The sequence below is a fragment of the Acipenser ruthenus genome, chromosome 16 (assembly GCF_902713425.1).
Source record: "Acipenser ruthenus chromosome 16, fAciRut3.2 maternal haplotype, whole genome shotgun sequence".
Classification (NCBI taxonomy): domain Eukaryota; kingdom Metazoa; phylum Chordata; class Actinopteri; order Acipenseriformes; family Acipenseridae; genus Acipenser; species Acipenser ruthenus.
The window spans coordinates 22,347,762-22,636,119 of NC_081204.1; the positions used below are offsets into that span (position 1 = coordinate 22,347,762).

Sequence of the window (288,358 nt, forward strand, 5' to 3'; positions counted from 1 at the left end):
TGAATGCATGAGCATGATGGATAAGGTAATGTAATGATTTCATTCATTAAAACCTGGCTGGTTTCACATACTGTTCCTTTGGCTTTCATGGTGTTCAAATTGCAGCTAATCAAATATTGTATACTTTTTTTGATTAGTCTGCGTTAAAGGGCTTTGACTATGAGTTCAGTGGCTGCTACTCAATTCTAATTGCCAGCCATAGATTATGTTTTGCAGTCCAGATCAGCCAGTGTCTCTATATCAGTGAGCACCAGCGCCATCTAGTGCACATCAGTGTATTGCAAGCAAAACAAAAGGAGACTTGAGTCAAAATGGCAGATCACTAACTGGCGTTGGCTCTTACTTCTATGAAGATGTTTTGACTGATCAGGTCTATGTTACATATATCTGTTGTAGACAGCTGGAACTGAAGAGCAGCTCCAGAAGTCAGGTGAAAGCACCTCAACACAGACTGATCAACAAATACAAAGCACAGCATTTGAGTTACTGCAACGAGAAGCACTCAGTATGATCATAAACATCATACAACGTTAAGGGGACTGTGACAGGGGTGCAGATCTGAAGCTACTTGCCCTTTCATGCAAATAACCTTAAAAGAAACAACGAATAAAAAGATCTTTCAAATAAGAACAGGGGACCACGCACTAGTGATAATATTGCATTGCTAATAATAGGCAAGGAAGTGGATGAAACACTGCAGTATGCAGTAATTTGCTAACTTTAATGGAAGTCATTCATTTTCTTAATGGTACAATCAGCTGGGGGTGCAATATGCCATGGCTAATTATCCCAACCTGTGCACAGCAGAACACTACAGTACAGCAAAATGGAAACAGCTTTACAACAGATCCCTCAACAGATCACTAGTGGAGTAACACGCTATAGTACATATTGTAAATGCAGCCTGTCAACTGAAATGAACATGAAGTAATATAGGATTGATCACAGCGTATTGTATGCTGTGCAGAGTGCACATCCTGTTTGTAAATTACCCATCATTAATTGTGTGATTTACATTGCCCTCATTTCAGTGATACCCCTCAGATGTGCTCAATGGTGACACTCCACGCCTTGCCAACAGCTTAGCATAGCTATACAGAGAGGCAGCAATACAGTCCACCTAATATTAAACTAGGACAACCCCAGGGTTAACCAAACATGTGCATGAAATTAAGAGGCGACAGCATGATATTATAAATGATAATATTATTACACCGTTTTTAAATGCTGAGAAAAAAAAGGTATTGCCACACAAGATTTAAATTTGGTATGTGATCCTGCCGCATTATGGAACATGATAAAGCATAGGACTGTAAGCATTGTAAAGAGAGGTATGGTAAAAAACACATGGCAGATCATGGTAAGCTATGTTACATGCATATAGCAGTATAACTACGGGGAAAGCATGGAAGAACTTGCATATTTACTATGCTAAACTGTTATAAGGGTCTTAAAGTTGAATCTTTTTTTGGAAAGCAATTACAAGCTATTGTTTTGCTTCATTCTTAATTACATTCCAGATATTCTTTTGCATTTGCAGTTTGTTTCCTGGCTAGTCCGTTAGTGTGTTGCAGCTAGCTTCCTTGGCTTTGTGTGTGCTAATCTCAATGGGAAACCACCAAAGATAATGCCTGAAAGACCTACTTAGGACATAACATTTAAAGCACCTAGCTAAGCTAAACTTAACTCTGTATAATGTATTGGAGCTGTGACTTTTAAACAGTTACACTCCTTTAATAACCAGCATGCATCTGTGTCTTAAAGATGCAGTGTCACACAGGCATGTTCAATTCTACAATAAGCTAAATTCATTCTTTACTACATTCTTCTACATTCTAGAGCACTGCTTAAAGCGGGCCTTGTTGACAGTCAGGTCTGTATACATTGGCTCACACTATAAGGACACAAGCTTACGTTCTTGCAGCAAAAACATGTGCTTTATTCTGAAGCACAGGAACTAAAAATGAAAATCACATTTCTGCAAAACAGAGCATTGCATGTATATTTATGCATTATATTTCAACATTTCTAAAAGGGAGTACATTTATAATCTACTTACCATGTTTTGAAAATTAGGTCGCTCTTTGAGCCTAAAGGACTTGGTTATCAGTCCTTTAATTTTATATAATAATATTATATGAATCTTTGTCATTACTTTAGGGTGTCACATCTATTCAAATCTGCTAAACGTTATTGCAATGTGAGCTGACGGCATCATGAACTGATAAATGACGGACTGTTTCTCAGAAGAGCTATGCATTTGTTTATCTCAGTGCATGGAAAATGACTCAGACACTTAATTAGGTAGAAGATGTATAGGCCTACAGCAGGCTTCACACTGTGTGGAGTACCTCTGACAGAAGGGAATTTAATTATCAACATGCAGGTGGCTGGGGATTGGATTTCTGCTGAATAAATGGCATCCAGATGTAAAACAAATGAAGCACTTGCACTGATTCTAACAAATCTGCAAGGTCTTTAAATTGCTCTGGAAGGATTCTTCAAGATCTGTAACAAAGCCTGTTCTCAATGATCAATCTGGAGTCTTTCTTCTCGTAAATTCAGTGTTGTATACTGAATCTGCTATCAGCCCTCTTAAAGATCTGTTCTATTGACCGTCTTGCTCATTGTGGCTGAAACTGACTTGAAACAGGGAGATGCAGCTTTTATATAATATAATACAGAATATGTGTCAGAGATTCAATCTGTGAAACCCGCTGTGTTAGACTCAATCAGTGATGTCACTCCACCATGTTCCTACAGGTGTAATGCAATGACATCACAATGCCTCGCTTGCTACGAGTGGAATGATATGACATCATCACAATGCAGTGACACAGGATTGCTTGCTCTGATACATTTACACAATACTGACACCTGACTGGCTGAGCAACTGAAGGCTATATCTTGGAAACCTATTGCCTGCTTTCTGATAAAACTATAAATGGGCTTTCTGGAAGGCTATTCTAGATGATGTGAATGTAGGCCATTGTGGTCCACTTTTTTACGGCAGTGACACCTGTAAGGTCTTATTGGTATTCTCAGTGAGGGATACCTATGTTACTGACAGTTTTTACAGCTAAGTCCAGTAAGTCCTGCTGGGTATAGGTTTTACATATCAAGCACATTAGCAACAAAGAATATTTTAAAAGAAACAGAATGAAACGGATATTGAAATAATACCAGTTTTATTGGCAGTCAGACAAATAGACTATTAAAGTACTCTAGTGGTTCTTGTTGGGCCCCATGTACTCTGGGTTCCTGGGGGCCCCCCTGGTAGAAGGGGGCCCGCTGGGAGAGGTGCAGTTGCAGTTGGTGCAGTGATGGTGGTGTGGCAGTGCCCGGTGGTGGTGCAACGATCCAGACATGGAGAATGCAGAGGCAGCCGCCATCATGGGCATGGAGAACCAGGGGTTGCTAAAGGGCAGCCAGCTGGCTAGGTGGGCCTGCATGGTGGCCAAGTCGGGGTACATGGACGAGAAGCCCGGGAAGCCCATCATTGGCCCAAACCCAGGAGCCGGCACCTGGGGCATGAAGTGGTAGACAGATGCAGCTGCAGTGGTGGTGCTGCTGCTCGCCTCCATGGCATGGCTAGTGGAGCGGGGAGGCGGGCCGTGATGGGGGGGGAGAAGCTGGGGCAAGTTGTTTGCCTTCCCCCCATGATCCCCTGCCCTTCCTGGGGTGGCCAGTGGAGACAGGCTGCTGGAGGCAGTTCTGTTGGCCCCCTTGGCTCCCACGCTTGTTGAAGGTGCCTCTGTTATATTGGGGGCTGTTTCAGTGGCAGAGGGGGGGTGGGGACTTTGCTGCCCCTCCGAAGTGATCTGGTCCATAGAAGTTCCTGCTCTCAGCTGGCCAGCCCCACTGTACTCTGGGTCTTGAGAGCCGCTGATGGGAAGAGCACTTTTAATTCCAACCCGTCGCTTCATTCTCATCACAAGGTTGGGACAGCCTCTTCGGAAATTGGGATTGTAGTAAAACTGAAACTGAAACACATTTTAACATTATTTAAATATCCAATATTTTTTAATGACATATATAATAACAAGTTTGACTATTGGCATGACTTAAATGTAGCTCACCATCATTTGTAAATGTATTTCTGTATATAAAAAAGATGCTTTGATTTATATTAGAATAATGTTTCCATGCATATACTATTTTTGGTTACATCTGAATTTTTTTTTTTTTTTAATTCGTGTTTTATTTACCTTGGTTAATACTGCCGCTTCCTTTTCCTCAGCCAGGAAGTCACTCAATGAAGCGGACCTTTGGTAATCCTGGCGGATTTTGCTGAATCCATAAAGGTTGAGCTGCCGAATGAAACTTTTCATGCAGTCGGTCTCGAAAATCCTGAGGGGGCCTTTCCTTTCCAAAACGTCCTTCTTAAAGAACTCCTCGTCGATCACCACGCAGTTCCCTTCATGGTCCCACTTAATAGACTTGAACTGCTCGCTTTCCACGATTTTCCAGAGTTTCCGTGGGAAAGTAAGGGAGAGAAACTCGCCGTCCACTATCAGTCCGCCGTGGCACAATGCAAGACGCGGCTTCTTCAGAACCGTCTCTTCTGTCAACACCTGTAACGCGTTTTCCTCCAGCATCGACCTCAGCTCGGAGTCCCCCCCGGCTGCCGTTTGATCGCAGATTGAAGACACCGAATGGAAAATCGACTTTGCTACTGTTTTGGTGTTGGAATCGGTAGGTTCAAACTGATGAGAAGAGGTGCTAGGCACAGCCGATGCTGAACTTTGGTCAGCAACCTCCATGTCTTCTTTTTCTATTTTCACTGTTGGCTCAGTCGCTGCCATATTATTAGTAAAACGATACTTCTTCTAACTAATTTTAAGAGCAACTGGCATCTTAAAAGTCAGAAAGCAGCTAAGTGTTAAATGACAGTGTTCCAAGACGTCACAATGGGAAGACTGCAGCATAGTGCAAACTATCACAATGGTAAATGGCATCATCACAAATTAACATTATAATAATCTTAAAGTAAAAAGGTAAAACATATATTAAGTCAAATACATACAGTTACCGCACTTACTATAATGTGCCACGTTAAAATATCATGAGTTTCTCAGTAACAGACTGCTGGCATTTTAAATATTTTTTCCACATTTCTTTCGAGAGCGATTTACTTCGAAACATTGCTTGCAGGACTAAAAGCTTAGAGGTGTCTATTTTGAAGAAAGTGTGTTTTTAAATACAATCTTCAAGGGCCAAAAAAGTTGCAGCCTTCTGCTATATAAACCATACCCCGACCCTCCTGTCCAGTGACGTTTGAATCACCCGGTATAAACTGTGGACCAAAAAGAAAAATGAAAAAACGGCAATATGTAGTACACACTTTATGAAAATGAATATCTCAATAGATTTCCAGTGCAATTTTTGCATAGCAACATAAACTCTGAACACACTACAACAACCCCCCCCCCCCCCCCCCCCCCACCAAAAAAAAAAAAAAAATTAAGCTATTTAATATGTTAGTGAAAGCCGTTTAAAAGTTTACATCGATATATAAGCTTACTGTGTTTTTCTCGGTGCTTACAATGCTTACCTATACTCTAACTACTTTATTTGCCTTTGCTATGCTTTTACTATGAGGAACTTCATCTTATATGTAGAAAGTGAATTATATGAGTTTAGTTTACAGGACATGCTTACCCATTTCAATACAAGTGAATGTGTACAGGGCACGTTATTTTGGTACTTCTGTGTGTGTGTGTTTTTTTTTTCTGGAGGCTGAAATGACTTGGAAGATAAACTTCTCATCTAAATGTGGTCTCTGTGGTCTGTGGTCTGGAAAACGTGTATTTTATATACATATTCAGCTCATACCATTAAAATGTATCACTACAGAAACGGTTATACATTGTATAGTGCTAAGACCCTTCCAAATGTTGATTTGTATTTTTTTTACTCATTATTTAATTTTCTTTAAATTGAACAACATTAGACAATGTATAAATAAATGCATAGTACACACATTTGTAAGGGGTATTAAAACTTTCTAGGAGACATACATCCAGACAGGCACTTTGGTTAAATATCCTAAGGGATAAAATAATAAATACATCCCTATTTTGCAAAGCATGAGGTATGACATCATAATATATGTGGAGCAGTTAGTACAGTGATTACATCTGATGTCACAGCATTCTAGAGTTTGGAACCCTCCAACACATCCACGGAATACCACTCTCATCTGCCCATCCTAAGAAATACTACTAGTACTCATCTCAAACTGTAATATATCAACAGAAGGGACATTTAGAAGCATTTTGGTTTTGAAAATGCCGTTGCCTAAAACGAAAATGCCATTGCCTAAAAAAAGGATCCACCAGAGAACAAGCTAACTCTTTGTCAGTTGTAATGACCACCTCTTCATCTCAATATAACACAATAGATTTATTGAATAAATCAATGAAACTAAGCGTCAAGAACAGACCTTCTTCAGACCAGGAAAGCAACACCGTTCCAGGGTCCATGCTGGAAGACAGCACTGTACCAGAACTGACCAAATCTCTCATCCCAAAGAGACCCAGACTCCAGGACTGTGATCTCCTGTCACTCACCTTCCCGCAGACTGTGGAAAATCACAGGGAGTGCAAGCTACAAGTCCATCACCTGGAACCATGAAGGAAACCTGGTGATGATCGACGAGAGCTTGTTCAAGAAGGAGATCCGGGGAGCAAGCGGTCCTTTCAGGGTGTTTGAGACGGACAGCATGAAAAGATTAATTCGTCTGCTCAGTCTGCACGGCTTCACCAAAATCCAACAAGGCTTTCACAAGACTGCCACAGGGAAGGAAGAGCCCCCACAGGTATCTGAACATACAGCACAGCCATGTTTCCAATCTGTGTAATTACTATTTAATAACTCCTGTTTCTTGAAAGAAAACACCTTCTACTCTAATGAAACTGAAACCACTTGAGACCGTCCTTTGAGACCCCAAAGCCTTCTGTTCATTGGATTGCATTCCCCTTTGAACTATTGATACGTGAGACCCAAATAAATCAAAGCTCACCTGTTTTGAAACGCTAATAACCAGTGTATTCCGGGTCACAAGAGGTTATAATACATAGTTACTTGGTTCTATTTTTTTTATTAACAGTTGTTTTTCTTTAAAAAAAAAAGGAGTTAATAAATTCTGGAGCAAATACTCTGAAATGTATTCTTTCAGATTGAGTCATAATCCAAATGATATCATTAAATTATTGCTTGAAGGAGATAAAATAAAAGTGTCAGAAATCACCCCATAACAACACATCTCAGCACTCTTTTGATGTAACTTTCTTTTAAAAAGCCTTGCTTTCTACAAAGATTAAGTTTATCACACCATTGCATTTGTCTCTCATATATTTCTGTCTTTAAAAATATGCAAACAACCAGACAGGCCTTGTTTAATGGTTTAAGAAGCAGCCATATTTAGAAATGCCACCTTATAGATCAATTAAATATACTGATATCCAAATGTTTTTATATTTATTTATAGTTATGCGTTATGTAGGTGGAATGCTATCGAAGTCACTTCACTCCCTGCTGAAAGTACAGTGCTGTCTTACTGATTATACATACATAGAATTAACACCTTGAATCACAAATGATCAATGCATTTGTCCTGAGAACTTACTTGACAATTCCATCTCATAAGGGATTTAAAGGATATGTGCTTAAAAGATTAAAAAGGAAAAAAAAACCATCAAGAAATGAAATATTTATAATAATGTCTTCACCGAACACCATACAATTCTTTTTTCATTGTTTTCTTTCAGTTTTACTACAACGCTAACTTCCAAAGAGATCATCCCCATCTGCTGGGGAATGTGAAGAGAAGAGTCGGGATTAAAGGCGTGTTTCCCTACAGCGCCACTCACAATAAACAAGCTTATACTGCTCGAAGCCTCCAGCAGGAGGCACCTTCTACAGGAGACACGTTTTCACAAGATCAAGGCTCACAGGCTGGGGCTGACGACAATGCAGACACCAGCAATGTAGCACAAGGAGACACAGCAAGGCCCCAAGGAAACACTGCTGGGGATCCGGAAATGACTGGAAACGTTCTGACCCATTTCTTCTCTGCGTGCACCAGTAACCATGCCTCCGAGCCTGGCTCTGCATCCACTTCCGTTTCTGCCTCTGCATATAATTTTGCGCCCCCCGTTCAACCTCCAGGGGTGACGATGTGCTGCCCAGGTTTGCCATACCGCGATTGCTGGCTGCCCTTTTGCAACCCCTGGTTCTCCATGCCTATGATGGCAGCTGCCTCTGCATTCTCCATGTCTGGATCGTTGCACCATCACCGGGCACTGCCACACCACCATCACTGCACCAACTGCAACTGCCCCTCTCCCAGCGGGCCCCCTTCTACTAGGGGGGCCCCCAGGAACCCAGAGTACATGGGGCCCAACAAGAGCCACTGGAGTATTGTAATACCATAGAATATTATTTGAATAGTCAGGACTTCAATAAAAACTACTATTATTCCATAAACGCCAGTTTCACTCTTTTTTGTATTGCTTTTTATTAGTATTTTTTTGAATAAACGTGCACAACGTTTACATCATCTATACAAGCAGTTTGTAATTTACCTGTACAGAAATATGAAAACATCTTTAACCATCCAAGGCTAGATAAAGTGAGCAATTCATTCATTATCTGAATGTCTTACTGTGAAATAGCTTGACAGGAGATCACAAAGACTCTGACATATTTTGGTCATGCCTGTTAGCCATTTAGAGATGGCAATTTCTTGTTGGTTTGTAAAGGCTACTTCGAGCAACTAAGAGACCAGACAGACAATACACGTGACAAGTTAAATACCTTGTATGAAGCTGTTGCTTTTTAAGATGTATCTGTTATTATTTAATTTAGTGTGGTTCTTTAAACAAGCACAGCAGATCATTCATTTATTAGCTGCAAGTCCGCAAAACATTTTCAAAGCAGATCTTTTTGAAATCCATTGATTTTAGTTTCTGGAGCTTATTACAAGTTTTTGGGAAAAATATAAAATAATAATAATAATGACTCCCCCGCCCCAAGAACATTATACAGTTTCATCATACCACTTATAAAATTAATATGCCATTCATTTTAAACTATGATGCATCTCCGATCCATATACAGGTAAAAACAGTCAAAATCACAGACTACTCTTGGTTAGTGGTGGAGTCAGTATTGCACATTTACACAAGAACCCCTCACAGGGCTGCTTATATAAGTGTCACCATTTCTAGTATCCTGAATACATTGAACACCACTGTACTTTGCACATGACAGAGACTGGAGTCCTGCATTCTGGAATCCGCAGCCACCCTCAAGACAACATCATTGGGGGGCTCCCGAGTGGCGCATCCAGTAAAGGCGCTCCTCGCAGGATGTGCCCTATAGCCTGGAGATCGCTGGTTCGAATCCAGGCTATGTCACAGCTGACCGTGACCGAGAGTTCCTAGGGGGCGGCGCACAATTGGCTGAGCGCTGCCTGGGTAGGGAGGGCTTAGGTCGGCAGGGGAATCCACGGCTCACCGCGCATCAGCGACCCCTGTGGCCGATAGGGCGCCTGTGGCTCTGCAGCGGAGCCGCCAGATCTTTGTTGTCCTCCGGCACTATAGGTCTGGTGGCATTGCTGTGGATCTGCAGTGCGAAAAATGACGGCTTGGAAGGAGCACGTTTCGGAGGACGCGTGTTTCAGCCTCCGTTTCCTGAGTCGGCTGGGGGGTTGCGAGCGGTGAGCCGGGGATACAGATAATAATTGGGCATGCTAAATTGGGGTGAAAACCGGGGTAAAAATAATTGGCGACGACTAATTAAAAAAAAAAAAAAAAAAAAAAAAAAAAAAGCATCGGCACTGTGGCTTCAGATGGCAGGCGATCTTCTGTTTAATACGCATGGGTAAGCACTATTTAAAATCAACAGTATTCTTTTCATTTACAATGCACATGACAGTTTAAACAGACGTTCTTGAAAACGATGGGGGCTGCTGAGCGCTGTCGCGAGTTTCTAAGGCACTCCCTGGATGGATGAAAGGCGCTCCATCAGTGCCCATTCCAGGAGACAGCGCTTGTCTTAAGGCAGGAGTCACACTGAGCAGGGCGATGGGATCAGGCGCTCTGGGATCTCGATTGTCCACACGTCCTTGCGCCCCCTGGAGTACAGCGGCTCCCTCAGCCACCTGGGATTGGAGACCAGAGTCAGGTACTTCTCCTCCAGGCCGTTCAGCAGGGCTTTGGTTTCCAGGTCCCTCATCTCTTCAGCGGACAGCTCTTCAGGACACTGCCAGGTCTCACCAATGTCAACCAGGCCTGTAGACAACAGCAAAAGGACTGTTAACGGACAGTTAGAAAAATCTACAACGTAGTTGAACTGCATTAGTGGAGTTTAACAAGTCAATGCAGCTCCCTTTCAACTGCAGTCCATTCACTCTGCTGTTTGCTGCAAACATTATACTGTACTGCACTCTCCTTCATCAAGGCTCTACCTGCAATAACACCTCTGCCGAACCTCTCTCCTTGATCCACCAGTTGCTGGACTTGTTCGGTTGTCATCGCAAGTCTGTCTGTGAGCATTTCTCTCCACACCGCGTCTTCCCAGTCCTGCTGTGCGATGTGAATCGCCAGAGTGCAGTTCCTATGTTCAGACAGCAGGGGTCTCCAGCGTGTCTCGATTGTTTTTATACCATTCAGAAGTAACCCTGCATAAGGCTGTCTGAATGATAAGCAGCCTACCTGCATTGTACCGTACAGCGCTCAGCTCGCTTTTATACTGTATTGGTTTTCACTCGTGCATTTTTATATTTTTTTTGGTGGTTAAACGCGCCTTTCTGTAAAGAAAAGAGAAAACAACGTTACCAAATCAATCACTACATCCGACTGTAATGCAACGCCATTACAAAATACCATTGCATTGTCACTACAAATAATAATAATAATAAAAATAATAATCACATAATTCTTTGTTTATTTGGGTATATTTAATACTGCGATATTACGGTCAGATCAAAATATTTGATAAGGCCAGTCTTTTAGTACTAAAAAAAATTAAAAACTACGTGTTGTACCTTACATTGGAGTTTACAGAAAGCTTCTCTGCATCCACAGGAACCAGCAGTTCAAACAAAGGTATATGGAATATCTTTTTTGGTTCGGAACGCTCTGATCTGCCTACAAATGCTATTTGGCTACAGAATGCCACGTGATACTCGGAGAAACAAAGATTCCACTAGTTTGCAAGAGTCGTATGTTCAAATATAAAAATCCTATTTTTTCATGTTACGCCCTCTGGTGTGCTCTGTGGAGTATTACTTTTAAATAAAATGATGGCAATAACAAATGCTGTGTTGTTGTCAAGGGGAGCAAAAAAAAATGGATTGACACATGCAATGGCCTGGCTCCCTTAAGTAAACTGCAAAAGTAAAAGCTTAAAACTATAAGAAACTAGGTTAAATACGATAGACAAACTTTCTGGATAGTGCTGCCTTAAGCCCCATTCGCACTGGCACTCCTACCCGGGTCCCAACCCAGTTTCTGGCTACCCAGGTATCAATTCTGTGTAGCGTGAAACCACATACCTGGGTAGCAGCGAGGTTCTGACCCCGGGTTGAGAATGCAAAAAAATACAGCAGCAGCTCTAGATTAATTATGAATGTCTGTACAGTTGCAGTATTCAAGACATGCACAAAATTATTTAACAGAATGGCGAAGTAACTTCCCATAATGGACTTGTGTCTTAGTCAGGTTTTTTTTCAAGCTCCAACAATTTCCTATTTTTTGTAGCAAAAGAAATAGCGGCGCGTTTGTGGAAATCACAGTACAAGCCAGTGATATGACAGCGGTTCTGGGAAGATTGAATAAACCAGTGTGCCTCAAGACACTCTCGCCATGACAAGTCACATCTGATGATTAAGTTTGATGACGAGTTATCAGGTTACAAAACAGTACTGTATCAGTTGTGAACGAATCGCTAGCTGTCCCAAAAAAGATGTTCTTTTAAGCGAAGTTCCTGTTCTTTTAGCCGGTGCATTTACAATGGGAAAAATCAGTTTCACCACAAGGGTGTTCCCTTAGGCGAAGTGTTCCTATACACAGAGACTTCTGTACCTCATGTTAATTTAGGTAAGGTAGTCCAAGACTAGTGCTAATGGTCTGTGAAACCAGCAGTGTGAAACTAAATCAAGTAGACTTCTTCAGTGTACTACAAAACAGTAAAATGAAACAGCTTTTATTAAGCATGTACATTGCACAAGCCGAGAGGCATGAAGGACAAACATTATGGATCACGTTGTCATTTCTGCTGTTACATTAGACTGTATTTATGTAGGAAAGTGGCGTTGACAAGTTGAGATTGCCGGTAATGAATAGGAAATGTCTCCAAGGTTACCTTTGTTGTAGCTTTCGAAAGGTTTTGTACTGAGAATATCCTTTCACATGGGCATATTTTTTGGGCATGTTTGTGCAGTAGTTTCCTGTTATTGAAATTAGAATCACTGAACTTAGAAATGACCATGGAAGATGCATGTGCTTGTCTATGTATTATTAAGTACAGTACTGTGTTTTTTTTGGTTGTGCTTTGCAATCTACATTAAAAGACACAAGTTTAACCATCAGTATTACAACACGTTTTATTTTTTTAGAACACAGATATATACTAACAGATAGTACATAATAAACTAATTTCCAAAATGGAAAATGACTAAATAAATTGGTCCACTAAACATCAGCAGTGGTACTCGCTCATTGCAATCCTCTCAGACCTGCTGAGAGAGCTCCTTCTGTACACCAATCACAAAATGTTAAATACATAAAGCTTTAAAAAAAAAAAAAAAAAAACATATTTTGACCTACACAGAAACACCTCTCTCTATCTATATCTATCACACACACACACACACACACACACACACACACACAATTAGGGCAAATAATGACCAAATGTTCATATTCTGATCACAAATTTGATTAAGAAGAGTATTTTTTTTCCCGCACTGCCATCCTGCTAACACTGTTTTTCTGAAGTACAAAAATAATATTTTTTTGGTCGCCACTACTTTTACATAATATAGAATTGTTTTACAATATAAATTCTCCCGATTCTAAAGGTTTAGTATCAATTAACGTTGCTGGTCCACAAAAGCATCGCACTAGTAGTACCTGCTAGTAATTACATTTTAGCGCTGGCCCCTTTAAAGACACACACCCTCAATTGTTTTTAATTCGTGACTGCAAAATTCTACCGATACTCTAATCTGTTAAGAAAAAAATTGAAATTGTTAATAAATACATAATTACATATTAAACAGGGTAGATGGTAGCCAGGTATTAAGTTTTTAGCCTCTATGTGTTATGGGAATTGATTCTGTGTAGGTTCTTACTCACAAGCCTATATGCAGAAGCAGAAGACTGTACAGCTGTTTGGCGAGTTGATGAAAGACAGAAAAAAACATAGCAAAATAAAACCATTGTATAAATAACTGTTAAATAAAAGGCAAAATGCATAATAAAGAAAAGTGCCTTTTCTATTAAAAAATGAACAGGGTATTAAAATAAAACATTGTAGTTTTGTACATGCACTCTGCTTCTAATCTCCCCACCAGATTGTTCTCAATTGTATGATCTGTTCAAAAGCAACATGCCTGACAAAAATAAAACTACTGCAGTCTGAAAAGCTCTTAAATATCACAGCAACAAGTCCATTCAAAGCACACACTAAGGGTTATATGGTTATGCCAAGAGACCTTTTTACAGCAACAGAGAAACACACGCAGCATGGACTATTCTTCAACCTAGACCTCATATGTTTTTAATTACAGATTCATTACACCATCTGAAATTAGTAAAACAAGATATGCCTGACTAATGGCTGCTTCAGTCAGAAGTTAGTAAAACAAAGCCTCTGCCGAGTCCTACCTTTTCTCTTATTTTATAATCATGCATATTGTTCTCCGTCCAATTTCAATACTACACAATCCACAATGTTTAGAGTCCCAGCTCCACCAAACCAAATGATATGTGCACTAATTCTACTATGCATTGTATTGAGATCGCAATTACAAACTCACAAGTTTCACTTTAGATGGATTATGTATGGTGCATCCCTTGTCTATTCATTTTAATCATTTTTTGTGGGTTCAGTGTGTTATGAAACTGTACAGGGATTCATGTAATGCATTTCTTGTTCAAATTTAAAGTGCCTGACTGAAACTCTAGATTTATCACACAAACAAGACAGTAATTGCTGCCCAAAAACCTTTGAATTCAGTTTCTTTTAACTAAAATTAGTCAGTTTCCAAAATGATATGATGTTTAATAATTTGGGCTTACAGTATACGTCCCACTGTTCATATTCGAGTTACAGGCAATTTGAAAGATTGGGGTCTGTTATTCTGTAGTTATTCATTTATAGGCAGGGATCTTCAAAAGACCACAGGCTAGACTGTCACAAAGGTTTAACATATATTCTACCAGTAACTCAACTCCTCCTGGTTTTGTTTAACAAATTAGGATTTTCTGTAAACCCTGTAAAACAGGTAACTTTCTCAGCAATTGGATTACAGAGAATCTAAGAATTGATTTTTTAAAACGAAAGGCCCCATCATGAGGAGGACACACATGCAAAACTGCACTGGATTTTCAAGGTACTAAAGTTGAGTAGTTTTAGTAAAGACCACAGGAAAAATATGTTTGGTTTTAAACAGTTACAGGTAGAAACTAAAGGAATGACATTTGAATCTTACATCAAACTGCTTCACTTACTGACAGTCTTTCATTAAGTCTTCCCACAGTTCTATTGGTTTCAAATCAACCTTTCCTTCCCAAACACCAATTTCACTTTTGGGTATGGTTTTAATCCTGGACCACAAAGCTAATACCCTTATACTTGTCACACAAAAACAAGTAAAGAAAAAGGCTTTCGTTATCTATTACGCATTGGATGAGTACCTGACAGAACAAAATAAATGTAAAAATATAAAAAAATAAAAATAAAAAAAAAATCCACAATCCCTCCTTTGAAGATAACAAAGTGTCTTTGTTTAGCCAACAGCTCCCAAGTTCTAGTGAAGAGCAATTCCAAAAACACAGAAAACCTCTTTGATTACAGTTCCAAGCGCAGGTAACGCTCACTTCATTTCTCTGATCGTCTGACTGAAGCAGCCGTTAGTCGGGCATGTCAATGCAAAGCTTGGCAGGTGGTACAAAGTATTTGCCTGGACTCTGGGTGATGACCACTCCAGTCTTTTTGCGGAACATGGGTGCGATTTTGGGGGCCTCTGGTGTAGGAGTGTCCTCAGACTCCTCAGTGTCTTCGTGATGAAGGTCGTAGGAGATGTTTCCATACTCCCGGAGGAAAGGGAAGAGTTCCAGGAGGAACTGGCAGAAGTCCTTGCGGATACCGAACCACCCTGAGGACAAGGTCATTGGAAGTTTATTATTAAAACAGGAGCGGTTAAGTTATGCCCCCATTAGAACCTAGCAGTGGCAAATACATTTACAATGATGCATTCTACAGGGGTTGTTATTCCATACCTTGACAAATATTTTTAATATGAAAGTTAATAATAAACAACGATTTGATAAACTGAAAATGTCCCTTTTACATGGATCATTACACTGTGTTTGTCTGCCTGTAATATCTGTCCTCTACAGTGTACTTCTGAACCATTTTTCAAACAAGTGTAAAAGTATATTTGAATATACTTAAACGAGTACAGCAGTACACACTGCAGGCTAGCCAAACGCCAAGGAATGGACGATCTCAATTTAGACATTTCACACTTCACTACGATGAGGAGGGAGAGGAGGTTCTGGTTAGTTTGGGTTGGGTTATTAAAGCTGTATCATTTATAAAAAATACTCTTGAGGATATTAAAGCCACTGGGCTTCTTTCCCACGATACTTACAGTGATTTCCCCCCTTCTGACCAAACGTTGTTGCCATCAGAGTTATAAGAGACAGCCACAAAGGAATAAAAACTGGGACATACGGGAACTTGTTGTGGCCATCCAATTTATGAACCAATAGAATCTACAATAAAAAAGAAAGTTACTGATACAAAACAACTCAAATCATCAGTTTTTTTTCAAGTTTGCCTTGGGTTTCATTACTATTTTTTAAAGGGACTATACCTCGAATGTTAGCAATGGCACAACAATGGTCATCCAGCTTATTGCCATGGTTATATGAGTTCTTCTCTGCTCGGCAATCACATCCATTGAGCGCAGGAACAGTACAGACCAAACAATGTAATACAGAACAACCAGGCAAAGGAATGACATCAGAATCCAGAGAGGGACGCAGACAACCTAGAAATTGATAGAGAGACAATATAGTTACTTGCAGACAGGGCTCTTAATGGAAGAAAACATAGAATTACATGTCTGAAGAGCAAGACAGTTCGGAGGAACATCTTCATTCAAATCAATTCAAACCAAATGCAGCCACAAAACAAACAGTCTGAAGTCAACCAAACATCTGAACAGAAATTAACAAAGAAGGCTTACTTACTCAAAAACGTAATAACCAGAAAACTACTAATCCTTGTAATATTTGCAATCAACAGTTTCAGAGTATCTCTTACCAGCCAGGGCCAGTTGATGATCTTGTCCAATCGCAGGGCAATAAATATGAACTGAAGGATATTTACAGAGCACAGGATTTCCAGCTGAAGAAAGAAAAACAGTCAGGGTGTAGTTAAACTGCTTCAGCACAGTCCAAACCCCTTAACCATTCATGCTAAGAGACTAAACGACAGTGTACTGTAAACTATGTAATACAAGAGTTGTACAGTTTGTCCTTCATGTTCTAAATTCAAAGAGTTTAGTTGAGTTTTGAAAATCGCTTGTCTGCATATTACATCAAGCCACTGTCCTACTTTACATTCTATAGGCCTATATTTGTTTTACTCTTCTTTGTATTGTTTGGTTAAAAACTAAAAAAGAAAGATTCTCAGGGACAGACTCTGATACTATCAACAACAGGGTGACATTATTGGTAGGGGGTGAATACTTGTGCAAACCACTGTATATGAACCAAATAGGAAGAAAATACATACAGTTTAATCTAACATCAGAAATCAAAAACGTTTCATGACCTCAATACTGTACTAACCTCCAGGGAGCGGTCGTGTCTGAACCCCCAGACGCAGGCAGCCACAGACACTGGCGATACGAAGAACAGGGGCATGAAGACCAGGAGCCAAAAATGGTTTCCTCGCTCAATCCTGTCACACACCAGGACTTCAAACATGAGAAGCAGCAGGTGAATCCCTACTGCGATCAGCATGGCCTTAAACTCCACACACGTTTCACCTTCAGCCCTGGGAGAAGACAGAAGAAAAGAAATCAAAGATAAATAAAAAAGTAATGATCTAAAACAATTGTGAAAAAGTCTTGTGCAGAGTTGGAAACTCACCTAGTCCTCGGTTTTAAAAAAAATAGGTATTTATTGAGTTCTCAAATTACCAGGATTGTCACTGTAAATTGGGGGTGAAGTGCTACCTGTTGGGTGCTATGTCATCAAATGACAATGACATGATTTTTCAACCAATAAAATCAAGTGCTATTGATTCTCCCATAATCATTTCCAGGATCTTTTTCAAGAAGAAGGGTGTAGTTGTAAGTCATCTGGGATATGCTTCGCTAAACGTAATGAAAGATATGAATCGGGATTGCTGCTTAAATAGGATAATTGATGTCCCAATTGTTTAATTAGGATGTCACTTTGTTTAATTGGGATACAGTATTTTCAAATGATGAATGGAGATCGCTTTTCAGAGCAAGACATGTAGGAGTCTCCTGTAGTTTCTCAGGCTACTGTTGCAAAGAGTTGTCGTGTCAACATCACAGGTGCAATTCATTTTGTTTAAAACAAAATTGACTTATTTTAAATTATGTATTTAACATTTAATCATAATGGGATTTCTTTTTCTTTTCATTAAGAATCAAAAAAGTGTGACTAAGGTCGTCTCAACTGCCTCTCGTTTAATTGGGACAGCCGCTTATTCTGGATATTTTTACTTCTCCCGAGGCGTCCCGATAAAGCAGCAGACTATTAGGAAATTAACACAAATGTTTTCGTGGCTTCAATCATTTCTTTGGCTGTACTGCCACCCTGAAACCCAGGACATATGTAGGTGTAAAACTACACAAAACTAACCAGCTGACAGAACAAATCTAAGAATCTGAATGACAAACAAATAAATAAATCATGTCCTATTAAAATAGAAAAACTAAATACAGTAGTTTTCCAGAACTGGGTTTGATGGCTTTGAAGCACCTGTATGACCTCTAGTTACAGTAGCATCTCCTTACCTGTACTGAGGGTTGCGAGCCCACACACCAGTACCCACCGAGGCTCCAATAACCACCATCAGCTTCCACAGCCAGATGGGGGCAAAGACTGCCCAGTAACTCCAATGGATAATGCCATCCAAGCGCAGTGAGAGGAGGACTGAGAACAGGAGCAGGGAGGCATAGATGAGAAATTTACTGAAACAAAACACACCCATTCAATACAATTAATATACATGAAATAATAAAAACACCATAAATACATCAAGGATGGGAGTAAGGATTTACAAATTCACAGTCCAGAGAATTTAACACACTGTTTCCCTAACATCTGTCATTTAAAAATATGTTGCTCTCATATAATCTAAAGAATTGATCAATAGTCCAAACCTAGCTATCAGAATAAAATGCATGCTGATAGCAGCTGTAGAATTCAAACTTCAATATAGTAATTGTATTATAAGTCTTTAAAAACATTTACAGCTGTTCGTATTTTTATTCAAAGGGTATTACTGATTTATCCTTAACTTTAAATCAAAGAAAGGACAGCCAAAGCATTTTTGTTGTGGTACAGATAATAAATAAATGACTAAGCTAAATAGCGTCCGTTCTGTACTTTAGGGGGTGATAAACCAATAGAGTAAAAAACACCGCCAGCACAGTGCGGGTCAATTCCTGTTTTTCAATTACAATTCCCATTCCCTTTAATCAATTCCAACACATACTGATCACATTTGCAATTAGTCACTATAAGACAATCCAATAGGCTTCAAGATAATAGCAATTGAACAATCATAATTATGTCTCTAAAATATAAATTCCATTCCTTTCGAAAGAATTGGAATTGGAAATTGATTTTGAAAAGGAATGGAAATAGAATTAAAAAAAACAAACAGGAATTTACCTCCAACATGACCTTCAATATGAACAGGTCAGTCAGTCTTTGAATTCTCAAAACAACACAGAAAGGTTGTTTTATCGGTCTATGATGGCACCCGCAGGATAACATTGCAGGGTCTGTGTACTGTGGCACTGCGCTTGTTCGTGCAATTCCCTGCAACGGATCACGAAGCAAAAACAGTAAATACACCAGTTCATTCTGTGATCCGAATCAAATGTTTATAAATAGTCTAAATAAGTAAAGTTAACTGTACTTGCCTGTGACATTCATAACAAAACAACGACATTAAAACATATTACAACTATATCTAATTTAATTTAATACACCATATCTGTAAACTGTTTCGTATTAGTAAATAATTTCACTTATAATTTATTTATAATATTTGCATACTGATGCTAGATAGCAAGTGGAAGATTGTAATATGAAAATATGCTTAACCCACGCTCAACAACACGGATTCGCTACCCACATTCCTAACACATTCTTTGGGATCCACTTCAATTTTAGTCCGAGGCTTACGGCACACAGCCCCACATCGCTCTGTCTAACTAAGCTTTCACGCAAAACATGTTAAAAACACACACAGAGACAATTCTTTAACAAATACGCAAAATATATGACATACATAAATAAAATGCCCGTGACACTTAAATTAAGTAACCTGCTTAGCTGAACTGACGAATACATACTGGGCCTTCAATACTACAGACGAAACCAGACAATAAATCGTTTTTAATTTGATTCACCTTGGGTTGAAGTCCTGGAATAGCCCCCTCAGATTCATGATTGAATAATATTTCTATCTCATATTTTATAAATACAGTTATTACATTACAAACGTCTGAAAGCACTTCCTTTCCGCTATAGTCGCCAGTACCACAGATCCCCAACAGTTCACCTCCTACTGGCCGCCTACCCCGTTGTGCTCTCTGCTCAATCTTCTCTGTCGGAAACACTCCTCAGCACACGATTCTATGGCTCGTCGGGACGCAGTTCTCAACGCATCCAATGAGGTGGGGGAATGGTTTACAGACGGAACAGCAAACGAATTTTAATGTAAACACAAGTAAAAACAAACACTTATGCATCTGCCATAAGCACCCAAATCAACCCCGTGCTGTAAATTAAAGTAGGTGAGCATGCGCTGGCAAGAGTTTTAAATTGGAACACAATTTAGGGGGTTGTTTTTTAGGGGGAGGTCAGAAATTTGGGGGAGGGGGGTTCATGTAAATGTTGATGGGCTTCGGGGGGGATGGGGTCGGGCCATTCAACTATTGAAAGACCAAAAAATTATGAAAATGATTAGCAAATTATTCTGAAAACACTCATTTTTTAAAATTGTACTTATTATTATTATTATTATTATTATTATTATTATTATTATTATTATTATTATTATTCAAGAAACATTAGCATTGGATTCATTTGTTGTGTTCTATGGGCAATGCCTGTGCAGTTGATGGAAACTGATGGCAATCGATCAAACAAGTGACAATAAGGCAAAACAGCAAATTGGCCAGTGTTGAAATCCCAGTGTTAATCGTTAGTGTTGCTTTTGGATGTTACATTTTCATTTTGACACCACCCGGTGTTGTTTCATATCCTAAACAAGGTATATTTCACAATGTAAAATTAAGTACACTAATCCAGAGTAATAATATATTGTACGGACACGGCTGGACTGACTCACCGTTGCCACCTGTTCGCAGATTGTGTTGTTATTGTTGTTATAAATGTTGTGATTATTTTAAGTGCCCCTATTAGTTATTTTGTCATACCCTGTAACTGTTGAAACCGTCCTGTGTTGTTTTATGTAATATGTCAATGTCACTTTGAGAGGCGGGTTGGGGGAAAGGACGCTCTTCTGAATGTGGTCGCGTGTGGTCGTGGTGCTGATTTGGATGTTGGTTACCTAACTAAACAACGTAGTACCTGTGAGCCTTGGTGTGTGTCTGCAATTATTCCCCTGCTCGCTACAACATTTAGTTTTGTGACAATGAAACAGTATTTGTCAAGTTACGAAGTTATTAATTTATGCTAGCTAGTGTGCATAGTTTATATACAGAGAGAATACTTGTCATTACAGCAGTGTTAATGTCCAACACTTAGGTAGTTTTACAATAAAGGGGTGCTAGTTATACACTGAGAGAGATCTAAATTTAACTCCCATAGTGTTAAATGTTTTACACTATGGAAGTGTTACTTTTTTCAAAAGTGTACGTTTTACACGGTGGAGTGTGGAGCTGTATGTACACTGGAAAAGTGTTAGATTTGACTCCTATTTAACACTGGCCAATTTGCTGTGGAGTTTATTCTACATGAAAATATGTAAATACATAGAAACCACTCCATTGCTGTTGTAAATTGAAATGTAAATACATAGAAACCATTCCATTGATGTTGTAAATTGAAATGTAAATACATAGAAACCATTCCATTGATGTTGTAAATGCCTTCTCGTGAACACATGTAAGGTGCTTTACAGTCTTTTGGACTATCTAGCTGAAAACTATCATAACCAGCTTGTCAGTCTAACTTAAGTGCAGAACATGTTTTTACAACCAGAGATCACATTAGTCAAATACAGCCAGCACATGCAGAGTGTGCCATAAAGCTGAACAATTTGGGGTTTCTGAATCTGTGTCAGTTGGGAGTTTGGGCGGAACCCTTTTTACTTCAAGTTTATTTCGACACAGAGAAGTGCTACCCAGGACTGGAAAATGCTCTAAAGAAAACTTGGTCAGGTTCTATGGTGATCAAATCAACACCTCATCTTAAAATCTGAACTGGATCAATTAGCTATGCAACATAAGAGGTGCAATATAAGTTTATTTTCTGCAAAACTGTGACACAAAAAAACAAAAAGTCAAGAGAAAAGTGTTTATTGATTAATGCAATGCATACATATGACATTCTGCTATGTTCTTATTAACACTGTAAATGCATTTAGGGTAAATACGGATTACAATGATGTGCAAAACAAAAACCTTCAACTCTCATAAGCTCTAGAAAGGTTTACAGAGCATTTAAACGTGCAACAGTACTGCTTGATATCAGAAAATGTTCAGACATAGATATTAACAGTAACTATACAGTATTAGACTAAAGACTGGTCATGTTCACTCTGGGTTTGTATGAAAGTGGGTGTGTGTGGTGTGGCGTGTATCTATTCCAGTATACCGCAGTGTCTAAAGTGGATGCGTTATTATTTTTTGTACATCTCAGAAAAAAATAATTACAAAAAATTCAATCTTTATCCAAACCGGGATTTAGAAGGTAGCTAATTCCATTTGAACACAAGAAAATAACCCACAATGCACTACAACACATTTAAATCTTCTGCACCTTATGTGAGCAAACGAATGTATGCAGTGTTCTGAACCACAGGAACTGAATTGAGAATCAAGCCAGTGCGAACATGCCCTTTTTAGAATGTGGCCTCTAGGCACACACTTCTATCCCCTTTCCTAGATCAGGCTGCACAGTAAGCAAAGTTAGTAATCTACTGGACTTTCTGGCACTTCCAACACCAGCCTTCAATAGGCTTTGGGACAGATGCAGAAATGCAAAACGACTTTACCCCACTCAGACAGCTTGCTTAATAAAAGTTTTTAAAGAACAGCAGTACCTTGTTCCACCACCAATTACATTATCTGTCTAGACCCCCACGCTCTAGGCTAGGCTGTGATTGTAAAAACAGCTTGCAGGTTCTAGCTCTGACTAGGCACCATACGTGGATTGCGAATCTTCCTTTACATATCATATCATATCACATTAGAGGTCTGTATCGTGTTGCATGAGTTAAAACACTACATAGCTACTTTCAGTCCACCACGTGGTTCATGAATGAATACCTGCGATTTATAGCTGGTATAAATATATGCTCCTCCTGTCTGGTCTTGGTCTTTTACAAAAGAATCCATCATCCGTTATCGTTTTACCTAATTACACATCATCCAATGTAGCTCTCAGATGTATCGTGCTACATATTTAATTGTACCGTGGCCTGCACATCATGATGTGTATGGTACCGTGATCTTAGTGTATTGTTACAACCCTAGCTCTGCCTACTGCTTAAGACCCTTATTTGCAAGATGAGGCATATCTACTTCTCTAGGCTGGTAGGTGTGATTGCAAAAATGTAAAGAAATGATCTCACTACAAAAACACAAACACAAGAATGGATGAGCTTATGCATGCTTTTCTTTTATAATACAAAAAAGTAAAAGTGCTTAGCTTAATGAAAATATATACATAGTGAAAATGATTCACCAACAACTACATCAAGTTAAGTAGACAGCATTGAATTTCTTTTTTTTTTTTACTTGGGGAATCTGATCAAGTACAAAAAAAAAATTAACTTGGTATTGCCCTGATATTTTTTAAAATCATACGCAAATTCATAAAAGATTTCTAAAACGATCTGAAATAAAATGACCATTTACTGTACTTACAGTTTGTAAATTCTTCTGAGCAGAAGTCTCACTCAACTAGCAACACTAAATCAAAACTACATTTGAAACAATCACAGTGTGTTTTGGGTTATTTACAAAAATGCAAACATAATTAAATAGTCTATATTACCTTTTGGGTTAACCATAGCTTTAAAATTATTTTTTTAAATTAATTATTAATTAATTGTTTATTTAGTAGACGCCTTTATCCAAGGCGACTTACAGAGACTAGGGTGTGTGAACTATGCATCAGCTGCAGATTCACTTACAACTACGTCTCACCCGAAAGACGGAGCACAAGGAGGTTAAGTGACTTGCTCAGGGTCACACAATGAGTCAGTGGCTGAGGTGGGATTTGAACCGAGGACCTCCTGGTTACAAGCCCTTTGCTTTAACCACTGGACCACACAGCCTCCTATAAAACACAACTCAATTGTATTAAACAACATTCACAAGAGTCAAGAGTATGGGTTCACTGTTGATTTGATTGTTTTCACAACTTTATCTTCCCACAACACAGTACTGTTGGTAGATGTCCTGTGTTTCCACTCCCCATTCACTTCCTGTGTTACGTGTAATAAGACTCCACCTGGCCGCAACGTTTCCTATGTGTCCTATAGTACACAGCTGTAAAGCTCAAGTGGGGTCTTATTATATGTACCCCAGGAAATGAAAACCAAAAAAATCAACTATGACAAGAAAAATTTGCTTCAAAAATAAAGTATGGGAAACAAAAATATTCATAGCAAAACAATAAGGGTCTTATGAGAATGTTGTTATATTATTATGTTTTAAACTGTTGGTTATGACCCATTTAACCCATTTTAATACTGCATGTAGTATGCATGAAACAATCAGACTAGACACTGTTGATATGACTAGCTTGACAGCGCTACCTAAAGTGCTAGGTTTTATAATAACTGCTACAGTGGGGAATGTACACAAATGTGTAATATAGTGTAATACTGTCTATGTACAAGTGTAGAACACTACCTTACACTGCAGTAAGCTACAAAGACAAATTATTGTGTATGCTAGTCTTTAGACAACTGTAGCAATTTGAGCCATTCCTGGTGTTTTACTAGTACCCTTGAAATGGTTGGAACAGTAGCAATCAATGTGATTTCCAATTCTACCAATCCCTATTTCAGGACTGATCGGATTAAGAGGTATTTATCTGAAATTCGTGATTATAGACACTACCTAATAAATGACAGGCCTCATCTGGCTTGCACGATCTACCAGAAATGAGAATGCAATGATCAGGCTGTATCACTACCATACTGCTTAACTGAAACGTGCACAAACTATAACAATGCTGAACAAAAATTACGCCATCTATCTTTAACACGTTGACTGCCAGCCATTATTGTTTTGTTGGCGAAGTGCAATGGAAAAGGGTTTTTTTTGTTTGTGGTTCTGAAACCTCGATAAAAAAAGCTTGGCTTCTGGCCAGTGAACTGATCCCTGGTCACGGTCAGGCTCACACTTCTGACATGGAAGTTTGTGAAAGAACCAAGGCTCTTCTACTCTCTTCTCTTTTACTAAAGGGTAGCTCGTTCTTCCAACCACAACACTACAATTCCACTTGGAAGGGACATGTAAGAAAGTTATGCTAATGACAGATAGGATTTTTTTTATACGCCTTGATTACTTTTGAGGGTTATTAACCAAGCCTTTTAAATAAAGTTCTAACCTTATTAGATCAACATTCTCACAAGAAGTTGCATATTATTAAAGATTTGTTAATTTGCCCTGACTGTGTGCAGTAAAATGTCACCGCACTCACTATACATTAACCTCCTGTGAAGCAGATATTAGGACCCCACATACCGTATTTCTCAGAGTTTTACACACACTTACACATTTTAGGAGGATTTCCTGCATGTTTTATACATGTGCGCTGGTTATAACATACTACATAGTACACAGTGGTGTAGAGTAGCCTATAAGAGGTGTGAGTTATATAAGAGGTGATCATTATGCAGTGTTTGTAACCCATGTGAGTTATACATCATGTCAGAGTCCTAGACTGAATGTGAGCTCAACACATTGGCTCCTAATACCTGCTGCAAAGAAAGTACATGAAAGAATGCTGTTGTAATTGTGAGAAGCTGGTCCTTTCAAGCACCCCCTAATGCACTAATTCAGGCTGGTTCTCCACGAAGGGAAGCACTCCACTGACGTAGTAGGCGATGCCGAGGGACAGGAGGGCGATGACCACGATGAGCAGCAGCACTCTCCAGAAGCCCAGGTCTTCCACAAACTCCTGCCAGGTGGTGCGGAAGCTGGAGAGAACGCCTTCGCTGTGCTGCAGGTTGGGGTTGAGCAGGGAGTGGCTCTCCATCGCACTGAGGACAACAAAAACAAGCATGTTAGTATCATCAATCCCCAGCCACAGCTTTTAATACAGAAAAAGAGTCATCAGCATCTGTATGTAGAGAGAGTCTCCTCTTTATATTTTCAAATCCTGACACTATCAATATGTTGTGCTAAAGAACATCCTTACCAAGTTACATTACAATTTGATGAGTAGCTCTCTAGATAAACTAATCAAACTAGGCACTACTGTTACTAGTTCATAGCTTGAAAGCACTACCTTAAGTGCTTGAGAAATGTACATAAATGTATGCGTAAGACCGGACAAGACTATGCAGTACTGTCTATGTATAAGTGTAGAATTCTACCCTACACTATACTGTAGTACACTACCAAGTCAGAATAATTTTGCGTTGGTCTTTAGACTCCTGTTACACAGCAGTAAATGCTAAATTAGTGCGACCTTTTTACATAGATAAGGGCAGACTCCTCAATATTCCCTGATTTCTACACTCTTTTGTGTTTACCAAGTTGTATGACAATTAGATAAGCAGTTCACTACATGTGTTTGTTGGCACCTCCTTAAATCCTCAGATTCTGATACTCTCAATAACTTTTGAAAAAGAATGTCCTTACCAAGTTTCGTCAGAATTGGATATGAGGGTCTCTAGGTATCTGTAAAAATGAAAGTGTGACGTAAGTACCGACATGGACAGGTAGGAAACTAGATAGGACAGACATAAATACATTTTCCTGACGCTGGGGGATTCACTGGAGGTCAAAGAACTACATAATCCCAGATCTAAAGGGGGTCAAACTTGTTTTAAGAGGGTCATCGCTAAACTTCACTGAAGAAGTGTTTTGCACTGCAGAAATATTTACATGAAAGCAAACTTTTAAATCCACTCCAGCAGTGCCAAACATGTTTAATGACATGTGAAAAAAAGGCATTAAGCTTTAATAATTAACCACTGTAGGACAAAAATAACCTGCACTAAATATGCATTATACAGTATAATAGACATAAAGGTTCACCTTGCAGTATCTGCAAACAATCAACACCACACAAATTTAGCACTGCAGCAGGCTTTTTAAGCTATGGCTGAGCCAAGTCCTCAAAGAATCAATATACCGTTTCTCCTCGGAAACAGACACCCCTGTAATCCATCGGTTTTGACCTGAAAACAAAATTCCTGCCATCATTAGACCCTTTTAAACCAGAACCCCCTGCCCACCCCCTGACACATCTACTCAAGTGCATTAGACAGGTGCTCGCAGCACGCATACCGTTTTCTGTAATTATTCTGTACAGATGAACATTTGTTTGGAAGTTAGCTATGAAAGCTTGTGACAACACACTGTATTGATTTGAAAATCTGTATTCACCTTCAAAATGGTGGGGCAATAAAAACATATATTATTATAACAAAGCATTACCTTAAAACACAGAAAACCACTGGATATTAATAGATCTAGGAGCATAATCAAGTGCAAGGCATGATTTGTTGTGCAAGACAAATATCTGTGAGTAATCTAGCTCACTTAAAAACTAAATACACCAGCTGTTACTAATCTAAACTGAACTATCAGTAGAGTGACACATGTATCTATTAATACTACATATTTTCATGTCTAGAGCCACAACAGGAGTGCCACCTTCTGCATCTCTGCTGCAAATGTATTATTGACGGGGCAGTCTGTCCTTCCGTCTGTCTGTCCGTATTAATTGTAATAAAACTTGCTAGTGATATTCTTTGACACAAGTGTCCACTTCTTTTTTATATGTATACCAGGTCGGTCTTGGCTTTACATTTTCATTATCCTGCTAGTTCTAATTTGGCGGACGGGGGATGTATATTTAAAGTGTACATTCCATTGATCCTTTCTAGGAGGTTCACCTGCCCCAGTGAAACCCACCTTTCATTCTCTGCAGTCTGCATGGTCTCCAGTTTGGAGTGGGTTCCTCTGTTGAACCCCTTCACCTCCTGCTCTTCCAGGCCCTCCAGTAAGCGGATTGCATCCTTATTCACTCCCCTGCGCTTCGCCAGCACCAGGGGGGTGGCACCATTGTGATTGCTACATAAAAAAACACATATTATCTAGAGTTAGAACAGATAGATGCACTACAGCGAGTCTATTCTCAGGGACTTTGTGGCAGATTGAGGATACGGCCACAGCCATTTTCATTTTTAGAAGGCCATTATTCTTGTGAACAGATCTAGACAGTGCAATATCACCTGAAAAAAAAAACAGCATCTATAAAATAGGGCTGTTCATTTTGAAAATTCTTATAAAAGCAAAACCTCATATGGAGTTGAGCACAAATGAAGAAACATTTGGACTACAAATTGGTTCTGAATGAAACCATTTCTGCAATGCTGCAATTGATTACCAGAGCAATCGGATTTCATGGGATATTATCTCATATGCACTTACATACTGCCATTAGTGTATAGATGAATCATGATTACTTTCTTTACATATATCGTATCATAATAGAAGTATGTATCGTTTGTGTCATGATACAAGACCAAAAGCACAACATAGCTCAGTGTAGATCACCAAACACAGTAGTCTTTGAATGAAGAATAAGTGTTTTATAGTTGATATGGATACATAGGCTACTCTCTGTATCTCATTAAAATGTTGTCTTTTAACAAAATGGTCCATCATTTAATGACCATTTGATCTTATTACGCGTCACAGTCAATCGGGACAATCACATGTATCATACACTTTGTATCCTGACCTGCATAACGTGATATGTATAGTATCATGAGTTTACTGTATCGTTACACCCCAACTACAATTTTCTATTACTGTTTAGATCATTATTTGCCATGCTTAATAACTATTCCAGCCAAAATAGCCATTCTCCTTTTAAAGAGTTGATTTGACAAACAATCAAGGTGAGCAGCTGAAATATATGTCCCCTCTGAATCTGTGACAGTTGCAGAGGGGTCAGGAATTACTGTTGCACACCACTAGAGGACATTTCTAAAACCACTTTTCACTTCAAAAATTCAACTTTTTGAAGCAAACTCAGTGGCTGAAAACAGGCAGAAACAGCTATAAGAGAATTATCTAAAAAACATAATAATAAATTGTAGATGGTATTATGTATTGTTGCAAGTTTACCTACCAGATGTCAATTTTGAGTCCATTGGTAACCAGAAACTGGATGGTATCCACATGGCCACAGAGGTGGAGAGCTGTGTTGCCCTGGTAGTCGGTGGCAAGCAGATCAGCCCCGAACTTGTGCAGAAGCCTGCAGATCTCCACATTGCCCCGGGCCGCGGCCAGGTGCAGCCCTGTACGGCCGCGGTTATCCCGGATGTTAGGATCAAAGCCGCTTTCGAGGAGGCGCTTTGAGTAGTTCAGGTCCCCGTCGATACAGGCTTGCAGCAGCGGGACGTTTGTCTGGCACGAATCGTTGATAAAGACATAAGACATGTCTGAGTGGGTATCTGTAAAGTCCAGTTTACCTGCAAGGAAAAAAAAAATACCTTCTATATTTGGCAGACAGCCTAATCCTTTGCCAAGTTTAACCTTCAGTACTAGCAATAAAAACAATCTAAATCCAGTAGCAACCTGCTCTGCTGTGGGCCAGGAACCCAGTGCTGATGCCCCCCTTCTTGTAAGTGAATCCATGAATTGAGATTCTTTCTTTACATGATACACAGTACTATATTGTAATAGAGGTAGGTATTATTTGCATTGTGATACACGACCAAAACACAACATAGCTCATTGTCGTTCACCAAATGGTCCTTGAATGAAGTGTTGTTTCGAGTTGTATGAATACATGCTCTCCCCATTATTTTATGTCTTTTAATAAAATAATGCATCACTAAACAATCACTTGATCTTATTATGAATCGCACTGTGCACATTATGAAAAAGTACATCAGGAAGATAGGGTTAGGGTTTATCTCAGCTACCGAATTTAAAAAAATACCAGTTTAGCACACAAATAAATAAACACATTTTCACTTTTAACAAGGGGCACGATGTACTGAGTTTGGCCCTTAAAGTTATTTTTAGTATAATTGTTTTCACAATTCAGCAAATGTAGTGACTTTAACTGATTAGCAACAAATTGCGTTATTTAAAATTGGAAACAAGTTGCCTTATTCGTACTGATTTGTGCAGTACTCAATTGCAGCACCGACCGCGTGCCATTTTCTGTCGTTACACGGGTCAAGTTTTGGTACACGTACCACATTTTGACGATGTACCACTTTCTGGCAATACACCGGTAGGTTACAGTAGCTACCGGTACCGTAATGATAATCTCAGTGTACAATAAACAATTATAAATAACGTACAATTGTATTTTTATTTTATTAGTAGTATTTTAAAAAATGGCAAAATGAGCGTTTGAAAACCAGAAACGATTTAGACGTGGAATATAAATGCCCTGTACGACACCTCAGAACAACAACATACTGAAAAAAGAATGCAATACCAATACGCCCTTAACCTACTGCTTACACAAAGAGATTACAATACGCTACTTCGAATGCTCTACATCCGTTATGTTGGTTTCATAAAATTACCTGCTGATGGTTTCCCTCAACAAAGCCGCAAATACCGGTCTCCTCCTTGTTGAGTTGTTATTGTTGACGGAGAGAGAAAAAGCAATCGTAAATTAATTGATGATTTCACGACAGGATCTGTTTTACGACACCAGAAAAAACACGGCAGTGGGAAGTGCTACTGCTATGGTTACACATCCAGGCATAGTTTTTTTTTTTTTTCCGACTATGCCTACTGCACCTACAGTATAAACATTGCCTAATTTTAACAAGAAAAAAATGCAATGTCATAACTATATTGATTAATTTGATAACTAGGTTTCATTAGGTCGACAAATTAAAACCATAAGATGCAACCAACACTTAAAGCTAATAACACATAGTTCAAAGCAAGTCATTAAAACAGCATACTGCAACATGTGGAAGTACCTGTTATATTGTCGTCCAGTTTACTTTTTAATTCTTATTTTAAAAAAAAAAAATGGAATGCCATTCTGAGTTAATTCTTATTTACACATTACATCCCCAACAATGGAGACTTTTTTTTTTTTATAACATTAAGTGCTGCTGGTAATACAGAACATACTGTTCAGTTATGTAATAACCAAGATGGACATGACACCATATTTCCAGACATGACACCAGACTTGGCTCTTTTGTGCTGGTTCTCTTCAACATGTTTCTGAACTGACTGTGCCTTCACATTGCACTGAAACAAACATACCAAATTCCTTTTAGAGACCACCTCTTGAGAAGGACAGTCCGATGTGATTAAAATGAACTCAGAAAGGGACTTTGTTCTTCGTTCTTCATTCACATGATTCCAAAACTAACTGAACCGCACTCAGTTCAATGGAAAGACAGCAACAATAAACCAAAAGACTTCATTCATCTTATAATAGTGGCACTGGCATATCTCTACTATAATTGATACAATCTGGTTTCTGGTAAGTTGACATACCTGCACCTGATGTTCTTAACATTGCAGTGTGTGCCTGTTGCTGCACCACGAGACCCTCTTGTAAAAGATATCCTAGTGAGTTAAAACTTCTAAATACAATTAAATAAATGTCTTGCTCTTTGTAAACATTTCGTGCCTGATTAGTAGCTGTCCTTCAGTCTACTGCAAATTGAAGTCAAGTGAGATTCCGCAGAAATGTTACATCAGGTCATTATCCCAAGCAGGCCAATTTAAGGTGGTTCACAAGAGTTTTAATTCTTTTTTCATGTGTCATCCTACACACATAAATTGACATGTTATGATATGTATACATTTTCTACAAATAGAGCTTCAAAAAGAGCAAAAATCTCTCTTCTGATGATCCAGAAAGAATGTCGGAAAAAAAACAGTAAAAGCACCAACCCATGCTTCTGGCACTAATGGCAGTGGCGTTTTAAGCACCGAAAATATGTTAGCGTTGGCAGCATTGAATGTTAGTCTTGCATTATCTGAGCACATTTATACAAGTCTCATTTGTATTTTAATTTTTATCAGTGTCTTATACTAAAATGAATAACACATTTTGAGTGATGGCAAAATCATATCCTTGAATGGTACTACACTCAGAGATGACACGGTTTTGAGGAATTCAATATGCCTTCCCAGGACGCTAAATCATGCCAGTACCCTAAAACTGAGCATGTTAGATCAATCAAGATACAGCTTTACTGCAATAGACTCAACAATATGAATTGGTTGTCAATACTATAGTAGTAATATTATCAATGTTTCCTATTGGATGAAAATAGGATTTCTAATGAGAGTTTAAATGTTTAACAGCCCAGTTCGGAGGTCGTTTTTTTATAATTAATTGTGAGGAAGTAATACTCATTTTAATTATAGTTTACTTGACCTGTGAAATGTAACTGTGTTAATTTGTGGCCCTTTAAATACATTGTATAAACTAAATCAAAAGTGACGTGATAAAATAAATAATAAAAAAAACCTTCTCCAACACGCCTCAAGTATGCAAACATTTCGTGGCAGCGGCCTGTGTGGGTGTTGTAGTTTATTATGAACAGTTCATACTGGAAAAAACAACAGCACCCAGAATGCATGGCATTATTATGTTCCTGCTGGAGAACGCCTTTGATTCGATTGCTGTATTATGGGAATTGCAGTCCACGCTCCGCCGTGTTACCTGGACAAAAGTAGCTAAATAACTACAATTACCAAGCACCAGTGTGTTGTATTTGTATTAATCTCCCTTTAAACCCAGTGACAGCCGGAGGATGGAAGCAGGTAAGAAAATGGGACATTATGAGAGGAAAAAACTTAATGTGATAAGATGTTAAAGTAAATAGCTTTCGGAATTCGGGTTAGGTTTGCACAGCACAGATTCAGAAATCGATGGAAGTGTCGTTGCATATGCAGTTTATGACAGACGAGACTGAGTTATAACTTTTGCATTGTTCCCACTTGGGCCACATATTAAAAACTTTTCAAAGCAAAAGCTTTGGTTTTCTTTGCTGAACAGCACAATACGGCTCTTTCAAAACCGGATATATGTACATTCAAACCCGTACTGTTAGTGTTAGGAGCAGTAGATATACATGTTTCATTTTCTGATTTTGCTGACTCGCTTCAACGCTGTATAGTTTAGCGTTTTATTGAAGCTACTGTAATACGTGGAAATAAAAGTGAAACAAAAAAGCGAATTCTAGGGGTGGATTTCTGTACGGTACTTTCTATAAACTATAATGAACTTGTTCTGTATCACCCTAATGCGTCACACATCTTTGCAGACGCTGTTGAAAAATCCCACCACGGGCTAGTTTTTAACTAGTCATGTTGCTTCAAGAGACTGCAACGCAGTTGCTGGGTAGAAAGTAATATGTGTGCTGCATCTATTGCGGGTCGCCAGTAAATAAGTGTTTCAATGACAAACGTTTTTAATGACAAAGACTTCTAATCGAAACGCTAGTCATTGAATTATGTTTCTTTCAGTATTTCTAAGTAAAACTTGCTGAGGGACTTTTTTGGCTGAAGTTATTAGGTGTATCATAATTTAGGGGTGTATGTAGGTTGTCTGAATGGCTGAACGTCACTGACAGGCTTGTATCGCTAGTGTCTTATTGAGCCTGTTTTTGCGGGAATTATTTAGTTGATGTGGTTAAGATTTGACAAAAAACAGAAACATTTAACGGATGTGACTAATATAAAAGAACCATCTCCCTGTTGCAAATCGGTTTCAGTCAGGGCAAGACATTAGATCTAACAGACTTTTACTGAGGGCACATTGTCGGTGCTCTGTTGGTTGGTGTTTCCTTTTCCATAAATGATTATCTAGAAGAACAGTGATGACAGTGTGGACCATTATACTGGTAATCAGGCTCAATGCATGCAGAATTCCTCAAAAGAGAAATGGCTCTCAATGTGAAAGCAGAGGATAGACAATAGGTTACCTCTATCAGAATATCTCTTTAGGAAGTTTCTTGATTGGGAAAGTCATGTAAAAGATGTCACTGTCATAATTTGATTATCTGAACACCCCCTGGTCTCAATTAGTTCAGGTACTGTTAGTTTTACTGTACTGCATTAGCACAATTTTTTCTGAAAAGAGAAAAGCACCTGTTCATGTTATAATGTGTATTTTATTCCTGTATAGACCGTTTCTGTACAGTTTTCAACGACCCGAAATAGACTAGAAAACGTTTTAACTTGCACACGTTTAAAAAAAAAAAATTAAAAAAAATCTCTTATCTAAGTACCCAACCTGATGTCAGGTTACAGCAAACTAAGTTTTTTAATGGTGGCGCTATGGAATAAATAGCTTTGTGGTACATTTTAAGACACTTCCAGTCCAAATTAAGAGCCCTGAGTCAAGTTCAAGGCACACGTCTACATCTGAAAAGTATTTTTCCTTCCTGTTTTCTCCTTCTAGTTAGAGCTCAGTGTGAAACTCAGATCAATGCCTTCTCTGACCTCCTAGAGGACCTCCCGGACACTGCTGAGCCAGTCTGGCTTCTAGGAGAGCAGTACTGTGTGAAAGCAGGTGAGATACAGGCTGTAGGCTCTTTTCAGCTGCATTTCAGTGGGGCATTGCTTGAACCTTTTTCAAATACCCATTTGAATTTCCATGTACCTGGACCCATACCGTTTGGAATCTGTTTTTTTTTTTTAGTTACATGTCAACAGTTATGGCCAAAAGTGTTGCATCACCGTATAGAATTAACACATTTTGCTTCATAAAGTCGAATGAAACCTGCTGAATAATGTTACGTTAACATATTGAATTACAAACCACTTTGTAGCCTTCCATATAGGTTACTTAATGAAAAACTGATAAGGATTGAAAAATGTGACATTTCGAAATCTCACATGAAATACTGTACTACAATTATGGTTTCCGGTAAGCTTTTGCAATATCTTTTTGTAGTGTCTTTGATTACATGATGTTAAATAAGATCTAAGTTATGTTTTGTTTTTTTTTATTTTAAAAAACATACGTCTCAATCCTAAAATTCTAGGTGATGCAAAACTTCTGGCCATAGCTGTATATCTTGTCATTTAAAATCTTAAACTGATTGCAGCTTACAAAATAATTGTTTAACCCTTATCTGTTGTGTATTTCCATACACTGTAATGGAAATGCAGTTTTGAAAGAAACGTGGTTTTCTATTCTAACATGATATCTGGTGCTACACTGAGACATTTATGTTTCCTCTATTGACTGACATGCTACACTTATGCTTTACCCAGTAACATGCTTTCACGCCGAAGAAACTGCTGAGATAATGACCTAGGAAGTGCAGGTGTGACAGACTTCCTGAGAGTAAGGCATGCAAACTGAGTACTTTCTTGAACCTAGTGTAGTACCAGATAGTTTTAAAATGAAAATACACATTTTTGTGCCTTTTACCCATCCTCGTTTCATAGTGCCTTAACTTTCATTTTTAGTAATACTAAAATCATCATGATTCTGCTCAATTTGTCCAATGCTAAATAACTACAGCTGTTTCCTCTCTTTGGCTTTTCTTGCAAACACATTTAAAAAATGTTCTGTTATTAGGTTTCTCAAAATAAGTATTTCAAGAACAGTGCAGGTGGTGCCAGCAGAGCTGAAAGCTCACATTATCACATTATGTGAATGGAATGAGAAAGTCTGATCAATGCCAGGCAGTTAGCATTCTGCAAGCAAGCTCAAAGCCAGGAGAAGACAGATATAGAGACAAATATTCATGTCAATATTGGAGCAACAGAATCTAGAACCAGAATGATTGAAAACATCATAGAAATGTTAATACAAAAAATTGAAATGGAATTTGAAGCCATTGAACTCCAAAAATGTGTTTAGTAATAAATGTGGAGATGTTAAAAGGAGGCCTAGTGTGTGAGGTAACTGGAACTGAAATCTCATGCATGTAGCAAGGTGTGGTTTGCTAGAAACAAGAACAGGTTTTGTGTGCTTAAGGACTTTAAAAATAGAACTTGACATGTTATTGTACAAAGGGCTTAAAGTCTGCAAATATTGTTGTCACACACTGTAAAGGTCAACCTACAAAAACATTTCCAAAGTGTGTTAAAAACTGTCTCAAAACTAGATCAGAATGCACAAAAAATCAGAATTTCTTTGTGCAAGTTAATTATTATTAGCATTGAAACCTTAGTGTGCATTAATTCCGAGTGGACCGAGTTCTGTTGCTCCATTTCCATTTTTATTTTTCTTTGCATCAGAATCCCCTGGTATTGTCTGAGCCTGTAGAATCCTAGTTTCCGGGTAGCTGCTTCGTGATTCAAAAGGAATCAAATGAAGCTTGCAGCTTCCAGGCTGCTGTTCCACTCATTCCGTGCTGTTGCTATTGATAATAATGTTCCTCTACTTGACTGAGTTTCTTATTTTAAATGGCTTTATTTTTCTATTCTCTCTTCATAGAAAAATCTGAGCTGCTGTCCGACATCAGGTCGAGACTATGGTTTACATACCGGAAGAAGTTCTGTCCGATCGGTGGGTAATGGAGTGACCATTTTTAACTCAATGCTTCATAAATCTAAATACTGAAATCATAAAACTGAATTCAGACTTGAAGCTGCAGTATCCCACAATCATGTTTAATTTCAACGTACATTAAAGCAGGACTCCTGGTGAACTATTTCCAGAGATAGTTATAGGTTCAGGCACACAAGATTCCTGGACACCGACAGTCTGTGAACTAAAAAGACTACCCCTGCTACTACCTGCCCAGCAGAGGGTATAAATACCACTTGTAAGCTCTGTTTGAGCTCTGGGAAGTAAAAGTAGACTATACTGTGTTTTGATAGTCCATACTGTGGTGATAAAGGCTGACAGCCAACATGTTTATTTATTGGACTGTAGATTTTTTTTTAAAATCTTGATAAATTCTTACAGTTATAGGTGTTTCTTTATTATTTCACTTTTTTAATAACAGTCTAGGTAAAAGAGTGAACACAGTTCAGCTGGGCTTCTGTTGTTTTTTAATTCCTGTATAGGAGGTCCTCGCTGTCAGGCTCTTTTCAGGTTTGATTTGTTTCTCGTACTTACAGGGGGTACCGGACCCTGCTCGGACACTGGCTGGGGCTGCATGCTGCGCTGTGGGCAGATGATCTTAGCCCAAGCCCTCGTCTACAGACATTTAGGAAGAGGTAAGCTATAAGACTGTGGGTTTTAAAGAAGAACAGAAGAACTGTTGGGAACAAGACTCTCAACATGTTATTCCCTGTGGAGGATAATTACTTCTAATTATTAACCAAGAATTCTCTTCATTGCTATCAAATCTCATTTCTTTCAGCCTGTTCAGCAATTAAAAAATAAGTAATATAGTAATATATAGAATGAACTCATTTTGCTTCACAAATGTCGAATGAAACCTGCTGAGTAATGTTACGTTAACATATTGAATTGCATACCGGTTTGCAGTTTTCCATATACTAAACGAATAACTGACAAAAATTAGAAAATCGGACATTTCGAAATCTAACATTACTGTACTATTATGGCTTCCGGTAGACACGATATAATTTTGTAGTTTCTTTGATTACATCATGTTAAATAAAAGATCTAAATTATGATCATATAGTTTTATTTGTTTTAATTATGTCTCAATCCTGAAATTCCCTGCCATAGCTGTTGAAAGTGTACTGTGTCCCTGTTTCAGAGTGGCGCTGGGAGAAGGAGAATTGTCAGCCCGAGGAGTATCACAGGATCCTGCACTGTTTCCTAGACAGGAAGGACTGCTGCTACTCCATCCATCAGATGGGTAAGAGGAGAGGTTTGACAACAGGGGTTGGGGCAATAATCTAATTTTATTGTATTGATTGTTTAAAAAAAATTGTATTGTTTGAATACTATTAGTTACATGTAAAATAGTGTGACAGATAAAGAAGTGATCTGAGTGTGATGTTGCAATAAGAACTTGAGGATGATGCCCCTTACTGTCCTTCTTTACAGCTCAGATGGGGGTAGGAGAGGGGAAGTCAGTCGGAGAGTGGTATGGACCAAACACAGTTGCTCAAGTGTTAAAGTAAGCCATGTTTTTACATGTGTGTGTAGCAACCTTATTATTTATATTGATCTCAAACAGACATTTTTCTAAAGTATTTAAATACATGGTTTCTAAGAGAACTGTGCCTTGTTGTATTTTACAGGAAGCTAGCGCTGTTTGATGAATGGAATTCCTTGGCTGTATATGTTTCCATGGACAACACTGTAGTCATTGAAGATATCAGTAAGTTTCAAATATGTGTTGGAACCGTCTTTTAGTAAATGTATCCAAACACGGATTAATTACTCCTCTCAGGACAGCCAGTTAAACAGATATGCCATATCAATCCGGTTGAATAATGGCTAAATGCATATACTGCCCACACGTTCAGTGCATTGGGCAGCAGTGTGGTGTAGTGGTTAAGGCTCTGGACTCTTGACCGGAGGGTTGTGGGTTCAATCCTAGGTGGGGGACACTGCTGCTGTACCCTTGAGCAAGGTACTTTACCTAGATTGCTCCAGTAAAAAAATGGGTATAAATGGGTAATTGTATGTAAAATAATGTGATATCTGTATAATGTGAAATAATGTATAATGTGATATCTTGTAACAATTGTAAGTCGCCCTGGATAAGGGCGCCTGCTAAGAAATAAATAATAATAATAATAATTGGTTTGAGGTAAAAATACAGAGCTTGTTCTGATACTATTTCTTAGGTATATTTCATTATATTTAATGGGAAAAGGTGTTGGCCAAATGAGGTGAAGTTAGTAATAATGTCTGAAGGAGAAAGGCCCTCATACTGAAGTCTGTATCCTGTTACTATAAACAGCAGTTACTCTGTGAGGTCCTATCAAGGTTTTTGAATGTAAGTCCTGACCCTCTGAAATCAACTCTGGTTAGAGTCTACATCCAAGGGCTGAAGGGATTTTCAATGAGGTTTGACTTGTATTGCAACTCGTTGATTGTTTCTGCTGCCTCTCAGCAGGAACAGCCTTGATAAATATTTTTTTAATAAAAAATGTATATAGCTGACATTTCATGTTCATGATAGAACAAACCCTAAACAGTTAAAGATCAGCAATCAATCAATCCCGATAGATTGATATTGACTGGTAGTAACATATATTCTAGTGTCCTAGACAACATGCATAACTTTGACATCTCCCAAGCTCTTGAAAATGTGTTGAATAAGCTGTTTTAAAATAAACATGTCCAGTACTTTACTAATCAAGGCAGAGCACAGCCCTGTCAAATCCTGTATGCTGCTTCATCCCTGATGCTTTTACTGTTGTATTACGTTTTTTCAGAAACACTGTGCAAGCTGCAGCCCATGAAGGGCCAGTTAAAGCCCAGCAACTCAGGGCAGGTAGAGCCCCAGGCAATGGGCAGCATGCTCGGGCAGCTCAGCCCTCAGGCTCAGGGGACCCCCGGCTCACACCCAGGCTGGAAACCGCTGTTACTTATCATACCTCTGCGCATGGGCATAAACCACATCAACCCTGTTTACATTGAAGCTCTGAAGGTAATGGTGTCTGTGGACTAAAAGTTGCTAAAAGAACCTGTGAGCAGAACTACAGCCTCATCTGTGTCATCTTTGCTTAAATCTTCTCGTCAGTGGTTTAATGTCAGTGGAAGGGAAACTTGCAAGCTGATTGGATAGAAACCGTAACCCCTGCTAACCTGCCTGAGAACTCATCACAGACGTTGGGAGTAATATCTCTACTCCCCACAAGGAGGGCAAAGGAACATACAGTGCTACCCTGTTATAATGTGGTTGTCAGGGTCCATAATTAGGAGACCGCGTTATTTTTGTTTTGCATTATAATGAATATTGGCATTTTTGTTTCTGAAATGATTTGCAAGCCAAATTAATATTGTAGCGTACAGTGGAAAATGAAGGAAGGAGACACACACAGTTTGCAGGTACTTGAATCCACAGTTTATTGGGATGATTATTTCCGGACCCTGTCAGCCTGGGCCACACCAAAAACAACAAACAGTCTTGCTCTCTCACACCAGCACATTCACACAGCAGCTTGTCTCACTCGGCTCTGCCCGTGCTGATGTGGGCACCCCACCTGTACGCTTCCATGTCCCTGCCTCCCTGTTGACGTTCCTGCAGAAACAAAGTGAATAAAGCAGAGTCTAATTCATTGTCTTTAGCGCAGCATATTTTTTTTCCTAGAGCAGCCCTCTTTGGAGTCAATCTTATCAAGAAAACTTTGTAGTTTTTCTTCATCTTTTAGTCATCCGCATAATGTAGATTGTGCAAAATCTCTGTCTTTTGAAACTGCGGCTTAAGTTTCACCTTTTTCTTACTCTGTCCACCGCATCGAGTTTCATTTTAACAGAGAAAGATTTTAATTTTATGCTGTCTGCCATGCTTTGTACTGTATATCTGGAATGTTCACCCAACATCTGCAAGTCAGATTGCATTATGGGGGAAATGGGAGCCAGGACCTTACCGTGTTATAACCGATTCCACACAATAACAGGTCGCGTTATAACGGGATAGCACTGTATATATATTATCATATACAAAAACATAATAGCACTGTTATCCTCCACTGTGGGCATTCCTGCTAGGTAATTGACCAGAAGTAGACTCTGAAGCAAGTAGAAAGTCAAAGGCAGTGAGAAACAACTTAGTTGCTGCAAGAATTTCTTTTTTTGTTGGGACACTTAAACATCACCATGGTAATGTATCAAGCAGGAATGCCTGCTGTGCTAAATATAAACAAAAGGGGAAACTTACATTTTTGTACTTGACTTAAGTTTATTATTTGTGTTCACTGTGTTTCACCCCACCCCAGTAGTTCTCAACCGAGGCTCAAAGTGTTCTTGTAGTATTTGGAAAAAGATTCAGACACTTCAGAAACCATCGTAAAGCTGAAGTGCAAGTATAGTGGAGCAGTGGTGAGGATGGGTGGATTATTCCCAGAATTGAACTGTGTGGCTTTCTTTTTCTTGCAGGAGTGTTTTAAGATGCCACAGTCCCTGGGTGTTTTGGGTGGAAAACCAAATCTTGCATATTATTTCATTGGGTTTATTGGTAAGTGCAAACATTGTTTTCAAATGGTTGATTTAGTGGCCAGCAGATGTTTTCTCATGCACTAAAGTTATTGCACTTTCAAAAAAAACACAATTATTATTATTGTATTTGGATCACAGCCATGGATTTCTTATTAACAGGAAAATGTGCAACTCTTTTGATCTCACAACCCAGTTGCTGCATTAAAGCAACAGCAGGGATTAGATTCCAGACAGGTTCAATGAAAGGCGGCTAACACACACCATTTTCATATCTGTGGTTGGGTTTTTCTTGGTATGGAAAATTCATTGAAGAAGACTGGGTTCTCAATTTGAATGCCCAGCTTTGTTATTCTTGGTTTTAATTTGTGTTCAGGAGACGAGTTGATCTATTTAGACCCTCACACGACCCAGGCTGCTGTGGATCCAGACTTTGATGGGACTGTGGATGACCAGAGCTACCACTGCCAGCGGAGGCCACGGAGAATGAAAATCCTGAACCTGGACCCCTCTGTGGCAGTAGTAAGTGCTTCAAGAGGATGCAGACCTGGCTGCACCTTCAAAGACACCCATAGTCTGAGCCAGTAGTACTGTGCTGCTCTGAGCTTCACCACAGTATAAATACCAAATATAATTGGAATTGTGTGGATTGTGGCCAGGGGCAATTGCATGATTGAAGTCAGTTTCCCCTGGCCACATTCCACACTTCAATCACTCACTCAATTAATCAAACAATGCCATGTGGTTGTGCAAGAGTGGCCATCTTGGTTCCAGCTTCCTTCACCAAGATGACCGCCAGCCACCAAACTCACACACACGTATCCCCATGTGCAGAGCCTCAGCTGTCACAGGCCCAATGCACATTTAATCCAATTAGGGTACAACTTAGTAAGGACATTCTTATGCATATGACATTGAGAGTGTTAGAATGTAGGAACATACGCCACACATTTGTACACACACTTAGAAACCTGTTTATCTAGTAGTTATAGAACTTGGTAATGACATTCCTGATGGAGGATGTCCTTTGTGACAGGGATGCATGCTGGCATTCTGGTATATCTGCTTATTTATACACATGTTACTAGTGTATGCTACTTAGATGTGGTACTTGTTTTTTTTTTATTTCAGGGATTTTTTTTCAAGACTGAAGCTGATTTTGACAGGTGGTGCACATTTGTACAGCAGGTAGAATATGTTGGCTGTTTCATTTATATTGGGTTTGTTCAGATTTCTGCTTGTGGACTGAAGACATGAAGAGATGTATTGGTATTTGCAATTTAATTCAGTTTCTATTTAACCAGGTAACAATATGAGCCAATACATTCAAGTATATACTGTACATACAGTATTTTAAACAATATATTATAAAGTTGTTTAGATATAAAGCACAGCACTGTTACAAAGCCTGTCTACTTTACTCAGTAGCTTACTATTATTATGATAGTGTAATTCTAGATCTAAAACTAATAGAAAAATTCCAAAGCACTCTGGAGTTGGAAATTCAGAAGCCCCCGAAGCTTGGTCTCTCAGATCTAACATAGCCTTTTTTTTATGTCAGGAAATCTTAAAGAAAAGATGTTTCCGAATGTTTGAGCTGGTTGAGAAGCACCCTCCCCACTGGCCTCCATTCATCCCTCCCACTAAACCAGAGGTACAGACGACAGGAGCAGGTAACTGGGCAGAGCTAAGAGGACTGGGATGGGAATGGCTCAGCGCTTTCTACTGCTTTAGACAATGTTTGTATACCTCTCAAGGACCTAAAAGCAACCGAAAGAAGATTAATTCACCTTCTCAGTTTATTCTTTACAGTGGATCGGAGGACGCCAACTGTCTTTCAGTTCTCATGGGCTGTTGTGGGGAGATGGAAAGTTTTCTATCATTCTCTACAGTGATGCTAAATTATTTAAAAATAAATAAACTCATAGGTTAAAGTTTGTAAATACGACACATAGTATCTTTGTTGGCAGATGGATAATTAATAAGAATATCAAAAATATATACAGTATTTAATAAAGTATGCTGTAGGCAGGCATAAAATACTGCACATATCATATCAATAGGACAATCTCGCCACATATAAGAGAGTATCTATTTGCACATTGCACTGGGCTGTAGTGTTGCGCAGAGACATTGACTAAGCCCTTATATGGCTTGCTAAAGACACGACGGCTACACAGAGCATTCCACAGTCCCTGTGTGTAGCAGTGAAGGAGTGGGAAAAGTGCCAGTGTAATCCTAGAATTACAGCAGAAGCAGCTACTAAAGCTATTCAAAACATCGGCCCCTATTTCATCCTTTTAATATTATTTATTGTTGGAAACAGATTTTTCTTTTCATTCAAATGTCTGTCAACTTTGAGATTTTGGTTTCTAGATGATAAAAACCTCAAAGCCTTTTACAGTAAGACTTTGATTATCCACACATCTCTGTTATCTGAACAGCCCCCTGGTAACGTCATGTTGTGTGCAGAGCCCTTGTGCTCTGTTGTCATAGAAAATGCGCTAACCAGCCCTCAATCTCTGGTATTTACAGTACAGTGGTACTGTATGTTAAATATTTAGGTAAAGGATTGTATTTTATGTTTTTTAGGGGGTTCTGGATTGGTAAAGATGTCCCAGTTTTAATTAGATTATCCCTCTGGTTGCAATTCATTTTTATTACAGATGTTTTACTGTGCTGAATTTCATTGCACTATTTTCTATGTACAACACTGTAGATACAAAAGAGAAATACCGCCTATGTCATTAATGGTAATACTGTACTGTGTTTTGTGGCTTTTCTACAGAACTCATCGAGTCAATGGACAAGCTGTTTGAATCAGAAGAAGAATTTGAAATCCTGAACGTATGACTTATTTTTGTTTTTTTGATATTATTGCCTTTTAACCGATAAGTGCCTCCCACCACGCTCACACAAAGCACAAACTGGAAAGGATCTGCAAAAATACCCATTGAAAACAGCATCGGAAATGGAATCGGTTCTGTTATAGGAAGGAGATCCGTGGGAGACAGTTTCTGCAGATTTTTCAAGGGGTTCACGTTTGTTTACAGCAAAGGGGTCACGCTGGCCCTGTTATACCGTACGGAACCTGACTTCACAAAAAGGAATATTGAAGTAGGTATTGTATGCATGGATCTTTAAATATCTGGACTGCCTTCTGCAGAAAAAGGCTGAATAAACCAGGTTTCCAAGAAAGCACGTTGGAGGAAGACTGCTTATAAGATGACAGATACAATCCTATATTGGTTGAAAGCGGTATATAAAAGTGCCTAACTGTGAAAAATATCATACTGCAACGTTCTTGATTGGTTGTTTGCCATAATTGTAGTTACAGAAGGTGGTGTAATAACTGTAGATCTGTCCTTGTTTTAAAAAAATAACAGCTGCAGTCGGTAGCAAAAATAAGGTGTATTCATAAATGTAAATATGAAACCAGAAGTCAAAAATGTATTTCACAATTTGAACCTGTGAGTACTTGAGAAGTCAATTTTATAAGAAAACAAGAAAAGGCTCTTAAAGGCATGCATTATATGATGTAGATTTTCTCTAGTATTTAATTTCATACCTGTTTCTCTAATTGCTATTTTAAAGACTTCAGTAAGTGAAGCAAAGTGGCAGTGTTTTCTTGTCAGCCTAGTCTTTCAATTTACCATGTGTTTTACCATCACAGCGTACTATAGAGCAGATCTGCCCATGTTTATAGCAATGAGGAGACCATTTACTCTTTATTCTTAGCACACACACTCCATAGAATCCAATGATAAAGCTGGTCTGCCCTGTCATCTTTGAGTCCTACACTCTTGGGTCATGCATAGCATGAAACATAGGGAAAATGTGAGCATTTATTGTTTTTATATGGGCTGGGTCACACTAATAGGAACAATTAGCGGTCTACTATTCAAATTTAGTTTTCCAATTTATAATCTTTTATAATTTCATATTGCATTGCTAATATATATAATGTTCAAACACATGTATTGGATATGGATTTATTGACACTGTGTCTTAATAATAAAACCCCATGGCCAGCGTAAAGGGTGTTTTACACACTGAAAAAATATGAATTACGCATTAGATTTAAATTCAATGTGTAACGAATACAATAATAACAATCTTTCTGCACAGCTTGAGTTGTCATGTTATCAAGCTTCTTGTACTGTGTTGGTTCCCGGCGTCTCAATGGTCAATTGTGAACATACTGCAAGCGGTAACTAGACAATGGATCATAGAAATGCCGGAAACAAGTGACCAATAAGTCTGGGTTTTCTATAAAAAAAACAAAGTACTGTTGAATCAATACGGTTTGTGACGGGTGAATAACCGACTGGATATTCAGGATTGCTCTGCTCCGTCTTAGTCTCTCTCAACCTAACCTACCAATCTGTCAACCGAATTTTTGGAAGGTAAAGCTATATAATAAATAGAAAATTCTGTGTTTGGAGAGAGTCGGTGCTTTATATTGCTGTATCAAGGTGATCAATAAGGAATACAATACTAGGGCAGTAGCTAACTACATCGAGAGGAGCAACTTCACAGACTATAATATTAATAATATTATTAAGGCAGGACTAAATGGCTGCAACAAAGACATGGCTGGATTTCTTCAGGTGGAAAATAAGGAAAGGGAAGTTGTTATTGGAAGCTTTTGTACAGTAGTTCAAAGTAACATTACAGTTCAAATGTAAGGCTGTAGTTAATGCATACCTCCTAAGTTAGCATTAAATTATGTACTGTATTTATTGGAAGTACTTGTGATTTCAAGGTAATATAGATTTTACACACATAGTGTTTAAATTGGAGAGTAAATTACTCAAAACCTTATCTGGAGCATTGCCCATGACACACACAAAAAAAAAATTGTTTATTTAGCAGACGCCTTTATCCAAGGCGACTTACAGAGACTAGTGTGTGTGAACTATGCATCAGCTGCAGAGTCACTTACAATTACATCTCACCTGAAAGACGGAGCACAAGGAGGTGAAGTGACTTGCTCAGGGTCACACAATGAGTCAGTGGCTGAGGTGGGATTTGAACCGGGGACTTCCTGGTTACAAGCCCTTTTCTTTAACCACTGGACCACACTGCCTCCACATCATTTAGTATCGTTCTACTCTGGATCAGAACATTAGACCGATAGGACTTTCAAATAATTGGGAACAAAAGCCTTTCTGAACATTGTCACATTTGCCCTATTATTTAGCCCTATCAGCTTGACCAAGCCTATATATAAAAAAAAAAAAAAGATTGTGCTATAAAACCTTTGAAGCATCAAAATGTGTCAGGGAAAGTTATTTAGGCTTGGAAGAAAAATACATCTTCAAGGAGTGCTGAACAATGCTTTAAAATTGATTTTATGATCTTTCCCATTTCAAATATGTTCTTCAATTGTTTTTAATATTAGTTCATGATGTGCAGATGTCTGTAAATGAAATGCTATAGATATCCTTCCTGGTACCTGTGTCAAAGGTTACATGGTTATAAAAAAGATCTTGAACAGGAGCGATAACATTGCTGGTGTTATTACAAATTGATAGGCTAGCTGCTTGTGGAGCAATAGTGGAGAAAGGCATTGGTAACAACAAGCACTGGCAATTGGTAGACAGAGCTGCCCCCAGATGTACACAGAGGTTTACATCTGTTTGCTGTGCAGTACTTGTTTCTGGGAGGACGTTGGAAGCATCACTAGGATTTTATTTCTGTTATTATAAAGGCATGCAAGGCTTTTTCACTTTTCCAGGGTCAGCATTTGTCATGCTGTGGACACGACTAACCTGTCCGTGCACTAAAAGCTGCCTTTTCTAGTGGTTAATGCAAGTCTGTGTAAGTGATGTCTCCCTCTGCACCACAGTGGAAGTTGTGACAGTGTGGTAACTGACTACCAAATGTCTAAGTGCTCTTTTGTGTAATTTATACTTTTCCTACACCATTGCTGTTTAGTCCCCAAAGTCATTTTATTACATTTCTGGTCTATTTTGGTTCAATCACACAGGTAAAGAAACAGTAAAACCTTATTATTGCTAGGAGAGGCATGACCAGATTTATTTGTTTTATTTGTATGTACTTGATTTTTGTTGCTGTAAATCTTTTTTTTTTTTATAAAACACTTTAGACTTTGCATACAAACAGTATGACAGATACACCCATGAAATCAAGACATTGGTTCACCTCAGTGAAAATGGTTACTTCATGTGGATTATTGAATGCAAAACGTAGAGAAACTTTTGAAAGCAAATGATTTGGATGTCAAGTGGTAAGCATGAAACAGTAGATTGATGTAAGCACAATGTATACTGAAAGATGTATTTCTACTGTATGAATACCGCTATATAGTCTCTCCATTGTAAAAATGAAATATGTACATGTTATTTTCTAAAAAGGAACATAAATCCTCAAACAGTCTATGCAGAAATATTGCAGACAACAAAATACAGTGCTGTAAAAACAGAGGGTTATGGGAACTGAGGATTACGGTTACTGTTAAAAAACTTCAGGTCACTGTGATGATAATGTAAAATCAACAGCAGAAAATACTGCTTGGCAATACAACGCTTTACCAATAAAACACATCATTACATATTTACCAGACGGCACCATAGCTTTGACACTGGTATGCTGCTCTGCAAAAAAAATAAAATAAAAATAATTCACCTCAGTTTGGCACACCTGTCACAGGTCTAGCAAGTTGTACATCATTAAATTGTGTGTGGTTCTGCATGAGTATCTGGTCAATTAACTGCATCATATTTGTACTTTCTAACAAGGTTTTTGTTTTGGAACACTCCTCCCCCTCACTGTATTATGTTCAGATTTCTGATCTGTGGGTAATGATACAACTTCTGTTCAGGTCTCACTAGACTTCTGTGAATTAATAGCACTTTAATATTACTGTTGTCATTGCATTTTACGAGTAAAATTGGACATGTTATTTAAACTGTCTGGTTTCATCTATAATCCGAACCTATCATAATGAAGTGCATGCTGCTAGCAGCTGTAGAAACTTCAATATCACACGTCTATGACTGTAAAATATTTTACAGCTGTCTTTTATTGAAATGTTTTTGTGATTAAAGTATAAAGTATGAAAAGCATGCAACAAGGACTAATCATTTTAACATGGTACAGATTACAATCACTACACCAATCTGATCAGGGTCCAGTCTCACATGGTTCAGATTAGCGAGCGTCTCCCTCTTACTCAACCATTGAGAGTGTTATAGTTACAGATGGGCTGAAGGAGGGAGCATGGTCCTAATGGTGAGATCAAGAAAATGACTATAAAAAAAACTTTGAAAAGTTTATTTCAAAATTTACACAAGACCATTCAGAGCCAATATCTCTCAAGAGTACTGTACACGAAATGTAAACTGAAATCCATCCAATATTCTTCGACTGATAATAAAATGTTTAATAAGACGTCTTCGGACTGCGTAGCAATCAAAGCCTGGTATTTTCTTTTTCTTTTCTTTTTTAATATACTGTGGTACAGCACAAGCAGCAGTACAGACTGGATCCTTACACCACCCTGCTAAGTGTATGTTTGTAATTACTGATCAATAAAAAATCAAATGGAATTATAAAACAAAGCAAAAACAACAATACAGGTACAATTAAAAAAGTGATTTTAGCGGTCAAATGTACATACACCCCCCACAGTATTAAACTTTTTATTTACGCCAAATGTATTAGCTAGGGGTTTGAATATAGTAAAATTATACACCATCTGGATACTTACAAAACTAGTGTACCCAAGGCTACCTCTGAAAGAAAAGGTTACAGTGAAAGACTAGTGGTCACGAATCAGCCCCTCTTGTAAGTTTAAAATCAGTAGAAGCCAGATTAAAATAATGACAGCAGATTTTGGATGTAAGCTTTTCTGCCAAGTAAAATAAATGTCGTGATTTACACCAAGAGCTATATAAAGCCAACGGAATATTAAAAATATTTTAAAAAGATGAAATATGTACACCACAGATGGGTAGGTATAAAGAAGTTAAAAAGTGTTTTAAATTATTATTTTTTTAGTGTATGTTTGATCAGAAAGTTTCCCATTAGCATCAGTATAATAAAAGCATTATGAGAAGCAAAAAAAAAAAATTCAGATTATCTTAAGCTATAAAAGAACATGATGATGACACAGTGGCAAGCAGCTCATGGACCTAACAGCAAACCCAGAGAAATGCAAACAAGCGTCTGTCAATAGAGTCTGCATGCCAAGTAGAATGCACAGAAGTACAATTGAAGCGACTGTAAGAAATTCAGCTTTAAGGGTCTGAGTTTGGGATAGCATCCCTGTACCTAAGTCAACTGAAAGCTGTTCTAGTTTTGGAGGAATTTGATAACACTAACAGGACAACGTCTTTGTGGATTTGAGCAACTTGCACACTCCCTGATAACCCACCATTCCTTTACGGATATGCCTGAAGTAATCTGTGACTTATAAAGTCCTGTCGCGTGGGTTACCATTTGAAATGCATACACATCCTTCTGTATTCTGTAGAGGCTTAATAAAAATGTAAGCTGTAAAAGGTGTGCTGCTTCCTTTGCTAGCCATCAGTGCATTCATGTGCCTTTCCATTTTTAAAATCAATTCTAAAAATGTTTAGCGGATTGATTTACTTCCCGAGGTAGCCGTGAATAATAAAACACTTTAAACAAAATTAATAAAAACATTTAAAAGTATAGCACCATTTTGAAAAAAAGTCTAGCAGTCTCTCAATGTTTCACTCGAGCCCTGTTTAATAAAGGCTTGGTGGTAGTGGAGGTTTCTCTGCTACAAGTTCTTCACACAGACCTGGCAGCGGCCGACTCGTGTACGGAGCTGCCCAGCTTTGAGTGTTTCCGAGGGGGGAGCCTCCACGAACTGCCGCCTCGGCTCCACGGTGGTCAGCCAGAAGCTGTACTTGTTGGCGAAGTAGTGGCAGGTGCCGCGGGCACCGTTGCACTCGATGAAAGGCGTGGCGCGGAAATCCTCGAGACAGGAGCCGGGAGAGACCAGGGACTGACCGCCCCCTTCCGCACCTGCTGCCGTGTGCTGTAAGAGAGAGAGCAGGGGTTTAGGAAGTGCATGCTGCTCCATCCCCTGTACAGAACTGGAGGAATTCAACACTTACAATACTTTATTTCACTATCTAATGTAGGGTAACTATTATAGATGATCTAAATCAGGTGTGCACGATTAACACCTGAAGAGTGTAACAGGTTCATTTAAGTAATTAGGGTACGGTTGTTACAAATAACACTGTGTACCACTGATCTCAAGCAATCCCGGTGCTGTTCTCACCATGAGGAAGGAGTATCCGATCCAGAGGCTGCGCCAGCCCGCGGGGCAGGGCGGGATGGTGATGTCCTGGCTGTGCACCGCGACGGCCAGCGAGGGCACCTCGCACACAGAGCAGCGGCTGATGTACTGCGGGATCTCATTGCGAGACACCGGCATCATGGGGATGGGCGCGCTGGTGGAGAGCCAGTAGGACTTGTCATTGCGGCTGGCGTAGTAGCAGACCTCATTGATGTTGCAGTAGATGAACGGCATGGTGCTGAAGCGAGGCAAGCAGGAGCCGGCAAGACCTGGAGGGGAGAGAGGCAGGGGATTGATTGCAGGTCATGAATACTCAGACAATTACACAGTGATAGCTCAACTGTTGGTGGCTTAACCAGCATGAGCTACAAGCGATTTCCCAGCCAGTCCCTGTAGCCAGACTTAAAATGTAAACCTTCTCATCTTCCTGTAATAAAATAGAGCCCCTATTTCTAAAATTCAGTTCAGTTTTGCTAAACGAAGTGCATTCAAGTGATTCAAGATACCAGACTTTATGTATTAATGAAAACCACCTTTAACGATGGCAATCAATGTGTCTCGACTGGCCTGCCCTGTATTGGTGCAGTTCATTTCTCTTACCCAGGTCCTGGTTGTGTGCTTTCTCTTGTCCTTCCACGTACAGCAAGCTATACCCGTCCCATAGCCGGTCCATTCCCAGCGGGCAGGGGGGCACCTGGTCTGACTGGCTGTGCTTCACCAGGGTGTAGCCGACACTGACGCTGCGGACAGAGTTACCAGGCAGGCCGGCTCCACCCTGCTTCCCAGGGGCACCTGAACCAGGAGAGGGACAGAGTCAGCATGGCACCACGAGCCCCATACACTCACTCACAAATACTGAGGGAGAACTAGAACAAGCTCACGTCAAGAAAACAAATGCTTCAAAAGCACATACTGCACAGTAAAGGAACTACTACTAGGTCATTTGCATTTTCATCATCCCTGCAAATCTAATACACAGAGAAAGGTCATGTGTGAAGTATGATCGCAGAAGATCGCCTAAGCTCAATTAAAAGTGTACAGGTTTTCCCAATCCACTGCTCTTAACAGCAAAGTGTGATGTGTTAACATATTACACATACTGCACTTGAGATAAACCCATTTCAAGCAAAGAATGGTGGGTGCTATGAAGTTTGAAAAATGAGAAATCACTTGTCAATCACCAATTTGCTTTTAACTAAGCTTCTTCAAAAACAAACATAGTAAAAAAAAAAAAAACACTTCATAGAAAAGGATGTAATTAATATAATGTGTGAAAACAACAATTATTGGATTATCTCTCTATTATGAAAATGGGCTCAGTTTTACCATGGAGTGGGCATTTGCCTGCAATTCACACTAAGTGGAAAACACAGACCAATAGATGTGTATGTGAGAATGTATTGGAGAACTCTAGGTCCAATATGCAAACATAATCAAACAGACAGACAATACTGACCTTGCAAACCAGGGGGCCCGGGAATGCCATCGGGACCAGGATCTCCCAAAAAACCATCCGGGCCAGGCTTCCCATTCCTCCCAGTCTTCCCAATGATACCAGGAAGGCCTTTCTGACCTGCAACGCGATCAAAAGACAAACCATCAGGCATAAACCAGACTCTCACGACAGGTGTTTAAATATAGCAATCATACTGCGGCTTCCGTTTCTGGAAGTTAGATTCTGGTTTTGGATTATATTTAAACTGTAAAATGCTTCAGAGTACAGTCTTGCTTCCATTGGCAACCGAGATATGATTTTGCCTGGATGCTACATATGTCAATGTGAGCATTTCTCCACTTCTTACACAAAAAATGGTATGTACAACTCTGCGCTGATATCTATTCCATTGTGTTTATCCATGTGTGTGTGTCTAGAACAAAAAGAAAATAAAAGTAAGGATGCACTGTGAATGTTTAATTTAACTGTCTTGTGGACAAAAGGCTTTGTTCCAAAGTGTCTGCGTTCCGTTAAGAGGTCTCCGGGTGTTACCTAGCCTCCCCATCTCTCCCGGCCGTCCCTGGAATCCTGATTCTCCGGACTGCCCATCGATTCCGGGCAGGCCGGAGTCCCCAATAGGAGTGACAACATTCTCTGCACGATACGTCTGACCTGGTGGGCCAGAGCTTCCTTTGTTACCTGGAAGAGGGATCAAGACGACACCTTACTGACGGGAGTGGAATCCAAACCCATTCGTAAGCAGGGAAGCAATGGCAGCTGTCTGCATAGTCATGCTTCATGTCTCCTCACCTGGACTTCCTGTTTGACCTTTGGGTCCTGGGTACCCGGGGTCTCCTGGGAATCCATCTGTGCCTGGCATTCCCATAATACCAGAGTCTCCACGGCCACCTGCAGTACACAGCACAGAGAGGTTAGCATTTCCAATACATCCACCAGCAGCCAGGGACATGGCATACAGTATCAGAACTCAGGACTAGGGTGGAACAATTACTATTATTATTATTATTATTTATTTCTTAGCAGACGCCCTTATCCAGGGCGACTTACAATTGTTACAAGATATCACATTATACATTATTTCACATTATACAGATATCACATTATTTTACATACAATTACCCATTTATACAGTTGGGTTTTTACTGGAGCAATCTAGGTAAAGTACCTTGCTCAAGGGTACAACAGCAGTGTCCCCCACTGGGGATTGAACCCACAACTCTCCGGTCAAGAGTCCAGAGCCCTAACCACTACTCCACACTGCTGCCAATACAATACACTCATCTTCCAATACAATACATAGTGTATCACAACATGCAGGTTGCGATACCACATGCATCACGATACGTGGAACTGTCCTGATTGGCTACTCCTATGAAGCATTAGAGGTTAAATAATCATTTAAATGATGGATCATGTAACAATGTAATGAGATAGGGAGAGTATGTATCCATACCAACTATAAAACACTTATTCTTCATTCCAGAACTCTTTGGTGATCTGCACTGAGCTATGCTGTGCTTTTGGTCTTGTATCACGATGTAAGCGATACGTACTTCTATTACAATACAATATACTATGTAAAGAAAGTGTCATGAATCGGTACACCCCTATTCAGTACCATTGCATCTTTTTATCCCTGATGGATGGAATGGCCATGGTGTTTAGAAATCCACTCTCTGCTTGTGACCAGCTCACCATTAAGACCAGTGTCAATCAATTGGAACACAATCTGAACAATCTATTAGGACCATCTGTTCAGACCCTTAGCATGTTGTGTACAATTGAGAATTTGTCAATTTTCATCATAACCTATGTTCATCTAGCTCTACTAAGGTTGCAACCATCATCATAAAGAAAAAGAAACATTTACAAACTTGTGCTCGTAGCCTCAGTAGTATGATTCTCCAGACTGTCTTACCTTTGAGACCGGGGGCCCCTGGAATTCCTGGAGACCCGCTGGGCCCAGGGTCTCCCTTTGACCCGGGTAATCCTGGCAGGCCAGGGTAGCCTGGGTCCCCTCTGTCTCCTTGAGCAGTCCCAGGGCCAGGGGGTCCGGGGGGGCCAGTTCTGCCTGGGAGACCTGCACGACCAGGGCAGATACAGCACACCTGTTAGCCCTGGAGTCGTCAACTTACAACAAAGATACAAACACTTGGTGTCTGTTTGCCGTCTTCACAGCTTTATGGAACAGAGTGGAAGTGTTTTAGTAATAGGGCAACACACTGTTCCACTGACTGGCCAAGACATTAAGGAATGACCTTCATTGTGGGCAGAACCACTTGACCCACAAGCCTTTGTTTGAGTTCAAGACTGAAGGACGTCTGGTGCTTCTCTGCGGGCTCCATTCGGCATTCCCTATTTGTGACCAGAGTTGTGTTTTCTGGAGATACTTTTCTACAAACGGTGCAACTGGAGAAACACATGCTGGTCACTGTCATGACCCTTGTGAAATCAGAGATGCTTCTGTTTTTCTGTTTTTGTTGCTGAATAGTTGCACAAGACTCGGCTTTTAGAAGTCTAACCCTTTGCAGTCAATTTATTAAGTGCGTGTCAGGCGAGTCAGGTCCAATTTATTTTCACACGCGCAGTTAATTTTAGATGTGCTGTTTAAAAGTATTTTTTTTCCACAGTCAAACGGGTTTAAAAGGCCCTGCACATCAACAAAGCACTCACTAGGCATCTCCAGCCTCGCCCCACCCTTTCGTTCGCTATAGCTTTCACATATGCTAAGAATTAAATAATAATAATAATAGTCGTACATACCAATCAATCATCTCCTGATCACTCGTTTTATCACCAAACGCCTCAATAATGCGATCTAAGTCATTATTTTATTACTATAACATCTGAAAAAAGCTCTGCAAATGTCTGTGATATTCTCTGAGCGTTGATGCACTCACAGCCAGCTTGTTTCCTTATGGCCTCCATTATCAGATGCCAGGGGCAAGTATGACTAATCATGAGATACGCCCCTTTTTTCTTTTTTCTTTTTTTCGGCTCGTCTCGGCTCCTGTCGCTCCCACTCGGCCATTGAATGGTTTTCTCGGCTTTTTCCGGAGAAAAAACGACTAAAAATCCTTTTTTTGCGTCTTTTTGATGATGTCGGACAGCGTCCGACATTGGACCTGATAGGAATAATTGCAATGTCGGACCAGGTCCGACATAGGACCGCAAAGGGCTAATGGGTCACATGACTTGTTACGTGACTGTGTATATTTCATCACATTGCAGACAAGGGGAGTTTCTAATTTTTGGCGTATGATCAATCATCAAACACTCAATAGTACTAAATTTAGAAATGCTAAAAAGAAACTTGATGAATTCCATGACAAACGTATTGGTTAGATGAAGACATTGAAAAATAATTGATTTAGATTATTTTAGTATGTTTAATTGTACGATCAATACAGTTGCTACAATGCCTATTTACTTCACACTGCATTTTAGATCATACCCTGTTCTCTTGCATTATACACCTGTTCCAGAGCAATGAACCCCGGTCACAGAACACCCAGTCGGGGTACGCACCTGATTCCCCATCCTGCCCTGGGGGGCCCATATCGCCCGGTCTCCCGGGAATGTTTGAGGGCAGGGAGATCCCAGCAGGACCGGGGAGCCCAGGGAAGCCAGGAACACCAGCAGAACCTGAGACACAGAGGGGAGGACATGCTGAGGTCAACACACACACACTGGACTGCTTTGACTGAGGTCTGTCAACAGTGTTCAGTTTAATCCCCTGTATTTAAAGAGGACAGTGACTGACATGATTGAAGAAGTGCTGAGAATCTTTCGGCTATGTTTGGCTATACATTCAGGATATGCAAATATTTCAAGTACAACATATATATCACATAGATAAACTGCTGCATCCTGGTGCCTTTGCTGTAGGTCACATGGTCTGATTGCAGCTAGACCATTGGACAGTGTTTCAACAACAAAGGAAGTGATCAGGTACCTGGAAGCAGCAACAGCTTTTCATCGAAAGTGCGGTCTTTGCTTGTATTTTTTTGGAATATTTCACAAGAACCAAAAGAGTCCCCTGTTCACTCACCTGGCTCTCCCTTGCCACCCTTCTGCCCAGGGAAGCCTGGCTGCCCTATCGCTGCTCCCGGAGTGCCCGGATCCCCCTTGAATCCCTGGGCACCAGGCTGGCCAGCAGCCCCAGGCTCACTCAGACCTGGCAAAGCAACCGAGCTGGGTTAGAAAGACACACTCTTACCACGAGATCTACTGAGACACGCGACCATATCTAGTGTTCAAAGGGCTTGGGAAGTGAAGAATTTGTTCGGGCTGAATCTTAGAATACTCATGACTACACAACAAGAAAGCAAAAAACACTATTTGCCTCAAACCCACATGGTTCTTGGGCTCACCGCCTTCCCAGGCAGATGAGGCAGTATAGATCCTCGTAATCCACTGGACCAAGGGGTAGCTTTAAACATGCCAGGAGGGAAGTTAATTGCTTATGTTCTGATTGGTCCAATCAGGTGATAACATGACATGTAATTTTGTTGAAGCTGATACCCTGGGATCCTTCAAGAAGCTGCTTGATGAGATTCTGGGATCAATAATCTACTAACAACCAAACGAACGAGATGGGCTGAATGGCCTCTCGTTTGTAAACTTTCTTATGTTGTGCCTCACGTGTTATAAAGTGGAAAGTGGTCAAATAACTGAGAAACTGACCTGGTGTTCCTGGCGGGCCCTTTGGCCCCTGCAATCCGTTCAGACCATCCAGACCAGGGGGGCCAGCGAAACCTGCAGGACATTAACACAAGGGGTACTTCATATCCTCTCAACGTGATACCGTCACTGAGTTTGTTGAAGTTTTAAAATGGGAAATACCCTACAAACTCCCTGTTTGCACACCCCTAGTGGTCATTTTTAAACTGGCCTTATTACTGAAATTCCACCTAGCTCAGGCTTGCTCAGAGGCTGCCACAACTAATATGCTGGTGACTATTACACATGCCAAACGACAAATGTTTTAACTACTTATTGATCAGTTGCAGTTCTATTCTATTGCATTGTATAGTATTTTCATTAAAACGAATTAGCAGGCTGTGTGTGACGGACAAAACTTCAGTCCAGTATCTTTTCCCCATTTTACCTTTTTGTCCGGGGGTGCCGTTAGAGCCGGGGAATCCAGGAGATCCAAGCAGTCCAGTTGATCCGGAGAAACCAGGATTACCACGAGCACCGGGGAAACCAGGGCTACCTAAACACAGACCGCACAAAACACCAGGCTTAATGCTACCACAGTACTAACTTAAACCAGACACAGTATCACAGACTCTCTTTACATGCACACAATGATGATCTATTTTCAGGACCTCCCTCCCTTCCGTTTTCATCTCCTACAGCCTCTTCTGTTTTTTACTGACTCTACTTGGCTTTCTTGAAGAGTAATGCAAACCCATTCCATTCCCCTATAGTAAAACCATCTTTATCTGATACTTGGGAAGCCCTGCTGAAATCCTGGAGCGCCTGCCTCGCATGTAGAGTGTGGGGCAGCAGTGTAACATGGGGGATTTCAGGTCGGTAAGCACAGACCTACCTGGCAGTCCTGAGCGGCCTGGGTCTCCAGGGAAACCTTTCTGTCCGTTGATTCCGGGGTTTCCAGGGAAACCAGCGTCGCCCGGCTGGCCGTTGTTACCTGTCGTGCCTGAAAAAAGAGACAAAGGTTAAACTACCGGGCAAAAATACTGACAAAGTTAACCAACCTTCTCACTGTTTAATATAAAAACCAAACTCAATCCCGTAAGAGTATTTGAGAGGGATGGCATGGTTAAAGTAGTCAGCGCACATTACCTACTGAATACAGAATTACAGTGTAGGGTATCCTGTGTGAAAACTGTATCAGCAAACAGAAAGTGCAGTACCATATTTCTCAACTCAAGGACTCTCCCCTCCTCCACTCACCAGGAGTTCCAGGCTGGCCGGGGAATCCTTTGTTTCCAGGGGCTCCAGGAGATCCGGTGCCATCGCCACGCTCACCTGAGGAAAAAGTGCAGCGTTAGCAGGGTTACACACTCCAGCAATCACCTGAGGAAAAAGTGCAGCGTTAGAAGGGTTACACACTCCAGCAATCACCTGAGGAAAGAGTGCAGCGTTAGTAGGGTTACACACTCCAGCAATCACCTGAGGAAAGAGTGCAGCGTTAGAAGGGTTACACACTCCAGCAATCACCTGAGGAAAGAGTGCAGCGTTAGAAGGGTTACACACTCCAGCAATCACCTGAGGAAAGAGTGCAGCGTTAGTAGGGTTACACACTCCAGCAATCACCTGAGGAAAGAGTGCAGGAATTTTGAGCGCCTGTCACAACTCTTAAGTGACTCCTACTACTAAAAGAATGCATACAGGAAAGCACGAGGACTTAAGAGACCTTGAATGTGTACGCGGTTGTTTGGTTTGTTCGGTTACTGATGAGCTCCTGATGATGTCAGCTCTTCTTACTGTTACAATGTATGCTCAGTCCTTTTGAAGTGATATTTAGCGGGTTTGACTGTACAGAAGCAGTAAGTGTACTGCATGCCAAACATGACACAAACACAGCAGTATTAGTACAATTGACTCCAGTACATTCAGAGACACTGCAATGGCAACACAGCACTGTTACTCTTACCTTTTTGTCCGGGTGTCCCCGGACTGCCTGGAAATCCAGGAGGTCCTTGAAAGCCATCGGAACCCTGCGGAAGAGAGCAATGCAGAAACCGATCTTCAGAACGCTACAATCACGTGGTGGCCGTTTGTTTAATATACAATTCATTTGTTAAAGAATACAGGTCAACAAAACCGAGTCCACCTAACTGAAGCCATGGATGTGGGTAAATGTTTTCTCAAGTAAGTGGTTTAAATGGAAGTTTTATGCATCAAAGTATCAAAGCCCAGAAGCATGTATCACTACCTAGGCCAAGCCCTGAACCCTTACAGAATGTCTGGGGCTTGAGATTCAAAAAAGAGAGACTTATCAAGTACTGTTCAACACAAACCCTTTAAAAGAGACAATAGTTTCAAATGTCACTATTTGTTTTTGTCATTTCTCTTACTATGTTATGATTCAATCATTGTTAGTGGTTCTGGGTTCTCTTGCTCCAATATTAAATTGTTAGCATCTCTCTCTAATCTCCCTTTGCCTGGCTCAGAGCGTGCGTGCTCAGAATGATGCAAACATCAGAAAATAGTGCGCAACATGAAAAAATATATATATATTAAATTACATTTTAAGCGAATTAGTCTTTAACACAACAATATAGAACAAGACTGTGCTCCTACCCTTTCCCCTGGCATCCCTCTGAAGCCGATGATGCCGGGAGAGCCCTTCTGTCCTGGGAATCCTGGTTGTCCGCTAGGCCCTGGGTAGCCTGGGTCTCCCGGAGAGCCCTTCTCCTTCCCTTGGAACCCCGGCAGACCAGGCCGGCCGGGGCGGCCTCCCTGCCCAGGCAGCCCTTTATCACCTGGGCACAAACACAGACAGGACAGGCCATCAACCCCTCAGCAGGAGCATGGAGCTGGCTTGGTGTTTAACTCCTCAACAGTCAAGCTCAAGTGGACCGAGGGGGGGTGGGGGTGGGTTGTGCCAGCCCCTGCCTCAATGACATCAATTAATACTTTTTTTGCTGGAAAGCCCTTGAAACAAGCTTCAATAACAAACCAACTTTATTTAAGTTACTCAAGTCTTATTAGTTCCTTTGCGTTTCTCGTTTTGTGTTTTGGATCGGACTAGTGTCACTTACTGCCATGTACTAGAGGAAGGTTTACTCTGAGGCTTACCTCGTGGCCCAGGGAATCCATTTGTTCCTGGATATCCGTCGTCTCCTCTCTCTCCTTTTGACATGAGATGGAGCGGGACCACTCTCTCACCGGGCAGACCTGGGTTTCCACGGTCACCTGCATGGACGCGCACGCGTACACACGCACACACGCAAGAGTCAGAGAGAAACAAAGAAACGGTTGCAGCAGTCGATTACAGTGATTACACTTTAAAACTAGCATTCATTCAATAGATAAACGTGTATCATATAATATTACATTGGGACTTTTTAACTCTGTTCACTGCACAAACTTAATGGTAAAGTATGGAAGCAGGTTCTTTTTTTATTAGATTTTTTTCAAAATTTAGTAAATCGCCAATTGATTTTATCCCGTTTTTCTCCCAATTTGAAATGTCCAATTGTATTTTTATTTTTTTTTAGGCTCAGCTCACCACTACCACCCCTGCGCCGACTCAGGAGCGGCGAAGACGAACACACGCTGACCCCTGAAGAGTGTGCTGTCAGCCGACCACTTCTTTTCACTCTGCAGGCCCGCCATGCAGCCAACCCAGAGCTACAGCATTGGAGGACAACGCAGCTCTGGGCAGCTTACAGGCAAGCCCGCAGGAGCCCGGCCAGTCTACAGGGGTCGCTGGTGCGCGGTGAGCCGAGGACACCCTGCACCCCACCCCCCCCCCCCTCCCCCTCCCCCTCCCCCAGCGGTGCTCGGCCAATTGTGCGCCGCCCCCTGGGAGCTCCCGTCCACAATCGGCAGTGGAATAGCCTGGACTCGAACCGGCAACCTCCAGGCTATAGGGCACATCCTGCGCCCCACGGAAGCAGGTTTATTATGACATGATGAACACTGGAAAAACCACACAGGTCTGTAAATGAAATGGCAGCCAGTACATGATAAACCAACTTGAACTCTGAACCGTTCAGAATGAATGACCTCTCCCCAGTTCCTCAAACAGGACAGTGTGACGGTTACCTTTCTGTCCTTGCCCTCCATTGTCTCCGCTAGGTCCGACCCTGCCGGGGAACCCACGCGGTCCCTTCAGCCCCGGGGCCCCTGGCCGTCCAGCGGTGCCGGGCATTCCCGGAAACCCCACCATGCCAGGGAAGCCCTTTTCACCTGCCACAAACACAAACACCCAGCTTGTTAACACAGAATCCTTTAATCCTAACACAGAAACACTTTACTGCGCTTCTGTTTACCACACGTATCGCTAAATTTAACTACAGCTGCGTCATTCTTGTGGATTAACTCATTGTTTTGATGATTCAGATAATTAAATATCACTCAATTGCAAGTTTGACTTGTTTTTCAGTTTTTTTGATGAGATTTGTTAACCAAAATCCTCAATATAAATCACACTTCTGAATGCTCCATTTTGCTTTACTATTCAATTACAAGAAAAAGAACACAGTACCAAATAAATACTACAACAATAATATTCATCTAATTTCTTGATAAAAACCCCAAACATGAAAAATCTATGTATATATTTACTGTTAGTTTATCGATAAAGGTGGTCTTTGTTTTAATACAGTTACATTTAAATGTAATTCAGCAAGTTGACTATGTTTGGAAAGTACATAAACAGTCTACAAACACATTCCACAGTCTAATTATATCTAAAATGATTCTTCAATGTGGTCTTTATAAGCAGGTTGGAAGGTAGCAGGGTATTGTCAGTTTTTTACCATTTCTTCCATTTACTCCCGGCCTGCCCTCTCTCCCTTCTGGCCCGGGGCGGCCAGGGAACCCCTTCTGCCCCGGCAGTCCTGAGGCCCCCGGGAGCCCAGGTAGACCCTTCATACCAGCGGGCCCTGGGGGGCCAGGGTCCCCCGATGAGCCTTTGAGCCCTGGGAAGCCTGGAAACAGACAGGGCAATTATCAAGCAAGGTCGTTACTTCATATATCCTTACAAAAATATACTACAGCATAAAAGGAGTACAGCTGCAGTAAAAGATTTGGGATTTTACAAAAATATATTGCACTAAATGACTGTATATTTTGGATTCAATAACCTGTAATGCTGCTAAACTATTGCAGGTGTTTGAGCACATTACTATAATAGTAATACTGTAGTACTTTTGTGTCTGCCTATTGACAAACTAAAACTACATTGATCAAGTCAATCGTTTTATAAGCCAACAGAAGTTAGTAATACCAAAACAGTGTTATAGCTGCCTAACTAAGCCACAGACTTGTCCACTAAATGTAATGTAATACTGCTGTTCTAAAACACATATGCTTGCTTCAGGGATAGACATGTACACATAAAGATTTAAGCCTCTTCTGGCTCGATTTCATACCAATATCCCTTCCTTGGGTTTGAGCTTTCAGAATGTTGGTCCAATTTTGAAAGAACTCTGTTTGTCAGTGCTCACTGAAGCGTGCTTGGTTGGTGCTTGTGTTGAGAGCACTAAGTGAGCACTAACAAACAAGTACTGTTTTACAGCATGTTCATTTAGCAATATTATGGAAAGAGGAGATCACTGGCAACAAGTAACAGAAATTACCTGAATGATCACTTTATTGTACACTTCAGCTAATTAATATGGTATTTTAATGTGAGAATTTTGTTAAATAAAGTGCAGTTGGCACATGAAAGTGTGGATTGTGGAGTGTCCAGTTGTTTAGTTTAGTTGGATGGTTACTGGACTCATGGCATGTTAGAAGACATGTAAAGCAATGTGATGTCAAAACTGCACACATGTATGATGGGACTCGTGGGGATGACCATGAAACAGAGGTTTAATGACGTCATCATCAGAGACACACAGCCACTACCACGTGAGGCGAGATTCACTGAAGAGATGGGTTTAGGAAGCTACATCCTGAAAACTCACAAACTGTACTTGGGTTCCATGTTAGCTCATCTACAGTTTAACACACAAACAAACTCTACATCTGAGCCATAAAGGCGTTTCACAAGACAGGTTTATAAATCAACTGCCAAGTTTCTTTAGTTTTACTTTGGTCATTATTATTCTGTTTTCTATTAAAAGGTGCTGATAGGCTTAAATATATATCTTCTCATAAGCAGAATAACCTAATATCATTTGTTTTCTAGGTGATGGTGAAGCCTGTGTATCTTGCCTCAACACTGCAAGTTGGATGGACATGCTTGGTTACCTCTCCCCATTCACTTCCTGTGTTACATATAATAGCACCCCACCTGAACTCAGGACATGGGGTCCTATTACCCGCAACACAGGAACAAAGTTACCTTTAGAGTGTTGTGACAGGAAGAATTTACTTAATCTGAAATACAAATACAAGAAGAATCACATTTTAGGATCTTCTCTATTTGAATGGGTTGCTTCAGCTCTAGCGGTTCACAGCTGTCCTTATTCCACACGGCTTTCAAATGTGTTCCAGCAAAACAGATGACAAAATGTGCCACCTGACAGCTGAAAAAACTGAACTGTGAATGTACTGTCTATGCCAGACAAACAGAGCCTCCTACTGTAGCTCTAGACACCAACCTGCTTTGAAGCAATCACAAAAGCAGGCTCAGCAGAACCACAAGGCTCTGCTGTAGTCACTATGAGCACACAAACTACAGAGCGACGGGATAATAAACACGGACAAGAGCTTTACTGCTAACCTACACCAGTAGTAAACAACAGGAAAGCAAAAATGAGACATGCCCTTCAGAGGAAAAGGAGAAAACCGAAAAAAAGCTAGGTTTTGAATTTCCATGTTACTGAATTTTTTCATGTTTTAAAAAAAAAAGGAATGGGAGTGAACTTTGGCGCCCTCCTCAGGTTGCTGAAGAGCATGCTCACAGCAGCACATCGGTCATGTGTTAGGTTCTAGGAGGTTAAATCTACAGTCATTACGCTGCTCATAGCATTAAAAGCAGAGGCCTATTTGCTTTGATGCTACTGCAACAGCTCTCTCACCTTCACAGCCTAGGTAGAAACCCAACACCCAGACAGAGTGACACCAGAAATGGAAGGATGATGGGAATGGGGATGGGACAGACGCATGGTGAAGAAAAACACACACACACATTAAAAATATCAATATGTAATAATGAAAAGGCGGTGACAATTAACTCCAAAAGCAAGCCCCGCCCCCTTAGAGCCTCAGCTAGTTTTGCTTTATGATGTCACTGGTGTTCTGGGGTTAGACCACAAGCCTGGTACTACTACACTTAAAACTGTCACTGCAGTTAGATGCATCAAAAATCAAGACTGATAACCAAGGTTTTAAAATCCATATTCTTCAGTCTTATTTGCATTAGCACGAATAGTTTTCTTGTGTGAAAGATGTCTTGCTTTTTAAAATTTTAATTATTATTATTTTTAAATTATTATTATTATTATTTATTAGCAGACGCCCCTATCCAGGGCGACTTACAATTGTTACAAGATATCACATTATTTCTTTACATACAATTAACCATTTATACAGTTGGGTTTTCACTGGAGCAATCTAGGTAAAGTACCTTGCTCAAGGGTACAGCAGCAGTGTCCCCCACCTGGGATTGAACCCACAACCCTCCGGTCAAGAATCCACAGCCCTAACCACTACTCCACACTGCTAAATGATATCAAAGGCTACATACAGCACTGGGCATAAATACTCTACATGTTAAGCCAAAGGTCAAACCACTTTAGCTCTAATACTGTAAGAAAGACTGGATGGAATACACATCATCTCAACCGAACGGGATGGGATTGCGTTGGTCCTGACGTCACTTACCAGGTGCTCCTGGGAAGCCTACTCTCCCGGCTTGTCCGGGAGAGCCGGGAATGCCGTCCAAACCCCCAGCCCCCGGGAGACCAGGCAAACCGGGGATACCTGGGAAACCATCCTGACCACGCTCTCCTTTGGCACCGGAAATGCCAGGTCGGCCACCAAACCCTGGAAAAGCAATGAGGAGCAGAAGATTACCATAGCGACCGTGATTTCTGTACTGTGCTGTCACACATTCAGCCACTTGAACACCTCCCTTGAGGAGAGTGTAGAAAAACACTTTACTGCATGTACGCAAAACATAATAAGGTGAAACAGAGAAAGTTACATTTAGAAATGCTTTAGAAAAACTCTTTTATGGGGGGGTCTAACCAAATTTACTACATGGTTTTACTTTTTTTCTGTGGGGGTTTTTGGACCTCGCAACCCCATACTAAAAACTATGATTTGCGTTGTCAAGGAAGTTCAATTTCAGGCCTGGTTGGTATGAAGATCTCAAGGCACACAATCTGTATGTACATTTTGCCAGCTGAATCTCCTCAGTAAGAATCTCCAGGCTCAAGTTTCAGGCCCTGGTTGGGTTCCTTACCTTTCTGTCCTGGCAGCCCTGGGTCTCCTGGTAGCCCCTTGTCTCCGGGCCCTGCAGACAGGCCTGGAAACCCAGGGGGTCCTCGCTCTGCTCCCAGCACCTCTCCGGGGGCCCCCTTCGGTCCATTCAGCCCTGGGGAGCCGTTCTTTCCCAGAGCCCCTTCTCTGCCATCCATACCCGGGAGACCTGGGGTGCCCCCATCACCTCTCGGTCCGGGGAAACCTGCAGACAGACAGACAGACAGACAGACAGACATGAGCAACACCATGCACATGCTCAACCACACTGTTTTGTTCTACCAGTTGGTATTCTTTAGATCCTGTATTTTGTTTTCAGTGTCTGGTATTATCTGTATTGTTTTGTGTCCATATGTCCCTGTCTGTACGTTCTAATGATTCAGGTTTGTTAAAGCTTCCTAGAGTCAATTTTCATACAAACAGCGAAAGAGTGTTTAGCTGTTACTCTCCAAGATTACAGAATGTCTTGCCACAGGATATTAGGGAGGCAAAGTCTTGTGTTTTGATTTCATCTGAAGATATTTTGTTTGAACAAGCTTTTTTTTCAATAGCAGACTCAAGTTAGTTGGGTCAAACTGTTTGATGAACCTGCTGTAAAGCGGTTTGGAAGGACTTTATAAAAAAGTAATAATGTTGTTGTTGTTTCACACCAGCAGAGAGGCTGCAGACCATCCCAAATATTCAATAAAGGATTTAAAATCCATTTTGTTTTGGGGTGTTCTTACTTTACAACATAAGCCTTTTTTCCATCCAATGCTCAAATAACAACTCACAATAACAACTATTAGGGGTTTAACATTACAGACAGGCGTATAAGCTTCTGAAAGTGGCTTCACTGTACCTGAGGGTCCTGGCTGCCCTCCAAATCCAGGGTTACCACGCTCTCCCTTCTGCCCATCAAACCCTGGCAATCCAGGTGTGCCGGTCAAACCTGGCTGTCCTTTCAATCCTGCACAAAACAGACAAGCATGAGCACACTGCTAGGGACTCAAACACTGTTTATCCCTTCAACACTTCAAAATGAACTTAAAGACTTATTAGGTTTGGTCACAGCATGTATATCTTAATGTTATAGTGTTGGTTCATTTTTATTGCTTGCCTTTGCAGCTGTGTGGGTTGAATAACAGTAGTGTTCATGCTTTGAGCTGTCTGGATAGAAGAAGGGCTTTAAAAGATAGTTATAAACTCATAGCGGTTTGAAAGAGTTAAATCACTGTATAAACTCATAGCTGTTTGAAAGAGTTAAATCACTGTATCAACTCATAGCTGTTTTAAAGACCTGGACTACAGATGAAGGTTGTGTACCTATACCATCCCAGTGACCTGCATTTCACGGGTCAGACCCACAAATTAACATTAAAACCCACAGACCCATGACAGTCACTGTACAACCCGCAAAACAACATGTATATGCAAGATCATTGGGTGATGTAAAAAACTGTAGTTTGTTGTTATCAACATGTACACTCCATTCATTGATGGGTTCTTAATTCAAGCTGCACCCCCCACCCCACGATTAGTCTGGACCAGCATTGTCCCTCAATACCTCCTTGTGCTCAGTTTTTCGGATGAGGTGTAAACCCGAGGTCCTATTGTAAGTGACGCTGCAGCAGCAGTTGTGAAGCAGAGTTCACCCCCTAGTCTCTGTAAATCTCTTTGGATAAAAGCGTCTGCTGAATGACTGATTCATTATTATTACCTGGTGTTCCTCGGGGTCCAGGCAGTCCGGGTGCACCCTCAGTTCCAGGAGAGTTCTTACAAGGCAAAGTGATACCTAGAAACAAGCAGAGCTGCATCAGGACCCCAACTGCCTTTCAACAACACCCGTCCAATAAGAAAACGACAGGGTTTGGAAAGGATGGTCCCCTCGTTCAACACTGCATCACAGGACAACTGGCAAGACCTACAAACGCCTACCCACCACCTCCCCACCACTACAGATAATATGAAAAAGATGGCAACACAAAAGTGTTTTAAAGCACAGCGGTCTGCAATACTTTTTGAAAATGTAAAAATTCCAATCAATATCTGGTTGAAAATGTATCAAAACCTTTATGCCATGTGTACGGCATCAACTAACCAGATCTTCTGGGCATGCTCAGAAAACAAAGCTAAAAGATATGGTGGGGGGGGGGGGGATTAAACTGAAACATGACTGAAATTCTGAAAGGAATTTGAATCCATTTTGTATATTTGTTTAATGTTTTTAAAGTACTCTGGCTGAAATGAATAAAACACTTTCTTCTGTATGGCACAGTGCCTCTCTAGTTCATTTGGATGTATTTACTACAGAAATATTTCTCGACTGTAAAAGAGAAGAATAATTCAATAAGTATAACTAATATAAAGCATGTTGGTATCTGCAGCCATTGCCTTACACAGCCAGCCTCGTCACAGCAGCTGCACTGTGCCTTGCAAAAGAGAACAGCTTTGTTGAAAATGAATCGGGACCAAGCTCTTGTCTAACTGTGTAATTGTACGATGGCTGTCATGGCTTGTTTTAGTTTTATAGGGAGCCCTGAAAAGGTGTCAACCATTGATAATGTATAATTGGTCAAATGTATTTATACCATTGAAACACCATTGTACTGTACAGTTAATTAGGCAGCAGTGTGGAGTAGTGGTTAGGGCTCTGGACTCTTGACCGGAGGGTCGTGGGTTCAATCCCCAGTGGGGGACACTGCTGTTGTACCCTTGAGCAAGGTACTTTACCTAGATTGCTCCAGTAAAAACCCAACTGTATAAATGGGTAATTGTATGTAAAAAATAATGTGATATCTGTATAATATGAAATAATGTATAATGTGATATCTTTTGTAACAATTGTAAGTCGCCCTGGATAAGGGCGTCTGCTAAGTAATAAATAATAATAATAATAATAATAATAATTTCCAGAGCTTACCAGCTAATTAGAATATTTTAACCCTGAACTGAGCATGCCCAAAGCCATGGTTGACTGGGAGGATACCCTATCCTACTAAAATACCCCTCAGTGTAACACCAATGTGTTTCCCCAGTTCATGCAGGCTCTGTGTTAGGAATGTGTCAGCAATGGTGCAAGGGGAGTTATTATCCCTGTCATCATCGCTATGGCAACCTGACATCTCACCTCCCTCTGTGTCTAAGAGTCCATTACCAACCTCTCCACCACAGCAACAGTCACCTGCCCAAACAAACATGCAAGGAGGTTGAAAAAAATAAAAAAAACAAACAGTCAGCACAAGCCATTGAGAGGAAAAAAAGATAAAAATTGGGAGCAGACAATGACAAAAGAATTTGGTTACAAAGCATAAGCTATTTGGAAGAAAATTAAATGTATATTAATTGCATTAACATAAAGGTGTTAGCTTAGTACAATAAATTCATTTTCCAATACAATCAGTGAAAAAAAAAAAGGTTTCGGTGGTGCTTGTGAAAGGATATCAGATAAGCAAGCCAGAAAAAAACAAATCGGGATAAAACGCGGTTTTATTAAAGTTAGCAGCTGCCCAAAGCTTCCTAGTATCATCGTAGCAGTGTATTAAAGCGACACAGACACACCTTCTGAAGACTTCCTTTCGTGGCATGTTTTATTACTGGAGTTTGATTTTGAAATAAAACAGCACAGTGGAAATGTTGATTCTGATACAGATGTCTCATTTTGTCCAATTATGTTCTCCCAGCGCAGCAACCCCTGGCTCAGGAAAACTGTCCTCTGAACCCACGACCAAGCCCATTGCATCTTTCCACCCAAGAGCTCTACAGTGAATACCTGCTACTGCCCCCTGGAGTTCAAAGGCCAGCCCTGCAGATTTCCGACTGGACTGTGGTTTCGGAGGCCTTCTTCTGGCCAGACTGTTGCCCTTTGGAGGGACACGTACCTGGGGGTCCGGGCTGGCCGGGCAGGCCTGGAATGCCATTCACACCCGGTTCACCAGGCTCACCGCGGATCCCTGCCGGACCAGGGAAACCGATCCCAGCAGGGCCTCGCTCCCCAGGGCGCCCATTAGCACCGGGGAATCCTGGGAGGCCTTTGTCTCCGACGAGACCTGGGCTAGTGTCTCCCTGCAAAAAGACAGGTTAGAATCACACAGAACAGCTCTGTTATTCACTCCCCTGTGTAATTCTGCTGTGTTTGTTTATCTATAATGCCTGTAATGAAATCTGCCTCACCTTTCTGTCTACATTTGTTGATACAGTAATTGTGCTTTCTCCATGACCAGCACACCACTTACAGGAGAGCCTACAGTATCTGGTTGCATTACACGCATGGCTGAGTCCATACTTCCAGGTTGAAAGTGGGTTGTTCGGTAGACCGGTCAGTTTGTAAGTTTGATGTTCGTAACTCTGGAATTCTACCTTACTGACAGTTTTTAGTACCAGTGGGCTTCCTATTTTGAAATGGTACAGCAGCGGTACACACCAGACAAATTCTGCCAGACATTTTTTATTAAATTTTATTTGCCAGTACCTTTGCTTTTTTGTGGGCAATAGACACTTTTTACAGTGGCTGAAAGTATACTGCAAGTCTGATATTTCACAAAATGGAAGATATGGGAAGCACCTTACAAGTCAAAACTTAAGAGAACATCTGGAAACAATTCGTACCTTGGTCCTATAAAAAAAAACCCTGAATTTAAAGATGAAAACTGATCCCAACTTGGATGTTCTTCACGATTACACAGACTGGTGCCCAGGACAGGTACTCACCGGTGGGCCTGGTCGGCCTGGAAAGCCTGGGAGCCCGTCTCGGCCTGATCTCCCCGGCTCGCCTGAGGGGCCTCTGAGTCCAGGTACCCCTGGATCTCCTGGAGGGCCTCTGCTCACTGGAACGTACTGGTCTCCCTTCTGTCCCTTGAGTCCGTTGTAGCCACGTTCCCCTGCAACACCCTGTGTGACAGCAAGTTCAGCATTATAATGCAATACAACACACTACACTGGTGTATCAACAATACAAACAGCAGTGGATCTTACTGGCATAAAACAAACTCAGTACGTCTGTGCTGGACACAGCTAACCTGTTAGCAAACCAAGAGCTTTGCAGGTGTTGATTAATACAATTCGATAAAATATAGGGATGTGTAGCACCCTCTACGGCAAAGTTGTGGCACACCAGGCTTCAGTCCCCAAGTGACTTTTTAATCATGCTGGGGCAAACATTGTTTCATGTTTGTTTAGCCTTTTAAAATTTTAAAGAATACTCAATTCTTTAATTTCTTAATTTCCCAACAAATCAAAAGTATAATTCGTACCATTATCTATATTACAGTAAAATAAATCTCCCTGCACCGCATCAAGTTACCAATTAAAGAGAGAAGAGAAACGCTCTTTGGTATAGTATAGTCAGCACTCGCATATCCGACCCTATAAAAATGCTGACTTCAGTGACGGTTAAACGAGTGTGACGCATATCTGATTATTTCATTTTGGCCCGTTCCAACCCTTGTCCGTTTTTTCAGGGAAAACAAGAGATACAATGTAAGAAATACACAGCTTAAAGGACTGTTTTAAAATAAGTAGGCTTCCATTTAGATGTACTGTAATTGGTTTTGTTGGTACAGTACTATATTTTTAACAATAGTAGTATTTTAATTCAAAACGATATGATACTGAAAATATCACTTGCCAAAAGAGACGACACGTGGACTGTAATACAGTACATACTGTAGCGGGGGGGGGGGTGGGGGGGGGGGGCAGCTGATTTGCAAGACAATGGGCCTGATTATGGACTGGGAAAGGGGATGGGAGTACTCTGTAAATAATGTGTGTTTGTAAACTGTGTTATTCTTGTTCAGATCTGTTAGCATTCTCTGTATGTTTTGGTGCTTGTGTGACTCAGAGCTGAGATTGCCTGTGTGTGAGTGCGTCCCTGAGGGGGGTGGGAGCAGGTATGACACGACCAATCAGAGATAGGGAGTGTTGGACCAATGAGTGAGGAACGGGGAGGGACTTGGGTGTGTGTGTGGAGATGAGTCTGAAAGAGAGAAGCGGGACCTGACGGCGGGAGAATTGAGAGAATTGAACCGCAACTGTTGTCTGTCTCATTATATCCTGGAAACCCTGCAGCTCAGCGCTGTTACTTTTAAATCCGGATACATATTGTAGCAGTATGTAAAATTCCCCATCAACACCCCAACAGCAAAATGAAATCAAAATGTCACCCATGCACAGGACTGCGTAAAACAGAAAAAGCAATGCAATTTAGCAAAAGATTAAAAAAACAACAAAAAACACTTTCCAGAATTAAAACAGTATCTAAAGTCAGAATTCAAAATTGCAGAATACAGTGCTCGATAAGGCCCTAATGTTACAGTTCACTTGCAAATGAAAATGCACAAACGCAACTAAAGATCACAGATTAAAAAAAAAATGCATCACAGTATCTAAAACTGTTTAATGATGAACTGTTTTACATTACTGTAGCTTGTCTCGTTCGCTTTTTTTTTGCTGTATTTTCATCATGTGAAACTGAAGGAAGCTCTGTGAAACTGCACAATCAAGACAGACTGATTTGGCATGCAAGAAAAAAAAAGAAAACACGGGCTGTGAAGGATAAAGTACATTGTAACATTGAAGAGTGGGCTTTGTATCAGAAAACTGGTGACAGCGTCGGAAATCGCGTGTGACGGGTTAAGTGCATTAATTTGTTACATATATATATAATGGGGATTGATTTTATTCTTAATACAAGGGTGGTAAAACGCGACTGACGTGTATCTGGGTAACGGATATCCAAGTGCTAACTGTACAATGTTTTTTTTTTTGTTTCAAACATCATTTATGCATCGGCTTCCTTTGCATAATATTTTCGGTCAAAATTCTGTTATATGACCCAATATGACTGAATATGTTTCAAGCAGTGTTTGATGGAGTATTGATCCCAGCACCACTTGTTAAGCACCCTAAGGAGCCGGCTTCAGGAGAGGGGTCTGTCCTCCTCTTCGTTCCACCTGTGACTTACTGGAGGGCCTGCTGGTCCAGCCTGGCCGCCTGATCCTCGGTCTCCAGTAATTCCCTTCACTCCAGGAAAGCCAGGTGTACCGGGTGAGCCCTGGAGCCCAGGGCTGCCCTGGAAGTTGAAATTGTTATCCCCTCTTCCTTGGCAGAGGCAGTCACCTGGGTCTCCTACAAAATTCAAGAGGTTTTAGTACAGTATTTAACATACTGCATCCCCTGTCAAGAACATAGAAACAGCGCATCATGGGCTCAGTCCTCAAAGCGCTTCCTCTCGTCTGTAATCTACTATTCTTTTATAAGTAAAATAAACGAGTTAACAAATTTGTGAGATTGCTTAAGCCAGGGGTTCCTAAACTGTTCCAAGGAGGGCCGCCACACACACAGACATATTCCCTCCGACACCTGCTTAAACTGAGGTGTTTTTATAGCCTTTCCAAAAATATACAGTAGTGTGCAAATTTATTAGAACAGCTCAAGATGTGTTATTAATATCCTTTATATATCCACCTGCATAAAAACCTCAGTAATCAGTGATACAGACACACTAGGCACTCATATGTTAAAATGTTAGACCACTCTGTGCTTTAATTAGGAATCTTAAAACAACTTCTAAAAAAAGTCTCATGCATTTTACCATTTGTGGCTATGTGTTCCTTTTCTCTTACTATTTTAAATTAATTGCACATGTGGCCTATTAGTCATCAATTAAATTAGACAACCACTAATTTGCCTATTTTGACAATTTTCCAAGATTTTCAGTTAAAGTGGTTTGATTTCATATGCACAACAAATAACAACTAAAAAAGCAATGGGGTGCTGTAATAAACGTGCACACGACTATGAGGAGATTTACCAGAGTAAGCACTGAAAATATACCCAGAGATGTGTCAATACCAGCAGTCCATACCGGATGTAATTTCACATGTAAAAATAAACAAATTGCAGATTCGTCACAAAACCACACAGTTTTATACATATTAACAGAATGTATAGACAAAGGGTGCTGTTTCCTGGATCCCCCTCTCACTTCCTGTGCTCACTGCCTGGTCCCAGCCTCACTATGGAAGACCAACAGCAACCTTTAGGGTTAGCTCTAAAACAACAGCACGGTACTTCAGCAATTGTCATACCTTCCTTTTAACGCTTAAAAAAACCTGAACAAACAAGTAGAACCCCTGCTCAAGGATAAATGGTAACAGTGATAATGCCGCCATTAATAATGCATGCTAGGATTGTGAAGCTGCACTCAGCACTCTCTAATGTTCTAATGGCGAAGGTCCCCGTTACCTTGGAGCCCGCTTGGCCCTGGGCTCCCAGGAGGCCCTCGACCTCCAGGTAATCCTGGCTGTCCCGGGTCTCCCAGAAGAATCTGGGGCTGCTGTCCTGGACCTGGAAGACGGAGATGGTATTAAGTCAGGACCCAGCCAGGGCATTACAGCCATGTACAAGTGGCAAGCGCTGTGTAATTATCAAGGTTGTCTTTCTTTTCCCAGAGCTCTGAAAAGTTTCCTTCCCCTTCCTCCTCCTTGCCTACAGTCACCTAGCACAACTCGAGGGAGAGAAGCCCAGCTTCGATTACAGTCACCTAGCACAGTTCGAGGGAGAGAAGCCCAGCCTCGATTACAGTCACCTAGCACAGTTCGAGGGAGAGAAGCCCAGCCTCGATTACAGTCACCTAGCACATCTCGAGGGAGAGAAGCCCAGCCTCGATTACAGTCACCTAGCACAGTTCGAGGGAGAGGCGGCCAGCCTCGATTACAGTCACCTAGCACAGCTCGAGGGAGAGAAGCCCAGCCTCGATTACAGTCACCTAGCACAGTTCGAGGGAGAGAAGCCCCTCCTCCTTGACTACAGTCACCTAGCACAGCTTGAGGGAGTTCTGCCACCTACTGGAACAAAGAAGCACTGCAAGAACCATCTTTACCTAGAACTGCTCAACAAAAACGTGTTGCAGCAGCTTCGTAATGAACCGTCCCTACATTTCCTTTCTTCGTGGATTTTAGGAGCTCTGGTCAATGCACTGGTCAGTTTGTATTAGCCATGTTGCAACGCACAGTAGATTAACAAATCTAAACTGCACAACGATTTGCTGGTGGACGTATTCCTCTTGGCATTTCGGAATGACAAAATACGTCTCATGCTTTAGTCAGAGTCCAAGAAGGGAAGGGCTATGGATCAACAGTCACTGCAATACAATGAACGAATGACACTGCATAACCTATTGTTTTCGACTCTTATATAAAGCATGATGTTTGGTTAGTCTTGGTTGGTTTGAATATTACAGCGGTGACTGCAATATTTCAGTTCTGCCGGATACCTTTGACAATGCCACCGTCTGGGCCAATGGAGACCACCTGGCACTCTGAAGAGTTGACTTGATAGAAAAGAAAGGTAAGAAGAAAGCGTCCATTCAAATTCTTCTGTATGACATTACAGGGTAGACTTAGATTGATGTTCTTTTGATATAGTCTGCACTAATAAAAAGGAAACTTTCAAACTTGTGCACAGCTTCCACCAGAGGTTCACAATTCATGAACCGCAAGCAGGTCAAAAACAAAGATCTCCCTCTCTCCGCAATCACGAATTAGCTACTTTACTTTCACCTGAAGAAGAGACCTTAAGGTCTCGAAAGCTTGTGATTAATTATTATTTAGTTAATCCAATAAAAGGTATCACATCTCCTTCTCTTTGAAGATAATTTGAAAGAAAAGTCTGTTAAAAAGCTGCATTTCTGAAGATGCTACCTCTACAGATACTCTCTAACACTCACTAACATTTACACACTCTCTCTAAATATAACCATTTCATATGTTCCTTTACTCTCAAGTTAAATGAAATGTCATATTGCATGTCCCTTACACAGCTCAACTGAAGGTGATAACTGTTTTAAAAGTTTTGATTATAACTGGAAGGTGATTGTATTTGAGACAGTCGGTGTGGTGTAGGGGTGCAAGGCACATTTCTACCCCCCTTACAGTGACTTACGGCTGGTCCCGGGGAGTCCAGGTGGGCCGGGGGATCCTAGGGCTCCCGGTTTCCCAGGGGAGCCAGGTGTTCCGAAGGCAGGTCTCCCAGAGTCTCCTTTTTCTCCTTTGGCTCCCGAGACACCGGGGAAACCTGGGGTGCCTGGTGGACCTGCAGAACAAATGCATCGTGTGTTAAATCATAAAAAATACAAGGACTTCTATTAATGATTTATTTCTAGTTTTTAAACATATCAACACGTGGTACATTTCTAAATCAGCTGGCACATACATGCGAGCTTTCAAGATCACAAAAGTCTCTTCTTCAGGTGAGAACTGGAAACTGACAACTCAAAACAGATGAAATATCTTTGCCAATTTACACTTCTCGTTTACGGTCTTGAAAGCTAGCGTGTTCATTGTAACATATCTGAGCTGATCTTATTAAAACAGTATCCTTGTTCCTACATCGAAGACGCTCCAGTCCAGTATGTAAGAATGGCATGTCTGTGTGTTGGTATGCAAGTATGACACGGCTTTGTGCTACCTGGGGTGGCTGGGAGCCCCGGCAGGCCTGGCTGTCCTGGCAGCCCATTGAACCCTCGATCACCTCGGATTCCTGGAGTCCCGTCCTGGCCTGGATCTCCTGGAGGGCCTTTGGAGGAACAACAAGCAGAAGCAATTAGAACAGGGAGGAAGAGCCCCTTTAAACACAGCGCAGTTCAAACCTCACCTGACCAGCGTACAGAAATGCTGAGGGGGAACATCACTCACTTAAGAGGCATTCTCTGCTATTGAGGTACCAAAGTGAAATTCAAACAAATGGATTCACTTTTAATCAACAACCAAATGTTGAGATTAAAATATACCGTGGACAGTAAGAAAACGAATGCATTCACTGCATATGGAAGAACTGCTTTGAATTCTTTCACTTGAAACATTCTAGTTATGGATTCGTCTCGCAATACAAATGTAGATTTAACAACGTATAACAATTCCCAATTGAAATATATACCAGTTTAAAAACATTTTTCATAACGGGTTTGGAATTTATCTTACTCTACTTTTTAGGCTAGGTTTGAATGTTACATTGGACAGACTCTTTTTGTACCTACATAGCAGAGCTTAAACCACTAGGGGCAGTATGCTGTATAAACTACTTATCTTAGTACTTCGTTAGCAGTACCAATAGCTCTTCTAAGCTACATTGAGGTAAGTAGCTCATATAGAATACAAACTAGCTTACTGACACATTAGATTGTTTGTGTAATATTAATGATAGCTCATATATAGAATCTGACTTAAGTATTAAAATAACCTGATCTCACTTGCAAAATGTCACCACAGTGCCATATTTCATTTGTCTTTGATAATCTTAAAGCAGGGTGCGATTTGCCGTTGGCACACGTATCCTAAACAGCACATGAAGTATTGTGTGAAAGAACACAGTGTGGGTTAACAGAAAGACCTGGAATGAACCAGACTGCTCTGCAATGGGAGTCTCATCCCATCCTGGTTGCTGATATGTACCTTTTACAGAAGCTCCGTCTCCGTTATAATATACAGATGTACCAGGTGGACCAGCTTCCCCTGGGAAACCCTAAAGAAGAATGCAATAAATCACAGTTTACTTTGGATCAATAAACATAATCTTAAACATCTGCAACCCAACTCTAAACAGCATGGTAATCTCTCACCCTCGCCATCACACTGGCTTTGACTTGGTTTACTGCTTGCATAATTGGAAATGGAAAATCAAAAAATATACAATTTTTGCTCTGCCAGTCACTGGGAATTCCCACTGCTACAGCACAGTAAGCACCTCAAATCATTACCTTTCGTCCTGGTATCCCATCTCTCCCTGGTTGCCCAGGGAAGCCTGGTTGACCCTGTTAAGGAAATTAAACAAAATTCAGTCACACTGGAGAAGGCTTACTGTACATTATCACTGTTTGAATGTACAGTATGTATAACTAGGTGTGTACTGGATGATTTGAGTGTAGCTCCAGAACTTTGCAATGTAAACCAAACTGACAACTTGATGTAAATGGTGTCAATTGCCCATTTGATTCACATACCAAAAAAAATTACCTTCTGAAAAAAGCTCTCCCCTTATAAAGGACAGATTTGGTTGGTCTCTTGACTAGGATTTCACTGTATAAAGATGGACGTGCCATACTTCAAATTCAAATTCAGCATTCGGCTCTAGAAACCACATCCAGTGCTGATGTCAGACATTAGTACTATAAACAAATAAAAACACAAGGAAAACAAACTGGCTCGTGAACCATACCTTTCCTCCTGGAAAGCCAGGCTGTCCATCTAATCCAGCCGGTCCCTGTGTAAAAAAAAAAAAAGACGATCGTGAGAAATGCCCCATTTAGTTTCTTTGCAAGTTCCTGTAAATGAACTGAAAGCGTATATAGCTTAATACCAATGTTAATACCAAGTGTCATTGGATAAGCAGCTCTGCAGATACAGTACATGCTAAAATGTAGGTGTGACATACACACACACACCCCATATATTCCCATAACTTGATATTCTCACTAACATAATCTAAACAACGATAATGCCAGGTTTCATTACACTGGATAAATTATATGGATGTGAAGTGTAGACACATGCATATGACTGCCTCCACTACATCTCCTTCATCACCACTGGGGGATATAAAACACTTCATTAACTTCCACAATGAAAATACACACTTTAGGTCAAAGAAATAATGAACAATAATGTGTTTAATTTGGCAAGGCCTCTTTTAACGAGTCTTCACAGCGTAAATCTGGGGGGTCTCTTTTGCCCTGGTTTTAAACAGATGCATGCTTGAAGACCAGCCTCCTCAATGTGACTCACATATTGGGTTGAGAGAACAGGAGACAGTCTGGAGGTGTCCACCCACTTGATGAAATATATCATTTAAGTGAACCTTTTTTACTACTCAGAGGGGTGATATTGAAATTAACAGAAGTGCTCTTGGACACAAACAGAATAAAGAAATATTTCTTACCCGAAGTCCTGGCAGCCCAATGATGCCCTTTTCACCCAGCTCGCCACCTCCCCCATAGTGCCCCTGTAACAATTACAAATACCTCTTCACAGTGAGCCAGTAAGGGGTAAATAAACCTATCAGAGATTCCGTTCAAGTGCCTGACACTGCCCCCTTGCTCTCGTCTCAGGAACAGCACTGCACTGTGTGTGTAATTAGAGATCTGCTGAGGCCTAAAGTTAAAATCCGATCCAAACCCAACCAAACAAATCTGAACCCAACCCGAGACCTTTGAAATATTGGCATTCCCAAATCGACCCGACCATCTCCACAAACATCAATTCCAAACATACGCTACTGAAACCAAGTACCTTCCATGCAGAGTCTATTCCCGATTTCCAGTTAAAAAGAAAAAAAATCCCTCTCCATTAATCAAATCTCATTTACTTCCTTTCCTAGTAATCCAACACTGCATGATTTTAAAGAAGACAACAACAGGCCTCTTCAAAACTTTGTTACCATAAACAGCCACACAGAAGATGCTCTTGCAAATTCGCATCCTCATTTTGGTCAAGCTTATAGCATATCAAATCACAAAATTAACGTCCAACAATAAATATTACACCACGTCTATGGCTTTTAAAACAGTAACGATAGGACTAACTGTAAAGTCGTCTCTTACAGTAATCCAAACGTATTTTGGATTTGTGATATCAGTTTACTGCTACACTTACGTTTACTGCTCTCCATCGTACACATTTTTGGTTCACTGAAGTACAATTCCAAAGTAACACAGGTAGGTATACACAAGCTTCTACAGCTTACGGAAGTCCTTCAGTATAACACAGTTATATATGACATGCTCACCGGTAGTCCAGGAAGACCAGGTTGCCCAGGATAGCCAAAGCTGCCCGGCTCGCCCTAAGAGAGGAGAGGATGATGAATTTCAAAGGGAGAAGGAACAGGGGCTCCTGAGCAATGTCTTCACATGCTCTGCCCACTGACAGACGGCTAAAACTCGTGCTTTACAAAACAAAAGCCTGGGGTTAAACAGCTCAACAGGCAAGTTAGAATTCAGCACAGATTTTCCTTAGCAACGACACTAATGGCAGCGACACTGTACTCCACTAGAGGCAGTGTCGATTAAGGAACTAACACCACCAACAACAACCAACAGTTTCAGTACCAGACAATTTTGTTTTTAAAATATATATTTTTCAATATGTCAAATTAGCTTTTTTGGAAGCTTAACCCTCAAAAGCCAAAATGAACCAAACATCATGTCATATTTCTACAGCTGCTGAATTTGAAAATTTAAAAATAAAAAGTCAAAATAAAAGTTAGGTTGGTTAGTTCAGTTTGGCATATAAATCATTAAAAAATTTATGACAAATAATAATTTAAAAACATGTCAGCAGTTGTAATATTGTGACATACGCTTCCCTCCAGTAAGTGTTGGCACACATGAATAAATGCTGAACAGCTTGTGCTGTTTCTGCACTGCTGACACCACGACTTCACACCTCATTGAACCTCATGCCAACCTTGCAGGCACATTCCTACAAATCTGCTTATATTTGAGTGGACAGGGGGTATTCACTTGTCCCAATACTTATATAAAAGGTAGCATAAAGATTGGTTCACTTTGTGATGCGGGTACCCACATCAGGTCTCATCCCCCTAACTAAGGGAGCCTAAAACAATAATTAAAACATTCACATAAAAAAAAAAAAAAACACACACACACACACACACACACCATAGACAATGGTATGGAAGATATGAAATTAAAATGAATCCTTCCCAATGCATCCCTCCTCCCCTCTCCCCGCCCCCCGGCCCACCTCACCCAGTCAAGTCGTTTTTAACCCTTAAGCAGACTGGAGCTCGTCAATCTCTGTGAGAGTCCGTGAGGCGATTCCTCCAGCTCCTGTTCTCACAAACCTTTACTCCTTTGTCCCCCTTGGGAAAGCCCACAAACTCCACTATGTCAACGGCCAGCGGCTGGCCTGGATCACCGGGCAGGCCCACGTCTCCCTGGATACAGTAACCAAGCAAGGGGTTAGTTTACTCTGGGGGCCGCAGGGATGGCAGTGCTCTGGGTAAAGGGACACTGAAGCAGGGCAGGAGGCAGAGGGGCTGTTTAATTCCAACCCTGGGAGTGTGCGTGTCAGGGCAGCCTGTACTCGACATACGCTTTGACTGCATTGCATAGTCCTGGATCTGAACTATAGCGCTTGCAGTAAAATACTGGGCAGAAGTGGTTCCTCTCATTGTTATATCATCCTCACTAGTATTATTTTGATTGATTTCTTTTCCAAGACTACTATGTCTCCCATTTATATACAATCTTATTGTATGACTTGTATTGTAACACTTGAATGTATTTGTATTTGCTTGCGATTGTAAGTCGCCCTGGATAAGGGCGTCTGCTAAGAAATAAATAATAATAAAATAATAATTTATCCTGAAGATCCTTTTACTTCCTTCAAGGTAATAGCAAATGGTGGGCTAGGGAGTATAATATGGTAACAGAGGAAACAGAGACAGCTGTGGCAAAAATAAATGCCTTTCAAAGTGAAAACGAAGCACAGCATAGGGCGAATGCTAGGCCGACGAGAGGTAAGAAAACATTTTGCACCCATGATTAACCATGCATTGGACACTGACAATGAGTCAGAGGTAGTACAATGGGCAGTTGCAAAGGAAGGGGCTTTTTATTCATTGTTTTAAAGGTCTGACTGAATCATCAGTTGAAGAGTCAGTTTTCTCTTATTTTATGATACAAGGTGCGCTCCCGTGTCACATGCCTTGTTTCTGCACTGCCTGACCCTTTGACCCGGAGCGGGGTGGCTGCTCCCCTGACGTGCGATCCCCAAGGCCTGGGATCACCTCTCCAATCTGTGTTACCTTATCTCCTTTGAAGATAATGCTTACTGACGGCGCGCCTACGTAGGGTTCCGTCACTGGTTTCCCTGGGGGGCCAGGCTGGCCAGACTGGCCCACCTCTCCCTGAGATCCAGAGGAATACAATTAATCATTAGTTTTGTTTTTTAAAGAACAGAGGAACCCAGTCCCACGTCACAACTCTGGAGTCCTGAGACACACTGCCTACCGAACATTTACAATTCAAGAGCTCTGGGGTTTGTGGGTCTGTGTGTCTTTGTCAACTGGGTCAGCCTGGAACAGATTATGCACCTCACTGTGTTTTTAATAGGGAGGGGGGTAAAGGTTTCTACTCCCATTTAAGGTGTAATTAACTACTTTTAAGCAGAATAAGATTCTTAATTCAAAATTAAAGGAACAAGAGAAGTCAGTGCCTCTACTTCAAAGCGTTAGGGTAGGGAAAAGATCTCCTACAGCCTCTACCCATTCACGCACCCTAAATGATGCAGGATCAGCACTGAAAACGTGAATAAAGAGAATTAATGTACATTGTTTAGGTTGCGTAAACAGAGTATAGGAAGTTTTTTTACTTTTTTTTTTATTGAGGGATACCATTGCGCGCAAACATAATTAAGAACACCTTAAAGGGGAGTAAAAAAATAAATTAAATAAACTCACACTGTGTGGAATAAGACATTTCTCTCACAGCACATTATGAGAGCAGGGCCAGACAACGGATATGGTGATGAAAAGGGGAAGGTACAATTTCCAGTTGCCTGGCTTGCAGTCTGGTTGGGTGCTGCTCTCTTTCTCTATAGAAGACTGTACAGTAAATTGAGGGTTTGGCAACACTGATAAACCGCTCGTTCTGAAACGCCACTGAAGTGTTTGTGCTTACTTAATAGTGCCCAAGTTAAAATAATCGTATTGATAAAGCACACTTCAGTGAGCACCACCACTCCTGCTTCTGAATCCTTGTTCTTGTGTGTTTATCGTGTCACCAGAACCTCTTGGTTATTAGTGTCTGTTATTAGCCTCTTGTGCCTTTCACCTGTGGAGACCTGGGTTTGAATCCAACCTCCATCCATTTGTGTAATTAATAGAACGAACCCCACCGAATTCAGCTCAATTAGCAATCTCTGTTTGAGAGAGGCCCAGGACTGAGGGGTGTTCAGGTCAGGACTGCAGAGCTGTGAGGGAGGCCTACTGCCATTGTCACTAAACTAAAAGACTTGTTATGTACAGCTGGGTGTAAATTCGTTATTGTTTTTTTTTTTATTTTTTATTCTTAATAATATAATTCTGACCTATTCTTGCATTGCGATTACCACAGCATTCAATTGCACTCATGTCCCTACATAGCATCTTTGAATGGGTTGTCATGACGTTATGCTATAGTTGTTGTACAGGGTTAACAAAGTGTTTTTTTGCACATTGGACAGCAAAAACTTATATTTATTGTACAGGAAACTTGTTTGACATTAGCAGACCACAGGGGGCACCATATTTCTGTAGGTTCTGAATTAAAAAAATAAAAAATAAAAACACCACCAGGGGGCACTATACATCAGAATGTCACTATATACACATACAGAAATATATACACTGAATGTCAATGAAAAGTCTCTCTAAGATCCGCTTAAAAAATTGATATAGTACCAAAACAGTTTTCCTGTACAATAAACATCATTGGTATCCCTCTAAATTTATCAAGGAAATGAAATTAAGAAACAGCTTCAGCTGGCTTTCCCCTCTTCACCTCTCACAAATCGAATTGAACAAACTGGGGACCAATGTCTCTGAATAAGAGAACACAGCAGCAATGCTTTAGAACTGGCACACATGTCAAAGAGGCCTTTGTAGCTCCACTCTCAGTTAGTGTGTTTGGTGAACCATGCAGAAAAAGAGATCTGGGATTGGTGTTCAACATGCAAAAGTACAGAAACTCGCCCCTGCCAAACCCACACACCACCCCCGAAAGAACCCCCACCACCACCACAAAGCATTAAATCAAATGGAAATAAAATCACACATGATGCAGGAGCAGGTGATTCCAATACAATGCACAATTCAGTCAAAATGGCATCACTTTAGCAAACAATATGGCAGCTCATAGATTTAATAACAGTCATTTTTTGGACTTTTTTTGTTGTTGTTCTGCTTTTTGCTTTTTAAAACCGCTTGTGTTAAACAAATTCTAACATTGTAGCGAGGCTGTTTACTTATAAATCGTTGAACTGCCATGAACAATAAACACAGGAAACATTCCTCTAGCGCTGCATGATCGCTGTGTTAATATCTCGGACATGGCTGGGAAATTGACTGCAGTCTCTCCTGAATCACCTGGTCACACAATGGTCAGAACTTGCTTTAAGTGTCTCTGTCATTGCATTGTACTGAAGCCAAATTCTTTCTGGGGTTTGACCGGCTAGTTCAGGGGTCTGTAAAGATTGGCTCTAGCCTCTCATTTTTATTTTATAATGGAAAAAGTGTGTTGTACTTAAATGAATCTGTTTTTTTTTAATGATTTGGTTTAATGCAAATGAATGATAATTTCTGGTTTCTTTCTTTTTATAAACAAGGGTTTTTGAAAGGTGTTGTCTGATTGGTGGCATGCCTGTTGTGATACATTTATTTTATTCTCAGTTTTCTTCAGCCAAAGCTCACTGCTAATGTGTTGAGTTGACTGTTGCAAGCTGAAGGAAAATACAGAAATCAACTGTAAGCACATTATACTTTGAGATTTTTATTTTATTTTTTTAAGAATTTGGTCTTTACACATCTTGACAATGACCCTCAATAGAGCTCTCAGAATCATGTCAACCCTGGCAGGACACCTGGTACACCAAAGTGTAACCATTAACCAGTCCCCCGCAACACTGTGTCCCTTGTGAATGTAACAGTTGCATCAGTAAGGAATACTTATGTGGTATTTTCTTATAGGAACAGGGAGCAGATTGTTGCAGGGGGACAGGTTAATGGTTACACTCTGGTGTACTTGGAGGTCAGACGTGATTCTCAGAGCTCTATTGATGGCACAGGGGAGGTTTAAAAGGTTATTAGGATAAGGGGACTGAAACTGAAAATGATAAAGTGCATCTAAACAGTGGAAATTAGGATTGATGTTTGACCCCCACACCAAGTTGCTCATGTTTTTGTCTCTCTTGATTTGAAAAGGTGAATGTATTTTGGTTTGCAAAAACTAGCACAAAACATAACTTTCTTATTCATTTTCCATTTAACAACAAATCCCTGCAGCACTATAGTCATGTGACCAATAAATGAAAAGACAATCTTAAAAAAGGGAGGTGAATGAATGAATAAATAAATGCAACACATGATGGCTTTGAGGTAGATGAGTAAAAAAAAGTACAATTATTGGCAAGATGCATGGTGAAATCACACACGAGTGCAAGGGGAAGCCCTTCTTTGCAGTGATCAAAGTTTTCATGCAATAGATTATTCCTCTTCGACAGTCTGTCTAACTAGCAGCATCTACAATTATAGCAAAGACCCACCACCACACCAGCCAGGAATCCAGATTAAACACAATCACTATCTGAGAGAGCCCCACACCACATAAACACATGCACCACTCCCCTCTCCACCCCCATGCAAACCTCAGTATCTGTGGCGTTCTAAGTGCCACATATTACACGATATCATGGCAACGTTCTTTATGTCTCAGAATATTAAAGATGTCTGCAACAAACTAACCAATATAGAACATGCTTAATGATTTGTCGGGTATCAATATTGAATGCAGTGAAGTACAACAAGCCTCTGTTTAATGCCAGTTTGTTTTTCATTTCTCCTAATTGAAGGCCTGTATTTGCTGAACCACTGTATAATCACACAATGTTTAGGTAACATACAACCTGCATTCATAGTTAATCATTTCAGACATTTCATTTTCCACAGGACTTACCTTGTCTCCTCTTTCTCCCTGGAAACCAAGCCCCATGTTGCCCTAGAAAACAGTTTTCATATTTGTAGGCAGTATACAACCTTATCGTTTCAGAGAAATAGAACAGAACACAAGCAATGAAGATTCCAATCTAATTGCAGGTGCCCTTGGATAATAACAGCAGCATGTGACTTGGATGTTAAAATGTCATCGCACACTCTTGTTTAACCCGATATCAGTGCTGTATGTTAACACATGCCATCGGAAATCACCTTGGAACCAAACGGGACTCCTCGGTCTCAGTCTGAGCTTGTGTAGAAATATAAAATACGTGTTTGTCCTGCTCTCTTGTACACTCAATAAAGGAGCTCCATCTTGACTTATATAAGGGTAAAAAACAATTTCTCTTAAAAACACCCAATTGATTTAAATCTCACTTCTTACTTTCTAAATTAGATCGTTTTTATGAAATGGCTTCATTGTCCAGACCTGACTTGGTGAATTTCCTTTTTCTAAAAGGTGTCTGAATTCTGTGTTGAAATTCAGCGCTGCTTGTTTCACAGGCCCCAATGAGTCATGAGGCAAGTCCAAGGCTAGTGCCAATTGCAAACCTGTGACACCAGAGGCTATTGTAACAATCTTACCAGACAGAGGAAGACCATTCCTGATTCTGAGGTAAAACAATACAGCCAAGCAAAGTTGCCTAATGGCAGAAAGTACTGGTTTCTTCTCTTGTTAATTGGATTTTGCAGTGCTATATACAATTCTTCCATAACATCATACACAAAACTAAAAGAAACTAAGTCACACACAACATAGACAAATAAATACTTACAATAGGTCCTGGGAGGCCTGGAGGACCTGGTAAACCCTAAAAACAAACAAAGAACAAACCAGAACCATCGTTACTGAGGGTCTGAAGCCCTGTATTAGCTGAAGACAAGATACATGTCCCAACTGAACTCAGAAATCCCTTTCTGGTCTCAGCCTGCAGTGTTCCACAGTGATGTGTGTTCCAAGTCTGTTTGTTCAGTATCTGTAGTTTTGTTTGGGTGTTTTATGCAGGGAGATTCACTTACTCCATATCAGAAATATGTAAAGTTTTTCTTGAACAAATCAAAGTTGAATACCAAAATGCAAGTGTTTTCTTTTTTTGGTAATACGTTTACACAAAACTCTGAGGACCACTGTGGCTGTGGACTGCATCTCTAAAATGATAATACAAGTCCTCTCGAGTATGAAACGAGTTAATGAGGACGTAGTTTATAATCCAGCATATATTCTGACGATTAGGTTTTTTTCTGTTAAATCATGAAAGGAATTGAGAGACAACCAATATAAACAAACAATTAGGCCTCATTTACGGTACACCCTGTATACAGTATGTCAACTTTCAATCTACAACAGGTAAGAACACAAGTGGAACCAATGGTTTATAAAACAAGCTCCGACAACACAGTATCAATGCAGTGTACCTACCGCAGGACCAGTGCGACCTCTCGGACCAACCAGCCCTGGGAAGCCAGCTGGACCCCTCTCACCCTGAGGAGACACAACAGGAAACATCAAGGCATGAGATGTGTCTCTTCACCAGGCCCAGTGCTGAGAGGAAGCCGACAAACTGCCTTTAGCTCCCAAGACATTTACACGGCAAAAGAATACATAGTTATGGAAAAACAACAGTGCTCTGTGCTGCGGTATATATAAAAATGACTCACCGTCAAACCGTCTAGACCTGGCAGGCCCGACTCTCCCTGAAAATCAAGAGAAACACAAAACATTCTCAATCGCACACTCCCAAACAAAAGACTGCAGCACGGGGATTATCTGTGAACAACCGGGAGCAATAAAAAGATGTTCAGATTACTGCTTATTCACAAATAGCACTGTGTAGTAAGAGTTAGCAAGTCAAATATTTAGTGCAAAAATAAAAAAAATGCGAAGGGGTTAAGAGGAAGAAAAAGAAGAACAACAACATTTCAAACTTATGAAATTGAGCTAAAACCTAGATTTGAAAATAATGTATAAATGATGTCTATATAGTGAAAGATAAAATAAGGAAAACAAGAGATGGAAACAAGAAAGAAAAGAAACTTCCATTTACAGACTGTGCGTCTCACACACCCCACCTAGTGGTTAAAACCAGGAATGACAGAGCCGAGCTTGAAGTAGGGTTTCCACCTCGCAATGTCTGATATTTGATTTACAGCACAACCCAAAATGACACAGCAAATGTAACCATTCTGAGCTACTTCTAAGACACGTACAATTACACACACACATCAATCCAGATTGACAGTTCCTTAAGAGATAAATCAGCAAGCCATAGTAATTGCCTACAAAAACATTCTAGCAGATGAAAAGATCTGTTATCAGTTTTAAAAGCATTATCATCACACCCAAACCCTCTGTCCTCCCCTATCATTTCCATACCTTTCGTTTGTTACTGAATCCCTTCCACAGCACCCATATACATTACACACTGTAACACAGCTCCCTCCATCACTTGTGCCGACAGGCTCCAGCTGCATTAGAAACCCACTGCTTTGCAATCTCATCTACTGGCTGCTGAAGCAGAAGATTTCACCTCGATTATACTGGTTTGTCCAGTACATACAGTGTGGGGTGGAAATGTGTTGGTTGTCATAGGAGAGAAAATGTATTGGTAATCATGGGAGAGTAAGGTGTGTTGGGAACACGCAACCAGTATGCTTAGGTTTGAAATGACTGGAGAGATGAGGCACGGGCAGGAATGGAAGGAGTGATACGGTAGATTGGTTGTGTTTGAATGGAGAAAAATCTAGAGCATGAGGTTCTATTGATGATTAGTGAGAGGAGGGAAACAGACTGTGGTCACGTATGCTCTTAGCCACTACAATCTACATACAAGGCATGGAGGCGACACACTTAGAGAAGCTTTTTATACTTCCACCATCATCGTGGACCATCGACATGGCGTTGAGGGCTCTCTCTCCATGGGTTCAGGTAACCCAATCAATTGCCTATGTCTGTTAATACTAGAGGCACGTACTGTATCTAGACAATAACGTTCAATGTAGAATGCAGTGTGGGTATTTGTAACTGATAAATGGTAAACCTTGTTAATTTGAAACATGATTTGATCTCATCATTACAGCGTAACAGAGATCTTAATTCCATGCTATCTCAACGCATATTATTATACATAGTCATTTAACGCATGCATGGAGAAAACTATTATAACTTTTTTTTATTAATAAAAAGCAAGAATATATCTGATTTTCAGATAAATGTTCACCAGCAAACAAACAGTCGGACGAGCTCTAGTCCAGCAACACACAAGTACAGCACGTGTTGCTGGGTAGCTGCGTGAGGCTCCAAGTACAACACAATCATGTGTTCATTGTTGGACTTCTAGAAGTCGTTCACTGGTCACTCCCTCAAGTAGGAGGGGCTGTCTTGAATGAGCGAGTGACAAAGCAGGTGGCTCCATGGTTAATACCAGGGCTGCACTTAGTCTGTCCTCGTTAACCAATGCTGTGAAGAGACTTCCCTTTAAGGGAGAACAGCTGTTAACAGCTGTATCACCACTGTCTCAATCTGTCAGAAACCATGGTTACTGATTGAATTATGGGTCCTAATAGCTATCATTATTTATTTTAGTTTTTTTAAAGTCTACCTATTTTGTAATGACCAAGCTGACAAAATCTACAGGCTAGTGCTCATAGAAAAAAAAAGACAATTAAAAAAAAGGCAATTGGTAATTGAATATTACAATAGAAATGACCAGTGATTCTATAATGTACACTGTAAAGGAAACATTTAAGAGATCTAACCAATTTGTACATGATTATTGGAATCCTTTTTTCATTGTTTGTTTTTATTACCTGAGCACAAGAAGAAGAAATGTTATGAAGTTGTCGTGAAATTTAATTTGCATTTCCAGTCTTTATTTTCCAGCCTGAGGCTGTATGAAGCCTGCAGCTTGTAGTATTAATACTGGAGTTCAAGACCATTTCTTACCCTCAAACCAATGCCTCCTCCCCCAAAGACAGGCTCTCCTTTCTGACCTTTTGGACCAGTGGGACCCTGAATGGGGAGAGAACGAGAAGGGGATTAGCAACCCTGAACTACACTGCCTTTAATTGCTAGGTGACAGACAATGATAGTAATGAAAAAGAAAGCCGGTGTGTCATTTTAAAAGAGAAATGCACCATTTTGTAAGATATTAGGAGGGCTCTGACCAGTATACTCCAAACAGACTGAAGTCTAAAGAAAATATACTGGCAAATACTGTCCACATTAGAGAGAAGCTGCTATTGCAATAATTGTGTCAAATAAAGCCAACCCTCTTACGATACTGTCTTGAAAGCGGGTGGCTTAAAAGAGCGAGGGTCTGAAATACTAGTTATCTTCACAAAGGAATCCTTGTTGCTTCGAATCGCTTTGTATTCGAGTTTCAGTCATCTGTCTTCTCTCTGATACAACTGGTACAGAGTGCAACCATTAACGCCCGCAACACTGCCCCCAGTGGATGTAAGGAATACTGCATGTCTTCTGGGTGGTATTTCTTGCTGATGTATTTTTTACACTCATGAGGACAGTGCTGTGGGACGGCAGGTCCAGGGTTCTCATCTCCAAGCTGGACACACGTCTGAGAAACCTTGTGAGGCCACGGGGTGCTTCAAACTTCTAAGTTCTAGAGAAGTCCCCAGGATGACAAACGGATAATGATATACACAGTGCATCGAAACAGAAGCAGAATACATTGGTTCTGGATTACCTTGAATTTGTTATGCTCTGTACACCTGCATACAGATCTAGGAAAACTTGTTCAGTATAAAACTCTTCATCCCGGAGTCCTCTTTCAGTAAAGTTACTTACTTGCTGCTGAAAGAGTTTGAATCTGCACAAGATCAATATTTGGGATTATTAGGGGCAGGGGGCAGGTCACTGCAACACTTACTGGGAAGCCTGGTGATCCTTGGATCCCATCTCTCGCCCTAGTCCCGGTGTCTCCCATCGTCCCATTGCAGCCGTCCAGGCCTGGCAGACCCCTGGAGCCGCCCTGGCCAGGATGACCCTGTAAGCAGAGAAAGGAACAAGCTTGTGAAAACTACCAAAGAGCCCTGCTCAACATGACTCTTCCCAAGGAGCTGCCGTTTGAATGACAGCCTAGAGGATACAGCCATCTACACTTTGTTTCACTCATAAAAAGAACATTTAAACTAGCTGTCTTTCATATTTAAACACATTTGTATATAATATGTTTATTTTAAGCATAATGGATGGAATATATTACCTGTTGTAGAGCGTTTCAAGTTTTTTATTTCCATTGTGTTATCAGTGCGCATTTTACACCCAGAACACACACACACACACACACACACACACACACACACACACACACACACACACACACACATTACAAGGGTACTATATACTATTAGTTCTTTTCTTACAATACCAGGTACCAGAATACACATATCTGTATAAATCATACAGCTAAGAAATATTTCTAAAAGACACCACTAAGTTTTATTAATCCACTGTGTCAGTTGGAAAGGCATTCCCATACACTAGGTGCGAGATAACTGAAAAGCCAAAGAAAATACTTCATATGTATTTTAGGGTTTTGTCGTGTTTGTGATAACATAAAAAGAGATGGTGTTACAAATGCTATCTCTGAAATCATTTGGCAAATAAAGCAGGTGTAATGCCTGTTTTGTACATTAGGTGGCAGTAGTGTGTGATGTGAAACTCGCTGATTCAACAGGCAAAAATGAAGTGCATTTTTCTTCTTTTAATTCAAAACTATTTGTTGCTTATTTTCACTATTTAAAACATGATATTGTGCACATTGCTTATGGGGGCCCCGTTGGGACTCTATCTGGACATGGTTTAGAAACTTTACTTTTAGAAGTCTAACATGTTTTTACATTACTGTTAGAACATGTTAATCTGGTGAAAACATGAAAACAGAAATGACAAGGAAAGTGATATAGCAGCACTTACTGGAACGCCATTGACACCCGGAAATCCTGGAACACCCATTGGTCCCTGCAAACAGAAACAAACAGAAAATACAGCGATTCATTAAACACGTTATACAAAAAAAACACCTAACATTATAAAATCTCCTCTACTATATAATCCAATGATGAGACTTTTATTTCAGCCCCATCTGGTGGCCACATTATGTACTTCCAAATCTGACCTGTACTGGGGGTACAGTATACAGGTTTCAATGCAATCAAAGAAAAAGAAAGGACGGAAGGAAGAAAGAAAGAAAGAAAGAAAGAAAGAAAGAAAGAAAGAAAGAAAGAAAGATTAAATGTAATAAATCTGCTGTTCTGTCAATATACTTGAACTCAGTAGCAGCACAGACACCCACCTTGTCTCCTTTTGGGCCGCCTGGCCCTTGCAGTCCAGGGTGCCCCTTATCGCCCTTTGGTCCAGTTAACCCCTCTGGACCTTGAAACCCTGGGGGCCCCTCTGGCCCTTGAGGCCCCAAGGCACCTGGCCGACCCTGCAGACCACAAGAGAGAGAGAGAGAGAGAGAGAGAGAGAGAGAGAGAGAGAGAGTGACCTAATAGATAGAGGAAACGACGCACAAACAAAACAGTAGTTACCAAAGACCACACGTGGAGACCAAAGTGAAAAAGTTCTGAATTTCAGAACACAGCTACGTGGTGCATGTGTAACAGGACCGACGCTGCGTGTAATGTTGCACGCACTTTGGCTCAGTCCGTTTCAGAGGGGGCCGGGGGTGTTCAGGTCAAGGCAGGGCTGTAATGACGCTCGCTAGCACTGTGCCTGGCTGAAGCCAATGCCATTTCCCTCACTTAAAATTCACAAGCTGCAACAAACTGCAATAACATGTCCCAGCTGTGTCTTCATGGCTTTAATTAAGCCCAGGAACGAAAAACCAAGCAATGCGATGAGACTGAGGCATCGTAAAACAGTACAGGCCTCGTGATTTATTATTCTTTTTTTTACAATTGTTTCTGATCTTTAAGGATCACAAAGTAACATGACCTGGAAGCTAGAGGTGGAGCTCTGAATTGACGATTACCCTATTATTGGAGCGATGTACCTTCTGAGCCCTTTCAATTTCTGTGTCTTCTAAGCAGTTCTCCATTCCCAAAATGTTTCATCCAGAACTATAGGACAGTCAATGGTGGTATATGTAGTAATACTAAAATAAACGTTACAAGTCTAATGTTTTGACTATAGCCTGGTTTCGCAGACCCTGGTTAGCACTAATCTGGTACTACCGTACCTAAGGTTTCATTGGGTAGTCCAATATTAGTGTTAATTGGGACTGTGAAACCAGCCACGAGTCTTTCTTAAGGTCTACAATGTAGATTCTTTTTTTAAAATAAGTGATGATTCATAAAGGAGTTCATGTTTAAAACCTTAACCTCACCCACCACACACTCAACATGCTACAGGTTTGTGTTAGAAGTGTGAAGCTTATGAAAAACCACAACGGACGTAAAAAGAGCTTGAATCAGTGTTCGTCAGAGATGTTAAACCGCATTGAAGTTAGATTCACACCTTGTTTCCCTTCTCTAGACTTGCATACAAACGTTAGATCATGCATTTTCAGAAAATGCTCTCACTTTCTCCACCCCACCCTAAAGCTGTTCTTGTATTATAAAATATTGAAGGAGAACACTTTTCACTGGGCTCCCTTCTGCAGTGGTGAAAATCTTTTGGTAACGTTCTGATGGTCGTAGTATGCAGATTATTCAAGTACGACACTACCCTACAGATTGCACACCCATGTAGAAAAGGGATTACTTCCTGTGCTGTAGGTCAATCTCATAGAGCGAGGCCAGACGAGAGCGAGACTGACCAGCAGCAAAATACACCAAGAACCAAAAAGGCAAATCGACAGCATCAGGAAGACCAGTGACGCTAAAAGAGGGATAAGAGGGAAAATATTTTGCTTTGGTAATCAATCCTTTCAAAGCTTTTTTGGCAAAAATATATATTGAACCTTTGAAGCTATTTTGAGTTCATTTTTTCTCAATGATATACGGGTACTTAATGGAACTGGTTTTCGCTTGCTGTAGGAGACACCCATCACTCCTGTGAGAAACACAGCCAGCGATAGAAAGTAGTTTCAGGTCACGTCTGGTATACGTGCAACTTAAATCAGGCCTTACTTCTAAGAACATGTATGCTTGTGAAATTATCCCATGACAACAAAACTATTCAGATTGAATGTTGCAAGCTGTGCAGAGCTGTGAAGGAGTATGCACATTTTTTTGTCACGCATTAAGGGACCAATAATCAAGTTTTTAAAAAAATAAAAAGACTTTTCAAACTTTATAAAAGATTACTGCAGTAAATTTGCAGTTTTCCTAAAATGCATTTAACATAGCTTACCATGGTTGCCCATGTTTTTTAATTTGCTTCTCAATATCTCCCTGGACGTTGTGCTTTATTTCATGTTAGATTTCGAAATGTCACATTATTCAATTTTTGTCAGTTTTTCATTAAGTATATGGAAAACTACACAGCGGTATATATTTCAATATGTTAACGTAACACTATTCAGCAGGTTTCAAATCGACTTTATGAAGCACAATGAGTTAATTCTATAGGGGGATGCAACACTTTTGGCCATGTCTGTACACACGGGTGTTTCACTGAAGTTGTTGCGAGAGGTGTGCTGCAGGGGGGAACCCATCACTACTTTCAGAAACGCAGCAAGCTGTAGAAATTAATTTCACATCATTACTGTGTAAATTAATTCAGCTCTTACTCCTAGGAAAACGTGTGAAATTATCATTGACGGCAAAACAAACAGGATTAAACACTCTATGGTGTGCTAAACTGTAAATCCACTTTTTCTTTTTTATGAAAACAATGAACTCAAAGAAAATGCAGAGGAAATGGGTTTTGAAAGACAGGAGGCGTACAAAACATTACATTCACACGACTTAATCTGGCTGGCATTTAACGCATTCTCATTAAATGTCTTTTATAATGGACTGTTCAGTTATTTTATACCTATGTCCAGGGTTATTAAACCAGCTAGGGGAATGCTACCATACCATTTGACTCCCCACTGCTAGTACTGCGAGAGGCAAAGACCTACATTTAACCTGTTACTGCTCCCGTATGTAAAATGACTTTAGAACACAAACAGATAAAACAGAAACCTGGTCCAAGGGGGGCGAGGATGGAGAATCTGTGCCCCCCCTAAAAGATCTGAACCCAACCACGTGGAGATTGGAGGTGGATTAACCACTAAACAGAAGACCCTCTTAGACTTAGAAACCAGGATAAAGCTCTTTAATAACAAAGGCACATTCTCTCATTGCTTTAAGGCACGCATTCCTCAGAAAAGGGCAACCTGGGAACCTTACACCCCCTAAAAACACCAATCGTTGGTAGAGCCTCTTCTGCTGTATTTAAAACCGCACTTCAGACAAAGCACCCCACCCAGCCCCCTTTCTCTGCCACTGCTGCAGGGGCTCAAAAGGACACACTGCAAGGCTGGCTGAAATCAGAGGGTCACAACAGACAAGAGAGGGACTTTTATTGCCCTGAACCTCTGTCTGAACTCCAAAAAACAGCTGAAAAAAGACAGATAAGGGGTAATAAAACTGCCGCTGTTCCATCAAAATCTCAGTAAACCCCTTTTAAATCCATTTCTTTCAGACGGCTTGATATGAATCTGAAAGGCAGATTTACGGGCAGGTTACCCCCAGTCTTTCCCCCATAAGGAAAGTGACGACTGAATGGAGGCAGTTTCAATTAAACACAGTTCTGTGTCTTTTGTTAGGTTAAACTCTATTCAACCAGAACCATTAAACACCACACTGGGGTTCACCACCTGCACTAACTTCCATCCACTTAGTGTTGGGAATCACCTCAACTGAAAGTACCTTTCCATTTTTTACTTCAGTGATTACTCCAGGATAGCTTCACCATGGGGATCCCACACTATAGGGGGCAGTCCCACTCAATGAGACGGAAGTTGGGATGGGGGTGCTATGACACATCGAGTCTCCTCACTCAGTTTCTTCTGCCCGGGAGTTCATTCTTTAGTGACCCATCACTTTCCTCCATCACAATGGCTTTTGGGAGCACAATTGGGCAACAGGTGGATTCTTTTCAGGGGAGCGCAGCTATCTAAGAGAATAGGCTGCAGATAAATGAGACGGCCCAGATAGAGGAAGCAATTTGCACTTCAATGGCTTTAGGTTCAGAATGTTCTGTTTATTCAGTGCAGTACGAAGCTTGGAATGGAAATGCAGCCCTGCCCTAAAACATTTAGTCATTAAAAGGGTTGAAATAAATCACTTAGACTCACCCTTGTGTGTGTTTCTATATGCACATAAAAGGTTTACAAAGCCACAAACCGCCAGTGGTATTTCTCATCAAGAATAGGGTAGCGGAACAGATTTTTATGAAATAAATCAGTCGTGTTTGCACTGAAAACAGTATCCTTTGAGTGCTAGTACAAGAATCAATGCCCTCTGCATAGAGAGCAATGGGAACCACTGAAATTGTGTAGATTGGAGCTTGACAACCCACTTGTGTTTTCACCACATAACTAAAGCCTATATATTGTAACATGTATTCTAACCTGCTTGCTTTACAAGATTCTCATGCCGTTCAGCTCTGGAGGTCTGAGTCTGTGCTCAGGTCACAGGTCAAATGAGTTTGGTATCTTTGACAAATTGTGTGCTGGTGTTGTGATCTAGATTAATGTCCTCTAGACTAATGTCTGGAAAGGCTTACATCAGAGCTGTGACTGCAGACAGGGTCACTGTCCCTCATTGTAAATGAGCACCGAAATTGACGAAATATTAGCTGCCTTCATACGCAGCACTTTTCATAGTATTAAAAAATGCAACAGACCCTTTTTTTCAAACGAATGAAAAGTCAGTAGACTGAAAACAGCCAGGTCACTATAACGGTAAGTCATGCCAAAGAAAATCTCCCAACTCCTGCTGTACCTGTGTGAAGCTCTCTATAACGTTTCACCCTCCTGCTAGGAAGAGACACTGTGCTCACACAGTCCTGGCACACAATAGATCACCCATCAGCTCACGAACACGTCTTCCCACGCTCGCCTTTCTGGGTTTGAAACAGTGCAGAGCCCCAGGTAGATGATCTTCTGCTCTTCCACTGCACATGTGGTAAAAGGGTCACATAGATTTGGGGCTCTATCTGAATTCCAGACATTTTGATCCGTCATATCGTCCAGCTGTATCCTGGTGTTAGGACCAATGCTGCTTTCAATCTTTCAAACAAGCCCTTTATTAAATGCGTCAAGCTGATTTGTAAGGCACAGATACCACTGGGCTGCAGTTACTGCCCAATACTAGATATGTCAATTGGCTCAGCTATTCAGCTGGATTTGTCTTATCTTTCCCTAGCATTCCAACACAAATCACTTGTGATTCTGTTGAAAGCCCATTTACCACCACCCCATAAATTCACTTCCTGAGCCTTACACTCACAAAGTTGCTGTAGTAACGATAGGCAACACATTTACTAATGTGTTCAAAATACGAAAAACAGCAGCGTCTCCTTTGGGCATCTCCCTGTCTCCATGGACCCCAGTTTAGACCTTGGTGAACTGGGTTGCATTTCAAGGATCTGTTTAAGTTCTACTGAGTTTTTTTTAAACATCTTTTTTAACGTCATTTCACATCTACACAGCAAAGGAAACACATTATACAGCTTCTGAAGGCAAACTGCTTTTATCTGTAGAAAATCATGTACTGAGACAAAGGTTTGAAATATTTAAGGAATACAATAAAATAAATTCAATGTCATTATACGTCTTAAAACTGAATTCATTTCTTCCAAACACATCTCCGCTATTGTGGCACAGGAAGTAGCGAGCAAGCCCCATTTATTGTTTTAAGCATTTCAAGTGGTTGGAGGGGAAATCTCTGTTTGCATTATCCAGAACTTTAAAACACTCCATTCTAAATCAATGCACATGTATGAAAGGCACCTCTTCTTATTGCAAGAGATGTCATCTCGTGCAGTTTGGGTAAGGAGACCATGAAGCAGAGTAGACAATAAGAAGAAACAGTCTATACACAACAAATAAATCGCAAAAAACAAGACTAGACTCATGAACTACTATTAAGAACAAGTGTCGTTTATTACATTTATTAGGATTATGCCATATATTTTATGCCCGGCATGACAACTATACACAAGATGTACTGGACTGTCGAGAAATCCTTCACAGTGATTGATTCAATTTGGAATTTACAACATAGATTATGACATGTTAAATCTACTTAATTGAGTGTCCTGTATGTTTTAGAACTGCATGATCAACCACTAGGTGCTGTACTCTATACAAACACATGTTACAAGCACTGTTTGGCCACTTGATTCAAGGGTAACTTCAGCTCCTCGCTCGACAGACCCCAGGCTTCAAGGCTGAGCTGCCCTGAACTCTTCACCTGGATCTTGTCATCTATGTTGAATACATAATTGCCTCCAATGTGGCTTGTCATCATTTAAATTGTTTGATTAAGTCTATAGTGTTTAACAAGCCTTTTCGCCGGGCTGTTTTGTTTGTATAAACTCGACTTCCAGTCAGATTAATCCGCACTAGACTGACTTGCTTTGTGTCCCAAATCCCCTGCCATACAATGAAACAAAAGATCCCAGGCTTTGGAGGCCTCTATCACAATTACCCAACATGCACCCCATTTCCTGCCAACATACTCCACAAATTCATGACCAGACAGATTCCCAACATAGCGTATTAGGCCCAGGGATTCAGGAGGACCTATTGTTTGTGGGCATCGAGGGTCTGGGGAGGGTTTTGCGTGTCACACTCGGAGCTCACTGGAAATTGACGAGAGGCACAAGGAAACGAGTCTGCTCAAGATCAGACACATAAGGGCTGTGATGATCACCTAATTTCCCTTGTCCCAGCAAGCGAGACAGACTGCAGACAGCAAGCCAAACAGCTACAAAACTGGGCTGCCTCAGCTTTTTGTGTGAAAGGGCAAACTGAGTGTGAAACCCTGGCAGAGATGCTAAAAAACAGGGTTTAAGTTAAACAAATGATCAAAGCTGTGATGGCGGGCTAAGGGATAAGGTGAGGAAGGGGGATAAAAGGCTGTTTATCTGCTCTGAGATCTCAGTCTGGCCTCTCTTACAGCGGTGCTGTCCCTAATCTGGAAAAAAACACTTTGTATTATTTACTGCATTTTTTTTAGCTTTGCAGACCTTGTTGACAGTACAGTTTGTTTATGTATATTCCCCAGGTTTTTTTTCTAGGGACCCAAGCTCCTACTCACCACTCTTAGATAAATGTGAATGCTCTTGCTGCCGCTACTAACAGCAGTTGGAGGTTATACATTTGAACCATGTTAGGTTTCTGATCAATGCTCTATTTTAAAATGCATATATGTTTTTTCATTGTTGGGAGGGCAACTTCTCGTGCATCATAGACTTCACATAATAAACAGTTTTTATAAACTCAATTAAATTGTGACCGAAGGGGATATACAAGTTCTAGCGAAACAGGCAAAACAGCAAAATATTGTCAGTCATTTTACTGAGAATTCAGCTCATATTTTCAACATGGGCTCACACGGTACCAGTTCTCTTACATTGTCTGAACTGAAACTTTAGTACAGTGTATCACAACCCTGAATAACTCAGTGTCTCTGACACCATGTTTAACAGCAGGCCCTGTAGGTCTGCATGACCAGAAAGACCTGTGCTTTAGTATGCAATTGTAAAATGAGTTATTTGCACAATTACCTAGATTCAAAATATCACATTTTCTAGGAAAGACATAAACAGAAACGAAAGGGACATAAACCAACTTGGCTATCTGGCACGCACAGAGTGTACAGACACTAGGATAGATGGAAAAAAAAAGGCTGGCGGCTATTCATGTAGAAAGCACTTCAATACAGGAATCTGGCCGCCACTTCAAATGAAGCGCATCACCGATGTGCACTAAGCAGACTTGTTTCCAAATAAGGCAGGGAACTTACATACACCAGATCTCTATTGCATAATACTACGTTAAAAAAGGACACAAAGTCCCTCTTTTAAATAAGACAAATAGATTTATTACTTACTCCAAGTGCAAAATGCTTCACAATTATTACTGGGTTTTATTACATGACAACGTTCTGGATTGGTGTTGCCTTGACTTTAAAGCAACAGTGAACAAAGGGCTCTTTTTTCATCTGCGCTGGCAGAGCTGATCTTAAAAGAGCTTCTTTATTCAGGAGGACGAGGAGTTCAGAGATTAGTCAGCCCTGTTCTATGAGCCGTCAATGGACTACATGAACATTATGGTGAAAACACTAGCATGACTGACTTGTAAGTGAAGATTTCAAATCTGATGTAGAGCAGACAATATGAATTCCAATGCCTCACTGTATGTTTCAGCGACATTACCTAATACTTCTACCTCTTCCAGGAAATATACAAATACAAATGAGGTAGATTTCCTTTTGTCTTGAAACGATTTTCATCTGGTTTGTTTAATTTTATTAAGAATTAGAATCCCTCAAGTCCCTCTTAGCCAATCAATGTACTCCGATTCACAAACATTCCAAAAGATCGTCTTTCAGTTGACCATAATTAGAAATACTAAACGTAATAAATTCAATGACAAACGTTGTCTTCAAAACCTGGGGCTATAAAGAGATGCCTGTCCCTATTTCTGTATACATGCATGTGTGAGATTTCTAGAGAACCCAGCAGGGTTCTGTTTGAAGCAGTTATGAAGGAATAACAGAAGCTGACCCCTTTGAGATGTGGGACATTAAAATCATGTGGAGATTCCTGTCCATTCAACTGACAGAATTCTCACATAAGTAGTGTGGACTCAAAACTAATAAGAAAATAGATTTACTTTTAAAAACATTTGTTTTAAAAATGGTTGTGCTTTTTTTTTCTTTAAGAAACCAGATAAAAGATGGAAAGGTGGGTGAATAAAAGTTTAATCAGATTACAGCGAAATTAGCCAATCGGTTTTGATCAGCAGAAAGGGAACAGTCATGTAATGTGGCAGTTTACTGGGTGCGCTTCAAGCGTGCAGCAGACAGACTGGTGTGCGTTTCAACTGATAAAAAGCAGCAGTAGAAAGGCCTTTTAACTGCATTTGTAAAAGCAAACAAAAACAACACTAGATGTTTTATTTCCAGTTAGTGTAGTGAACCTGGTTTTAAAAAATAGTTCAAGCCATGACATATATAACAAGTACGTCCACATTATTGTACATACAACCCTGAAAAGTGGTTCTCTAGATGTATGTACATACGCAAGTACAGACAGATATCCCCAGATCTTGATCCATTCTCCCACCAGACACACAGCAAGGTGCTGGGGAGGCTTGCGAGTACAGGCAGTTTCAAAGCAGTATCTCAAGTGTTCACTGCATGAAGAAACAAGAAAACAGCTCTTGCCAATGTTGGTGACCCTATAACAGGTACCCATTTACATGAAAAAGGATAAAATAGCAAAAAACAGTGGTTACACTACCAAGTCTTTTTTCCTCCTTCTTCTCAACCACACATGCAGAACACTCTTCACTCTCCTTGGGTACAGAGGAGCTGTTACTAAGTTTATCTGGCTCTCCAAACGACAGCGGAGTTCTGACATGTTCGTTAGATTGACACTGAAGGTTGCAGCCTGTACCCGTCGTGCAGGCACCAAGGGTAGGAAACCACTGCCAGGACACTGCCGGCTGACAACAGGATTTCTGTCTTGCCACTGTGCCCAAGCCTCTTTAAGAATGCACCAGTGCAACCAATCAATCAATCTTTATTTTATATAGCGCCTTTCATAGTGGCCCACCATCACAAAGCGCTTTACAAGATGCAGTAACAACAAGAAAATCCATAACACTTTAAATACAGAGAAATGCATAATACGTGATATACAGTAAACCGTACTGTACTACCTTTATAAATTATGAACAAGAAATCAACCAAGGACAATTCCAGTCGTCCTGCACTTACTGCACACTTCTAAAGTAAAAAGAAAACAACAAGCCTTTATATTTATTTAATAGTAGTTTCCCCGAGTAAAAGTGTTGTATCTGTGTTTATAATAAGTGAATATGCTGCGTGTAGAGTGTCTATTAAGAGAGATGTCATTTTGCACAGTTTTGACTCCTTTCTCTCAAAATGCATGTGATGGCATCTTCTATACAATAAGGTAACACCCACAATTATAATTATCCTCAGAGCATATTGCATTGCGATACTTGGGGCTTACCAAGTGCTAAAACATTAAGCGGTCACAAATATTTGGAGTGCTTTTTACCTACTTTGTGCGTTTGGGTAAAGAATCAAACGACACAGCCCCAAGCAACCCTCTTACTACCAGCTGTGAAAAAGGCAATGTGCCCCACAGGTCAAGGGTCATGACACTCTGGAAAATGAGAAGTTACTTCAAAGGCAGGAGAGAGTTGTCCTGTTTGGGCATGCCAGACGGGGGAGGGAGGAGGGCTGAGGTAGAGAGAGGGGTTCTTATCAGTTTGTTTAAAGAGATAATCATTTACAATATGTCAGAGCCATAAAACAATAAATTAAAGGCAGGCCCCTGTATCTGATTCATTTATTATTGGTAACGGAGGGTTTTTGTGAGGTGAAAGAGATGCCTAGGAGGAGCATTAGATATTGACAAGATGTAGGTGGGTGTGCTAAACAGTGATGAAGTTCACAATGCAGTAAGCAGAGCTGTGGCTTTGGGGGGGGGGGGGGGGGGGGGGGGGTTAGCAGGAGCACATCTAATCCAATCCGGCTGCCCAGCTCACATGCACAATGAGATTTGTGGTTTCAAACCTGCGGACTGCAATGCACACCCCAAAACAAACGCATGTGAAACCCATGATGTTGCATATCCAAACACACATATGAGTTACCTGATGCTACTTAGTTATTTAATGAAAGTTTTGCTTATTTGGAGTTCATGAAACACTTCATGTCATATTTTCAACAATGCAATTTGATGTTGAATCTCATATTTAACAGCGTTACAACAATTGTTCTTTTCTCTCGCACACGTTCTTTCTCTCTTCTTCTGCAACTGATTTAACAGCTATTTACTTCATCAAAAAGTTCAAATGAGTTAAAAGTTTATGACCAGACCTATTAATACTTCAGCTGTTCAAAAGCTTTAAACACCTATCATACAACCATTCTGACAATGGATCAGCACCACCGCTCTCTACAGAACTACATTCATCTAGTGCACAAGGTACAGATTATTAGGACATGCATTTGTTACTGTATAGAAGTACTGGCACTGGGGCTGTCATAAAGACTATTGCAGAGGTGAAAAGGTTAAGGGAAGGTGGTAGGTCCCTATCAGCATTTGTTTATAGCTTTCCAGCAATAGTCAGATCTGTGAATAAATAAGGCAGAACACCCAGCAGGCATGGGGTGAATATTTATGTGATAGCTCCACTGAAATAAACATTCTATTCAATCAGATTGGGAGGTGTTTGTGAAATGCATGTGGTTAGGCTAGGGGCTGGGTAGATGTTAGGGAGATTACGAGTCCACTTGAATAATTCATTTTAAAATCCAAAGCTATTCCAATCAGCAAAGTCTCTACCCTCCCTGCAGTGTCCTTCAAACCTCACATATGTTTTAGTGAATGTGGAAGTGTTCATACAACCTAGCAACAGTCTACATTATTATTATTGCTAATGTAAACTTTAGTGGAGCTGGTAGAGGGGCCTTTCGAGAGTCACACCTGGTATTTTTTTGGATACATTTCCCAAGTTTATACACATTTCACTTTGACGGATAACCATTTACATTCCGGTGTGTTCGTATATACAAAACGCCACGAGACAAACTTTTCACATGCGTCAAGTCAGTACGGGAGTAAACACAACTCCTCAGCCCTTCCTCCAGGTTAATATGATCAATCATTGCAGACAGGGCACTGGTGCCTAGAAAACAAGATCTTAAATGGGAAACTGTAAACCTTGCTTATCTAAACGTCAGTGTTACCTGATCAGCTCCCACGTCATTGAATATGCACTGACAGCTCGGTATTACAATGACTCTGTATGATACTGCTGACCGTGGACAGGAGTTCCCAGGAGGCGGCGCACAATTGGCCGAGCGCCGCCTGGGTGGGGATGGTTTAGTTTCTCCCGAGTCAGCGCGGGGGTGGCAGCGGTGAGTCGGGTTGAAATAATAAAATAATTGGGCTTTCCAAATTGGGGAGAAAATGAGAAAAAATAATTGCTGATTCCAAATTTATAAAAAATAAATAAATAAATAGAGCATGTGTGGCAATGGGGGTTGCAGTGCGCAGATGTAGATGTGATGCAGTGTTCAAGATAATGACAGACAACAAAATACTGGTGAACTGATGGTTTTAATTTGTAATCCAATAGTCTGATGACAACAGTAAACAATAAATGGAGGACTGGCAGTACCTAACGATGTGTACTGCTCAGCTAAATAAACACGGGGTTCAGTCCCGAAATAATAAGCACGGTATTTAAATACACACACACAATACACAAACACGAGTCCTAGTCCTGGGTGAGTGCTATTAGTGCTAGTGGTGCAAATACAATTTATCTGTGAATGACATTTGTGCTGGCCTGTAGCGATAGCTCCGGATTGTGTTAGCCGTTTAACAAATAACAAATGCAACAGTTAGACCAAACAAACACATAAAACACTCTCGGTTACGTTTCACTTGTCCTTTAGCGGTTCGACCTTAACCATAACAACGGAACAGATCACTTTGCTACGTCCCCTTATATACCGTCAGTCACGCCCCCTTGGTTAACGAGTGCAACCATTTCTCTTCCAATCCAAGGTTGCCACATCACTTCCCTTCTGGGGCGATGACTTGGTGTACTGTAGCTCCACCCCCTTTCTAGATGGCTAAGTTCCACCTAACCCTGGGAATGAATTGTCATGACATCCAGTCCAGGGCACTCTGTTCCCTTTACACAGCGCCCTCACAGGTCGGGAGGGAGATTTATCACCAAGAATCATTCTGTCTCTGTCACAGCATGCTATGCATGTTAGTCCACTGGATTATTTTCCTGGTCTGCTGTTCTGAGTGGAGTTATCCTTCCTATATAGGTATAGGTATGCAGTGTGGAAAAAGTCAACTTAAAGTTGTCAAAAACTCTGAGAATATGGACCAATGATTTAGACACACTTTTGTTGAGTCACCTCTAATTTACTGCAGGGTCTTTGGACCCCCAAGACCACACTATAAAAACAGCCTTGTTCTGGACAGTACCCAGAAAATGATGATGCAGCACTCACTGGGTGGTAGGTTTTACCATCTCTTAGTCTCCTGCGCAATTGTTTGAGTAACCTTCCATTAAACTAATCAAATAGCCATCATTGTTTGGTTTGGGTTAGCTTGTGCTTAGAAGAAGAGGAAGGTCAATCTGGTGAAGTAATTCTGCAGAGTGGTCTGGCTTGTATGAGCTGTAACTGTTTGTGACAGGTTAAAAAAAAAAAGTACTGCGGAAACCACAGAAGCCTCCCATTATCCAATTACACACTGCTGAAAACCAGTCAGCAGCCCCAGCCACATCTAAATCGCAAGCAAACCTCCAGAGCTCTCACACGAACTCGCATCCAACCTGCTTTTAACCCTGCAGCGCCCATTTCTGTATCATACATCATACAACGTTTAGCCACCCCTCGAATTATTTTTTAAATCCAGCCTCACAAGCCAGAATGTTTAACACGCAGTACATTATGTGTTGCCAGACAGGGAAAAAAAAAAAAAAAAAAAAAAGCTTTTGTACAAGAAACAAAATCTAGTTGTAGAAATAAAGTAGCATTTCTCATTTTAAAAATGCATGGGCATTACAGGGTTAATTAGAGATCAAAACTGGAAACAGTTCTGTCTCTCATTGTTTTTTAAGATTCAGAATCTTTTATTTGTATGTTATTTTGGTTTGGAAAGCCATTTACAGGACTGCAAGGTACCCCACAGGAGTTTCACTTTTACTTTAAAGCGTTTGTATTTGAAACAAGCCAGGAGACACTTGATAATATTGACAGTGATAATGAAACTAAAAACACATTTTAAAAAGGTTGGGTACTCACTCTCTTCAATACCCATTATTAATGTGTAGCACTGAGTTTCACCTTTTAAAAAATAGTAATTAATGAGAGACTGAATTCAAATACTTTAAGACCCCATATCTTATATTTTAACAGGGACTTTGTGAAGGCAGCGTATATAAAACAGAACATCTAGATAGTGTGAAAATAAAAGCCAGCTGTTCGATGTGCCTGTGCAATGTCAAAAGGCCTCACTGTGGAAAGCTTTGATGCAATCTTGTTTATTGCTTTTAACTTGCTGAGCACACTGCTACAGTTTTGTACTTTAAAAGAAAAAACATTTAATATAAAAAAAAGAAATAATAAAAAAAATCTGGATGATTTAACAACTTTACATTTCCGACCGGGATAAAAAATGAAGACTCAACACTTGGGCTATTTGGACAAAGTCTGGGTTGTTTACTGGTTCTATGTGTTTAGATAACCCTTCGGTGACGGTTTTAAAAAAATACAGCACACTACCCTGAAGAACCCCCCCCCCCCCATCAATAACAGTCTAATGCTTGGATTCCAACTTATATCATTTACAAATGCCAGTATGGTGGTTTCATAAACCCTGCGGTAGCATTAGGTTGTCCAAGATGAGTTATAATCAGGCTCTATGGAACCTTCGGTATGAGTTTTTGATCCGCTATGACTACAATAACTCAACTCAGTTCTTAAACTGAACTGCTTGGCGGTTCTGGCCCAGTATCCTCAATTACTAGCTCCTTGTTTGTCACTGCTTTTCACCAGCTTGTAATAGTACTCTGTCTTCACCACAAACAAACAAGGTAATCCTCTTGCTTTTGTAATCCCAGCTTGTTTTTGTCACAGTATGCTTTACATCACAGCGTCACCAAGACTCCCAGATCAACCCATTTTCCCTTTAGATCTGTGCTCCCTCTACTCTCAAAGTCTTATAGTTTCAACATAGAGGTTTACATCATGAGATGAACCCTGAACCTGAATAGTGGAATATTACAGTAATACAGTACTTCTTATGTGTTGATGACTCTGCAGCCCATTTTAATGATTAACTTTCTTCATCTGTTTATTAAAATACTCCACTGTCTCTTATGTTGGCAAAAGTGAACAGCAAACCATCATAATTAAGTTATACATGTCTTTACTAAGTATGTGTTGGCTTATTCAATGAGCCTGTTGGGTTTCCTCGGGGGAATGTGTAAGACATTTAGGAGTAGATGTATTAAGATGGGCCAGTCGCAGGGAAAACATACCGCAATTTGCATTTTTGTTACGACAGTTCGCAAAGTGCACATTTTGTTGTATGTACTAAGAAAAAATATGATAATGAAGAGAGCCACACTATACTAATTTAAATATTACTTGTGAGAGCTGTGCAACATTTTTTCAAATAAAATAGCGGCAGTTGAGTTGTGGTTTGCTGCAGCAGAGGGTTCCCGAAGGATAATGTCTATACATGCAAGGGTGCAAGAATCAAAATAACATTGTTTTTGTTAAATGTAAACGTCATCTGTACAATGCATTCTGTTCTGTCTTCATTTGACCTATTTTAATACTGTTGTATATGTAAAAAATGAAAGGCAGATTCTGTAGTGGTGCCCCAACCTTCACCCCCAAAAAGCTTTTCATAATCATACAGTAGCCCCTCACTAAACCGGACATGTTTGTCCGACATAAGGAGGTATCAGGTTTAAAAACAATACAATAATATCGTGCACATACGTTTACAGTTCTCGATGTATTTTAAATATAAATCATGGCGCTGAAATAACACTAATGTGTTTTGGGTACGCTACACATTACATTATGTAAAAATATAAATCTCTACAGTAGGCCTATACAGTATACAGTACAGTAGTAAAATCAAATGAATATCTAGCACACTTTTTTTGTACATTAGCTTACTAGTAACACAAAATAAATCATGCTGCTGCATTGTACGCATGGGTGTACAATGCGAATAAAAGATTATTTTAAATTGAAACTAAATGATTTTAGGGTTTTTTATTTTATTTTAATTATTATTATTTTTAACTTGGTCTACTTAGTAGCCTAGACAATAAACACACAATAGATCATGGTCCTATACAGATGGCACATGTGTGCAGTCTATTGCTTCTAACATGCTGGGAAAACCAGAAATGTCATAGAAATTAGTTTTCAAGGCTTTTAAGTACACCCTGACTTGTTTTTTGGCACCTCTCCACACGTGCACAGCCTTGTCTTTTGCAAATCTCAGCCTGCGTAGGCCGCACTACAGCCTCAAGCTAGATTTTTCTCTGAGCAGCCTAATGGCAGCTGTTTGGACAGAAAAGGGGAAAAGGCCTTGCGACCTGCAGCTTAACTCCCACATAAGAACACCTTTCTAGTTAAATAGCTCTGGGGCATCATTCTTACGAGAGAGAGAGAGAGAGCGAGAGAGAGAGAGAGAGAGAGAGAGAGAGGATACTGTAAGTGGAATGTATAGCCTCACAGCCTAATCAATGGTAAAATGATGTATGTGCAGCACCATAAAGGCATGTAAACGGACAGGGCCCCTTTCAGTTTAATAACTAAGATGCAGATCTCATCCTGACCTTCAAAGGGATTATCACCAATATGTAGTAGCAAATAGACAACCATTTGACAAAAGTGTCATTCCTGTTGAACCGCTGGTCTGCTAGACTAACAAGGTTTTATTTTTACTCTGATTTTATGAACCTAAAAACAAGAATCAATTCAAATATGCAGTTCCCGATTGTAAAAGTAAAATTGAGTTTTATAGTTATGGATGTACATTTATTAAAATGCTCCTGTGACTGAATGTTCTGAATGTCATTGAAGTACATACATGGTTTTTTTTTTTTTTTTTTTTTTAAACAAGCTGACTCACTAGTGCTTTAATTCTGATTATGTCTCTCATTGCATTTGTTTAATGTTAAAGACAACCGTTTGTCAGCTGGCACACCTTCAAGAAAATGTTTGTCAGGTGACCTCACACTGTTAAATAGAAATGAAAACTTGTGACGCTCATGTTGAATATTACCCGAAAAATCTATGTTATCGTAACATGAAACACATGTAGGTAAGTGTTATCGGAGCAAAAATCTATAATATAAACTAATGTTTGACAGCTGGATTCTTGAGAACCCCAGAGGACCATTCCTTCTGAAAAGGCAGAACCATGTTCCAGCTACCCTTCTTCCTGGCTAGGGGGCGCTGTGTTGCCAAGACAACTAAGGGGACTTGAAGATAAGCAACTGCTGCAGGAGTGAATAAAAAACACGATTACACCTTTGAACCAGACTGCACAAGCAACAGCACACATGTCTTACACTAATAACATGTATTTTAACAATACACTTCCTAACACCCATTCATGCGTCAGTCTTCCACCAGGTGAGCCCTGTCATTTAAAGCAATTCTCCAGACAAGAGCATTTTCACTCAGGTTAATGTCCACCTTCAGTCCACAAACATGTTATTTCAGTTTTGTTTTCCCTGAATACACCTATTACCAGAACTGAAACAGCTCCCGCAACTATAGCAGCAAATACCCTGACACAAAAAACACCTTCAACTGCTGGGAAGCTCGCTAGCTACAGCGCTATCAGCCTCTACCTTTTTGGCTGTCCAGTTTGTTTATGTTCCCCAGATGAAGCTTCCACTTCCAAACAGGGATGCTGCAATAGGGGGTTATATATTATACAGAAATTGAAATGGTGTTTTGTTTTTTTATACTGAATATTTCAAAGACATCTAGAACGACGTCTAGTCAAATGTTTGTCACTGAATGTCATTTAGTTTATTTTACTATATCCAGATGTAGCAAGTTAAATGTAATAATTCTGGATAAATTATAGGAAACAGTTCAAAACAACTTATAAAAGATGACATTAATAATATTTAGGATTCCTAGAAAACATCAAGACAGCTTTGAAATATTGGTACTTGATAACAGACTAAATCTTGTTTTTACATTTTTTTCAGCAATGACTTGTCTTAGTTTTCTAGCTTGGCTATTCTTAGAAAAGCGTGGCTATAATTGCTTCAGATCAGATGTCGTACTCAGTCAAGCAGCATAGCCTGTGTCCAACATCTCATATTGTTTAATAACCCCACTTTAAACATTACAGCTGGCACAATCTAATTTTGAGACGTGTTTGAATTGTATAAGCCGGCAACTAAACGAATTATAAGCAGAATGGCAAGTTGTGTATTAGGGTTCAAGGTAGAAAGATTGCTTCAGAGTTTATCTATAGCTTTAAACACTCACTCATGAGATACATAGTCATACTAAAAAATTAAAAAGTAAAATACAAAAAAAAACACATGTATGAACTTCCTCACATGGAGCAATTTAATAGTACATCACGCTTGTACATATCAATACATTTGAATTAGACACTTTTTGTATAATATTATCAATATTTCTTGGATACTGTGAAATGAAGCATTAACAACGAAATCCATGTACTATTTCCCTGCACTCTCAGGCTCAGCACATCGTCCTGGTAGCTTTTACAGCCATTTTTAAATACGACTAATCCAACTGTTGTTCGCTTTGTTGCTTAATATTACTGTTCTTTTCCTTACACTTATCGAACAACCTGCTATTACACTGGTGTAGTTCCATCATAACTATTATTTAGACTGGTCACCATGGAAACTGCACCTAGCATTGCCTTATCTGAAGCTTGGGTGGCTTTCATTCCTGTGACTTCATCACACCACTTCCAAAGAGTTTATAAAGTTTATGTCTGGGTGATGACAGAGAGAGAGAGGGAAGACAAATAAATTATTAAAAAAACCAAGCCTAAAAGATTCCATCCAGCAGCTCTTTAAATAGCAACACAACATCTCAGAGCTTCAACGGGCTGGTTCAGAACTTTTTCAAGTCCTCTGGCAGGTTTCAGATCAGACTAAATAAGAAAACATGATGCAATGTTTTATAATTGGGCTGATGCATAAAAACAAGGACGGAGAGGGACACAAAATAGAAGCATCTGGAATTCAACTTCTTACTTCAGCACAACAGCAATGCACTGGGAGACGTCCTTTATTAAAGGGGTATCACAGTCTTAAAAAACCCTTGTGTAAACCCCAGGCAAACTGGGTAACCCCTGCCCCATTTTTTAAGGTGGTTCCACTTCTCAGTGCATAACCAATCCAGGATAAGGCTTTTCCTAGACTGGGGTCGTTACAAGACGAGACAGACGTGGGGAATAAACTAAATCTCTAAATGGCTGTAACATAAGAAACCCTGAAAATGATACGGGTTTTTATGCTTCGTTGGCGTGCTTAAAGGTAAACGCTCAGGTAAAACTATTTACTTTTTTCCTTTGTGTTACGGTCCTATAGGTGTCAAGTTATTTATAAAACTACAAAAGAAAAAACTGAAAAATGCTAAATTCACACACACTGCAGTGAACAAAAGCATTGGAATGTTTTTGTATTGTAACTCGTATAAGGCACAATCTCCACCCAACACTATATGCCGTCGTCTTCAATAGTAAACTGATATCATTGTATACGTTTTCAAAAGCTCTGGGACTTAAGATAAAAGACAGCTTTGACAAAGGATAATGAATGAGAAAGTCAGTCAGGTTATAGAAAAAAAATGGTAATTTATTATAAATAAATAAATAAATAAATAAATAAATAAATAAATAAATAAATAAATAAATAATAATAATAATAATAATAATAATAATAATAATAAATAATAATAATAATAAATAAAACCAAAACAGAAAATGCTTTAAAATTCTAAACACACCCCACTGAGAGGCTATGCGTGTTTTGGGTAACTTGTGGGTTTACACTTTTCCCACTACTGTCTTTGTGAACTTTCCCCTTGAATGGGAATGATTCATTGTTGTTAGCTCCTGCTGCTCTAACCCTAATGCACTCTTGCCCCAGGTGTTTGCACATACTGTACCACCAGCTTGTGGAGCACAGGTAACCCTGCCACAACTACACAGCACACAACCTGACAGCGAGCTGCAGGAGTTAAATGGGAACCACACTCCGTATGAACAAGATGGATGGACAGCCTGAGATTAGAGGCCACTGGGGGAGACCTGTGCTCTCCCAGCTTTGATAACAGTAAATCACAACCACATGTACGTATGCTACTAATAAGGAAGTAGCCCTTTGGAATATTGACTTGGGATTGAAATACAAAGCCATCCCTTGAACACATCTGCTGCTCACAACTGGGAAAACAAACGCACTGAAAAAACACCCTCCTGTCCACAGCGTCTGGGAATTGTATTTGTATTGTATCAATGTTGATAAAGATTCTTTTCCCTCTGTTACACTGTGTCAATTATGTAACCCAGATGTTTTGAATGTCTTTACATATGCAGCAGAGGTCACTTTTATCATGGTAGCCCTGCTACAGACATAACAGTTTTGTGCTGTCTTTGTATGTCATGAACCCTAAATGATCCTGTATAAAGATATTAGGAGTTACGCTGCTACACAACCATCATTTTGTGTTATGTTCTCCTGCTGAAGTTGACAAACATTTTGTGTAACACATACTTTTTAGTTTTACCTCAGGGTTTATGATTGAGTGATCTTTTCAATGCATTTGGTGAGAGGTCTGCACTTGAAGAAGGCATTAACACAGATTTCTAATTATGGACAAATTAAGAATGTATGTTTTTACTTACTGATTATATATGATATAAAAGAAACTTTCTCTGTTAAAGAAAATACAATTTTATTAAAACGATCTACATTCTGTGCAGTTTTGAAAGTACTGAATGTTTTTTTTATAAATATTCTACATGAGCCTTAATTAGTCGTTTAAGGTTGAATTCCTTAAGCAAACGTTTTTGTCTGGATAATTACACACAGCGGATCTGGGGGCTGTATACTTAGCTCAAAGCGTAATAACATTTAAAACGTTTAGCCCAGATGTTCTTTAGCTAAGTTATCAAGCTGTTAGTCAAAATAACTGCTATGTAAATTACCTGGAACTGGCAGTTCAGTCAACTCTTGTATATAAAAAATAAAAAACCGAAACAGAGTCGTCTATAATTGACAAGAAACCTTCCTTTACACAAAAGACGACGTCCAGTGTAGAAACGCAGGTTATAATCATGGTTCCCCACACACTAATGCAATTTTAACAAGTTACAGCTCGCCATCTTTTTTTGTTTCTTAGCTGTTGTCCAGAACCTGTGCTAATGAAAATATGACAGCTTCCCCTCACAGCAAATCAGCATGTGAGCCCCAACCCTGACATTCAGTCCTGGGCCTCTCTCAAGCAGAGACTGGCAGTGTCGAACTGTGTGGTGTTTGAATGTCCACTGGAGGCTAAACTGACACCACCAAATGTTGAACCAGTGCAGCCAGATTTGAACATGGACCAAGGGGAAAGGCCTCAGGAGGTTAGTGGACCAGCATCCTAGCCCTCTGGGTAAAGCATACTTTTATTCAGTTATAGAGCAAGGGTTTTAATAAAACGTGCATTATGAGGTTTTAGTCCTGTAGCATCAAAAGTCAACAGATGGTATAAGGAGGCAGGGGCATATGAAACTGCATTGCAACTGGGTAATTACATTTAAGAGAATGAGCTATCAATAGGTCAGTATACTGTGGATAACTAGCTGGGTCAAGTTAGTGAACTCTACAATAGAATTAATCCTGACGGGACTACAACCACTTCAGAGATCAATGATTTCATATCAACAACCGCCATAAACCAGACCTTACTTACTCAATTTTATCACTCGTGTTTTAGGGTTAGCAACCATTTTATGATCCACTAATTTCCCTGTAATTCCTCTGAGTTTGCCGAGAAGTGATAAGATAAGTAGAGGCAATCCAAAACTTGCTCTGAAGAGCTCAAGCTGATAAAAGGAGAGATAGGGCTTTACAATCGACTGTCTTATCTCTCATTAGCACATTGTCTGAACTGAAAATGATATGTTGGTTTGTTTATTTTACTTTAAAAGTATTTAACATGTAAAGCAGATCGATCTAATGTTGTGATCATTGCTTCCTGTGATGTAGGTCAGATTTACTCCAATGGTCAAAATTAAAGCAGATCATGAGGAACACAGCGTGGCAAGCGATCGAGTGTGGGGAATCGATTTGGATTTATTTGAAAAAATGTACTTATAAAATGGTAGTGTTAAGAGCTAGGACTTCTTGAAACTACCTGTACTGTATTGCAATCGTATGTTATGTTGAATCACTACAAACAAATCATGCTTGCACCGTATTACAGTGCAAACAAAACGTGTCTTGGGTTTCAACTCTGAGCCAGGAAACCTGCTATCTACTAAAATATATTCAGAACTGCAGAAGACAGCACAGAGAGCGAGAGGGAGCTTTAAAAGAAGAAATGACAGGTCTTCTCAGGTCCGATAACCACAGGGTTGAAAAGTAAAATGGTAGTTTACTGCAACGATAATAGAAATGTCTTTACAGAATAAAGCAAAAGGAATATTGCAGCACTGACAAGCAAGCAAACGTTTGTCACTTCGCTAATTAGTAAGCTGAGGGTATTTTAATTAAGGGGGTGTTTTATTTGATAAGCGTGAATCCGCCCCAGGCTTTCCTAACACGCTTCTACTGTTTTGAGACACAAGACAACACTGACGCTTCATCTAAACACATTCTAAGTTCTTTGAATGAGAGAATTGACCCGCTAACCACTGCTTAAAGCTGTGCTGTGCTTTACTCAGCTTGAAGAAGAAGCTGAAAATACACAGTCTTTCTAGTTCTAATTCCTCAACATCGAATCGATTTTCTTCCCAAATCCACTTTTACCTGATAAAGGGGACCTACGGGGTCTTGAAAGCGTGTACATTTTGTATGTTGGTAACACTATAGAAAAAGGTACCAAGTTCAACATCGTTTCTTCAGGACCACTACTGCTCACATAACAATTTTAAACTAGATAAGAAATCCCATGCAACATCAACACTTAGTCTTTGTTATATAGGCAGATCGACAGATCCCTCCATATTAGCCTCAGATTCCGACACAGTCTCAATAACTAAGAAAAAAAGTCCTTAGCAAGTTTCATCACAATTGGATAAGGGGTTCTCTCAATATGCAAAACTGTAAAGTGTGACACAGCGCCATACGTACTGCTGCCTCCACTAAATTCCTGCCCCTGGGGAAATGTACCCCAAAATGAGGGCTCATAAATAAATTCTGTTTGCTCTTTTTCAAATCCTTCACCACCTAAGTCTTTATATATATTGCGAACAGAGGCCAAGGAGAGCCAGCTTGTAAATAAATGGGTCTTTGGTCGGTGGAAGAGCTCCTTCACAGGGTGAATGTTCCTCTCTTCCCTGGGCAGAGATCAAAGGGCCAGACAGACCTGCCAATATTCTCAGCAAGTCCATTCCGCTAGGCCACACCCTGGAATCAGGGCAGTCCCATCCATCAATCTGAAGAGTGAATCTGTGACAAAAAAAGCACCTGAAAAGAACTACCATATCCCTTTACACGATCGCATTGCAGCCAGTCAGTATCAGTGTGTGCGGGTTGTGTAATACCCCTAGGTGTTTATCGGTGCATGGAATTGACGGTACAGTTCATGTTTTTAAGATGTTTGTTAATTTTTTTTTTTATATTTTATTATAGTTACAGCTTTGTCAGCGTTTATTTATTCACCTTTTCAGTGTTTATCTTCTTGAATTACAAAAAACAGGTGATTATCAGGGCTTTCATTTTTTTCTGGCAGTATAAAAAAGCATGTTTATAATAGTTAAGGATGATAAAAATGAAAACATGAAAATAAAAAAGTTTATTTACTTTATTCAAAATGGCTTTATTCTTGTTCTGTTTCCAGAGATCGAGCGGGTCTTGTAAAGTTCCTGTTGGTTTACTTTCTATTATTGTGAAGGATTAAAGCACTGAAAGTACCCCTTCCCAGAATGAATGTGCTCCCAGGTTGGCAGTGTAAACAGCCCAAAGTGGTCCTGTCATTCCAACAAAAGATTAATCAATGGAGCCTGAACATTCCAAGGTCAATAATGGGCAAGCCAGTCACAACAGCCGCTCTGAGCAGCTAGAATGTGCAGGGGGCGTGTGGGGGGCTCTCTCTGCTAGGGCAGCACATTCCCCTGGCCGACAGGTAGGGGCATGAAGCTGCCTGCTCCAGTTGTGTGCTGTGCTCTATAGAGTGTGCAGCCGCCCTGTGTGGGGAGCTAGTTTCCTCGCTCGGGAATCATCTTTAGTTGAGCTGTATGGATTGGCAGTTCCCTGTAAGGGGGACGCTGGGGGATTTAAGGAAACTGCATTCATTTTTTTTAGGGTCTTAAAAATGTAGACCCTTACTGTATGATATGAAATAGATGTGCGAATTCTCTCCCACCCCCACTAGATTTTTCCTCTTGTTTTTGTTCACGGATGGGTGCATGTGTTTATATTAGCACACAAGCACATGGTAAAATATGATTATGATTGGAAATTATTACTACAGTACAGAGGATTTTTATTTCTTGCAGGATTGTATTTGACATTCTTGTGGTCATCAGTTTCTTGGTTGCATTTGTCTTCTGCTTCAACTCTCCTGCACATATCAGGGCACACTTGAACATGGCTTTATATTTGCAAGTACAGCGTATTCACTGATCTTCTCCAGCTGTTTGTCACACTTCACATGGTGACCATAACAAACTTTAACCACACATACATTAAATGTAGTCTGCGAAGACATTAATGTGTGTTCAGCATCGTGTTTTAGGATTCTGCAATTCAGAAGCAGGACTAGGGTATAAACTAACTGCAACATAAAAACCTATGCACAGTCAATACCTCCAAAACTCTAGAAAGCACATGTAGATTCTTAGAATCCCTTTCTCTGGCAGCTATGCTGTGACTTCATAATAACCAGCAGACCAGATTTTTACAGGAGTCAGTGAGGCTCCGAGCAGCTACTCTGAAAGGCGAAAGAGAGAGAGGGGACACTTTCAGACTGTTCATTGAGAGAGAGGGCATACTTACCCGACCGCCTTTCTCAGGGAAACACTGGCATCCTCCGCTGCAGTCCCTGCCTCCACAAGGCCCCTGGAATGACTTGGTACCCTGTCGAGATGCAGAGGGAGAATAAAACATGAGGAGGAGCTAGTAGAACACCACACACAACAATACAAATACTGCACTGCGATAGCATCTAATCAAGGGGCACTCTCAAAGGCAACGAAGTGGACCTTCAGCACAGGAAGTGATAGGGTACCACAAAGCTGCCGTTTAAACTTTCTAAACCGGCACTGTTAAAATGCATACATATATATTCTAGAGTTTAAGGACTGTTAGGATCTGAAACCTAGAGCAGAGATCAAAAAAGGTTGTCTTAAGGAAATGGCATCAGAGCTGGTAAACTAGTATGTGGGGCATACACAGCAAGCATACTGATGATTTTAGAAGCTTGATAGTGACTCTGTGATTGAACCTGGAAGTCACATGCTGGTCCAAAAAGAGAAGGATTTCAGACCCTCTTGTTAGATTATAGCACTGGGAGTAAAAAATATTTAATAAAGCCTGCTCTTCCCGCTGCTCTCCCCTGTGATCTCCCCTCTAACCCTAATCAGCATGACAGAAGCAGGACACGGTTACTGAGTGCTGCTGAGACCGAGGGGCAAGGAAACTGAATCTGCCTGGCGGCGGCCCAGGCGGGACACATCTCAGGTATTTCACTGAAGCGGAAGAGAGCTGCAACTTCAGACAGAGCCACAGCTACAGCTCAGACAGCAAGGCGAGGGGGGGGGGGGGGGGGCACTGCAGCTCACAGGCTGCTTCCTCTTTCAATAATAAACATGAACACAGATTAGGAAAGACCACACTGGACAATGACCGATTAATAGTGCAGGTTTGTCAGTGCTCACAGTGGCTTTGTGTAGTTTACAGTAGCGATGTATGTGGTATTGCCTGTGCACAAGTCACGTAAATAGTGTCCTAGAACGAAAATCCGATCCCATACTTAACGAAAACCAAGTTTGACTAAGTTTGAGTGGCAAAGTTTGCCTTTTAAAAAAAACAAAAAAAAACACGTCAGTCAGGCACTAATACTACTTGTGTGCTGATAGAACACTGACTGAGGGGGTGTAAAACTACATACGACAAAGATGTCGGGTCTATAAATAAATCTTTAACACTCCCCCTCCTCCTTCACATTGGCTGAGTTAGCAACAGAACCAACATCACCACCCAAAGTGAGAACTCTGACCCCAGATGCACTGCCGACGGGTTTCATGACAGTCTTCTCCAGAAACTTTACAGGGTCGGTCATTAACAGTAGGCCCTGGCAAGAGGCTCAGGTTCAAATCTACCTCCACAGGCAAAAGGAGTTTGGTGGTCTCAGCATTGTTTACTGTAAACAAACACCACACAATGTGGCTCCATCAGTAGCATGAGTGAGGCTCAGGACTGAAAGGTTGGCTCTCAATGTGCCTGCCTGCACTGTACCGGACTGTAGCCTGTGCCACTGTCCATCACCTTTCATGAGCACTAGATTCACTCACACCTCCAGAACAATTTAAACAGACTTGCTGTAACACTATATTATTGGGGATCTGGCTGTCCATAGTGGCCCTACAGACTTATGTTTTATATATATACACTGCTGTGCAAAAAAGTCTTAGAATGTTGCATTTTTCTACTCTGATGCATTATGAGCATCAACAATTTACTCAAAGCCTCCACTGGTGTTTTCTACTATTATAACAACCTTGAATTGCATAAAGATAATATCCTTAAGGAATAGAAAGAAGACAAGCGTTGAATTGACAACAGAACTGACTGAAGGCACAGGTGTAGTTGTCCATCAAGTCAACAATACGAAGGTCACTCTTTAAATCAGGACTTTTTGCAGTAAGAATACCTCTGTAAAGAAAGGGGAACAAGACTAAAAGGATAACATATGTACAAGAACACAGAAATTGGACTATGGAACAATGGTCAAAGGTGCTTTGGACTGTTGATGGATAAATCAAGCTAACTTAGAGGGATCAAAACTTTTATCCAGAGGCTATGAACACAGCTTTATCAAGACTGAGTTCAAATCTAAGGAAAGTTTAAAAAAAAAAAAAAAAAAAACGCACATTCCAAGCATGAAATTATTTGGCAGCAATAGCTTTTATAGACGGTCAGGAAAAGCTCTCAACACATATTTATATACAAAGTGCATGTGCTGCAATAAGCAAGCACGCATGTGTATCTTAGAAGTAGGACACACGCACTGTATAGATACACTAGTGCTGGGAAAAAATTCAAATATTTACAATATATTTAATGTATATACATATACATCCCCAAAATATATCCTTTTAAAAACCAAACAGAAGATACTAACAGAGTTAGTGTGCAAAAATAAAACCATTAATTCCTTATCTGGAGTTTTATATAAATAATTTCAGTTTTAATAACCCCATAAATTGCGTTTGTAAATGTGCACAGCGCAGGGATGCATACATTTTCAATACACAGATTTTAACCTGGGAATTGTTCTTTCCTTTAACCTCATTTCACACAACAAGATGTCTGTTTTTACCGTACCAAACAGAAAAACCTCCTGACGTTTGACATCTTTATTAGCCTGGATCTACCTCACTGACAGAGCTTTAATAACAGGGCAGCGACGTCAAACAAACTGAAGAACAGAAAGTGTTAATAGAATCCCAGTTTTAATGCAGCTTTCCAAAATGACCTCTTGACTGCAGCATCCATTAAAAAAAAAAAAAACTAAAAATAAAAATGACTGCCTTTGATCATAACTGTAAACACTCAAACGGGAATTCTGAGATAAAACGATTAGAAACTGAGGTAGATTTTATCAAGCCATCCCTCCTGGATAAGACACCGCATTTTACAACTCTAGGGAATCACCCTGGATCTGTGGCTATCCAGGGAATCCCACTAAAAACAGGCGGTTGATGAAATCTAGATGAAATCCTGATGACTCTTCCATAAAATCCAGGGTTGACTTATCCCAGCGGAGTATATGCTGATCAAACAAAGCAGTATACCAAAAGACAACCCTTTTCTTATTATCATTAGCCAAACGTTCTGTCATCTTCAGTCTAGACTAGACTTCTAATAAAAAGAGTGTACACATTTAAGCATGTTGGAGAAGCCCCTTATGGTACAAATGGGTCACACAAAATATTCACTATTAAAGCAGTTACATAGTAATTATGTACAATTTGATCTTTTAATTCCCTAAATTAATGCACAGAGCAAAACTTTTATGGGTTCACTTTCCTAAACTGTTTTTAGTCTCTATGTCGATTTAGCTGAGACAGACATTTCTTTGGAGGATTTCTAGGTATAATCAGAGGTATTGCCCCGGATCCACTAAGTCCTGTGGGAGCACTTGTAAAAAGGCCTGCCAAGGCCTATAAAACCAGGAGGTTGGCAAAAGAGCAAGGCTGGGGATCAGCTCACAGGAAGCCCTTTATTGCAGGTCTGAGTAGCTGGGAGACCCTGGTATGCTGGGGAGTTGATCGGAAGGGGGAGAGCAGGCTTGCAGGATAGTGGGCTAACCCAGTCCCCTGGGAATGACTCTCAGGCTGCTAAATGGATTCCAGGGGATGAGGAAGGAAACAGTAATTTCCATTTGAGGACCATTTGAAAAATTAACATCACTTCCAGGTCTTAAAGCAATAATAACAGCCACAGCTGTGAAAGAAATGATTAAACAAACAAGGGTGTTTCATATTAGTATTGATGAATATTCATTCATTTCAAATCAGCTGAAAAAATAACAAAATCACTCAAATGAAATGCTGTACACTTTAAGTACTGTAACTTTATCTGCTGTTTAAATATAAGGATATATGTCAGTATACTATGTATATAAAATGACTAGAACATTTTTAAATAAACTCTACCTTTTTGCTACCTTATCTGTACCAAAAGAAACTTTTTGATGGTTCAACTAAAAGTCTTTCTCACTGAAGACAAACAGGTACACATCTCGTAAAAAAAAAATATTTTAATATCACAATATTTGCTACCATTGAGTGTTCTTATAGTTATGGATGAACTACAGATAATGACAGAAACAGATACTCTGGGTTTAGTAACATTCGTGAGTGGGTGGTAAAGTTTTACTTCCAACCTACCCCAACATTGGAGCCATCTGGTTACCTCAATGCTAATGTTGGGCTGCTGGTTTGTAAGCATGTTTGTTTTCCAACTCGTTCTTATTACATTGTGTCAACTTTCACTCGTTAGCATCCTCCAGAGAGAGATTTCTCTTCTAAGCGTCTCCCTCAATCCTTCAAATATTCTCAGTTTTATTCCCTGGCTGATTTATGAAACAAGATCGCAGCAGGACAGACAGCAATGGGTAGAGCAAAGGTAAAGTAATGTCTCTAATGTATAAGCACTGCAGGGAGTCCTGTAACCCTTTCAAATAAAGAAACCAAAGACAACAGGTGGGGGAAAAATAATCTGCACTATTACGTCTCATATTCACGGTTCTGTGTTTAGTGAATGATGTTTCTACCTGATCAATAATCACAAAGAAATAATGAAAATGCCAGGGTCTGTAATCACTGCACCACCTCCAGGGAATAAGTATTAACATTTCCTCCAGTGGGGATAGATCAGGGATCTGAAACTCTGCCAAAGGCACCGCTAACATTTTAATTATGTTTTAGCCAACTGTGTATTCGTAGTAACCTTATACGTTATTAAAGCAACACTATTTCAAAGTGTTACTGAAAGCTGAAAACGTTCAAGCTCATGTTGTGCGGGAAACAAGGCTTTGCTTTTCCAAGTCAAGATCCCCAAGCTGCTAAAACAGCGCTCGACTTTGAGTGAGCCCAGGGAGACATCCAGGGATGATGAGAGAAGTTCAAATACTCAGAATCCCAATATCTCTGTGGATAGATCGGAATTCCAACTGCATTCTTTACAGCAGGAGAAAAAGAGCTGAGGTTTAATCAAACAAACAAACAAACAAACTAGAGACTAAAAACGCAACGCCAGCGTGGAGAATTAGGAGGTTTGATTTAAAATCAAAGTTTGTCTTAAACCATTATAAACAAAGAGAAGAAGAGGTCATACCTTTTTATTGGATTAACTAAACAATGAATCACAAGCTTTCAAGACCTCAAAGGTCTCTTCTGCAGGTAGAAGAAGAAGTCTTGAAAGCTTGGTGATTAACTGTATAGTTGGTCCAATGAAAGGGATCACCTCTCCTTCTCTTTCGTCTCTATCATCTCTGTCTTAAAGCATTGAAATTCACATTCCTATACAGGTTAGGAGATTCTTTGGTACGAGACACAGGTGAGAATGTATTAGCTCCGGGGAACATGATGTTAAGAGAAGACCTCACTGAAAAACAATTAAGCAAATGTCTTCATTAAGTTCACCTTGGAATTTACCAAAGGCATTCACTGAAACATTTATCAGCTTGATTTACAGCAATACCTGATCTTTGCAATTGAGTGGTTGAAGTTATTAACTGCCTACGGCAATTATTATATCCATTCAACGTGAAAAGAAACGGATAATTACAGTGATGAAGGTATTAGCCAAAACATTTGTCTACTATATTTTTCCCCCCTCTCAGAGGCACATAGGCCTATTCATTTATGACAGGCTGATAATGCGTGGGTGCTTGTGTGGATCATTCCGGAATTTGCATTCCCTCAAGGATTAGTTTTCTTCATTCTGGGACAGGAACTGCTGAAAGGTTCTGAGAAATCCAAATAGCAAAGACTAATGTTCCAATCTCATTTGATCCGCACCCACTCCTCCTGCAGCTGTGTTTTAAGATTCGATTTAAAATCAAAGTTCGGAGGTTTGACTGCAACTTACAATAACCAAATGTGGATCAAAAACTTCTCACATCTGCGTTGTTATGAATAGCTCTGAGAAGTGGCATTTCTTATATTTACATCAGAAATGATGACATTTTGAAGGTCTGGATGTAGCACTTAAAGTAACAATGATTACATTTTATGTATGGAATGTGAACCTCTTTCTGCTCTAAAGCCATCACCCCAGGCGTTTCACGTCCACTTCATACCAACACTGAAGTTTTGACACTCAACAGTAGACCGCTAAAAGCTTCAAACGTGTGCGCACACGCTCAGCTTCGACACAGCTGTCAGAAGAATCCATACGAGATGAAGAGAAAATGCCCGGCTTTCACAAAAACAGCCCAAAAAAGCAAAAGTAAAAACCAAGCCCTGAAATATCTTTGGATTCGTGGTCTTAAAGTTTGAAGTTCACGGTGAAACATAAGCATACTGGTGCACCATTAACAGCCACCCTCGGTGCCCCATCAGTAGTTCTGCATTGGTAGTAAACAGATCATATGTGTGGTAGCACTACATTGTTTGAACTCTTGTGTGTGTATTTGAAGTGGGGATGACCATCTGCACAAGGATACAAAGATATCTAGTAAGCATGTGCTACAAGCTGTGCTGGCAGTCCTAGACACGCGTTGCCCAATGTTTGGCGTCTCCTCCTGTGCAGTTTCATTGTGTTACAGTAAATGTGTCCCTCCAACCACACACACAAAAGCAGCACAAAATGTCCTACTGACATTGAAAAACTAAAACAAAAAAATCACCCCATATAAAGAAGTATACAGACACATTTTGACATTGGTACATTTTGTTTTGGAATGGTAGTTAATACGTCATCATTAGCACTAAACTAGCATGCTGCATTAATAACCACATCCCTGTTCCGACAGCTGTATCATTTAATGAAACAGGATATTCCGTGTGGGGTATTCTGGGTTAGTTGTTATTTCAGATATTTTTCTGCCAGAACGTCTATGCACTTCTGTCTGCTGAGTTCCCCAGTCTACCCTTGTAGGCATTCATTAATTTTTAATTTTTTTTGTAATAAGATAAATATTCCTAAACCACTAGAACTTAAAGTTGTAGTGCCCCATAGTTTCAAATAAAACATATTTATAAATGCCATTACCTTATAACACAGAAAATATCAACATAGGCCTGTATCTTCTACTATGGGGACATTGCAGGCAAACTGCTCATTCGATAGTAAATGTATAGTGGCAGTGTGGAGTAGTGGTTAGGGCTCTGGACTCTTGACCGGAGGGTCGTGGGTTCAATCCCCGGTGGGGACACTGCTGCTGTACCCTTGAGCAAGGTACTTTACCTAGATTGCTCCAGTAAAAACCCAACTGTATAAATGGGTAATTGTATGTAAAAATAATGTGATATCTTGTAACAATTGTAAGTCGCCCTGGATAAGGGCGTCTGCTAAGAAATAAATAATAATAATAATAATAGTGGGCCAAAACCACTTTTTTTTCCTGGGTAATGTTGTTTTGCTTCTCTGAGCTATTTAAAAGCTTGTGGAAGACCCTCATAACCTCCTGTTGCTGCAGGTAGTAACAGAAAATAAGCCTGTTTTGTCTGAAATTAACTGACAATGACAAGAAGTTTCAAGAAGGGGGGCATATTGCTTGTTTGCAGCTGAAACCCCCTAGATGTGTTGTCAAACTCAAGGGCCCAGCTGTAATCTGAAATTGGAACATATAAATCACTGCGGACCATAAAACTGAAAACCGTGATACACATCGAACATGTATTAAATCTGCCTCTCTTGCTTTCCGATTGGATGAAGTTCTTTGATTCGTACTGGGATCAGAAAACAGTAAATAAAAAACAGAGCAATCCCCACTTGGAGGATAGCAAGGTATGCTTCTTCATGGGGAGTGTGAAGACTGAATAACAGGGAAAAGCATGATGCATTGTATCTGTGTGGTCAGGGCACATCCCACCAAGAGGTTACTCTCTGGATATAGGGATGCAAGGAGGCAGGTGACATTCAACACCCATTATCAGTCAGCAGTTTACCTTCATGTCTGGTTCTCTTCCAAAATGACAAAACCAGACAAGCTATGTTAGTTTACAAATCAGGACGGTCAAGCGTGCCATGTTTATTTAATTTTAACTTTTGCTGCAGAGTTTTCAGTGCCTCAGTTGGTTATCTCTTCAAGCAAGTGCATATGAAATGCACCCCGTTCCTGTAGAGAAACCGCAGCCACTGTCTGGGCATGCTCTGTGATTCATTTGCTCAGAGGCCACATATAAAAGCAATGCAGTGACTAAACAGTAACATTATTTCTGTCTGTATCCAGGCACGAGTGTAATGAGAGTACAAAAGAGGGCAATAAAATTGCTTTTGAAAACTCACCTGAAGGCTTATGTGAAGTGAAAAGCATGCCAGTTTTGCTCAGACTTCACCTATGGGCTTCAGTGCAAAGCTAATACCCCACCTCGCTTCTCACAAACATTAAGGAGTCTTTTCAGAAGCATGTTTTGCTGGAATAGTTAGGAACCATGTGACCAGGCACATTAATAATGATAGAGAACAGAGATAGGAAATGAAATACTTAAAAAATGTAGACAGAGTAGAAGGTCACTTTATAAGACTGAACCACCCCACTACTAACAGATTTGAAAGACGTTGTCTGTCAAGAGGTGTTCGTGCCTGTGAAACGGTTCATTCTGCTGTTTTCAATGTTATCTCGACTAGAAGACAAATCATGTCTGTAATAAGCTGTTAATGCATGAAAACTCACAGGCATCAGATACACCACATTGCACTGTGTGACCCATAGCGGTCATCATCTGGGTAAATTTCACTGCTCTGTATTGTTTCAAATTCACATTCCTATTTACAGGCGTGAGATTCCTGTGTACGAGACACGGGCGAGAATGTATTAGCTAAGGGGAACATGATGTTAAGATAAGACTTCATTGCCTTTGGTGTTACCAGAGAGTAGTAGTCCATGTACAGTATTGAGAAAAACATTTAAGTTCACCTCAGAATTTACCAAAGGCATTAGCCAAAACATTTCTCAGCTTGATTTACAATTATAACTGATCATTTATGAGTTATTAACTACCTACGGCAATCATTATATCCATTCAACATGAAAAGACACAGCTACTCACATTATCTCTTACCTAATACTGAAGGCATTAGCCGAAACGTATGTCTATTTGTCAACTGTGCCCCCTCTAAGATCCACATAGGTCCTATTAATTTGCTAAGCAGGATGTGTGGATCATTCCAGGATTTCCATTCCCTCAAGGGCAAGTATTCTCCATTCAGGGACAGGAGCTGCTGAAAGGTTCTGAGAAATCCAAAATAGCAAAGACTAATGTTCCAATCTCATTTGATCCACACCCACTCCCCTTGCAGCTAACTGAAATTCTCTTTACAGGTTTTGGGACATCTGCTCTGTGATACAACCCTGTCACTTACATGGGTAGAGATCTGTAAGATAACCGCTATTATAAGACAACTCAATCACCCAGTAAATGAAGACTGAATGGCGGACTGTGCATGACTTCTGGCAGAAGGTTAAACTAAAGTCACATATTTGGTTACAGGTGTGTAGTTTGTGTAGCTTTTCTTTATTCCGGTCTCTGAGAAGTCAATTATTACCTGTGTGCAATGCTGCTGGGTTGAGACAATGGGAGACTGTAAATCAACTTCTCAGATTAATTAGTAATGATCAACTTGTGAAATTTACTCACAGCAATTTTAAAACATTAACCAAAATTGGTAAAAGATCCAGCCTCCACAGTTGGTATTCTAAGGACTTTACACCAGGCTTGTAGGTGGCTAGTTGACTTTTTAAAGCCAACTTGGAATTAAATAACCAGCTGTTGGCTTTCATTGGGTACTTAAACTCTGCATGCACTAAATCCTTCACAACTTGATGTGCAGGACTTCCCTCAGCAGTACCCTATTTAGACACCAAATCAATGTGTTCTCAGTTGTTGCGACACCCTGACGCCAGGTCACCTGCTCAGATTTATGGACACAGGGAAGCAGGGACAAAGCACTAGGAAGGAGAAGCTACTTGCCTAACTGACCACGGAGGCAGAAGCAGGCCTACAGATTTGAACATGCATTTCACAGAAGGATATTGCAGAGCCTGTGGTATCCTGCAAATTCAGCTCAGAGTATGGCTTTCATATCTTCTGATAAAGTAGGTGCCCCTGCCTTCCATTCGAAAGTCAAGTGCTTTCTCTAAGTTAAATCTCTCTGCTTTAAAAAGATCACATATCTCTCTCAAGGGGGTGTGATATTTTCAACTTTTAATCTGTGCTAGTGAGCTCACGACTTCTTGTGGTAATGTAATGAATTAAAATTGGTTAAATTAGTATTAATTTGCAGCAAACCCTGCATTGCGGACACCCAAACTAAACAGTCACTGGTTCTTCCCAGCCAGTAAACATCAGAACACAATTATTATTATTATTATTATTATTTTTTTTTTTTTTATTAAGTGGTGTTACTTCCAATTTCACAATATAGACATTTTATTTCCACAAATAAACATGTGTCATACACACAAGCAATAATGAAACTTTCCACCGTTGCATTTGTTCATGTTAAAACACGGTAATGTGCTGGGCGCTCAACCAGCTTTGTCTCAGATTAATGCCAGGACTCTCCCACGTTGCTCTGGTAAATGTTCAAATGATGCCAATATAACAGATAAAAATCAATGGCTTCTGGAAAAGACTGACACAGCTTGTTGACCTTTACATTCATTTCCAGTGCATTGCCCCATACATCACCATTAATACACTTTCTGATATGCAGAACATTAACATCACCAAGTTACCACATGATTAGGAATAGGGTGTACACACTTTCTGAGTTTGTAGAAAATATTCCCCTGAATTACCACATACCTCCGCACAAAAAGCATCTTTATCCTAATAGTCACTAGGAGCAGACTGAAAAATAAATGAAGTACTACACCACACTAACTAGGCCATCAACAAAACCTGGCCTTTATAAAGCTATAAACACTGGTTAAGAAACAAGAAAGAGGTGCAAATCTGATTCATACATGACTGCATGTCCTGACCGTCCTCAAAAAAAAACTCCTTCCCAAGGGCTCCATGTCCTTTCCCCTCAACGCATCATTAATCTAGCTAGGCTTCACTAGGCCCAAACTGCCCCCCTCATTAAAATCACCTGCCGTAATATGCAGGGGAAAAAAAAACACAACCACCTTTACTGTGAGTTTTCTTGCAACAGCTACTTTGAAGGAGCATGTTGTCACCATAGCAACTTCAAGGTTTATTAGGCTACCTTCAAAAGTTTTTTTTTTTGTTGCCTTCAAAACAATACTTCCTTTCAGAAGCCCCCAAGGACCAAGGTCTGTTGTACATTTCGGCCTTCCTTTGTTCCCTTGCCAAATCTTTCCCTTTTATTCAGAGAACAAATGAGTGAATGAGTTGTATCAGCAAAGCTACCTGCATGCCTTAACTGAGTGCTCAGAAGTATCCTGTAAGCCTTTGCTGTCAACAAGCAGACCTGAACCATGTGAACACCCATTAAAACTTTAACAAAAAAGATGATTAAATCATTCTTACACTTGGAAACATTGCAAAGTTCAGTGGCCAACACTTACTCCGACAATTTCACAAAAGTTCAATATCCATCGTTCATTTGTGTAAAACTCTCAAGCAGTAGCTGTACATATCAAGCATAACTACCGCTTGCCTTCCTTCTGCAGGACTGTAATACACACCTTTTTTCTTGGCCATTGCTTTCGCTGACAACCCCAAAATTCACATTACAAACGAACCCAGAAGATTATTATTCGATTGACATGTTTTCAAATCAACGTTGTGTGTCTTTCACTCCAGTGTAGACGTGCCATTTAAGATATCTGAATAATGAAATTAAGTCATTTCTAGCATCCCCCAGTCATGTGTATTTAACTTTCATTTCTCATTTGCGGTACAGTATTGATCTCTTTTTGTTTTGGGCGATTTAGATTCATGTACTTAGCTTTCTATATTATAGTTCACAGTAAGTCTGTTGATATTGAATCCTAGGGGAACTGCCTGCATGTTTTTTGGTGCCACTGTATACACCACCCCAATCTAACAAGCCTGCATGTCCTGTTAGAATTGATTGCCTTAGGACAGCAGTCTGGCTGACGGACAGTGTCTGATGGCACATTTCCCATGTTTCCCAGGTCAAGCCCTCCTAGTGAGCAGTATTTGGAGCTGTTGACAGGGGCACTTCCGAAGATCTCGAACGCTCAGTTTGACAAGGATCCCCCTTTTCTCAGGGGCAGCCGTGAATGAATGAAGAGGAGTTACGTTTAGACTTATTAAAAAAAACATAGAATTGAAGGAAAAAAATATGATATGGTGTCTAGGGGGGTGGATTCATGCCTAAATAGGCTGTATTATTCCCTGTGCCAATTCATCTAACCACACTGGTATTTTGTGTAGCAGTAACTAATAAGTTCTACTGTATTTCAAGACACTCCAGCTCACAAAGAGAAAGGATCTGTCCGAGCTAAAGCCCAGTTGGTATTGTAGGTTGCCTGCACAGTTCAAGTTGGGATCCTGATCTATTACTGCTTACGTATAAAAAGAGAGAGTTTCACAATGCATTCACAATATATCTTGCAGTAGTGTAAGAAATGCACATATTTCTCATTTCTGTGAAATGCACATGTTTACAGCACTGCAATGCAGAGGGGTTTAGGCAGCAGATAGAAGCACACACTCCTACCTGTTCACCCAATAACAGCACTGTAGGCAAACTACTGTGTTGGCAGTTCAGAAACTACTTGACACGATGTGACAGAGCGATTCTTTTTATGAAGCAAAAAGGAAGGGAGCAGCTGCTTCACCTCCAGGTGCTCAAACCGTCAAACCTCTACCTGAGTGCTCCACCTGCCACCCTGGGAGCCCTTCTGCCATCTTTGAGGTGACATGACTTCCTGGAGGGAATTCAGAAAACAAGCGTCTTCTTCGTTTGTTTAGCTGTGGCACTGCTTCTGTGTTATTTGGACTGGGTGAACTGCTGCGTTCACGAACTTAAACAAATATCTTTCAAGCGGCTAGTGTGTCATTTTCTATGTATCATGTCCAATGTGATGAAAATACTGTACCTAGAATTGTTATAAAACTGTAAAAACAACACATCCAAGAAAACATGGCTGACTAACATGCTTAAACTCCTGCTTTACACAGAGCTACTACAGGTCTATCATTTCAGCCACCATAAATAGCATTTGCATTTCGAACCTTGTTTAACTTCTCAGATGTTTATATGGTAGCTGGGTTGCCCAGCAACCAGGGGTGCCTCGTAATGTGACAGGGCCTACCTCAGAGGCCAGTGAGCAACTGAGTTAAAATTATCAGAAGCCAAGCAGAGTGCAGGAAAGTAACTTGATCATATCTTCATTGGTTTGCTGTTTAGAAAATGAAGATACTGTGGAAGGGCTTGTTAGTAAAGATTTCTTCAAGTAAAGTGGCTGGATAACTTTAAAATCAAAAACCATAAAAAACACTTTGCAACCATATACCTAGTGCCAATTCCACTGTTTGACCAGAAGCTATGGAATTCTGCAGGTAAGTTCATGTAACGGGCAGTGTTGTGTGACGCTGTCCCATATAGATCCTGTCCCCTGTCGGTGATACTAGATGAGGTTAAGATAGCCTCTGTTCATAAAGGAGGGTTTTAAATAACAGAGCCATGGCTGGGTTTAATTAGCTTGTCTACACATTAGCAAGCTATATATTGGGTATCTTGTTAGATCCTGTATACAGCTCAGCTCATTGGAAGGTTTTACCCTTGCAGGTGCCGTCAAGTTCCCAACTCCCCAGTAATGTTGTTGACGCTGACACCCTGGGATCCTTCAAGAAGCTGCTTGATGAGATTCTGGGATCAATAAGCTACTAACAACCAAACGAGCAAGATAGGCTGAATGGCCTCCTCTCGTTTGTAAACTTTCTTATGTTCTTATGTTCTTATAATCGTTTAAGTAAAGTGGCTGGATGACTTTACAATCAAAAAGTGTTTAAAACTTAGCAACCATATATCTAGTGATTGCGTGCAAGGAGTTTAAAAGTGGGTTATCATTCTTTACCAGTACATGTCAATCCCTGGAAATTCAAATTATAGATTGTTTAACAAAATCTGACATAACCGTCAAACATTCAACAGACATCGCATCTTTGTGAGGTCTAAACCACAAACAAAATGACAACAGCAAACTCCCCAAATCACCTATAACTGAATATGGAAAAGCTTTTTTAAAAAATCAAGCCAGAATGTCACTATAGACCAAACAAAGGTAAGATAAACCTCATTCTTTTTTTGTCTCTTAAACTTTGCTTGAATCAGGGTAGACTAAACAAATCTTTGGTTCACGGAAAGCTATAATCAAAGTCATGCAGCTGCCGTTTTCTAAATGAACTAAAAGGTCATATTAGAAGATACATCATGTTGTTGTTACAAATTGATTTTCTGCTGGCTGGATTCTCTGCAAAACCATAAACAGTTTACTCTGGACTGTAGTATCACAGGTTCAAAGTACTGGTGGTAAATTCTTAGAAAGACTCAGACGCTGCAATTCTTTACAAGACTTTAGCTCAGGAAATTGTCGATCAACATCAAGCAAACAAGGTTAGATTTCTGTTCCCAAACAAATATATTCAAATATATACAAGCTTCAACCTGTATATACAGTACTTGTACAGTAATGAACTATGTTTACTCCATTACTATTTCTCCATCCTGACTTGGTGCAAACTAGTGAATGAAATGTCAGTATTATGTGCTCTACTCACTCTATAAATTGGGATAGGATTCCTTTATGGATGTTTATGCAGGACCTCAGCACTTCTGACCACAAATGAATTGATAAGAGGCTTTCCTCCTGATGCAGACTCCACAAGACTCAGTGAAGCGTGTAAGATACGGGCACCTTTACCAGCCTCAGCTTTCCCTTTTCTTTCTAAAGTAATAAAACGCAAAACTCCATTCTACCCGATCTTCACAGAGCTGAAACACCACAGTTCATTTATGAATTCCCACACGCCAAAGTGAACAATTGTATAACTGTTAAACAATAGCTGTGTTAAAATATTAATACCTTTTTTTGGACCACCAGGTTAAAACTTTCAAGAACGCATGGGATCCGTGATCAGGTGAAACCGGGTTTGCGAAAACAAAGAAATAAAACAGCTACTCTTCTTCGTTTTAACCCAGCTTTCCCTGATAAAGGCACACTAGAGTACCTATGTGGTCTTGTTGAAAGGTGTGTGTTTTTAACTTATACTTTGTATATTAAAAGACATCAACATCAGTATTGTTTCTTCTGTATGATCACGGTTTGATTTCCTAAAATTTCAAATACATTTTCCTCTAAATAGTTTGGGTGGCAAGTAGGTATCTAAGTAGAACAGTTATCCTTGGTTCACTTTGGCACATGGATACCAAAACAGACCCATGACTGGCTTTGCAATCCCTGGATGTCTTTTTGTTCTAGGGTTAGTGTCAACACTGTTGTAGTCTTTGCGTGTAACCTGGTTTTGTCCATTTGCAACCCACGCTGTACATCACCTTTAGGCAGGCGCATCAGCTTCCCCCAACACCTATTTCAGTGACAATAATCCATTCCTTGAACTGGCATCTAAGTCTTCAATTTCCTTTGACCTCTCAACTTCCCTGCTAACGTTTCCCGTCTCTCTCTCTCTTTGATGATTCTATGAGAATTTGTCTAAAGGCAGTGTATTGAATTACCTTTGGTTAATGTTATGGCTGCTGCTAATTAGATGTTTGAAAACCATCCTGCTCATTCATACAACACACAAATATTTTGTGTAAAGACATCTGAGGTGAAGCAGTCAATCCGGGCTAGATTAACAAAGTGACAGAGCAAAGAAGCCTCTCACCAACAGATATGTATAAGGCTGGAGAGCAGGTTTACTTGAAATGAACATAACATTGTAGTGCTCCCTCTAGTTTATGATTTGATGTGGACAATCACATGTACCCGCATGGACCTCTCAGAACTACATTTCCCATCATCCTCCTGCTCACATATGTAACTGCGATAGATTTACCAGTGAGCAGGAGGATGATGGGAAATGTAGTTCTGAGAGGTCCATGCGGGTACATGTGAAGCCATCTTGAGGCAGGGAATGCAATTTAAAAGTCAAAAAAGTGGTCAAAATGTAAAAAAAAATAATAATAAAAATAAAAAAACACACACCTTATGTAAACAGTTGTAGCAACACATGGGAACATGTAACACAACAAAATAAAAAGGTCTGTATGTAGCCTTTAAGCTCTGTATTTAAAATGAATTGTTGACGAGCATACAATTCCAAAACAGGTACTCAAAAAAGTGTGTGTGGGGGGAGGGGGGGTCAACTTCATATGTTAAGGGAGCTGGGTTTAATTAAAAAGCAGGAAGGACAAGAGGCAGGGCTTTATTCATCAAAGCCGAAACGAGACTACAACCTAAAAAAACTGCCCAGGAACTCCTTAATCGTAATGGCCTTAATTCTGACCTTTTTCTCCAATGGAATTTCTATCCAATCAGAATTAATCTCTTTAAAGAGCCATGTAACAGGGTAAATGCGCATGGCAACCGCATTACTGTTAGGTCAGCGATCACAGTGAATGGGACAGGACGAGGAACGGGGCTGTTCTGACTTACTGATTGTGAAGAGGCACCAGTGAGCTCACACAGGAACGAGGCACACACACCGGAGCTCTGCAGCATCCCTGTGGTGAGGAAACCATTCCTCCAGACTAAAAGAGCTCTGCTAATCTGCCACCAGGGGATTGTAACACATAATGTTTTCATTAGTTGAAACGATTGTCTGAATTACTACGTTTTAGGGATATAATAAAAAAATACAGCAGAGGGCTTCTGGTAGTAGTTTTTTTAAAATGCACTTAACTTCTATTTAAGAACAATTTAAACACACTGGGCTCCATTTTTCACTGTGGGGAAAAATCTGGCATTTCCTACATTTCCTTTGGAGTGGGCAGGTTGCCTGCATTTTGCCCCCAATGGAAAATAGACGTTTTTAAGTTTAAAAATGCGCTGCTTGGACCACTTCCATTAATAAAAGCAACACAATGAAAAATAAGGTTAAAAAGTTCTCTCATCTGCCTTAGATTGGCTAGTCTAGAGGCTTGCTTTTAGACCTGTCCCTTTGAGCTGCTGAAGTTCTGTTCCTTCAGCTCAGAGCCCTGGTCAAGGTGGAATAAGAAGGTTAATCCGGGACTCCTAACCAGGTTTAGAGAGACTGAAGCAGGCCTGTGATCAATGAAGGATTACTACAAGAAGCATAAGCAACAGCAACACACAGGTTAAGACCTTCAATGCAGTCCTCCAGAAAAACAAGGCCCTGAGCTTGCTGGAATCCCTCCATTATGACCACCAAAAGACCAAGACAGGAAATCTGTCTGCAGGCAGAGCTGCACTCAGCCTTTCAACATAATGTTTTCTTTGATTTACTCCTGTTTTATCAAAATGTCTCCTTTGGTCTGTTCTTTAAAAGACCAATAAGATTATTTACTTTAAAAAACATGCAGGGAGCAGCTGTCTGTACTGCTGCACTATTCTTAACAGAAATGTGGACTACAGGTTTGTCTCGAAGGACTGCATGACAGGCATGTACCACAGACTGAGCTAAGCATCTGAAAATCCTTAGGCCACAGGTTTTTCTTTAATAACACACCCTTTAATGGAAGTATGTGGTTTGATTTAGCTTTTATAGGTTGAAAAAAAAAACTTCAAGAGTCAATAAATGGTTTTATAAAGCAGTCCCGTGTGGGCTTGTATTGTATCTACAGCAGCAACGCTTTCCTAAACCAACCTGTCCTAACAGTAAAATGGAAAATCATTGCAACTGCTGGATCCTGATGCCATTATCTCAGCAACCTCAGCTTTTTGTTTGCTTTACCACTTTGTCCAATTTATCTTTACAGGAAATGAGTCAACTTATAGTTCATACAAGAAATACCGCATGCGGTTTATAGAATTTGTCTATTAATATTTACAACTACAAACTTATAGTATAGAAAAGACTACTAATAAATATGGAAGTAATATGGAAAAATGTGCATGACATGCATGGTAAAATGTATGCCCAATTCAAAGCATTGATTACTGCATTTTATATATGCTATATAGTGTCAGTGTAAGAAAAAAATAGCAAAGCCATGAGCAGAACAGAGCACTACCAGGAATGGAAACACAACTGAATCAAAATATGTATTGGTTCCATATGTGCATAAAGAAATGAAGGTCATCATAGTAGTACCACAGCATCGTACCACTGTAGCTGCCATTGTAGATAGTAAGGTATTTTAGATTGTAACCTCGTCCAATACTTTAGAATCAAATTGTAACTACGTTGCAAAACTTTTCCATCAATGATTCTAACGTTTAACTTGGTTGACCATTTGTATGGCACAGTGTATTCCGAAGGTAAACATTTATTCAACACAGAGTATCTTCACTAGGAAGGTCCCATGTGTTCTCATCAGCCACTGGCTTTAAAATAGCAACCTGCATTGGTACTTTCCTGGAAATGCCAAAGAACACAGGCCAGGATTGGGTTAAGGGTGAGGCTTGAGTTGTAAGCGGAAGACATCTCATTAATCACCGTCTGACCTCCAAACCTACAAGCTTGAGGGACCTTGTAGGACAGAGGCCAGTGTTATACCATGAAACACTGCCTCTGATAATTCTGCATTTGAAGTATATTTGAATAACTCCTTGTAAATTGCTAATGGGGTGGAGTTCCGAGAGACTTGAGTGATTCTTTCTTTGCGTTCCATCACGTGAACCCTTTGTCCCACAAACTCTTTCTGGGTAGCAAGTGAGAGGGAATACAGAGAAGAGAAAAGAAACAGATGTCATGGCAAGTGGTGGGAGGCGGGTTTGTTTACATTTGGCGACGCAAATATATTTGAAAGTATATTTTTTGTATGAAGATAACGCTTTCTGTTTATATATTGAAAAATGTACTGAAAGAACACATCTGTGCAGTAGAAACATGAGCAATAAATATACTTAAAAAAGAAAAAATATTTAGGAGCTAAAATTTGATTGTGGCCTAGGAATAAATGCTCAGTGTACAAAATGAAACACCTGCCTCCCTGCCCAGGATATTAGCCTCATTCTATTAAGCAGGGATCCCCTTCACTGAGACATCAACATTCCACCTAGTAAGCAGTCCTTAGGCAAGCCTTCCTTTGCTCACCTTGCTCCAGCAAGTTGCAATAACCTTCTTGCTGGAATGTAGTGTTCTCCCTTCTCATTTAAGAATTAACTTGTGTGACATTAACCCCTCAAGGTACACAAGGTACACGGTTGTTCAAATGGTTTCTTCTTAAAATACTTTTGTGTGTGACTCAAGTATCACGGGGAAACTGACGATTTGGATGAACAGATCCAACACGTCAGTAAATTTGAAACCCTGTTTTGTGCACCATCATTGCAAGAATAAGAAAGCTAGCATAATTTGTTTGGTAGGACACACATGTCCCTTGTGCATTAAAGGATTAAAGATAATCTCGTAAGAGATTTTAACTCTGGTCCTCTGCTTAAAGTAGTAAGTGCCAGGTGAACTGTAACCTGAATAAAGTTTTCAAATAAGGACATAAGAAAGTTTAGAAACTTTACAAAAAGAGGAAGCCACAGTTATTGGACTCTCTAAATGTATATAACATTGTGATAAACACATGGATAGATAGACAGACAGGTTCCTCAATGTAACTCAAAATTCTTGAAAGCAGCTAAATTCCAGGTCAGTTACCAAACAGTTCAATGATAGTTGCTCACCAAAGGAAATCTCCCTCCCTCGCTGTGCTTGTAGTTTCACATACTGTACTACTAATGGCTTAAGCGGCTATCAACATTTCTAAGAAAACCAAAAAGTTAGCCAAGCATCACTTTGCTAATACGTTTGCTGGTTGTGTTCTGGCAGACCACGCAAATGTATAAAAAACGCTTGGATGTTAATTTCCATTCGAACGATGGTCTCAGCAGGCCTGATGCAAAAGTCTTGTTAACGATCAGTACCTGCAGGTCAGACAACAAACACAAGTCAATACGATTACGTGAGGGGAGTTTACTGGTGATGCTTCAGCAAGCCTCAAACTAGCAACAGCTGTCTTTGTTATGTTCAACGGAGATGAAATAAGTGTTAAAATGTCTGTCTGCCTTACTTTAGTTTGATATTTTTACCACTGTAGAACATCAGAAATTGTAGAACATTCAACCACCAATGAAAAAGCTTAATTCACCTCCTGTTTTTTTTTAGACCTACACTGTACCAGTTATTTAAGAAATGTACTTTAAAAGACTGAAATATCTATCATTTTCTACAAGAGCAATGCAACCCTGAATAGAGAGCATTGCCTTGGAAGACATTTACTGTACCAACAGAACCCGAACCATTGCTCAAAAATGGAGTTTCTCCCTTGTAAGTTAATTTGATGGGGTACAGTTAATAGTACTCTACTGTAATACACAATTTCAGCATATTGTATTACATTCAAACAGCCAAAAAACGAAATAATATGGAAATAAAACTTTGGACTAGAGTTTAAAAGTTCACCACTCACCCCAAGCACTGGGTTAGCTAGGGGACACATTCCCCTACTCAAGGACTCATCTTTAAAGGGGCTCTTTGTTTATAGTGATGGCATTTTACATAGTGCGAGAGAGGGCCTCTACTGCTTTCCCCAGGTATTCTTCAGAGACCGATGTCAAATCACATTCCTTAGCAGTGAAACAGAAGAAAATAATCCTGTCTGCCTGTCCTCCCCTCACCCACTACCCCAGGTGTTGAGCAATCAGGTTGAGTTGAAAAAAACTACAGGCTATCAGCCATCAATTATGACAAACCAGCCTGAGGAGACAGCTTGTAATAGGCCTAGAAAGCACCTGCAATTCCTCATGGCTGCAATGGTGTGGAAGGGGAGAGGGGTTCTTTTTATCACAAGTAAGTTCAAATACTGTGTTTGACACTGATGTTTTGAGTGGCATGCAGTATCAGAATAACTGGTTTGTGCTGCAGTAGCACAGTGCTCCCTGTTATAAGGCTACCCTTTTCCCCCACATGGAAAGAATTATAAGGCGGTATGGTCATAGTTCCCATTTGCCTCATAGCAAGGCTACACTAGCACTGGTATTCTTGTATAAGGAGGAACGCAAAGGGTGTGGTCTCACAACTAGAGTTTTCGACTATAGGTTTATAAAAGAGAAGCACTGCAGTACACTGTTACTGTGTAGAGCAGACCCGTGCGCTTTGTGGTCGGTATACGACACTCTGACTGGCTCCTTCTGTTTGGCTGTATTTTGGTTGGGAAGCTAATTTTAGCAGTGTGTGTGGCTGACTCACTGCAGAGCTCTGTGGCACTGAGCTCTCTCTGGGTACAGGACTCACGGCAGGATTAAGTGCATTCCACACCACCACAGAGAACTGCATTTGGGAAAGGCCCCGGTCACAATCACACTCACAGCACATGCAAAGCCAGACCCTTTTTGCTTTGTAGCAGGCAAGCGCAGAACAATTGTGCTTTTTTGTCATGTATATTTAGCAACATTGTATCGCATTTTACCCACTGAACAATTTTAGATATTCATATTCAATGACTGTAATGACTGTGGCATGTATAATAAGGACCTCAATGCAACTCATCCCTCAGTCCCAAATATTTAGTCTGCCAGAGTCATTATTTAGATTATCCCCTGTCATTACCCTGGTGGATGGTAAGCAAGTACAGTATCTTAATGGTGCTTAATGCGTAACACTGGGGCTCTAATCAAATTGCTTTCTTAAACCCGCCTTATTTGGTTTTACATTAGTTGGTCTGGTCTCCAGATTCTGAATAGGTTCCTCAAACAAAATTACTGAACAGCTGGGCACAGATACTGTACTGTCAGAGTCCAAACACAGGCACGGGAGAGAGAGACCTTCCTTACAGATGACAACGAGGCACAATCTCAATAGGGATGCTACCGCAGGGTTAGAAAAAAAAAGCCAAGCGTGTTTAATATTCCTATCAAACCTTTAAAAAGTCCTCTGGGAACCGTTTGCTCTTGGCATATAGGGCAGCTACAGCATGACTGCAGCAGTGGAGGACAAACCAACAAAAAGTTTAATTATTGTACATGCTAACAAACTATCTAGTCAAAGAAACAGTAGAGGCTCCTTAGAGGAGGCAAGGGAGGCAGTGCCTCCCCAAAAATATCAATCATCATCATCATAATAATAATAATAATAATAATAATATAGTAGTAGGATGATGATGATGATGATGATGATGATTATATCAACACCTTAAATTCACACTATGCAGTTAGGCAGAGGCATGACTCTGTTGGTTTTCCCTATCTCCAATATACTCCAATGCAAGTTGCCAACAGTCACCTGACAATAGAAACAGGTTTTTATTGGATGAATCGCATTCTTTTTTTTTCATAGAGGAGGTCAGCCTCCCGTGTCTCGGGTGCACTGTCATGTAATGATGCTTGTGCTGAGCACGCGCGAAAGTCATGGGATAGCTAGTGGTGCCTCAGACAACATCCCGCCCAACTGCAGAACTTTTGTAAGAAGTCAATAGTGAAATACAGTATTTAGATATAGTGTTAATGAAAAATGTAAAGTGAAACGGAGAACATGGTAGATCGACTGATAGAGAATCCATTTAGAACGCTGGAGTACACAGAGAAGATTTCCATAAAAGGTGCAGGAAGGCCTCAGCCTAGACTAAACGCAGTACAAGAAGATTCTGGAAAGAGCAGGTTATTTCAATGTAATTGGTATGACACAGTAGATTGGCTTACTGGCAGCGCTGTTACAAATCGCCTGTATTGTTGGCTGTATTTACTTTTTAATATCTCTTCATCTACGCATACATGGATAAAATAAAGATATGCTGATTTTAAAAACTTGGACCGTGTAGTGAAACGGCACATCAAATCAAAGGATCAAAGCACATCAATTCTGAGGTAAAAGCTATTGGGCCAAACTCCAAATGAACATGTTCTAGATGAAAGCGCTTGAATTCAAGTTGCAAAACATAATGAAACTGTAAGAAAAAAAAACAGGGCTATTTTAAAACGCTTGATTGATGCAAGACGCAAAGCAGCAGTACAAGACTCATGGTACTGTCACAACGCTCCTGGTCTGGAAGAAAGAAGGGTCTTTCACCAAGAACAAGAAGAATTGTGAGGAAGGTTAATAACAATCCAAGATTGACTGCCAAAGATATTCAAAGTGAATTGACTGCAAGTGGGACTGGGGTTTCCATTTCAACCATATTATTATTATTATTATTTATTTCTTAGCAGACGCCCTTATCCAGGGCGACTTACAATTGTTACAAGATATCACATTATTTTTTACATACAATTACCCATTTATACAGGTGTTTTTTTTTTTTTTTACTGCAGCAATCTAGGTAAAGTACCTTGCTCAAGGGTACAGCAGCAGTGTCCCCTACCAGAGATTGAACCCACAACCCTCCGGTCAAGAGTCCAGAGCCCTAACCACTATGCCACACTGCTGCCCGCTCCCTATAACCACAGCAGTAGCAGAAGGACGGCCGTTCAGTTTCACGACAGGACAGTAGAAGCTTGAGTGCTTTGGTAATACTGTTCAGAAGCAGCAGAGTGTACGGAAGGTAAATCAAGGACGAATATATCTATATATATATTATCTATATTTGCAGTAGAAAACTGAACAGGATTGAAACAAACTGCGGTTTTATGAGATGTAAACGAAACCTTCTCTATCTGCACCTCTAAACTGCTGACAGTTGATATACTGTACTTACCGTATTTTGGAAAAAAAAGGGGATTACTCAAATTGGATAGTTTTACAATACACCAATACCAGACCACCCATTTTAGTAACCTAGGTCAGATTAATCATTGTCCCCCTTTTTCAGCTCCCTGCCACCAAAAGGCCACATTACCAAGGACACACTGCTGCTTGATCCTTTTGAGGAAATGCCAACCATTTTTTCCCCCACAAAACACCCATCACAATTTAGCACTGACATCCTACTTCTCCAGCTCCCTATAACCACCAGAGCTAGCAGTCCCTGTGTATATAAATTCAAATATACTGCATTTCTGCTTTGAAGTGGACACGACAACAAACAGCTCTGTTTAACAGGCACATACAAATACAGGCCGCGGAGTCGCTCGCTTGAGAAATGCCTCCGCCAGCACCTAATAAACTCTCCCTCCTTGCACAGCAGTGAGAAATGCTCAGAGACAGTTCCCTGTTCCAACACGGCCCACCTCCACACCAAACTGTCATCGGCCTGTGCCCTCGGACACATGAGACATGCGCCGCCTTTCAAATAGTCATTACAAAAGCATATATAAGCATTAAATAAGTGCATATAGCTATCAGATTGTTTTGTTGTTTGGTACCGAATAAAGTGATCTCCAGTTAATCCTCGGGTAAGGCCAGTCGACAAATGTTTCACTTAATGTCTTTGGTACTTTAACATTGACCTATTCTTAGAGTTTTAACTCTTAGAATGTGTTTTAAATATCTGAATATCTTAAATGAATATGAACAAATAAGTGAAGAACCAAGAGATTCTCAGCAGAATAAACAGGCCACGCTCTTTACCTGCTGCAGAAAGATGAGCCAGTGTAAAACTGTACTACATTCCTTCAAACACATGAACGTTCTCTTTGAGCCACTGCTTGTTCTTGATACCACTGTACCACACCACTTACCCCGTGTGCTCTGTTTTCATAAAGAGGTCATAACCATACTGTTAAAAGGTAGGTGTGCATGTGTTGGAATTAAGAACTGATTTAAATCTTAGGCCAGAAATAATGGTACTAAAGTTATTATGTGGGAGGAAATGGGTTTTGAAGCATTGGTAGGCTCTCCTTTAAGGGAAACAGACTAACAGATAATAGAAAGCCAAAGTAATCATTATTTAAAAATGTTATTTCAATGTTAAATTGAACAATATTAAATTGATGTATTTCTTGGCATTTCTTACTTGACATGTGGGATCTCCTTTTCAATGCACACATCTCAGTAAAGTATTTTCGTTTTGTTTAAATGGGGCACAAAGGATGGAGAGTGTGCTTCTAATTCTGACACGTTTCTGGAGAGGGCAAAACTGTCAGTACGTGAAGGGCAAAACAGGAGCATGTACCTTCTTACAACACTGCGACACGAGGAATGTCTCCAACGCATCACCATCTGAAAAGAATGCGTAACTGACACGCCTCATTATTTCATGCATCTCAAAACGAAGGCATTTCAAGTTGTTTGATTTGCATACGTGTGCATTTAGGGCCTCACCAACCAAGCTTCCAGTAACCAAAGGGTTGTTTTTTTAAATACATTTTTTTTTTTTAATACAGATCTCTACAAGCCTGTGCTTGGCATTTGAGAGGATTAAGTCATTCAATAACCTTCACTCTTGCACAGGGTGTAGCAGCTTTCAAATCACATTTTTCTTTACTTGGAAAAACATCAAGTTTCTTAGAAATGTAAGTGGGCTCGTGAAAAAACATGCTATTCTGAAAGGTCAACATTAGCAAATATACCACTTTCTTATTATTTTGACTGTAAGTACCCGAAGCACAACTCGATGAAAAACTACTCAGACTGTCACAACTGCTTTTCAAAGGCAGCAAGCTGGGACTCCATCACACATGTCTACAAGTACAAACAATGAGGTTACTGAAGTTTAAGGCAATGAAATCATCCCTGTAAATTACTATCCATTTCAATGAAATATCTAATGTTGTCTTTCTTGAATTCCATTATGAATCTGTCATTTCAACAGCTCTAACGTCCACTGTCAAAATACAAACCTTCCTTTTCATATTTTTACAGACAAATTTAAACTAAAGAGAAGCACCATTGGCATATCTGATTTTCATAAATTTGGCCGGGCGCCTGTGCTGTAGCTCTGGGAGGCTGCATGGTGAGTCTGCTGTGTGTAAAGAAGCGGGCAGCTGACGGCACACATTTCGGAGGACAGCATGTGTGGTAGCGGTGGGCTGAGCCTAAAAATAATTGGACATTACTAAATTGGGGAGAAAACAATAAAAATAAATGGCGACCACTAAATAAATAGTACATTGAATATCTGAACCAGATTACCGTAAAAAACGTGTAAGTCGATTTTCTAGGCATTTTTGCGTGGCTCTTAAAAGGGGGGAGCGACTAATACACCGGTGCGATGCATGCGCCGGTGTGTCTAATATTAAACTACTGTACCAGTGCCACAATGGGATTACTACAGCCACGGTTATGTCTCACACAAACTGAACTGTCAACATCCTGATTTATTTTTCAGGATCTACAGCATTCAGGTCATGTTGCTAGGTAGAAACACAAAACCACTGTTCTAATTAAAAGTTTTAATTAGTTATCTCAATACCCTTAGTCATTCTGAATGTTACACGCAAGCTTTCAGACTCTTGACTGACCTCGAAAACGTCAGAGCTATACTGCTTCACTGTTAACACCATAGCTGTCAGTCTCTATGAATTTCCTTATTCCCACCTACACGAGCCATTGATTTGTCAACATTCAGACTGAACCCACCTTATCAAGTCTGTTTGTTGTAACTGCATTTCTATAATAATGCAGGTGACTTCCAGAGTGGATAAAGTAGGACAAAAAATGAAAATGCTACTCAACAAATTGCGCGTTGTTGAATTTGAAAAAATACATGGGAATCACAATGCTGAACAAACAGCACGTGACTGGAGACGAAACAAAGACAAACTTAAAATAGTGAAAGAAAAACAAGCTGATAGAGGAGGAAAATGTTTATGGCCCGATGTAGAAAACATTTTGTTTGAATGGGGTGCTTTGAATGACTTTAATACAGACTGTAACTTGTTCTACATGTCAGTGCAAGGCAGTGGTACACTTGTAAAGTATGTGTGTGGTTATGGTTCTGATTAACAAAACAAAATGAATGTATTTGTACAGCTGGAAATTGAATGCAATTGTACTACACTGTATGCAACACAAATGTTTTGTTTAATGGTTGTTAGATGATGCACTCTTTAGTTTATTGTTTTTTTTTTGTTGCTTTTTTAATTGCAGCACTGTTTAATACTTTTCTTTTAAATTGAAATGAATAAAATAAATTTGTAAAAGCCCATGCAGCTTTAACTATTGTCGAAGTATGGTTTTGGAAAGAAATGTCCAGTAAAAGCTAAGATACGACTCAAAAGCTCCCATGAATATTCTACTTTGTGCCAGGCCAATATGTCAAGTTCACCTCTATACGGTCTATCAAGAGGAATTTAAATCAAACAATTTGTTTCTCTATCCAAATGGTACTCCTCCCCCAGTCACCTTGCTATACAAATGATTGATATCCTGCTCTTTAGAGACGAGACCAGCAGCTCCACTGGCACATGATTTCACAGTGTTCGAATTGGGAGAATGTGCAATAATAATTACATTCTGCCTTGCAGGCACTGCCTACCTACCTGGCTTTTATTCACTGGTCAGAATTTACACTGCCTGCCGACATTATCATATCCTACATGGGGCTGGGCTCTGATGACAGTGTTGAGACACTGTGGAACAGTGGAATGCTTCTTGAGTGATGCAACTGGAAATTGCCAGTGGAAAGCAAAACTAATCAAGTGCTGCCCCTGTCAAACCAACCCAATTGAAAGTGTTTATTACCGTACATTATAAATCACATAAGAGAAATCAGCCAATCACAGAGCAGCATTTCCAAACATTCCTACACCTCTTATGTTGTGTATAAATGTCATTCCGTGCACAGAATGACCGGTCTTTTAAAAATTAAATGCTCTCAATAAAAACACAGCAAAATGGAAAATCCTGTTATTAACTTCGACCTTTGTTTTAATTTGGATAAGTAATATGTCCCAATTACTTACCAATGTCACTGGCCGTGAATATGTCACTCAAACATCAGCATTACAGACTAAAAATCACCAAGGTGGTCTTGAGACAGTCCCAATATCACTGATATACGAATGTACTCGCAGCCAGATTTCGAAAATTGTCCTGTAAAAAAAAACTTTCCAAGCTGTACATTTCCAAGCTTTAAGCTGTACAGCCAAGGCTTTTTCAAATTACACACAAAAAAAAAAAATCGGATGACATCTGGTACGGTAAGCATCCCCTTGGTGAATGTTTTATTGCCAGTTTAATGAAAAAAAATCAGTTCAGTGGACACCAGCTGTACTGCAGCTTTGAAAGAAGACATTGTGAAAGTGTGTGGTCTGTGTATTAGGGGCTTCGTCTTTAAATTGTACTTTACAGGAAAGTCTTTTTTTTTTTCCTGCTTTGAAAAAGATTTCTAAGACAAACACTTGCTGAAGGAATTTGCACAGCCTGAAACGTTTTTTTTTTAATGTAGATTTAAAAGCAAGAGCATTGTGCATATTTCTTCAGAAGCTTTCGATAACATGTTTTAACATTGTATAAAATATATACCCACTGGGTTTAAACTGTACCCTCTATATTGCTTTTGTTTTGCCGTTTGTGCCCAAAGCAAACTTTTTAAAAGTAGAATTTAGGGATTTGTTGAGCAGCTTTGAGTCTGGGCAGCTTTCCAACAACCTATTTGCAAAACAATTATAAACCTGCTTTCAAAGTGACTTCTAAAGTTTTTTTTTCTGATCAGATAGGATCCTTACCATAGCCAACAAATAAAATGAATTGTGTAAATATAAATTAATTACAATGACAGACCCACACACTATGACACAATATATATTTTAAGCAATGTGTATGTAGATAGATAGATAGATAGATAGATAGATAGATAGATAGAGATTGAAAGCAAGTATTACTGTACAAAATTGAAAAGGTTTGTATTTTGGATGTACACAAAAAGTTAAAATTATTTTAAAAAATCATGTATTTCAGGACATTTCGGACAAAAGCCCTTCTTTAGCTGTGTACAGCCAAAGAAAAAAAAAAGTCAGTTCATTATATTTATATATATATATATATATATATATATATATATATATATATATATATAATAGCTAAAAAAGCACGATCATCACATTTTGAAAACATGACTGAATAACAATTGCGGTTCCAGAGTGTGTTGATCAAGCATTATTTAGGTGATGTGGATAGGATAAGGTGATTTCACAATGTTTGCAATAGCGGATGGGAACTTCCAATCAGTGTGTCTTCTTTGAGTCATGTGATCTTTTAAGGATTCCATAGGCAATACTAAATTCTTTAAGTCAAGCAGACAAAAGTTTAGGCTAGTGCCTTCATCAGTTTAAACTGTGCATCTGCTTTGATGGTATAGATCTATAGATATATTATAATCTATAGATAGTTTTGGACTGAATATGATTCCTCATCCAGATTAAATAATTTTTATAGATTTACAATATACGGTTTATTAACAACCCACTTCGTATAGGACAAAGGTTATTCTTGTGTAATTACAAATTAATACCTAGCCATCCACAGCTTTACAACTGTCATATAACAACTACACAATCCTATAAAAAGGTTATAGAACATCCTGAAGGATTACATTTTTTTTTTGCAGCTTTGTCCATTTTTTCAAACTCATCCCCCGCTCCCCTCTCCTCCGCTACCTCTCCCAGAAATGTGCAGAACTTGTCTGGAGTATGTGAAGGCGGGACATGAAAGCTGGAACAATATCGCAGGGCCTCGTCAAAGAAGGGAAAAATAGAAGAACCAAGAAATATCTCCCCACAGGAGAGGTTTCAGCTCCAGCATTTTATTGTGCTTTTCTGTCACCAATGCCAGGGTCACTTACGAAGCTGTAAAAAAAAACTGCAGACTCAAGAATCAGTATTTAGAAAAGTACACACACAGACACACACACACACACAGACACACGCCCAAACCCTCATGCCTGCTTGAGACATTTTCTTTCTTGTGTTTCTATAGCAACCAAGCTCCATGTCTGGATTAAACACCTCTTCAGACATTGTTTCATTTTTAATTTATGGAATTAACAAGGAAACACACTGAGTTTTTGCTTAAGTGAAAGGTAGACTACAGGTCGCAGTCATTAGACAGGTAAGGTTTTTTTTTGTGTATTGGCAGCTTCTGTCCTTGCCTGTATTCAGGTGCAGTGAGAGTTTTGATGTTTTATCGCTGTTGGAGGAGGTAATGAACCAAAGCCAGTGTACTCCAGTACTCACATGCTAGGTACGGGGAATAAGGGCAGTGTGCCAAGTTTCCCCCTCGTGTTAGGCTGATGAAAATACAGCAATAGTAAGACAAGTCAGCAATGTTGCCCTCTCTGTGGGCCACGTTATACAAACTGTTTTTTCTTCCTTTTTATAGTTCACTACTGTGCATACTTTCATTTACATTCTTGCTACTGTTCCAATTTTTTTACTTCTCATAAAAATAACAATAAAGTGGTGTCATCGTATTCACTGTAACCAGGTTTGTGGGATATGAATGCGAGTAACCCATAGCTACCGACCGTTACTGCTGATGGAATTCAAATTCTGATAGTTTTACCATTCTATGTACTCTGCTTCAGAAACTGTTGGCTTTCCAGTTTGTTTATATTCCCCTGAAGACAGTTTCAGCTACACAAGCTTCCTCTCTCCTTTGTCATGATGTCACTCTGTGACCTAAACAAGAATGCTCCTGTTATCACTTGCAGCATAAGAAGGTTATTACTATCCTCTTCAAGCACAGTTGTAATCTCAGGAAAAGAAAAAAAAACATTTTACAAAACACACACGTTGCCATATTTGTTATAAATGATAAAACTCCTTTTTGAAAGTTATGAGGCACAACGCTACACTGAAATAGTTTTAAAAGAGTTCCAGAAAGAGTCACAAACAGAACACCAGCCAGCAGTCTTCCAGAACACAGAACTACTAAAACCATAAGTATGCAGCGTCTATGGCTTACCACAAAACATCCAGTCCTTAATTAGAAAAACACACAGCAGACCTTCTACAGTTAAATCTGGCAAGGAAACCCTTTCCCACAGACCTCTGCGGTCAGTGAGGTCCACAGGTTAATGTCTGTAGTTTTGTTAAGCTGCTTTTACCTTTCATTCAATTAAAACTTCAACTGCCTTAACTGTGTGCATTTCACATTCATCAACATGTTCTACCGGGAAGGGCTGATCCTCTGTCATGGTGAAAGTAGAAGAGATACTCCAGAACTGTTACTGTACCTGCCAGTTTAAAGAGGCAAAGCTCATTTGCATTTTAACCTGTTTTTTTTAAACAGTTTCTTTGACTTTGAACAGGATCGTTTACTTCTGTGTGTAGAGATTAACTAGCAGCCTGTGATCGACACCAGGAGCAAATCCTTGGTCTTGTGCCGCACAGGAAACGAACTGGAAGCTGTTCTATCGACATGATGAGGAACAAATGGATGGATTAAGTGTTATACTTGCTGCAAAAAGACAAACGTTTGTTTTATCTTTATTGTTAGGTTTCTCATCAAAAGAATGTGCCAAGATAACACATTTTCCTATTACCTCAACACTAATAATAATAATAATAATAATAATAATAATAGTTCCTGGAATCATTCAGGTTTTCTTTTTCCTCAAGGGGATTCCACAGTGCCAGACGAGTCGAGGCACAGCCCCACTGGAGAGCCGATTTATGTTTTACTGCTGCTGAGCAGTTGGTGTTCAAGTTTAACAATGTGAACAGGGAACCCAACTAATTTGCATGTTGTTTAATGACTGCAGAGATCAAAGACACACAGTTCCACATGTGTTAGTAATTCAATAACCCTGAAAAATCTAAAAAAAATGTAGGACTAATTCCTTCCATCAACTTCTTGGTTGCACTGTAATTGCCAACAGTGGACTCAGGCACCTCAAGCCTATAAGATTAACAATGAGCCCTCACTTGAAAACCACCAACCTTCTCCTGCCAAAAACAGTAAGAGCATTAATTATGGGGGAGAACAGAAACCTGCTGTGGCTCTGTTTTAATGGGCAACCCCCTTCTCCAGCCCATTGTGGATTTTCTGGCTCGCATACAAGACAAGGTTTGAGAGATGCGAGAGAAAATGAGCTCTGGTGTAACAGGGCAATTACAGCACAGTCAGCATCCTCTAGAACACACTGATAATTAATAAGCAAACAGATGCTCAAACCTGAGTGTTAGCCGTGATTCTGCACGGCTTCTATTACGAGCTACTTGGAGTATAAATCAGTGTACAAAAATACAAACACAATCACTGGACAAGAATTCCATGGCAGAAAGCAATAAATAGTAACACCAGAAGGGGCATAGAATACTTATTTTTAGACAGCTTGTGTAAAGCTGCATACAAACTTGTTGCATAGCCATTTGAGCTAAACACAACCTTAAGCCACTTCCCTCTCCTTGACATACAGCAGATATCCCATAACCCCACACTAAAACAATCAGACAGGACAGTGATGACTAGCACATAAACTAAAGCAGTGTAATGCTCAGCACAAACTAAGAGTTGCCACTTTTATTATACAGCCAATTATAGTTTGACTCATCATCTCCTCCCAACCACTGTGTAAAGTCGAGAGAGGACTTAGGAAACAGAAAACACAAAGCTTCTAGAACTTGTTAAGATAATTACGAAGCCACAAAGCTCCTTCTGGCACCATGCTGTAAGTGTGCCGCGCACATTTCTTTTTTTTGTCTTGCTTTTCTTGGAGAGAGAAGGAGGAAGACGAGGCTGGGCGGAGATGAATGAACATCGCCCGAGGTGAACACCTGGAAACAGCAGAGACTGGGAGGCACGCCTCAGAGAGATCATTGCTAGCAGCGTTCCAGATCTCTTTCTTACCTTAGAATTACAAATGTTCAAACTGACCTCTAGATTCCTCTAGAGAGAGGTACAAACAGCTGAGGGGCAAGTTTTACACTATTGAATACTCAAGAAAAATCCTCTGAAACAAAACAATGTAAAGAATGTGCATTTCCACTTGTTGAAAAGCCTGCCTCCAAGACATACACTTTTTGGAGGGCTTTGCTTGCTATGCTTCCATTATTGAACCACAGAAAATAAACATTTTGAGCACTCCCTTGCAGTAGTATTACACTGCTAAACAAGGCATTAGCTGAAACTTTAAAACGTCATTGTTAAAAGCTATGGACGTAAAACCTGAAGAAAATCACCACTGAGAAAACATCGGTTGACTTACAAGTTTCACCTCAGAGTTTAGGATAGTGTGTATTTGAAGTTCTGGATAAAACTACATTCACAAACTGAGAGCTGAACAACCTTATAATGTATGACAATAGGTTTTCATTCACTTTCTCTTTTGCAGATGTATCCAGGTAGCCACTGAGGGTCAGCAGTGAACCAGAGGTCATAGCAGTTTTGTAACAATCTATAAAATAAATACTAGCCTTCCACCAACACGTACAAACACAGCTGCTAATACTAAGGTATCCACAACCTCAAACAAAATACAGGCCAGCTTTGACCGAGGGGTCCACTGAGACTACCCAGTGCTTACAGTCCTACTGCCCATCTTTTAATGTAACAACTGTGGCAGCAAAACCATGTATACTGACGACCACTGTGGTGTGGATTTCAATTGAAAAATGCAAGCTCTGCCCATGGTATTGGGTAATTAAAGAGCTAGGAGCCATGCTGTGCCAGCGCTTTCACCCCAGTGTCAGAAGTTCAAGTCCCAGCAAGGATGCTAAACGCTGCTGATTCAAGAGCACAGACAGGCTGTGGCTTTAGCAGCAGTTTTCTGCAGGCCCAGGGTGTTTTCATTGGGTATCAGGGAGTGGCCTTTGAGTATTCCTGCAGGAGTCTTGTAATTATAATTCATAATTCCATGACTAGCTGTAACAATTATGAGGGCAGATCAATCATTCTTTTTAAGTACACAAAGATCACTTCAAAGATACATGGGCTTGCATGATGAATAATACTTGTTGTCTCATTTAAAGAATTACAGCAAGAACACCCCTTTTAAAATACATGCATGGCAGCTCCACTAAACCTGTTTGCTTGACAGAAGGTCTGAGCAAATAAATAAATAAATAAATAATTAGTGCCATTGAAGGTTGGCTTGAACTATCCATCAGGGTGGTGGAACATAGAGCAACTTTCTTTTCTGGTAAATTGTTACATTGCCATCAGGCAGCCAGCGGAGTGCAAGCCACTGCAACCAATCAGCTGCTGTTAAGTTGCAAGGGGGGAGAAATTCTAGGAGACACAGAAAGCAAGGCCTAGGCAGAGAGGTTCTGAACAAGTTCCACCAAGCCAGCCTGGAATGTTCGAATGGAATGCCAGGAACACAATGCACAGCAGAGACTTCAAAGAGACACGTCTCCAGGTACCATGGCAAACAATCAAAGTCTTTCATCTTGGTTTTTATTTTACAAACAATATTGTTAATTAAGAAGCTACAAAACTAGGTGTAATGAATTAATTTCCTGGTTTTGTGGGGTGCACAATATGTTGCTTATGTTCCGACTCTCTAAAGCATTCTATTCCAGCTGGTCACTGACCTTTCTAGTTAAAGCATCTCCACTACAGACACACTGCCACGGATTAAAGACAGGAAGATGGAAAGATAGCTCTACTTACAGCACTGGGCACGGTAACTGTTTCTAAGATGATACTTAACAGGGGTAATCAACTAGACTTAACCTCAAAGTGAAAAACTGCACAACAAAACACAAAGAGAAACGTGTTCTGCTCATGAAGTGAGAATCCGCCCCTCTAGATCTTCCTACCCACAATGCAGGAGGCTCCCCAGCTAAGACCAGCTGGATGCAATCCTGCACTCTCCCGACTGCATGATCATACATACCATGCAGTCCTGTCTTAACAGAGGACTGTGGAATGCATCCATTTTAATAAACAGTGCGTTTAAAAAAATAATAATTAGCATATACAAGAATTGGCTCACTGCCCGATTTAGCTGCTAGCCGGTTTCAAGGGGAGAGAGGCTAAAACAAACTGAGGGGTGCGTAAACCAACTTGACTGTCAACGTGACTGCTTTCTATCCGACTAGAGGACACAGGAGGCTAACCTCCGGGATACTGAGTAAGCAGACACTAATCAATACTGTTACAGCGTTAAAGGAGTTGGATTATGGAGCACTGCATTTCATACATAAGATGAAATTGATAAACAACATTTTGAAATAAAAAGGTCCATTTTTTAGCCACCTTGTATTTGAGCTGGTAAATACTATTGCTTGCCTACGAATATCAATTTTAAGACATGCTCTACTCCAATAATGCTGTCCAAATGAAGGCAGACCCCCAAAGATACTAGCAAATTGAAACCACCAATTAGACTACAGCTGGTCAGCTGACAAGCATCTGGAATGATGTCAACCCTCCTGTAGACAGGACGATTGCACTCAGGTACTGTCAACAGAACATTAAAATAAACAATAATCGCTGACAAAATAAAGAGAAATAAAATCATTCAAAATACTGAACCAACAGGGTTTGGTCTCGCTTGCCTGCACCATTGCTACCGTGATCAGGTTTGTGCCAAGAATCTTAACAGAGTTCCAAACGTTTGCTTCAATGTACCTCATTTTCACTTAAGTGATCAAGCTGCTGATAGGTAAACACCAGTTGATTTTATATCATTAATACTGTAATGGTATCTTGTATTAGATAGTATTAATCTATTTCCTTTGGCATAAATATTTAATATAGTGTGGTGGGTATGGTTTTTACTTTCAAACTGCAGCAGTTTTTTAGTATCAGGGTAGCGTATCTATAAAGGTTAACACACATGCTTTTGTTTAGATTGTCAGTTGAACAACATGCGGTTGCATCGTTTCCTTGTCTGTGCAAATGCCATATCCGTTATCTCTCTCCTCTGCATGCCAGCACTGAATCCCATGCGGCATTCACCTGTTTCACCACGCTGATCCATCGCTGGAAGAGCATTTTAAAACCAAAATGTAATCTTTTTAAAAAATACAATTTTGAATTTAGTTTCAGCCTAATTGTTTAGTCCCATGGTTTTGTGGCTTAAACGTCCCCTGCTGTCTATACCTTCACCACCCAGCTCATTCCACTTGTAACTGGAGAGGGGTTTGAACTCAAGCCTCCGGAGCTGAAAGGCTATTGAATTAGCCAGCTGCACCACCTAGCCCCTAATAACTAGACATTTTAAACTGTGTAAAACACTGACAGCCTGACCTTTTGTGAGATAGCTTTTTTTTTTTTTTACTTTAAAACTCAAGATCAAAAGAGCTCTAGGAATCATGTCTAACCTTCAAGTAAAGCAGGTACACGAGAGTGTACCCATTAAACTGTTCCCCTGCAACACCCCTCCCCTGATGGGTCTAAGAAATACATCAGGTGGTGTGCCACATAAAACAAGTGGTAATGGTTACACTCTGTTGTACTTTGAGGTTAGACATGATTCTGAGAGCTCTACACAGACCACATGGGGTAAGAGAGCTCTGATATTTAATCCCCATATCAAGTTGCTCCTAAACCTGTTTCATTTCAGCAATTCTTCATTTCAGCAATTCAGTTTTGTAAAACACCAAAAACAATATAGACTGGATACTTTTTAAAGGGTTAGATTTCTGCCTTGTTTAATGATGCAGTGAGTTACTACAACAAAGTAACACACGCTTTGGAATGCACTGCACCACACATAAGAAATATCAGAGTGAGTTTGTATAATTTCTCATAGTGTGAGGGAGGGGTCATTCCAACCTAGGAGGGAGACACACACACCACCACCGCCCACCACGTGAAAGAAACAAGGCTGGGCCTATTTACCAGGAGGTCATGACAGATGTTTTGTAATGCTAGAAAAAAAAGGATGCAAAAGTCAGTCTTTGTCCTGCAATGCTTGTGAGACATAGGGCCCTATTTTAGTGCAAATGGCATTTACTGAAGGTGAAAAATGGTAAAAGTATATACTGTATAATTATATATATATATATATATATATATATATATATATATATATATATATATACACACACACACACACACACACACACACACAACAGCTTAGTTGCAAGAAAGTTCATTTGTTCCTGTTCCCACTTCAGAGTAAGGCCTGTAGAGTCTGAAATCTGGTTCTCTTATGCATTTTCTGAATTAATGTAAAACTGAAAAGTAATAAGAGTGGGTATAGGCTACAGACAATTTAATGCAAAGTGTTTTCATTTCAATTGTAGAGGCAACAACAATATCGGTGATGCACACAGATATGGCTCGTTATGGTGAGCATGAAGCATTTGCCATTAGCTATCACAATCCCCACGTCATAAGAGACAGGTCGGGAAGATGCTGTGTCTGGTTTACAGACAATGTATTAAGAGGTGCGGTAGCAAGTATCATAAACTACTGCTGTTTTGCTCGTTTTTTTTTTTTTTTATAAATTATTGACATAATTGATTTACAAGCGTAGACAAACCTGCAGCCTTCAAATATTAAAGAAATTTCTTACAAATGTGTTCATATCAAAGTTGTTTCTGTATCCGATTTCTTTGTGCTGCATGCAGGCAAGCAGCATCACGTCAAAATTGTTATCAATATGCACGATACTTATTGCACTGCCTTAGAGATTAACACTGCTACAGTAATTGTGCAAAACCAACGCTAAAAAAACGTGCAATTGTTGTACCAAATAGATAGAGGTCAGATTTGTGTGCATTCTATTGCATAGGCTACTGTAATCTTGTATGACAGGACTTGGAGGCTATAAATACTAAACATGTGTTCAAAGAACACGCTATGTTTAGTAAAGCTGATACTAAACAAAGCACGTTCGGATATTGACAGAACAACCAGATTTTATTAATGATGTTCAGGTACAATAGCAGGTATAGTGTATCGTTTTTTTTTTAAAACACTGGTTCGCAACATGTGAGAATACAGTAGCCTACTGTGTACCAGTAAACAAAAATGCTGTTCCAAACAACGTGTTAAAAAAAGTCAATCACAGTTAACATTGTAAAAATAAAGCAATTCTGTAACTTCAGTCGGTTAGGACCTTAGGTCACAACGAAACTGAGCATTAAAAAATCGCAATAAATATATTACACTATTAAAAACAAAACATTATTACATTATTACAAAATAATAATAACTTACCGCTTGGACCAAATCGACTGCTAGATAAACAGCAAATAAGACCAAAATCCTGGAAAAAAAACACCAAGTAAACTCCCAAATTTGAAAATAACTACAGTATTTTGCATTATAACAAGTAACAAAATAACAATCGCTAGTTCTCTTGTTACTGATTTTTAAAAAATAAATATGATTATCTTAAATTAAAACGGGGGATTAAACGTACCTGTACTTCATTTTGCCTGGATTTCTGATTTAAAATACAGGCTACAGGAATCGGTCTTCGCTCTCTCTCCTCAGCACAAACCAACAGCCGCAAACGCACTCATTTGAAGTATCTTCCAAAAAGTTAATTCGGGTTCACACACTTTGTAGAAAAACGAAAAGAATACACAAAAAGCAACGTTATGATCAAGAAGGGGCGAGAACTGGGCAATAATGTAGAAAACAAAAGCATCGCAGGTAAAAGACAGAAAGGTTTAGAAGTTAGACTCACAAAGTTTCGTCTCATGAGTGGAGGTATGACACAGGCCCGGTTTTTGGGATGGAACCGCATAACAGTCTCGCGTTTTGATTGGTCCATGTCTGTCACATGAATACGTCGTCACACGAGTGGAAAAGCGTGCAGGCATTTTTAACATTGTGATCAGATAGAGAGAGTGATTTGCTTTCCACAACCTTACCATTAAAATATAATGTGGTATTACACTGTACTGATATTACAAACTATGAGGAATTACTTTATATAAATTATCATGTTATGCAAGAAAGTAGAATTGGCTTTCTGTGGTGATGTACTTTTTTCTAGCATATATCTATAATCGTTTTTGCGATATATTTTAATATAAAACATATATACGCTATTGCAGTTTTGTTACAGGATACATTAGTTTATCTCTAATGTAATCACAGTTTTACATATAGACTGCCCCTGTTTTCATTTACGTCGCAAATTCTGGGCCGCTTTACTTTTCAGATAATGTCCCAAATTCTGGGCTGATTTGGTTTGCAGATAACATCCCAAATTCTGGGCCGCTTTGGTTTTTAGATAACGTCCCAAATTCTGGGCCGCTTTGGTTTTTAGATAACGTCCCAAATTCTGGGCCGCTTTGGTTTTTAGATAACGTCCCAAATTCTGGGCCGCTTTGATAACATCCCAATTTCTGGGCTGCTCTGGTTTTCAGATAACGTTCCGAATTCTGCATTTTCGAATTCAGGCCAGTTTTTGAGATATTCTGCTTAGCTGACAGCCGAGTTTCTAAGTCATGCATGCACAGTTTACCATAAACTGGACCGTTAATTCATTTAAGAGTACATGAATCAAAGTTAATGTATTTTTTACTCTCCTCAGAAAACATTTAGGAACATGGTATACCAAAAAAAAAAGGTCATCTCATTTGCTTATGTAATGTCCATCAATATATAGTGAGGCGTAGGGGTTTATCAGAACTTCTGGGTTTAAGAGACCAGTGCCCTTCAACAACTTCAAATAAATCCTATTGTATTGTATTAGTCAGCATTTCCCTTATCTATTCCTGATCATTTATACTGTAGGTAAGGGGTTTTCAGCCTTTTTTTGAAACTGTACCCCTTCTATCTGGAGGTTTCAGCTCGAGTACCCCTTTACAATTTTCGCTCAACTGAATGGTACCTCAGTTACAATAAAATGGAGAATAATCTGATGATCCCCCCCCCCCCAGTTTATTTAATAAATCTGGGTGACAAACTGCTGGTTTAGGACAGAACAACAAACAGTAAGCTTAATTCTTAAAACTTTTAACTACAAGTATTTGGGTGCACAGAATTAAAAAGACAAGTATTGGGTTAGGAGCACACCTATCTTTTTGTAACTTTGACGGCCTTTTGTAAAAGTTTGAAGGCCTTTTGATACCCAGCATACACTGCAATACCCAGCAAAGTTATACACTGATATTCTGATAGCACAGCAATTCAAATGAAGTTTGTAATTGGTTGTGTTCCTCAAATACACAATAAAAAGTGATATTTATAGGGTATACAGTTATACAGCGATACAGTGGTTTCGGACATCTAAGAACAGGTACTGCGAGCATCTGGATTCATACTCAGAGGTACTCTGTAGCCTCCTGGGACATTCACAGCTTGTTTGACACCCTCTTGTAGTTGCCCGTTTCTGCATATAAAGCAAAATGCTGTTTGTCAATCTCTTTTTTTTCTTATAAATCAGTCTTTGCAGGAAACATTCCAAAAACACTTGAATCAGTTAGGGACTACCAGTCTGACACTACAGGCCTTTAAATTGCAGTACCAATTTGCAAGTTGCTAAGTGGTTGCGTTCCTCAAATTTGCACTGCAAAGTGATATCTTAAAGAATAGGGTATATAGTGCTTTTTTTCGCCTCCCCTCGCTTTTGGTGCAAAACTGTGCTCCGATACACTCAGGCTGATACTGTGATCACAAAACACTTGGAATGGACTTAAATTGGTGCTTCTGTACTCTTTTTAGATGCACAACAATCTTAGCTAAAGAAAATGGGTTCCTTCGAGTTCGTAAGACCCACGACCGCCATTAGATGAGCCTTACCCCGATGGTGTTTTTATAATGGGATTTGCCATAGGGAAGGGGGTGGTCTCTTATCGTACCCGTATCTCCACGACCCCTGGGCCAACAAACTCAGAAGGACATTCTTTGCGTGCACAAGAGTCTTAGCTAAAGAAAGACATCGGCCACGGGTTCATACGCCACCCCACCGCCAGATGGTGGGCGTTGCCCCAAAGGTGTTTTATAATGGGATTTCCCATAGACATTTTTCAGGGTGCTGTATCTCGGGTTCCGGGAGTCCCCAAGACTTGAAAATCGGTATGGAGGTCCACCTCGGGGCCCCTGTCGATCCCTCCAAGCGACGTGTCCCCAGCTAGAAAGGACACCAGTTTAGACTTTTTTTGCCAACCTGGAGCTCAAAAGCTATTGGAAATGCAACCTTGACATGCCATCATGCTGAAAATGTGAAAATTTGTTGAAAATGTAGCATTTGAAAACGGGTGGCTCCCTGTGAAAGAGGGCCCCCAAACATGACCCTAGGAAGTTCAACCCGGTTTCTAGGCCCCAGGGTCATGGAGATATGACCCCGAAAAGGGTAGTTTTTGGACATTTTTGACAGGGCGTATCTCGGGTTCTGTGGGGGTTAGGAACTTGATTTTTTTTTGTGTTGGGGCCCCATGGGGCCCCGCACAAGGAGTCACCATTTTCATGGTTCAAATGCCAGGACGGCTTGGCAAAGTGAATTTTTTCGTCATGACATGAGTTTTTGGGTGAACCACCACACCTTTTTAGGGGGTGGTTTGGGGTGCTCCCCTGAGTCTATATCACTTTGAATGGTGGTTCTACGTGCTCGGGTTCGAGAGATATGCCTGAAAATGTGTTTTATAACACTGCCATAGACATGAATGAATACCCGAAAATATATTTTGCAAAGAATTGCTACGGTGGGTGTATGCATGCAGGGGTTGCATGGTGGTGTGTGCGTGCAGGGGTTGCATGGTGGGTGTATACGTGCAGGGGTTGCATGGTGGTGTGTGCGTGCCAGGGTTGCATGGTGGTACACGTGTGTTGAGGGGAATTGGAGTTCAGGTTTTGCGCACAAGAGGGGCGGGGAAAAGACTGGGAAGGGTAGGGTAAAAGAAGAATTAATACAATCATTTATTTTCACTTTCGACTCCCAGTCTCCTTTCCCTCACTTTATGATTTTATTTTGTGATTATTTAATTATTGTCAAAATAAACGGCCTTCGTCTACTCACAGTTGCAGTCTCATTTCTGTCCAAAAAGAACCTGAAACACTACAATATATTGATGGACGTTACATAAGAAAACGAGATGTCCTTTTTTCGGAATACCATGTTCCTTTCCAAAAATGTGTTTTAATATTAGCCTTTAATAAAGGAAAACGACTGCTTAAATTAATTTTCATGTATCTATTTCAGTGCAATGTAGTTTCTTCATGTAATAAGAAATTCGTTTTTTAACATTTACATTTTTGTTTTTTTCATTAAAAAAAAAAAAAAAGATTTCTGGGGAGAGTGAAAAATACATGAACTTTGATTAATGTACTAAGGGTTACTCTCAAATTAATTCACGATCCAGTTTATGGTAAACTGTGCATGCATGACTTAGAAACTCTGCTGTCAGCTGATTCCCCAAAACTGGGCTGAATTCGGAAATGCAAAGCGGCCCAGAATTTGGGATGTTATCTAAAAACCAAGGTTGCCCAGAATTTGGGACGTTATCTAAAAACCAAATCGGCCCAGAATTTGGGACATTATCTGAAAAGCAAAGCGGCCCAGAATTTGGGACGTAAATGAAAACAGGGGCAGTCTATATGTAAAACTGTGATTACATTAGAGATAAACTAATGTATCCTGTAAGAAAACTGCAATAGCGTATATGTTTTATATTAAAATATATCGCAAAAACGATTCTAGATATATGCTACTTGAAAGAAAAAAGTACACCACCACAGAAAGCCAATTCTTACATTCGTGCATAACATGATAATTTATATAAAGTAATTCCTCATAGTTTGTAATATCAGTACAGTGTAATACCACATTATATTTTAATGGTAAGGTTGTGGAAAGCAAATCACTCTCTCTATCTGATCACAATGTTAAAAATGCCTGCACACTTTTCCACTCGTGTGACGACGAATTCATGTGACAGACATGGACCAATCAAAACGCGAGACTGTTATGCGGTTCCATCCCAAAAACCGGGCCTGTGTCATACCTCCATGAGTGTCTCCCGACCGACCTGAGCCCATCGCTAGAAGCAGAGGAAGGGGAGGAGTCTTTAGCTGTCAATCAGAATAGCCCCAAAGAAAGAACGAATTACACCTAATATTCAACCTTAATGTTATTTATCATGGCTTGGGAATTATATGCTTTTGAAAAAAATATTAATTGTAATTTTGATAATTAAAGTAAAACATTACTTTGAACATGTTTCAAGAAACAAAACAAAAACCGTTCGTGTCCCAGTGTGTGGAAAGCGTACACTTTTTTCATGAAGTTCCCGTTAAGTGTTATTTATTGCATGCTGTTTGGTCTACTTTTATAACAATAGATAAACACAATTGCATATAATTAATCATATATCAGAATTGCACTTCTTTTCAAATGTATTGTTGTCCAGTTAAACTAACCTGGATCCTGCACACGTTAAATACACGCTGTACCTACATTATACAGGTTCACTACTACTGAATGAGTGAATCGACCAAAATGCACAGAGCAATGAATGAGCTGTGTAAAGATGTGATATGAAAAGAAAAGGGTGTCCCGTTAAAACCCAGCTGTGTGTATAGATAGGAGTGGATACACAAAGACCACCCACGTTAGAAGAGTGCCAGCTGTATAAATATGTAATATAAAGAAAAAAGAATATATATATATATATATATATATATATATATATATATATATATATATATATATATATATATATAAAGATGTGATATTCATTAAAATCCCCAGTCTCAAGACACGAATAGACCCTCATTACAAAATGTAACTTGGGAAATATTTCAACAGGTATAAATCACAGGCACAGATCAATTCATACATGATAACCTGCTAAATTAGCGTAAACTCCTAGAACTTTTAGCACTGCTGTGTGTTTATTTCAAATATAAAACATCGCAAGATTAGATACTTGTGTCTGTCTGAAACGCGTTTTTATAGCACGCAACTAGGATACTGCACAAAAAGGCTAAGATTGCCACTCAAGTTAATTCAGCCACATGTTGCCCGTGGTTGCAGCGCCTTGTGAATAACCCGTGTTCGTTCTTATATGAACCTGATCTCAATAGTTTTAATGGTAAAGATGGAACAATCACTACAAAAATGCATCACGTTTTTTTTAACATGTGTCTTTTTGAAAAAGTGAACTTTTTTATTTTTATTTTCTGGATCAATGATATTGTGTCTTACGCTGACTTCGTACACATTCCATGAATCATTTTTAATGGATTGTTTAATAGAAATGTAAATCATAGACTATATATCTGTGATATATTTTGCATTAAGGTACATGATCAATTTAGTGAGCATAATATGCGTTAACAGTTCTACGCTGGTAACCTGTGCTTTACCACAACTGGGATATTGACTGTATACATATTAAACATATATTTAAAGACGGAATGAACGTTCCATGGAGTATTTGTAGTTATTTTGGACCACTTATAGTGTATTATTTTTCATTTTTAAACTTTTAGCAATACAACATATTTTGTAAATAATCCTGAAATCTAACAGTTACACATTCCTGCATTGTGTTTAAGGTAGTCACACCACGCGTTGGGTCTAAACGAGAAATAAACTATATTTCTCTAAAGAACACTGGGTATAAACGCATTACAATATTATCAACCGTTCATTGTTATCCCCAATACAAATCTATACATTTCATAGATGTCTAGCAGAAAAAAAGTCTAACCAGTCCAAATACGTTCTAAAACGGTAAATTCCACGAATCTAAACACGTTCACAGAAATTCACTGATCACCCAGGGGCTAAGAGAAATGATTACTTTTTAATTGATAGTCAGACATCTACTCTTGTCCTTCAATCAATCCGCCGATAGTTTGCCACCCTTTGTCTAAAGTCTAAAATTAAATCTAAACGGTTATATTTTATTTTACATAAAAGTATAGAAGCAGTAATAGTCTATATTGAACGATAACTTATGCAACAGACAGATTTAAAAACTGGAGTTTGGGGAAAAAAAAGTTCTACAAAGTTAGCGGACTAGATTTTTGTTGAGCGTAAGGATCTCCCCTATCCTTATTTGGTAAAGTAGACCCGGGGGGCAGGTTAGGGTGCTAGAAACAGATTTCAGCGCTTGCAGAAGAGAGTAGTCTCTCACAGAAGTGTTAGTAGATATTTAAGTATCCGTTGTAACGTTTTGAAAAGTTCTTCTAAGTGTTCTTAAGAATATGTCAAGTCCCACATGCAGTTGTATATGTCAGTGCTGAGTAGGCGCATAGTGTAGAAAATGAATATTAATAACATGTTTCGAAGCGTTGCTCTCTGTTTTCTAGTTCTAGTTCTATGCATCGGGGTAGAGAATTCAGAATCTGCGGTGAGTAGTGCTTGTCTTTTATACTTTTTTTTTCTGATACTTGAACAAAAAAAATGGATAGAATTATTTACAGGCATTGTAACTTTAAACCGTGCTTGCGCGTATATTTCGGAAGTTTAAAAATAGACTACGCTTACTTTATAACTGAAGTGTAACTTTCCGACTTATTTTCTTCTATAAATAATTAACCACAACAACACGGCATTTGAATGACGATTTAAGTTGTTTTTTAGAAGATTTTGTTTTGTACATTCTACCGCATTACACTGTTAATGTAAGACATGAACAGCTTATGTTATAGATGGTAACCAGGTCTTGCCGCTTGTTTTTAATAATGACTGACTTGTTAAAGTAGCGCAACGTCTTTTGCATGTTTTTAATACAGTAAAGTAGCGTACATCACAATCATTCTTCTGAGGGTCCGGGACTCATTACGGCTAGTAGAAACATGCAAGATTCAAGCCGACTCTGCCTATTATTTAAAACACAAATCTGGCATGTATTATTTATTTATTTATTTATTTATTTACCTTGCTCATTAAAAAAGTATCGTGTATTTTGTAAATTGCCAGAATAAATGAATGAGTTTGTACAGTAAAATGTACATCAGTATTTTTTTTTCGAGAATGACAGCTGCGTTTTAAACAATTGCTATGCATGTCTAATAATACATGATGTTTCTGTTATGTTGTATTTTACCCGCAAATCTATTTTTTTAAATGACAAACAGTACAATGTGTATTGGAAAGGTAAAGTACACCGCGTAAGTTTCATATGTGTTGTCGCTGCTATGCTTTTTGTTGCGGTGTAGATTCCACGAGTAGTCGATTATTTATTTTTGTTTTCTTCAGAAAGCGGGGACATGCTTTGGTTACATAACCTTCTGTTACATAGTCTGCTAAGAAATTAATAAGAATAACCAGTAAAAACCAAATACCTTGTACTTAATTGAGTGCTTACTGTAATTGAACATACAGTGGGTGTATTTATTCCTGTATTCGTAAAATATGGTCAGTGTTTTATTCTATTTAGGAAAGAAGAGTTGCAAATGAAACTTGGGGCAAAATCTTTTCCCCCAAAGTGTGTTCAGTCTATCTGAACCTCACTTACTGTGTCCACAGTTCGAAGTGACCATTGTTATGCTGAATAGCTGTCCAAGGGTTACACGTGAAAGAGTCTGTCAACCCTAACAGCAAGGGAGGAGTCGAGGGGAGGAGCTCTTCATCTCGCTCTTATTCATTGAGACCAGACGGTGTAGGAGCACAGATCAGTATCTAACATGGTCTTCTGTTTGAAGTCATTACCTTACCAAGGTGGATATCAGTACGAGTTTAACATGCCTTTGAAGACAGCGTTTGGTTTGAATGACTACTAAGTTCTGTCGTATAAACTATTAGTCTTCCAAGGTGCCCTTAATTAACCCACTTTGATTTAATACACTACAGGGATGACAATTGGCTCCTATTGCATAGTAGTTTGATCCAGTCCTGGTTTTACCAAGAGTTTAGCAAGACACACCTGAGCTTGTTACCTGTACATTGTGGCTCATCAAGCTGATATTAAAACCTGGAATGGGTGACACTGCTCTACAATATTTCCATCTTTGCTCTGTAGTCTTTACTTGAACATGGTTATTTAAAACAGCTGTTTAATGGTAGCTACTTTTACATGTCATAAAAAACAACCGTTTTGAGAGGCAATTAAATACTTCATGAACACATTACAAAACTTACTTAAAATGAAGTGTCTTTGCCATATTCTTGAATGTTTTAGTCTTGGAGCATACATGGTGAGTTAATGAAACATATCATTTGGCAAATTGTACTCCTGAAGCTGCCAGCCGTGGAGCAGCTATTGCAAACCACAGCACCTTTTTGAAGTAGGTTTGAAATTGTTTTAATGCTGAACTGACGCACAGTAGTGTTCTGTGCTGTAATGCCTCAAGGCTATATGAAAGGTTGTATTGCACAAACTGCATTGACTGTGTAGCACTTTCAGCCGCTACACTACAGAGTGTCCAGTCCTTTTCACTTGTGATGAATCCAGATAGGACCCCCGAAAAAGGCTCAATACTGTATTGCAATCAGATTTGTGTTCTTGAAATATGCCTGTGCATCAGAGACCGATGCCATTGCATTTGCAGTAATACACTGATTCCGGTCTGGTAAGACTACAGATCTTGAGTGGCTACAAGGTTTTAAGAGAAGATTTGCCTCGCATGGTGGCTTGCTTAGACCAACATGGTGAAGTGTTCTTTGGGTCTTCAGTGGACACTGCACAGCACAGTACATGTGCCTTGTTAATGGTCACATCTTTCTGTTTGATTTCATGTAATGTATTTGAGTAAACAGTGTTTGTGGACACCTTGAAGCAGTTGTGTTGCATTAGATGCTTTTATTAAGGTGTATCTCTGTGTATTATGCATTGTTTCATTCACTGGTTGAGACCAATCTGGAGCCCCACTGTGGGCACTTATTCAGCCCTATACTCGCTATTGCCACCTAGTGGCAGAGGGCATTCATTGTGGGTAGGTTGGGGTGTGATGTTTCTTGCCCCTAGGTATTAAACAAGGGAGAGATTAGAAGGGAGGGGCTTAGGCATATCTGAGAAGAGAAATGCTTTTGTGGCAGCAAGGATGTAGCCGTAACATGTAGGAAAACTAGACAAGATTGTAATTGGGAGAAAATAGGTATGACTGAACAACATTGCTTTTTTCCATGGCACTATGCAGATAACAAATTGATCTATTTGCGTCACTGGGTTCCTATGTACATGTGCTTGAAAATTAACCAAGCAGAGCTGTGCATTTGTTGGCTGTATTTATTTTTGATGAATTGGTGCCATAGTGTGTGCTGATTTCTTAAACTTGGCAATAGGGCAGCAGTGTGGAGTAGTGGTTAGGGGTAGCGGTGTGGGGTAGTGGTTAGGGGCAGCGGTGTGGGGTAGTGGTTAGGGGCAGCGGTGTGGGGTAGTGGTTAGGGGCAGCGGTGTGGGGTAGTGGTTAGGGGCAGCGGTGTGGGGTAGTGGTTAGGGGCAGCGGTGTGGAGTAGCGGTTAGGACTCTGGACTCTTGACTGGAGGGTCGTGGGTTCAATCCCCGGTGGGGGACACTGCTGCTGTACCCTTGAGCAAGGTACTTTACCTAGATTGCTCCAGTAAAAACTCAACTGTATAAATGGGTAATTGTATGTAAAAATAATGTGTAAAAAATAATGTAATTGAATGTAAAAATAATGTGATATCTTGTAACAATTGTAAGTCGCCCTGGATAAGGGCGTCTGCTAAGAAATAAATAATAATACAGAACAAGTTGTAAATAATTGGTCAGTAATAGTATGTTTGTAGCTTTTTGTTTTTATAATGTTAAATGAATAGCTTATAGCAAACACACATTAAGAAATTTAAAGTATATTTGAGGCAAGTTGGCACAGAGCTGTACTCCAAACTCTGAATTAAAACCTCTGTGTTTTTATAGCTGTTCAAAAACCTACAGGATGATGCCCTTCATCTTATTGCCTGACCTGGCAACCAAATCATTAAATACAAAACCATTTCTAAGAGGGTTGTCCGGTTCTCTAAACAGCAGTCTTTCTCAAATGAAAAGTGTATCCTACTCTTAGAAGTGATGGGCTACAAAGGGGGGCTCCTGAGTGGTGCATCCGATAAAGACACTCCGCGTGCAGTGCAGGATGCACCCTATAGCCTGGAGATCGCCGGTTTGAGTCTAGGCTATTCCACTGCCGACCGTGGATGGGAGTTTCCAGGGGGCGGCTCGCAATTGGCCGAGCACCACCCGGGTGAGGAGGGCTTAGGTCGACCAGGGTGTCCTCGGCTCACTGTGCACCAGTGATCCCTGTAGACTGGCCGGGCGCCTGCGGGCCTGCCTGTAAGTTGCTCAGAGCTGCATTGTCCTCCGACGCTGTAGCTCTGAGGTGGCTGCATGGCGGGCCTGCAGAGTGAAAAAAAGCAGACGACTGACAGCAAACATTTCGGAGGACAGGTGAGTCCATCTTCGTCTCTCCCGAGTCAGCGCAGGCATGGCAGCGGTGAGCCGGGTTGAAATAAATATAAAATAAAAGTTTTATATGGACACTGAGTTCAAATGAAGGACCTGTTAGTTGTAATGTACATTCCCCTAATGTTTTTATATATTCCACTGTACTGTGAAGTACATTGCAAAGGTGTGCTAACTTGCACCAGATAGGAGGGGAAGCTCTCAAGGGTCCTTCCACCACCAGAGTCAGTGCCATTTACCCAAGAAGATAAGGGTATATGTGATGGGAGTTTTGCTTACAAGTGACAACCAAAAATACAATATTTACTATTGAAGTGATTTAACTGTTAATGGGACTACCATTGCCTATATTTGCAGACATTAACTTGTCCATTGCCAGATTCCCACCTTTATAGGTCCTTGTGTCTTTATGAGCACTAAATTGTCACACACCAAAGGACAAACATACCCAAGCAAACAGAGGGAGGAAACCCCTTCCCTGGGTGAAGGCGAGAAAGAGGATCCTTTGAACCCTCTTTGCATCATCTATGAGAAGTGTCTCCCATGCAGAGATAAGAGACCAGGGTCCGTTATTGCAGGTGTGGGGTTTGTCAGCAGTGTGTGCTTCTGCTCTGCACTGTGTGTCCATTAGGGCTGGGTGCCCAGGTGAGACTGCAGTTTAAATGCTGTTTTGAGTACATAGAGTGGCAGTGCAGGGGTTCAAAGAGCCCTGTGTTTACTTTGCTAATTGTGCTTCTCACTGTCGGCTCCTTAAGACTTCATGTGAAGACTGCCCATGTATGGAAATGTAGTCTGTCTGTGGTGCTCCTAACGCTCTCTAGGAAACGACCCAAGGCCTCCTGTTTGTCAGAGCTTGTTGCATCACTTACATTTGCACCACTTTTGACAAGGAAAAATAAAATCGTTGTGAGAAAAATGGTTTGATATATCATTGCCAGTTATGTTGTCCATTATCAACTGGCTTTGATAAATACATTTGCAGTGTAGATGTGTCAAGTGGTAATATAATACATTTGGTTACTTTTGTGCATGAAATGTTCGTTTTCATGTTTTCGGACACACTTTGCAGAGTAGCTAACTCAGTAATTATCTGTAATTTGATCCTGGTAATTACTCGTTGATTTAAGTTAGAGCAATTAAATCTCCTTCAGTAATACAACATTACTTGGAAATAAAAGTAGAAGTACTGGCAATTATAATTAGTAATGCATTGGGATATTTATATTTTGTGGTTGTCTTATCTTCATTTATAAAACATTTATATTCGTACGTGTGGATAGTTTTGGCAGCTTTGAAGGACTTTTTGACTCCCAAGACCTTGATAAGCAAACAATACTTCTAGTATCAGATAAGAAGTTTGCTTTAATATACTGGATAGCAATCCCTTAGTGAGTTCATTTTTTTTCATATTCACTGTAAAGAGCTGTTTTCTGAATAAGCATCCTGCCTCCTGGTAAAGCAACACAGGAATACAAGAGGAGGGCTCTCCGTGTGGGGCTGGAGGAGGGCTCTCCGTGTGGGGCACGGAGGAGGGCTCTCCGTGTGGGGCACGGAGGAGGGCTCTCCGTGTGGGGCTGGAGGAGGGCTCTCCGTGTGGGGCTGGAGGAGGGCTCTCCGTGTGGGGCACGGAGGAGGGCTCTCCGTGTGGGGCACGGAGGAGGGCTCTCCGTGTGGGGCTAGTAACAGAAGGGATGCTCATCGTGACCACCACTATAGGAAATGTTTTGATTCGAAAGTCCTGTTGGTTTCAGAGTGTATCTGTCATATTGGCTGAGAACATCCTTGAGGCTTTGTAAGCTTCACGTCCAGGCAGCGTTGCCTGAATAACAACACATTTCCAGATGAAAAGCTCTTCGTCTCCCTGACGGGGACTGTCAGACTAGCTTAGCCACGCTGTACTTTACAATCTGCACACATAGCATGTGTAATGAGAACGAGGATATCCAACACAACTGCTTCACAGCAGGCCTCTGGAACAGGTTGGAAACCAATGAGGAATGACAATGTGATTTGAAACCCTCGGAAGAAAGATTCAGGGCTCGTAATTAAGCATTAATGTCTGCAGCAATCATTATAGGCTAGATGGTTCACCACGGCAACAGTTATCGGAAGACACTCTACTCGGAACGTGACTGGCTGAGGTAATAGGTTAACCCTGCAAGTGAAAGAACAGTGTTCAGTTTGAAATAATCTGTGCAGGAGATGCATCTCCTCACAAAGGAGACATAGAAGAGGCTCACATTGGTCACTCTTTCATTTTTACATTTATCTAACTACATTACTTCATCACTGTGACAGGGATGGCTAAGTGGTGATGTCAGGCCAGAAGCAGGAACAAAACAGAAGGCAAGTACTGCGGGGCAAAAGACAAATCAAATATTTTAACAAAAAACACTGCTCACAGAGCAAAATAAATATTCAAAGAAAAACAAATCTCGAGCACATAACACACAACCAAACTCAGGTCAGGCTGGGCGATCGCTTTCACTGATCCTGGAGTTTCTGTTTAAACTCCTTCCTCTCGCTCTCGTTCACTCCTCTGAACACCCACACCGAGCGCAGAGAGCTGCAGGCTTGTATACAGGTGACCATCTTCCGATTAGCAGCAATTAATCAATGAGTTAACTCTGGAGATGGTCACCTTCTGTACAAGATGTTTTTAAATAAACAATCGAAACATTTTATACCTAAATAAATCATAAGAGCAATAAATAATAAAACCGCGTGTTTTGAACTAAACACAAAATACATTCAAATCATACAATACATTAAATCATCTGTTTAAATAATCAAAACGATACATTTGAAATCATAACAATAATAATTAAATACAAAATAATACAAATGCGCAGGAGCAGGGAGTACCCTGTTCTGAAATAAACAACATATTCTACCGCCCTGCTACAATCACTTAAGAACATTCTTACCATTTTATGTAGGGTATCAGAATCTGGGGATATGTGAAGGTGCCTTATACCTTACACTATGCAGTAGTTACAGTGGTCTGCTTTTGTAATGGTTATCGATGTCTCTATATTTCCAGCATGGACAGGGATATGTGTGTGTTCTTGACATTACATGCTTCTGGGTAGAGAGTTGTGTAGAATGCAGTGCAGGCCTTGTCACACTCTCTTGGCCAGTCTGTGGGTGCCTTTGTAACCCTTTAATAGATCTAGATGGAAAGAGGCTTAATGTTTCACTCGGGTACTTGGGATTTAATGCTTCTGGTTTTAGATTAAATATATAGAACTGAAAATTGCAAAGTTTGTCGAGTAATTTTCAAAGGGTTAGTCAGGGTGAGCAAGTAAGGGATTAAAAAGAACAAACCTCCTATTGCTAAATACAGTGCAGTCACATGTTTTACTTGTCAAAGGTTTTTAGTGTAATTTAAAAAAAGAAAATGCATAGAAAAAAAAGTATAGGTTGATCAAATCAAGCTCACCTCTCACCCCCAATGTTCAAAGCAATTGTCCAGCGATTACATGCAAAATCAGAATGGGATAATGACCATTGCCAAAGCGTGATTAGTGATGTTTCAAGGAGATTTCTTTTTGGTGATGGATTTGTGTACGGTATATACAATATAAAAGACTGTCGGTCTGGTTGCCTGTGCATGCAAAAACATGCATTCTACACTAAAGAAGTGTTCTTGCATTCAAGTCAAGCAGTGATCTGTAGAGGAGGAGGGGAGATGAATAAAAGTCTCTTATAATCCCATTTCAATGTAATTCCTATCCTATTTTGATGAAACTTGGTAAGGACATTCTAGCACGAGTTATTGTACAAAATAAGTTGGTTTTGCACAGTTAGGATACTCTTGACTTGTTGAGCATAAATTGTGCATCTTCATTCAACAGTCTTTACCAGCGTGTCTGCATTATTTTTTCCTGTTATGTAAAGATTCTTAGAACCTGGCAGTAATTTCTTGTGGTGGCCATTCTATAGCATAGGGGTACGCTGAGATCGCCATGGAACAGTGGGCTTATTGTTCTGCTTCATTTAAAGTAATTGGCCTTCATCTTGAGATCTAACAACCGGCTATCGTTTTGGCTGTGTCTTTTGTTTTGTGTTGAGCATGCTGCTCATGGTAGACGGAGTGAATTCCATGTTATCTGTCAGGATTATCACGGCAGACACAAGTGGAATTTGCTGTTTGCATTTTTTAAATGTAAAGTTTGAATATTCTAGGTGCAGTGGTGGGGGGCTTGGCGTGACCTGAATTAATACAGCAGGGTTTCATCGTTACAGTGCAGAACTGGGTAAAAGAAAGAATGTTTGTGGCTCCCATTTCAATTGCACTTTAGTTTTTATTACAAGGAGGAACATGCATAAAGCAAGGGCTCTTGAACTCCTGCTATAGTATTCTGGAAAGAAATGTATCCGTCACAAAGAGGGATGCAAGTCAGTTATGATTGTTGATACACTTTCAGCTGTTTTTCACATCCAATCGGTTTTCAGTAACACTGAAATGCGCAACCAAGGTAACGGGCCGTACCATTATTACACAGGTCATCTTTCTTCTTTCTTTTTTTTTTAAGCTGTGACAAATAAGCTGAGTACAGTGTTATACATCACTGATTATAAATAATATTACACAATTAGACACACTGTAGAAATGTAATATGACACCTTAAAATGCTTTTATTGTAATATTTTCCTGATGCCTCCATTGTCGCCACAGTCGGTTGTAAGCGGAAAATCATGTCTGAGTAGAACTGCAGCTCCTGGTTTTCGAAATTGAAATTATTTAATCAAGATGCTGGCTTTAAAGTGACTGATGTTTGGAAGGATTTTAAAAGAGTTTCTGATGAGGAAACACTTCTAATTTTAAAATGCTATCTAGATTTGTTGGCAAAAAACTATAGCTAGAACTCGAGCCTGCTGTCAGCCCCCCCAAAAAACATGCAAAGTTCTCAAATTTATTCTCAAACTAAGACTAAGACTAAGTATGAAGCCGCAGTTATCCCTACAGAGGGTTTTGAGAGACTAAATATAGAAAAATGTGTTTTAAAAAGTTGGTACTCTGTAGATTTAGTCCCTGCTTCTAAAGCGATAAATCCTGTTGAAATTTAGTTTTGTCCTCTGCAGTGTGTTAACCTGCCCCTGTTGGCTCCCCCAGGAGCAGTTTTCCTTGTCAGACTGCATTTTTTGTAGCAGTTTTGAGGCAGTGGGATTTGCTGAGACCTGAGGTAATCTTATCTGCTTCAGAGTGCCACAGAAGATCAGAAGTGCTGCGTGTACTAGATAGGAAAGTGAAGTCCTCCATTGCAGCTTTAAAACCAGTCCTGTGAGTTGGTTTTGTGAAATAAAAAGGTTAGGTAGTTGCCCTCTTTTTATGTGCTCTGCTGAGATTGAAGACACCGCTGCTATGCAGAGAGACGTCACAATGCGAGGGTCTGTCCTGGTGAGGAAACTGTTCTTTGAGAAGATTTTGCACTCCTTTCTTTGCAGCCTGGGTTTAAATTAGAAGTAATTTAAACCCAGGGTCTCATTGGCACAGGTTCCTGAACCAGATATTAGTTCAGTAACCTTATGGAAATCAAATACTGTAAAACTGTGTTAGCTGGCAAGAAATGTTCACTAATTTCACTTTTATATGCAAAATATACATGCAGCAACATTTGCATAATTACTCAACTCAGTTTATATACAGTGTGTTATTTACATGCATAAGCATTTGTTGCTGTACATATGTCCATTGAAACAAAATGTCCAGTTCAGATTCTTGCAGACGGGATCCTGTGGCAAATAAAACATCATTGTCCAAACTTAGATCACTGTGACCTTATAATAGACTACATAATAGTGTGGTCTATTTCCAGTTCCTTCGTGTTTTCAGTGGTGTCAGTCACTTGGGCTAGTCCTATATTTGTAGTTGGTTTGCCTCTGTTTCCTGTGTAGAAATGGAAGACCATGGCTTTCATCATGGAAAGAGAGCTGCTCAATGGAGTTCTGAGAAGACTATCTAAAACAGGGGATTCACTTTGGGAGCAATCCTTGTCACATTTGAATTATAACAATTAATACATTTTCAACAATACACAGGGTGCAACAACAGTAAGTGGTCTGGATTGAACTCCGCTGAACCAGAATTCAATTAATAATTAGATTAAAAGATGAATCATACAAATTAGCTTCAATACACAACCCTTTTCATGAATCTGCCAAAGTTAAAATAACGTTGGCAGATTCATCAAGATTCTGCACAGCAAAATCCACTTCCTCGGAATTGTTGATGGCAGTCTCTAGGGCTGTGTTCGAAGGTTTGTTCGCTAGCCAGGGATTCGAAGATTGTTCTAAACTTTCGAAGGTTCGTCAGATGCCAGTCATGCACCGAGTGTTTTTATCTTTCTGTTAGCAGAAACTGTTTGACAGTATGTGAATACTATAAATCACACATTAAATGTCACTCACTTTTGATTTGTATAATGCATATTACGTAAACAAAAGTTGTTCTTAAAATCCGCTACCAAATCGTTACACGTATAGCAACTCCACATAGCTCCGCTGCCGGGTATGGAGCACGGTATAGTATACAAAGCAGTGGGTCGTACCTCTAGTGGCTGTATTGCTTCAGTAAAATATGTACTGAATACCTAATGTACAAGACAGTGTAAGAGAAGTGCTATGGTAGAATATGTTTGAAACATACAAAATACACGCTAACACTAATAATTTTAATTTCGAAAACTGAGCACCGTCCGCCCCTCCCCCCTCCAGCTTGTGTTATCCAGAGGCAAACCTTTTAATTTCTTCATTCGCCATCTCGGCTGCAAAACGTTGTATAGCATAAGGCATAAGCTTTTTATTTAAAGAAATGTCTCGAAACCCCTCTGCTGTTTATGATTTTTTTGTTAAATTCCCAGACGACTGAAAACAAAGTTGAATGCAAACTGTGCAAGCGACTCGTATCATGGAAGTATAACCAATCTCTGGGGTCACTTGACAAGCGTAAGTTCATATTATTAGTATTATTCATATTTTTAGTAGTAGTAAAATGTGACTGACAACCTGCTTGGAACAGTGACTGTTAAATAAAGCTTTGTCTGCTGCAGTTGGTGTTGGTGCAATGCAAGCTTACTGTATATTGCAAGCAGCTTCAATTATGAGTATTTAAAAAAAAAAAAAAATTAAATTCTAAAAAGATGAATACTGTTCTAATATGACATATATTTTTAAACTACATGTGAATGTTTTATTACGTTTATATGGATTACCTGTAAAATAGGATTTTCAATCAAATATGAACAAGTAGCTATGGTGACGTCGCCAGTAAATTATGCAAACGAGTACCATTAAAGGTTCAAACCTTTCTTCGGTAATGTATTCCGAACCTTCGAAGGCCAAAATGTACCTTCATTGCAGCCCTAGCAGTCTCTCCCTGCCCTTCTGCAGCACAGACTGCCTCGGCTCCCTGTGAGCTGAAGTAGACGCCTGCAGGGCTGACTATTGTCCTGCAGGGGGCAGTAGCTTGCCGACATCTGCGGTGGAGCCGATTGGCTGGGGAATCGAAGGACATGACCACTGAGCTTCAGTTCTGAGCTGTGGTGGGGGGACATGATTGGACGTTGTAAATTGGGTACGCTACATTTGATAAAACAAATATATATAAATAGTGGTGCAACAGTAGCAACTTGATATCCGTAAAGCTTAAAAAAATAATCGTTGAGTAAAACACTTCATAAATAAATGAAGATTACGTTAAACAGGAGTTGTATTATCTCGGATTACTCTGTAAATTGACTTGTGTCAGATATCTCCTCTGGTAATAAACCTGCTTTTATGCCAACAGTGTTTCATGTTCTACCTGCCTCAAGTCTAACTCTGTATCTGGTGGTTACGTTGCGGCTGAAATACGCCTGCCAGTGTATCTTATTTTTCCAGACAGCCGCATTCTTGTTTAGCGTTGTCTGAACTAGTTTGTTATCAATGACCATCAATGTCTAAACGTTTGTCTTGCTTAGTGTCAAAAACAATACACGCTTACTTGATCAAACGGCAGCAGATCTCCATACAGATGTTTAAAATCATTCAAAAAATAGCCATGCCTGGTTCTTTCTATATTTTTGGAGAACGAAATAAGCTGAATAGACCCTCTGTGTTTTATACTGATGGACCAAAAGAAGTCTGAACCAGAACATGCACACAGTCATGCTTTTATTGTAAGCAGTGTAAAGAAAATGATGAAACTCAAGTAGTGCTGAATTCTTTTTTTCTCTGCACCTTTTCCCAGAATAAGTAGCAGCATGAAGTCCTGTTCACGTAACTGAGCTGACCTCAAGGTTTTGACCTAAATGTTTTTTTTTTCGATCCCACTGTGTGAACTTGGCCAAGATTGGCTAGCTTCTAGGTTTAAGTTATGGGATAGTTTCCAGTCGGACTTCTCGCAAGTCCTGTGATAAGTTTGACATGACCAAAACCAGCAGAGACTTAAACTTGGATAATGTCTGACTGATGGTGACTTGTAAGATCTAGGAACAAGGACAGATTAGTCAGAACCTTTGAATCCTGTCACGCGGCCAAGCATGGGTAACGAGGAAGCTTAAGCTTCAGCTCTTAGTCCTAGGTAGAAATTAATGCAGGTTTTATAGCTTTTAATTCCAGCTAAGAACACAAACCTGCTGTGTTCGTGAAAGGTCGACCATCACTTTACTAGGCAGAGTGAAGGGGCGTTCATTAGCAGGCTTTAAATTTGGGAGTGGGCTAACAGAGTGTGTGTGTGTGTGTGTGTGTGTGTGTGTGTTAATCCTCTTCCTCTGTGAATGTGGCTCGGGGTGACACTGCCAGCTTGGAATTCGAGTTGCAGGCCTGTGCTAAAGTTAGTGGGTGAGGCCAGAGGTATCCTGTGATCCTGCTCCCACCCTGTACATTACACCAAGATACTAAATCAGCCTCCCAGACAGAAATAAGAAGCAGCCCAGAACAGAGCTGTAATACTGGAGGGAGGGGTGGAGGGTTTGCCAGCATGGCTACATGAGCTACATGTCTGAACATTTCTCTGTGCAAGTCATGTTGCTCTGTGAATAATGATATAGTGCACATATGTATGTTGCCCGTTACAGTTTTGCATAAGGCTGTAAATATACATTTGAGAGAACTGTTTATCCGATTGTGATGAAACTTGGCTCGGATATACCTTGCGTTCCTTGAGTATCTTGGTTATACGTAGTGGAGCATGTTTGTATGCATGTTCCACTTACACTCACAGTTTTAGTTTGCAGCATTACTGCAGACCAGCTCAGATATTGCTGGAGAACCAGGACCAGTATTAACATGTACAGGTCTGCAGGCTTGGAGAACACAGTGCATCCCATTGTAATTATGGTGCATATTTGCATCCTAACATGCTGTAATGAGAGTGAAGATGGATACAGTATGTTTCCTTGCCTGCGGAGGTCCTGGTGTTTTCCGATTGCTTGAGCCACGCCTAGTGAGCGCATTCACTTGTGTGCACTTGCTTACGTGGAACCTTCTAGCAAACCGTGTTATTGGAGTTCTGCCCACAACCTCTACCTTTCATCATCCAACTAAGTTGTTCCATAGGCTTACTCTATCTTGTGGCTGTATCTTGAGATCCACTCGCTCGAATTAGAAATTGTACTTGGATGTCATTGCTTTTACCTTTTTATGCTGTTCACTGCTGGGTGCCTGGATTTGAATCCACGTGTCTCGAATGTGCAAAGATAGTTGGGTGGTTTCAAGTTAGGAGTCGATTTGATAAACCAGGTCACTACTGTTTTTTTTGTTTTTTTCCTTTTAGATCATTTTACAGTACCAGGGAATACACCTGAATTGCATGTGCCACTCTTCCCAGTGCTGTAAAGTGCTCTAAAAAATGAGGCTGAAGCATATCCCTGCATGATATAGGCTGATCACGTCAACCTCTTGGTTTCCACATAAATCACAAAACCACCACACAGTAATGGACATACGGTTTGTTTAAGAAGTGAAACAAGTCCAGTAAAACCTTGATTATCCAAACAGACCCTTGTGTGCTGCGCTCTTCTGTCCTGTTGTCACAGAGAATGCTATTCTGCCCTCAATCTCTGGTATGTACAGGACACTGCAGTGATGATTTGTTTTTATTTCTAGGTAAATAGGTTGATTTAATTAGGAGGTTGGATTGGGAAAGTCATATAAACAATTTCACAGTTGTAATTCACTTATCTGAACAGTTCTTTTATCCAAACACCCTCTATTCCCAGTCACTTTGGATATTTGAGGTTTTACTCTGGTACATATAGTGTAAGCACAGGGTATACCTTTCTAACTTCTTATCCTAGTTTATCTGTCATGGTGATTTTTCACGGTACTCTTTAACTGTGGTTAGTTACCAATTATAAGAAGTAATGACATGCTATGTTTAAGAGTAATATTATCATCTTATTGCTATAAAATAGTTCACCTACTAGCACAGCCTTTTTTACATGCTGTGTAGATTGAAAGCGTAATGTCTTCTCTGGATAAGACTGGGAGGCAGGCACGCACGCAGCTGTAACCCAGCAATAGGTTACTGTGTATCCGAACATGTCTTTGAAAGTTCATTGTCTGTAAAGCTCAGGAAGGCTGAGTCAGGAGACCTGCTGTGTCCTGTGAGTGGGACTTTCTGAGGGAACTGCGCTTCTGGAAGGGGTCTAAAGGTCAGTGACTAACATAGCTGAAATACCACAGTTTTAAAGGGGAGGCTTGTGGATTTCTAAGGGTTAGAAACCACCTGGGTTTTTTTATTTTATTTAACTTTTTGCAGTTGTGTATAGTTTTTGATATAGTGGAGGCGTATGTCACCTGTATCGGTATATCGGCCATTTCTCCTAAGCTGTAGATACAGAACAGCTTATTCAGTTGTGATAAAACTTGGTAAGGACATTCTGAGTATCATATTTCGCTTAAGAAAAAAGCTGGTGGTCTGCTTTGTCATGGTAGCTGTGATGAATGGATGTTTTGTAGTCCTTTTTCATTGCAAACCATAAGGTATAACCAGGCTGAGATTTTTTTTCTCTGGGTGCCAATTAAAGAAATGTCCTTGTGTCTGGTATGTGTGGAATGTCAGATGTGGCAACAGTTCAAGCAGATAGTGAGCTGGAGTAGAATCCCTATGGAGTGTTTGTGGTAGCATTGCACTGTAACTGTGTAACCGCCTAGGGGCTGTCTTCCAATTCCCAGTGAGACGCACGCTGGCCTGTTACCAATACCTTACCTTGCTTTGTTATAGGGGGGTTCTCCAGCTCAGCCTTGTGTTCATCTGCGTTTCACTATTTTCTTCAAATCTGATGTTCGGTCTTAAGCAATGAAACTAAAATAAAGCCTTGTTTATCCCATCCCCAGAAAAAAAACACTGCTTGCTTTGTGTTAGATTATCGTGCAGTTGACTGTGTTTGTTGCATAGAGGTATAGCACACACACTGATTCCCAGCTGTGCTGTTATCTGATTAGAACAGTTCTCAGGATGTCTCGTCTCGACACAACTCCACAAGAGCACTTTCTGGCAACAGCAAGAAAGAACCGGTCATTTCAATTGTCATGTGGCATGTACAAATAGTAAGTGAAAATAACTCCAAATGGGGGGGGTAAACCCAGAGAAACAGAAGAGCTAATCCTAAGTGACATAGCTGTAATAGAATAGAGTGAGACCTGTAGTTGTGATGTGGTTATGATAACAAGGAACATGCTGACAAAGACTGTCTGAATGCTTGTAATTCCTTAACTTGCCTCTGTAGCCCTAGCGCAGCATTATCTACCAACCTCCTTTTTCTTGTTCTGAAGGTAGGGATGCAATGTGCAGATCATTTAAACACTCAAGATGAAAAGCTGCTGCCACTGACTGTGTACAATGCATTAGATGTGTTGTAATCTATAGAGTTTTACTTAATAAATCACAGGTATGAACCCATTTGAAAATGTGATGAGATTAAATTTGAATTGATTTGAAAGCAGTGGCCACCTCTGGTGATACGCATTAACGTTATATTGAGTTGGCCTTCTTTAGAGGAAAGTGCTTGATTTGTTAAATGCACCACAGGAATTTGGTAGTTGCCATACCATAAAATGTAACTTCTTGTCTACATAAAATGTAATGTATTAATCTTATCAAACAATTATTAGATTATAACATAATATATGCTTTCAAAATATATTGAGAGGTCTGTTTAATGATCTAAACGGCGGAATTTTCACAAAAAAATCTAATTCCACTGTGCTTTGAGTCATTCATAAAACATGGACAAGCTTCCACTGATCATGTCCCTACATCTGCCTGTCACGTCCTGCGTGGTGAACACGATAACTGCCTTAATTATCACGCAATCCCAGCCTCCTGTGGACTTTCCGATTGGGTTTGGCTAGAATGCGATCAACACTTTGGTTTGTATGTGTTCTCGTACAGTACTGTGAGGTTGGTATGTGGTTATGAGGACCCTCTATGTGCGTGATCTGGTTTATGTATGGAGGAATGTTAAGTAGGTCTGTAAAACCCCAGCTGGATTAATAGGGCTAAACAGGGGCAGTGTTTTAGATCCACCACTGGTTTAGATAGACCCCAAAGACATTGTCAAAAAATTGAGTCAGCTATACCGGTATGCTTTGGAAAGATTTGTTCGTCCAGGCTTGCCTGAAAAATTCCTTGTCTTGCTTTCCTTTTGCAGCACCTTCCTCCATTCAGAACTGGTTAGAATGCTGCAACAAGTCTCAGCCAAGGCTCTTGGTTTCTGTAGTGTGCTGTATAAACACGGACTTGTTAGGCTGGCCAAGTGCTTCCACGTGTGTGCCCTGGAAATCTGCTGCAGGTTGAGAGGCCTCCAGATGTCTGGAAAGCCACCAGGGACCAGTGACCCAGTCTGCTTACACTTCAATTCATTCAGGATATCCTGACAAGCTGTTAAACTGGATGAAGCTAACTGGCCAGCGTTTCATTTGCTGTGTCTTTCTCCAGTACAAAGATTTCTTAGTAGTGTTAAAGGCGTTATGCTGCTTATTTTAATATTTTGACAAAACCGCTTCTTGAAAACCTCAAATCTAAATCGTTAAACGTCACTTGGTTCAGATTTTTAAAAAGTGATTTTACAACCTCCTGCTAGAAGTAATATCAGTGGCCTTCACGTCAGAATTAGGGAGCATCCTTCCACACTGTATCCAGTACTGCCTCCTTAAACACTAATAACAAACTGCAAATGCAGTGAGAGTTAGTTCTACAAAGTGGCCTGCATGAGTTTGTGTGGACTTTAAACATCTCCTTGAGGTTTCCAGAGACTGGTGGTTAACCGTCATCAAGTCACAACTGTCTCGCATTCTTTAATGCCCTGGAGGCTGTGTGGTCCAGTGGTTAAAGAAAAGGGCTTGTAACTTGGAGGTCCCCGGTTCAAATCCCACCTCAGCCACTGACTCATTGTGTGACCCTGAACAAGTCACTCAAACTCCTTGTGCTCCGTCTTTCGGGTGAGACGCAATTGTAAGTGACTCTGCAGCTGATGCATAGTTCACACACCCTAGTCTCTCTAAGTCGCCTTGGATAAAGGCGTCTGCTAAATAAACTAATAATAATAATAATAATAATAATAATAATATAAAAGCACCAGGGAAGTGTTTTGATTAAAAGCAGCTGTGCTAGCACGTGGAGGCTTGAGACCGGCAAATCCCAGGCTCCTTAGTCCAAACAACAAGGCCTATGCGCATGTTGTGTTTACTGGAGTTTGGAAGAGGCTGTCATTGGAAGGGCAGGGGGTGCAGTTCAAATTGAAGTTTACTTCTAGCAGACAAACTCCTGGAACTGTCACTTGCAACTAATGAAAGGGAGTGGTAGTGTGTCACTTTGAGTTTTGTGTGCTCTGGCTACGCAAAATACAGAGCAGGCATTCAAGTATGACTCATGAGTTCACTGCTGCTGTCTAAAAGTGATACCTACTGGCAGAGTTTGTCATAGCCACTTATTTTTGATGGAAAAGTGAAGAAAAATGTGATGGGTTAAAACAAGAATGCCCATAAAATGTCACACAGTAACCATTTAAATTTAAGGAATAATGGCATGGATGTGGGAAGTTATGAGGTACTAATGGAAGTCTTATTTGAATGAAGGAGTTCCCTTATTACCTTGTAACACTCCACAGCAATGCCATTATCCCAGTTTTACAGCTTTAAGTTATTTACCTTTGCTTGTCTGAAATAATCATTGTAGATCCCAGGGAAAGGGGATGGAGCAGCCGCTCCCATCTGGTTTGTATTGTTTCCTAGTAGGTGTCATTTACAGCCTTCAATAGATGATGTCACAAAGGTGATTTAAGGTGGAAGAGTAATGTAAAGTGATCAAAGCTGCTATCACCTAGCAGAACCATCTTCAATCCCCTTTGTGTTAGCATGACACTGCAGATTAAGAGCAGTAATTGTGAGCATGCCCTCACCTAAATCAATGCTGTTGCTGATTTTTATCAGATCAATAATTTGAATGTGGCTTAAATGTGTTCTCCAACATTTTTAGATACTAAAAACACATTTCAAAGTCAAGATTTGCAATGCCTGTGACCGATCAGGAAAACCGTCTTCAATAAAATACTTTAACGTTTAGGCGTGAGTGTAAAGTGATATTGGAATAAAATGTGCCATTTGCTTGCTGGTCTGGTTTCTGGTTAAGTACAGTGCACAGAATAAAGTGTGAATTCGTTTTCTAAGTGGGTACTATTTTGGTGTGAAAATGTGTTTTGACACTGTAGCTGGGCTAATCCCTGAAAATGAAACATTTTGTTTGGTTTATAAATCATTATCATACTAATGTCTTGGATTCACCAGTAGTTTAGAGTGATTTATGGAACACATGCTACATTGTCGTACTCAGTTTTACTGTTGTCTATTTAGGCTACAGGGTTTCTGTAACAATGCTGTATAGATGTTATACATGTGCAGCCTTGACCTTCAGTAATGGAGTCCAGCTGCATTGTGCTGTAAGAAAATACCACAGTAGCAAGCTGTACAAATCATATCTGTTATGAACTCCTTTATGTAGTGCCCTGCAGCAATGAGTGGGGCTGGGAGATTCTGTGCTTGGATAACAGTGCTAACCCAAAGCAGATCTATCTCCACCACATGTTCTCAAAGTTTAGCTACAGCCTGTATTCTCCAGCTTGGGTAGTATATGTGCACATCGCATGCGTGTGCATCTCGGATTGCAATATAAGCTTGAACGCTGCAGTAGTGCTTCCTCTCTTGAATTTTAAGTTCTCAGTCTCCAATAATCCAATAGATGTACAGTTTAATTCAACCATGCCAAAGGCATCAAGGAAAGGAACTCCTTTCCATTTGCCATTCTGCGAGAATGAGGTCTGTCCTAATCTCTGGTATCTGATTGATACTAGAGTATGTACGTTGATTGCTGTAAAAGGCAGCTCTGCCCTGTGTTTTTATTTTTTTTCCCAGATAAGCAGAAGCACAATATCCTATAGTAACTTGATTTGGGGCTAGGTTAGATAACCCAGAGCTGGCTCACTATCGCTTGAAGGAACACATTCCTTTGAGCTGGTTTTGATGTGGTTGCAGAGGCATGTTTCTCTCGCTCAGTGCACTAAGCGTTATCTGCGGTGTGATTGAGGGTGTGGGAGCAGACTGCATTCAGGGGAACCAGACAGGATTAATCTGAGATTTTATACTTCTGTAAACAGGACTAGTCAGTGCTTCTGAGCCAATGATCTCTGTGCATTTCACAGGTGACTTGTTTCAAAACAGGCTGTAAGTTTGAATTGAATGCTTCATAAAACAGGCCCTAAATGGATCAGGTTGGTTTTCAATGTTTAAGATATATTTTTGTTTTTTTAATTTACAGCAACGGCAATGTTATCTAATAGGCACGACCAGGGATGGAAATAAGACCTCCATTTGCATAGCAGTTTCACCCATTCCAGGTTTTATTATGAGCTTGATTAGCCACAGACACGGGTGTATCTTATTAAACTCCTAGCAAAACCAGGAATTGGATCCGCTGCTATGCAAAGGGACTCCTGCTTCCATCCCGGGTCACAACAAGCAAAACCGATCTTGGTCCTTGCACGATGTGACCGCACTGATGAATAAAGTGTTTGGAAAATAAACGTACTTGGAAAGAGACAGATCTTTTTAAAAATCTGTCTTTACAGTGAGTTGCTTTCACTGTTGTGATGATGAATTGTGTAACCAGTACGGCTGATGCCTTTATCAGCATCGACCTGTTTCTGAAAGGTTTCTCCTCAAGACTCAATTATTGTTTGCAGTTGCATTTAAACCTGACTTGGAACCTGCCCTACATTCATGTATTAATTCGTATTGCTGTAGGTAGTCATGTTAACATCTTCAGGCTCATACCAATTACCTCTGCTGAATACTATCCTCTGCAACCTATAATTATTTTTTAAGAGGAAGAATGTTAACAAATGATAGGACAGTTCTCAATAGCCAACTATTGCTTTGACAGATGAAGAAATCATTGCTGAGGTTCAGAAGGTAGGTTACTCAACCCCACCTGGGGAGGCTTGGGTTCAGTATTATTATTATTATTATTTGTTTATTTAGCAGACGCCTTTATCCAAGGCGACTTACAGAGACTAGGGTGTGTGAACTATGCATCAGCTGCAGAGTCACTTACAACTACATCTCACCCGAAAGACGGAGCACAAGGAGGTTAAGTGACTTGCTCAGGGTCACACAATGAGTCAGTGGCTGAGGTGGGATTTGAACCGGGGACCTCTTGGTTACAAGCCCTTTTCTTTAACCACTGGACCACACAGCCTCCAATAATAGGTGGAATTCCAATCAGAATTGACTGGTCTTGTTTTGAATGACCCAGAAGCCACTGGCCTTGACAAGAGTTTTTTCCAATCTGTAACAAAGTGGTTTTAATTACACATGCATTGCATTCAGGTGATTGATGGCAATAAACTCATGAGTGCTAAAAGCACAGCATGTTGTTTTTGAAGTTGGCAGGGATCACTTTGGCACAGAGCGCGACACAATTACCACCAGTACAGATCTGCAAAGCCAGGCGATAGCAGGTTGTTGATTTATAATTGCTGTTCAGTGATGTTTACAGGAAAGGTGCCATGGTGCAGCTCAATGCCAGGTAGGTGACAAGTCAAGTCTCCTCTTGGAGGGAATGCAGGATCCAGGGTATTATCCCTGTGAGTGTTTCCAGATAGCGCAGTAATGAGCTCTGAAGGGAGTTGGTGAAGAGAAATCTCCCATGGGTCTAACTGCGTGTAACAAGGGATTTGAAGAGGCCTTCACAAGGGAAGCTCCAATCAGCATGGGAGTAAAAGGCTCTGGTAGTTGCTTTTTAAAAAGCCTGTGTTTTTTACTAGCACTTTTCCGTAGTGTCTCCTTCTGTCTAGGTTTCGATTCAAAGAATAATTGTGTAATGGCATCTAACCAAACTGTAAATCTGTTTCAAATGTACGATACAATTATGACAAGTAGAATCTCTGCACCAAGTACAAACAATTGTAGTGGTCATGGTAGGTTTTAATTTCTTTCACAAGATCAAACTTCTGCCTGGAAATGCCCTAGCTAAACCTGCTTTCCCCCGACTTGCTGTAACTGGTTTAGAGAAATATGTTTCTCCTCTTAACTCTGTGTCTGGAAGGTAAAAACGACCTTTGTTGTGGAACTAATTTTGTTTGAGCTACGAGCCAGAAAAAATAATTGAAGACCAGCATTTGTTTTCACTGTAATCATTTTGTTTTGTTTTTTTTAAAATTTAGTCGTCGCCAATTATTTTTACCCCAGTTTTCACCCCAATTTAGCATGCCCAATTATTATCTGTATCCCCGGCTCACCGCTCGCAACCCCCCCGCCGACTCAGGAAACGGAGGCTGAAACACGCGTCCTCCGAAACGTGCTCCTTCCAAGCCGTCATTTTTCGCACTGCAGATCCACAGCAATGCTACCAGACCTATAGTGCCGGAGGACAACACAGATCTGGCGGCTCCGCTGCAGAGCCACAGGCGCCCTATCGGCCACAGGGGTCGCTGATGCGCGGTGAGCCGTGGATTCCCCTGCCGACCTAAGCCCTCCCTACCCGGGCAGCGCTCAGCCAATTGTGCGCCGCCCCCTAGGAACTCTCGGTCACGGTCAGCTGTGACATAGCCTGGATTCGAACCAGCGATCTCCAGGCTATAGGGCACATCCTGCGAGGAGCGCCTTTACTGGATGCGCCACTCGGGAGCCCCTGTAATCATTTTGTTGGTGTGTGTGTGTTTTAAATGTAAGCCCTGCAAGTTTGCAAACCAAGAAAAAGCGTATCTGAGAGATTTTTAGTAAAACCTCTCCGCCCAGTCGAAGAGTGAGAGCAGATTAACCGTTTCTCCCCCGGTCATGGTATGTGTCGAATGTAAGCGGCCGCATCATCTATAAAGACGTGATGAGCCCTTGCTGCTTGTGTGGTCGTCTAAATATTTATCCAAGTGTTTTTATAACCAAGGCCTGTGCAGCTGTAAAGGGGGTGTCTCCAGTCCTTTCTGTGTCTCCTTATACATCTTTATAATATAGTGCTAAAGGCATATTGACAATGATTGTAGTTGTACGCTTCTCTGCAGTTTAAAATGGTATGTGGGTGCTGCCACCCAGTGGTTGGTTTGTGTATTGGAACACATTTTTCTTCAGTTTGAAATTGAAGATTCATGGACTTGAATAAATAATTGTTGACTTGAATTCACGTGGTATTTCTCATCTTCAGATTTAATTTCAAGAGTATCTCTTAAACACGAATTGTTATATATATATATATATATATATAAATAGTAAAACAACATTGAAAGAAATTGACTTTTTCAGAAATCCTGATTCCTTTGACGATGCAGCGTATCCCAGTATTGACTGAATCCTAATGTAGTCTTTCCTTTCTTTGTCAGGCTTGCCATGGCTGTGCGTCGGCATCAAAGTGTGACTGCAGCGGAGTGAAAGGAGAAAAGGTAAGCTGCCTTTCTTTCGCAGTGTCAACCCCCATGTTGATTTTGAGACCTCTCTTACAGTAGGGGTACAGTCAGCATTCCCACACAAGATCGCTCCTCCCACAGTGTCTCAGTTCTGAACTGTGGTGTTCACACCCCGTGGAGCAGGCAGTGAGTGAAGCACTTCCATTACGCAGTCCGTCTGCTGTCGTTGAGACGAGCTTAACAGCTTTGCACCCAGCCCCTGACCTGTTACACCCAGACTGTGCAGCTCTGCTGGGGTCCTAATACCCGCTGCACAGGAGGAAAGGGAATAGACTGTGTTGTGGCATCACCTCAGTGAAAATAAAGCTGGGGAAGAAAATCCTACAGCAAAGTGTCTGTGCTAATGAGAGCTCAAGTATATTCATAAACACCATGATAATCTGAAATAAACCCTGAACATTTCTATAAGTGCTAAAATTGGAATAAACACTGAAAAATGGAAGCTCAAAGTATTATCCATTTAAGAAAGTAATTATTTCTTAAGACTTTTACTGCTTTCTTTTAGTGTTCTCCTTATCTCACAATTGAGTGTGACGAACCTTGAATCCCAACACAACTGAAACCGAGCCTGCTGTTGGATTTTCATACATTCACAACAATAACGAGCATAGGAAACTCTGCAGACTTGCAAGCTTGGTTCCCCTGACATGAACAGAAGTATGGGTTACTAATGCATTCCAGATATCTTCTTTCCAGCCTGCATGTGGCTCTCTTCAGTAGCTCAAACACCATTTGGGAATAACGTACAGCTGGTTCCTCACCTGTTAACTTTGAGATTTCAAGTAAGAGAATGCACAGCCCAGCTGTCTGTAGTGAGGGAGGCAGATTTATTTTATTCATCTGTGTTCCCTTCCTTTAAATACTTAATATACAGGCACACACATTCCACAGGATAACAGTCCACAGCTTTGTGTGGCTTTACAGAATTCTAGGCAGGTTCATGCATAAGCTGTATAATATTCTGGCCATTGCTTTACAGAATTCTAGGCGGGTTCATGCATAGGCTGTATAATATTCTAGCCATTGCTTTACAGAATTCTAGGCGGGTTCATGCATAGGCTGTATACTATTCTAGCCATTGCTTTACAGAATTCTAGGCGGGTTCATGCATAGGCTGTATAATATTCTAGCCATTGCATTACAGAATTCTAGGCTGGTTCATGCATAGGCTTTATAATATTCTAGCCATTGCATTACAGAATTCTAGGCTGGTTCATGCATAGGCTGTATAATATTCTAGCCATTGCTTTACAGAATTCTAGGCGGGTTCATGCATAGGCTGTATAATATTCTAGCCATTGCTTTACAGAATTCTAGGCGGGTTCATGCATAGGCTGTATACTATTCTAGCCATTGCTTTACAGAATTCTAGGTGGGTTCATGCATAGGCTGTATAATATTCTAGCCATTGCATTACAGAATTCTAGGTGGGTTCATGCATAGGCTGTATAATATTCTAGCCATTGCATTACAGAATTCTAGGCGGGTTCATGCATAGGCTGTATAATATTCTAGCCATTGCATTACAGAATTCTAGGCAGGTTCATGCATAAGCTGTATAATATTCTAGCCATTGCTTTACAGAATTCTAGGTGGGTTCATGCATAGGCTGTATAATATTCTAGCCATTGCTTTACAGAATTCTAGGCTGGTTCATGCATAGGCTGTATACTATTCTAGCCATTGCATTACAGAATTCTAGGTGGGTTCATGCATAGGCTGTATAATATTCTAGCCATTGCATTACAGAATTCTAGGCTGGTTCATGCATAGGCTTTATAATATTCTAGCCATTGCATTACAGAATTCTAGGCAGGTTCATGCATAAGCTGTATAATATTCTAGCCATTGCTTTACAGAATTCTAGGCGGGTTCATGCATAGGCTGTATAATATTCTAGCCATTGCTTTACAGAATTCTAGGTGGGTTCATGCATAGGCTGTATAATATTCTAGCCATTGCATTACAGAATTCTAGGCTGGTTCATGCATAGGCTGTATAATATTCTAGCCATTGCTTTACAGAATTCTAGGTGGGTTCATGCATAGGCTGTATAATATTCTAGCCATTGCTTTACAGAATTCTAGGCAGGTTCATGCATAGGCTGCATAATAATCTAGCCATTGCCTCTTTTCTGCACCCTTTGCTTGTAGTAACCTACAGTAGTAGAGGTGGGAACTTCAAATAAAACATGTTTTAATACTCAATCACTACAAGTTAACTGGATTGCTGATCCAGTGCCATTACAACCTTAATTACACTGGCATGAACAACAGGCATGAATAAAATGCAGATTTAAAGGCAAGAAGTAAACCTAGTAAGAAGCCTAGTAAGAAGAGAGGGAAGAGGGGGCTCTCTCAACTCCTGATCTGTGCAGAGCCACGCTATCTAAAAACCAATTGTAGTGTAAAGATTCTTTCATAATTAGGTGGGGTGGGTGCAGTGAGAGGGTGGCTAACCTCACAAGGTGCTTTTATATAAATAGCTTGTCATTCCCTGTCAATCTGAAGACCTCCCCCCCCCCCCCCCTCTCTTGTACAAAGGCTGTCTGAAGTAGAGGTCTTCACAGGTCCAAATGAATCAACCCGACTCGACCACGGACCAACAATTATTTACCCGACCCGACCTGATGTAAAATTCTTATTAGACCCGGATCCGACCCGGCCCGAAAAAACAGTGGAACGCATTTCCTTTCCCCAGCTTAGCATATGCACTGACTAGATACAGTATTAAAGCAGTGTGATTTTCCAGTCAACCTGGAAATCTGGCTGAACTACAGACAGTGTTTATTCCATCATGAACCTACGCAGAGCACTGTAAAATGAAATATATAATGTATTTGTGTAAAATATAAATACATTATCTGAAAATCAAATGAACTGATGAAGTATGATTTCATAAATGTGTGATTTTATTACAAACTTAAAAGAGCAAATGGAATTGAGATGTAAAATGTGTGTTTTGCAAAACTTGTTTTCCTTTGTCCACGATAACAACAAATGATTCCCACGCTGCAGACTTGCATTTTTCTGCGAGCTTTTGTTCATGGAATTCGTTTTTTTTTCACGTTCTTAAATATCAGCACCCCCGGAATGTGAGAGAAATTTGCTTCCAATCACTCAATGTTGAAGTGCATTGATTGGTACTCAATTGTAAAGGTGAGGGAAGGTCAGCTTTTCATTTGAAATCAACAAATAAATAGGTGTGTTTTGATGTATTTATTTATTCCCTGCAAGCAAATACTACTTCAAGGTAATCACTCTGAGAATACGAGTCTCAGCACAGCCCTAGCAGAGAACCCATCATGATTGCAAACACTGAATAGTAAAAGAACAGGAATGTGACAAACGGTACCTGGGTGTTGGCAGCCAGAGGGGCTTTCCCTTCCCTATGGAGGGCGGGCGTGTGTCGTTTTGGAGGAAATCTTTCCTGGGCTGCTGTGAGATCCCATGACTCCCAGGGGCCTCGCTGCCCAGGCTTGTTCCATTGGCGGCAGCATCTGAAAATCTGCTTCCAAGCGTTTGCCATGGCAACGGAACAAGTAGTCTACAGTGCACCTGCTGTTTATATTAAAATGGCACACTTTATCAGATCTGGGAAAAATCCGGCTGTCGTAATGTATTTTTTTTTTTTTTGTGTGTGAGGATTTGCTTTTGAATTCAGTAGAAAGCAGGAGTGGAGTAACCAAGGCCAAGAGAAATACGAGGGAGGATGGTCCCATTGTTTATATGTGGGATGAGGCACAGAGCACAGGTGGATCCGATTTAATTAGCAGGAGGGATATTGGTTCACTGCACATATTGGGGTGATTAAAAATGCTTACTGCTTTCTGCAGAACGTTCTACTGAACGTACACAGGTTATGTGTGGCAACACATTAAACAGGTAACATGTTTTTTTTTTTGTACAGTACATTTGTTAACCTAGGGGGTGGGGGTATTGCGTGTCTCCTTTAGTATTTCTGATTTTATGGGTTCGAAAAAATTCCAAACAAGGTTTCTTGCTGAGGTAGGAAAGAGAGCACATCTTAACCCATAACTTGAGTTTTGTTAACCACAAAAGTTGTCTAAATGTATCAAATTGCATAAATACAGATTGTGTTTGTATTTTTTTTCAAAGAACAGAATTTGGTACTTAATGGATTAAGATTCGCCTTCATTCTAATATCCATTATTGACATCTCTGGGAGCTCCCTGGTAGTTTGCCAACACCTGTACATTGATGCAGACTAGTAAATAAATGACATGATTGTTGAAACTCAGTCCAGTGCTTCAATTGTTCCAGAGGCTTAGGGGTAGATGTACTAAAGTGTTGTAACTGTCGCAAACCATCTGCAAACGAGTTGGAAGTCTAGGGTGAAATGTACTAAACAAGCACAATGCTGTTAGCAACTTTTTAGGGAATGCATACATTTGCAAAAAGCCGGCAGAGATCATGCAAATGAGGGTTCTCAAATATTATAATGAGATGTACTAAAGCTGCCTGCAACTGCAACACTTAGAAATGCATCAATTTAAGAACTTTTGAAAGCATGTTTTAAACAGTCGCAATTGTTGCTGACATTTCCCTGTCCGCTTTTCTCGTGCGTTGCCAGTTGTGCTCAATGCATTTTTGAGGTGAACACCCAAGTACCTCATTTTCATGAAAGGCAGGGTGCACTTACAAGCCTTGAAAACACATTTCTGGTTTCCCCAAGTGTTGGGAGCAGTAGACTGCACATGTGTGCCACTAACCCCTCCAGCTCCATTCTGGGCATCTGTATATGACCATGATCTATTTTGTGTTAATTGTCTAGGCTACTAAGTATTAATTAAAAAAATAATAATAAAAAAAAACTACAACTACAATTATTTACATTTTTTAAATAATTTTTTATTCGCATTGTACACCAATGTGTACAATTCAGCAGCATGATTTATTTTGTGTTACCGGTAGGCTAAAGTTAAAAAGTGAGCTAGGTATTCATTTGATTTTACTACTGTACTGTATATAACATGTCTAGGTTAGTGATGGGCTACTGTATGATTTATTAAAAACTTTTTAGGGGGTGAAGGTGTGATCCCCATTATAGACTAGTGGGATTAAACTGCCTTTCATTTTTTAAATATACATAACATTATTAAAACAGGTAAAAAACAGAATGCATTGTACAGATGACGTTTACATTTAACAAAAACTATGTTATTTTGATTCTTGCACCCTTGCATGTATAGACATTATCCTTCAGGCACTCTCTGCTGCAGCAAACCACAGCTCAACTCTACCACTGAATGTTCCACAGGGCAGATCCTTTACATGTGCAGTACGCAAGTATGTCCACTAGGGGAGCAGAAGAACCATGCCCTTGCAGTGCCAGCTGTTTTGTAATCTGTTTTCAGTCACTGTGAGATGGTGCATTTTATTTTCTTTTAAAATAGTTTTAAGTGCGCAGGGTGTTATTTTGACATTTGTACAGAATTTCTCTGTTTTGTATTCAGGTCCACCTTGTGACTCTGGCTCTGTCTTGCTCACTCGCTGTGCTTTTCTTCCAGGGAGAGAGGGGCTTCCCAGGTTTACAAGGCCAACTGGGACTGCCAGGATTTCCAGGCCTGGAGGGACCGATCGGGAGCCGAGGGGTGAAGGTAAACCAGACCTGAGGAGCGGCTTGGGAGAACCCTATCTTCCATGTCATCACATTGAGCATCGAAGTGTCTCATAGCTGAATATTCAAAGAATTCAAATCCAGAAAAGGCATCATGAACTATAAAACCAAGTATAACATACATTTTTGACCATAGTTTGGTTTCTAAACTTAAGGCAGGTACTGTAATTGCCACATGCTACCCAAGTGCTGCTGTTATCCTTGTGTTGGGTAGAGGCAGAGTTCAAATTGAAGTGTGGATTAAAATAAAATCATTACACATCCTAGCCATTAGGTGGCGATAGTTTAATTCAAAGAAATAATCCACCAGGCTGAAATCCCATTAGAACAACTTTTTAAACACAAACCAGTTGAAAGGTTGAATTTATGAGTTTGTAGCTGACAGAGGTGCAGGTTCTCATCATGCTTGCAGTGCGTGTGTTGAGTTGAAGGGGTGTGACTGTTCTCTCTTTATTCCCATTGTCTGTTAGGGGGATGATGGGCCACCAGGACCAGGGGGTCCCAAAGGAATCCGAGTGAGTATGAATGGCTTCATCTGAAGAGTTCCCCTACTTTAATATTAACATTAACAAAATGTGCAGGCCACATATTACAAATGCAATGTTAAATGAGCCAGCACTCTTGGATGTAACAGATTATTGAGCTTTGTATTTTTTACATTCTGCGTTTTTATAAATGCATTTTAACACACACCTTCTAGTTAGGCTGAAAACACAATAAAACTTTTGAAGGTATTTGGTCATTGTAAAACATGGCTTTGTGTTTTTGTATCTTTGAGCTGCTGCAGCATTATATACATTTCATTTAAAAACTGACAGAGTTGACACTGGTGATGTCCTTTTTTTGTGTGAAGCTCTTATCAATGGATAAGAAGACCTATAGAAATGTGAGTTTGTGGTTGTTGGAAACATTTCTCTGAATATGTTCTGAAGCTGCTTCTTTTATTTCCTCTTCCCAGGGACCTCCAGGACTGCCAGGATTCCCAGGAACACCGGGACTTCCAGTGAGTAAAAGCATTCCCTCGGTGTGAGTGTCTGCCCAGGGGAGAGTGTAACCGGTACAGCCCGGGGTGCAGGACTTCAGTGGTCACATGGTCATGTGCACTGCAGATTCAGGGACAGGACACTGCACATAGTACATGCAGCCACTGGAGGGCGCCAGCCTTGGGAAAATGAAGGCATGCTGACAGTTTAATGTAGCTTGCCTTTAAACACTAGGCTTGTCAAGAAATGCATCAAAAAAGGCTTTGTTTGAAGGTTATTCCAGCATGCACTATAAAACAAAGTCAAATAGACATTTCTGCATGAATCTCATAAACCATTCCAAATGCTGATTTCATATTTTCGGTGTTTAGAAACTAATGGAAAATCGAGTGGCTTGCTGATGTTGCTAGTTGTTCTAGCTGCAATGAAAATGCCATTACATATCCTGGCCACTAGATGGCAGGTGTCCTCTGTAAAATAGAATTTCAAGAAATAAAACCACCAGATTGTAACCCTGTTTGAATGTAATATTAACACAAAATAAAAATAGCAGTGACACTTCAAAGGTTGAACCTTATGCCCCCTTGAAGTTAGCATTTAATGTATTTATTATTATTATTATTATTATTATTATTATTATTATTATTATTAGTAGTAGTAGTAGTAGTAGTAGTAGTAGTAGTAGTAGTAGTAGTAGTAGTAGTAGTAAAATTTTGCAGGGGATAACATTTTTAATGTGTCCTTTTTTAGGGTCTTCCTGGACAGGATGGGCCCCCGGGTCTTGTGGGTACACCAGGGTGCAACGGAACGAAGGTACTGCTGGATCAGAGCCCTAAAACACTGCAACAAAACTTAACGGAGATCAGCATCATGTGGATGAAAACACTTTTGCCTGGTCTATGGCTGTTATTGTCTCTTGCTTTAAAGAAATCAAAAGTCCAGGAATATCTGCCGCTGGCTCTAGACAACTAATGACTTTGATTTCTTTGATCTGTGCTTTGCTAAAGAAAGAAATGTAAACCTCCAATTGAGATAGGAAACTCATTTCTGATTTTTTTCCCCCTAATTCCAGGGTGAAAGAGGATTCCCGGGAAACCCAGGATTCCCAGGTTTACAGGGTCCTCCGGTAAGTTAAATACCAGCCAGTTCAAATTCAGTTAGCTGTTACCTTCCTACACTATATACAATGTGTTGGTATCACTATTCCATACTGCAAGGCCTTTATGGCCTGGCCCATTCTGTAGCTCACACAGATACAGAACATACAGCATTAAGCCTAATAATAATGACATTAATATACAGAGAGATTCAAAATGTGTGCAACGTTGTTTTCAGTTCTGCTTAAATGTTGACATTATTAAACACCCCTCTAGTGGCCAAACGGTGCATCACAGTGTCTCTGTCAGATGTTTTCTCCTGTGCATGTCATCCTCCAGTTTTTCAAGCTGCTCCGACAATGTTGCATGCATTAGGAATCGCCCTGTATGTGCTTCTTTTAAATTGACTTTTGAGATCCAGTATGGATTGGAGTTACTGCAGTCGAACGCATGAAGTTTACACTGTCCTTTCTTAAATGTGTTTTTATTATTATTATTATTATTATTATTATTATAACACACTGGTTATTTTCTTCAACCTTTTGTAACCGTACCTAAATAACTCTTTGAACTGGTATATGAAATTTCAACATGTAATCCCTGAGAGGGGCGCGCGCCTGCAGTAGTTCCATCACTGCTACTTCAGCTGTTTATATCTCAGTGAAAACATGCTGCATTCAAGTGACCTGATGTTAAACCAACTGTATGGCAAGTGATGGATTTTAACAATTTCAGAAAGTCAATGGAATCAGCCACTCGGTGGCAGGCTGCTGTAAAGTGGAGCCTTTGTGATGTTTGTTTATCCAAACTATGCTGTTGTCTTTTTGGCAGATACATCCCATTTGTCATAAGTTACGATACTTGCAGTGTGATGCAAGAATTATACGTTGACTTTAAGGCCGAACATTTTAAACTGACAATGTGAGCTTATGTTTTTGGTCTAATATATAACAACGCAAGATTGGCTGGCAAGACCTATGGTCAATGGAACAGAGCAGGATCAGTTTCCTCATCAGGTCAACATATGATGTTCTCCCATCACCACAGAACCTAAACCTCTGGGTAGGAGAGGATCCCTCATGTCCTTTGTGTTCATCACCTGCAACATTAAGGCACATTTTGACAGGATGTAAGGTGGCTCTGAGCCAAGGACGGTTTACTTGGCGCCATGACCAGGTGCTGCGATGTTTGGCCTTAGCATTGGAAGACAAGCGTAACATGACCAATAAGTTGCCACCTGTTCCATCAAAACATTACACACAAAAGACAACATTCCTCCGCCCAGGAGAGCAACCACCAAGAAAAGGTGTTAAAAACCAATCCTCGCCCAGGACAACTGGAAGCTGCTAGAGACTGGAAAATGCTGGCAGATGTTGGTCAACGGCTTATTTTTCCACCTGTGATTGCCACCACTAACCTTCGACCAGATATTGTCTTGTGGTCTGGATCAGCACGCCTTGTTCACCTGGTAGAGTTAAGTGCCATGGGAGGATGCTGTAGATGAGGCGTATGAGAGGAAGAAACTGCGGTATGCTCAACTAGCCACTGAAGCGGAACAGCGAGGATGGAGAGTTCGTGTTTACCCAGTGGAAGTGGGTTGTCGAGGATTTGTGGCACACTCTACAACCCGGTTTCTCAGAGACGTCGGATTCAGTGGCCAAGAGTTGCGTCACACAGTGAAGAACTTATCTGAAGCAGCAGAGAGGAGCAGCAACTGGCTGTGGTTGAGACGGAAAGATTCTGGCTGGGGACAGGTAAGTAAGCTGGGCTGAGTTGAGTGGGGGACGGAGGGGGGTGATGCTGGGACGCCAGAATCACCGTCGAGCCCTCTTGAGGTGTCGTGGGCTAGTCGACGAAACACTGAGGATGGAAGGTGCCCACTTGAAAACCCCAGAGATGTACCCTACTTAGCTCAATCCAGACGGTTGTCATGCTGATGCGCTGGGGAGGCCGCACTTTGGTTGATCCCCGGAGCCAGCATCGCAGCCGTTGTGTGTGCTGATGCGCCAGGGAGGCAAAATAAGCTGATCCCTGGAGCCAGCATTACACTTCAGCCATTAACACCAGACAGAAGGATATCTACATCATCATATGGAAGGAAACGTAAATGGATGGAGACGCATATGGATCACATTAGTTTACTGTAAAGCTACGTCTTAGTTGGTGCTTATCTTGGCGAGAGCCGAGTTCAAATCAGCATGAAGTTTTAACATCTACTCTCGTGTAATGGAAATAATTTATATATTTTTTTATTTCTTTTTCACTCAGGGTCCAGTTGGTATACCAGGATCCAAGGTGAGTTTATTTTCATTATTTTTATTTTTGTGTAGGGGATTGTAAAATAGAATAGGGTTGTAAAATATCCTGTTTTATACAGAGAAGTTGTTGTATCCAGGAAAAATATGGTAGAAGAAATATGGTGGAAACCTGTACACAATATGTATATCCCAGAGCCTAGAAACCTCTAGGTGCTGGTTCACTGCCTACCCCTCATTGTGTATAGTGGGGGCCTTCAATCGGTGCATGCATGACGTAATAGACCAGTTTAAATGAATATATGTTTGCAGACAGTTAATTATTGTGAAGCTTTTGGCCATGGCGATTGGTCAATAGTTTTGCATCACCCTATAGAATTAACACATTTGGCTTCATAAAGTCAAATGAAACCTGCTGAGTAATGTTATGTTAACATATTGAATTGCATACCGCTTTGTAGTTTTGCATATACTTTACGAAAAACTGATATTTCGAAATCTAGTATGAAATACCGTACTGCTGTTTATGGCTTCTGGTACACTTTGCAATATCATTTTCTAGTTTCTTTGATTGCATGTTAAATAAAAGATCTAAATTTTATGTTCATATATTTTATTTATTTTAATTCTGTCTCAATGCTAAACTTCTAGGTGATGCAAGACTTTTTCCCATAGCTGTAGAATGCTGAAGAGCTCCTTTGGGTTCTGTTATGATGCTGGGCTGTCCCGGAGCTGTAGAATGCTGAAGAGCTCCGTTGGGTTCTGTTATGGGCCGTCCCGGAGCTGAAGAGCTCCGTTGGGTTCTGTTCTGATGCTGGGCCGTCCCGGAGCTGTAGAACACTGAAGAGCTCCGTTAGGTTCTGTTATGATGCTGGGCCATCCCGGAGCTGTAGTCTCTTGCCGGTTCTTACAGGGAACGTTTCAGAAGGCCTGTTTGCAGCGTGCCCTTGTCCTCTCTCCTGCCTCACAGTGCTGCCTCTCTGTTTGTAGGGTGATCCAGGCGAGTTGATCTCATCCGGTCAATATGGACAGAAAGGTGAACCAGGCCTGCCCGGGCTCCCAGGGGTTCAGGTAAGATAGAGTATGAGAACTGGGGAGAGATGGATAGGACAGAGCCCTGTGTGTGTTTCACAGTTAACTGTTCCAGAACTGCATTGATGTTTGACAGATGCATGCATATTTCTTTAACTGTTTAAACAGTTATGCAAGCAAACCATTCTTTTTGATGTCATTATTATATTGGTTTTGAGCTCAGTAGCTCCCCTAGTACATTAAAAAGCAGTTCGGTGTAGTGGATGCTGTTAATGTTGTGTTCTCTTGTTTTCAAGGGTAATACAGGGCCGCAGGGTGTATCGGGGCCCATTGGGCCCCCAGGACATCCAGGTTATCAGGTGGGTCTGTTTTCACATCCTCACACACATGTATTCAGCCTCTCTCTGCCCCAGTTAGAGTTGTAGCTGTATGGCCAGCTCGCTCTTCAGGAAGCACAAACGCAGTTTTTAAACCACTGCCTGCAGAAATAACATTTAAGTCGAATGGAAGGCTGTCATTTTGAATATACTGTTGGGAGTAGGGGTGTGTGATCTCATCACTGGTTGCAGATTATAAACTGCAGATATAAGTGGAAGCAGGCAGTATGATGATGAGCTCCATACTATATCTGCGTATCTCGCTCTCGCTGTTGCTCTCGTTTCACATGCCTCTGACCAGGCTTGTGTTCTCATTAAGGATGATCTCATGCTGTGTTATTTGTTTTGCAGGGCCCCCCCGGTCCCCCTGGTTTTCCTGGCCCCAAGGTAAGATGGATCTTTATTCATAACTTTACACACAGAGGATAGTAAAACTGTGGGGAACAAAGTTCAGTAGATATGTTTCCCCTGATACCTCAATGAGGGTTCTTGCTGAAGGCATTTTTTAAAAAAACATGTTTACCAAAGGCTGACTTGCAAAGCCCGTTAGTGTGCGTACTTCTTTGTTTTTTGAACTGCATTTCTGTTTCGGGTTAACACAGTAAACTGTGTTGGGATGCTAGATGTAAATTGCCAGATGCTGTATTTGTGTTTCACAGTTATGGTCACAGATTTTTTTCTATAGTATACGTGCAGTACCGTACTGTGGTGTTTGACACACGGATGTCCTCACATTAATTTACATTGCCCCGACGATAATAAAGCAACTGCAGTGTAGAATGATGACACCCTGTGAGATGTGATACTTTAACATATCTGTTGACCCTTGGAAACAATTCAAGCTCCTTCTATTCCTTGTTTTACTTTGGTTCACTTCTCCTGCCACAGGTTTGAAGTACACACCGTGTTACTTCCTGTGTTACAGGTTATTTGCCCCCACTGACCCCATATTGTTGAGCTGCACAGTAAGGTGCAGGTGGGGTGCTGTATTTAGTGTAACACAAAGTAAGCTTATGGTGTTGTGGCTGAAAAGTGGGCTTCGCCGGAGTCGAGTGTAAGATCCACAAGAAAAACGACATTCTAATGAGAGAAGAAAATGTGAAACAAGTGACAGACTTTAGCTTGTTTGCTGCATGCCATTCCCACTGAAGGCTGTCCTGGCCCTGGAATCTCTATTTCTTACCGTATTTTGTTTATTTTTTAGGGTAATATGGGCTTAAATTTCCAAGGTCCTAAAGGTGAAAAGGTAAGATTAAGAGGATTTTCAACCCCTGTTAAACACGATTGCATGTGTTCGTTGGTTATGGGCGTGAATGTATTGTAGAATAATAATGTTGTCTAAAAATAGATTAAACTCCAACAATAGTAAAGGGTTCATTTCTTAAAAGCTAAGTTAATTTTAGGAACAGGCAAGTGATACATGGAATGAACCCCATCTCCTTGCCGCTTGAATATCTCCCACATGTTTTATTTTGCATCTGCTTTGGTTGTAATTTAGTTTTGTACCAGCAGGTGGGGACATAGACCTCAAAAATGTGTTTGAAGTTTGTGGACCCTGCAGTTCTGAGTACGGTACATTGAAAGCAATTGCCAGGAATTCTAAATCCCTTGCCAAGCAGCAATGAATCGACTTTACTAAGTTTCACACAATAAATCAAATGATTTTTTTTTTTTTTAACTAATTCTTTAACGTTTTCATTGTCATGTGTTTTTTATATTAACTTCAATAAAAGCAATACATTTCAGGTAATTCATTATTAGTGTCACTTTCAAATGGTTCATTTACAGTAGATTTGGTCTTTTAGGAGAGCCTGCTCTTTCAAGCTAGTAAATCAATACATGTAAATGACACTTCACACTCTGTCCTCTCCTCATGTTTGCAGGGTGATCTGGGTCTGCCGGGGCCCCCCGGCCCCCCTGGGTTGATAGGGGAACAGAATAGACCCAACGGGGCCGAGGTGCAGAGAGGAGACAAGGTCAGTGTTGTGTTGACATGGGGGTCACCCTTCAGTACCAGGGACCCTGGGAAAACATCTGTGCTTATCCAAATGATAGAGTAATCATTATTAAACCCTAGATTGAATATCCTCCAAAACTGCCCTTTGCTGTCGTCCAAAAATTGCTCTACAGTAGTGTCCTCTGACACCACCTCACAATGAACAGAAAGCATCACAGATTTCGCTGGATTATTCATTTTGATATGTGTAATAAAACTGATATTGACAGCCATTTTCACCTATTTATAGATGTGGTGGGGAATGTATGTTACTGACAGACTGGAAGCAGAGACTTCAGAAACACAATCCACTTTTTATCTGATTTTATTTTTCACATTAATGCAGTAAGACATCGAAAAAATTCTAGTGAAAATGTTTGTCGTTTTTTTCAGTATTTCTAACTATTAAATTCATCGTTTTAATTTTTACAGATGATATCGCACATTAAAATGCAATCTTTGGAAGCAGATTTGAAATTTGAACAAAAAAATAACAAATGTAATAAAGGAGGTTATCTAAATATGTTTTTCAATGTAGTCGTTCAGACTGTATTTTGAATCCTAATTTATTTTATTTCAGGGTGATGTTGGGTCACCTGGTCCACCGGGGGCTCCAGGGCAACCAGGCTATCCAGTAAGTAAAACAGCAGCTCTGTGGATCAGTGCAATGGTGTCTTCAATACACTTCCATTTACTTTTGTCTAGGACGTTTCCCCCATTTACAAAATGAATATGTAATGTTAGATTGGGTCAGTAGGGGGCAGCAGAGCACAGAGAACCCAGACACCAAAACAACACCTGCCATAACACTGTCAACAGAGCTGTCTAGGCAGCGGAGGCATGGGTTTGCTGCATGTTTGTGTTTGCCTGAAGAATCAGACTTTGTAGACATTAAGGGCTGGTTTTACAAGTCCAAGATTACTGCTCACCAAGGTCTGGTAAACCAGCCATTGCTATATTAAAATGATGCAGTTTTCCTTGTCAAGGCTGTAATGAAATATTAATCTGGATTTTGAAAGATCATACTGGCTTTATCAATGATACAGACCAGACCTTCACAGTTGGTACACGGCTGTCTTCTATGATTCTCCTACTCTGTTACAGACAATGCTCTCTACACATGAAGAGTTTCACTGCCACCTCTTGCCATGTCGATGACTTGAACTCAATTTTAAATGGCTTCCTCAATTCATTAATTCTGTTTATTTTCTTATCTTTAGGGTCCCCCTGGTGGTCCAAAGGGTGAGAAAGGGGAGCTGGGTGAAGCAGGAAAGAGGGTAGGTAAACTGGGCATTGCTGGGTTCAGATGAGTGTTAAGGTTTTGAAATCCCTTTTCTCTCCTCTTATTGGCACTAACAGTATCACTGGACTTCTATTTCATAAGTTCTGGTGCAGATATTTCAGACTCTCTATGCAGTTAAATGGAGTTGCTGCAGTTTCCTGGTACCTAATCACTTCCTGTGTTGTAGTTCAAACTCATGCCAATGGTCTAGCTGAAATCCGACAATATGACCTACAGCAAAAGTACCAGGATGTAGCAGTTTATCAATGGCATTGTGTTTGAAATATTTGCTTAACTTTGAATTAAATATATATATAATCAGCATGAGAATGGGGACCAGTAATACAGGTAAAGCTAATAAAATGGTAACAGCATCAGTTAAATCTCTGAAATCACTGTATTATATAGTTTTTTGCTTTGACCTTCACATTTAGAAGCTGGCGCTGAAATGCCAGTTTTTAAACCCCCCACCCTTGAGACCCACTTTTTTAGGGGTGTATTTTGCAAAGCTGTATACAGGTGTAGGGAATCTCCTTTTGCTACCCAGAAGGTTTGTGTTTGTTGGATTCCCCTTGAACTAATTGATATTTGAGAATTCAATTTTAGGATAAATTAATGGAAAATGACATTACAATGCTTTATTTATTTATTTATTTATATATATATATATATATATATATATATATATATATATATATATATATATATATATATATAGTCTAAAGCCTGCTTTATTTAATTTTACTTTTTTTTTAAAGGGGAAGCCTGGCAAAGATGGTGATCCTGGTGAACCAGGTTTTCCGGTGAGTTCTCAAATCCATTTTGTAATAATACAAATTGCATCAACTGCATTGTCATTGCAACTGGAGTTTCCCTGTTGTATCCACCACCTAATGTAGTAATGACATTGTTGTTGTTTTTCAGATTATGTACTTGTTTTCCTGTTTTGGATGTTTGTTTCTATGACTTAACACTTGAGTATATGTATAGATAGATAGATAGATATAGACACACACACACACACACACACACAGCAAAAGAATACACCTGAGCTTGTGTTTCTTTCTTGATGTATTTCTTTGTTTTAACCGCACAGGGTCAGCCGGGGGATCGTGGATTACCTGGGCTACCAGGAAGAGACGGCGAGCTGGTGAGCCCTAGTCACAGCGCTTTCATTTAATTTGAAATCATTAAAACAGGAGCCGTTCATACACAGTGTTAGATGTTGTTTTAAACAGTCTTGCTATTTCAATGATCCCAACTGATTATTAAACCATGTAAACTCGCCTCTGTTTGTGGCTCTGGTGTATAGTATAGATTCTCTACTAAACAATCTCACAGACTCAATTTAGCATCATGAACTGCTGGCAATGAATGTCGGCGCCCTTCGAGTTAGATAGGTGATAGTGACTGAGATCAGGGACTCTGTCTGCTTTACCTGATAAGCCAGGCTCCATTTGCTGGGCCAGCAGACTTCTTTACTTCAGCTGGCAGGTTCTTTCAACAGCAGCATGGCCCTGCTCACAGAGCTGAGACTCTGGGCTGTCTGTCGCTTCATGTGCCATCATTGAGCACCACAATAAATCTGCTGCTTTTGATTTAGGGCTGACGGCTAGACAATCCGTAACTTGGAACCCTTTTTATTAATGAATTGTGTGGCGCAGTACTGTACTGACTGAACATATATTTTGTTAATGAACACTGTTGTAGACAATGCTGTTCTGGTACCTAGAAATATGTTTAGAGTGCCACAGCACAACGTGCACCTTTATTGAATGAACATTTCTGTGTTTTTTTAATGCTCGCTTGACGAGCTTATTGATGAACTCCTGATCATCAGCTCAGTGCTATTGTTCTTTGTCCCTCTGAAGTCCTATTAAAAGGCCGTGTCTCGTATGTTTGCACATTAACTAATTGGTGTTTATCTTTTCTTTCAGGGGGAGAAGGGTGACCGTGGTTACCCTGGCCCTCCTGGAATTGTAAGTATATTGCCTGAATGTATTATCTGTGGATTTCTTGTTTTCACCCCAGTCCTGCAGTCTGTGCAGGGGCTGTTCATACTGACGCCGTGCTGTTTGTTTCTTTCAGGTTGTCAGTGACCCTAGTTCAGTTGGACAGAAAGGCGATCATGGATTCCCAGGATTCCCTGGGCAGAAGGGTGAAAGTGGATTGCCTGGTAAATATCTGCTTTTATTTTATGCATGGCTACAGTGATGGCTAGAGATATTGCATCCCCTTACATTCTTTCTCCTTTTTTTTTTGGGTAATTAGTTTATTAGCTGTTCTATTTGTACTTTACCGTGTAACTGTTATCAATACAGTACATTTTCCTTATGATGCACTAAATCAAGAAACATTTAAACACTGTCAAAGTATGAGTGAGACTTGATAAGCCCACCATTGGCTCTGCCCACTACTTTGTATTTCAATATATAATTTCAATATTTAAACTCTCAATGCTGCCTAGGAAGTGTGCTGTGTGGTGTGCTGGGTGGTGTGTGTGTGTGTGTGTGATGTATGTGTTAATGTACTAAACCCTATGGGCTGGTTTCACAGACACCGCTAGCTCTAATCTTGGACTACCCAATTTTACCTTAGGTATTGCAGTCCACAATTGGTACCAATCTGAGTGTGTGACACCAGGCTTTTTTGAAAGGCAAGTTTCATTGTCCTTCCTCAATTACGAGAAAGGAGTCGAGGGTGCTTTGTGCATCAGTGGCAGTGCTGACAGGTGTGCCAGCAATGCTTCTGTGAGAAACAATGATATACTGTACCTTACCCTTCATGGTTTGCTGGTTCATGGTTTCATGGTGTTTTTATATACAAAATTAGAACTTCTTTCTTTTTTTGCAATCTAGGTTTGCAAGGTCCTCCTGGTCAGCCCGGTTCTCCTGGTAAGAAGAATTTCTAAACTATTAATAAGGTTCCCAGTAAGGTGCAGCAGTGAGGGGAGGGTTTTTCTTTTTTTTCCTCATTGGGTTTGACTAGTTCTGGCTCACTGTGGTACAGTGCCTCAGATTCTCAAGGGCTTCCTAAGCCTAAAACTCTCACATCACTTTCTTTAGAAGTTGTTGTATCTTTAGCAGAGAATGCATTACTCCAAACAGTTGTCTATTAGTTTTATTTTGTATTTCTCTCTCTGAGAAATGTATGAATACATCAAATTAAAGGGATTCTTTGTTTCATCATTTGACAATATTGTATATCATATTTTTGCCTGTTTAATTATCTTCGTGTTCTGTATAATTCTAATCAAAAACAATACAGAACACAGAATTATGTATTCAAATGTAGTGGTACACGCAGACAGGAACGTTTAATCACTTCTGTGGTATTCTCTGACGTAGGCCTGGTTCTGCCTGGCAACCGTGGTCCGCCTGGCTACCCCGGAGAGCGCGGGCAGAAGGGAGACGAGGGCCCGCCTGGAGTTTCTCGTCCCGGCCCTCCTGGTCTCGATGGGAGACCTGGAGATCCTGGCCGTGCTGGCCCGCCGGGCCTTCCAGGGACTGCAGGCACCACTCCAGGTAGACGCGCCACCCTCCCTCAGAAACGGAGCAAAAGGGAAAAATGACGTCATTTGTATGAACGAATTTGTGTGTGGCTATAAAATGTACACAATGAAATCAAGAAATTGCACAAGAAATCACTGTTCTAGTGGTAAGATGATGACATCATCACCAGTTAGCAGTCATCCCAAATTCTAACTGGATTTAATCAATAATCGATGGCCTGTAATGTCCACTGAGGCATATTGACCACGCCCTAGTAAATGTATTGCATAGGTACGGTGGAAAATATTTCTGAATGTCTCTGTTGAAGCATTAACAGTGGGTACACAAGAAGGATTAGCTTTGATTTTTTTGTTTTATTAAAACTAAACTGCTAAAAAAAAAAAAAGACTGCACCACTTTTCCTTTTAAGTTTGTTTAACTTCAGGTTTGCCTGTAACTTTGAACGGTGTCCCCTGCATCGTTGATGGGACGATGCAGTAGGCTCTGAATCAGTCCCTGCACTGCACTGTTCAGTGTCTTGTGCTTTGTTCAGTGGTTCCTTGCTGACGACTGTTGCTTGTTATTGTAGATGTCCTGTGCATGCCCGGTCCTACTGGCTTACCTGGGCAGGTGGGGGAGCGAGGATTTCCTGGAGAGGCAGGACAGAAAGGTACAGTAACCCTTCCACATCACCAGATATATTCACACAGTTACCGTACACTCAGATAGCCATATTCTGAAACAACCCTTTAGATAATGATTTGCCATATTAAGAAAACACACTTAAAGTGAGAATTCACACAAGTGTTTCTGAATATGGCCTTGTGTCTTTTAGTACCCCATTTGTCATGATGGCACTAAACTGTAAGGCTCCATTTACCTGTAACTTTCAAGTCGGAGAGAAAACATTAGTCTTTTTTTTTCCTCCTGGTTTTATTTAGTAAATATTTATACTGTAGTTTTAAACTGTTATATAGAGATTGATTGAAAATTGAAAATGTTTTACCTTTTTAGCAAGCTCTTAAATTTAAAGGTGTATAGGTACTGTGATATATTGAACATGTGCACATTGTTGCAGGTGTAAAGGGCGATACCTGCATCGACTGCTTTGGTGACTCTGAAATAGTGCCTGGTCCCCCAGGACCCCCAGGACTACCAGGGACCCCAGGTGAGGCGGGAGGAGGGACTGGGGCTGTCAGGGTTGCTGAACGCCTGCGGGACTCAACTTGGGTTCACAGAGAATCTACTTGTAATGGCTCTACAGCTGAGTAGGGCTAGAGTTTAGGATTGTGTAAAGCAAAATAAACAACTATCCCTGCATTGCCCTGTTCGTAGCCAGGTGCTTTGACCTCTAACTCCTATTCAGAGACCAAAACAACTAGACTTGAGATATGGAGACTGCATGGGTTACTGTAAGCAAGTTTTTTATATTTTTTTCTTTTTAGTAATACTAAAGAATACTGCATGTCTTGCCATACAATATAGTTGTAGATGCGTTTTCTATCTTAATTTATTTCCTGGAGTCACCTGGTAGACCCTGTAAATACATTAATAAATAAGTACTTTGGAACAATGTAGCCGTTGGTTAGAGGAATATTATGATATGGGGTAAGGGGGTTGGAACACTACAGCTATGATCTTTTTAATATGGAAGGTTGGGCAACAGTGTGGAAACTCAACAGCTGTCGCTTTTTCTCTTGGAACAATGGCCTGTTGGTTAAGCAAAGGACAGAAGACTGAGTAAATGCAGATGGCTCTACTGTCACAAGAATCATGTGTGAATGTTAAACTCTGCTGCTTTTATTTTAGGGGTTCCTGGATTCAACGGGCAGAAAGGAGACAGAGGGTTCCCAGGTGGAACGGGGCCTGTGGGTCCTCCAGTAAGTCATTCATTCTTTTGAATGCTGAAGCAATGCCTTGGAGTGTCTGGCAGGCCTACCTTGTATCTTCTCATTTACGTAAATAAGAGAATTACTACTTATTCTGCTATGTCGCTGTAAGAATGGCAACTTTACTTTTTTTTTTTTTTTGTTTGTTTTAAGCAAATCACAAACGCACAAAATATTGCTGTGATCTAATTGACAGTGGTCTAAATACAGGCTGGTAATGATCAGAAAACAAATATAGCTGGATTTTTTACTTACTTTTAATAATTAAGCAGTATAAAATAGAATTTGGGGGGGTTTGTATAGATTTCTAAAGGTTGAACTTACTATTCAATTGGATTTAAATTCCATCACCATTTAAACTTCTGATATTTTACTAACTTTGACACCAGATCTGCCACTGTTTTAGATCAGTTGAATATACCCCTCTGTCTTCAGTGCTTTCTGATGCAGAGCGCTTGGAGCAGGCGTCACAGTTCCTTTCAACTGTTACAGCCTTTATATAACAATTCAGAGCTAACTTGATACAAGACGACCCTCTTAAACAAATGATATAAGGCTGTATCTTCATTTACCCCATAATGCTATTCTGTTTGCTCCGTCCTCCTCAGTATCAAGCAGAACACGAATAGCATGGCCTCTAGGCACCCTACTACACCACTCGTGAAGGTGGGATCTCTCATCAGACACACTGAAAGGCTTTGATTTTGAGACGTTCTAAGACGTTCTCTTGCTTGTTTTCAGGGTTTGCCCGGCATGCCAGGCACTCCTGGTTTTCCTGGTCCTAAAGGTGATCCCGGCACTGCCATCGCGCTCCCCGGGATGAAGGGCGACAAAGGAGACTCGGGATTCCCGGGGTCACCGGGCCTGCCTGGGTTGGATGGGACGCCAGGTCGGGACGGCCAGCCAGGAAGTCCCGGAGCCAAAGGGGATCCCGTGAGTTTTATTTATCTTTTACTGGGGAGTATGGTAGGCGTTTTACATGATAGAATGTTTATCTTTTTTTGGTAAACCGAGAATTTAAACAAGCCCGAAATACAGCCCAATTCCTAAACCAAACCACTTTTAAAATGTCAAATTGTCTAAGAAAATGCAGTAAAACAAGTCCTGTAGTCAATAGAAATCCAGAATGCATTGCCAATTAACTACAGTACAAGCATTGTATTGGGCCAATTGACACAGGATCATGAGCAGCCTTTTCTTGGTTTCCAGCTCATGTGTTCACATACTACGCCCCTGCTTTTGAGGATTCAGAAAGTTTCTGGGTGAGGGGAGAAACTTCTGATCATACACACTGAATATTTGAATATTTTTTTGAAGGGTTCTGTTGCATTCAAAGGAGAAAGAGGTCTTCCAGGGGATCCAGGACCTTCAGGTTTCCCTGGGGAGAGGGGTCCGATGGGCCCTCCAGGATTCGGGCCCCAGGGTTCCCCAGGAGAGAAGGGGGTCCAGGGTGTGTCTGGTCGTCCGGGCTCTCCCGGAGCTCCAGGTAAGCGCTTCACTCCCATTGCATTGCAGCGTCCTCATTTCTGTACGTTCACTTTCTCCTACTTTTACAGTCACCAGGACGTTCTGCAGAGCTGTATTTGAGTCGAAGTTGATATTAAGAATGAGTGTGTCCTGTTTTGTGCAGTTTGTGATTGTTGAGTTAAGTGTTGTCTCTCATTGTAATTCATGTCTTTGCTTGTGTGTTTGTTCTTTTGCTGCAGTAGGCCCTGTTCACAAAGCTTTAACTTCATGAGTAACTGAACATAATGTATGTTTTGAGAAAGTTTGGTAGTCCTTAAGTGGTAAAGTAGTCAACAGTTTAGAAATATCACACCGTATTTCAAACTGTACTTATTTAATCAAAACGGACAGAAGAACGTTAGCCAAGGTAATACAAATAATTGCCTTGCCCCTTAATAGTATTAGCAGCATTCGCTTCATAACATTGTCATTGGTAGCCTGTTTTCTTGTTGATGTGACGTTTTTATACTTTAATTCAGGTTATACATGTACAAAATTACAATGTTGTAATTTAAAAAAAGGTACTATCCTGAACTGGTATCAAGTCACTTCCTGTGTGGTAGGACATGTGACTGAACTACAGCACAGGAAGTGATGGGTACCAGGAAATAACAGCAACACTTATACTTCTATGACGTTGTCTTTTGAATTATATCCCACACTGAAGTATAAAATCCAAGCAAAGACCAATGAAAAGGGGGTAAAGGAAATGGAATTGAAAATGCTGGTTTGCACTTTTAAAGCTTTGTGACTCGGGACCCTGTCTTGGCACTGCTCTCATTGGTTTTGATGGCTCTTCCTTGTGCTCGGGTGCTGACGCTGTGTTTAACACTGCTGACAGGACACCCTGGAGAATGCCTCCCCTGCCCCAATGCTGGGGACAGCTACTATAGCAGGAGCTTTATAGGTGGTCTGGGAGGTGAGACACACACAGGGGAGACCCCCCCCCCCCCCCCCCCACTCAAGAAATGAATAGGAACACCTTCTTCCTATTCATTGCTCAAACACTTACCCTGCTTAACAGAAAACCTGTCCGAAGGATTTTCACTTGATGCTGTTTAGCTGAATGATCCGGACAGTAAAATGGAAGCTGTATATCTACGTTTAGAAGAGTAAATGTATAAAGTGTCATATACAGACACTTTCAATAAAAAGTAAACCTGTTTTTCATAGTAGTTTTGGACTGTTAATCCAGTTGGTTTGTATATTTAGCACAAGTTATTCAGTATCAGAATATGGATTTATAAAGAGTTGGCTGTCTGCCTGTCTACATATGTATGACATGAATTTTATATACATATAAAGAACTAGTCATCCAATTATCCAGTTGTGATACATCTTTGTTAGTGCATACTTTATCCAGTTGAACATTCTTTAGCATGTGTCATTCAGATGGAAACAAATTGAATCATTTAACGTTTAACTTTAAACTATTAACACGCCCTAACCTACATATGTATAGGCCATCCCAATCTGAGGATGATGGAAATCACGGAATTCGCAGTCTTCCACAGAGTCACCGTATTCTACAGCTACGTCATCATCATAATTATCATAAACAGACTGCTAAAGTGATCTGAAATATATAACTTAGTGGTTCGGTTCTAGTTTTGTAAAATGAACAGATTTTGTCTCCTACAAAAAGTAGGCGTTAATTCTCAGGTCTCATGTAATGTTTTTGTAAGTTTGTAAAGATTTGACTGATTTTAAAAATGCTAGTAAATTTGAAGTACTTAAGCCATACATGTGTTTGGTATGATTGTTTACTTGATTTACAAGAAATGTAATAATAATAATAATAATAATAACAATAATAATAATAATAATAATAATAATAATAATAATAATAATAATAATAAGCCATTATTAATACAAATACTAAATACAAGATGCTTCGCCAAACACTCCGCCAATATCTACTTACTCAGTTTTTTGCATATATTCCCTCAGATTTGGACTGCTTCTACATATGTCATATTTTTTACATACAGGGTATGTCAGGCACCATAGGCAATATCATATGTTATGCCAAGAATGCTCTGTTAAAATGAGGCCACACCCTATAGATTACATCCAAATGATCTCGATGTGTTCCTCTTTGCTAGACATCTCGCACCTTTTTACATGTAATGTATGTGTCATGCATGTAGCTCACTGTTATGCTTTTTCATAAGCGCTGGCTCTAATTTCTCCAGCCGAGGGATGGAAATAATAAACCTATTGCATTGCAATTTCACCCATTCCAGGTTTTGATACCAGCTTGATTAACCACAGTGTATAAATAACAAGCTCGGGTATGTCTTATTAAACCAGTATTGGCTCAGACTGCCATGCAATGGTTCATAAAGATCGGTCCCAGGCAAACGCAGCTTTGTCTCAGGACAACCTTCATGGTTGCTGCTGCCATCTAGGGCAAAGGAAGAACGTTGAATTCTTTTTAGAATATAATGTAATTTGTTGCATTATAGGTTCTACTGGATGATGCACAACTGGCACCAAAAATAACTTAGTGTTGTTCTGACTCCTGCTTGTTTCTCCTGCCAGGTTCTAAAGGAGACTCCGGCCAAACAATGTCAGAACCGGGCTCTCCTGGGCCAAGAGGGCCGCCAGGAGATCCCGGGTTTCCAGGGAGTCCAGGTAAGACGACCTCTCCTGAACCCTGGGACCAGTTGGATTAATTGTTGTACACTTTTTAATGTGAGAAACAGGTTTGTGAGTGGCTCTGTTGCTCCAGCTTATGTACTGATGTATTGAACTTCAGCCATTAATATCTCATAAACTATTTGAGATTCAGACTTTGTATTTTCAGTGTTGTGGAATCTCCAGACCCTGTTCATGTGGACCTCAATAAAGGTTTCATTAGCAGTATTCTCCATTGTTCGGTGCCACATTTGTTTGTCTCTGGCCAAATGTTCATATTTACAAATGTCATCTAATGGCTGTATAAAGAGAGCATGTCCTATTTGAGAATAGTAACAGTGCAAAAAAATATTTTCTGTCAAACATGATTCCAGAGACTTCATAAGTGAATGGCAAATTGTCATAATCTTTGTATATGATACACTAGGGAGGGGTGGCAGAGTTGAATGGTCCCTATTGTCCAATGATTTGAATGGAATGGGGAAGTGTGTTTAGTCCTGGCACTTTAATAGACAACTTAGTCAGGTGGACTTTTAGATGGCAACTCAATATTGGTGCACCAGAACACCAGACAACTTCAGCGTGATGGCAAACGGCAAGAAATTGCAAGGGGAATGTGTAAAACCACTTATCATATTGGTTCCATGACTTAATCAGTGTATTAGTGTCTACTTGACTGTTTTGAGTAATGTTTGAAGGCTTAGGAGCTGGTTTTAAAGACCTGTTTTGTGGTGTTGGTCAAGGTGTATCAGGACAGCCAGGACAGCCAGGCTTCCCAGGCGTGGGAGGACAGAAGGGTGACCCCGGCCCCCCGGGTATAGGTCTTCCAGGACTCGCCGGACAAAAAGGTAACAGTTTGATAGACATGGAGTGGGACAGTGGGCAAGAACACAAGACAGCAACGCGCCTTCTGTAGGTCTTATTCATTCCAGTAGGCTGGACCCAAATATGAAATTCCAATCTATTGCCATGGTAACCTTTTACAGAAGAATCCCTTCAGGGACATAGAAAAAAGCTCCTCCAGTTCTATTGACAATGTGTTTTATAAAAAATGCTATTTGGACCCCCGCATACGGGAGTTGGGCAAAATTGGCCCTTCCAGTCCTGGTCTTTGTTCCCATCCTGTCCTAAACTGTTTAATTGAACCAAATACATCTCATTCCAGACCCTGAAGTAGTTTATTACCTTTTAAACCTAGGGGCATGGCCCTCCAGGGCTGTGATTTGGATACCCCTGCTCTAATTGAACAAACATTGAGCTGAATGAAATACAAGAGGTTGTGTGATCTGCTTAGGCTTCCCAGGAACACCCGGCCCACCCGGACAACCAGGAAACCCAGGCAGACCAGGCCTCGATGGGTTCCCTGGGACACCAGGCTCCCCGGGACCCAAGGTAAGGGAGAGACACCTGCTCCACAGCTCTCTGTCATTCTGTGACCCACTGGAACTATACATTTGCAATAAACGTCTTCAGATTCTCTTTGCATTGACTGTCTGGGTACAGAAACCTAGTCTAACTGCGCAGATCTACATATTTTCAGGCTATAACTCATTTAATCTTTTTATTTGCTTGATCAATTTGATTGATTGTTAAACAGCCTATACATGACTTCACTGCAACAATCTTAACTACTGATATCTCACAGACCATTTGAGATGCCAGCTTCATATATTCTGCGTTGGTCATGTGACTTTAGTATCCCCACTATAAAAACGCTTTCCATTATTGGCTTCATACTTGGCACACAACTGTATTCTATTATTAAGGTCCTATTTGATTGTTGATATTGTACAAGAAAAACAAACACTTATTGCAGTAATTTTGAAGCTATTGCCTCCAAGACAAAGCTGATTCTGACAACGGTCTGTTTTTAGGGAGAGCCAGGCTTTGGCCTTCCTGGACCTCCAGGCCTCCCAGGAACTCCAGGATCGAAGGGATTCCCAGGACCCAAGGGAGACCCTGGATTCCCTGGATCCCCTGGCCAGCCAGGGGGCCCAGGCTTCAATGGAACACCAGGGCCTAAAGGTAAAAATGCACTGAAAAAATCGATTAGTATTAATCCTATAGATACAGTAAATAAATGAAATCAAAACACCATTATAATGTGTTTCAAATGTATAAAAATTCCCCTACCCACAAGATGGCTCACCTGAATGTTTTAGATGATGATGATTATTGTTACCCTATCTGTGATAAGAATATATGTGCTCCAGACCATGTAAACTTCAAAGAATAGGTGAGTGCTTCATTTCTATGTGTTATATTATATACGCTTGTACACAGAGTTTCAAAAACTGCAAACCATAGAGAAAGATGAAGCTCTACCTGCTCTAGCCCATAAATAGGATAAGCTGGTCCACAAACAAATGCACAACAAACTCATTGTGAACAGTTTTATGCCGTCGGAATGCATGATTCATCCACACTGAATTCTGTTTGTGTATTCCCAGGTGACGGTGGTATTCCTGGCACACCAGGAACCCGTGGCCCCCCAGGCCCCCCAGGGATTGGTATTCAGGGCCCCCCCGGACCTTCAGGGCCCCCCGGACCTGTCGGCCCACCAGGTACCTCTCAATGAAGTAGCTTGTGTAGGACTTCTTAAAGGAGGGCACGAAGAGGCTCTAGAATCTGAACCTGTAGGTTGTTTTTCAACCTGTACAGCAGTCAGGATCCAATGGGTTTTAACTGGATTTTGAAGAGGAGTCAATCTGATTAACCTCTGCCAGGGGGTCTCAAAATGCGAGGCTCACCTCTCTGGGGGGACGCACAGAACAGCTGCAATAATACATTACAATGTACATGATATATAAGGCTATGATTTTGGCATGGTGATTTTTGGTTGAGTTGTGTGGGGGGGGGGAACAAGAATTCATGGAAAGGCCACCAAATAATGTAGCTTTAGCTTTAGCTATATCAACATACACAAGCTTTTAAATAGTACACCAAAACCAGTAATATAAAGACTATTGCTTTTGACTGCTGACAAGTTAAAATGTTACTTGAGTACAAAACTTAGTTAAAGGTCGTTTCACACCAAAGTTTATATATATATGTGTATGTATGTATGTGTGTGTGTGTGTATATATATATATATATATATATATATATATATATATGCACAGTACTGTGCAAAAGTTTTAGGCAGGTGTGAAAAAATGCTATAAAGTAAGAATGCTTTCAAAAATAGACATGTTAATAGATTATATTTATCAATTAACTAAATGCAAAGTGAGTGAACAGAAGAAAAATCTAAATCAAATCCATATTTGGTGTGACCACCCTTTGCCTTCAAAACAGCATCAATTCTTCTAGGTACACTTGCACAAAGTCAGGGATTTTGTAGGCATATAGTTAGGTGTATGATTAAACAATTATACCAAACAGGTGCTAATGATCATCAATTCAATATGTAGGTTGAAACACAATCATTAACCGAAACAGAAACAGCTGTGTAGGAGGAATAAAACTGGTTGAGGAACAGCCAAACTCAGCTAACAAGGTGAGGTTGCTGAAGACAGTTTACTGTCAAAAGTCATACACCATGGCAAGACTGAGCACAGCAACAAGACACAAGGTAGTTATACTGCATCAGCAAGGTCTCTCCCAGGCAGAAATTTCAAGGCAGACAGGGGTTTCCAGATGTGCTGTCCAAGCTCTTTTGAAGAAGCACAAAGAAACGGGCAACGTTGAGGACCGTAGACGCAGTGGTCGGCCAAGGAAACTTACTGCAGCAGATGAAAGACACATCAGGCTTACTTCCCTTCGCAATCGGAGGATGTCCAGCAGTGCCATCAGCTCAGAATTGGCAGAAAACAGTGGGACCCTGGTACACCCATCTACTGTCCAGAGAAGTCTGGTCAGAAGTGGCCTTCATGGAAAACTTGCGGCCAAAAAGCCATACCAAGCGACTCAACTATGCACGAAAACACAGGAACTGGGGTGCAGAAAAATGGCAGCAGGTGCTCTGGACTGATGAGTCAAAATTTGAAATATTTGGCTGTAGCAGAAGGCAGGTTGTTCGCCGAAGGGCTGGAGAGCGGTACACGAATGAGTGTCTGCAGGCAACAGTGAAGCATGGTGGAGGTTCCTTGCAAGTTTGGGGCTGCATTTCTGCAAATGGAGTTGGGGATTTGGTCAGAATTAATGGTCTCCTCAATGCTGAGAAGTACAGGCAGATACTTATCCATCATGCAATACCATCAGGGAGGCATCTGATTGGCCCCAAATTTATTCTGCAGCATGACAATGACCCCAAACATACAGCAAAAGTCATTAAGAACTATCTTCAGCGTAAAGAAGAACAAGGAGTCCTGGAAGTGATGGTATGGCCCCCATAGAGCCCTGATCTCAACATCATCGAGTCTGTCTGGAATTACATGAAAAGAGAGAAGCAACTGAGGCTGCCTAAATCCACAGAAGAACTGTGGTTAGTTCTCGAAGATGTTTGGGCCAACCTACCTGCCGAGTTCCTTCAAAAACTGTGTGCAAGTGTACCTAGAAGAATTGATGCTGTTTTGAAGGCAAAGGGAGGTCACACCAAATATTGATTTGATGTAGATTTTTCTTCTGTTCACTCACTTTGCATTTTGTTAATTGATAAATACAAACTATTAACATGTCTATTTTTGAAAGCATTCTTACTTTACAGCATTTTTTCACACCTGCCTAAAACTTTTGCACAGTACTGTATGTGTGTGTGTGTGTGTATGTATGTATGTGTGTATATATATATATATATATATATATATATATATATATATATATATATATATATATATATATATATATATATGATTTTTAGAATACTGTACTATGCAGGCTTTCACACAGGCCGCGTAGCGAAACAGACTGTGTCTAAAATAAACTGTGTGTTCCTATTTCTCTGTGCGTGTCCTGCTTAAATGTACATGTCCAATTGGTTTTATTGCCATGTTCAAAATGAAACGGTATATATATATATTTTCTTCAATAATAAGAACAACATGTTTCTGAGTAGCCTACAGAGCACTGCCCCTTTTAAAAATAAAAACAAACAAAAAAAAAAAACAGTTAAAGTCAAATCACACAGGCAGGCACCGTGTCCAAGAAGCGGGACATCACAAAGATCAGAAAAATGGACTACAAAACAGATCAACCTCTCGTTTTAATCAAGTTCGCAAGAAATAAAAAAAGGATGTTCAACGGCAGTCTGAAGTATTGTTTATCAATGTTTAGCTTTAGAGAAAGGTGAGGTATTTTCAACAGACTACTTGTACACTACAGTGTATGAAAGAAGTAATGTATTGATTCATACTTTTTGAAGATGCAAGCCCACTTTTTTTGTTTAAAAAATTAAATAAACAAGTGCTGTATGTATGTGAAGATCACAACCAAGAGTTTACAGTAACATACGATCTGTGTTCATTTACATGCTCACTCAGCTACAAAATACAAATCTCATTTGCTGACCTACACTGCTACACGTAAATGCTGTGTGCATACACAACCAAACATTTTACACACTCACAGATTTGTACTTTCAGTGCATGACATACTGCATTTTTAAAGGAAGTGCCTAACCAAATGTGATTTTACATCCATTTCCAAGATTTCACAGACTTTTGTTCAAATTCACATTTTTCACGATTTCCGTGACCTCCGTGACAAAATCGTAGCCTTAATCATAGACAGTACATGTAAATGGTATAAGAAAACATTTAAAATGACAGCACTCGGCAATCGCCCTGCACTCCAACAGCCACATATTCCAGGGGGATTCCTCCATTGCTCCAGTAAAATCTTAAGTCTTATCTAGGGGTAGGTTGATCAAACCGACTCGTGTGTGTGTGGAAATTCTATTGAATGCAGGAAGCTGTACAGAGCGTGCACACATACTCAAATTCAAGCTAGAAATTACCTTTTGATAAATGTGTGTGTGTGTTTTAATAAATGTTTTAAGATTACATTATTATTGCTCAGCATTTGACTGGCGTATTTTGGAATATGGCCTGGGAGAATTTACTTACTTATATTGGTGTTTTACTGTGTCGCGTCTTCACTAAAGCACATGCACCACAGGATGGCACATCGGCTCACATGAATTACGCGTCTTCACTTCAGCAGCATTCACAAGGGCTTTGAGAAGGAACTGCGTCATTTTAACATGCACTTCTGTGGTATACTGGATTGTGTGTTTGTGTGCATATAGCCTTGTGCTTAGAAACTATGAACTTTTGAATGGATATATACTCTAACCACCTCTTGCTACTAACTCTCTCTCTCTCTCTCTCTCTCTCTCTCTCTCTCTGCATGTTCTGTATTTCTTTTACAGACTTTACATCTCAGTGTGTTTTGGAAACTGCTAGTTTAAATATTGATATCTATCGCACATTTTAGTGTAAGCATATACACTAATTCAGCAGATTTGGGTGAATTTTCTGCATAACTAAACAAACAAAAGCAAGCATTTCAGACAAATCGGATTTAAAATGTTTGACTTGTGTTTAAATATGGGACACAAAGATATTTACTAAATGCCCCCTGCCAAATCAGTAATACCTATTAGCACTTGCAGTGTTATCTCCAGAAATTTTTGGTTCTCCACTTCAATGAACATGCATATACATCAGATATAAATTAAGTGTCTGCTGCTCCCTGCTACTCAATCATGAGTTGTAGTTCAAGCTTACACACATTCTTTTGGAATCAGATTTTCATGGAAGCTCCCTGTTACAGCAAGTAGTTTACCTCTTTTTCAGATATCAATATTTGGCTTCACTCCACGCAAATTAGGGTTTTTCCTTTCTAATGAGCATGTGTACCCTTATTTTCTACTACATGATTCACTAAAACAATACGCTAATATTTTGGTGTTATTTAAAGTGTTAACCCTTTAAGGACTGGATCGGTATGCACAGTATACAATAATTGGCATAGCAGATTTTCAAATATATTCCCGGTCCTTGAGGGGTTAACTAGACCCAATATTTAAACTGTACAGTATATTTAGATTTGTAGTTCTATAATATTCTAACCTTTTATGCGCTTTACCCTGTTTTATAACCTATATCGGCTCTCTGGCCTGTTTTGAAACTCCTAACTTCTTGGTGCCTCAACTTCCTGGTGGTCCCTAATTGCTGACCCTTTGACCCTCAGGTGACCAAGGTACTGTGTGGTTTATCCAGCTAGGTTTTTGTTGAACAGAGAAATATACATGCATGTATTTTGAGGGGAAAATATTCCCTTTTAAATATTTCTTTTTAATTGTTATTTTTTTGTGCATAGCCCCACTTGGTGGCTGCATACTATCATTGCATGTTTTTATAAATCAGATTGTTATTGTACTTGGTTCTGTTAATACATTTCCTCTGGGGAGTGGGTACAGCATTCTTCACGCTGTTGAGACAGTCCTCCACAGGTAAAATGCAGGTGTGCAAAGTACTCTACAGAATTAATTACAACTTCAGTACATGGAGCTCAGTCAATCAACTTCAGTCACACTCGCCAACCTACAGTACATCATATTGGTGTTCGCTTCAACGTACAGCAGATTGGGAAACAACAGTAGGCAACGATGGCCTTTAAATCTCTCTCTGATTTGTATTTACTGACATGCAGTTTTATCAGCAGCCTTGCCTTCTGTTTTAGACAGTTTCATAGAAGCACGAAGATGAAGTCTTCCACTGCTATGCTAATACAAACACTTTCCAATCTGCTTAGGATTTCCAGGCAGGAACGGAGAGAAGGGTGACCCCGGCCCCCCTGGGCTGGACATCCCTGGCCCCCCTGGTGACCGTGGTAGCCCCGGCTTCCCTGGAGCTCCAGGCCAGCTGGGATCCTCAGGCCCGCCCGGCGCGCCCGGCAGAGACGGACTGCCGGGACTGCCAGGTAAGCTCGCAGCTCCACTGTGAGGAACCTCAACGTTATGGCTAAAAAGATCTTTCCCTTTTAAGATCTCTGTTCATTTACCACTTTTATTTCAGCCCATTCACAATGAGCAAATGTAGTTGTTCTACTTTCTGTTGGTTTTGTTTATTGTTATTGATGATGATCAAAATATCTTTTTTGTGTAATATATCCTGTATACTTGCAGTTATTTTGCGCTATACTTTTTTGGTTTTCTAGAATGGTTCAGGGCTTCACAGCATTTCCAAACTGTCCATGCATTTGTTTTGCCTCCCGTATGTTATAAAGATGTAGTGTGTCACAAGCTGATTATTTGGATTCATCTATTTACATTAAGCAGTGTGACAGATGCTGGTTAGGCTAATTCAATTGAAGCAATTGAACAAACAGCTGCTTGAATGTTTCTTCAGTTGTTTCAATTCTAAACTTGAGGGCCACTGTCTAGATTAGACCTTGCCAGTAAGCAGTGCTATAGTGCAGGATGTCATTTAAAGAGGCTGGAGCGTGTGCCAGGAATGGGTGGACTGACCTGGGATTTCTCCCCCTCTAAGGTGCGAAGGGTGAAATGGGTGTGATGGGAACACCAGGCCCACAGGGACCCCCAGGCAACCCTGGAGCCAATGGATTCCCCGGACCCAAAGGTGAGTCTCAAAGTCATTGTAACCCTCTGGGCCAATCAGCTTTCTAGTAGAGAACTGGTACATTCCTTAATAGGACTATAAGCTCATGGGACAGGACTAGAAGCTTGAATCTTGTTCTAATGGCAGCATACATTTTAAAGAACTTAAAGCGGTCCAGTCCAAAATATAACATGAAAACACATTATAAAAGTCTTGATGCACAAAAACAGCTTTACAGTGCGGTCTGCTCAGGACATGTAAAGTAACTGCTGTTGTCCAGTGTAGTACATTCACAAAGACGTATGATTTAGGGGACAACTAGCTAAGAGTTGGTAAAACAGTTCTCTCCATTTAAAGCACTACTCCCTGTTTTAGTACCATGTACTAGAAATAAACTGTTCAAGAAGTATGAGACAATTGGTACATTACTGAATGAATTTAGTGGATGAGTTTAGCTAAATATTAAGTGAATGGCTTAATATTAAATGGTAATATTGTTATCCATTCACTACCAATGCAGAATGATAAGGTGGGATATATGTGTTTCAATGTGTAGTGCCAGTGTATGATGCTTAGTGGTAGTAAACTAAACGGAAGCATGTACACATTTTGAGTGTGTTTTACAGGTCCCAGAATAGTGCTAGCTGCAGTGTGTAATGTTGTGGTTGTTGTTGTCGTTGTTTGGGTTTTGCGGCTCATTTCTCCTCCTTGCTCAGGTGACGATGGCTATCCCGGTCAGAAAGGAACCCCTGGATTCCCTGGAGGGAAAGGGGACAAGGGTGAATCGGGCCTGCCTGGCCCTCCTGCACAAGTGGACCCCGGTCAGCAGTACAAGGGGCAGAAAGGAAACTCGGGCCTGCCAGGTGAGATTCTCTTCTCCTGCTTCACTGTCAAATATTTCCATGTTCAATTCTGGGTACTAATTATTTTGAGACGATCGTCTCACAGAAGCACCCCGAAGTATTATCCATTCCTATGCATTTTTATAACCAAGGCAGATGCCTAGGCTGGATATTTTTTCACGTGTTTTATTCTTTCTCAAGGCTCGCCTGGTTTGCCTGGTCAGAAGGGCTTCCCCGGTCTAACTGGTGACCCTGGATTGCCAGGGCAGGATGGTCTCCCGGGATTACCAGGTCCAGGAGGTAAGTTATCATCAGAACCCCTTTCATTCTAAATGAACAGTTCTTGGCATCATCCACAGAACTTCAGCATGATTTTATCCCCGTGGTAACTCCTCTTCCCTCGACTCTTCTCCAGGTCCCAAAGGAGACCCAGGAAACCCTGGCCAGCCTGGATCCAGTGGCATTCCAGGACAGAAGGGTGTCATGGGAGAGATGGGCTTCCCTGGTAGGTACCGCCATTTATGGAACACTCGGAACAAAAGGCAAACTGTACTATGACTTTTTTTCTGGTCAATAGGGTTAAACTAATACAATTAAAAACTATATGTAGGAGTAAGTGTGTGTGAATTTGTAGTATTGTAACCAACTGAAATTCACAATTTTGCAGTTTAGAAATACCAAACCCATTTATGTACTTTTACCTCCAAATGTCTGGTTAACTTTTCTCATTGGTAGATATTTCCCTTGGCTAATAGTTGCAAACAACGTAATTGTAATCCTAGCACTGTGTGGTCTTGCATTATCCCGCCTTCAATCATGCCAATAGCAACCAGGCCATCTTCATTACTCAAGTGGGGCATGGTCGTATCTTTCGCTGTTTTTGCATTAATTAAAATCGTGTCTTTTCGAATGGCTATTCATACAGATTCTTAATTAATGTTTGGCAATTTTAACTCAACTCAAATACCAAACCTGGCGTTAATGAAATGACATGACTTGAGTAACCTTAGTACTCAAACAACCAACAAACCTAACTGCTCACTATTTAAAATGTAAATAACATTATGTATGTGCCCAATGAGCTATTGATGTGAAATTTAGACTGTTGCGTTTTCATTGTGCATCAGTGTGTGTGTGTGTGTGTGTGTGTGTGTGTGTGTGTGTGTGAGTTTATGTAAAGAGAAACTTCAAAACAATCATCCAAATAAAGCTGAAGCACGAACAGATAACGACATAGAACGTCTGTACAGCACTGAAACACTATGTTAAAAAAACAAAAAACTGCTGAACCTCGTCTTCTTAATATTAGCATCACAAGGGTATGTAATTTATGACGTCGCAGAAACCCTACATGGAATTATTTTCCTGTAACTCACTGAAGCCCATCTATTTTTCTAATATATATATATATATATATATATATATATATATATATATATATATATATATATATATATATATATATATATATATATATATATATATATAATTGTGTGTGTGTATATCTATATATCTATATATCATATATATATATATATAATTATACACACACACAATTTAATCCAGTGAAGCAGGACGGATTAGCACAGACTGAACTACAATAACTGTTCACACAATTGCGACATTAAATGACCGCCTGTAGAATGTTCTTTCCCCTCCCAGGTGTGTGTGTGTGTGTGTGTGTGTGTGTGTGTGTGTGCTGCTGTTCGGTGCTGCAGTCCCCTGCTGAACTAGCTGTGCACTCTCTTCCGCAGGTCCTTCTGGTACTAAAGGTTCTCCTGGAGGACCAGGAAGGCCAGGCCAGCCCGGACAGCCAGGCAGCCCTGGGTTTAGAGGGGAAAAGGGGGACCCTGGTCTGCCCGGTGTGGGAGTGCCAGGTTTTCAAGGCCCCAAGGTAAGTGGCAAATGGACATTGAAACACATGCCAGTTGATGATCCGACTCAAAATCGATTTACAGTAAAAGGTGTGTTTTGGGTAATCTGCAGTCTTTGAGTAATCTACAGACTGAAACCACAACCAACAATGTCTCTTGGGCTGTTGCAGTCAAAATAAAGACATTGAATTAGGTTTCTGTTAGCATTTTTATGAATGTAATAATCAATAACAATATATTTCTCTGATTGCATGAGTGCTTTGCTGTTCTCCGTGTGAGTAACTTGGATTGTTCTGTTGGCCGTCCCGGTTGCAGTAATGTTTTGTTCTCGTGTTTGTTTGCAGGGTGATCCAGGCCAGCCCGGATTCCCTGGTTCCCCCGGGTCGAAGGGCTCAGCGGGCACCCCCGGTCTGCCAGGACTGCCAGGGAGCCCCGGGGTGAAGGGAGACCCCGGCCTGCCAGGATTCCAGGGTACTGTATGCTGCTCTTTCCTCCTGCACTTTAAAATGGAACTTCAACCATCATAAGATATTCAGGAAAGCATTAAGGAATGTTGTTTTTTTTATTTATTTTTTTAATCGTGGGTATTTTATTTGGTTACCATAAATAGTGACTATCCTGCTTACAGGACACCGTTTTACATTGTGTGTGAGGTTTGTGTTTTTGTGTGGGTTTGTGTTTGTTTGTATGAGTGTGTGTTAGTGAGTGTGTTACTGTGTTAGTGTGTGTGTGTGTGTGTGTGTGTTAGTGAGTGCTGACTGCTGTGCTTGTGTTCAGGTGCCTCTGGGATCCCCGGTCCGAAGGGTCTTGATGGAGCTCCGGGTTCCCCTGGTCTCAGTGGCCCCTCTGGACGGCCTGGCTCGCCAGGCAGCCCAGGAGGTCCAGGTCTCCCCGGAGAGAAGGGACAAGCTGGACGGGACGGCATTCCAGGGCCCGCCGGAAACAAAGGAGACCCCGGTAAGAACTGCTCCTCTCACGACTCCACACTCTCAAACAAGACACACACACGCACACAGACACAGACACACACACACACGCACACGCAAGTGAAGCCATGAGAGTAAACGCATGCTATCTTCAGTTTAAATGCCCATGCTGGTTTGGATCGAAAGCAGTAAGTCATTTCTGAGATGCCCAGAAGCTGGGAGTGATATCCCTGCTCATCACAGGCAGACGTGGAAGTATCACACAAGGTATCGAACACTCCAGGTACCAGCACACTGCTACTCGGGCAGAGCAAGAGCTTCACTCCTAGTGACAGACTTCAAACGGGTTTGTCTTGCCGCCAATCACAGATCAGCCCTGTCAATAGCATCCTGACTCCAACGCTGCAAAAAAAAAAAATCTATTTTTGTTTATTGTCTCCTTAAACTGACCATTCATTTTGCACCCTCATATTCAATGTTGGTTGTCGGTCTTCAGGGTAATTTTGGTGTTTGTGGTATTTTGAGGTAAAACTGTAAACTGCTGCTAAGTGAAGCAGACCAGCATTTCCGTGAATGCCTTGATCACATGCGCTCACAAGGGTCACCCCTTTAGCGGTTTGTTTCCTTTTTATTTTTCAGGTCAGCCTGGTTTCGGACGTCCTGGATCCCCCGGTCTCCCAGGATTGCCAGGTAACCTTTCTACATAGTCTTCATTAAAACTGTATATGTAGCAATAAGGATTATATAATAAACTGATATTCGTTCAGGAGCTAAGCAATCCATATGCACATCACCTTGATTTAAAAAAGTGAGTCATTTCTCTTGATGCATTTTTTATTAGCAGACCTGTGCAAGTCTAGAAAAAATGTATATAAAACCACAGAGCAGTAAACTAATCTAATATGTACCTTGGTAGTCTTTCTGTAAATGTTTTATTTCGTGAAGTAAGCTATAGAAAGCAAACATTGAATTTATTTTCTGTCTCATCTTACTCCATGTGTATATGGTCTCATAATTGATTTAAATGATTGTGACAGTTGTTGTGTTTTATAGAAGTGTGTTTTTGTTTTGTTTTCCTCTCTCCTCCTGTATTTGTGCAACAGGCTCAAAGGGAGATCCTGGTTTCCCTGGCACCCCAGGTAGCAATGGCTTTCCAGGTCAGAAAGGTGAACTAGGATTCCCAGGTTTGCCTGGTCCGCTAGGCCCCCCCGGTCCCCCTGGCCCCCCAGGCCAGCCTCGAGAAGGACCCAAGGGGAACCCAGGATTATTGGGCCCCCCTGGGAGGAGTGGTAAGTACAACCAGGTCACATCTGCATCTTCCTCATCATTTTGCTGCCAGGCTTTCTCTATACAATATTGTACAGGTGTGGTGTGTTTACTAGAGCCTCACTCATAGCAAGGCTGAAACTACCACAAATCTTTATTGAAAACAGTATTGCCTACTTGGTCTCTTTCTCAGATATTCGTTCATTTCATGGTGAAGCTAATCTATTTTTCAAACCCCAGCTGTACCTGAAGACCTATAAATGTTTGTAGACCCCTTAAAGATCATTTAGAAATGCACAGTGGAGAAAAAAAGAAAATGACCTGTACATTTTAACAGTATCATAAATTACCTCATTAAACTCTGAGGTGTAATATTTAAGACAAGTAGACAAATATTTCAGCCACCAGTGCTAAGACTGATTTTTATTTTTTTATAAAATTATATTATGAATCTTTGACAACCAAAAGATGTAGAAACTAAAGCCTGGCAGCAACATGTTTTATTATTTATGGATTCATTTTACAGTGCACAAATCACTGAGCACATGAATGAAACCATTGTGATGTTTTAGCGTGCACTGAATGTAGTACGCACTGAAATCCAGCCCACAACATACACACAAATCAGTCTCGCAGAGGCCCAGCCTGCTGCCTCCACAGCATGGAAAATATATTGCTGTCTTCATCCCCACGATCACGTCTTCATGGTTTCACCGTTGCCTCCAATTCCTCTTCTTCCTCATCAGAATGATCAATGTGTTTCACCACCATTGTCCCAATCCAGGAATGTGTCTGTCTGTGTGTTCAAGTTTGTTTGTTTCATGAGAGGATAGAATTCCTGGGCAGCGCATCAGTTATTCCCTTCAAATCCTTGATGTGAAATACTTTAGGCTCCAGAACATTTCAGTGTGTGGTTTACAATGTCGTTTAGTGTGGTTAAACCGATGTGTAGTCAACAAAATAATTCCACAAATCGTGCCTATGAAGGACATTCTCAAATAGGGCTCAAATGTCCAGTTTAGAAAGAATTGCATGTTCTAATATTTATTTTAAAACATACCTGGTATTACACTTGTTTTAAAGTTTGCAAGCCACTTTCTTTAACCTTAAGTAGTACCCAATAGCATGTTCCAAATTAAAATCTATTTGCTGCAATGTGTGTTTCTTTCACAACTACATGCGACACACCTATGTAGTTAGTGGAAGTGTAAAATGGGTAAGAAATACCTCCTTGAATCCATTTTTTAAAAAAATGTAACTTTTGTACAGGGTTACTGATGAATGCAGTACTTCCCAATAAAGATGTGCCACAATTAAACCAAATAGACTTATAACCCTATCCATCATAACTTTCCTATCATCCGTAGCAATGATTTACAGTCTAATATTTTACATTCAGATCAATTATCAAGCAGGAATGCCCTGTGTTTTCAGCTTTTGTTATTTCAAAGCAGAAGGGTCCACTTTTAAAATCTGCCCAGCCATTTCATCTCTCTCATACGTTCATCTTTAGTTGCATGTTTGCGATCTTCCTGAGTTTTTCAATCACTAACACCTTTAGTCCAAACTTTGGTTTTGTCGCTTACAAATAATGCTTAACGAGAAGACTTCACCTTATCAAACTCCCAGCTCCTCTTGGTTTAATCTTAATACATTTCAAACAACGTTTTGCATACTGGCAAGGTGAAAATTGCAGTGTAATCTGTAATTGTAGTCTGTTTTCAAATTAAACCCAGAATGGATATTGTTTACGCTTCAGGATGTGACTAAAACATTGGTTTTGGACTAACCTGCTTCCCCTGTGAAGACTCAAGAGCTACTTGTGTCGCATTTTTCAGTTGTAATGTTAAGCTTGACATACCTGCCATGTGTTTTTTTTATTTTTTTTATTTAACCTGTAACTTTTTTTTCATGGTGTGTTCGCTTTGACCCTTCTAATGGTGGCTGTTGGTGACTTTTGACCCTTTGCAGGTTCTCCAGGTCAGAGCTTTATCCACTGCGTTGTGCATGCTTGTAGAATAGGAGCTGTAAGAACACAATGTAGGGAACTCTGTTTTACTGTTAGCTCAGTGCAAACGTAGGGGATCTGATTGGAAGGGTAAAGCCCCGAAGACAATGAAAGACTTGGCGTTGTGAATTTCAGTATTTCTATACCTCCAGAGTATTCTAAAAGGATACTTTTCGTAAACAACAATCATTTTTGTAGATGCTACAGGTAATTCATTTTAATTGTCCTAATGTATTACATCAAAGTTTATTAATATTCTGATCAGAAAATAAGATCCCACTTCCTCTTCCTGTGTGCGTGCAGAATTAACGTTTGTTTTTAAACCAGAGAACAGTTCAGATCTGAATCAGAACCCCTACTTGCTTGCCTCTGAGCTACAGTGCTGTGCTAGGAATAAAAATTTGTTTTCGATATGTTAACCAGCGATTCTCGAGCCAGAAAGTTAACTGGAGTCCTGCGATTTCCATCTTTTGGCTGTTCAGTATTGTTGTGCTTGGCTTTATTAAAATACTATTGCATCCAAAAATAGCAATAGTCAGTGCGTCCTTTCAGGAATCCTGGTGTCTACAGCATGTTTAAATATTGATATTCCAAGTCAAAGTGAAGAAACTGACATTTGGAAACCACTTTTTATATACACTGCTCCAGACAGCTGAAGGGTATTAGAGTTCCCCAAATCCTGTGTTGAAATAATAATCAACACCCTTCTAACAGTTCAAGATTGTGGAACTTGGTACATTTAATAGACATGATATAATGTATTCTGAATACCTTAGTTGTGTGGAGCAGTGTATTTTTTTCTGAGAACACCAAGTCATTCAAAATGTAGTCATGCATTTTTATTTAGGTTTTGCTAACCCTGGAATGTGGTTGTGTTTTGATCCATTTAAATGGATATGATTTGTCGATGACTGTCTATAGAATACTGTAAACAATACTATAGACTGCAAATACAGCTCAAGGAAGCATGTGATGCTGGGCTTTCTTAGATGTTGTATTGTGGTAGAGTCTCGCAGCTTGTGCTGTCAGAACCTGCACCCAAACTGCACGAGATGACTGCTATTATACCGTAAGAGACACCCTACTCCCAACCTGTTCATAGAACAGAATTCACACCCTTCCCACAATACAGTATACCATGTTAGCAAGTCCACATTTCAGCCCTTAGTCACGCTTTCATCAAACTTGTAGTGTTACAGCTGGAACATTTCACCTGAGTCAATGTGAAAATAATGCAGTGAAAATGGAGATCAAAAGCAAACACTAATAGACTGTAATGAAAGCCTGGGTTATTCCATTTTAACCCTGACCTATATATTTAAAGTGTTTGACCGAATGGGAGTAACCTTTCTGAAGACTTTAGTTTACGTTGTAGATTAACTGACACACATACTCTGTACCGGTCCTTAAAGGGTTTATAATTCTTGCTGATTTTAAGTCTGTTCATCTCCCTTTTCTTATTACCTGGAAGACCATCTTCTCCAGCACACTTTGTGAATCTGCTGCTTTATATTTCTTTTCGCTACTCAAAGTATTCATGAGAAGACTGTCTGCCGCAGGAGTCAGCTGCATGTTATTTTGTTTCTATGGGAGTGGTCCGCTTTCTAAATAGTGGTGGGGGAGGGGTTTCCTAATGATGTGGTCTTGCTTGGGTTTGGCTCTTTAAATACTAATGAACGGTTGTCCAGTCTGTGCTTTTCATTACTAAGTAGTATGCTTTTTGAATTATTTTACATATGCAATTCTAACCACCCATCTTATTTTATACTGTTTGTGTGTGGCCCTTCTAAACGGGGACTCCTGGATCTTGGTGAACTTTGATCCCTACTAGGTCATCCAGGTTAGACCCTTCAATATCCTGTACACGTTCATACTTTGTGCACTTTTTCATCTCCTCCTTCTCCTGAAGATGCAGCGAGTTCCTTTAAACTTGCCTGTGCACTCCTGTTCTAGGAAGGCTCTTGACCAGACGTAATAACAATGTATACGTGCACAACTACACTCCCTCTCTTTCCCCTCTCTCTCTCTCTCTCTCTCTTGCACACGTTCACAAAGAAACTTATAAGGCCATTCACCAGTAAAAATGTAACCCTATTTGTTCACTTTTTACTTCCCTTTTTTAATGTATTCTTGTGCTCCAATATAGTATTTGTCTGAATCAGAATCCACCTGTTATTATATGTGCCTGAAGAATTCCAGTGGCCAGTATCTATTGACTATATCCTGATTCCAAAAGAAATCACATGATGTGCCTTTTCAGATCTCCTCACCCTACATTATTCATGCTGTATTATTAAGGGGCCAGCAGAACTGAAATATGACTGATGTACTTCTTCTAAACCATGCTGGTCCTATATTACACTGGATATTGTGTTAGTCATCCAACCTAATAATTGGCCCTTAACCCCCCACCCCCTTTTGAAGTCTGCTTCTTGGGAGATGGGTCCGTGGAAGATTGGTATGTCAGCCATCATTTGAATGGCACAATCTATAGGCCAGTTAGCTTTTACAGTTTGCATTGGTAATGTTCAGCTGGTTACAGTGATGCAGTGAGGTTCGGCACATTAGCTCACTGGTGTGTCTGACTGCACTGCTTGTCCACTGCTTCGTTGTTGCTGTGTGCTTGCTTGTTGACGAACATGTGTCTTGCTGGCGTGTGAAGGTCAACCAGGTCGAGAAGGCCCCCCCGGGCCCCCAGGCAGCGGTGGAGTGAAGGGAGAGAAGGGCAACCCAGGCGGTCCTGGCCAGCCTGGATTCCCAGGCCTCAAGGGAGAGACTGGACCTCCAGGATTTTCAGTAAGTGAGATCCATTAACATTTTATAAGGGTTCAGATCCATTGACTTCCACATCCATCCATCAGGTGGCAGTGTTTGTGATGTAGAAATACTGGTGGGCTTCTTGGTCTACCTGTGAGGTTCCCAGCCTATGGTCCGTGAAGAAACACAAGGTGGTTCTTGAAAGACCCCAAATTAGGTTACTGCATCTACCCGTCAGGGGGGTAATAATCGTCCATGCTGCCGTTTGTCAGAGCAGTGCTGTTTTGCCCAAAATTAAATGTTTATTATGGTTTTGTCATTGAGTTTCCTTTAGTATTTCTTGATTTGTGTAGGTTGCCAAATAGTTATGTAAATTGAGTTGTATTCACAGTAATGGTGAAGATCCTTTGGTGGGTGTGGGTGTGGGGGGCGGTAGGTAACCGGTTTCTTTTTCTAGGGTACCCCTGGTATTCCCGGAAGAAGTGGTCAAAAAGGAGACACCGGCTTCCCAGGTGTGCCAGGATTCCCAGGTCAGTAACGTCGAACATTTATATTTGTTGGTTACAGCAGCAGTGATTGAGAGATTGGGTAAGTTAGTGATTTTGCAAAAAACAAATATGGCCATGTGTTTGTGTGTGAACAATTCTAGTTATATATTCATTCAAATACTTTCTCTTTTTCTTAAAGTAATAATTGAAAAAGACCCACAGTGTCCTTATTGCAGATATGAAAGGTGTGCATTTTTTGTGTATGTACTGTTTTATATTTTATTCAAAATGTTTTTCAATGCATCCAGGGTGAAGGGATCAATTGTGCAATAAGAGGTTTTCTCAGATTGTCATGAATCCGTAGCAAGTGTAAAACCGTGAGTTGCTTTTCTCTCCCTCAGGGATGAAGGGTCATCCTGGGACCCCCGGTGGTATCGGATTAACAGGAGATCCCGGTATTCCTGGCCCTGAAGGTAAGTCAACTGAGTTCCCACCCACAGCGGTCCAGACCTACAAACCATACTGAAGCATTGGGAAGCTGGCTTTTTTGGGGTTTTTTGTGTGTTTTAATTTGGAATTGGCAATTTTATTTTCTCGTTTTTTCTCCCCAATTTGGAAAGCCCAATTCTTTTCTTTTTCAACCCGGCTCACAGCTGCCACCCCCGCACTGACTCGGGAGAGACTAAGACAGACACACGAGTCCTCCAAATCGTCAGCCGTCCGCTTCTTTTCACTCTGCAGGCCCACCATGCAGCCACCTCAGAGCTACAGAGTCGGAGGACCACGCAGCTCTGGGCAGCTTACTGGCAGGCGCCCGGCCAGCCTACAGGGGTCGCTGGTGCGCAGAGAGCCAAGGACACCCTGGCTGACCTAAGGCCTCCCCACCCCGAGCGGTGCTCAGCCAATTGTGCGCTGCCCCCTGGGAACTCCCGTCCACAGCCTGGACTTGAACCGGTGACCTCCAGGCTATAGGGGGCATCCTGCAATGCACGCGAAGTGCCTTTACCAGATGCACCACTCAGGAGCCCCTGGAAGCTGCCTCTTTAATATATTAGGAGGCTGTGTGGTCCAGTGGTTAAAGAAAAGGGCTTGTAACCAAGAGGTCCCCGGTTCAAATCCCAGCACACTCACTGTGTGACGCTGAGCAAGTCCTTGTGCTCTGTCTTTTGCGTGAAACGTTGTTGTAAGTGACTCTGCAGTTGATGCATAGTTCACACACCGTAGTTCCCTTGGGTAAAGGCGTCTGCTAAATAAACACATAATAATAATAATTACACACGCTTCATAGGGGTCGCTGGTGCGCAGAGAGCCAAGGACACCCTGGCTGACCTAAGGCCTCCCCACCCCGAGCGGTGCTCAGCCAATTGTGCGCTGCCCCCTGGGAACTCCCGTCCAATAGCCTGGACTTGAACCGGTGACCTCCAGGCTATAGGGGGCATCCTGCAATGCACGCGAAGTGCCTTTACCAGATGCACCACTCAGGAGCCCCTGGAAGCTGCCTCTTTAATATATTAGGAGGCTGTGTGGTCCAGTGGTTAAAGAAAAGGGCTTGTAACCAAGAGGTCCCCGGTTCAAATCCCAGCACACTCACTGTGTGACCCTGAGCAAGTCCTTGTGCTCTGTCTTTTGCGTGAAACGTTGTTGTAAGTGACTCTGCAGTTGATGCATAGTTCACACACCGTAGTTCCCTTGGGTAAAGGCGTCTGCTAAATAAACACATAATAATAATAATTACACACGCTTCATATATTACTTTTTGTATATTTCAAATTTTATACGTATCTTCAAATCTGGATTGAAAGAACAAAGAAAGCTGTGCAATATCCAGATCAATGCACAAATCTAAAATGGCTCATTGGATTCAATATTTAGCACAAAAATGTACAATTACATTTTTTGCACTGTTCAAAGCTTAAACTTGAATTGCCTTGGTAACAGTGGTGTGTTTTATTTTTGTTTCCATTCCCTGTGTACAGGTCCCCGAGGACCTCCTGGTCCAGTCTCCGCCCCTATAACGTTGAAGGGAGAGCGAGGATTCCCGGGGCCCCCAGGCCAGCCTGGGAGTCGCGGGCCCCCAGGACCCCCAGGCCAGTCAGGCCTGCCAGGTACACTTCTGGAAAGTTTCTGTACTCCCAATGATGCAGAATTGAATACCGCATTCAGAGACATTTTTATTTAAGTACAGTACTGTACTACCTAATGCCATTCATTTTTCTCCTCATTGCACTCTTTTCCCAAAATGTCCATCTGTAAACACCATCTCCACATTGTATAAAGAGGCTTTCTAATTGTGGGAAGGTTTCACAGGCTATGGTGGCCCACTGTTGATGTGCATCTGAATTCTGTTTCAGGACCGATAGGACAATCTGGAGATCCCGGACGAGAAGGTCTCCCTGGCTTCGATGGTCCTTCAGGACGTAAAGGAGACACCGGTCCATCTGGACAGCCAGGTTAGAGGACAGGACCCTGTGCAGCATGGTGTGGGTCCAAAATAGTTATCAGAACCCAACCAGTCTGTTTCATGAATCCAGAGTAGGGAAAAACACATGTACTTCTTTCTGTTCTTCCTTGTTGAATTAAAAAAATATTATGTTTGGAATGGCATTTCCATGGAAGCATCAGAACTTTTTATTTTTGAAAATGTTATGTATTGCCAATGGCATCTTGTAGTTCCATATTACACTTGGAAAAAGCATCAGTATTCTTTAGGATTGATATACATATAAATGTGGAGGTTCAGATTGGGTTTGTCTTGAACTGTATGTCTAGCATTATTATAATGCTGTGACTTGAGTAGCAGACTTGATTGCAGTTGTATTTGAGGTTAAGTGGTACCAGGGTCCATTTGGACTGACATTTCAACAAGAAGTATTTCATTAATGTCTTTAAACAGTCTTTTAGAAATCTGAAAAGCCTTAAGCCTTGTCAAGAACTTTGTCTAAATGTACTGCATTTAAAAAAAGGATTATTTTGAATATGGTGGTTTTAAAAAATACAGAATAACATAACAATTACTGTAAGAAAGATAACTGAAGGCTTTTTATAATTTTGTTATATTGTTACAATGCAGTAACACTGCAGTGTTCACAGGAATTCCATGTTCATGTGTTAGAGGGCAGATACAGTGCTGCCTATTGGATTGTGACTGACCGCTTTTGCTTTGCCCCTGCCCCCCAGGTCAGCGAGGTTTCAATGGCCCTCCTGGTCCCGATGGATTACAGGGTCCCCCCGGCCCCTCTGGGTCCGCCTCCGTCGCCCACGGCTTCCTGATCACCCGCCACAGCCAGAGCGAGGACGTGCCACAGTGCCCGACCGGCACCAGCTCTATCTACGACGGCTACTCCCTGCTGTACGTGCAGGGCAACGAGCGGGCGCATGGACAGGACCTGGGTGAGGCTGGGCTTCATAACCCAAACTACATCTAACTGGGGGAGATTCCGTTCAAATGCCCTGAGCCGTATTGTTACCTGCTTTATGGCGCTATTCAATCAAAACACACCACTGCATACGCAAAATGTGTATTAAACTTCTATTAGGCTTTGAATGGTGCCATAGCTTCTTGTGCAGGAACACAGTAGACTGCTCTTCACCTGTGTAACTGTAGTATTGCTCCTATCCTACAGGTACGGCAGGAAGCTGTCTGCGTCGCTTCAGCACCATGCCCTTCATGTTCTGCAACATCAACAACGTGTGTAACTTCGCCTCCAGGAACGATTACTCCTACTGGCTCTCCACCCCCCAGCCCATGCCGATGAGCATGGCACCTGTAACCGGGGAGAGCATCCAACCGTTCATCAGCAGGTGAGAGTGTGAGGGAGAGAGCGGAGGCAATCTGCCCTACCTCTTGCAGGCTGCAGCCAGACTCCTCCTTTTTATAACCTGCATAGCTGCCTGTCTAACGCAGCCTCATTTGTCGTAAGCACTTTTTTTTTTTTTAAGCATGGACAGTGAGGCTGCCGGAGAGATACGCTTGGCAATAATGCTCCAAAAATGTTCTCCCTCTCCTTTTCATAATCTGATCTCATTATCCTAGTTCCTTCACAAAGTAGACAAACGTCTACTGGTGCAAAACATAACTGTCACAGTTTGTGACTGAGTGTTTAATTGCAAGCATTGTGTGTGAGCTCTCTTCTCACCCCCCTTGTCTGTGGGTGTCCGTCTGTCTCCCAGGTGTTCGGTGTGTGAAGCCCCCGCCATGGTGATCGCTGTGCACAGCCAGACCATCCAGATCCCCTCCTGCCCTCAGGGCTGGTCTTCACTCTGGATCGGATACTCCTTCATGATGGTACTGCTTTGAATATCACACCGGCCCAGCTTGCAAAAAATGTTCAAGCCCCACAGTAGTTTTCATTGTTAGCATTTCCAGCAGGTTGGACAAAGCAATTCATTGAAAGTGAAACATGCAATACAGTGCAGACAGTTACCTTTTATAAATGCTGCGAAACAAAAGTGAAATGGGAAATGACACTTTTAATTCCTCAAAAAACAACATGCCATAGAAACAAAACAATGAGTGTAATGCAATACAGTACACGTGTGAATAAACACACATTGAACACACTGATTCTTTCAGACGCTTCGAGAGTGTTCTTGTGCAGTCCTCCTGCGTGTCTCTCACAGCCATGTCTCTCTCTCTCTGTCTCACACTCTCTCTCTCTCGCTCTCTCTCTCTCTCGCTCTCTCTCTCTCCGCAGCACACCAGTGCGGGCGCGGAGGGCTCCGGGCAGGCCCTGGCATCGCCAGGCTCCTGTTTGGAGGAGTTCCGCTCCTCCCCTTTCATTGAGTGCCACGGCCGCGGCACCTGCAACTACTACGCTAACTCCTACAGCTTCTGGCTGGCCACTGTCGAGTTGTCAGAAATGTTCAGGTAAGAAGACATTAGAAACGGCATGTGAAATGAATGTTTATTTAGATAGGTTGCATTTAGTACCCAAATTCTGCTACCCCTTCGACCACTGCGCTGTACTTTTTACTTTGCTGATTCACAGTAGGAAATTAATCGTATATACAATATGGGAAACAAGCCAGCAATCTTGTAGCTAACCACAAACAAATGAGACACTGGTTTTGTGTACAGCTATTATTATTATTATTATTATTATTATTATTATTATTATTATTATTATTATTATTTGTTTATTTAGCAGACGCCTTTATCCAAGGCGACTTACAGAGACTAGGGTGTGTGAACTATGCATCAGCTGCACAGTCACTTACAATTGCGTCTCACCTGAAAGACGGAGCACAAGGAGGTTAAGTTACTTGCTCAGGGTCACACAATGAGTCAGTGGCTGAGGGGATTTGAACAGGAGACCTCCTGGTTATAAGCCCTTTTCTTTAACCACTGGACCACACAGCCTCCACACAGCTAGGGCCAAAGGTTTTGTATCGCCCTATAGAATTAACAAATTTTGCTTCATAAGTCAAATGAAAGCTGCTGAATAATATTATGTTAATATATTGAATTACATACTGCTTTGTAGTTTTCCATATACTTGATGAAAAACTGACATTTCCAAAAATTGCAATCCTGAAAAATGAAATCCTGTACCACCAGTATGGCTTCCCGTAGACTTCTGTGATAGTTTTGTAGTTTTCTTTTGATTTTACGTGATTTTAAATACAAGATTAAAATTATATATATATATATATATATATATATATATATATATATATATATATATATATATATTTTTTTTTTTTTATTCTCAGTCCTAAAATTCTAGGTGATGCAAAAGGTTTGGCCATAGCTGTACTATAATCTGAATTCCCTTCAGCCTCTCCTGTGTGTGGAATATTTAGTCTCTGTCTTTGTTTGTCTCAACAGTAAACCTCAGTCAGAGACTCTGAAAGCAGGAAACCTGGGTTCCCGAGTAAGCCGCTGTCACGTGTGCATGAAGAGAACGTAACCCTTCAGAGCATACGAGCAACCAGGTGCTAATCCCAGTTGCATTGTCTTCCAGTTCAACTAAACAAGGTGCTACTGTGCAACTCCACACAGACTTTCTCAAGTGAACAAACCCAAAACGTACCTCAAAGTGCCGTAGCGGAGATGTTGTACGGTGCATTTTCTCAGACAGGCTGAGAGAAGATTGAAAAGTTTTTACATTTCATTTTTATTGTTGCAACACATTTGCAAAGAAGTGCATTGGGTATATTTTTAAGGAGCAGGAATTATCTCTGTGTTACCAAACCGGCACTTTGTTTTACGATTCGCAGAGAAGTAATGCACTGAAGACTCGAGAGTGAGACTGCGTTTTTATTTAATTTTTTTCATTTTGTTTTGTTTTTTTCCTCTCATGGTGCTACTAACACTACTGTATCTCCGACTCAAATGTAACCCTTCTCTTATTGTAAGTAATACAATGTGTATATTATGTAAACACCTTTTTTTTAGTATAAAAGTGTCAACAACTTGCATTGTTATCGAGGATCACGCTTCTCGCTCACACACAGCCTGTACAAAGTGAACGTTCTAGAAAGGAAACAGTATTTTATATTCAATTGTGTAAACTGTATCTGCCAACCGAGGGTTTTTATAACTTTCTGATCGTAAAAAATAACTACTGATTTTACAAGTACATACACAAGAAATCCCACTATTAGTATATTTTGAAAATGTATTATAAAATAGTACTTTAAATAGTAGTCTAATTTTTTTTCAGGGTTTTAAGATACTGTACTCCATTTTACTAATGTCTTTTTATAAAAGGGGGCTGATCCTTTTTCCTAAATGGTATAATGTGGAACCATGGCTTTAGCCATACTATCAACATTTTTAAATGTCTGAATTAGGTTTTTATATAACACAAAAAATTGGTAAAGCAAATTTATTTTTTTAACTTGCATACTAGCCCTTTTAAATAAATTCAGTCACCAAAGAATCATATATATATATATAGATATATAGATATATATATATAATATATATATATATATATATATATATATATATATATATATATAATATATATATATATATATTCAAATATATATAATTTCAAATCTGTTGTTTTCATATGTATATTATTCAGAAGTTGTTGTAAACTTTTAAAAAAGACTGAATAAAGAAAACAAAAACAAAGTGATTGTGATCGCTCTGTGAGAGGAGATGGGCAGTGTCCCTGCAAAAAACAAATCTCAATCTTCAGATGTCATTTCAAGTGATTCTTTACATTGTGAGAAATGTTGCAATCATTCCACGTTCTGCTGCTGAAGTATTCTCATTCTGAGTTCCTTTATCTGTCTTGCTTTGAGCCTGCTAGTACCTACACTGACTAGCCATTCCATTCAAGTCAATTATGGGACCTTTCAACTCACAGAGGGGTGCTTTTGTAATTGACACATCCTTAATGGAGCTCTCCTATCGTAGGAAGTCTGTTGTATAACAGTATCGCGCTGTGACAGTTTGTGAATCATGATCTGTGTTCAGGAGCTCTGCGTGCTGTTACTTGAGGTTCTTGAATACAGAGATGTATAGTTGCTAGGAGTACTGTTCCCCCTATCTGATTTACCTTTGTCTTTTAACACTGCAGTCCGTCATTAATGATCCTTTTATATTCTTGTGATCGGTATTGTCCACTGACAGCTAGAGCACAGCAGTTGGATTACCAAAAAGGAGTGTTCGGTTTGTTCAATTTGTGTTGTGTTCCGCTATTTGCATTTTTTGTACAGAATGTTTCCATGTAACCTTTAGGATTAAACATTCGTTGGATGATTTTCAGAGCAGGACAGAAGTCCACTAACTGTAAAGCACACCACATTATGATTTGTACCAGACAATGCAGTGACTAGCAATGGCCAGTAGAGGGTAACGGAGTAATTTTATAGCTGGGAGTGTCTGTGTTTGCATTTTGAAGAATTGTAATCCAGATTCTTTATCAACGACAGTATCTTAAACTTGTTAATGGCTGAATGTCAAAGTGTAAATTGACATTACTTTGTTGCAAAATATATTTTCGCAGTGTATTTTATTGTAATAAAAAAATAATCCCGAACAAGAAACCATACTGGGAAAATGTCAAGGTCAAGTTGTTGTTGTTGTTATTATTATTATTATTATTATTATTATTATTATTATTATTATTATTATTTAGCAGACGCCTTTATCCAAGGCGACTTACAGAGACTAGGGAGTGTGAACTATGCATCAGCTGCAGAGTCACTTACAATTACGTCTCACCCGAAAGACGGAGCACAAGGAGGTTAAGTGATTTGCTCAGGGTCACACAATGAGTCAGTGGCTGAGGTGGGATTTGAACCGGGGACCTCCTGGTTACGAACCCTTTTCTTTAACCACTGGACCACATAAAAACTTTCAACAGGGCACCGATGGAGAATAGTCCACTTTAATGTCCTATACTGTGTACACTTCACAGGTTCCCTGTCCCCTTATTTTACCTGAACTGTACGGACCAATCACAGGTGCATTGTTTATTCAATAAACTGCCCCTCTTGAGCTTGTTAAGCATCGCTATTCTTAGTGTGTGTTGTAAACTTGGCTCTCGAATACAGACTCTAATATGACCTTTTCTGTCTGCTTGAAGGGTTATGAAGGTTGTGTGGCTGGACAGACAAGTCTCTGGACGGAGACACGCAGGTAAATGAGAACTTGCTTCTCTAGGCTGTGCCCATACAGCACTAGAGGGAGGGGTTTAGTGCCATACGGGGCACTCACTTTGGTGTTGGGATTGGACTTTGTTTGGTCATAGTGCTGTTACACTCTGATACCACTGATGTGAAATGGAAAAGCCCACTATTGATTTTCTGTTGTAAATTTCACCCCTATTCACGTGGGTTCAAGACACTTCAATAATATGTGCTTAAATAAAGTTACTAAACTTACAGCTGGAAATGAAGTGGCGGTTTACACTTGAGACAGAGGCGCGGAGGCACTCTTCCACACAGTGGTGAGGATGTAGAATGGGTTACCTAGGCGCAATCACCTGGATCCTTTAAGAACCAACTTGACTCATTTTTTAGATCAATCGGCTGCTAGGAACCGGACCAGCATTTATTAGCCGACTGGCCTCTCGTTTTTATAAATGTTCTCCTGTCCCCATGTTCTCCCCCAGGTTTAAACTGCAAACTTCAAATCAAAGACTGCGTTTAGTTATCTGTCCTCCGAGAAATGCAGAGCTTGTTCTATAGCAGTAGTAAAGTACTGAGGTGTGACTGAAGAAGCCAAATTACTGAGGCACCCAATTTCATTCTTTTTTTTAGTTGTTTCAGCTCTGTGTTTTGAAGTAATCGCAGCAATGCAACACGTTTTAAATTGGATATTGAATCGATCTGTGTTGCTGTTGCATAAAGGAACAACCATGTTAGTGGTTTATTTAATTGAAGACTGGAGGTCTGAGGCTCCGGTATTGACCTGGTTTCTTGTCTTAACGTTCGGTACACTGAAGGAAATCTGACGCTCGTTGAGGTCGTTCTGGGATATATGGTGGCTTTGTCACATTTACTCTACATGTTTCCATATCACCTTCAGTCACTGTGTGTAGAATTAAGTTCTGAATCTGTTTTATAATGCATACATGTTTTTCAGGGCAACTTCTCAAACCCCATGAAGTTTAAATGTGTGTGGGTTTTTTTTTTTTTTTAATTCTAAAAATGAAATTAAATAAACGTAACTGAAGTGGGTCAATCCAGAGGATTGCTTGTCCAATTCTGGTGAAACGTGCAAGGACATTCTTTAGCATAATTTATTGATAGTATGAGATGGCAGTAAATGGAGGATGTGTCCGATTGTCACTGGTGAAGGTGCTAGCCAGAATGTTAATTGGATACCTTTACCTCATATTAATTGAATGTTTAAGTTATGGATAATAGCATAATTGGTAGAAAATCAAATCTATAAATCATCCCTAAGTGCTTAATTGATTTCAAGTAATCTACTTTTTTTTATACATAAAACTTGGAAGATCTGTTGTGTGTTGATTGATTGATTGATTGATTGGTTTATTGATTTATTTATTTATATTTTGTTTTGTTCCGTGTGCCCAAGCTGCCTCTCTCTCCTCTGTCCTAATTCTCCTCGACCTCTCTGCTGCTTTTGACACTGTTGATCACTCTATTCTACTATCATCTCTTGCTGACCTGGGGATCTCTGGCACTGCTCTGGCCTGGTTCTCCTCCTACCTCTCCAACCGCACTTACCAGGTAACCTGGCGTGGAGCAACCTCCACACCTCACCCTCTCTTAACTGGAGTCCCCCAAGGGTCAGTCTTGGGTCCTCTCCTGTTCTCTCTCTACACCCGCTCCCTGGGCCCCCTCATCGCATCCTATGGTTTCTCATACCATTTCTATGCTGATGATGCTCAGATTTTCCTCTCCTTCCCCACCTCTGACTCCACCATCTCCTCCCGTATCTCTACCTGTCTGTCTGCTATTTCCTCCTGGATGCACTCGCATCACCTCAAACTCAACCTCTCTAAATCTGACCTCCTTTTCTTTCCCTCCTCCTCCCCCTCCTCTGATCTCTCTATCTCCTGTTCCTCTGGAATCTACCACACTCTCTCCCTCTTCCTCCGCTAAGAACCTTGGAGTCACCCTGGACCCCTGCCTCTCTTATTCCCAGCACATCTCCACTCTGGCACGCACTTGCCGATTCTTCCTGAGCAACATCCAAAGAATTCGACCCTTCCTCACCAACTATGCTACCCAGCTCCTGGTCCAGGCCCTGGTACTCTCCTGCCTAGACTACTGCAACTCCCTCCTGGCTGGCCTCCCTGCGTCCGCCACCCGTCCGCTCCAGCTCATCCAGAACTCTGCTGCCCGCCTGGTGTTCTCTCTGCCTCGCTTCGCCCACGCTACTCCACTACTCCGCTCGCTCCACTGGCTCCCGATCACTGCTCGCATCCAGTTCAAGACTTGTACTAGCCTACAGATGCCTTGACCAGACTGCACCCAGCTACCTCCAGACCCTCATCTCTCCCTACACCCCCACTCGACCTCTCCGCTCCGCCTGCACTAGAAGACTAGCTCTACCTCCGCTACGCTCCCCTGCCTCCAGAGCCCACTCCTTCTCCACCCTTGCTCCGCAGTGGTGGAATGACCTTCCTACAGATGTCAGGACTGCCCAGTCCCTGACCACATTCCGGCGCCTCCTTAAGACTCACCTCTTCAAACAGCACCTGTAGAACTCCTCTGTTTGTATCCTGGGACACTATCACCCTTCATGTAAATGTGCTTTATTTTGCTCTTATCTGCCCCCTATTTTACTGCATTTAATCCTGTACTTCAGAATACTGTAATCTGCCAAGTGTTTAACCTGTAGTACTTTGTATTTAATCATATCCTGATGTAACTATCACTATTATCTGCTGTATTATTGAATTGTGGTTTGTCACACTTGTACTTTGCTTGAACAAAAGTTATTGTATTTCTTGCTCTTATTGTATTACTTGTATTGTAACACTTAATGTATTTGCTTACGATGGTAAGCCGCCCTGGATAAGGGCGTCTGCTAAGAAATAAATAAATAATAATAATAATAATTAACAATGGATCCCTGAATAATAATCCCAGCATTAACAAGTGCATATTTTAAAAATGTAATTGCTTTATTGATTCTTTGTAAAAATCCTACAAAAGTAACTGAACTGCTGGCACTGAACACCCTTTCCATTTGAGCATGGCAATGGGACCTTTCAACTCTGCTATTGAATAAAAGGGGCTGGTGTTGGTGATTTTGACACCGCCCTAGCAGTGATTTCGCAAATGTCATTGATAATCCGTTGTACTCGAGACTGGAGAGTTTTTTTTGCTGGGATTTTTCACACAAAATAACCAGTTATTAAATTACTTAACATTCTTCAAAACATTGATAACTGAATGACTTTTTTTTAATCTAGTGGTCGCCAATTAATTTTATTGTTTTCTCCACAATTTAGTAATGTCCAATTATTTTTAGGCTCAGCCCACCACTACCACCCCTGCGCTGACTCGGGAGGGGTGAAGACGAACACATGCTGTCCTCCGAAGTGCATGCCATCAGCCGACCGCTTCTTTACACACTGCAGACTCACCATGCAGCCACCCAGAGCAGCCCGTAGGCACCCAGCCAGACCACAGGGGTCGCTGGTGCGCAGTGAGCCAAGGACATCCTGGCCGACCTATCCCTCCCTCCCCCTGGGAGCTCCTGTCCTCGGTCAGCAAAAGAATAGCCTGGACTCGAACCGGCAACGTCCAGACTATAGGGCGCATCCTGCACTCCACGCGGAGCGCCTTTACTGGATGTGCCACTCGGGAGCCCCCCTCTGGCAGTTGTGCCTCAAGTCAAGCCAAAACAAGTCAGATTTGTCAAGTTATAAAAATGTTTCCTTTTCTAATACAGTCCTCCATTGTACAGTGTATGGTGTACTATCTGTTTTTAGGTCTTTTTTTTTGTGTCCCATATAAACAATTTAACAAATGTAGTGTGATAATCCAAATAATTCGATTATCTGAACACCCCTTGCTAGTTTGGAAATGGAGGTTACTTTTACTGGCAATAGCTAAGATGTAAAGCTGCATTGTTTCACAATCTCCTGTCTCTGTCTGTGCTCCAGTTGTTTGGAGTCATCAAGCTGCTGTATGTTGATCCCCTACATCTATGATGGGATGATTCCTAGCTAGTGAAGAAACAGAAGTAAGAGATCCTTGAATCTGTACTGAGAGAGGCAGCTTCCGAAGAAGTGTGAACCAGGTATTTTTATATGACGGGAAGAATAATCTAAAAGTCTCCTAATTAGTTTACCACAGTAGGTGTGGCACTCACTACAGTAGTCCTTTTTTAGTTACCCTTTTAACGCTGCAAAATTTGAAGACATTTCCAAGATGTAGTCCATGATTATCGATGTTTAAGGAACCACACTGGAGATGCACAGTTACTCTAGTCTCTCATAAAAGGATATTCCATGTCCATCGATTTCAGATTGATGGCTCTGAAACAGCAGAGAACTATGCCCAGCTATGTTCAGAGCACATGTAGGCAGTGGTGAAAGTCTCAAGCAAGTAGTCAGTGTTGAGGGGTTTAAACGTAAAATGCGCCAGTTATATTGTCCTTCTACCACAAATACTGAGCCATCTATCAAAGACATCAGCGGGATCTTTCAGGACTTCAGCAGAACGTCTCGTGAAATGTGAGACCAATACAGTGATGGCAATGCATATAATGTGAGGTTTACTGGAAGTGGAAATGTGTTCTAGGTGCCTCTGACAATGCTGTAGTTGCATGTGTGGTAACAAAGTGATTACACTGGAAGTACTCCACCACACACATTCTTGATTCAGGAGCTGCTCTTTAGTTCAAGTTGTCTGCCATAGACATATGTTATATAGACAAAGTGTGTTTATATTCGTAAGCACCAGCACCATTTAGTGCACAGGAGTGTACCGAGCAAAACCAAAGGAAACATGGCAGATCACTAGATGGCACGCTCTCTCTTAGTTTATTGAGACACTAAAACAGACTTACAAACAACAATCCTGAACACAGACTTATTAAAAAATATTTGAGTCATTGCAAATAGAACCATTCCGAATGAATTGCAGAAAAATGAGAATGGAATCTGAAGCTTCTGAATCTGAGGCAGTCTAGCAGAAACGACTGAAGCTTCTGATTCTGAGCTGGTCTAGCAGAAACGAATCTGAAGCTTCTGAATCTGAGCTGGTCTAGCAGAAACGACACTGAAACTTCTGATTCTGAGCTGGTCTAGCAGAAACAAATCTGAAGCTTCTGAATCTGAGCTGGTCTAGCAGAAACGAATCTGAAGCTTCTGAATCTGAGCTGGTCTAGCAGAAACGACTCTGAAGCTTCTGAATCTGAGCTGGTCTAGCAGAAACGACTCTGAAGCTTCTGAATCTGAGCTGGTCTGGCAGAAACGAATCTGAAGCTTCTGAATCTGAGCTGGTCTGGCAGAAACGAATCTGAAGCTTCTGAATCTGAGCTGGTCTAGCAGAAACGACTCTGAAGCTTCTGAATCTGAGCTGGTCTGGCAGAAACGAATCTGAAGCTTCTGAATCTGAGCTGGTCTAGCAGAAACGACTCTGAAGCTTCTGAATCTGAGCTGGTCTAGCAGAAACGAATCTGAAGCTTCTGAATCTGAGCTGGTCTAGCAGAAACGACTCTGAAGCTTCTGAATCTGAGCTGGTCTGGCAGAAACGAATCTGAAGCTTCTGATTCTGAGCTGGTCTAGCAGAAACGACTCAAGCTTCTGATTCTGAGCTGGTCTAGCAGAAACAAATCTGAAGCTTCTGAATCTGAGCTGGTCTAGCAGAAATGAATCTGAAGCTTCTGATTCTGAGCTGGTCTAGCAGAAACGACTCTGAAGCTTCTGATTCTGAGCTGGTCTAGCAGAAACGACTCTGAAGCTTCTGATTCTGAGCTGGTCTAGCAGAAACGACTCTGAAGCTTCTGATTCTGAGCTGGTCTAGCAGAAACGACTCTGAAGCTTCTGAATCTGAGGCAGTCTAGCAGAAACGACTCTGAAGCTTCTGATTCTGAGCTGGTCTAGCAGAAACGAATCTGAAGCTTCTGAATCTGAGGCGGTCTAGCAGAAACGACTCTGAAGCTTCTGATTCTGAGCTGGTCTAGCAGAAACTAATCTGAAGCTTCTGATTCTGAGCTGGTCTAGCAAAAAAGAATCTGAAGCTTCTGAATCTGAGGCGGTCTAGCAGAAACGACTCTGAAGCTTCTGATTCTGAGCTGGTCTAGCAAAAAAGAATCTGAAGCTTCTGAATCTGAGGCGGTCTAGCAGAAACGACTCTGAAGCTTCTGATTCTGAGCTGGTCTAGCAGAAACGGTTCTGAAGCTTCTGATTCTGAGCTGGTCTAGCAGAAACGACTCTGAAGCTTCTGATTCTGAGCTGGTCTAGCAGAAACAAATCTGAAGCTTCTGATTCTGAGCTGGTCTAGCAGAAACGACTGAAGCTTCTGATTCTGAGCTGAAACATTGCGCTCTACAGCATAAAACTTTTAAGGACTGTTGGAAGAATTAATGAAGAAAAAAAAAGTCCTTTTTAACAAAGCATCCATTAAAACAGCTGTAAGAGTTGTTGTGCTTTAAGGATATTTAAGGATTTGTTTCAGATGTAGAACTGGGTTCATTTCCAGTGCTGTAGATGGTGTGATTTGATGGCAGCAAGGCCATTGGAGTAAATCTAATGCAACTCTGTGAAATAGTTACCAGGAAATGACAGCAACTTTGTAACATGTAATAGTAAAGCACACCAAGCTAACAGTAAATCTTACCTAATATGTATTCTCAGCCATGTAGGTGTCACATGTTAAATATAGGCCTGTGACGAGCAGGCTGTAGTGGTGATGTCTGACCAGGAAGTAATGGACACAGACAGGACTGGCCAGTGGTGAAATTGTGCTGATGCGCCAGTTTATTGTAAAATAAAAAGGTTTAACAAAACACAAACACTGAACAAAACAAACACCATGGTGGCCAAAACAAATAGACTAACAAACGGTGGATGAACCCCAAAACATAGCATGTTTTGGTTTTAGTCTCCACTCTCGAACACACAACCCCGAGAGAGTGAATTGTGCAGATATTTATACAGCTGTACTGGGATTCAATTACTAATTACTTATTCACTTGAACCCCACCACGTGAACTAATCTGTGCAATCCCCGTGCTCACATATTAATACACATTTTATCTGCACGTGAAGTGCAATCCCTGTGCCTAAATACAACTATATATTTTAACAACTTGTGCTAAATATCCCACATTATATCCCATGCACCAATTTATATACACCGACATTAGCATCACACGCAGCAAAGACCACATAATACACACATGGGCAGGGCACACTGCACAAGGCCTAAAACTGTATAATGTAGTAGTGCTACTATAATTAAAATGTCCATTTTAAAGCTTTGGTATCACTCATTTTAAAAGAAGCAGTGATCATGTTGCTAGCTCTAATAAGGGTTCATGTATTTCAAAAGCTTTGGTAAGCACTACTTTAAAGGGGCCAGTTACAGTGTTGCTATTGCTAATAAGACGCAAGCAAATTCATTTTAAAGACTTGCTTAGCACTCCTTTTAAAGGATTTGAAGCTTGCGGTTATCCTTTTAGGGTCACTTCTCTGTGCTACGTTCCTAGTGAATACAACAGATGAGGGTGTACGGTTCTCTCGACCCTCGCCAAGTCATGTCGTTCCTCCTCTCCAAGTATTCTTTTCAGGTCAAGAATGTTAGACGCAAGTTGACCATTTCAGCTTCATTTGTCATGCTCCCAGCTGCTGGAAGAATTTAACCTCCGTAAGACGCTACATCTTTAAAATGTGCTTTCTAGTATACTGTTATGAAACTCAAGTAAGTGGTAAATACACTGTCTCCGGGGGGCTCTAATTAAGGAACGAAACTCAGCAAACACATGTTCAATGTATCTCACCACCCCTCCCGCCAGTTTGGTTGGCAGTGCTCTAACCCATCCGGATCTGTCAGCAAGGATTTGGGAAACCTCTTCTGACTCGTAGACATTTTCCATCAGCAAGCGCGAGGAGTGACGTGAATATCAGGTGCAGATTCCCACTGTTTGCCGAGGGATCGTGTTCTACAACATCGAAGAATGGAGAGTGTATGAGTAGCACAAGCTTTTTTCCCTCCCAGGCCTGTTCCTATTTCCTCAAAACACAGTTCCCAGGCTTTGTTTATCAGGAGTAGGTTCCTTATGTTACCCCATGAGAAAAACAAGCTGTTTAGATCCCTCCGTCTTACTACTATGTATGTACAGTACTGCAGTGGCCTAATCCGTTCCAAGAAGGGGACCACTATTAAGACTGTATTACTGGGGCTGTATATCTACAGTGGAGGTAGTTGCATGCATGTGTGTTCAAATGTCACAGAGCAGAGGTTCTCAAACCTCATTGTGTTGGGAGGACCTCCTATTTAAAAACATTTTTCAATGGGGACCCCCAACTGAAAACTGAAGAAAAGACAAATCACATTAAAATAAATAAGTAGATGTGATACTTACTGGCAATATACATAAAACAAGGCTTGTGGGGCCCTGCGGAATTAAGAAATGAGAGGTATATTTTAAGGATGCATTTGCAACCTACAGTGTACCTTTTAGCGTTAATATCCTCTCCCCATTATTGATCCTTGTGTGACTTTCCTAATGTTACTGGACCTGAATGAACAGCTTTCATCCTGCTGTATTGAGGTGCAGTAGACCCAGACACTAGTTGGTGTGGTGTCTGTGAGGAAATTTGCAACTGTTGTGGTCTCCAGGGCTGAACCTCTGTGCTGTGCAAATGTAGCCTGGCACCTTTAGCATTGCAGCCAGCATGTATGTTTCAGCATCAAGATCTAGATTTGATCCCCAGACAATCTATAAAGAATGTACCCAGCAGTTTTTTACACAATGAATGGGTAGTTTTGCATTGGCCAGTTAGGATGTGAAGCCAGGTATCTACTTTGAGATGCTCTAACGTAGGGGATTCAGTGCAGTTCTCTAACTGTATACAGAACTGCTCCCCTACTGCACTGAGAAAACAATCCAATCGCAACATTGACCCGTTTACTTTTCATGAAGCAGGCGTCTCTTGACAGTGATTGTGAGATTTTACATTTTATTGAAGAATTGAAATGAAGCACACCCGCCTAAAACAACTCTATGGTATTCGTTCCATGATCCTGCTAAAGGGATTGGAAATGGATTCCAGTTGAAGAACAGCAGTAGGTGTCACCTGTCATCTCAAGCCTGGATACTGGATCGGGTGAAAGACTGTGCAATCACACGGTCATCCAATTGAGGTGAAACTTGGTACAGGCTTTCCTCATGATAACACAGGCTTGTGGGGTACAGCTTTTACATGCCTCTTGTTGGGCTAATCCATAGTAAAATCACTCTGCGAAATTTGATTATACAAGAAGCTGTGGTCCCAGTACTGGGACATGTAGCACATACTTTCATGTAAATCGACTATTCTTAAATTGTTAAATAAATAAAAATAACCAGCATTCTTGGCACCTGTAATCTATAAAGTCATGGGAAACGCTGCAGAATATACTTTCAGGGCTTGATACTACTGTTCCGTCCAATCCCTGTGTTAAATTACAGCCTGTAGGCGCCATTAGGGGACACTGGTGCGCCGTGAGCCGAGGACACCCTGGGCGTTTCATTACATTATCTCTTTAAAAATGTTTTTGAGGATTACATACTCTACTGGTTATTGCACCACCAAGGTCTGCCACCAGAGGTCACCGTTTAGTAAAGTATCGGTATTCCGCAGGAATTGCAAGCAGCAGAGAATTGGACTGCTATTAACGGTGTAGTCTGTTGTAAAAAGTATGCAAAAACCTTAGTGCATTCAAATGTGGCTTGCAAACAGAGCCATGCTTGCTCTGTTTCCTTTTTCCAAATCGAGGTAGGTGTGCCCTCCGTTCTGTTCTCGCTTAAGTGGCATTTCCTCCTAATCCAATTTTAAATGCTTATAAAAAGGGGTGTCCTTACTGAAATATTTAAAAGCTTGATTTGCTTTTGTGTGTTTTTTTTTTTTATAACTGTTCCTTTGATTATAACAAGCAAATATATTTTAGTGATACAGTATTTTGTAGAATTGGAAAATAAAACTAAAAGCCTGGTCTTATCGAAGTAGTATTCAGTACCATGCAGGTTCTACGGGCATTGCATTTCTCGGTTTCCTGTCAGATAGTACAGTTGGACCAGAAGTAGATCCCATCTTTTTCCTCAGCTCTAGCTGGTGGCGTAACCTTTCAACTCTTTCATTCCTCATACTAAAAGAAGTGCTAGCCAGAGCTTTGAAACCAATTTTCTTACTACTTAACAAGATTATTATTGTAATGAAAATCTTTTGGTTCTTTGCATTTTACTTTAATCCAAGATATCAAATTCAATTGGTATCAATTTATTTTTTGTATGTCCATTAGAATGAAACTGACCTACATCACAAGAAGGGGCTGGGTATTAAGAAGCAGTGTTTATCTAAGGGGGACCAGGGCCAATATTGCAAATGATTTAAAAGGAAATAGATTTTAAACATAGAAAATGATTCATGGGAAATATGGGGATTACAATTTACTTGCTAAAAAAAACAAGTCTATGTATTGAAATGATAAAAACGTTGTGTTTATTGTCCTGAAGTGGATTCAGTCATGTTTGGGACAGGCCATTTACATATTTATTTGCAGGGGTTTGTAATATTTTTGTCCAAGACTTTCATAAAAGTATAATAATCAAAAACACAAGAAGCAAGTGGGTACATTAACACATTTTATTGCAAGTAGCTCTATGGAAAGCAAAAAAAAAAGTCAGATTTTTAAATAAACACTATACAGAGCTCCAAAGCCAGTCTCCCAAAAGAAAACAACGATGCCAACAAGGGCACAATTAACATGAAACATTGCAGCAATATGTACAGTGGAAGACGCAGCCAGATACACGGCTCACGTTTCATCTCTTTAAAACCCACCCTTGTGGCAGAAATAGCAAATCTAAATGAACAGCTATCATCCGTGTACACTTCCATCTGTACAGTCTAAATAACAATGTCCATTTATCAAATGAAATCTACTGTACAAGAAACATAACATACAGCCTTCCATTCATCATTATCATCATTTGTTATTTATACTATACAGCAGCAAATAAAATAATAAAAAACAACATCCGAAGGATTAGAAACCTGCAAAACTTTTTTTTTTCTTTTAGTAATATGTTGTATTTTATTATTGTACTCTTAAATACCCATTCGGCACAATACTGAAACAAAGTAGTTTTGCTCTGTAAACGAGACACAGATTAATAACAAAAATGATTGCATATTATTTTATGCTGTACCTGTAAGCCTTTGTAGTAGTAGTAGTTTGAGGTTATTTTTTTTTTCTTTTTCATCTAAATCAGTGCTTTATCCCACAAAATGGCAGCTTTTTAAAGTTTAGTTTACAAATCGACACCATAATTTAATGCAAAAAATTAAACATAACAAAAAAGGAAAAGAAAAACCCTCACCCGATATGTTTAACGCTAATGAAGACTTTTTAAAATAAGATTAGGCGTTATTAAAGTACCTTAACACAACCAAACGTACCCACCAAAATACTTTGCAATGACTAGACGGACACACACAGATCCATCTATTGCAATGTATTGTTTTACTCAAAGGCCAGGCAAGGGCTCAACAAATTATATCAAGCCTCCAGAGCAGCTGCTTCATTTTAAATCAATACCCTTTCCCTTTCTTTCCATATCTCCCAGTCATGTACAATAACCATTGTTTGATTTCCATTAGATCACCTTCAGCTACAAAGCTAAAGTGAGAAGTTACACTAGACTTTCACTGCTTCAATAATTCAGTCCGCCTAGTACTAGGCTTTGAAAACGTAAAGGTCAAAGTGTGCATTTTCAGTACCACGAACTGTAAATGATTTAAAGTTGGTCTTCAAACCATTTATTGTGCATCCTATTAATCATACTCTATTGGATTTGACGTTCAGCTGCTGACAAACTTGTGTACCGCTGGCATGTTCACCCTCTGTCGGCCTTGATCCACATACCCAAGGAAAAGCTTGTTAGTCCCTCTGTAGTCCTATCAGAAAAGAAAGCTAGTTCATAAAACCCCATCATAGATACACTGCATTCGGGACAAGTGTCATAATCCACAAATTACAACACTTTACCCCGTTTTGAAATCACCCATACTGCAAAACACAATACTGTCGCCACCTAAAACAAGCATGGCACAGTGCAGATACGATGCTGTTGTCCCATACAAAACACAACTTGATTTTGCATAGCAGTTATCACAAAATTGTCTACACCCGCTGTGCAAACCTTTTGCTAACCAGCTTGTTTGCCTTGTGTCCTTCGTTGTCGTGTTTGCAGATCTCCCTGCAAACAGACGCTGTTATCATGAGCAAATGTTTGAAGCATCCATTTCGGCTGGACTGCCCTTCATCGTTCTGTGTGCCACGCAAGCCCCCTGTCTTGCATTAAGAGGTGCCTGGTACTTTAAAGGCAGATGTGTTCCTGTATGTTAACTTCTCTTATCTCTGAGGTCAAACAAAGAGGTCCTGAAAAAAGTATAGAAGCCACAGTTCAGTCACCAAGAATGCTTTTGAGTGTTTGTTTTTCTGAAATGCTGGACTGGGAAGATTGTGGTGAAATAGTACTGTAGGTTCTTGTTTTCATTTGTTTTTTTGTGTGGGAGGTAGTACTCATTGTGTAGACTTCTATTTTAAAAAAATCACAGCAAAACACATCTTATTGAAATCCAAGCCAGCATTAGAGGTACCTTAACTTGCATATACCTTTCATAAACTCACAGCTGATTGTGTGCAGCCAGAGTTATTCACCCTGCAGCAATTCTCATTGTTTTGTTTCAAAACAGCACTGATCCCAATCATTTTCCAGCTCAACCTGCCCCCAGTCTGTGTGAGCAGTGCATGTGGAAATGTACTGCATATAAATATGACTGTTTGGAGGCTATGTGTTTCTCGCTTGTATGTGTTTATTTTTTTTTAATGATCACAGGCGCATTAACAAGAAATGACAGATTTTGTACAGGAAACCTGTCATTTCTTTTCCTAAGAATGTGCTGGCTAGAAATCCCAGCCTCAGTCCAAATAAAAATGTGAATACCCGTTCACGCTGTCCTGTGGGAGCGCAGCACACATTGCTCTGAGTCATGCCTGCCTCTAAGGAGCGGGGCTGAGACACCCTTCCACCACACAGCTGTACAGCTGCAGCGGCAATGCTCTGGGAATTCCAACTCGCCCACACTACAACAACAAATAGGATCTTGATGTATGAAAACAAACTTAAGAAATTCCCCCCCCCCCGAGCCAGAGTTCTATTGATTTTAAGTGATTACATTTCTAGCTCTGCGTGTTATTTGTTTCCACTGTGATACTTGATACTTGTACTAATATTCTGAAGAACACACTAAGAGACTTGTAATGCTGAAACGTACATGAAGGGTGGGTTTTCTTAACCTGGTTACTTCTGAATGTGTAACCTATTTATAACGTTATGAATGACATGAAGCATGCATCTGAAAATAAAAACTATTGCCTTCCTTTATTATAAATAACTCTAAACAGGGATTCACTCATCTTTGTTTTGTAATAAAGGGTAAACCCTGTTCATTATGCTGAATGGTTTGATCTGCATTTTAAAAGATTTATTTTTTCCTCTTAACAGTACTATAGTTGCATTTGGCTATTTCCATCTAAAGTATTTTGGTAAATAAAAAGTGGCTAATCCAAACTAACTTTAATATAAGCTTTTTGCACTAAAAAGCACGGTATAAAATTGTTGAGACTAATTTGCTGTTGAGAGAACTATCAGCAAAAGTGTATGCGAGGTAATGTTTCAAAGTTTTCCACAATGTTTTCTGGAGGATGCTGATTTTGCATATGCTTTCTAATATATTTCTGCCAGCAGCCTGTATAAGTAGTGACATCATTTAGGATGCTAGTGAATGGTGCATTCAGCTGGAATTGTACTGAAAACATATTTTCCAGAATCAGTACACAGAGTGAAACCCCAGTTTAACTGTTGACTTCTGCTGTTAAAGCTCCATTGATTTTGATAATTAGGCAATTTATATGAGCAAGGCTCCTGTTGGCTACTTTGTAACGCAAGGTATGGAAGTTTCCACAGCAGCAGCTCATTTCTTCACTATACTTTTAATTAGCATTCACATACTTTGTGTAAATGTAGTGTGGTGCGTTACTTGCCATTATGTCATGGGAGTATGGCCCAACATCTGCCCTTTCCGAGCTGTTTTTGGGTAGGTCCTAGCTCAAGGTGGCACACGCTCAAAGCAGGATAGAGTAACACATATTTTGGCTGATGGTGAATTTTACAAGGCCAAGTATAGAACCCTCTACCCAGCCCCCTTAGTGGCTGCTGTCCCTTAGGCCAGAGCTTCAGGAATGCAGGGCATGCTGCACCTGAGCCTGATAATTGGTTACAGAAGCTCCCAACGTCATCTCAGCCTCAAGCATCCCTGGACTGTAGTAATAGAGACTGCAGGAGCCATGTGTTAGACAGGGACATGGATTTACATGCACAGCCCTAGAATAAAAGCTGACAGACCTGTTTTAAACATTGTCAAATTGACACGCTCTCAAAGCTAGTGGACTGAATTGATTGTGGGCTACAAAACCCACAACATTTGCATGACTAATTTAAAACCTCTTTCAAATAAGCCAGCACACTTCAATGAATAGTGTTTTTTTTTTTTTTTTTTTTATATCCAGTTCAGTTTAAATAGTTATAGTTGGTGATGATGCTGATTTTGCTTCCAGGGGTATAAAAGATACAAAAAAAAAAAAAGGTTTGTCCTCCCATTGCTGGGGAAGTGAGGCAACTTGTCTTGCATTAAACTGCTGCTGCATTTTGATTCTTGGCTGTTCCAGATGCTGTGAATTTCTTCATCTGGTTGATTTTCAGTCTGTTGAGAGAAAAATCAAATGTAAAAGGTAGTAAGTCGTTATTTTATTAAATCTAGGAAACGCAGCATATATGGCATATTTTATTTATTTATTTATTTATTTTTTTTAAATACTCATAAAAAAAAAAAACACACCCATTTTATTGCCTCATTATATAAAACACAGCAGGCTATGAAACACATTGCTGTTTTTTGCAATGTGCTGTTTTGGAAGTTTCTTCCCTGAACACCAGAATCCAGTTTACTTACTAATGGAAACTAACTCACACTTCATTGGTGTCACAATGCAAAGCTGACCTTTCTCTTATCTTCTGGGTGCAGGCTCACCCCGCCTCCCCCGAAGAGTAATTTGCATGCAGACTACCTTTAGCAAGAAACAAGCACTGCCACAGATATGGTGTACGTAGGAGAACTGCAGCTGTGTTAAAGTTCTTGTGAACTAGGTGGGTCCTGCATTGGGAAATATTCAAATCCCTGTTCTGAGAAACTGTGTAGTTAAAACGCAGCTTGAATTTGCTGATAAAATTGTGAATGTGCGTTATTTATTTTTTTCTTGCTTGCTTACTTGCTAGGTGATTGGAAGGGTGACAGGAGCTATATTGTCCAGAAAAATTTACACCACTGATGTTAATACAGTTTCTGAAGTTTCTCAGGAAAACCAGCCATTCCAGGTTTTACCTGGAGATTTGGCACTGTACATGTATATCTAATACATCTCACAGGATTGTGAAAGCTGAAATGACCGTTCACCAAACAGACTGAACTTTTGTAGCTGCTTAATACAGGTGGCCTTTCTCAAACTACAAATAAGTGATACTGTGTGCTGGCCTGTTTAAGCTGACAGTGTTGAAGTGTAATATATATATATATATATATATATAAATTACACACACACACACACACACACACACACACATTGGGCCCCTTATGGGTGCCATCTAGAACATGGCTTATTCTTTAATGCAATGGTTGGCAACTGTAAACCTGGGCAACTTTTTCTTTTCAAGTGACCAGTAATCTTAGGCGACTAAACTTTTTTTTAAACTGCTAAATCTACTATAAGAAACCTCACCTTCAATTGATAGCGTGCATGGCAATAACAAGGACATATTTTAATAGAACAAAGTCATGGTATCGAAGGTACAGTAAGGGGCAGGTCATGCTCCCCTTCTTGTGAATCCTGCCTCTCTGAATGACCACGCTGGTATGCACCTAGTCACTCCCATTAGAAGCCCTTCTATTTCCCCAGCACCTGCTCCAACATGACTGCAGTGAACTTCAAACCCATAAAGCAGGATGCAGCCTCCACCCCCTCATGTTGTCAGCTCTACATTAGGCAGTGCAGGCACTGCTGTGGGATATAACTGCTCCAGACGTGTGCTACAGTACGTGGGCTGAGCTGAGCAAATGGCCGAGGGATTAGAGTACTGCAGGGTCAATCACAGGCCGAGGGGTCTGGAAATGAAACGATCTCTGGGGAGACCAGACTTTGCACTCTCACAGCAAGCCGTGTATTGCAATTTAGAACATTTAGGCTATGGCATGTTTTATCTACAATAGCAAGCAGTAATCATATAGTTTCCACTGGCAATAATCTGAAAGCTTGACCATCTGAAACGGGCCAAACTTTAGGTAGTCTGGGATTAGTGCTAATCAGGGTCTGTGAAAACAGCCGTTCATGTGACAAGTAAACAAAGGCATTCCAGAACAGTAAAACATGTCACAGGACAAGGGTAGTATTTATTTTGGATATGTTTTAAAACAGGATTTTATATGGGAATGCAATTGAAATTCCAGTCAAAACCGCAAATCTGTGTAGAAAAGGCTTAAACAGATCCAGTCATTTTGAATGCCTTGTTTACAATAGAATTCAATTGAAGGCTAGCTCTACAGTCGTTGAGTAAACCAGCTACATGCTGTGTGGAGGAATTTTCCCAAAGAAATTCCTCAGAAGTTCCCTGTGCAAGTTTACACAACAGTAAGCACTCCTAATTTCTGTTTTTAGTTTTAGATGACTGAGTTGTTCCAGTGTTGGGTATGACAGATATGGTTACCCCTCCCAGTCCTAAACAATAAAGAATCTGAGCAAGCCATTCTTGTGGGGAGTGTCCTCCAAATTGAGGCTATTGCTTTCCATGTCCTCAGGCAGCATTCAGCACAGATCACTGATTTCTTACAACTGAAATCATATAGGCAAGACGAATGACAGTATAATGCTAGCTGGATGCACTGTAAACAGGACCTTTCTCTTTCTGTTGTCAAGCTGTTATATTGAGGTGTGCTGTATGGAACAAAATACTAGAATAAACTTTTAAAAACACTGACTGCATGCAAAGTGGGTTTACAATACAGTTTAGTGCCTCTCTAAGGGACCGACTAAAGAAACAAATGTACCACAGCAATTTCTGTATAAACTGTATTCTTGAGAAACATTCCATTCTGTTAATTAAGGCTGTAAATCTAAAGTTAGGTAGACATTACATTTTTTGTGAACATTCTCTTCAATTGAAGAATACCACTTCAGTGGCGTACTACTGTATGGTCAAATAACAAGTTTGATGCCAGATCTTCATAAAACGCACAACATTTCATTTGTTCATTAAACAATTTACAATTCTAAACTTTGTTTAAACTTACAGTATTAATATAACCTATAGCTGTAAATGTTAGAACAACAATTAACGAATACTATGGTATGCAATGTATTTTACAGTAGCATTCTCTCCGCTTTATATTCACTGTAACATACCAAGCACTGGCTAAGCGCATTTATGAAATGAGCTGTCACCATATGGTCACACTATCGATTAAAGGGTTAAGTTGGGTAACACCTCAAATCTCTGTACTGCAGGGTGCCTAAACCAGGGGCTCAGTACACATAATAAATACCTTGGAGGGGGAGAGTGAAGGATGCGGTGGGGTTGGGGTCGGCTACTTTCCGCTACCCCAGTCAAAATGAAGCTCTGATTTATCCACCAAAAACTGCACTAAAAGCAGGATGCGACTAGCTGCACACCGCATGCTCAGGTTTGGCTTCAGGAGCTTAGCTCATCCCAATCAACGCAACCCGCATTTCCAAATCGAAAGCAACAGGGTACGGGGTGTTGGGTGGGGCATGCTCTGGACCAACAGGTACAGTAGATTGCGCACATCTGTATCACTTTCATGTACTTCTTATTTCAGTTTTTGTTGGAATCGACTCAAGCCATGCTAAGTGCAGCGTGTGTGTTCCTGTAATCTCAGTGACAGTGGTTGGCAGGCTCGTCTCTGCCCCTCCTTGCACTGTTTTAATAATCCTTTCCGTTCACTCTGAATGGATTACAGTTGACTTACTCCTCACCCGTTTACTGTGCTGTTCCCTACGATAACCTCCTTTTAATGCCAGTCTACTCCATCACAGGGCATTAGCAAAGTTACAAAATTAAACTAAACACTGGGGGTTAGTTTCACATTATTAGACCATATGGTATGGCGCACTAGCAGTTCATTTTTAAAAGACTTACTGGTGGGACACCTTACTGTACGTTATCAGTCTGATTAGTTAATCATAGGGGATGCAGCACAGGTCTGATCGTTCAGGTAACAAATCTCAATTTGGTACGGGTGCAAGCCACTTTGATTTCAAGGCCCTGTCACGGCTCTGCCCTGAGATACCAGCCCTTATTTTGCCCTGTATAATACAAAAACAAGTTTAGTTACAAAAGACAAAGCAATTCTGTTTTAATGGTTGTCGCATTTGGTTTATAACCTAGGTCCCAGCCATGAATAGATTCCCTTTCTGTGTGATAGCGTTCCCTCACAACTCTGCAAGCAAATGCACTTCAGCTGTAGTGCACACCCCCTCGGTTACAGCAGTCCTGGGTGCCTCTCGAGTGGAGCACCGTGCAGATCTGCTCCCCACCCTGGGTGTGTTTTGTGATGTGGTCCGATGGCCACAGAGGGTTGAGGTGAGATCTTTTAATGTTGTTTTTCTTGAGTAAAATTAGTTTGTCTAGTGTGTTTGAAGCATCACATTCAACCAAGCACCCACATGTCACGCTCGCATTGGAAATGCTGTTTTTCCATCACGTGTTTTAAATTGTAAAGTCTAAAGAGGACATCATCATGTACCGTGCAGTGCGGAAGCGTTGGTTTTAGAATCTCAGAACGCTGCAAAGTTCTGCCAGCACAGCATGACACAGATAGCAGATTGCTGTAATCACAAGGAGAAAGCAAAATGACACCACAGCGCAGCTCACAAACTTATTTTAGCACCGTGGCAGAGTCATGTCCTGTACCAGTGAACTTGGAACACACAGGCCATGCTTGATTTGAATGAAGAGGGTTTACACGGTCTCAAAACACATCATGAATCTTTCAAGGGGTTGCTTATTAAATTATTACACAATGCAGTTTAAAAGGGATAAAGGCACCCACACGACTTCTGACCTTTTGAATGGAGTGAGTGATGCAGCAGCTAGTTCAATCAACTGCAACACGGTTTCAAAAACGGTTAATATGGTTGATCTAGATTTATTATAGCTTCAATGGATGCTCAGGAAATACATCATAAACTAGGCATTAATTCAACAACAAACCCAGGGTGCATCTTGAACTTTCAGATGATACCAGGTTAAGACTTGTCTCTCCCTTAAATAAAACCATGTTCTCCATTTGATTTTGATTTCTTAAAAACGAGGCGTCTTCTTTAATACAGTAACTGCAGGTATACTTCAAACTGTAACCCAGTCACGTGGAAGGCATTATGGGTAACTGAAAATACTAAACAAAACTTTATAGATGCTTGTTATAATGCAAAAAGACAATGTCAAAGCTTGCTCTCTCAACTTTTTTAGTATGTACTTTTGATTTCATTACACTTGGCCAAGAGTTTCAAAATTAAAAAAAAAAAAAAAAAAAAAAAAACACCAAACACCACACACATACAACATTATCCAAGTTTGGAAAACAGTGGTGGTGTTTTTCTTGAGACATCCTGTAACATTATTGTTTTAAAAGAAGATAAAGACTCTGTGTCCAGTGTTATTCACGCCGAACAATCTCAGTGTTGGGATGGAAGAGCACAGCGAAGAAATGCCCTGTTGTGCCTCTGGCCTTGCAAAGCTATTCTGCAATGTGTCTGAAACGCAGCCAAGAAATGCTCTCTCCCCTTTTCTGGGATGAAACTGCACAAGCAGTGTTCTTAACTCCCAGGCTGTGTTTACTAACAGGGGAACACTGCAGCATTCTTTAAATCCCAGCACAGGACTGGCACACACAATCTCCTTGTAGGTCAGTAATGCCACAGAAGGAATTGTGTGCTCTAGTTGATATTTAAAACAGGAATTGGATTATGGGGAGCATGGACTTGTGGAACTATCTGTTTCAATAGTTCTATGGAAAGAATTATAATGGTTTTGTAATCAAATCGGAAAAGCCAACATCAGAAGCCCTCCATCACTTTTTGTACTATATTTCTGTACAAGACTGTGTATAGCTTTTAAATTACATATGGAAAATATAAGTGCTGCGACAAATACACCACCATTGCATCAACGTGCCTCAGCCATTGAAAAATGATGACTATGCTCAGTTCTGAATAATACTTGCTTTGGGGAGTTACGGAAAGCTGATTTTAATGACATCACCCGCTAATGTTTGTGTCTTTCCCGATCAAAGACAGATACTGTAGTGTGCATGCACAAGCATGCGATGAGCCTCAGGTACTGTACGATATGTTACAGCAGTCAGCAAACTGTGCCAAACGTCCTCTACAAAACAAGGAAAAGCATTTCCTTGACTGACGGCTTCTTTGGAAATGTTTCCATGTGAAAAATATTCAGATAAAGGAGTACAGTCAGCAAATATCTTGAACTGAATAATAAGCATTTCAAGTATGGGTTTTACTATGGTTTATGAAGAATGTAAAATAACAGTATGGATTTATATTGCTACAGTAATGCATCTACAATAGTCCCTTATTAAGTTCAGCACAAGTACAGAACACATAGCTTGCTGTGCCTGATTGCCATCCAAGAGCTGGCTTTATATTGCCAATGATTCCAGCCTGTGATCCCCCCTCCTCCCTCATGTCTTTGAACTCCAGTTCCATGCGAACGTATCCCTGCATGTGTCACAGGTTCACATGGTGGTTGTGGTGCAGTGCAATCCTGCGGGTTGGATCCTGCACTGCCTCAACCCGCAGGCTTTTTACAGAAGAGAAGACTCACTCTGCCATGCACGGCTAATCAGAGGACGCCTCATGAAATCTTTTAATTCACTTACTTGCTGTAAAACGGAAGCATCCTCGCTCCTCACCTTTCACTGGCCTCACTGTAAGCTCCCCCAGCTATTAAACAGCCCAAGTGTAAAGCTCTTCAACTGCCAACTGCTGTCATCTTTGTTTAAAAGGAGGAAATGTTGATAAAGATGTACAACTAGTGTTTAATATTGTAAGACACGTACACACGCGGACAGCCCAAGCACAAGCCATAGTGTAGGGTTGCAATACAACTGCTCTGCCATGTTAACCCACCCCACTAGAGAAGCATTTCTATTCCCAGTAGGGGTGTTGGGGAAGTCTCATTCACTTCTCATCAAAAGTCTAGAAATGCAGCAACCACGTTTTTCCAGTGTATCAAACTCGATACAGCATGTGCACAGCAGGTGTTCCAAAGCGAGTTTCCACGAATGTGGGCCAGACCGTGAGACAACATAAAAAAGAACCCCAGAATTCACCAGTTCAGATTGGATTCGCAGTTCTAAAATTGCTTCACACCCCCACTGATAAAACGAGTGATCAGGAGATGATTGATCGGTATGTACGACTATTATTATTATTATTATTATTATTATTATTTATTTCTTAGCATATGTGAAAGCGATAGCGAACGAAAGGGTGGGGCGGGACTGGAGATGCCTAGCGAGTGCTTTGTTGCTATGCAGGGCCTTTTAAACCCGTTTGACTGTGGAAAAAAATACTTTTAAACAGCGTGTCTAAAATTAACTGCGCATGTGAAAATAAATTGGACCTGACGCGCCTGACACGCACTTAATAAATGGACTGCAAAGGGTTAAGACAGTTCTAGGCCTGTCTTGTTTTTTACACTTCTTGTGTAAACATGCCTCCAGCCAAGTTCTTCAACTGACATACAATACAGTAACTCCTGACACTCACAACAAAATCAAATACACACAATTCAAAATGCAACAACTAGCAGCATGGAAAAAGTAATCCACAGGACCAGTTTACAGTTAAATCACAGCAGGCTGAAAATACCTCTGCAAGCTTATAGAATGCTTTTAAATAATATAGTAATACTGTACATCACAGTGAAAAAGCTAAACCCCTGAAGGCAATGCTAAACCAATGAGGCAGTGCTGGCACAATTTGTTTTAAATCAATTACGTACTGTACAAGCATGAGTGTGTTCCAAATGAAGAGATTCACTGGACACACCCGATTTGCAAAACTGTTGATTTGGTTTAAACTTACTGGCTCAAAAAATGATACACAAGATGCTTCATGGAGGGATCACAGTGACAGAGTAGTGACTGAAAAAATAAACAAAGCACTCTGTATGTTTAAACAGTATTCCGTTAATATAACAAGTGTAATCTATGGTAACACCCACAGCTGAATTTGGGACATTATTTTCCGTGAATGAAGCTCTGCATCTCCTTACCAACGTGACTAATCGTAAGAAAGCGATTTGCACAGTCATTCTGCCCTTGGAGTTCCGGTAAAAAACCTGTACAGTTTTAGATTTACTGTTGCGCTACATTAAATATATTTAATAGTGTGATTTTGTTGTGTAAAATAAAAATTGTGTGAAGAGTTTGTACTGTAGATTATTCACCTGTGAGCCGAGCCCCACACAAACCCAGGCCTCTATCATAGAAAGGCATGAGGAATGGATGTTCCAGTGAGTAAGACCACTGAGCCACCTACTACAAATATCTAACTAATAAAAACGCAATTCTGAATACCTTTCAAAATCCAGGCACATTAACAACACACAGTTACAGAACACACATTACTAATAATGTTTGCATGCATCGGTCAGGCACAGCAAGCTAACTTCTCTGTTGAAATAGAGACTTTGTACTTGATCATATTTACATAGACTCAATTACAGTGGCTATAGAAAGTCTACACCCCCTTTCAAAATGTTCACCTTTTGTTGCCTTATAGCCTGGAATTAAAATGCATTAATAGTTTTTTTTATTATTATTATTAATCTACACATCCTACCCCACAACTTCCAAGTGAAAAAAATATTCTAGAAATTTGTAGAAAACTGAAATAGCTTGTTGGATAAGTGTCCACCCCCCTTTGTAATAACAATCCTAAATTAACTCCGGTGTAACCAATCGCCTTCAAAATCACACACCAAGTTAAGTGGCCTCCACTGGTGTTAAATTGTAGTGATTCACATGATTTCTGTAGGTTCCCTCTGCTGGGTAGTGCATTTCAAAGCAAAGACTCAACCATGAGCACCAAGGAGCTTTCAAAAGAACTCCGGGACAAAGTTGTTGAAAGGCACAGATCAGGGGATGGGTATAAAAAAAAAATATCAAAAGGCCTTAAATATCCCTTGGAGCATGGTCAAGACAATTAAGAAGTGGAAGGTGAGGGTGCTCCCGAGTGGCGCATCCAGTAAAGGCGCTCCGTGCGGAGTGCAGGATGTGCCCTATAGCCTAGAGATCGCAGGTTCGAATCCAGGCTATGTCACAGCCGACCGTGACCGGGAGTTCCTAGGGGGCGGCGCACAATTGGCCGAGTGCTGCCCGGGTAGGAAGGGCTTAGCTCGGCAGGGGAATCCACGGCTCACCGCGCATCAGCGGCCCCTGTGGCCGATAGGGCGCCTGTGGTTCTGCAGTGGAGCCGCCAGATCTGTGTTGTCCTCCGGTACTATAGGTCTGGTGGCATTGATGTGGATCTCCAGTGCGAAAAATGACGGCTTGGCAGGAGCACGATTCGGAGGACGCGTGTTCCAGCCTCCGTTTCCCAGAGTTGGCGGGGGGGGTTGCGTGCGGTGAGCCGAGGATACAGATAATAATTGGGCATGCTAAATTGGGGAGAAAAAAACTGGGGTAAAAAAAATTGGCGACGACTAAATTTAAAAAAAAAAAAAAAAAAAAAGCGGAAGGTGTATGGCACTACCAAGACCATGCCTAGATCAGGCCGTCCCTCCAAACTGGATGACCGAGCAAGAAGACTGATCCGAGAGGCTACTAAGACATCAATGGCAACTTTGCAAGAGGTACAGACTTTTATGGCCAAGACTGGTCAAAGTGTGCATGTGACAACAATATCCCAAGCACTCCACAAATCTGGCCTGTATTATACTCAAGAAAAGACTATCTTGAATCCCGTTTGAAGTAAGAAAAAAAAAATTAAAAAAAAAAAAAAAGAAACTCAGGAGATTCTGTAGCTATGTGGCAAAAAGTTTTGTTGACAAAACTGAAATTGAACTTTTAGGCCTAAATTCAAAGCGTTATGTTTGGCACAAATCCAACACAGCGCATCACCCAAACACCACCATCCCTACAGTGAAGCATGGTGGTGGCAGCATCATGTTATGGGGATGTTTCTCATCGGGAGGGACTGGGGCACTTGCCAGGATAGAAGGGAAAATGAATGGAGCAAAGTACAGAAAAGTCCTTGAAGATAACCTGTTGCCCTCTGCAAGAAAGCTGAAACTGGGACAGAAGTTCACCTTTCAGCATGACAACGACCCAAAGCACACAGACAAATCTACACTGGAGTGGCTAAGGAACAAAAAGGTAATGTCCTTGAGTGGCCCAGTCAGAGCCCCGACCTAAATCCAATTGAGAATTTGTGGCATTACTTGGTCCATCAATGCTCCCCAAGGAACTTGGCAGAGCTTGAACAGTTTTGTAAAGAAGAATGTTCAAATATTGCCAAATCTAGGTGTGCAAAGTTGGTAGAGACCTATCCCAACAGACTCACAGCTGTAATTGCTGCCAAAGGTGCTGCCACCAAGTATTAACTCAGGGGGGTGGAGACTTATCCAATTATGACCTTTCAGTTTTGTATTTTTAATATATAATCTCTCTCAATAAAAACTTTTTTCCCCTTAACAGTGTAGAGTATGGTGTGTAAATAAGTAGAAAAAATCATTTAAATGCATGAAACTCTGAGGCACTGACACAACAAAATATGAAAAAAGTTCAAGGGGGTGTAGACTTTCTATAGGCACTATGTGTTTGTGACAATGGAACTTCATACATTAAAAATGTTACTTTCCCGACCATATCATTTGGTTTTACAGTACTTGTATTAAATAACACAACAGAAGTTCAGTGTAGTTACACATGTATTTTGAAATGTATCTGCAATTCTCAATAGAAACTGTCCTCCTGTTAGCATTGGACATACAGCTCTGCACTTGTGCTACAGTTAAAGTAGTTTGTTTAGTTTAGCAAACCTCACGGAGCATCCATCCCCCAATGACCCTGTATACTGTACAGTAGGTCTTGCAAGGTGATCTGTGTTTACACAGTGCTGCTTGCTTTGTCTAAACCAGAAGGTCCCTCACCTGCTCTTCATTAGAGAAACTCCCTTCCTAATTGGCAAAGAACTTGTAATCCTGTAATTGTTACAGTAGCCTGATGCAAACTCTTATTGCTGGCAAAAGCTCTTGTTTATACCTAATGCCATTACCTCTTGTGCAGGCTTACTGGAAATACCCTAGCAGGTGTAACTGACAGTCAGTGGAAATTAACTGCCATTTCATCCCACCATAGAATACAAAGGCTGTGCTAGATCAATGGAAATCAATGAAGATTTCCTCTCAAATGCTTCCATATTCCAGGTATCTGCTCCGAATAACCAGCATTGGAATACAAACCGTAACTTCCTGGTTTAAAAGAATAAAGAGGGGGTAATTAGTTTAAAAAGGGGAACTAACAGTTTAATAGCATTATTATAAAAAAGTCAGGCCATGCCCTGGGTAAAACTTTAGAGACGCAGAATCTTTTATATCAGATACATCCTGTCAACAAGATTAAGTAACTTGGGTCATGCTGTTTTTATTAGGTGCGAATACTGTACATAATACAGATTCCGTGCAGGACTGCAGCAGGAAAACATCTGCAGAAACAGGATTTTGTACAGTGCCAATGCTTAATCTGATTAAACGCAACAAACAACATCAACACGGAAGCAATGCACAGTTTTGCAGCACTGCTGATATGAAGTGTTGGCAGTCGTGAAAAAACAAATTGGAATTTAAAAAAATTGTAGCTCTGTTCATTGCCAACCTATCAATAACTAAACACTTATTTGAGGGATTAAAAAGAGGAAACCTGGATGATCGTGCTGCTGCAAATTTTATTTTAAAAATGCCTAAAATCTTTATACTCATACTGACAGTGCCTGTGTTGTCTGTGTAAGGTAATAGCCTTGTGCTGTAGTAAACAGCACAAGGCTAAGACGGCTTATTGACGCAAGTATTGTCACAGTAGAACTGTTACATCACATGGAATTTGTAGGGTAATCTGGGGCAAAAAAAATGCTGTTACATAAACAAATCCTAGCAGCATTATCTCCAAGACTGACCACCGTAATTGCCCATTGAGTTTGCAGAACACAACACCCCTCTTACAGTAAGTCAAGGCTGTACTTTCCCAAAGGCAAATCAACTTGAGAACACCAATTTATTAATATGGACAGAGTGCGCACTTGGGGTCAACTGTACATGTCTATAAAATCATTAGAAAAAGTACTTTATAACAACTGAGTTTAGTCTGCTAGAACTTCACTACTGTGTTGGAAATGGTTTGTGCCAGTAGTAGATTTTGTTTGTCTTTAATTGTTCTCTCCATGCAAGAAGTACTGGAAAGTTTGTAGTCTTTTTTTTTTTTTTTTTTTTGGCTGAGTGGAACTTTAATTATAAAAACATGAAAACAGCAGCCAACTAAGAAGTTTACTTGCGGCACAGTTAAAGTAACTACTAAATAAATGCATCGGCCAAAAGTTGTAAACCTAATACAGTACTGCTGTACTGTGTCTGCAGCGATCTACCTGTGAACTATTGTACAGTGTCCGTTTCCCAAACTATTTTTCATTTACCTGGTTAACGCTTAAGTTTCTAATTGTTAGAATCAAAACGCACATGCTACTGATGGGAGCCGTGAGATCTACGGCTGTATCTTCCCTAGCACCTGTACAAACAGATTGTCCATTTACAATTGTAATCTGTCCATTCCCCTGAGCTGCTCCATACTTGGACAGCTAATCCACAATAATCACGCTGATCAACAAGCTGTTTTGTAGTGTCACCGCTACAGACGGGTAATGGAAATGTGAAATCCACCCCAGTTATTAAAAACCTACTGGTATTTGTAAAGTACTGTGATTATTTAATATGAGGACAGTACAACGGCAGCAGTTTAATAAGGCGCTAGACCAGGACATCTAATTTTAATCAATAAGCCATTGAACAAATTACAGTACACACTTAACAGAAATGTTCCTCTTAAGGACGTCCACATCACAGGAACAAGTAAACATGTACAACTGCCAACTTAAAGGAAACAAAACCTGACTGTATAAATAACTAAAGCAAGCCTATCAATGACTATTAGATCTATCTGTAACATGAAAATGTAGGGCAATGGAGCCCGTCCTCTCTGCGCTGGCGTGCCTGACATACCTTAAACACAGATCCCTACTACAAGATGGTGAAAGTGGGGAACCACACAGGAGTACAGACAGATACAAAAATAGGAAAAAGAGAAACCCAGAAATAAGTAACTAGCTAAAAGCTAGATGTTTTGTTTTTAAACCAAGAACCAAAAACAGAAACTCGAACGCCTACACAACCCAAGCAAATGCAAGAGAAATTTGGACAATGACCAGGAAATGACATCTGGTTTTATGGAGGAGGGACATTGACTTTTGTGCCAAAAAGGATGGGTAAGAGATCAGTTTGTTCTCCTGACCCAAACGAAATAGTGTAAAGTTAAATCATAAGAGGTAAGAAAGTAAGTTTTACAGGATGGAAAGATGCATTCGTATGGCCGGCCACAGATTCTGATACTCTAAAAAACTTTTGCTAAAGAATATCCTTTTCATCATAACTGGCTAGGCAGTTCTCCAGATGTGTAAAAGTTATGACACCCAATAACAATTGCACCTACGGGACCATTCTCTATTCTCTAACTGTGACCTAGAGACAGACAGGCACTATGGACAGTACCACAAGATTCTGATTAGTAACCTGTGCTAGAGAATGTCATTAGGATGTTTCATTCAATTTGGAGAAGTAAATATGGTGGGGATGCCGAATGTTAAATTCATTTTGTAACTTCTAGGTCTGAACTGTGAATAAAGAGCAAAAGGGCAGCACAAAACTAAACTTGGTTCACAGTATAGAATTCAACTAAAACAATGTTTGATTCTCAACCATAACTACAAAAGTATTTTACAAAGTTTATTTTAGTTAATGTTGTTTTTAAATCATTTTTAAAAGGGAGTCTGACATGCAATTCCCAACACAGTTAACAGGCACCAAGCATACAACAAATAGCAGAAGTAAGCCATACAAAGCCATCCTGTATTTACAGTACCAGCTCGAGCTGTTTGTTTGGGTCAGTGGCTATGAATACCTAGACAAAGTTGTTTACAGCATCCCATTAAAACTGTACTCCAGGCACCCACAGACCAGTTAATGCAGAGGTCACTTACAGGCCAGAATTACAGTAAATTAGAACCAGCATGGTTGCATCAAACCCTCATCACACCGGACGCGTGGGAAGCGACGCAATAGAAACCAAAAAATACTGTGATACCAATGTGACAGGCACACCGGCTGAGACACAATGCGAGCACATTTGGAAACTGCTTTGTTGTTTTTCTGCTCACTCGCTCCAGATGCTGTGGAGCTGATCAGTGTGTCTCATGTGGAAATGGCAATGGAGGAGGAGGAGGAGGAGGAGGAGGAGGAGGAATTAACTACTGTTGCATTGCGAGTTCCAAACGCAATGGTGCTGAAAGACAGTTTAACATCACAAAAATTCTCTGCCCATTTGATAGATTTACCCCAGCTCATCTGCCATTAGTAATGCATATTTTGCCAGGATTCCAGAAGTTATTTTGAATTATTTAAATACTTGCCAGTTCATGAGAAACCCATGATGATGGCTTTAGGTGAGCCACATTTCTTCTTTATTCTAGCAAAGCTCCTCTCTGCAACTTGGATAGCTATATTTTGTATTTCATCCCTGGGTGAAAAGTCTGGGGGTCACTACATATGGCAACCTTTATCTACTGTAGCTCTGCTGAAGGAATAGGAGGTAAATATCACTTACTGGTAAAAGTACATTCTTCTCATGCGTTATTTCTGCAAATACCTGTTTTCAGTTGTTGACAGTAGGAGCAGTAACAGCATGCTTACATGTACAGTAAATGCCGCTTATTAACAACCTCTCTGTTCCCAGCAAAAAGTTGTCATTAACCGAAAATTGCCAATAAGCGAAGCGCCAGTTTTAAGTGTATTTATATGGAACAACGATATAGGCTTACTGTCGTCGTACAAATATGGCACTGAAATGTTTTAAATGTTGGTGTTAAATTAACATGAGAAACACGAAATACTCAAACATAGAACTGTTTACTTCATGAGTGTGTAAAACAAAAAAGGGAGTTGGCTTAAACAGTACTACACAACGATGCACTACAATCGTCCTTACAATGAATAAAGCAAACAAAAAATGTGTTGTACTTAAAATCAATTCTGAAGAACACAATTTTAAAATAAGAAATTGTAAAAAGTAGACAACGCTGGACAAAGTGCCACCCCCCGCTGTAAATCCATCTAAATTTTACGTGCAGCTTCGTAGCCAGTTTCGAAGCCACGATTCTGCCTCAGTCCACCAGAAATACTCAGTTGCAAAGTCAGTGCGTTACAAAAGCTGCATGAAGTATGCGCATAAATCATGCAAGTGCGCTCTGTAGCACTGACAACTAGTCATAAAGCCGTCAATAAGCGGCGTGCAGTTGCCAATATCAGAATTCCATTAACATTAAAGTCTATGGGACGGGACTGGTTCCTGGGAAACGTTAATAACCGAAAGTCGTCTTTTATCAAGGTTGCTAATAACCGGCATCTACTGTATTTGGAAAATTCAAAATAAATGGACTTCTTAATAGTAAAATAATGATTCTCTATTGCAAAGCCATTGAAAGGCTACTGGCTGGAAATCAAAAACTGCATTTAAATAGAAATCATTTACCATGCATAGTGTAAATGTAAATAGCGCTATTCTCTGCCCTCCTCGGTCCAATAAAAAGTAAAACTGCATCCGTCATTTGATCAGAAGCCTCACACACACACAAAGCATAACATATCCTCGCCTCTGAAGAACTGCAGGGCTTTTAAATCAATTCCCCCAAACAATTAGCTTCAGGACACACTTTCTGCTCGTATTTTATTTATTTGTAATTCATCTTTTCCTTTTGTATGAATTGTCAACTTTTCATAAGGCATGGCATTACACATGTTGGTCCACAGGTGTTCGTATTAAGAGTCTCCCAATGCTCTCTGTGCTGGACAGTGTTCTTTTAGCAAAAATAAATAAATCAATGATTGTACACCGAGATTTAGTTCAGATTTTCTCTAGTACAGTTGACACAAACAGGGATGATGACATTGTCAGATGCGGATAATTACAGTAGGCCTTGTGCACAATCTTAGTCAAGTAACTGCAGTTTTAATAAATTGAGCAGCCTTCTTGTTTGGCAGTCCTGTATCAGCCATTTTGCAATTCTTGATCTGCTTTGAAACCCTGGTCCTCACGTACCAAACCGGCCCAGGATTAGACCAGTTCCATCTAGCGAGGGACACAGAGCAGTCAATGAAGTTGCTGTTTAAAATCTGAGGCTCTCTGTAAGTGCGGTCTTGTGTACACTGGAAACCAGTTCAAAACACTGGCTGAAACAAAAACTTACCGTGTACTACTGTAGGTAGGGTCAGGGTTAATAACTAGGCCGACAGTAATCCTGTTTCTATATTCCTCCATTCCGATATGCCACAGCAGTTAAAGCAGCGAGTTATCAATTCCTGGAATCACTCTGAATAACCCCAGCCTACTAGCATTGTTCTGGGAAAAAACAACCACCACCATATCACTGACAAAACAACCTAATGAATTCTATGTGCGACTGTAACCTCTGCCTGAAAACGCACAGAGCTTCCGAATACCCCCAAGCTTTCAAACAGAGACGTTTCTGAGGTAACAATGGATACATTATACTGCGGAACAGAGCAGTTCAGGGAAACAGACGGGTTCTGAAACAGATAATTTACATTGCTTTTGTTTAAATACAAGTCAGGACACTTGACATCAGACTCATCTATTTCCTAAGAAGGATGTTTATTCCTAAAGCAGATGTTGACTGTGTCATATACTGGAACACCACCTGAAATAGGCCCTAGCCTCGGGACAAAAGCACTTTGAGATGATGAATGGTGCTATATAAATACAATGGATTGTTTATTTATTACAAGCACATTGCTCCCTTTTTAAATCCTCTTACACAGCAACACTGTCCCTCAAGCATATCCAATACATGCCATACAGTAATTCACTCATTACAACAGACCCTGTTGACTGTCCAGTTTTTATTCCCAACAAGAGGTTTTAGGTGGAGGTATTGCACATCCAAGCTCTATCATTTTGTAAACACCTACAGCATAGAGCTGATAGATGCAACAAACTGAAAACTGAATGGGGGAACCTACCGTACAGTAGGCCAAGTGACAAATTCCTACTAAACAAAGATTGTGTTTGTGGCAGAGGGTCTGCTTAGTTTACTTTTGAGTTTATCAAAGAGGGCTCTATTTACAATGCTTTCAATAAAGTTGCAGACAATTAGAACTTTATTTAACCCATAAACCCAGGCCTGTTTAACTAAGCCGAGTGAATTCGGTGGGAAGTTGTCTGTACTTTCACCCCTCCCTCGCCCACATAATTGCAATCATAAATTCACAAAACCTTTTTCATTGTCCTGAAAGGAGACGCCTGATAATGAACGGTGACCTGCAGAACACACCCTGCGGAGAATGACTTGTTCCACTTGACCAGGGTTTTGACGTGGCAGAGAAATGACTGGACCATCAAGGGCAATTAGCACTCAGCGCCTGACTGTTTCTCTCTGTGAAGCTCCCCTGCACTCAACCCATTTCAGACCTCACACTGCTAAACAACCTGGAGGCAGTCATGCCAGTGCTGGCTGACGCTCTCCAAATAGAACAGCTATTCTCAGCGGACCCGTCCCTGTATCGCACAGACAAGCCCCCATGCCCAACAGTGCCACCATCACCCTGCCATGCTGGCAGCTCTGTGCCTCGGTGACATTCGGCTGCTTGAACAGCACAGCGGGAGCTGCTTGTTCCACCGGCACGACGGGAATCTCATGTTCCAAGCACCACACTGCGATGCTCTGTGTGAGCCCAGTGCTTTCAGGCAGCTTCACTGCAATTCAGTACAGCCGCGCTGCTGACAAAGTCCTGTCCACACACGACAACCCCCTGCTCTAATGTCACAGAGTGATTCATTGGTTTACCATCACGGCATTATTGTTTTGACAGTATCTATCTCATTCTGTCATTCCCCAGCTGACGCACCATGCTGATGCACATTCCTACATACAGGGATGTTACGGATTACTAACTAAATATGAAGTTATTTTCTAATAGAAGTGATACGGTATATTACTCATTGCTACTATGACAGTACTTTTCCCAATAATCCTCCTCATAACAACAACACACAGATAATAGGAACATCATGAAACTTTTTGCACTTGAGTTTTACTGGCCAGTAGCTTAGTTTTAAATTAATGCAACCAGCATTAATTGGATTTCCAACTGAGGTAACCAAAAGTAATCTCCATTACAGATTACTTGTCAAGTAATCCGATTACAAGTAACTTGTTACTTTACTAACCCTGCAAAGATACATCAAGCGCACAGCATTGCTCCTTTCTAGGGCATTCAGAACTTTATGTGGAAGACTATTTAAGCGACTGCCCATACATGGATCACGGAAGTGAAAGAAGTTCTGAAAAGTGTAATCGGCTCCTCCCCCTTCATATTCCTGATCCGTGTTGCCCTGCAGTTTTCTGCATTGCAGAACTTTTGGAAGATGCAGAGTCCCATAAGAAAGTTCAAAAGCTAATACCTTATAATAAATCCATACTGAAAATACTGCAGAACTGTCAAATGTTCACAACACATTTTGGGGGAAAAAAAAGTGTCCTCCTCATTTATAACCTCTCCAACTAGCAATTTGGCTCGCAAAACTAAACATGTACACAAGTCAACAAAGCTAAACTCTGCTTAAATCACCAAACCTAGCCCAGAGGCTACCGACTGACTGTTTCATCCTGTATCAACTGCAGATGCTTTTCAGCACCCGAGACACAGAACTTGCAGCATTTTCACTTTAAAGGGAAAATTACTGAATCCCCTTGCCTTCCCAAATCGTATGCTGTGCACGGTTGGTTTAGGACCTACAGTACAGTATATGTGAAATACTGCAATACAGGTTACAGTAAAGCAGTACGAGCCACTTCAGGTTATATAAAAAGAGGTAAAAGTACAAGTAGACCTAATACATCTCATAGTAAAACCTGGAGTGGTTCAAACTGCTAAGCAATGGGCACTCAGCAGCATGTACTGCAACATTTAAAAATACAAAGTCTGTATCTCAGTTTATGAATTACTGTATGAGCCACTGAAAAAGCAGTTTCAGCACAGAATCTACAGCTATATGGAGATAATGAAAATGTGTGAGGAAAAAAAAATGTCAAAATTAGATTGATTTGTATAATGCATCTTACTTAAACAAAAGTTGCTGTATTAAAATCCACTAAAAAATCATTACACGTGGCAACTCCATATTGGAGCAGGGTATACTATGCCAAAGCACTGGGTGGGGTGGGTGAGGGTATCTACAGCGGATGTAGTGCGTCACTAAAATATGTATGGAATACCTAGTGTACAAGACAGTGTAAACTAAGTGCTATGGTAGAAAGAATATATGTTTGAAACATGCAAAATATATGCCAACACTAACACCGAGCACTGTCCACCCAACCCTCCTCCAGCTCGTGTTATCCAGAGGCAAAGCATCAATTTCTTCATTCGCCATCTCGACAGCAAAGTGTTGTATAGTGTAAGCTGTACTAAAAGAAATGTCTCGAAACCCCTCTGCTGTTTGGGATTTTTTTGTTAAAGATGAATGCAAACTGTGCAAGCGACTGTTGATGTATCATGGAGGCTCAACCAATTTCTGGGGTCACTTGACAAGCGTAAGTTCCTATTACTATTATTTTTATTAGTAGTAAAATGTGACTGTGACCGATAACCTGTTTGGAACAGTTACTGTTAAATAAAGCTTTGTTTTGCCTAAGTGCTGCTGCTGCAATTCAAGTTTACTGTATACAGTATCGCAAGCAGCATCAATTACGTGTACATAAACAGCCTGCATTTGTCTTTAAATTATAACATGATTACTGTTCTATATAACATACTTTTAAACTACATGTGCATGTTTTATGCCATTTATATGGCTTACCTGTAAAATAGGATTTTCAATTAAATATAAAACTAGTAGCTATGGTGACGTCACCAATAAATTATGCAAACGAGTACCATCGAAGGTTCGAACCTTCCTTCGGTAATGTGTTCCGAACCTTCGAAGGTCAAAATATACCCTTCGTTGCAGCCCTACACAGGGCATACAGCACTTGTACAAAAAAAAAAAAGTCTGTTGCCACATTATTTTTGTCCCCACGTGTATCAGATCCTATGTAGGTCCGCTTGTCAATCATGATCATTTTTGGGTCATTTTTCCTACTTTGCATTCATTTTTTTTTTTTTTTAATGTTCGTGACCTCATTAAAAAATATAATCTTTTAATATGCATCCGATCTCATAATCCTAAACATACTGAAGTTGATTGTACTGTAAATCAAATCTGGGATAAATGCAAAAGCAGTAAACATTCTGCGTGCGTTAATATAACACGCAGTGCCTAGCTGGTGGAATCTCATGAATGTCAGGACTGAAACAACAACCCAGCCTGTTTTCACGGCACAAGTGTGACTGATGAAATGAGAAACGTACTTGCCCAGCTCATTTTATCAAATCAAGGCTTGTTCCCTCCCCCCCCCCCCATAAACATTACATTGTACAGCATTGTTTATTTATGAAGAGACAAACGCAGACAAGTTTAAATGATCAATACACACACAAATAAAACAAGCCCTATCTTTGCACTAAATCAATGTGAAATTCAAACACGTTTCTGCACCTGGGAAACAAAGCGATCTGTATCTGGCTCAGTTACAGGATCGCTATTGTGGGATGTTTGGATCTTGGGTTGGAAAACTGAAGCAAATCTAATTGAACAGAACACTGTAGCCTTACTTTGGTGAAAGGTGAGGGAGAAAGTTTCTGGCTGCAGTCAGCTTCCTGGGCCTGTTAGCAGAGACTGCAAGGTGGTTTTGTGAGAATCCAGTGACGACTGTAAAAAAACAACCTTCCAATCCACCACATTTGCTTTTTGCTATTTTTAATTCAGGAGCAAATCGATTAGCAGGGAGTTAATCTTAAACTGTACTATTTTCAACAACGTCTCTAATGGCTGGAATTTTAAAACTGTTTTTCTTTAGCTTTTCTAAAACCAAATTGTGGTGATTGTTTTTGGTTTCGTCTGTGTGACCTTAGACCCAGCGTGTTTAAACAAACTCTGGTTGTGGACAAAAGTCTGAAGTACAAATGCCTGTCTTTTTTCAGGAGCTGTTGGGATTTCCCACAGACAGAACCTTACTCGACAGAAAAGTGAAGACCTTGTTTTGACACAATCTTTCCCTCTCCCCTACTCTCATTCCTCACTGCAAATTACAGCTCAGACGGAACAGACAGCAGGCATTGGCCAGCTACAGCACATTCAACTTAACCTAAATGCATTTTACATTTAACTGTGCCCAGGTCAACCAGCATTGAAATGAGAAATAAATAGCTGTCCACACCAGAGGAAGAGGTGAAAAACCCACAACTTCATTTTGTTTAAACCACCCTTGCATCCTATTATCTAACAAATGCTGTTTTTAATTCAATGTTTTTTGGTTATCAATTTTTTCAACTACATCTTTTTAAAATGCTCTCAGAAAACCTAAATGAGGTTCAACTGAAATTGTTAGATACAGTATCAAGTTTTTCTAGGACAGCAGTGAAACCTCTGTCTGGTTGGAGTATAACAATTCATTAAGGTCACAATATACAGGTTACAATACAGATCACTATAATGTACACATGGTCCTGATAGGATACTTTGTATGATGTGCAATAAGACATAAATGACTTAATAGAAATAGGAACATGTATTTATACCAACAATAAATCACTTTATTCATGACAAAAGAAACTGTGCATTCCAAGTAGCTACAGTTTATAGCCCTAGTTTTGTATGTATCACAATACACACCTAAGAGAGATAAGCGGTGTGCAAAAGGAAGTACAGAGATTTCCTGCTACGTTACTGTGTGTCTTTTCGAAATGGGTGCAGTAGCCTAATTTTGGAAAATGTTCGGACACACCTGGGATTTACTCTTGAACCACAAACAGTGAATCACTGGAAATAGAGCAAACTTATTTTCAACTTCAGGTTGACAATAGAGGACTAAGCCAGTGTAAAACAACAGGCACAATTTGTTACCGATTTAGGCAGCAATTAAAACACTACAGTAGTTACCATACATAACTTTTACTGTACACAACTCCACATTCCGGAGACCAAAATTAGAATCTTTTGTCCATTTTTTTAGGTAACAGTGGATTAGCATGTTCAGCCACTCCGAATAGAATGAGGGAGCCTGAGCAAGCTGTGGTTTTCACTCTGGGTGTTTTACTTGGAGGACTGCAGCTGAAAAGGAAGGTTTGAGTGAGGGCTGGACTCGGAAGAAACATCCTATTTCCGCAATGCTTCAGGAGCGCAGCATTGCGAGCGCACGGTAATTTAGGAAGGACAGTGTGAAGTGTTTTCAGCAGCAGATGCTTTGCTGTGGTTAGCAGTGGGTGGTAGGAGTAGTCCTTGGGGTTGACAGTTACACGGTGAACCGCAATACTTTGTGTATACTTGCTCCGACTGCAAGCTGCTTTAACTTTCCTGCTTCCTTGCAAGGTGGGGTGTGTGTGTGTGTGTAGGACTCAATCTGCTGAACATGTTGTTTGAAGAGGAGGAGGATGGAGAATGGAGATTAAAAACACTAACAGAAATGTATCTTTTTATATATTCCCTTCATGACTTAAAACAAAAAAATGGACAAGGATCCCTCAAGTTTGTACTGCTCTTTTGAAGACTTTTTTATTATTTTTAACTTAAGCGTCAGTACATTTCACTGCCCATTTCATATATTGTTGAAACTAAAAAGAAGACCTTACTGCAAGTCGCCTTGGATAACGGTGTCTGCTAAATAAACAAATAATAAAACTTTAATGCCAATGCTTAAAAATCGATCCACTAACGGAGACTCCTTTTAATTGGAGCAGAGAATCTTTTGGTTCTTCATTCGTTTTTATACATTAATGCAGGTGACATATTAAACTATACAATTCGAGACTGCTGCTCACAAGCACCTTCGCTGAGGTTTCTAGGCTTGCTTGCAGTTCTACCATACCACACATGAAGTGAAGGTACCAGGAAGCGCCAGCAACTTATATATTGTATACCAAAGCATAAACTACAAGAGGTTTTCACAGAAGTGGGTCGTGATAGTACTGTCACTAGAAAACAAAATTTATAAAATCAAACATACAACAGCTTAAAATCTTTAGAACTGCAGAATTAATCAGAATACTGCATGGTGAAGTTTGAAATGTTTTTACTGTAGAACAAGTCTTCTTAACCACGTGTATCTAGAAAGATCACATTTCCACTGACTGTTGGCTGGCTTTATTTGTATTTTTTTTTTTTATGTTTTACATTTGACCCACTAACTTCAGCGATTGTGATAAAGAAAATAAAAATGTGCTGTCATACAAGAAAACAGAATCTTAAAGAACAAATATATGACTGCACATCTTGCTGCCTGTAAATGCTGCAGTTCCCTCATTGCCCTCAGTAAGAATGTCGCGGGAAGGCAGCAGGAGAATAGGGTGGAATGTGCAGGAGAGCAGCGTGAAGACCGTGTGAAAGCTTCAGGAAAGCAGCGTGGTGGTGGCATAAGCTGTGGCACTGTAGGGTACGCATGCAGTCAGCGAACACAGGAACAGCTTTTACATTTAAGAAAGTTGGTTCAGAGTAATCACTGCATGGAAGGGCTTACATACAGTATGTATTTCCATTGGACACACAAGTTAATAAAGTTAAATCTGAAATCATCTTATACAGGCTAAATGTACATACTGTAATAGCTGATCACCACAATCATGGCTAAGGAGACAGCAGGCGCACTTGCAGTTTGGAAGGTCACGGGTCAGTCACTGGCTCAGGGATTACTCGCTGCGATTTATTTTTGCTGGCAAAGACTGCTGGGAGTTGGAGTTCCCAAGAAGAACTAGAAAATAGGTTAATACATTAGTGATATACCTTGGACTGCTGATCATGAAGTGCAAGTTTAAAACCCCTGCCTCTTGATCATGAGGTGGCAGTGCGTTCAAGAACAATTAACACTTTACTGTAGCTCTACTTCTGCAGTTAAGGTACAATTAAACTCATGAATGTATTTGCATTCACTTCTTTTAAAGCTGAAAGCAGCCCTGTCCACACTGTACAATAGCTGAGCTGCTCAACCATAGCTGAGGCTCTTCCAGATTGGAAGGCCACAGGCTCAATCCCTAGCTGGGGTTTACTTAGCCTAATAGAAGTAAATCCATGACCCAGGGGCAAGCTGCAACCTGGAGCCAGGGAAACTGCTTACAGACCCTACGAATTTGTGAATTCAAAATCAGGACCATTAGCACCAATATAATGAAAATAATCACCATGAACTGCCTCTAGATACATATAACAAGGTACAGTAAGTGAGCCATATATGCCGATATCCCTGGATTCTTATATGCTCAAAAAGCTAAAGAATGTCATTAGCAAGTTATTAGCCCAGTAGATGAGAGGACTAAATATGTACAAGTGAACATACTTACACATGTCTTAAGCAAATAAGGTCAGAAGTCTTAAATGACTGCAACATTTTTTAAGACTACATTTGTACAATAGTGTGTATATGGAAATGGCATTGAATAAATGTAGCCTCTAAAAACATTTTGAAAAGACGCTATGTAGGGGGGGGGGGGGGGGGGCTAGTATGCGTCCCCCTCGATGTGCGGTCTCAACAACAGGAGAAAACCGGAAGTCGGCCATCTTGGGGGAAGTGCGTTAGCTGCAAGGGCTCAGAGCATTTTAAAATATAGCTTTCTATTACAGACAAATTACAGCATATACAGTACTGTGCAAAAGTTTTAGGCAGGTGTGATGCTGTAAAGTAAGAATGCTTTCAAAAATAGACATGTTACTAGATTATATTTATCAATTAACTAAATGCAAAGTGAGTGAACAGAAGAAAAATCTAAATCAAATCCATATTTGGTGTGACCACCCTTTGCCTTCAAAACAGCATCGATTCTTCTAGGTACACTTGCACAAAGTCAGGGATTTTGTAGGCATATAGTCAGGTGTATGATTAAACAATTATACCAAACAGGTGCTAATGATCACCAATTCAATATGTAGGTTGAAACACAATCATTAACTGAAGCAGAAACAGCTGTGTAGGAGGAATAAAACTGGGTGAGGAACAGCCAAACTCAGCTAACAAGGTGAGGTTGCTGAAGACAGTTTACTGTCAAAAGTCATACACCATGGCAAGACTGAGCACAGCAACAAGACACAAGGTAGTTATACTGCATCAGCAAGGTCTCTCCCAGGCAGAAATTTCAAGGCAGACAGGGGTTTCCAGATGTGCTGTCCAAGCTCTTTTGAAGAAGCACAAAGAAACGGGCAACGTTGAGGACCGTAGACGCAGTGGTCGGCCAAGGAAACTTACTGCAGCAGATGAAAGACACATCATGCTTACTTCCCTTCGCAATCGGAAGATGTCCAGCAGTGCCATCAACTCAGAATTGGCAGAAAACAGTGGGATCCTGGTACACCTATCTACTGTCCGGAGAAGTCTGGTCAGAAGTGGCCTTCATGGAAGACTTGCGGTCAAAAAGCCATACCTCCGACGTGGAAACAAAGCCAAGCGACTCAACTATGCACGAAAACACAGGAACTGGGGTGCAGAAAAATGGCAGCAGGTGCTCTGGACTGATGAGTCAAAATTTGAAATATTTGGCTGTAGCAGAAGGCAGTTTGTTCGCCGAAGGGCTGGAGAGCGGTACACGAATGAGTGTCTGCAGGCAACAGTGAAGCATGGTGGAGGTTCCTTGCAAGTTTGGGGCTGCATTTCTGCAAATGGAGTTGGGGATTTGGTCAGAATTAATGGTCTCCTCAATGCTGAGAAGTACAGGCAGATACTTATCCATCATGCAATACCATCAGGGAGGCATCTGATTGGCCCCAAATTTATTCTGCAGCATGACAACGACCCCAAACATACAGCGAAAGTCATTAAGAACTATCTTCAGCGTAAAGAAGAACAAGGAGTCCTGGAAGTGATGGTATGGCCCCCACAGAGCCCTGATCTCAACATACTTCTACCAATTAATGGTATTCATGGTATAGCAGGATTACATATTAATTATGGTGCAGATATCCTTTAAAAACAGTGGCAAAATAAACTACTGCATAGAATTTTCATTTTAACACTGCAGAAAGATGACAAAAAAACAAAACACCTCAGTTAGTGTTTGTTTTGTTGCTTGGTCATTTTAAAGAGTCCCAATAAAGGATAGTGGTGCTATAATTAAAATTGGATTCTGCCGTAGGGTTAGTCAGATGAGAACTACTGTATTACAAACACTATTTACTGCATGTTAATAACATCCCATGCCACATCTGTGTTAAAGAAAATTAAGTATAGGAGTGCCCCTATATTCACACTCTGCTACTCCTAAAAGCAAACTTCACCATTGGATACAGGAAGAAGCTCTCTAGATAATCATAAAAATGTGCGCTGCATTTGTACAGTACAAGTACAGACAGACAAGAAGGTACAGTAGTGTGGATCCATAGTCCCAGATCCTGTTAAAACTACACAATGTAGTTCACTGGATTGCAAATGGAAAATGCAAATAAAGGTCAACATCGCAGGGTCTTCTGGTTTTCGTTCTACCAGAGTTCTCAATTATTTTCTTAATTGGTCAACACTAACAATTTTCCCAGGTCTTTAGCCACTGATGATTTAAAAGACACTTGGAAATCCTGCAGGATTGTGGCTCTCAAGGACCACGGTTGCCACCCTTGGTGTTGACTGGACATGTGCATTTAAAAAAAAATAAAAAGAAGAAAACCTTACTTCTAATATTATTAGCACTTGTGTTGTTTAGTACTATTGATCGCGCTCCCCATTCACAAATACATAAACGAAAGGAGCTCTCTGCTTTTCAGCCCTGCGCTCTGGATAGATCCCTGGCTAGCCTTCGGTGGGGAGCAATCCTAAAGAGCACATGTTCTATTTCAACACTGGCCCCTGGAGCAGCTGATGACCTTTGGTGCTGTCAGTGGCACCATGAGTTCCATTCATGAGTGCCTCTGTTCTGATGCCGTCAGGTCAGGTGACAGGTTTGGATTAATTCAGGTCCCTAAATAAAGTATATTACTGCAGTCAGCTGAATGGCGATGTGACCTTAAAATTCATCCTGGGAAAAAGAGTGGGGAGGTCCTTGTACAAGATAAATACAGAGACGACAGTAAAAACTGAAAGCGCTGAGAATTTGGGGTACGAAGGTTCCATCTCTATGGACACACTGCATAATGCACAGTGTGTACTCCAGGTGTTAGAGGATTCTAGAGCAGGAGGGAAAAAGTCTAGCATTTTAGAGGGAAACAGAAATGTTTATCAAAACCAACGTTACACAGAAGGGAAAAAGGCAGCTAAAAATGTTCATGCTTGTCAAAACTTAAAATGACTGGGCTATACACTATCTGAACTGTGACCTACCCAGTTAATGGGAGTCGTGGGGTTTAACAATAGCAGGTTGCTTAACACAAAAGGCTACAGGGTCATTCCAGCTCACGTGGACCATGGCTGGTTACTCAATCTCCTTCCTGCATTGATCAGTCACCTTGAAGTTTGTAATGTGTTTGACTTGACCTCATTTTTAGATGTGCGACTTAAGAACTGCACACTTCTCCTTTATCTGAAATGTAAATGGGTCAGCATCCCCCATAATCGTTTCCTCAGAACATTCTGAAGGGGTACACTGAAATCACTATATATAGAGGTCATCCCATTTATGGCCAGACAAATGAAAGCTGCTTTTTAAAATATTTTCTAAAGAGATGTACAGTACTTGGTCTGTTTACAGTACAGAGTATCCTATCAAAACTATTTCCCCACATCGAAAGCTCAATTATGACATGAATGCAAGGTGTACCCGCAATTTTTCTGTAAGCAATAAAAGAAAAACACTTGTTTAAGCAATTATGTTGCCAAGGGGACTGAACACTGATGGAAAATGTAGGTACATGCGGGTACATGTGAAGCCACCTTGCGGCAGGGAATGCAATTTAACAGTTTAAAAAAACACACAAACACATTTAAACAATACACACACCTTACGTAAACAGTTGTAGCAAAACATGGGAACATAAAAAGGTCCTTATGTACCCTTTAACTGGGCAACCAACATAGTTAACAAAAAAATAGAATGGGGTCAATTCAATTACTAGAGCAATCTTCACGACTGCAGATGAAAATCTGAAATGCACAACCACATGCACTGTTCCTGTAGGCGTTTGATTTGCCTATTTTAATTATTTTAACAGTATTTGGATCATCAACCACCATATATTAGAACAGAACAGACCCCTAAAATGTGTTATGATCCTTCACAAGACTTACTCTACAGAATTGTGTTTTTAGTATTTTGCTTAGTAATAGTGACAACTATCCTATTTGTCTAAAGTTTACCATTAACCTACTCATTATCTAACCAAGATGCTAGCAAGCAGTTATTTTGGACTCTATCACTACAAAAACACAACAGCATTGTACTGTACCCGGTCAACTTTCTAAACATATTGTTTTCACATGAAAAGGTGAGGAGGACAAATTATAAGCGGCAGACCTGTGAGCCTTGGGACCTTTGCCCGTTTTCAAAATTAGGAATAGTTGGGTTTTGTTTCTTGAAGTTGAAGATTGTGCAAATGCTGATGCAGCTGGCAAAGGGCTGTAATAACTGTTGCAATCTGGGTTGCATCTGTTTTTCCACATTCTTTCAAACCCACAGAAAAACAAATAGTGTGACTCAATCGTGCACATTTCTGCTGGATAAACAAGTCAGGTGGAGGAATAAAAGGAGCTTCACACCAACCAAATAATTCCAACAAAGCTGCAAAAAAAAAAAAAAAACAAGACATCCCGCTCCTCCCTGTGGGACTCCAACAAACAGATGAGTCAGGAGGAGACAGGGGGGCTGAGTCATGCACCAATCACCACTTCAAAGAATTGAGCAAGAAAGATACTGCCATTCCCAAACAAAAAAAACAAAAAAAACTAAAGAAAGATCACATCTCTCATTTCTTTAGTAGAATGGAACTTGAGAAAATGGTAATAAAATGATGCTTAATTTAGTTGGCATTACAGAGAAGACTGCTAGGCTACTGTATAGGGTAGTTATACAAACTCGACCACACTCAGCCAGAAGATGCGCATCAGTATTACAGTATGACCACAACATGTCGTAAAGGGCCATGTGAAACGGAACTGCTGCCTAATGTGATATGGGCACTGTACACGATCTGCCAAGACAACATCATCATGTTTAAAAGCAGATATGCAATGTTCAGAACTACTGTATAATCCAACCAATAAAAACCATTAACATACTCCACTGTCCTCTTTCCTTTGAACAGAACAGTCAGATAGCCAAGCTGGCAACGATTAGCTGCTAAGCGTTTGTATTCCTGGTGTGTGTTTAGAGGCAACACCACAGTAGAAAGCATAAATGTTCTGGGGTTAAAAAAAAAGTTATAGCATAAACGCTACAAATACAGGAGTTGGAGAAAGAAAGAGGGACCTGCCATCTGCAGCACACACTTGTGTAAATGAGCCACTCACACAGGACATAGCCTTTGGTATAGTACCAAAATAAATATTGATCACATTTTGTTTGAGAAAGATGGGCAGAACCACAGCAAGGAGCAAATCATGCAATTTCACGGTTCTGGCAAAACTGATAAGCTTCACTTGCTTATCACCATGATTCAGAGATGGCAAAGACAGTCTCATTATGCATGGAATATTTAATAAACTTATAGGCCTATACTTTGAATTCTTCAAAAATGCCCATTTTAACAAAAAAACAAAACAGCTTAATATAGTTTAGGAGATATACATATAAATATTTTAACTGAAATTCATATTGGGGGCCAAATACATTTGTCATCTTTAAAATGTAGAATTTAGGTTGGAAAAGTTTAAAACATATAAACAAAAAAATGATCATCATCCTAAACAGTTTAGAATTTCACTGAACGTTTACCGTTTGCACTGATTTTCACATTTTTAGTATGGCATTGGGATGCACATTGTAAACTATAATAGAAATCAATGTAAAAATGGAAATGTGCTACAACATTTAACGTAAAGCCTGTTTAGACAGAAGGTAGAAATGTTTAATCTTGAAATGTCCTTAAAGACTGTAATGGTAACGCTATATTCATACCATAGCCCAAAACAAGTTACAGTAACATCTGAATATTAAAAAAAAAATTTTAACCACAGCCCAACACAGCAGTGCTGCAGTACAGTAGTGCCAAAATGCTAAATTTGATTTTCAACTGCAGGATCCTTGAAGCTTTTAAAGGTCATTATTCCATAAAGCTGTTGACAGGGAAAGCTGGTTACAGAAGAAGACCACAACCCCTTCCCTTGCCTCCTCCCATCACTGTTTACTGTAGAATTCATTGCAAGATTCATTTCAGAACAAAATTAGTTTAACCATCTGCCATGCAGCAATGTGATTGGTGCAGTCTTAAGATATTAGAATATCCCCATCCCCCAAACGAGTGTGTTCTCCAAGCAAAACAAAACACTTCAAAACACACTGGACAATTTTTCACTATCAATCTGAAAATACACGTTTTTTGCAGGACCCATCAACACACATTATTTTGATAAACCGGGATGTAATAAGACTGCCACTGCATAGCACTTTGATCCATTCCTTGTTTTACTATCAGTTTAAAAAGACACACCTGAGTTTGTTCCATACACACAGTGGCTAATCAAGCCTATATTAAAATCTGGAATGGCTGAAAGTGCTAATGAAAAGGAGTCCCCATCACCTCTATGTGCTACTGCACAACACAGGGTGGATTAAGACCTCTTGGAAGGGGGACAGGGCATCTCACTTAGGTTATCCTGCCGGAATCACAGCTTTTTAAATAAACAAAAGGATGGTCAAAAAGAAAGAAAAAAAAGTCAGAAAAGAGCTGAAGATCTGAAAGATCTGCCTCCACATCCACAGAAGAACCCTTAAAAACCGACTTCTTGTTCTGCATTCATTTAACACAGCCCTGTGGGCTAATTAGGGGAACAGAGCTTTAAAAAGAAAAAAAAAAAAAAAAAAAAAAAAAAAAAAAAAAGCTGTGTCACTTGTTTACAGACTTGAAATTCCAAACATGGCAGAAATGCAGAACTTCTGCTGCGAAAGTAAAATGGGAAGTGAAAAACAGAGCTCTTCTTCTGCATCCAGCCCCCCTTCCCATGAACAAACAGACCTGACCAGAGTCGACAGCACAGGCCAACTTACAGCCATGTCTGCTTTCACAATGACACCATTTAGATTGGGAGGGGGCACCGCACTACACACAGCAAACTGAATGGCTAAATTAAATTAAAAGAAGAAGTTTAGACTATTACCCAGGGATGTAGTTAAGATGTCATATACTGTAGCAGGGTTTAGAAACGGGGAGTTTGTTTTTTCTAGGATTAAGAAAACAGCCATGGATTTTGCCTTGAACTTCTATCTCCACCCCTGTTATCTAAACATACAGTATGCAGTAGTCCTATAAATATATACTGCAGAACAGTTTCAGATATCATTTAACCTGCCCCAGTAATGTCACCCTATTTTCAAAATGGCACTCAAGAACCATTTAAATCTCTACTTCTAACTATTAATCTTACTGTGATTCAGAACATGAACAGTAAAAGCAGCTCAGTCACAAGTGAAAAACATTTGCCCAGTTTTTCACTGAGCTGTTGAATTCTGAGCAAGCTGGCACACCATTCGGAATACTTTTGAAAATCAGACAACATCGTTCAGCTGCATTTGTATCATTTTAATAGTGAGCTCATTTTACCATACCTTACACAAGCCACATACAAACAGAAGCCAGAGAACATTGCAGTGGGTCACACTACAGTCAACTTCACAGCTGCTTAGTTATCCAGGAAACTTTTTATAGAGCTGTAACTAGTGACTACCATTGGTTACAAGATGATATCGCTGCTTCCTAATTGTCATGCAGTTTACATTGTGCTTTTAGTATTCATTACCACTGCTCACTGAATGAAAAGCAACACTCAAACAGTACAGCATTCACTGTCATCTTTGAAACTCACTCAAAAGAGATGTAGGCTGCAAACAACCAGTGTTTTCTACTTTTTGTTCTGGTGAAGTACCAGCACAATTATTAAACAAAAAGTGATCTAATAAACAAAGTTACTTCGATTAGCTAAACTCACAAGTGCTTTTCCTGCCCTTTCCGATTCAGGTTAGCATCCTAAACTTCACACGTGCCCCCACTGCCCATCTTTCCCTGCAAACACAATTGTAACTACTCATGAAAACAGTTTATCTCCTGGGCTTTGTGCTTCTGGCGTAAAGGAAGACAGAAACATAACCAACCTTTCGGCGCGCCCTTCATTCTGTCCGACTTGGAGAAGTCTATGCTTGCGTAGGCTCTGTTCTCGGCAGGAGGCGGTGAGGGGGAGGTGGGTGGTACAGGGGGCTCGCAGCTTCTCAGGTCCTCCCTCAGGTCCAGGGCGATGTAGTTGAGGCCATTCTGATAGCCAGCCGAGGTGTTCCTGCACATCTTCCCACTGCCGTCCTGGCTGCTGCACTCACCCCCTGCACTGGTGTCGGGTCCCTCCCCCAGTCGGAGCCAGACGCTGTCGAAGGAGGCGGAGCTGTGCCGCTTGCTGCTGTCGGTCAGGAGGGCGCTGGCGGGGGCGATGCTAGCTGAGCTGCTGGGCGAGGAGGAGAAGGTCTCCGAGCTGTGCCGCCGCCTGCCCTGGGGGTCAGCACGGATCACCTTGGGTTCAAAGGGGGGTGCTGATGAAGGAGGAGGTGGGATAGGAAAGCTGCTCTGCCCAGGGTACCGTTCAACAATACAGAGCCGCTTCACAACTGAAGATGGGCTCACCGCCTCAAGGCTGTCTGGCTCCTGTGGGGCACCTGACCGTGGTGGGGTCAGCGCCAGGTTAAAGGTCATTTCTGTGTAATCATCAGTCCGTCCTGCTCCGCCAGTGACAGGCGTGTCCCCAAGAGCCATCCGAGCATAATCATTGCTGGGCTGGCTTCTGAGAACATCTGCAATGGAAGAGGAGGTCAGGGCCATTCTGGTGGCAGAGCATGCTAGAGACACATCAGCTGCTTTGGGCGACTGGGCGTCCAAATCCAGGCTCATGTAGTCATTTAGCGGGGACCGCCTGTGGTCGCTGTTGGAGCCCAGGGAAGGAGGAGACCCCTCTGCAGACAGGCAGTACGGTGTGTGAATGGCCTTCTCCCCAAAATCGATGTTAATATACTCTCCCGGGCTGTGGGGCTCAGGTGGCAGGGCTCGTTCAGAAGTCTGGGGTACTGTGTTGCTACTGCGGCTGCCCAGGGACAGTCTGGTGGGTCTCACAGCTCTTCGGTTCGGTCCACACACTTCCCCATTCCCATTTTGCAGGCTGAGTGAGGCGGGTGTATAACTACTGTGCCCCTTGTTGGTGGAGGTGATGCTGCTGCTACCAGTACATCTGCTGCTGTACTCAGGTCCAGCATTGACAGGCTTGCCAGGAGAGCACATGGGGACATATTCATTGTGCTTGCCGTTTTCCTGGGCAGGAGCCTTGTATGATCTAGGCAAAGAGAAGTAAGAGCTGTAGGACTTGGGGAGATCAGGCGCAGTCTGACCATAATAGCAGTCACTGGACAGCTTGCATCGGGTGCTGTTGCTCTGGGACATATCCATATACTCGCCATTGAGCAACCGGTCACTGCTGCCCTTGGAGCAGTTTTGCACAGGTGAGCAACTTACACTGGGCTGCATCATCATATAACCCCTGGAGTCCACATGAGGTGCAGACCTGGGGTGGACGATCTGTTTGGGGGCTGTGTTTTTAGGATGCATAGGCATATAATCTGCTTGGCAGGACGGGGCCACTCCAGGCATCATTGGCATGTAGCCATCGTCCTTAGTTGCACCCTGCCGCTGGGTGATGGAAGGTGAGGGAAGCTTAGCTTCACAGTAATCCTCTGGATAGGGGTAGCTGGATTTAGGAGAGGCGGAGTATGACAGATGGCCTTGGCTGCCCAAGGGGTTGGCATCTGCACCGGGTTCATCCAGTGAGGAGGTAGTCTGTGCCATTTTCTGGTACACTGTGGCGGCACCCAGCTTGGTGAGCGAGTGAGTCCTTTTCCTGAAGCATTTCTCAGCATCAATGTACTCATCCCTCAAGCCATCGTCCTGGGTACTGTAACAGCAGCTACTCATCCCATTGGTGTGCTTATCCATAGACATGTACTCACTCAAGCAGTTTTCCTCCCGGATCGGTGGGGTGTTCCCCAGGGAATCGGGGGTGTTGCTTCTAACCCTGAAATATCGGAAATCCCCAGGGCTGGAGCCGTACTCGTCAGAAGAATTAAACCCCCCATCACTTGGAGATCCACATATAGAGGCACTGGAGGGGCGGGTCAGGGTATCAGAAGCTGATCCATGGCCACTGCTTGAAGAAACGCTGACAGGGCTGGTGGTAGAGGGAAAGTGCGACACTGGCAGGGAGGCTGAGCGCGTGTGGTAGGCGGATCCAGGGGGCGCCTTAACGTACCTCCCGCTGCCCTCCTGCTTGCCCAGGTTTATCCTGGCAGTGTTCAGGTGGATTAAGCTCCCAGTAACAGACCTAAAAGGCCTGGCCATGGTGCCCTCCCCTTCGCTGGAGGTCCGGAAGCGGTAGCCCCCACTTTTGCTTGTAGGGGGTGTGCCAGCCATGCTCTCCGTCCTGGCCCGCCTCTGCAATCCGGTCTGGCTGGGGGGAAGGTTGCCTAGGTGCCGACGGGTGGTAATGAAAGCAATGGGGTTGCTGCCGGAGGACTGGCTTTTGCTCCTTGGCCTGAACTCAGTGAAAGCTTTGAGGGCTTTCATGGTTTCCAGGATGGTCTCATGCATGTTCTGTGCCACCACAGAGTCATCCACCTGCATCCAGATCTCCCCGGGCCCAATGGAGGCAGATCGACCCACCTCAATGAAGAAGAAGCTCTCAGAATGCCCACACCGCCTGATGTTCATCAGCTGCAAGTTCACACAGGGGGTGTCAGAGTTAAGCTTAACCAAGTGAATGGTCTTGCTGGAGAGACACAGCCTGTACACTCCAGTCAGGTTTTTAGTGTGCCCCAGTCCCTTGGGCTTCACATTCACCTGCCACACTTCTTTAAATACAGTCCCAGGTGTGACGGTGCCATAGCCGTCATCCAGCTCATCTGAATCCAGCCCCCCCTTTTTCCCTTCATTCATTAAGTCACTTATTGCCAAGTACCAGCTTTCCTGTTCATGCTCATTCTCAGCGACCATAGCAAAACACTCATCTTTAGTATACAGAGCAATGAGGTATTTATTCTTGGCATCGGCCCGCCTGTTTACAGTAAAGCACTGGTACAGAGGAATCACTCTCTTAGGGGGGCAAGAGGCAGACCGAGTGCAATTTCGAAATTTCTTTTCACTGTCATAGTACTCCAGCCGGGAAGGACCCAGCTGGCTTGGTTCCCGAAGCACAAAGAATCTCTTGTGACCGTGTTTTTGCTTTCTCAAGTAGCCGCATTTCCGTACATCATCACTCCCCTCACTGTTACTAGTGGTAGTCGTTGTAGTCGTAGTACCGGTAATGCTAGTATTTACAGCAGCTTCCTCGTGCACCCGGGATAAAGTAGTAGAGGATGATTTTCTCAGCAACTCGTCCGCGTTGTTTTCTTCGGCGTAGTGTTGGTGTGGTTGTTGGTGTGTTTGTAGGTTGTGTTGGTGGAGGGCGAGAGGTGAGTGTTGTTGAAAATGCGCGGTGTTAATATGAATTAAAGATGAAGAGGGTTCCCTCGCCGGGGACGCTCCGCCGCCGCTTCTTGTTGTTGTTGTTGTTGTTGTTTTCGACCCAATAATACTAGCGCGCTGGTGTGCCTCTACCATCAACATCGCGGCGTTGTTTTCTCGATAATTAATCAAATTTGCCATGAGTATATAGAGAAATAAAGGTCACTTTACCTCTGTTTCATCAACGTTGATCCCATCTTGTTCGTCAAATTGCGTATTCGCTGCAGTAATTCCGTTTAAAATGAAATTTGTATCCAACACAGTGTGCCAGCAAACAAATGCTGCCAGTTACTACATAGCCGCATTCACTCGATTCTATAATCTCAATCTCTCTCTCTCTCTCTCTCTCTCTTATACACATCTCTACGGACAGGAGCAAAAACAACACGTGACCTTCGCGTCATGCAGAGTCGGGAGAGGGGGGGGGGTGTAAATCCAGCAATAGTGTGGGTGGGGTTAGGGCAGATTGATGAACAGTGAACCCAATAGTATGACTCGAAAGGTTGTCGTGAAACCAATCAGCACCTTGACGTCAAGCGGTGGGGGCGGGGTACATTCTGACAGTGATTCATAATCACTGAAGCCAATCACAAATCGAATTTTGGTTGGCGTATATGAAAAGTCAGCTCCATTTAGACGAATCAGAAAGCGATACAGTGTGATTGATTGTTTTGGTAACCAATCATTGTATTTACTAGGGGAGTAGGTTAGTGGATTGATGTAAACAAACCCAGAAGAAAGTAAGTGCCGCTCTCCTTCTTGTATGTGTGTGTAGCGCGGTTTAGTTGGTGTACGTATAAATCACACAAATAAAATAATTTTCAAATAATAACTGCATTATTATGTTTGTATTTCATTTTCCAAATATCTTGAAATAATATGTGCTATGATACCGTACCGTACTGTCAATAATAACCTATTCTATGAGTTAATATTAAACGCTTAGTTTAGCTGTAAGTTAAAACGGGTCAAGTTTGGTGAATTTTTGTCATATCACTAGAAACCGGAAAAAAAAGTACGCGTTGGTTTTTAAGGGCTGTGAGTTATTGTTATTAAGAAGTGAAATATGTCACACCACCCCCCGCATATCGCACCCGACAGTGTGGTTGGGCTTGGCACCTTTTGCGAAAGTTAATTGTGATTCAGCTGTGGCATCGACACATGTATTTTGGGGTATTGGATGTGTTTTTTGTAAATATGCTTTTGTTGAACAATTATTACATGTATTTTAAATAAAGTAAATATGTATTAAACTGGAATTGATACAATTCCATATACATATATTGAATACAAATACAATACATGGAAAATGTTATCATATTTCCTGCATTATTATAGATTACTATATAAACAATGGAGTTGTAATCTCTAAAGCAGAAATACTAAAATAAACCTAAAACAATTATAAGTATGTGACTGTGAAGTAAATTCAACATTGAAGACACTGAGGAAGACTTGTAGTCAAAACGTTTGTCATTGAATTTATTACGTTTCTTTTACTATTTCTAAATTGAAAGGGCAAAAATCAGGTCAGGTTTAGTGGCCAACACTGTGACAGTGTTTTTGACCTCGTGTGTGTATGTGGGGGAGGGAGTACTTTGACACTTGTATTAACAACACAGTAAAACAAGTAACACACAAAGTAAGTCACAACAATAATATACCAACAATACCTTTACAGGACTTTATGGGGGAAAAGTGCATCGGATCCTTCTGTTATCTTTAATGAGGAAAACATTGATTAGCCTTCTATTAAATAATGATCTGTGCTGTAGAGGAGGATTTCATTTACTACTCAGGCATACTTCCAGTCATCAGAGGCCACATACTGTATAGGATTGCTTGTCACTCTTCATTCATGGTCTAGTGCTGCAAACAACATCAGTAAATCTGAGGTGATAGACACTTGCAAATGCCTTTCCTCCAGCACACAACACACTCTCTGGCCTTGTCAGGAGCATAGGGAAGCATGGAATGTGTAGAATTGCAGGTATGTATTATAAAGAAGATTGATAATGGTTTTGACACTAACCACTAACAATTGCGAAGCCTTATTTTGTAAAGTGGATATCTCAGTATTTATGATAAACTTTCAGGGATTCACAAACCTTAAAGGAATCATAAAAATGAGATGAAACAAATATCTATTTAATGTGTGGTTTCTGTATTAAAGAAGAACTCATTTCTGTATCGTTACTGTGAATTCATTTGGTTTGGTGCAATGCATGACTAACAATCTTCATGATCAAGAATAATAATACATCAAAATGATGTATTGTTAAATGGCTAATATATTACCATAGTAGAATCATAGCTAAGTCTAGTAAATTATAGTAAAGCAAGGCAAATGCACAGAGAATGGAAATCTTTCAGAGGGGGAATGGTTTTTAAAGGCCATTACTTGGTGACTAGAGCGAATGATTTTGGATGATCAGATCCTCATTATATTTAGTAGACCACGATCTCACCTCATGATTCAGTGCTTTGATAATTAAACACTGCCAATCACAATCAATGAACAAAAACAGCTACTGCTGATATTGTGATTTACCTGCAAGTAGAGGGAGTGGTGCAGGTCAGAAGATCTGGTTACAACATGCCCTTTGGAACTTCCATATAGTAAAACCTGGCTTTAAAAGGGGCAATAAGCAATGTTTATATGTGACTTACTGTAAAACAAGCCATTTTTAACTGCCACAGCCCATAAGTCCACAGCCTATGTTACAGACCCCACTTGAGCCTCACAATCACTTATCATGGAGATCATAGGAAACCATTACCTGTACCACAGGAGGTGACATGGTTAGGTAACCAGGCACTTCCATCATACTTGGAGCACTGTTTAGAAGAAATGGACTTTAGCCCAAGAGAAAAAAGTGCCAAGAAAACACAAATAGCTCCAGCAAAAATAACTTAGCGTAACCTCTGGCTAGAGGTTGAAAAGATAACACCTTCAGATCCCCTTCAAATGAATGAAGGATAACAGACAGCAGTGCAGAAACAGAGTTTTTATTATCGAGTGAAACAAGAATGGAATGAGGTATCAAAAAGAATCTTTTTACTAGTTAACATAGGTATGTTTATGTTCATCAAATGTGTCGAGAATGTAAACCTGTGGCTCTATTAGAAACTCCCTCTGACCATACGCCTATCAGGAAAACTTCAAAAT

The 288,358-nt window shown here is 40.6% G+C and overlaps 8 protein-coding genes across 15 annotated transcripts; 2 read left to right on the forward strand and 6 right to left on the reverse strand.

Moving 5' to 3' along the window:
- Positions 1-3,224: 3,224 nt before the first annotated feature.
- LOC117412490 (heat shock transcription factor, Y-linked-like) lies at positions 3,225-4,805 on the reverse strand. Its single transcript, XM_034020941.3, has 2 exons — positions 4,209-4,805; positions 3,225-3,983 (listed from the first exon to the last, which is right to left on the reverse strand). The coding sequence occupies exons 1-2, from the start codon at positions 4,803-4,805 to the stop codon at positions 3,225-3,227; spliced, it is 1,356 nt and encodes a 451-aa protein (XP_033876832.3).
- Positions 4,806-8,502: 3,697 nt separating this feature from the next.
- On the reverse strand, positions 8,503-11,195 carry LOC117412660 (protein EOLA1-like). Of its 2 annotated transcripts, none has more exons than XM_034021195.3 (3): positions 11,059-11,195; positions 10,475-10,816; positions 8,503-10,298 (listed from the first exon to the last, which is right to left on the reverse strand). In XM_034021195.3, the coding sequence occupies exons 2-3, from the start codon at positions 10,725-10,727 to the stop codon at positions 10,075-10,077; spliced, it is 477 nt and encodes a 158-aa protein (XP_033877086.1). In that variant the 5' UTR covers positions 10,728-10,816; positions 11,059-11,195; the 3' UTR covers positions 8,503-10,074. The 2 variants fall into 2 exon arrangements, with proteins under 2 accessions (XP_033877086.1, XP_033877084.1); XM_034021193.3 differs by having other exon boundaries at positions 11,054-11,195.
- Positions 11,196-12,595: 1,400 nt separating this feature from the next.
- LOC117411847 (transmembrane protein 185A) lies at positions 12,596-20,318 on the reverse strand. 3 transcript variants are annotated; one of them, XM_058989061.1, is made up of 8 exons: positions 19,928-20,317; positions 19,182-19,331; positions 18,299-18,475; positions 17,097-17,304; positions 16,567-16,650; positions 16,115-16,291; positions 15,890-16,013; positions 12,596-15,391 (listed from the first exon to the last, which is right to left on the reverse strand). In XM_058989061.1, the coding sequence occupies exons 3-8, from the start codon at positions 18,355-18,357 to the stop codon at positions 15,147-15,149; spliced, it is 897 nt and encodes a 298-aa protein (XP_058845044.1). In that variant the 5' UTR covers positions 18,358-18,475; positions 19,182-19,331; positions 19,928-20,317; the 3' UTR covers positions 12,596-15,146. The 3 variants fall into 3 exon arrangements, with proteins under 3 accessions (XP_058845044.1, XP_058845045.1, XP_033875534.1); XM_058989062.1 differs by lacking the exon at positions 19,182-19,331 and having other exon boundaries at positions 20,098-20,318; XM_034019643.3 differs by lacking the exon at positions 19,182-19,331.
- A 1,729-nt stretch (positions 20,319-22,047) lies between these two features.
- On the reverse strand, positions 22,048-30,654 carry LOC117412489 (ankyrin repeat domain-containing protein 46). The gene is made up of 5 exons (XM_034020938.3): positions 30,514-30,654; positions 29,097-29,439; positions 27,872-28,030; positions 26,591-26,629; positions 22,048-25,986 (listed from the first exon to the last, which is right to left on the reverse strand). The coding sequence occupies exons 2-5, from the start codon at positions 29,405-29,407 to the stop codon at positions 25,770-25,772; spliced, it is 726 nt and encodes a 241-aa protein (XP_033876829.1). The 5' UTR covers positions 29,408-29,439; positions 30,514-30,654; the 3' UTR covers positions 22,048-25,769.
- A 1,989-nt stretch (positions 30,655-32,643) lies between these two features.
- Positions 32,644-49,064, forward strand: LOC117411815 (cysteine protease ATG4A). 2 transcript variants are annotated; one of them, XM_034019588.3, is made up of 13 exons: positions 32,644-32,734; positions 34,377-34,487; positions 36,369-36,440; positions 36,998-37,096; positions 37,609-37,710; positions 37,902-37,974; positions 38,099-38,178; positions 39,245-39,459; positions 40,911-40,989; positions 41,344-41,489; positions 42,099-42,155; positions 42,529-42,640; positions 43,756-49,064. In XM_034019588.3, exons 1-13 carry the CDS (start codon positions 32,725-32,727, stop codon positions 43,818-43,820), a joined length of 1,221 nt encoding a protein of 406 aa, XP_033875479.3. In that variant the 5' UTR covers positions 32,644-32,724; the 3' UTR covers positions 43,821-49,064. The 2 variants fall into 2 exon arrangements, with proteins under 2 accessions (XP_033875479.3, XP_058845050.1); XM_058989067.1 differs by having other exon boundaries at positions 42,529-42,621.
- LOC117430504 (collagen alpha-6(IV) chain-like) lies at positions 48,244-153,935 on the reverse strand. Of its 3 annotated transcripts, XM_058989063.1 has the most exons (47): positions 153,859-153,935; positions 153,589-153,729; positions 153,384-153,432; positions 115,492-115,572; positions 90,859-90,993; positions 90,480-90,524; positions 89,431-89,547; positions 88,488-88,553; positions 86,204-86,239; positions 85,965-86,027; positions 85,321-85,356; positions 84,507-84,548; positions 80,603-80,704; positions 78,560-78,613; positions 77,714-77,776; positions 76,994-77,038; positions 76,536-76,589; positions 76,231-76,300; positions 75,248-75,355; positions 74,723-74,872; positions 73,025-73,126; positions 71,742-71,905; positions 69,491-69,670; positions 68,662-68,845; positions 67,911-67,964; positions 66,501-66,575; positions 65,643-65,750; positions 64,785-65,006; positions 64,202-64,363; positions 61,186-61,356; positions 60,470-60,613; positions 59,498-59,614; positions 59,000-59,181; positions 58,350-58,413; positions 57,647-57,721; positions 57,278-57,389; positions 56,835-56,938; positions 56,411-56,482; positions 55,776-55,901; positions 55,253-55,369; positions 53,643-53,804; positions 52,514-52,612; positions 52,256-52,402; positions 51,725-51,841; positions 50,869-51,060; positions 50,251-50,537; positions 48,244-50,001 (listed from the first exon to the last, which is right to left on the reverse strand). In XM_058989063.1, exons 2-47 carry the CDS (start codon positions 153,597-153,599, stop codon positions 49,741-49,743), a joined length of 5,127 nt encoding a protein of 1,708 aa, XP_058845046.1. In that variant the 5' UTR covers positions 153,600-153,729; positions 153,859-153,935; the 3' UTR covers positions 48,244-49,740. The 3 variants fall into 3 exon arrangements, with proteins under 3 accessions (XP_058845046.1, XP_058845049.1, XP_058845048.1); XM_058989066.1 differs by lacking the exon at positions 67,911-67,964; XM_058989065.1 differs by lacking the exon at positions 153,859-153,935 and having other exon boundaries at positions 153,589-153,852.
- Positions 153,936-160,216: 6,281 nt separating this feature from the next.
- Positions 160,217-233,181, forward strand: LOC117412163 (collagen alpha-5(IV) chain-like). Of its 2 annotated transcripts, XM_058989068.1 has the most exons (51): positions 160,217-160,480; positions 183,352-183,411; positions 188,966-189,055; positions 189,546-189,590; positions 190,034-190,078; positions 190,809-190,871; positions 191,131-191,184; positions 193,424-193,450; positions 194,401-194,481; positions 194,739-194,801; positions 195,171-195,206; positions 196,024-196,065; positions 196,703-196,795; positions 197,396-197,449; positions 198,036-198,092; positions 198,856-198,900; positions 199,194-199,247; positions 200,035-200,076; positions 200,186-200,273; positions 200,956-200,991; positions 201,445-201,621; positions 202,178-202,258; positions 202,667-202,756; positions 203,398-203,468; positions 204,219-204,410; positions 204,795-204,963; positions 207,528-207,620; positions 208,367-208,471; positions 208,918-209,015; positions 209,498-209,648; positions 210,074-210,187; positions 215,322-215,489; positions 216,059-216,148; positions 216,844-216,990; positions 217,171-217,269; positions 217,385-217,474; positions 218,724-218,863; positions 219,188-219,314; positions 219,621-219,800; positions 220,409-220,459; positions 220,873-221,058; positions 225,706-225,839; positions 226,258-226,330; positions 226,690-226,761; positions 228,265-228,393; positions 228,640-228,738; positions 229,466-229,678; positions 229,912-230,089; positions 230,459-230,573; positions 230,983-231,155; positions 232,116-233,181. In XM_058989068.1, exons 1-51 carry the CDS (start codon positions 160,394-160,396, stop codon positions 232,195-232,197), a joined length of 5,049 nt encoding a protein of 1,682 aa, XP_058845051.1. In that variant the 5' UTR covers positions 160,217-160,393; the 3' UTR covers positions 232,198-233,181. The 2 variants fall into 2 exon arrangements, with proteins under 2 accessions (XP_058845051.1, XP_034758536.2); XM_034902645.2 differs by lacking the exons at positions 160,217-160,480; positions 183,352-183,411 and adding an exon at positions 187,361-188,744.
- Positions 233,182-245,518: 12,337 nt separating this feature from the next.
- Positions 245,519-285,589, reverse strand: LOC117412261 (insulin receptor substrate 2-B-like). The gene is made up of 2 exons (XM_034020473.3): positions 281,754-285,589; positions 245,519-249,717 (listed from the first exon to the last, which is right to left on the reverse strand). Exons 1-2 carry the CDS (start codon positions 285,328-285,330, stop codon positions 249,713-249,715), a joined length of 3,582 nt encoding a protein of 1,193 aa, XP_033876364.3. The 5' UTR covers positions 285,331-285,589; the 3' UTR covers positions 245,519-249,712.
- Between the last annotated feature and the right edge of the window lie 2,769 nt (positions 285,590-288,358).

Excerpts from the sequence above, each read along its gene's own strand:
- LOC117412163 (XM_058989068.1), top strand. The coding sequence starts at position 160,394 with ATGAATATTAATAACATGTTTCGAAGCGTTGCTCTCTGTTTTCTAGTT. Across the intron at positions 202,259-202,666 it reads TGGAGAGGCAGGACAGAAAG|GTGTAAAGGGCGATACCTGC; the intron begins GTACAGTAACCC and ends ACATTGTTGCAG. Across the intron at positions 229,679-229,911 it reads GGCGCATGGACAGGACCTGG|GTACGGCAGGAAGCTGTCTG; the intron begins GTGAGGCTGGGC and ends CCTATCCTACAG.
- LOC117412261 (XM_034020473.3), bottom strand. The coding sequence starts at position 285,330 with ATGGCAAATTTGATTAATTATCGAGAAAACAACGCCGCGATGTTGATG.
- LOC117412660 (XM_034021195.3), bottom strand. The coding sequence starts at position 10,727 with ATGCAGGTAGGCTGCTTATCATTCAGACAGCCTTATGCAGGGTTACTT. Across the intron at positions 10,299-10,474 it reads CGGCAGAGGTGTTATTGCAG|GCCTGGTTGACATTGGTGAG; the intron begins GTAGAGCCTTGA and ends TGTTGTCTACAG.
- LOC117412489 (XM_034020938.3), bottom strand. The coding sequence starts at position 29,407 with ATGTCTTATGTCTTTATCAACGATTCGTGCCAGACAAACGTCCCGCTG. Across the intron at positions 28,031-29,096 it reads GGACTCAAAATTGACATCTG|CAATCACAATGGTGCCACCC; the intron begins GTAGGTAAACTT and ends TTTTTTATGTAG. Across the intron at positions 26,630-27,871 it reads CAGACTGCAGAGAATGAAAG|ATACCTAGAGACCCTCATAT; the intron begins GTGGGTTTCACT and ends TCATTTTTACAG.
- LOC117430504 (XM_058989063.1), bottom strand. Across the intron at positions 77,039-77,713 it reads TTGGGCTGCCAGGACTTCGG|GGACCGGCTGGATTAGATGG; the intron begins GTAAGAAATATT and ends TTTTTTACACAG. Across the intron at positions 74,873-75,247 it reads GGGGCTCCCAGCCACCCCAG|GTCCACCAGGCACCCCAGGT; the intron begins GTAGCACAAAGC and ends TTTGTTCTGCAG.
- LOC117411815 (XM_034019588.3), top strand. Across the intron at positions 42,156-42,528 it reads GGTGCACATTTGTACAGCAG|GAAATCTTAAAGAAAAGATG; the intron begins GTAGAATATGTT and ends TTTTTATGTCAG. Across the intron at positions 42,641-43,755 it reads GGTACAGACGACAGGAGCAG|AACTCATCGAGTCAATGGAC; the intron begins GTAACTGGGCAG and ends GCTTTTCTACAG.
- LOC117411847 (XM_034019643.3), bottom strand. The coding sequence starts at position 19,965 with ATGAATCTGAGGGGGCTATTCCAGGACTTCAACCCAAG. Across the intron at positions 18,476-19,927 it reads TTCCAGGACTTCAACCCAAG|TAAATTTCTCATCTATGCCT; the intron begins GTGAATCAAATT and ends GTTTTGTTTCAG. Across the intron at positions 16,292-16,566 it reads TCATCAACTGGCCCTGGCTG|GTTGTCTGCGTCCCTCTCTG; the intron begins GTAAGAGATACT and ends ATCAATTTCTAG.
- LOC117412490 (XM_034020941.3), bottom strand. The coding sequence starts at position 4,805 with ATGGCAGCGACTGAGCCAACAGTGAAAATAGAAAAAGAAGACATGGAG. Across the intron at positions 3,984-4,208 it reads AAGCGGCAGTATTAACCAAG|TTTCAGTTTTACTACAATCC; the intron begins GTAAATAAAACA and ends AATGTGTTTCAG.